The sequence below is a fragment of the Chiloscyllium punctatum genome, chromosome 46 (genome assembly GCF_047496795.1).
Source record: "Chiloscyllium punctatum isolate Juve2018m chromosome 46, sChiPun1.3, whole genome shotgun sequence".
NCBI classification, from domain to species: Eukaryota; Metazoa; Chordata; class Chondrichthyes; order Orectolobiformes; family Hemiscylliidae; genus Chiloscyllium; species Chiloscyllium punctatum.
The window spans coordinates 55,281,521-55,541,033 of record NC_092784.1 but is presented as its reverse complement, the minus strand read 5'-3'; the positions used below and the strand labels follow the sequence as shown (position 1 = coordinate 55,541,033).

Sequence of the window (259,513 nt, the reverse complement as noted above, 5' to 3'; positions counted from 1 at the left end):
TATAAATCCTCCTCCACCAAATCTGTAATGTTCTGACTCGAAATTCTACATAATTAAAAGGCATTTGGAATTATAGAGAGCTGTGAACGGTTAGCTCACTCCTGCTACAAAGAACACTCATCACTTCTCCCTAGCATTGATGTTAAATCTGTATCAGATAGTGCTATCAAGCAATCTATTCCACCTCCCATGTCTCACATTACCTATTATTTGCATATTAGTCTTTGTGTAAAATTGTCATTTATCATATTTAACCTAATCTGCATCAGGGTTCTGTCTCCTCCTGTTACTTTCATGAATTACACATGCAGAATTTTAATGATGCAGTCATATTCTTGGCATGCAAATAGATCATTTTGTCTCCACTGGCAGCATTAGGCAATGTCCTGATTTAGTTCTAAAAGGCAATGTCTCCAACAGTGCAGCACCTCCTCAGTATATTGTAGTGCTAGTCTAGATTCAACGTTCATGTCTCTGGAATGGAATTTGAACCCGTCATAACTTTCTGATCCAGTGGTGGGAGTGCCACCACTGAGCTAACATGTGGGAGCAGTGTAGACTATCAGCCAATAAGAGTCATAGAGATGTACAGCATGGAAACAGACCCTTCAATCCAACCCGTCCATTCTGACCAGATATCCCAACCCAATCTAATCCCATCTGCCAGCACCCGGCCCATACATAATCTAGTTCCCTTTGCCAACACTTAGCCCATATCCCTCTAAACCCTTCCTATTCATTTACCCATCCAGATACCTTTTAAATGTTGTAAGTGTACCAGCCTCCACCACGTCCTCTGCCACCTCATTCCATACACGCACCATCCTCTGTATGGAGAATTTGCCCCTTAGGTCTCTTTTATATCTTTCCCCGCTCACCCTAAACCTATGCTTTTTTGTTCTGGGCTCCCCCAGCCCAGGGAAAATAGCTTGTCTATTTATCCTATCCATACCGCCCCCCCCCGATTTTATAAACCTCTATAAGGTCACCCCTCAGCCTCCAATGCTCCAGGGTAAACAGCCCCAGCCTATTCAGCTCAAATCCTCCAACCCTGGCGACATGCTTGTAAGTCTTTTCTGAGCGCTTTCAAGTTTCACAACATCCTTCCGACAGGAAGGAGACCAGAATTGCATGCAATATTCCAAAAGTGGCCTAACCAACATCCTGTACAGCCACAATATGACCTCCCAACTCCTATACTCAATGCTCTGACCAATAAAGGAAAACATACCAGATGCCTTCTTTATTATCCTATCTTCCTGAGACTCCACTTTCAAGGAACTATGAACGTGCACCCCAAGGTCTCTTAGTTCAGCAACACTCCCGAAGACCTTACCCTTAAGTGTATATGTCCTGCTCTGATACGCCTTTCCAAAATGCAGCACCTCACATTTTTCTAAATTAAACTCCATTTGCCAATCCTCAGGTTCCATGTTCTTCGTTTGATAATTTGCCCAAAGTTAGGTTTAAAACTGAGTCAGATGTTGCTGGAACTCTGAGAAAAAACAGAAAGTTTTGGAGAAACTCAGCAGGTCTGGCAGCACCTGTGGAGAGTGAAACAGAATTAATGTTTCAAGTCTGAAATGACTCTTCTTCAGATAACTGTGATATCAGGCTGCTGACGCAGGCAGCAGAATTCCATGAGCGTGATTTGAATGATAATGCCATCATTGGCCCACAAGATTGTAACTTACAATTTCACTGAAAGGGTGCTCTTCTCATTGTGGTTAATTTATGATTCTGAGTACTGTGCACATCTTGATGTACTCTATATTTAGAGCTTAATTGAATAGAACTGTGTTGCCTGTACTTTATTGAATATCTGAATAAATTCCAAAGGCCATTCTGGAAGGAAGAACAATTGTATCTGAAATGGCATCATGAACACCAATGCTGGATTCAATACTGCTCTAAGCGAGAGAGACAGTTTACCTCAGGGGATGAAGTTTGACCCTGCATGGATGATGCAAGGTAAGGGACATGATGTACAAAGTTTGGGTGGGTGAGGCGGTGCTGGATAAGCACACGAATGTTGCAAACTCACAAATGGGGCAGGAGCAAAACATACTCAGTGGCACGGTGGCTCGGTGGTTAGCACTGCTGCCTCACAGCGCCAGGAATCCAGGTTCACTTCCACCCTCGGGTCACTGTCTGTGTAGAGTTTGCACATTCTCCCCATGTCTGTGTGGGTTTCTTCCAGGTGTTCCGGTTTCCTCCCACAGTCCAAAGATGTGCAGGTTAGATGAATTGGCTCTGCTAAATTGCCAAGAGTGTTCAGGGATGTGTAGGTTAGGTGCATTAGCCAGGGGTAAATATAGGGTAGGGGAATGGGTCTGGGTGGGTTACTCTTTGGAGGGTCAGTGTGGACTCGCTGGACCGAAGGGCCTATTTTCACACGGTAGTGATTCTAAATAAATACTCGCACCCTCAGAACAGCCAGTAAGGCTGCCGGAATCTGTGGGTTGCCCCCCTCTATCTCGTGTTGAAGAAACCTTGCAGTCTGAGATGGGCGCGGCGGCTGACATAGCCTCAATGCCTTTATTTCCGGAAGAGGAGGATGAATTTCTTCCAAGATGCTTCAGGCACAAGAAATGAGCTTCCATCAGGTACACACCACCCACACACGAAGCTGAGTCAGAGGAAACAGACCCAGTGCGAAAACGTCCAGGAGGGTCTACAAGGAAAAGAACAGGCCGACTTCCCTGGATTTAGAGGGGGGAGGGATGTAGTGATCGTAACGAGGTCAGCCAGGTGGAACTTGTAGAGTATGAGTTCCCTTATTGGGGCTGTTAAGCTGGTTGACAGATAAGAACAGGAGTGTCAGACGTTCTACTTTCTCTGAGGATTGGCTCTGAGGAAGCCAGGCCAGTGTCAAGTAATATGCACATGTATAGGAAGGGTGACTTGGTGATGGAATACTGGCATCTGTAGAGTTATTTCAGTATCCTGTCATACAATGATCATGTTTTTCATTTTCAAGTATTTGTCCAATTTCCTTTTCAAATCAATGTTGAATCTGGTTCCCATATCCTTATAGACAAAAACATAGACTAGATGGATTAACTTATGAGGAAAGGTTGGGCAGACAGGTTTGTCTGTATTCTCAAGTTTAGAAGAGAAAGAGGTGATTTAATTGAAAGATACATAATTCTGAAGGGTCTGTACAGAAGCTAAAATGAGGGGATATGGTTTAAAAATAAGGGGTCACCTGTTTAAGACAGAGAAAGAACAGTCTTCTCACATAGGGTCATGAGTGTTTAGAATTTTCTTCCTGAAAAAGCAGAGTTTTTGAATATTTTTAAGGCAGAAGTATTCTAATGTTTGTATGTTCAGACAACACATTGTAAGTCACAACAGGTCACTGCGTAAATAAACTCTCACCCAATTCTGGTTCTTTTGCAATTATCCCAAATCTGTGCTCTCTAGTCCTTTAATCGTCTGCTATTGGAAGCGGTTTCTCATTATTTGCTCCAGTAAATATCATAAACATATGACAGAGAAACAGACCATTCCACACAGCCAGCTTGTTGCTTTGATCAAGCCACTTCCCATTCTTCCACATCCAATTCTATCAAGCTACTTCTAGGGCCAGTTGTGGCAATGTTGGTCGCACTCTTACCAATGAGTCAGAAGTGTCTAGAATTCAGGTCTCTCTTGAGAACTTGAGCACAGAAGTCAAGGTTGACATTCCAATATGGATGGAAGATGCTTCTATATTGCTAGCATGTCTCCTTTCCGATGAGGCATCAAGTCCTGATTTCCTCTCTCATAAAAGATCACAACACTTTTGAAAAAGAGGAAGGCAACTGTACCTGGTGTCTTGGCCAGCATTTATCTCTTAATCAACATTACAGATTCAGATTATCTACTCATACCTCATTGCTGTTTATAGGAATGTACTTTGTGCAAATTTCTGACGAAGGGCTTTTGCCCAAAACGTCGATTTTCCTGCTCCTTGGATGCTGCATGACCTGCTGTGCTTTTCCAGCACCACTCTAATCCAGACTTTGTGCAAATTGTCTGCCATGTTTCCTATGTCATAGTGATGACATTTCAAAAGTGTTCATTGGCTGTAAAGTGTTTTGAGATGTTCGTTAGTCATGGAAAATACAATATCAATGCATGTCTTCCCTTTTATAATGTTTTATTCCCTTCTCTTTCACTTGCTGGTCTAGTTTTTGATTAAATGAATCACAATGTTATCTGCCTCAGCCAGTCCCTGTGATAGTGAGTTCCACATTCTCACTGCTCTCTGTATAAGGAAATTTCTTCTAAATTGTTTGCTTATTATTGGTGAGTATCTTATTTTATTGGCCACAAGATATCCTCTTCCCCACAAATGGAAAGCTCTGTGTGTCTGCCCTAACAAGATCTCTTATGATTTTAAAGATTTCGATAATGCCATCCCTTAGCCTTCTCTTTTTAAGATCAAAGAGCCTGTCCTATTTGTCTTTTCCTGATAGGTGTAGCTTTACAATTCTGGCATCATCCTTGTGAATCTGTATTTCTTAGCATCACCATTCGGTTTCCTTTTATTGTCTCCAGTCTATATGTATTTTCTTGTAATATGATGATCATAACTGTGGACAGCACAGAAATTTGACCTAATGCCATTTCACTGTAAGGAGAACAAAGCCGGCTTTTCTGGTCTCATTCCACTTAATCACAAAATTAAAATAGTAGAGCATCCATGTGAACTATGTTTACTTATTCATTCTTGATATGTAGATCATTGGAAAGGCCAGCATTTATTGCCCATTCCTAACTGTCCTTGAGAAACCATTGGGCAAATCGCAAATCAAGATAGTAGAATTGCTAGCTATTATTTAATGTATCATTTGGTATTTTGACGTGACTTGGTGATACGTCACGACAGTACTTATGTAATTGCTTCTAGTGTTTATAAACGAATGAAGTGAGATTTTGGCATGTATGTTTAGTGAACTCATTATCTCTCTGAAGAATGTTAGCCTTAAATTATATAGAACACCAACTGTTTTGCATACAGCACCAGTGTGAGCCATTGCTGGGCGCTATCTGCTGCTGCCGGTTTGAATTATCTCAATTATTCTGTGTAATTAAATTACTTTCATTCAGGTTTTGAATAGAACAGGGAGATAATTTCATCTTCCTATCATCCTGTAATCTCTGGAGCACTCCCCTATTGTATTTATGCAAGATCTTTGTGTAAAATTAGATAGCAGTCTGTGATGTAGCCCTTTATGGACCGTTATACAGCCTACATTATGTGAGTTAATATAGCAAAGAATATTACATCAACATAACACAGGTGTTACGTTTTTACTAATACAACACTAAAATAAAAAGGCTTTATGATAGCTTAAGCAATAAAGTTATTCTTTGGAGCCAAATTTGTTAATACAAATGTCAAATTAGACTGGGTTGTAGTTTATTATTGGCCTAAGACGATTTAGTATTATCAAGTTTTTCTAGTTCTTTTATAGTGGCCATTTGTCCAATTATTGGCCAATAATTCTGCAATATGTGTGAGAGGTCTTGGCAGTGAGAGGTGCAAAGCAAATGCTTTTGCTATTTCCCTTGTGCATCTGCTGATGGCCAGTTACCAAGCAACTTAGATAAAGAACTGAAAGCATACTGCCCTCCATTCACTTGTTTGAATGAAGGTACTTAGGTATGTGGGTGGGTGTATGTGTGTGTTTTGGTGGTGGGGGGGGGGGGAGGTGGGGAGAGGTGGTGCGGAGTGGAGGTGGTAGTGTGTGAAGACTCTAAATTATAAAACAATGCAACAAGAGACAAACACTGCAATGGACTGCAAAGTTCCAAAAACATTTCCCCTTCCGTTTCTGAATAACCACCTCTCCATTCTTGATAAACCATCAATGTTACGGAGAACATATCTTTCTTCTGCACAATGATGAGAAACTGCTGAGTTTGTCTTCTTATTACATTAACTCCAGGCATTTGCCCCAGAGGATTTTATGCAGAGTGATGTACAAAAATGAAATATTATTGCTTTCCTGTTATAAATATTTATTTTTTAAAGTGAAGTGAACTTTGAATGTTGAAAGAACAAATGTTTGCCTTACATGATGTACTTCAAATGTGTAATCATTTTAAAGATAAGTTTTCAATGGAATGGCCATGATATATTTTATCTCTACACTATTCTTTCTAATTTTTGGGAAAGGAGACTGATGGGTGCAAACACAAGGGTAAGGGTTTGTCTGATATTGGCAAATTAGTTAAAAGATTGCTGGTGTGGGGAATGGAATTGTCACACTGGTGTAGTGGAAGGCCCTTTTTTGCTTATGGGGTTACTCTAAATTAAATGGAGTTTTCATCACTACAGACAAATAAGAAAACAGGCAATAAAGATGTTACAGTCATGGCATAAAATTATCATGAATCAGAGAGAAAGAAAATCCAAATGAAAGTGGAATAGAGTGTCCACAAATGTAACTATCTAATTTTCTGATGCAGGTATTAACATTGATTCCTTAATGGACTGAAGAACACTTGAAATATACAGTACCTTATTATCTTGGAAATGCTTCAACTGTCTACAGATAAGATGATTATTTTTAAGTATAATGATCATGTAAACAAGCATAACAACTTGTGGTCAAAAGTTGATGAGTTAGCCTGATTGCTTGTATCTAAAAAGTGTTTCAGTAAATCTTAGGCTATTACTTATTACAATGTCTAAACAGCCTGACACATGAAACAATAAGGAAATTTGTTAAAATGCTGCCTTGAACAAAATTTTATGATTAATTTAGCATGGTCTGTTTCCATGCTGTACATCTCTATGACTCGTGCAATCTTCAAGAGTCATACCAAGACTTATTTCACTGCTGTTTCTTGGACCTTTCTGGGTGCAAATTGACTATTGCTGCTGCTTACTTGCATTCACTAAGAAAGATACTATCTGCTCACTTTCACATTGCTGTTTGTACGGTCTTGTCATGTGCAAATTCACCTACATTGTAACTCAGTAGACTTCAAGAAGTGTTTCATTGGTGGACAGCTCGAACTGACAACCGGAAGCGGCAGAGACAGGCCACTATAAATGCCGGAGGAAACAGCACAGAAGCGCTTCACAGGAGGCTCCCAAGCACTGAGGATGTCACCTAGACAGGGGACGAAACGTTTGCAAGACAAATTCCCAGCTCAGCGAACAGAACCACAACAACTTGCTTAGCAATAGTGGTTGGTCGTTGAAAGTAATTCATTAGTCCAATTCATGGATGTGACAGTTGATTAATTCGCAATGATTAACATCTGTTGTCTTTCCTCCGACCACTGTGATCTCCTTCAAACCCTCACCCTGGGATTTTAACCTTCCAAACATCGACTGGGACTGCCATAGTGTTAAAGGTTTAAATGGAGAGGAATTTCTTAAGGGTGTACAAGACAATTTTCTGATTCAGTATGTGGATGTACCTACTAGAGAAGGTGCAAAACTTGACCTACTCTTGGGAAATAAGGCTGGGCAGGTGACTGAGGTCTCAGTGGGGGAGCACTTTGGGGCCAGTGACCATAATTCTGTTTGTTTTAAAATAGTGATGGAAAAACATTGACCAGATCTAAAAGTTGAAGTTCTAAATTGGAGGAAGGCCAATTTTGACGGTATTAGGCAAGAACTTTCAAAAGCTGATTGGAGGCAGATGTTCGCAGGTAAAGGGACAGCTGCAAAATGGGAAGCCTTCAGAAATGAGATAACAAGAATCCAGAGAAAGTATATTCCTGTCAGGGTGAAAGGGAAGGCTGGTAGGTATAGGGAATGCTGCATGACTAAAGAAATTGAGGGTTTGGTTAAGGAAAAGAAGGAAGCATATGTCAGGTATAGACAGGAGAGATCAAGTGAATCCTTAGAAGAGTATAAAGAAAGTAGGGGTATACTTAAGAGGGAAATCAGGAGGGCAAAACGGGGACATGAGATAGCTTTGGCGAATAGAATTAAGGAGAATCCAAGGGGTTTTTACAAATATATTAAGGACAAAAGGGTAACTAGGGAGAGAATAGGGCTCCTCAAAGATCAGCAAGGCGGCATTTGTGTGGAGCCACAGAAAATGGGGGAGATACTAAATGATTTTTTGCATCAGTATTTACTGTGGAAAAGGATATGGAAGATATAGACTGTAGGGAAATAGATGGTGACATCTTGCAAAATGTCCAGATTACAGAGGAGGAAGTGCTGGATGTCTTGAAACCCATAAACGTGGATAAATCCCCAGGACCTGATCAGGTGTACCCGAGAACTCTGTGGGAAGTTAGAGAAGTGATTGCTGGGCCTCTTGCTGAGGTATTTGTATCATCGATAGTCACAGGTGAGGTGCCGGAAGACTGGAGGTTGGCAAACGTGGTGCCACTGTTTAAGAAGGGTGGTAAAGACAAGCCAGGGAACTATAGACCGATGAACCTGACCTCGGTGGTGGGCAAGTTGTTGGAGGGAATCCTGAGGAACAGGATGTACATGTATTTGGAAAGGCAAGGACTGATTAGGGATAGTCAACGTGACTTTGTGCATGGGAAATCATGTCTCACAAACTTGATTGAGTTTTTTGAAGAAGTAACAAAGAAGATTGATGAGGGCAGAGCAGTAGATGTGATCTATGTGGACTTCAGTAAGGCATTCAACAAGGTTCCCCATGGGAGACTGATTAGCAAGGTTAGATCTCATGGAATACAGGGAGAACTAGCCATTTGGATACAGAACTGGCTCAAAGGTAGACGACAGAGGGTGGTGGTGGAGGGTTGTTTTTCAGACTGGAGGCCTCTGACCAGTGGAGTGCCACAGGGATCGGTGCTGGGACCTCTACTTTTTGTCATTTACATAAATGATTTGGATGCGAGCAAAAGAGGTACAGTTAGTAAGTTTGCAGATGACACCAAAATTGGAGGTGTAGTGGACAGCGAAGAGGGTTACCTCAGATTATAACAGGATCTGGACCAGATGGGTCAATGGGCTGAGAAGTGGCGGATGGAGTTTAATTCAGATAAATGTGAGGTGCTGCATTTTGGGAAAGCAAATCTTAGCAGGACTTATAATTAATGGTAAGGTGCTAGGGAGTGTTGCTGAACAAAGAGACCTTGGACTACAGGTTCATAGCTCTTTGAATGTGGAGTCGCAGGTAGACATTATAGTGAAGAAGGCGTTTGGTATGCTTTCCTTTATTGGTCAGAGCATTGAGTACAGGAGTTGGGACGTCATGTTGCGGCTATACAAGATATTGGTCAGGCCACTGTTGGAGTATTGCATGCAATTCTGGTCTCCTTCCTATCGGAAAGATGTTGTGAAACTTGAAAGGGTGTTGGTAGGATTGGAGGATCTGAGCTCCAGGGAGAGGCTGAACAGGCTGGGGCTGTTTTCCCTGGAGCGTCGGAGGCTGAGGGGTGACCTTATAGAGGTTTACAAAATTATGAGGGGCACGGATAGGATAAATAGACAAAGTCTTTTCCCTAGGATCGGGCAGTTCAGAACTAGACGGCATAGGTTTAGGGTGAGAGGGGAAAGATATAAAAGAGACCTAAGGGGCAACTTTTTCACGCAGAGGGTGGTACGTGTATGGACTGAGCTGCCAGACGATGTGGTGGAGGCTGGTACAATTGCAACATTTAAGAGGCATTTGGATGGGTATATGAATAGGAAAGGTTTGGAGGGATTTGGGTTGGGCGCTGGCAGGTGGGACTAGATAGCGTTGGGATATCTGGTTGGCATGGATGGGTTGGACCAAAGGGTCTGTTTCTGTGATGTACATCTCTATCACTCTATGTGCATACTCAATCATACTTACTCCACGACTAGTACCTTCAGTTGTCTATGCCCTAAGCTCTGGAATTTCCTCCCTACACCCCTCTTCCTCACTTTGTAGGGAGTAGAGACAGCAGCAGCATAAAGATCAGGAGAGAGAGTTGGATCAGCAGCTTCTGAAACAGTGTGAGAGAGAGCGGGAATAGCCGATTCAGAAACAGAAGAGTGAACATACATGAGAAGGGCAGTAGTGGCTCCTGGTATGGTGAGGGCACAGACTGCAGGGAGGATGAGCAAACGGGAGATAGCCTCGTAGTATTATCTCTGGACTGTTAATCCAGTAACCAGGTAATGTTCCAGGCACCTGGGTTCAAATTCTGCCAGCACAGACGGTGGAATTTGAATTCAATAAATATCCGGAATTTGAAATCTAGTGATGGCCATGAAACATTGATGACTGTTGGAAAATATCTGATTCACTAATGCACTTTAGGGAGGAAATCTGCCATCTTTATCTAATCTGGGCTACATGTGACTCCAAACCTACCGCAATGTGGTTGACTATTAACTGCCTTCTAGGCAATTAGGGATGGGCAATAAAGTCTGGCCTACTCAGTGACATCCTCACCCTGTGAATGAATTTTTAAAAAACTGACCACAGCACCATGATCCAGAGAGTGATCTTCTGATGGTCTTCATCACAAAGAACAAAGTATTTAATCAACCATTGAGACTAAAGGCAGATGAGTTGCCAGGACCTTGGTGGCCTGCATCCAAGGATCTTGAAGAAAGTGCTGCAGAGATAATAGAGACAGTGGTCAAGATATTCCAGAACTCACTGGATTCCAGAAGAGCTTCAGCACATTAAAAAACCACTAATCTGATGTCTCTGTTTAAAAAGTAAGGCAGATAGAAAACAAGAAACTTTAGGCCAGTTGGTGTAACATCTGTTGTTTGGAAAATAATAAAGTCCATTATTAAGGAAGAAATGGCAAGACATCTAGAAAAGCTTAACACAGTCAGACCGAGTCAACAAGGTTTTGTGAAAGGAGAAATCATGTTGACAAATTTGCTAGAGTTCTTTGGAATGTAACAAGCAAAGTTGATAAAAGGAATACAAAGTAGATTTAGTGTATTTGGATTTCCAGAAGATATTCAATTAGGTGAGATACACATGAGATAGAAAAATGTAAAAGGCATTTAAAACGTAAATACAAATATAAAAATATTGAGGAGGTATAAAAGCATTTAAAAGCTCATGATAGGAGTCATGATATTGGTGGGAAATGTGTTAGCATGAATTCAGAATTGGTTAACATGCAGAAAGTTAGGATTAATGGTTCTTTATCAGCTCAGCAGATCCAACTAAAGAAGTGCCACCATTATCAGTCAGAGGGCAAAATTATTTATCAACTATTTGGTGGAGGAGGCAAGGTGTAATTTGTCCAAATGTACTGATGGTATAAAAATAGGTGGGAAGTCATGTTATGATAAGGATGTAGAGAGTCTGCATGGGGATACAGATAAAAGTTCCAAGATAGCAGCAGAGTAGCAGAACTGTGTGCAGGCTCTTGCCTGGGGCTCATCTGTTCCAATCTGCTTTCTTTGTTCTTTTTACTTCTGCTCTTTTTCTCATTTATTTGGTGGGTTAGTCAGCAGTGCAGCGGCAGTGGCAGGGACAGCAAGGACATCCTCCTGGTGTTCGGGGCTGGTGACAGCGGTGACAAATCTAATCCAGTGATTGGAGATGGCACCAGCAGTGAACTCTTTCAAGATATTGATGCCAGCAAGGCAACAGCTTGGAGGAGGGAAGCCGGAGTGGTACCCTTGGCACAGTGGCAGCATGGTCAGGCAGCGCAGCCAGGGACCCCTTGTTGCAGTGGGCCCAGAGTGGGGACTCCTGGTTGCGGGATGAGTGTGGGCCCAGCAGCGAAGAGATGGCACATAAAGAGTATTGTCACTGGTGAGCTGACTCAGGACTCATGGTCGAGGCAGCAGAATAAAGATAAACTCTCTTTCAGTTATATCTTTTTGCTCTTTCTAATCTTAAACTGTTCAAAATGGTGCCAGATTGTGGCGACAGTTGAAAGTTTTCACTTTATTTTACTGTATTATTCACCGTAAAATGCAAGTGACGATAAATCATTCAATTCAATTGAATTCAGCAGCTTAAGTGAGTGGGCAAAGTGTTGGCAGCATAAAGTCATGCACTTTGGAACGAAGAATCAAAAGGCAGATATTATTTAAATAGGAGACAGATTCTAAAGATGAGTAGCACAGGGATATGTAAGTGTTCTTGTGTATGAAATATAAAAGTTAATAAGAAGGCAAATAGAATCTTGACCTTTATTGATAAAGGGTTGAGGTTTAAAAATAGTGACATTTTGTTATAACTGTACAGTAGAGGGTGTTGGTCAGGCTGGCCCAGAAATGCAGTATAGTTTTGATCTTCGCATTTAAGAAATGATGTACTGATATTAGAGTCAGTTCAAAAGAGATCACCAGGCTGATTCCTGGAATGAAGGGGATGACTTATTAGGAATGACTGAGCAGGTTAAGCCTTTATTCATTGGAGTTTAGAACAATGAGGGGTGATCTTATATTCTGTGGGGGCTTGACAGGGTAAATGCTGTGAAGATAGTTCCACTAGGAGGAGAATCTCAAAAAATGAGACATAATTACAGAATAAGGGGACACTCATTTAAAATGGAGGTGTCAAAGAATTTCTTCTTTTAGAAGGTAGTGAATCTTTGGAATTATGTATCTTAGAGAGCTGTGGAGGCTGGATTGCTAAAAGTATTTAAACAGCAGGCAGATTTTAGAAATATCGGGGACTTGAGGCCTAGGCAGATCAGTCATGATCTTGTTGAATGCTAGGGAGGCATGAGAGGTTGAATGGCCTACTACTATCCCATTTCTCCTGTTCCTGTGTTCATTTCTCCTTTGAGATACTTTATAAAACCTACCTCTGTAACCAGGTTTTGGTAATCTTACCTAATGTATTCTTAAGTGGATGATATTTTGGTTTGGAGTGATCCTGAGAATGGCTTGTAAGTTTCATTGCATTAACAGTGAAATTTAAATATACATTGTTTCTTTACAGTCATAGAGATGTACAGCATAGAAACAAACCCTTCAGTCCAACTCGTCCATGTTGACCAGATATCCTAAATTAATCCAGTTCATTTACCAGCATTTGGCCCATATCCCTCTAAAACCTTCCTATTCATATACCCATCCAAATGCCTTTAAAATGTTGTATTTGTACCAACCTTTACCACTTCCTCTGACAGTTCATTCCATACACCACCACCCTCTGCATGAAAACATTGCCCCTTAGGTCCCTTTTAAATCTTTCTCCTCTCATCTTAAACTTATGCCTTCTAGTTTTGGACTCCCCTACCCCGGGAAAAAAGACTTTGGCAATTCACCTATCTATGCCCCTCATGATCTTATAAAGTTCTGTAAGGTCACCCCTCAGCCTCTGATGCTCCAGGGAAAACAGCCCCAGCTTGTTCAGTCTCTCCCTATAGCTCAAATCCTCAAACCCTGGCAACATCCTTGTAAATCTTTTCTGAACCATTTCAAATTTAACAAATCTTTCCTATAGCAGGGAGACCAGAATTGAATACAGTATTCCAAAAGTGGCCTAATCAATATTCTGTAAAGCTGCAACATGACATCCCTATTGCTACATTTAATGCACTGACCAATAAAGGCAAGTCTACCAAACACCTTCTTCACTGCCCACTTTCAAGGAACTGTGAACCTGCATTCCAAGGTCTTTATGTTCAGCAACACTTCCCAGGAAGTGTAAAAGTCCTGCCCTCATTTGCCTGCCTGAAATGCAACACCACACATTTATCTAAATTAATAACTTCGGCCACTTCTTGACCTATTGGCCCATCTGTTCAAGGTCCCATTATACTCTGAGATAACCTTCTCTACTGTCCACTACACCACCTATTTTGGTGTCATCAGTAAGCTTACTAACCATTCCTCCTATATTCAAATCCAAATTATTCATATAAATGATAAAAAGCAGTGGATCCAACACTCATCCTTGTGATGCACTGCTAGTCATAGGCCTCCTGTCCAAAAAAACATTCATCAATGATCACTCTGTGTCTCCTATTTTCAAGCCAATTTTGTATCCGAATGGCTTAGCTCTCCCTGGATGCCATGAGATCTAACATTGCTAACTAGACTACCATGCGGAACCTTGTTGAATTTCTGAAGGGGGATTTCCTTGTTTTTTGGCAATGAGGAACAAGTCTTTAAAGTTCATTAAAATGAGTCAACGACTGAAAGAAATCATCTGATGTGCGCATGTAGAACTAGAGCACTATTTGATAAATTCTCAATATACCAGCATTCAGATAATGGTTTTGTTAAAACATCTCAAAACCATGGCAACATTCAGAAGATCTAAAAGAAAACTTGATAATAAATAATTTAATAAGAAGAGCCAATGAAAGATTGCACAATACGGTAAAAGAAAATTACCGCTCTGCAAAATTGTGGGGCACAAGGAAAATGATAAATTCTCATAGAAGGAATCAACTACATTCGCACTTCAAATGTCAGCATCCATCAATCTCCAACAGAATCCCCGAACCTTCATGACAGAGCTACACAATATCAAATCAGTTTCATCACAAGAGCACTATCTTTAAATAGATTTGATGTGGTGGAGCCAGTGTTGGACAAAGTTAAAAATCACACAACACCAGGTTATAGTCCAACAGCTTTGTTTGGAAGCACCAGCAAGTAAAATGATACATTTGACAAACCCAGATTGTTGTTAAGTCTTTCATCTTTTAGAATGGGTTACAGGTTTTGGTTCATTAATATGTAAACCCCAGAACTAATTTTAAGTCACACTCTCAAGATAACTTAAGGTTTTATTTTAAAAAAAAAGGTGACATCTCAGCTCAGGCAATGCATTAAAGGGTATGAGGTCAGAGTCTATCTGTATCCCAATCTTCAGTCAGACTGGTTCCATTTCCAAAGTGGAATTTGCCAAATATTATATGGGTTGACTGTCTGCATTGATTGCCTACAGGTTGTGCATTTTTTGAACAAAATAAAATGGTGTCTAGCTCATGCGCTGCAGGCAAGGATGAAGCATGGTACATTGGTAAGACCAAGCAGACGCTACAACAGTGTGATCTTTTGCTATAAATTCTGTATCTCATGATCCTGCTTGAAAATCACCTGGAGAAGAAGCAGCACTCCAAAAGCTCGTGCTTCCAAATAAACCTGTTGGACTCTAACCTGGTGTTATGTGATTTTTTTTTAACTTTCAATAGATTTCTAGAGACATGGGTTTGAAGGGTAAAAAACGTATTCTCAGCTTCCTAGAACCAGAATGTGAAAATTAAATTACTCCTTGGAATAATTTGGCAGTCAATGGAATTGATCAAAGTAAGCTTTGGAAGATTGCAGAATCCTTTAGAAGTAAACCATATGTGAAGAGGGGCACTATTATTTAGTGTGATAACAGCATTTTGGTAGCACTTCCATTTAATTCCTTCAGGAACGTGGGCATCGATGGTTGGGCCAGCGTTTATTGTCCATCCCTGATTAACCTTAAAAAAGTGATGGTGAGCTGCCTACTTGAACCACTGCACTTCATTTAGAGTAGTAGGTGGACCCACAGTGCTGCTGAGGAGGGAGTTCAGGATTTTGATGCAGCAACAATGAAGGAACAGCGATATACTTACAAGTCAGGATAGTGAATTGCTTGGAGTGGAACATGCAGATGATGATGTTTCCATTGCTACCTGTGTAGTGATTGTGGGTTCAGAAGGTGCTGACTATGGAACCAATTAAGCAGCTGCTTTGTCCAGGATGGTGCCAGGCTTCTTGTGTGTTTTTGGAAATGCACTTATCCAGACACATGGAGAGTATTCCATCACTTTCTGACTTGTGCCTTGTAGATTGCGAACAGGCTTTGGGGAATCATTTACCACCTCAGAATTCTCAGCCTTTGACTTGTTTTTAATGGTTTGTCCAGTTCAGTTTCTAGTCATTGGTAAACCCAAAATGTTGATAGTGGGAAAATTCAGTAATAGTAATGCCATTGAGTGTCAAGGGGAAATGTTTAGATTCTTTCTTGTTGGCGATGGTCCTTCCATGGCGCTTGAGTGGCATGGATGTTATTGGCTACATAACAGCACAAGTCAGCACAAGTTTGGGGTGACACGATGGCTCAGTGGTTAAGCACTGCTGCCTCACAGCAATAGGGACCCAGGTTCAATTCCCGCCTCGGGCAACTGTCTGTGTGCAATTTGCACATTCTCCCCGTGTCTGTGTGGGTTTCCTCCAGGTGCTCCGATTTCCTCCCACAGTCCAAAGATGTGCAGGTTAGGTGAATTGGCCATGGGAAATTGCCCGTAGTGTGAGGTGTATTATTCAAGGGTAAATGTAGGGGAATGGGTCTGAGTGGATTGCTCTTCGGGGGGTCGGTGTGGTCTTGTTGGGCTGAAGGGCCTGTGTCCACACTGTAGGGAATCTAATCTAATCTAATCTAAATCAAAATGTTATCTAAATCTTAATGCATATGGTTACAGACTGCTTCTGTATCTGAGGAGTCATAACTGGTGTTGAACATTATAAGATCATCAACAAACATTTGGATGGGTATATGAATAGGAAGGGTTTGGAGGGAAATAGGCCAGGTGCTGGCAGATGAGACTAGATTGGATTGGGATATCTGGTCGGCATGGACAGGTTGGACTGAAGGGTCTGTTTCCGTGCTGTACATTTCTATGACTCTATGACCTTATGGTGAGGCTAAATAGGGTTGAGGAGCAGCAACATGGGGATTTACAGAAACTAATCGTTAAGAGTAGCAATGCAGATTAAGAAAGAAGGGTAAAAATCTGGGGTAAAACTAATAAGCAGATGAAGTATGGGAAATTGAATAGAAATTTGGTTATTGAAAGTAATTTTAGTCATCATATTACAAGTAGCGAAGAGAAAGTTTGACTCAGATTTATCAAAATGAGGATGTAACTGTAGAAGGTTCAAATGCAAACCAGTCTTCCTTTAAGACCCTCATTAATGGTGTGCTGGCTGAAGAATTGTTTGCAAAGAACTATTCCTTCTTTTGAGGACTGGCCAGAGCACTCCCAAATTTAAATATCTTGTAGCTGTTTTTCCTGCAGTGTATCTTTCAGGAAGAGCAACAGTTTTTTTTAGAAGACATATTCTACCTTCTGAAGTTTATGTACTTCTAGTGCATTGGGCTCTGTGCAGAATGTCAGACCATATTTGTTAACAAACTGATATTTTTATGTGAAGTGATTAGAGTACAGATGCTCAAACCATCCAAATTGTACCATCAGTCTCATGTTCTTGTCATCTGAAAGATAATTGCAAATTATTTATCACAGAATGTACAGCACAGAATGGGACTATTTGGCTTATTGTATGTGTGCCAACTCTTAGAAAGAGCACCCAATTAATCCCATTGCGTTGTTCTTTTCCCCAGCTCCTATTTCTTATGTTGTTTCTATATTCTTATGAAAACTCTCTCAGTGGTTAATCAAAATTATGATGTGCTTTTAACTCTTCATGAGTGGCTTCAACATCACTGTAAAATAAGCAGTTGGAATTTTTTAACTGCAGCTGCAGAGCTAGATATATTTGGATAAAGAGAGTGATAAAGTAAAATATTGCAAATAAATTTGATTTGAGGCTGGCTAATTTTCACCCCAGGGCTCGTTAATAACCAGGCGAAAGTGGGTACTGCAGATGCTGGAGATTAGAGTCAAGATTAGAGTGGTGCTGGAAAAGCACAGCAGGTCAGGCAGCATCCGAGGAGCAGGAAAATCAAAGTTTTGGGCAGGAGCTCTTCATAAGGAATCATTTATAACCAACCAGCCCAAAACAGGATTATCCACTCAGAAAGAAAGTGGCCTTTGGGCATTGAGATATGTTTCAGAAGAAGGACTTAAGGGTGGGAATGGTGAGACAGATGAACCACGGCCTTTTTTTTTGGAATCTAGATCCTAATCCTCCTGACCCTACAAGAACAGATTTAAACTAGCAAGTGAAAGAGGTGCCATCAAATAAAAAAAGGTTTCCTCTACAAGCGAGTATGATACCTCCAAGAAGCTTGCCTGCAGGAATATTACTTTCAATATGATTTACTCAACTGATGCTCACTGCGACAGGTTGATAATGACTGATGTCCTGCTTTAGTTGCATCTCAATAACCAGTTAGTTACATATGGGCCCTATTTCTGCAAATTGGAGCATTTATCAGTTGTTATACCCCAGCTTCTAGAACATAGAACAGTACAGCACAGTACAGGCCTTTCGGCCCTCGATGTTGTGCCAACCTTTTATTCCACTCTAAGACCTTTTATCCTACTCTACCATGTCAACAGTGAATATTTTCCAGAGAGTTGAAAAACTGCCAAGAATTGGGTTTTTTTAATTCATTCACAGGATGTGGGCATCACTGGCTAGGCCAGCATTTATTACCCATCTCAAGTTGCTCAGAGGGCAGTTAAAAGGCAACCATTTTGATATAGGTCTGGAGTGATGTGTAGACCATTGTAGGTAAGGATGGCAGTTTCCTTCTCTAACATGCATTAGTGAACCAGACGAGTTTTTCCTGACAATCAACAATGGTTTCTTGGTCATCATTAGACTCTTTAAATCGCAATTTTTATTGAAATTGAAGTTCTTCCAGCTGCCACAGCAGGATTCAAACCCTGGACCCAGGAACATTACTTGAATTACTGGATTGATAGTCTAGAGATAATATCGCTTGGCCATCGCCTCATTGAATAAGAGCAGTGAGGATAGTAATCAATAATATTGTATCAAAGGAGCTACTTTCTAAAAGGTCAAGATTGCTTTTTAGACTCTTTAGACTTTGCTTGATGTGCTTTAAAATGTATTTAATTAATTGTCTAAGTGACAAATGAATGACAGAAGGTTCTCACAGGGACCAGAAAATTCTGCTTTATGTTAATCTTAAAATATATGGGATAGAATACTAGTGAAATTCGTAGGGGCATTCTTTTACTGTTCATTCTGAAAACTATGATTTTCCAATTTGTCTTCATCAACAAGAAAGTTATTAAATGAAAGCAAAACACTGCAGATGCTGGAAATCCAAAACAAAAACCGAATGTCCTGGAGAAATAAGACCATAAGACACAGGGAGCAGAAATTGGGCCATTCAGCCCATCTCATCTGCTCTGCCATCAATCATGGATGAAAACTTTCTCAACCTCATTCTCTCACTTTCTCTTCATAACCTTGAACCCCTTGATACTCAAGAACCTTTCTATCTCAGTCTTAACTATACTGAATAACCTGGCCTCCACAGCCTTCTGTGGCGATGAATTCCATAAATTCACCATTTATCTCCATTCTAAAAGGACTTCCTTTTACTCTAATGCTGTGTCATTTAGTCCTAATCTCTCCTACCAATGGAAACATCTTTCCAACATCTACTCTATCCCATTCAGTATTCTGTATGTTTCAATTAGATCACCCCTCATCCTTTTAAACACCATCAAGTATAAACCCAGAGTCCTCAAACTTTCCTCATGTGTTAAGTTTTTCATTCCTGGGACCATCCTCAAGAACTCCTCTGAACGCGCTCTAGGGCCAGTACATCCTTCCTGAGATGTGGGGCCCAAAACTATGCTCAATACTCCAAATGTGGTCTGACCAGAAAATTCAGCAGGTCTGGCAATATCCGTGGAGAGAGAAACAGAGTTAACATTTCAAATCTAATTACCTTTCTTCAAGAGTTTATTGACACTGCTTTCAAAGTCTGTATCGATGTAACTGAAACAATTTTCAAATAACTGTCTTGCATTCATAGAACAGCATTTTCTTTAAGTTGAGATAGTTTTATGTCTGGTTAGTTGCAGATAGCCATAGAAAAAATGCACTGAGATTGGGTAATAAATAATTAATGCCACCTCCTTGAAACTGGGGTCTGCTTATATAATTTGGGTTCAGTAGCTTTGAGTGGTGGTCAAGCCACAGTTTAGTGAATGGCCCTTAAGCATTCTCTGCAATTCAATCAGATATATTTTGCCAGAACATTCCGTTTAATTGGCGTAAATGGGGTTGGAGCTGGGTAGCAACGTGTCATTGGATTTGGTTTCCTTTAAAATATTGCCCAATTCAACCCAAAAGGGAATTCAGCCTTCACGACCAAGGTATAGAACACCTCATTCTGCAACAGTTTCAAACAGAGATAGGATAATAGTTGATGTATGAAGAGATTCTAGAAAGTGCTTTACTGAGGTTAATAACTCTATTGTTGGGATTGAACAGATGCTTCTGCCCCGATCTCCAGATTGCGCTATACCTCACGAAGGCTGTGTTGCTTGAATCTCTAATAAGAAACTTGGAAGTGCCTATTCCACTCCCTGTGTGCCCATTTTCAAGAACAATCAAATTTTCATACAATGGCGCCCCCTTCTTTAGAATTAAAGAACTGTTTGTTTCCTGTGTGCTTTTGAAGTTAATTTAATGCAAAATTGATTGAGAGCAGCAGACAAAACAAATCTCCCACCTGTAAATTGTCATATCATTTCTTAATTTCAGTTCTACATTTTGTGGCTGAACACCATTGAGTCGGTAGTTGAGATTCTTTTGTATATTGTCTGAGTAGACAATTCTTTGCACCACAGATGTGCAACTGCATGCATATCACAAACTCGGTGTTGCTTTAAATATTAATTTAGAGTATGCAAAAGGGAATCATTTTATTTTTAGTCTTAAAAAAAGCAAGAATGTAGGGATTAGGAAAAGGTGCTGGCCTTATTCATCCCTTGAGCCTGTTCTGTCATTAAATTAAATCATGGTTCATCTGTATTTTAAACCTATTTGCGCACCATAGTTTCATATCTTTTTAAACCTATAACAATCTCAGTTTGACATTTTGAAATGTATTACTTGAACTCAAGTTTAATTACTATCTTTCAGAAAACTTTAGATTAATCTTTATCAAAATTGTTGCTTGCTGAACTGAAAAAAAATTGAAAATGCATTTTTTAGTTTCATATTTTTCAAATGTTTTGAAAGGTTATCTTGCAGAAATTATTCCCATGTACTTTCACTTTTCATATCTCTGACCATGTTAGAAACTAATAAAGTAGAAGCTTCCGTTTAAATTTCTAACATTTGTTGCAAAGATTATAGACTGTTAGCAATGTGTTTTAAATGTAATAAATTATTTTAATTTTACTTTGAGTAACAGTAACAGTAGTTTACAAAGTGCACACTATATTAAGAATGCATCAATTGCCAAGCAACTTAGCTTATATGTCATAATTTTCATGTAGGGATGAAAAAGATAATTAACTTAGATAAAGCTGCCAGAGGATGTGGTGGAGGCTGGTACAATTGCAACATTTAAGAGGCATTTGGATGGGTATATGAATAGGAAGGGTTTGGATGGATATGGGCCAGGTGCTGACAGGTGGGACTAGATAGGGTTGGGATATCTGGTCGGCATGGACAGGTTGGACTGAAGGGTCTGTTTCCATGCTGTACATCTCTATGACTCTATTAAAGATTGAATTTTGTGAAGGCCAGTCTGTTGGTGAGTCCTTTTTGTTCTGCATGTGTAACTCACAATGTGGAGGTTCCAAAGTTGGATTGGGGTGGACAAAGTCAGAAGTCAGACAACACCAAGTTATAGTCCAACAGGCTTGTTAGAAATGACAAGCTTCTGGAGTGTTGCCTCTTCGTCAGGTGAAGAGAGAGAGAAACAGGCACAGAATTTATAGGCAGAGAGATCAGTGCGCAGAGAGATCAAAAGTTCATACAAATGAGGTGAGTGGAATGTCAGCAGACTGAATAATAGGTCTCTACAGGTGATCAAGAGTGCCAGACAGTGTGAATAAGGAACTTTGAAATCGACGTTTCGGGCAAAGCCCTTCATCAGGAATTCCTGATGAAGGGCTTTTGCCCGAAACGTCGATTTCGAAGCTACTTGGATGCTGCCTGAACTGCTGTGCTCTTCCAACACCACTAATGCAGATTCTGGTTTCCAGCATCTGCAGTCATTGTTTTTACCACCAGTGTGAATAAGGAGTCAACAGCTGAATAGCAAGTGAAGGGATGACTTAGAATCTGAATAAAATAGGCAGAGAGGTAATTATAAATAACTAAAAATAAGGTGTTGCTGGAGACAAACCTGGAATAGCATAATAGGTATAAGATTTGCATGCTGAGGGTCTAACCAAAGTAATAAATATTTCAAAACTGTACAAACTAATTAAGGGAGAGAAGTTATAACAGTAAGGAAGATTTTACAGATACAGAACAGTACGGTGGGGTCATATGTAGCGTGACATGAACCCAAGGTCATCTTCATGGGTATGGAACTTAGCTATGAGCTTCTGCTTGGTGATTCTGCTTTGTTATGTATCTCAAAGGTCACCTTGGATGATGCTTACCCGAAAATTGGAGGATGAATGCCCTTGACCGCTGAAGTGTTCCCCAACTAGGAGGGAACATTCCAGTCTGGCGATAGTTACATGGTGTCCGTTCACCCATTAGGGCATCCTTGCCCACAGCATCTGTGATAGACAACATTGGCCGAGTCACATGGGTATCTGCCGTGTACGTGGTGGGGAGTGTTCTAACTATGATGTTAGTATCCATGTTGATGATCTGATATGTCTTGCAGAAGTTGTCGTGGCAGGGTTGTGCAGTGCTGTGGTCAATGTTGTGTTGAAGGCTGGGTAGTTTGCTGCTGACGATGGTCTGTTTATGGTTTGGCGGTTGTTCGAAGCTGAGAAGTGGAGACGTAAGGATAGTCTTGGCGGGATACTCGTCATCGTCAATGACATGTTGAAAACTACGAAGAACATGGCGTAGTTTCTCTGCTGTAGGGAATTTCTAGACAATGAAGGGTACTCTATCCTGTGTCTGCCCTCTGAGGAGGTTGTTGCAATTTTTTGCTGTGGCATGTCATAATTGGCGATTGATGAGTTGAGCATTGTATCCCGTTCTTATGAGGGCATCCTTCAAAATCATTCGGTGTCCATCACCTCCTTCCTCATCTCAGCAGATCATAAGTCATCCCTTCGCTTGTCATTCAGCTGTTGACACTTCATTCACACTGTCTGACATTCTTGATTTCCTGCGGAGACCTATTATTCAGACTGTTGACACTCCACTCACACCATTTGTATGATCTTTTGATATTTCCGCCCATTGATCTCTCTGCCTCTAAATTCTATGCCTGTGCGCTTCTCTCTCACTTAAATTGATGAAAGGGCAGCGCTCCAAAAGCTTGTGATTGCAAACAAACCTGTTGGACTATAACCTGGTGTCGTCTGACCTCTGACCTTATACAACTCACAGTGAAGTTCTACCTTGCCGATTTTGCAAGGCATAGTTTGAAATTTTTTGGAAAGAAAATTTGCATTTGTATAGAATGTTTCATGACCATTGGATGCTTCAAAGCACTTTACAACAAATTAAATATGTTTTCAAACGACGTAAAGTAATTTCAATGCAATAAAATTGTAAACCAATTTGCACAGAGCAAACTCCCACAAGGTAGAAAATAAAAACTAGGAGCCAGAACAAGCCGTTCAGCCCTTCTAGCCTGCTCTGCTCTTCAATATGATCATGGCTGATGATAGGACCTCCCTGAGTTACTGCAGGCAGTCTCTGTCACATCAGCCTCAATGCAGTTTACAGACACAAAAGCAAATAACCAGGGCCATGTTTGCTCTTGCCACTCCATTTGAACTACTTCAACAAGTAGTCGAGAATTTATAACAGCATCTACTCTCAAATGCAGTATCAGAGCGCTCAGTGCAGTCCTGTAAATGCACCAGTCCCATTATAATGACATTTAATCCCCTCTCACCACAGTTTGCAATTACACCTCATTCTGGGATAATACGCATTTCATTAACATGATTTGGCTGTGACGCAATTGATGAATTTTGGATGCTGTCTGGATAGCGCAAACATTCTTCTGAACGGGTGTAGTGATTTTCGATGGCAATCTTGTACAACGCGATATTCTATAGAGGTTTTCTGTAGGATGGAGCTGCAGATGTACACAGCTGTCGCAAGGGAAGTGCTTCAACTGCATTTTTCAAAAAGAAGCAGTGTCCTGGTTGAACTAAATCTCTTTAACAAATTTCTGGAGAGAAGAATGGTTCAAATTTTAATATTTCCTGCAGCCTGAATGGAGCAAAATTGGAATGACAACATGAAAATGTTCGACCCAACCATTTTACTTGTCTTTCACATGAGCCAAAGTCCTAAACCCATTTGCTTCCTCTTTGCCCCTAATCCTTTATTACCTTTTCATTCAATACCTCAAGAAAACAATGTTTGAATCAAATTTTAACAGCATAGTGTGAGCTGCCTTGACAAATAGTCAGACTACATTAGTGCAGGAGAGCCTTAGCAAGACTGAGATAAATATTTAAGAAGCAGAATCATGAATATTTCATCAACTGTTTGTGAGATAACCAGAACAGAGATTATGAGACTTGTAAAACCAGCTCATTTCAAAAATCAAACTGGCAAGTCAAAGCTAGTCCTCTTGTTCTTTATTTGTTGAACTGCCAAGAATTTTCAGCAGCTCTGTCTAAAATAATATATGGTCTGACAGATCATGTTTCCCACAATGTATTTTATGCAGCTCTGAGTACTACGTTAAAGATCATACAACACCAGGTTATAGTCCAACAGGTTTATTTGGAAGCACACTAGCTTTCAGAGCACCGCTCCTTCATCAGGTGATAGTGGAGGGCACAATTCTAAGGCACAGAATTTATAGCAAAAATTTACAGTGTAATATAGCTGAAATTATACGTTGAAAAATACCTGATGAAGGAGCGTCGCTCCGAAAGCTAGTGTGCTTCCAATTAAACCTGTTGGACTATAACCTGGTGTTGTGTGATTTTTAACTTTGTACACCCCAGTCCAATACCGGCATCTCCAAATCCTGAGTACTACGGAACGCTTGCATGTTGAGATTGATTGTGTTTGTATATTGCATTAGATGATTATATTTTTAAAACACTGCATTCATGAAAGATCATACATCTTTAGGCCTTGCATAATTTTTACTAATTTGTGGAATTTGGGTGTCACTGGCATCTGTTGTCCATTTTGAATTAGTGGCAGTGGTGGCATAAAAAAGTTAAAAGAAAAGGTACTGACGAGCTGTCTTCTGACACCAGGGCAGTCCGTGTGCTGAAAAAGGCAGGGTTTTCCAGAATTTTGACCCAGCAATGATGAAGGTACAGTGATCTGTTTCTGAGTCAGGATGGGATATCAGGGAAAGATTGGAGGAAAAGGCCCTGATTGGATTTGTCCTGCTTTTTGTAAACAGGACACACCTGGGCAATGTTCCCCTTTGTTGAGTTAAGCCTGAGAGTTATGACTGTACTGGAACAGCATTGCTAGAGGCAAAGCTAGGAGCACAGATCTTAGGCAATACTGTCAGTGATTTTCAACCATGGCACCGGATACAAAATCCACATCTCTGAATCATTAGTCCATTACCACTGGACGACCATAACGATAATTGTCTCTAATAGCATAGGAGACTACTTGTTAGGTGGGCTTAGGCACTGTAGTGCTTTTTCCGCTATGCAATTATTTATTTATTAAAGCCAAATGCACTTGTCAAAAGAAGCCTTTATGTTTATGAATGGATGTAGAATGTATTTATTATCAATGTGTGTCTTGTATATTAATTATGTTTTTACAAACATGGGTCTAAGCCATGGCTGGGAGTTGCAGCTCAAGAAAATCACATACAGATTTGTTCTTTCTTTTGGTTCTAATCATAGGATTATACCCTGTAATTCAGCTCCAAGTACAAGATATAATTTAATGTTGAGGTGGAGATGTTCTGTCCAGGAAGTAATGGATAACCAAGAGTGAACTTGAAGATTGAAATCTAATGAAGCGTATCATGGGCTGAAATGGGGAATGATGGATACTTGAGGGTTAGTTAAAGTTTATAATCTAATAAAGAAGTTCAGAAAGTTTAGGTGAGGAGCAGTTGATGCTTAGGGACAATTTAGCGGTGATAAATTGGTAAGGTTCTTTCAGATCAGTGTTTTATATCTGAGAATGATTGTCATTCATTCAAATGTTTCCTATAAACATTTCTAGATATAATAGTGCAAAACTTACATTCAGTGGATGCAGTAATCTCAGATGATGTCAGTGACTGACATTAGAAGATTTTATTTGAAGGAAAAACATATCTTTTCTCATTGTAGTAAAATAATTTACTGGAATCAATTGAATGATGTTATTTTGAATATGGGAGAATATGTAAGAAGATCCTGATACTTGGTTAGTCGTGAATTATTCTGTGTCATCATCCAACAGCAGTACAGATGAGGAAGCACTTGTTGATAGTGCTGGACAGGTTTGTCCAACTAAGGCAAAAAAGGGATGGTAGGTTAAAAGAACCTGGGATCACAAAGGATGTGGAATATCTGGTCAAGAGGAAGAAAGAAGCGTACTTACCACCCACCAATCATCTGGCACTACTACAGTGGACAGTGAGGACACAAAGATCATCACCAAAGGCACAGCAATCTCTTCCCCACTTCCTGTAGTAACCTCAACTTAAGGTTGAGGAGGCAAGGATCAGACAGGGCTCTAGAGTGTTCCAAGGTAGCTAGGAAGAAACTGAAGAATGGACATAGGAGAGCTGGACGGGGGCATGAAAACACTTTAGCGGGTAGGATTAAGGAAAACCCCAAGACCTTCTACATTTATGTGAGGAAAAAGAAGGTGGCCAGAGTGAGGGTGGGGCCAATCAGGGATAGTGGAGGAAACTTGCATCTGGAGTCGGAGGAGGTAGGGGAGGTCCTTAATGAATACTTTGCTTCTGTATTCACTACTGAGAGAGACCTTGACATTTCTGAAGACAGCGTGAAACAGACTGATACACTCAAACAGGTTGATGTTAGGAAGGAGGATGTGCTGAAAAGTTTGAAAACCATAAGGATAAATAAAACCCCTGGGCCAGATGGGATATACCCAAGGTTACTACAGAAAGCGAGGGAAGAGATTGCTGTGCCTTTGGTGATGATCTTTGTGTCCTCACTGTCCACTGAAGTAGTGCCAGATCTTTGGAGGGTGATAAGTGTTATTCCCTTGTTCAAGAAAGGGAATAGGGGTAATCCTGGGAATTACAGACCAGTCAGTCTTATGTCAGTGTTGGGCAAAGTGTTGGAGAGGACTCTTAGAGACAGGATTTATGATTACTTGGAAATCCATAGTTTGATTAGAGATAGTCAACATGGCTTTGTGAGGGGCAGGTCATGCCTCACAAACCTTATTGAATTCTTTGAGGATGTGACAAAGCACATTGATGAAGGTAGAGCAGTGGATGTGGTGTACATGGATCTTAGCAAAGAGTTTGATAAGGTTCCTGATGGTAGGCTCATTCAGAAAGTAAGGAGGCATGGAATAGAGGGAAACCTGTCTGTCTGGATACAGAATCGCTGGTCCTAGAAGACAGAGGGTGGTGGTAGATGGAAAGTATTCAGCCTGGAGCTTGGTAACCAATGGTGTTCCACAGGGATCTGTTCTGGCACCTGTACTCTTTGTGATTTTTGTAAATGACTTGGATGAGGAAGTGGAAGGGTGGATTAGTAAGTTTGATGGAGTTGTGGATAGTGTGGAGGGCTGTTGTAGGTTGCAACAGGACATTGACAGGATGCAGAACTGGGCTGAGAAGTGACAGATGGAGTTCAGCCTGGACAAGTGTAAAGTGATTCACTTTGGAAGGTCAAATTTAAATGCAGAATACAGAGTTAAAGGCAGAATTCTTAGCAATGTGGGAGAACAAAGGGATCTTCGGGTCCACCCAAGTTGATAGTGTTGCTAAGAAGGTGTATGGTGTTATGGCTTTCATTCGCAGAGAGATTGAGTTTAACAGCCGTGAGGTTATACTGCAGCTCTATAGAGTCCTGGTTAGACCACACTTCGAATATTGTGTTCAGTTCTGATCGCCTCATTAGAGGAAAGATGTGGAAGCTTTAGAGAGGATGCAGAGGAGATTTCCTAGGATGCTGCCTGGACTGGAAGAAATGTCTTATGAAGAAAGGTTGAGGGAGCTAGGGCTTTTCTCATTGGAGCAAAGAAGGTTGAGAGGTGACTTGGTAGATTTGTACAAGATGTTGAGAGGCATAGACTAGACAGACAGAACCTTTTCCTTTTTCCCATGGTGGAAATGTCTATCATAAGGGGGCATATTTTTAAGGTGATTGGAGAAAGGTTTAAGAGAGATGTCAGAGGTAGGTTCTTTACACACAGAGTGATGTGTGTGTGGAATGCACTGCCAGCAGCGGTAGTAGAGTCAGATAAATTAGGGACATTCAAGCGACTGTTGGATAGGCACATGGAAGTTAGTACAATGAAGGTTATGTTGGTTAGTCTGATCTTAGAGTAGGATAAAAGGCTGGCACATCATCGAGGGCTGAAGGGCCTGTACTGTGCTGTACTGTTCTATGTTCTATATGCAACATAAGAGTTAACGAAATAGAGCTGAGCAGTTGTCAGGGCATGAAAGTAAATCATTCTCAGCATACAAAAGGATTATTGCCTTCTCTGCTAATCCAGGTTGTCATTTTTGTTTAGCAAGATGTACATATTAATGTAAACTATCTACTTTGACTGCTCTGTTTTCGCAAGTTCCATTCTTTTTAACTGTTCTTCAAAACCACCTGAGTCACTTGTGAGCAGACTAAATGATGACAGTCCTGGAGACTGACAATGGGGATGAATGACAAAGGGTGACTGCAACGTGCAAAACCATAGAACTATGGAAAAGTTACAGCTCAGAAAGAGTCCATTGGGAATGTGTAAACTAACACTGAATAAACTAACTAAGTGTAAACTAAGCTGAATAAACTAACACTCTAACCTCACTTCCCGGCCCCTGGTCCATGGCCCTACAGGTTCCAGTGCTTTAGAAGTAGATCCAGGTTCCTTTTAAATGAGTTGAGGGTTTCAGCCTCAAACTGGGCAGAGAATTCCAGACACCCTCACCCTCTTACAAAAAAAAAGGTTTTCCTCATGTCCACTCTAATCCTTCCACATTTAATCTGTGTCCTGGCAACTGATTTCTCTAAGAGGGGAAACAGATCTTCCCGGTCTCTTTTATCCCAAGCCTCTCATTATTTTGATTAAGCCACCCCCTCAGTCTCAACAGTTATAAGGAAAAAAACTCTAGTTTACCCATTCGTTTCTCATACCCACAGTTTTAATTTGGTGGCAACATCCTTTTAAATCTTCTCTTTACAGCAATTATGTCCTTCTAATGTGGCATCCAGAACTGTAGACAGAACCCCAGCTGCAGCCTACCCAGTGTTTTGTACAGTTGCAACATTACATCCCTGTTCTTATACTCAATACCTACATACTTTGATTTATTCCCCTCACATAACGTTGAACATTTGAAATATAGAAAATAGCTTCATACTGTGACCATTAACGCGCTGTAGTGAAGAGGCATTCACAGGTCCCAATATGAACACACAATCTGTACTTATAACCATCTTCATAAACAACCAATAGGGTGTTTAGCGCTATACACAAGGCAGTTTATTTGGGAGCCCTGGAAACCCATGGAACTGCCCACACCTAACTGACCTGAGTATCCCACTGGATATCAACCCAGAATCCTGAGCCAAAGCTCTGGCCTCCACTTGCCAGGACTATCTGGAGTGAGGTTTACACCTGGTGCTTTCTGACTCAGTCAGAATGCGAACACCCTAAGGCATGCTCTAAGTGTATATTACTTGTAATTGCACACATGTGACAAAATGAGAATTAGAATTAAAATTAGATTTATTGTCACGTGTGGTTGAGTACAGAAGTACAGTGAAAAGTGTACAGAGTTGCTATTCCAGGCACCATCTTAGGCACAACGAATCTAAGGTACAAAATAGAAAAATCAAGAAATACAGTTAAAGCATCAACATTACATTCCTTCTGTAGCCATGGGCCTGCAGTTGCTTATCACCGATTACCGTCCGAGTTCACCAGCTGTTTTTCCACTGACAGTCAGATTCCTCCTGGCCCAGCAGCTGTCACACTCTGGACTCCAATGCTGTTACTGCCACTGCCTCTATGATGTATTATCTCTGTCCAGAAGGTATGCGAGAAACAAACTAAACAACCGAGATAAACAGAATAAAATGGTGAGAAAAGAAGGAAAAAAAGGAAAAGCAGACAGAATGTATGACCAGGACCCCGGACGCTACTTACTCCACCACCACCATCTTGATTTTACATGTCTCCAGAAATTTCTAAAATTATTGTATTCTAGAAAGACCTGTATTTATATAATGCCTTACTACATCTTTCTCTCAAATGTTCAAAAACTTTTGCAAGTAACTATTATATCTGTGGAAAATGTACTATAGAGCATAGAACAATATAGCACAGAACAGGCCCTTCAGCCCTCGATGTTGCACCGACCTGTGAACCATTCTAAGCCCATTCCCCCTACACTATCCCATCATCATCCATATGCTTATCCAAGGACTGTTTAGATGCCCCTGATGAGGCTGAGTTAACTACATTGGCAGGTAGGGCATTCCACGCCCTTACCACTCTCTGAGTAAAAAACCTGCCTCTGACATCTGTCTTAAATCTATCACCTCTCAATTTGCAGCTATGCCTCTTCGTACAAGCTGACGTCATCATCCTAGGAAAAAAAATTCTCACTGTCCACCCTATCTAATCCTCTGATCATCTTATATGTTTCTATTAAATCCCCTCTGTGCCTTCATCTCTCCAATGAGAACAGACCCAAGTCCTTCAGCTTTTCCTCATAAGAGCTTCCCTCCAGACCAGGCAACATCCTGGGAAATCTCCTCTGCACCTTTTCCAATGCTTCCATATGCTTCCTGTAATGGGGCGACCAGAACTGTACACAATATTCCAAGCGAGGCCGCACTAATGTTTTGTACAGTTGCAGCATGACATTGCGGCTCCGGAACTCACTCCCTCGACTGATTAAACCTAACACACCATATGCCTTCTTAACAGCACTATCAACTTGGGTGGCAACTTTCAGGGCTCTATGTACATGGACTCCAAGATCCCTCTGCACATCCACACTACCAAGAATCTTTCCATTGACCCACTACTCTGCCTTCCTGTTATTCTTCCCACATCACCCCATATTTATCTGCATTGAACTCCATTTGCCCCCTCTCAGCCCAATTCTGCAGTTTATCCAAGTCCCCCTGCAACCTAAGACGTTCTTCCACATTGTCCATCACTCTACCGACTTTAGTGTCATCTGCAAACTTACAAACTCATCCACCTATGCCTGTGTCTAAGTCATTTATAAAAATGACAAACAGCAGTGATCCCAAAACAGATCCTTGTGGCACACCACGAGTACAGTTCTAGGTTCTAGGCTGAATATTTTCCATCAATCAACGCTCACTGCCTTCTTACAGAAAGCCAATTTCTAATCCAAACTGTTAAATCACCCTCAATCCCATGCCTCCACATTTTCTCCAAAAGCCTACCTTGTGGAACCTTATCAAAGGCTTTACTGAAGTCCATGTACACCCCGTCAACTGATCTACCCTCGTCTACATGTTTGGTCACCTTCTCAAAAAACTTAATGAGATTTGTGAGACACGACCTGCCCTTGATGAAACCATGCTGACTATCTCCAATCAAATTGTTGCTTGCTAGATGATTATAAATCCTATCTCTTATAATCCTTTCCAAAACTTTTCCTTCAACAGATGGAAGGCTCACTGGTCTGTAATTACCTGGATCATCTCTACTGCCCTTTTTGAACAAGGGCACAACATTTGCAATCCTCCAGTTCTCTGGTCCTAACATGTAGACAATGACAACTCAAAGATCAAGGCCAAAGGCTCCACTATCTCCTCCCTAGCTTCCCAGAGAATCATCAGATAAATTCCATCCGATCCAGGGGACTTGTCTACTTTCACACCTTCTAGAATTGATAAGACCTCATTCTTACTAACCTCGATTATTTTTAGTCTAATAGCCCACACCTCAGTCTTCTCCTCCACAATAGTCTCCTTTTCCTGAGTGAAAACAGATGAGAAATATTTATTAGCCCTCTCTGATCTCCACATTGTCCACATACAACTTCCCACCTCTGTCTTTGACTGGCCCTATTCCTATCCTAGTCATCCTTGTATTCCTCAAATACCTATAGAAAGCTTTCGTGTTCTCCTTTATTCCACCTGCTAAAGACTGCTCATGTCCCCTCCTTGCTCTTCTTAACTCTCTCTTTAAATCCTTCCTAGCAAATCTGTAACTCTCCATTGCCTCATCTGAATCGTCTCATCTCAATGTCATATAGGCCTCCCTCTTCCACTTAACAAGAGATATAATTTCTTCAGTAAACCACGGTACCCTTACCTTATCACTTCCTCCCTGCCTGACATACAAGATCTGTTCCTTTAACCAGCTCCACATCTTGATTGTCCCCATCCCCTGCATTTTGTTAACCCATTCTGTGCTTCTTAAGTCTTGCCTAATTGCATTATAATTGCCCTTCCCCCCATCCATAACTGGGTTTCCTCCGGGTGCTCCAGTTTCCTCCCACAGTCCAAAAATGTGCAGGTTAGGTGAATTGGCCATGCTAAATTGCCTGTAGTGTTGGGTGAAGAGGTAAATGTAGGGGAATGGGTCTGGGTGGGTTGCTCTTTGGAGGGTCGGTGTGGACTTGTTGAGCCGCAGGGCCTTTTTCACACTGTAAGTAATCTAATCTAATCTAAAGCTCTTGCCCAGTGGTATACCTATCCCTTAACAACGCTAAACTAAACATAAGCGAATTATGGTCACTCTCTCCAAAGTGCTCACCTACCACTAAATCAAACACCTGGTCTGGTCCATTACCAAGTACCAGATCCAGTGTGGCCTCCCCTCTTGTTGGCCTTTCAACATACAGTGTCAGGAAACCCTCCTGCACACATTGGAGAAAAACTGATCTATCCGACGTCTAGATTTATAGCATTTCCAGTCAATGTTGGGAAAGTTAAAGGCCCCCAAAATGACCATCCTATTCCTTTCACTCCTACCCAGAATCGTTTTGCTAATCCTCTCCTCCACATCCCTGGAACTTTACGGAGGCCTATAAAAACTCCCAGCAGTGTGAGCTCTCCTCTCCTGTTTCTAACCTCAGCCCAAATCACTTCGGTAGACAAGTCCTCGTCAAAAGTTCTTTCAGCCACCATTATATTGTCCTTGACTAACAAAGCCACACCTCCCCCTCTTTTACCACCTTCCCTGATCTTAATGAAAGATCTAAACCATGGAATCTGCAGCATCCATTCCTGACCCTGCTCTATCCATCTCTCCGAAATGCCACAACATCGAAGTCCCAGGTACCTCTCCATGCTGCAAGCTCACTTACCTTATTCTGGATACTCCTGGCGTTGAAGTAGACACACTTCAAACCAACATGCTGTCTGCCAGCACACTCCTGTGACCGTGAAATCCTGTCCCTGTCCTCCCGGCTCACATCCTCCTGTGTACTGGAACTACACCACAAGATCCCATCCCCCCCACCCCCCCCGCTGAGCTAGTTTAAACCTATCCAAATAGTGCTAGCAAATTTCCCACCCAGGATGTTAGTACCCCTCTGGTTCAAGTGAAGACTATCCTATTTGTTGAGGTCCCACCTTCCCCAGAATGAGCCCCAAATATCCATGTCCATGTACCAGCTAATTAATGCATGGGAAAAGCTTCAAAAACAACTAGCTTGAAGATCGTGGCTCAGTGGTTAGCACTGCTGCCTCATAGCACCAGGGTCCCAGTTTCGATTCCAGCCTTGGGCGACTGTCTGTGTGGAGTTTGTACATTCTCCCCGTGTCTGCGTGGGTTTCCTCTGGGTGCTCCGGTTTCCTCCCACAGTCCAGAGATGTGCAAGTCAGGTGAATTGGACATTCTAAATTGCCCACAGTGTTAAGTGCATTAGTCAGAGGGGAAACGGGTCTGGGTGGGTTTCTCTTTGGAGTGTCAGTGTGGACTGATTGGGCTGAAGGGTCTGTTTCTACACTGTAGGGAATCTAATCTAATAATATGCACTTGTGTGCTGTTGGTTGAGAAGAATGTTGGTTATGATACAAGAGAACTCTTTTTCAAAGAGGCTTTTCACACCCATCTAAGTCAGCAGGAGAAATGTCCACATAAAAATAAAGGCTGCCACATCCATTCATGTAAGTACTGCTGAGTATAAAACCACAGGGTTAGCTCAGTTTCTGTGCTCAGGGCGCCACTAAGTCAAACTAGCACTTTGGTTTCATATGAAATTCCACTTGCACCCCTTTCATTGTCCTGTATATTAGATTAGATTACATTACTTACAGTGTGGAAACAGGCCATTTGGCCCAGCGTGTCTACACCAACCCTCCAAACAGCAACCCACCCAGACCCATTCCCCTACATTTACCCCTTCACCTAACACCACAGGCAATTTAGCTTGGCCAATTCACCTAACCTGCACATTTTTGGACTGTGGGAGGAAACCGGAGCACGTGGAGGAAACCCACGCAGACACAGGGGAATGTGAAAACTCCACACAGACAGTTGCCTGAGGTGGGAATTGAACCCGGATCTCTAGCGCTGTGAGGTAGCAGTGTTAACCACCGTGCCACTCCAGTATATGTGGCCTTTGAGGATCCAGCCTAACACTACAGGGTACACAGAGGACGTCTGCCATGCCCATAAATGTGTGGCATGTTGGTCCAACAGAATGTGTTTTCACCTTGGTGCTCACGAGCCAGATGCCCTCGCTCTGGATAAATGGCTCTCAGCCTTGTGGCAGATTAGGGGAGTTAACCCTGAGAGGGAATCAGAACTGGAGTTCCATATGTGCTAATTTGTCACCCATCAAGCAGCTTTCTGTCAACTCCTGGAAGTACAGATAATACTAAGGTAGAGTAGTCCTGATATTTAGGCAACTCAGGATTTACATACTACATGCCCAGATCTGCCCCGAGTGAATTCATCTCTCATCTCCCAAGATGGATAAACACTGACAACGGATATGTGGCCAACGTTAATTTTTGTTTGGTTTTGTAGGGTGCACTGTTTATCCTGTGATAGTCATGCAGCACGGAAACAGACCCTTTGGTCCAACTCGTCCATGCTGACCAGATATCCTAAATTAATTTAGTCCCATTTCCCAGTACTTGGCCCATATCCCTCTAAACCCTTCCTATTCATACACCATCCAGATTCCTTTTAAGTTTTACAATTTTACCAGCCTCCACCACTTCCTCTGGCAGTTCATTCCACACACACAGCACCCTCTGTGTTATCCTTCAGGTTCTTTTTAAATCTTACCCTCTCACCTTAAACCTATGCCCTCTAATTTTAGATAGCCCTACTCTGGGAAAAAGACCTTGACTATTCACCTTATCCATGCCTCTCATAATTTTATAAACCTCTATAAGGTCACCCCTCAGCCTCCGAAGCTCCGGGGAAAACAGCCCCAGCCTATTCAGCCTCTTCCAAACTCTCTAACCCTGACAAATTGCTTGTAAAGCTTTTCTGAACTTTTTCAAGTTTAGCAACATCTTTCATATAGCAGGAAGACCAGAACTGAGCCAAACAAAAGTTATTTGATATAAAAGTTTTGATTAGTACAGTGGCTGGTTGATGCTGCAATTATCCACTGAAAGTGTGTTGCTGGAAAAGCGCAGCAGGTCAGGCAGCATCCAAGGAACAGGAGAATCGATGTTTCGGGCATTAGCCCTCCTGAAAAAGGGCCTGAAACGTCGATTCTCCTGTTCCTTGGATGCTGCCTGACCTGCTGCGCTTTTCCAGCAACACATTTTCAGCTCTGATCTCCAGCATCTGCAGTCCTCACTTTCTCCCCGCTGCAATTATCCAACCTTGCACTGTAATATTCATGTGAAAAAAATTGACTAGCTTATCTGCCAGTATGATTAGATCTACAGTTACTAACAGCTTTATACAGGACCGAAAAAGAGCATTCAATCCTTTAAGCCTGTTCTGTAATCTATAGCTAACCTGTAAACTAACTCCAGAGGAAAATTGCCCAGGTATGTCCTGTACATTAAAAAGCAAGACAAATCTAAACCAGCCAATTAATGGTCCAATAGTCTACTGTTGATCATCAGTAAAGTGGTGGAAGTTATCATCAACAGTGCTATCGAAGAGGAACCTACTCAGCAATAACCTGCTCAGTGATACCCGGTTTGAGTTCAGCCAGGGCTACTCAGCTCCTGACCTCATTACAGCCTTGGTTCAAATATGGACAAAACAGCTAAATTCCAGAACCAAAAGAGAAAATGCTGGGAAATCTCAGCAAGTCTGTAAGGCAGCATCTGTAAGGAGAGAAAAGAGCTGATGTTTCGAGCTTTGACAAAGGGTCAGTTAGACTCGAAATGTCAGCTCTTTTCTCTCCTTACAGATGCTGCCAGACCTGCTGAGATTTTCCAGCATTTTCTCTTTTGGTTTCAGATTCCAGCATCTGCAGTAATTTGCTTTTAGCCAGCTAAATTCCAGAAGTGAGGGAAAGTGACAGCCCTAGACATCAAGGCTGCATTCAACTGCGTGCAGCATTAAGGAGCCCTAGCAAAACTGGAATCAATGGATATCAGGGTGCAAACTCTCCGGTGGTTAGAGTCATATATGAAGCATAGGAAGATAGTTGTGGTTGTTGGAGGTCAGTCACTTCAGCTCCAGGACATCTCTGCAGGAGTTCCTCAGGGTAGTGTCCTAAGCCCAACCATTTTCAGCTGCTTCATCAATGACCTTCTCTTCATCATAAGGTCAGAAGTGGGATGTTTACTGATGATCACACAGCGTTCAGCACCATTCTCAATCCTCAGACACTGAAGCAGTCCATGTCCAAATTCAACAAGATCTGGACAATCTGGGATTGTGTTCAAATAATGACTGAAATCGATGAGTGGCGAAAATAGCCTCTTTATTCAGAAAGCACAAGGACCACAAGTTTGAGACAGCAACAGAATCCTGAAATACAGTTCTTACAAGAGCCCCTTTATACACAGTTCATACATTTATTAAAATTCAATTACTATGATAATACATTGTTTCATCTATAATACACAAAGGTTTCAAGGTCTTCTGTCCTGGGAGACAGGAGATGAATTAAAACGTGCTCAGTGCTGGCTTTTACTTCTGATGGGGGGATTAAGAGTGCCTGTCCAGTCTGCTTGCATAATTAAGAGGTCTTTTAAGTCAGTAAGTGTTAGTAAAAGTACTAGGTCTATATGCTCTAAATAAGTTAAAAATTGTACCTGTACTTACTAAAAGAAGAAAGGATATTAAACTGATTACCATAGCTGAGTTGTGAAATTTGTTTACTATTTGCCAGAGTGGATTTCATTCATTGACACAATTTCACTTAAGTGCTGTTTTTTATCGGTTAGTTTCTTAAAGGGATAGTGGCCCGATTAAAAGGTATTTAACAAGTACATACTAATTGGGGAAACTGGTGTTCTGCAATCTATTCAGGTCCAGGAGATGGTTGCTAAGGGCTGATTAATATTACAGTATAGTGTTTCATGGAGACATGATGGCGGTGATGGTATTGTTCTGTACACTCCACTTATTCAGAGGTAAACACTGATTGTAGCAAGGGCTGATAAGGTGAAATGCAGTCATGGGTTTGAAATGATTATTTTGATTAGAAAGGGTTGTTTTAAATTTGGTCTATCTTATGATAGTAAAATACACTATAGAACCACGATTTTATGAATGAAACCATGTTATAGTAGGGAGTTATGAATGAATGAAATGGGAATGTTCGCTTGTGAAAGGGTTAGTAAAGGAATTATGAATAAATAGACATAAGGCGCTTGTGAATGAGAAATATAAAGCACTTGTGTGATGATGCTGCTCCTTTAACAAGATGATGCTTTCCTGGCTCTTTTTCTCAAAGAGGTCATAAAAGTAGTGATTCTGAAAAGTCTGGCTTGGATGGATTTTAAGGCCAATTTGATTATAGCTAACAGATACTGGCTCAGGCAACAGTCTTTTAAGTTTAAAAAAGACACTGTACAATGAAAGGGGAGTGGTCAGTTCTCCCAGCTCAGCTTTACTCTGGGTCTGATTTGGTTTTGGCAGTCTGGCTGTTCACTGAAAGCAGTCAGGCAGGTTTTGAGGTAGCTGATCCAAGTAGCAGCTATATGGAAGAGGGTGTTCCATATTGCCACCTCTCTCTCTCTCTCTCTTCTGTAACACCCTGTGTTTGATTTTACCTTTTTTGTCAAGGGGTGTTTATGGGGATTGATGCAATTATTTGGGACAGCATCATTAAGTTGGGATAATCTGTTGACTTTTTGGAAAGGTTAAGTTATTTTGCATTCTATTCTCTTTTGTTTGTGTTTCCTTCAGTGATCTTGTAAATACGTTCTGTTTTATTTAAAACTAAGTGGTTTTGACCAGCTGCATCACTGTGTCACATCTGTGTCACACCTGCTTAAAACAACTTGCAAAGTTAGGTCAAAGTTAGGGCTACTTACTTAAAATGTTTTTAAGGGTTCTGGCCTGGTCCATAACATTTGTGAGTGGGTTAGTGAAGGGACCTGGAATACAATATCTCACAACAATATCCATGCTTGGGCTGACAGGTGGCAAGTAACATTTATGCCACACAAATGCCAGGCTATGAACATCATCAATAAAAGACAGTCTCCACACCACCCCTTTAATGGTGTTACCATTACTGAATCCCCCACTATCAACATCCTGGGAGTTATCATTGAACAGAAACTCAACTGAGGTCACCATATAAATGTAATGGCTACGAGAGCAGGTCAGAGGCTAGGAATACTACAGCGAGTAACTTGCCTCTGACTCCCAAAAGCCTGTCCACCATCTACAAGGCACAAGTCAGGGTGGTGACGGAATATTCCCCACTTGCCCTGGATGGGTGCAGCCCCAACAACACTCAAGAAGCTTGACAACATCCAGAACAAAATAGCCCACTTGGTTGTCACCACCTCTACAAGCATCCACTCTCTCCACCACCCACACTCAGTGGCAGCAGTGAGTACTATCTACAAGATGCACTGCAGAAATTCACCAAAGGTCCTCAGACAGCACCTTCCAAATTCACGACCACTTCCCCCTCGAAGGACAAGGACAGCAGATATATTGGAACATCATCACTTTCAAGTTCCCCTTCAAGCCGCTCACCACCCTTACTTGGAAATGTATCACCATTCCTTCACTGCCACTTGGTCAAAATCCTGGAATTCCCTCCCTATCAGCACAGTGGGTCAACCCACAGCAAGTGGATTGCAGCAGTTCAAAAAAGCAGCTCAACCCCACCTTCTCAATGCTGGCCAGCCAGCGACACCCGTATGAATTCAAACAAAACACCTGTCTTGGATCCATGTCCGTGAAGCTTTAGCTCAGAGCTCGATTTCACTCAAATCCTCCTGGTCGTGGGTTCGTGTCCCATTAACTATGGGCACTGCCCGGCATTTTTTTTTGGGTGGCTCAGTGGTTAGCACTGCTGCCTCACAGCACCAGGGTCCCAGGTTCAATTCCCGCCTTGGGCAACTGTCTGTGTTGAGTTTGCACATTCTCCCCGTGTCTGCGTGGGTTTCCTCCGCGTGCTCCAGTTTCCTCCCACAGTCCAAAACTGTGCAGGTTAGGTGAATTGGCCATGGTAAATTGCCCGTAGTGTTTGGTGAAGGGGTAAATGTAGGGGAATGGGTCTGGATGTGTTGCTGTTTGGAGGGTCAGTGTGGACTTGATGGGCCGAAGGGCCTGTTCCCACATTGTAAGTAATTTAATCTAATCTAATCTTTTACCTTGGACAAGCAAAATCCATCAGTCTCAGATTTAACATCATTCTGTTAGCACCTACTGCATTCTACATGAGCAAGTTCGCATTTCTAACTTACATCGAAGGAGCAATATTTCAAAAATTGTGAAAAATGTCTTCCTTCTTGTCTTTTTCTCTGCTTTATTATAGACACAAACAGAGAAACAATGACCTGCATCATTTCGAACATGCTCAATGGTTATGATTCTGTGAAGCAATACAATCTCAACAGAACAGTGAAAGAACTAGCGTTTGATTACCAAAGGAACTTACAAAGGATCTGACTAGCTGGCTTCTCCTTTATACAGTAAATTGCCTTCAATTGGCCAGTGATTACAGAGAGATAGAATAGATGCCATTTGACACACCTCAATGATTGATTGAAAGAAATAGATCTAGGTGTGTTCAGTATGCAACAGGAAGCACTAACAATTTACCAGTAGCAGTTACTAGTGATAATGTAACTGAACTAACAAAGGGGCTAAGCACCTGGGCTCAAATCCCACCGTAGCAGATGGTGACATAAAATCTGAAATAAAAAAGCTAGTTTAAGGGTGACCATTGACCATTGTACAAACCCATCTGGTTCACTAATATCCTTTGAGGAAATAGATCTGCCATCCTTTCTTGTCTGGCCTTACACGTGACTCTAGTCCCACAGCAATGTGGTTGACACTCAACTGCCAATTGTGCAACTATGGGTGGAAAATAAATGTTGGCCCAAGCCAGAGACATCCACACCTTGCGAACAGAATCAAAAATGTTTATTAAGTACACTTGAATAGATCAGCCATATGGAACAGGGAGAAAGCGAGGACTGCAGATGCTGGAGATCAGAGTCGAGAGTGTGGTGCTGGAAAAGGAGGATCAATGTTTCAAGCATAAATTCTTCGTCAGGAATGAGGCTTTGTGGGCCATATGGTGCAACCTAGGATCAACTGTTCTGATGAGAATTTCTTCCTCAGTGACATAAACGCTAATCAGTCATTCCAATTCTTGCCATCAGCGCAACAATCCTTTATAATGCCACTGAAGGTGGTACAATCATTTCCTTCATCATCAACCTGCTTCCATAACTTTGACATTTTTTAATCAGACTTGACTCCTGTCACATTTTGAATATTGTTGTTGACAAAAATAGAAATTGCTGGAAAAGCTCAGCAGGTATAGGCAGCATCTATGGAGAGAAATCAGAGTTAATGTTTTGGGTCGAGTGACCCTTCCTCAGAACCAAATATTTTAATATTTTCATTGTCAGTTCGATCTGAAAAAGGACATATATTTTACAATACTAAAAAAAAAATCACCTAATGGCCAACTGTAATATTACTTTACAATGTTGTTGCGTGTGTCCAGATGTTTTGTTGTGGTCATACAAATGCATCTTGTGTGATAATATTAGTTATATTTTACGTGTCATTTAAGAGCATAAAGAATCAGTTGAGTGTGAGGTTGGCCTAAGACTTAAAACTGAATCTGCTTCGGTCTGCTCAGCACTTTGATGTATAAAAGAGAGGAAGGTTGCAATACGGAGAGATACCAGTGAAGGTACAGGCATTTCCCCTTGTACATGTGACAGTTGAGAGGGAGAGAAAATCGATAGGTGGGATTTTGATTAATAAATATGATGCTCAAGGGACAATAGTGCATCAGAAACCTCTGATGGGAGATAGACAGAATGATCCAGTGTGTTAGACACTTTCATCTTTGGAGCCAGGTTCAAATCCAGCCCAGGCAGATGAACTGTACAATGTAATGGTCCTGAAGGAGTTAAAGTCAAGTTGCATTGAGCTCCACCCAATCTGATGATGCCACCCAGTCTTTGGATAGGACCGTTGAGTTCTGCACAAGTACCCAATGGGAGCAAATGTATTCTGTGCGGATCCCGAAAGTTCTTTGCAATTATGCTTGACAAGTTATGGTAAACTGCACATATTGCGACCATGCAGTAAAATTAACTTGTATCCAAGATATGTGCCTCTTCTGTTTCAACTCATCAGTGCTGGTTTATGTATCACTGATAATAAGATAGGTCCTGGATCCAACAAAAAGAAAGGAGGATTGGTAGCAGCAAACTAATCAAACCATTAGGTACTCAAAGTAAGATAGGATGATTTCTAACTACTTTAATAAATTAGACATGTTTCATACTAGTTCCTAAAGCTCAAGGGTCCATAATACAAAACTGCTCTTAAATTGATAATCTTCTTGAGAAATGATCCCTTTGGACCGGGGATTGGTTTAAGCTCAGTTGGCTGGATTGTTGGTTTACTGAGCAATGTGCTGCCAACAGCATGGGTTCAATTCCCATCACCGGTTTGAGGTTACCATGAAGGACTCTCCTTCTCAACCTTTTCCCTTGCCTGAGGTCTGGTGGCCCTCAGGTTAAATCACCACCAGTCGCTTCTGTCTAATGAGAGAGCAGCCCCTATGGTCTGGTAAGACAATGTCAACACAACAAACCAATTCCTTTATTCATTCACAGGATGTGGGATTCACTGGCTGGGTGAGAATTTATTGCCTGCCCTTTAACTCAATCATAAATGCTGATCCAGCCAGTGAGGCCCACATCCCGTGAATGAGCAAAAAAAAACTAAATGTGGATCTATTGTAAGGATGTCTTCTGGATTTGGTGTTGGGCACAGTGTTGGACAGAATGGTACAGCAGCTGCTTGAGATGTTTCAAATACTGGAACTGGGTGATGGTGAAGAAAGGTGCTCTAATTCCTGCAATAACTCACACAATCGGATGTTCACAAAAATGTGTGCATCTGGTCTGAGAGTACCAGCTTTTCAATGGAGAGAAACACAAGTTTGTGTGGGAAGGAGATCCAGTCGCTTTAAAAATTGGGGCCACTTGTTTGTGTTGATAACAATTGCCACTCTGATTAGCAATTCCATAAAAGAAATACATGAGAGAAATAGTCTGCAGAAAAAGTAGGGTTTGCAACCCCTTCAAAGATGCACAACAACCTGTTGAAACATAAACTGTGCCTTGTCCTTTTTGTAATTCAATCATGTGTTGGCACTTTTCTGAATGCTCTATATTAAACATGATTAATATTGTGTATTGTTGGTCACAATGATCATCTGAGAATTACAAAGTTGAATTCAAGAAAACCCCAGTCCTATTCAATATTTGTCTTCAATAAAGCAATGATAGTAAACTAATTCTGCTACCATGATTGTATCAGATCTAAGTTCTACACGACTGCCATGTACAGTTTTGAATTGTGATAGGCATTAAACAGCTCTGCCAACACTGTCCTCCTCAATACAGGGGGAGCCCAGCACATCAGTGCAGGAGACAAAGCTTTTCAGCCAGAGGTGCTGAGTAGATTATCCATCTCGGTCTCCTCTGGAGCTCCTGAGCATTGTAGATACCAATCTAAATCTGATTCAATTCACCCAAGTGTTATCAAAAAACAGCTCTAGACTAGAGACTAAAAAGGCTCCCTGATAATATTCTAGCACTGGACTGAAGACCTGTGCTCCATAATTTGCCACATCCCTAGCCAAGCTGTTCTAGTACAGCTACAATATTGGCATCTGTAGTGACTGTAAAGAAGTCAGCCAGGTGGACCTCATACAGTCTGAGTTCCCTGATTAGGGCTGTTAACCTGGTCCAATCAGGGAGCCCTGGCTGACAGATAGAAACAGGAGGGGTGTCTTTCGCTGTGTCTCACACCTGCACACACACAACATGGTGCTGGGGAAAAGAAATAAGCACTACTGCAGTTCGGCAGTAATGTGGGGGTTAAACATATATTTAAAAAAAGAAACAGGAGTGTCACACAGCATTGCCCTTTGATGTGGAGGGCACTGCTTGTCACTGGCCACTTGGATGTTTCTTTTCTTCCTGGTGGTGGAAATTGAATAAAGATTTGTGCACCTTGTGTCTTTCACTGTGTCTCACACCTGCACACACACACAACATGGGTGCTGGGGAATAAATAAGCACTACCACAGTTAGGCAGTAGTGTAGAGGTAAAAGAAAAAGAAAAATAAAAACTAAAAAGGGAAAAAAAGCAGGAGTGCCCCCTCTTCCGTGGTTACGTTAGAGCCCGGGTGTCTCTGGAGAAGGAGCACATGGTGTCCACCAACACCTTTGAGTTGTTCAGGGAGAGGTGGGCACCACAGGGAGTGGAGTGCATTATTTCCCCATCCAATTCTATTTTGATTTAATCCCTGCCCTCCCCTTCACTGTTTGATCACGCAGTATTGCCCTTTGACGTGAAGGGCACTGCTTGTCACTGGTCACTTGGGTGTTTCCTTTCTTCCTGGTGGTGGAAACTGAATAAAGATTCATGCACCTTGTGTCTTTCACTGTGTCTCACACATGCACACACATGGGTGCTGGGGAATAAATAAGCACTACAACAGTTAGGCGGTAGTGTGGGGGAAAATAAGGAAAGAGAATTAAACAAAAGAAAAAAATAAGATAAACAGGAGTGTCAGAGGTTCTGTTCACTCTGAGAGTTGGCTGAAAGGAAGCTATCAAGGACTCTTCATGTGTACATAAAGGGTGACTTGGTATTGTATCCTTGGAGTTATTTCTGTATCCAGTGGCCAATGTGGAAATTTGGCCAGGTGTATTACTATAGTGTTACCTCATTAAAAGTGACCCTTTATTTTATAATTCTCTACTTTTTAATGGAATGCACACATTTACATAACTTTTAAGCTTGAAGAATGGTTTGTAAGCACACAGCTAAGTCCTCTCTACTCCAAAGTTTCGACGTTCCTCTGCATCTTCCCCGTCAGTCGGCAAGGGAAAGAGAGTATGGTTTGTTCGTGATAGCAAAGAGCTCATAAGCAGCAAATTCCTGCCTCTTGCGGTTCTGCTGCTGTGCATTCAGGTAACCTGGGGAAATAAATAGTGATGTCTTGAAAATAGGTCACATTGTAGAAGAAGAAGTGCAGGAAGTCTTAAAAAAACGTAAAGGTGTAATAAATCTCTGGGACCTGGTTAAGTATATCTCAGGACATTGTGGGAAACTAGGGAAGAAATTGCGGAACCCCTAGCAGAGATATTTGTATCGTGTATAACTATCCATGAGTGGCTGGAAGCCTGGAGGCTGGCTAATGTTGGGCCTTTATTTTAAAAAGGCTGCAAGGAAAAGCCAGGAAACTACACCATTGAGTCTGATGTCAGTGATGGGTAAGTTGTTGGTGAGAGACAGGATTTACATACATTTTGAGAGACAAGGGCAAACTAGGGATAGTCAGCGTGGCTTTGTGTGGGAAATCCTTGTTTGCTGTCTTTTGTGTACATGACCCAGACTAGATGAGGGCAGAATGGTAGACGTTGTTTGTATGGACTTTGGCAAGGCCTTCAACAATTTTCCCCACAGTAGACTGATTAGTAAAGTTAGATCACATGGGATCCAGGGAGAGCTAGCCAATCGTACACAAAATTATCTTCACGGTAGGAGATAGAGGGTGCTGGTTGAGGGTTAGTTTTGAGACAGGAAGCCTGTGACCAGGATCTGTGCTGGGTCCACAGTTGTTTGTCATTTATGTAAACGGTTTGGATGAGAATACAGGAAGTATGATTAGTAAGTTTATGGAGGACAACAAAACTGGTGGTATAGTAGACAGTGAAGAAGATTACCTAAGAGTTCAACAGATCTTGATCAGCTGGACTACTGAAACAAGAAGTGGTCAACAGAATTTAATTTAGATAAATGTGAGGTACTGCATTTTGGTAAGACAAACCAGGGCAGGGCTTAAGTAACTAGTGGTAGAGTCCTGGGGCATGCTGTTGAACAGAAAAACCTAGGTATGCAGGTACAAACTTCCCTGAAAGTGGTGTCAGAGGTAGATAGAGTGGTGAAGAAAGTATTTGGCATGCTTGCCTTCATTGGTCAGAGCATGGAGTATAGAAGTTAGGACATCATGTTGCAGCTGTACAGGACATTGGTGAGGCCACTTTTGGAGTACGGCATACAGTTCTGGTTGCCCTACTAAAGGAAAGCAATTATTAAATTGGAAAGGGTAGAGAAAAAATCTACAGGATCTTACCCAGACTGGAGGATTTACAAGGAGAGGCTGGTTAGACTGGAACTTCTTTCATTGGAGTGTAGGAGGTTGAGGGTTGACCTTTTCGAGGTTTATAAAAGCATGAGGGGCATAGATTCAATGAATAGTCAAAATTTCTCTGAAACAATAATAATTTGGAGACTTTTATTTGTTCAGAAGAAAATTCATGCTGGACATTTGCTCATTGGTGAGAAAGATGGGCAGAATATTCAAGAGGCAAAGAGGTCTTGCCTGTCAACTGGAGAGCCAGTGGGAGAGACTCTATTGTCAGCACCTTTTTGCATCTTGCTATGTGTCTGGTGCTATCCATGCATTCAAAATCCAGTTTTATTGGCTTTAAGGACCATTAGGGTGCCCCTGGATTGTGAAAGGTGCCTACACAAATGCAAGACTATCACTCCATTTTCTTTACCGTGGACCAATACAAAAACTGAAACTACGTCTAGACGAGAGGGACCATTCAATTCATCTCAACCCATTCAAGCATAAAAGTTGCTACAGTTTGTTTTCTGGGCAGTCAGTTGTTTTTAAGGTTATGCCATGCTTCCCTTTGTTTTAAAATTTTGGACTTTGAAACCCCCAGGTTGAAAACAAAATTGAGGAGATGGTATAAAACAGATGCGGAGTTGATGTTTCAGGTTGGAACCTTTCATCAGGATGAAAGGTTCTGACCTGAAACATTGAGTCTCCTGCTCTTCTGATGCTGCTTGACCTGCTGTACACTTTCCAGCTCCATACGTTTATCGACTCTGACTTTCCAGCATCTGCAGAACTCAGCATCTCCAAGTTGCTACAAAACAGGTGATGCAGGTATAAATGTAACAATGCACCCTGCTCTATATGGAGTGAATTTCAGTGTCTCTCTATAGGCTGCAGGGTGTAACTTGTCTGTTGCAAAAAGACAGACTTCTGCAATTTCTTTGTAGTGCTGAAGATGAGCAACAACAACAACAAACAACTGGTCAATTTTTAAAATTTGTTTTAATTTTTTTTCCACACAGTCAGTGAAGTACAGAAGCAGTGAGAAAATAAAGTTAAGGCAATAAGATGAAATGTATAAATATTACATACAGCTGCCCTGCAATATCCACTGTTAAACAGTGTGTAGATACCTGGCCTACAGGCCTTGACAAGTTTCATTAACTTTAAACATTACTCTGTAAAGACAATTCAATATATACAGATCAGTTCTAACAGATGCTGGACATTTACAAAATAGCTGTTCCATTTGCTTAGCATCACTTTAAGTCCCATTATTTCAAAATGGAGACGCGCTCTGGGTGTCTGTATAACTTTGTAGTGGCGTTAGGGGTATATTTTGCTCCATCCATGAATTGCAGTGATGACATAGTTATTAAGTGGGTCCTTTGCTTTTTAAAAAAAATAATTTAGCTAAAATCAGTGAATAGTCAAAAACACAACCCTTATTTTTCTTTTTAAAGTGGCATATCCAAAACCTATGCATCACTGAATTGCTAATATATACAAAATAACTTGGAAGATTTTTTAAAATTGGACTTCAAAATGGATGGAATAAAATCTGAAGTCCAGATGATGCTATTGGAAGTATTCCTCATTCACCTGCTTTCCATCTGATCTGGAGATTCTAAAATTGTATTGATTCCTACTACATTTATACTGTTCATTGACCAATTTCACGGCTTACACAATAAATCGCCAATGTCATTCAAACCAAGCAGAGTGTTAAATGAGAATAGCTTCAGTGGCCTTTTAACACACCACGTTGTAAAGTCTGAGCAAATTTGCGCTGCATAAAACATTATACCTGCCTCAGTGCAAATATTTAAAGTGTCCTTTTTGGATATCCTCTTCTCACTTGGGCACAGTTTCATAGGTGTCTGTTATTCACACAGGCTTGAGCAAAAATTGCCAGGGGGCAAGTTGATTATACAAGTTGCCAAAGCCATGCACAATTGTGTCCTCCCTCAGCATTCACTGCAGCAGGGGATGACTGGATGCTTGTCAGGAAGGGGCACTATGGCTGGTGTCTGCCCATCTAGTCAAGAGTACCTCTCCATTTTGCCATTGTAACAGAGATCATTTAACAGCATATATGGGCATTGCTTTGTGTGGCTCTGCATCATGCAGTTGTTTTAACATTTAGTTTTTAAAAGAAGATTAAGATAAAAATATTTAATGCAGATAAATATGATGGATGTTGTTGCTTGGATTACAGCCAAGAAAAGACAAAGTTGCCACCTCCTTCTAGTTTAGTGCTGTTCTCTCATTAGAGAAAGATGGATGACTGGTGGGGAGTTTAACCTGATGGTTATCATAACTCATGCAAGTGGAAAGGTTGAGAAGGAGAATCCTTTGTGGTAACCTCAGCCTCTGTGGGAATTGAACCCAAGTTGCTAGCATCGCTCTACATTGCAAACCAGTCATCCAGCCAACTGAGCTAACCACCCCCAGGAACAGAAATGTTAATGTTCAGTTTCACACCATTCTTGTTCAGTTTCACACCATTCTCTGACCAAAAACTCAAATGAATAGCATTTGATGATCACTCTTTGCAATCACAAAAATAATGGGTGAGGCCAATCACAAATTATTTGCGTGGCAACAGCAGAAGACCTCAAGTGACACCTTCATTCAGCAAGAAGAACACTGCATGTCATATTGGATATGAAGCAAACATTCACACCTCACTGTAACTAGGAGATGTTGCAAAAACATGCAAATCAGGTGCAAAAAAGACTGGGACAAGGTACAAATTGCTTACATCACAGGGATGTCTGAAGGCATCAGTTTACAGCTATTCTGGGAAAAAAAATTCTGCAGATGAATATCAATTTTAGGAAGCAGTAGTGTAACATAATAAGATATCGATTAAAGATTAATCTTTAGCATTTTGTATAGAATATACTGTGTTGAATAATGGATCAGTTGACACTTACAGAGGTTGTTTAAATTTTCAAAGCTGCTTAATCTAATCACCTAAATTTTGACCACCTACGGCATTTCAATTCACTTTAACCATAAGGATATTAAGGGGTTACAGAACAAAGGGGGTAGATGGGGGTTAAGATATAGAACAGCCAGGATTTAATGGAATAGGATTGCATAGCTACACCTATTCATCTGTTTCTAAGGAATTACAAAGGGGAGGTAAATGTCAAGAAGCATCTGCAATTACAAGATAAGATAATGGAAATGAGGAATGCCATTTGAGACAATGCCATTTTCTCTGAAGAAAAATATCCACATCCGCTGTCACCCTATCCAAATGCCTTTCAATCTCTGCTGCTTTGCTCAATTCTGTGTGTGAAGAAGTGATTCTTATGTTTAGTTTAAAGGTGAGCGTCCTAATTTAACTTTACAATGGCAACATCAACAAGCAAGGCATGCTTTTGGGCTTCAGGGCCTAATGTTACTGTTCACAGAGATACACCTTGTACTCAAAGGGATGTAGGAAGCAATTCAGACACCAGGGGTTGTGCACCATTTGGGAACATGGTTTCACTTATATGTTGTGTGTTGTGTCCCCTGCTTCCAGACTCCCCATCAATGGGAAGAAATGTCTCAGCATCCTGTCACCATCAATTTCCTTGCGATCTTATATATTTCAATCAAAGTACCTCTCATTTTTCTGAACTTCAATGGACACAAACTTCAAGAAACACCACAGCTAAGGATGGTGTAAATTTTACATAAAACGGTATGGTCTGTTCAATCACTTTGTGCACAGTCGCTTTCTATAAGTGATCTCCTGACTTTTAATGTTAATAAAGATATTGGACAGCCACAAATAGAATAGTGCTCCTGCTCACATGCCTGGATTGAAGTAGGAACAACTCCTTGCAAACTACTAGATCAAGAAGTCCTCTCCCCATAGTCCATTCAGCACACAAAGGCAGATGTGTTTAATTATTTCAGCAAACTGTATTATTGTTCAAGACGAGTTCATCGCACACATCTGTGAGCACTGTGCACAAACGATTCAGCCCCATAGTATTTCTGATTTATCTTTGCATCACCATTTTGTTTTCATATAATCCCCTCAGAGTTACCTGCTTTCAATACTTCAGAGCCAATGTCTTGAGGAAGGAGGTTTCCACTGAAATATTAAATGGAAGACTTTCCTTCCTATAGCCTTTTACAACCACTGGACATCTCCAAGGGCATCACAGCTAAGGAAGTACGTCAGAAGTGTCAGTCACTGTGGTCATGAGAAATGCAGCAGCCAATTATTCTATCGATCCCTGTAAGATGCTGATCGATCTGCTAAGCATGTCTGTCTGCATTTAATTGAAAAACCTGCCTCTTGTAATTAGATTAAATCTGGTACAAAAGAATAGGAAACTGGGTAAAAAGATATGACACAGTTAAAGCGGTCAAGAAATCTAAGAGTAATGCTTTCACATTAAGATAGACATAGAAATATAGGTTGGCATTTCAGCCTCAAACTCGTCTCTCTTTTTTTAATTTGTTCATGCAATTTGGGCATTGCTGGCTAGGCCAGCAGTTATTATCTCCCTATCATTACCCTTGTACCAACTGGCTTGGAAAACTATTTCTGAAGCAAGTTAAGAGATAATCACATTGCTGTGCTCTGGAGTTACATGCAGGCCAGACCAAGCTAGTACAGCAGGTTTCCTTCACTAAAGAGATTTTAGTGAACCAGGTAGGTTTTTTAAACAATTATAGTCATACAGCACAAACCCTTCGGCCCAACCAGTCCATGCTGACCATAATCCCAAACTAAACTAGTCCCACCTGTTTGCACTTGGCCCATATCCTTCCAAACATTTCTTATTCATGTACTTAGCCAAATGTCTTTGAAACATTGTATCTGCATCCACCACTTCCTCTGGAAGTTCATCCCGCACGCAAACAGTGCAAAAAAATAGTCTCTCACGTCTTTTTAAAATTTTTCTTCTCTCACCTTAAAAATATGCCCCTTAGTCTTGAAATCCCCCAACCGAGGGAAAAGACACCTGCCATTCACCTTATCTATACCCCTCATTATTTTATAAACCTCAATGCGGTCACCTCTCAACCTCCTGTGCTCCTGTGAAAAAGTCCCAGCCTATCCAGCCTCTCCTGACAAATCAAAGCCTCCGTTCCCAGCAACATCCTAGTGAATCTCTTCTGAACCCTCTCCAGCTTAATAATATCCTTCCTATAAAAGGGACTAGGTCAAACACAGTACTCTAGAAGAGGCCTCATCAACATCCTGTACAACCTCAACATGATGTCCCAATTCCTATACTCAAAGGACTGAGCAATGAAGGCAAGTGTGCTAATCTCCTTCTTAACCATCCTATCTGTATGTGACACAAACTTCAAAGAACCATGTACCTGAACCTCTAGGTGTCTCTGTTCTACAACACTACCCAAGGCCCTAGTTTTAACTGTGTGAGTCTTGTCTTTGTTTGTTTTACCAAAATGCAATATCTTGCTTTTATCCAAATTAAACTCCATTTATCACTTTTCATCCCATTGAGTCCAATGACAATGGTTACATGGATATGATAAGACTAGCCCGATTCCAGATCTTTAATGAGTTTAGATTTCACCATGTGCCATATACAGAATATTCACCTTGAACTCCTGATTACTAGTTAGTGATATTACCACTACCACCTCTCCAGAAGATTTGGAATATATGAACCTCTTCTACACGACTGAAGAATTACACAGGTCCCAAAATAAAAAAAAGTGGATAGTTTCTGCTGCAGACAGAAGGAAATTAAATTTGTGACATGACTTATTGGTTTCTGCAGCTTTCATGTTAGTGTCCCTTCCCTCACTTCTCTATCACACAATTCAGTTTTTGCTACTTTGTTTTTGCTCAGTGTCTGTCCCCTTTGTCTTGTATCGCTCTGGTTCGTGTCATTTTCAGAAGCTGATCTGATCACTTTTTAAAGCTTTCTTCATGTGCACATTCTCTGCTGTGCTGTGTCACTAACCCTTGTCTTTCTCATCTTTGCCTTCCTCATCAGCGCTTACTTGACTAACACATGTCCAGTTGGCAAGAACTGACATGTAATTCCCACAGGCAGAGCAACAAACTACCGTCACTTCAGAACCCGCCATCATCAGTCACAGGTACAATTTGAGCCACTGTGACCAGTGTGACTCAGTTGAGGAATTTGCATCTGATTCTAAAGGTCATTCTGCTCAATTAAAGCCCTGCTCCATAATCTGAACAGTCATCCCAATTTCTGAGAAATCTTAATTGATCACTAGAAGCCATGTTTTCATCCATTTGCAAATGTTGGTGAAAAATCATGTATGGATACAAAGAAATCAGTGGAACTATAAAATCTAACCACTCTCAACTCACTCCAGCCTTTTTGTTAAGGGTTCCTCAGTGAGACTTGAATGACTTTGATTCTGAGTACACATTGTTGTAACTTGAGTATTTGTTTGTTCCTGTCCATTGAGACAGATCCTGATCAAAATGTTACCCCTTCACAGATGCTGCCAGACCTGTTCAGCTTTTCTAACAACTTCTGTTTTTGTTTCTGATTTCCAACAGTTCTTTCGGTTTTTGAAATGTTAGCCCTTGTGTTTAAACTCCCCTTTGCTCACTGCCTTCTCTAGAAAGTGTTTTGATTGCCACACCCATTACAATTGTTGTGAGGAGTCTAATTAAAGGTGTTGCAGAATTAAAGGTGCGTGTGAACGATGCTTAACAAAGCAAAAGAAAGTCTGAACGATCTCGTGCTCTCTCGATGGAGCAGTCTGTTCTGAATGAAGACTTTTTTTGAAATCACTTTCTGGATTAGTGGTGCTGGAAGAGCGCAGCAGTTCAGGCAGCATCCGAGGAGCAGATTTTACTGCTTCTCGGATGCTGCCTGAACTGCTATGCTCTTCCAGCACCACTAATCCAGAATCTGGTTTCCAGCATCTGCAGTCATTGTTTTTACCTTTTCAAATCACTGGCAGCATATGGTGGATACCACCTTGAGAGCACTAGGCTTGAGGAGAACAAAATGCCAATTTGGTGGAAAATATCGAACTTTTTTTATAAAAAGAACCATTTAATTGTTGAAAAATGAACAAACCTTGCCTGTTTAATATTCAAGTTATTCAGTCCCTGTTACAGATCGTGTGATGAATAGGTAGATGACAGCAGCAGCTCAGTGGTTAATGATTTGATACCTTATTGCCATCAAAAATGCTTTAAACTCTGTGTATTAATAATTCTCTTCACATCCATTCTTCAGAACATACAGAACTGGACTTCAACTTAATTGGTGGACACCACACTTAAGTATATTTTCAATAACAGCTTTCATTTCTTTAAAATAAAAAGGGACCTTTTGCAAGCCTACAGCATCACAGTTAAACAGTGCAGATGTGTTGCACTTACATCCAGGAACGTCATTACAGAAAACATTCTGTTTTTGATCCATATTTATTATCACTTTATAAAATAACACACGAGAAGGAGGAGGAGGAAGAAGAAAAGGAAAAATCACACCTTAGCATCACACAGCAATGTTCAGCTTTGCATAGAAGCGTGAAAATTTACAAAATACCGATGAGCCTTTTGGGTAGTGAAGAGACTGGGCTGAAACCATAGGCAATAATGGCACATGTTGCAGTGGCTGACACCACATGGCGCCAGGAAGGGATTCTCAGTGCAAATTGGATGCAAGTATTTAACGGGAACCGAGAACATCATTTTCATGATTAATGCACAAACCCACACATCCAAAACCATTGCAGGCAGATTCAAGTTCAGGATGTGGCACAAATACACAAGACAGGAATTGTTTATCAATTTCCATTAAGGGTTGAACATCAAATACAATGGAAATGTTCTGCGCGTCAGCAAACCTGTAGGACTGCAAATGGGTGCTACATGTAGTAGGTACCTCATCCTAAAGCCGGAGGGAGCAAGAGAGCTCCTCTCAGATCAATAGCCAAGCCACATGGACTGCAGTGGTTCAAGAAGGTGGCGCAACACCACCACTGTCTCCAGAACAACTGGGGATGGGCAATAAATTCTGGCCTTACTAATGAGGCCACCCATGACAAGATGGATGAAAGCTCATTGAAAAAAAGATGGCTCAGAAGAGAAAAATTTAAATGACATCCACCACAGCTTGGTGAGATGTGCACCATCGATCTTGGAAGATTTTGGGTGGGATTTTCTCTGTGATCTCCTGAGACCTTGAGCTGCCATGCTCAAGTGCTCAGTTAAGACCCAGACATTAGGCTCAGCATCCAATGGAGGACAGCAGGTGGAATCTCACAACTGGGGAGGGCCAATAGCGCCTCTGGCTTGAGAGAAGCCACAGGATCATGGTGTCGGGTAAGTGAAGGAGGAAGCACTTCAAACCCAAAGTTAAAACGGCCTTTGCAGCAGGAGGAGGTAATCCTTCTACAGAATGGCACGTGGCTGCTTTTGTATCCAGGCACGCAGAGATAGCCCCTGATGGACATTACCCTACCCTGCTGCTGTGGTCTGCTGTCACGGGGCCTCTATCACCTACCCCATCCCCCACACACCTCTCTCCTACCCTCACACAAACACCCCACCCTCACACACCTCTCTTCCACCCTCACACAAACACCCCACCCTCACATACTTCTTCTCCACCTTCACACACACATCCCACCCTCAATCTCTCCCCCATTCTCACACACACACCACCCTCACGCAAACACATACACACACCACCCTCACACACCTCTCTCCCACCCTCACACAAACACCCCACCCTCACACACCTCCACCTTCACACACACACACATACACACACCCTCAATCTCTCCCCCACCCTCACACACACACCATCCTCACACACCTCTCCCCCACCCTCATGTACACACATCACCCTCACACACCTCTCCCCCACCCTCACACACACACCATCCTCACACATCTCTCCCCCACCCTCACACACACACATCTCCCTCACACATCTCTCCCCCACCCTCACACACACACATCTCCCTCACACACCTCTCCCCCACCCTCACACACACAAATTACCCTCACACACCTCTCCCCCACCCTCGCACACACAAATTACCCTCACACACCTCTCCCCCACCTCCACACACACATTACCCTCAAACACCTCTCCCCCACCCTCACACACACACTACCCTCACACACCTCTCCCCCACCCTCTCACACCTCTCCCCCACCCTCACACACACCATACCCTCAGACATTTCTCCTCCACCCTCACACAAACACCCCACCCTCACACATATCTTCTCCACCTTCACACACACACATCCCACCCTCAATGTCTCCCCCATCCTCACACACACACCACCCTCACACACCTCTCCCCCACCCTCACGCAAACACATACACATACCACCCTCACACACCTCTCCCCACCCTCACACACACCACCCTCACACACCTCTCCCCCACCCTCACACACACCACCCTCACACACCTCTCTCCCACCCTCACACAAACACCCCACCCTCACACACCTCTTCTCCACCTTCACACACACACCCACACTCAATCTCTCCCCCATCCACACATACACACCACCCTCACACACCTCTCCCCCACCCTCATGTACACATGTCACCCTCACACACCTCTCCCCCACCCTCACACACACCACCCTCACACACCTCTCCCCCACCCTCACACACACATCACCCTCACATACCTCTCCCCCACCCTCACACACACATTACCCTCACACACCTCTCCCCCACCCTCACACACACCATACCCTCAGACATCTCTCCTCCACCCTCACACAAATCCCACCCTCACAGACCTCTCCCCCACCCTCAACACACATCCCACCCTCACATCTCTCCCCCACCCTCACACACATCCCACCCTCATATCTTTCCCCCACCCTCATACACACGCCACTCACACACGTACACCCTCCCCCCTCATACACACACCTCTCCCCCACTCTCTCTCACACACATCTATGCCCCACCCTCACACACAGACCTTTCTCCCACCCACACACCTCTCCCCAAACTCACACACATTACCCCCACCCTCACACATATGTCTCCCCCACCCTCACACACACAAACACATCTTTCCCCCACCCTTACATATACCTCTCCTCCACCCTCACACACACACATATAGACACATTCCCCCCTACCCTCACAAATCTTTCCCTCACCTTCACACACCTCATCACCACCCTCACACAGACCTCTCCCCACCTACCCACCGCCCTCACACACAAGTCCACCTCACCCTCGCACACACCTTACCCTCACACACCACATTCCAATCACTGGCTTTTAATTGGATCAATTCGCTATCTCATCCCTTTCTGACCCCGCTACGGAACACCCCCTCACCTCCACACACCCACATTGGTGGCACAGAATTTCATGTTTCTCACCTTCGTTACAGGCCCCTGCTGGTGGGGGCTAAAAATTCTATCCCTTGTCCTTTATGTTCTGGGCTAACGGCTGGCAGGAGGCTGGCCAGTTCTGCACAGGGAGAGTTATCAAAACATTGGTAGGTGTCAAACTCAGCCACTCTCACCCAAGGAATTCACAAAGTGCCTTTGGAGCAAAACACTGTCCTGAAGCCGTGTGCATTGAGGAGAGAGACAGAGAGAGAGAGAGAGAGAGAGGGGCAGACAGGAAAGCGGAATGGGAGTGATACCTTAACAGAGGAAATACTCCCTTTGAAAACATGACAAGTCCATGGGGATGGCAGAAAAAGCAAAGATTTTGTCCATGATTTACTGCAGACCTGTGAAGTAGTCTACAGAATATTTCACAATGGTTCCTAACATATTGTGTGTATACTGCAGATGTGGAAACAAACTGGGTGAAATCATTGACAGTTGAGGAATTGCTGAGATAGGGGCAGTTATTTAAAACTGAACAACACAGGATGGCAGGGTATGGACAGCTCGGTGGCTGAATGGTTAGCACTGTTGCCTCACAGCGTCAGGGACTGGGGTTTGATTCCAGCCTCAGGCGACTGTCTGTGTGGAGTTTGCACATTCTCCCTGTGTCTGCATGGGTTTCCTCCAGGTGCTCCGGTTTCCTCCCACAATCCAAAGATGTGCAAGTTAGTTAAATTGGCCATGCTAAATTGCCCATAGTGTTCAGGGATGTGTAGGTTAGGTGCATTAGGGATAAATGCAGAGTAATGGGGAATGATTGGGTGGGATATTCTTCAGAGGGTGGGTGTGGACTTATTGGGCCGAAGGGTCTGTTTGCACACTGTAGGGATCCTATTAAAAAATTTGTCAAATCTGTTCAGACATGTCAGTACACACCTCTAGCCCAGAGGCAGTGACACAGGATGGCTGGGTATTCCCCAAAGTACCAGCCTCAGTTATCCACAGTGCATAATTAAACCTTGACAAGAAAGCATACCTTGTCTACAAGTTTGTCATTTATAGTCAATTGGAAGCCTACTCTCCCTAGCTTCACACTGACTCAAAGTTCTTCTGGTCTGGGACATTCCGGCATCCAGACTTCCAATGGATGGACTTCTAACATTTCAGCTGAGTCACAGTTATAAACAACACCATCATCATGGGCATCAGCCAGTCTGTTAGCCAACTGGAATCTCTCAGTGCAAAAGGAGGCCATTTGCCCCACAATGCCCATGTTGGGCTCACTGAAAGAGCTTCGTCCCCAGTCACTTTCTCTGTAAGCTTCTCCCTTCAAGTATTTATCCAATTCTCTGTTGAAATACTATTGAACTTTTTTTTTTAAAAATGTAGCAATTGGCTGCAACTCATCAAAAGGCACAGTAGAATTTGACTATAACAATTCAACCTTTTGCTACTTGTATTGGCTGCTGTTACAGTGCAACTCAGGTGCACATTAACATTTCATTGAGGTTTGCAGCCATTCTATCATACCAACATTTATATACAAAGTTAGCTCAACGTTCGGTCCAGTGACAGGAATACATTGTAAAGAGCAATTCATCAGTGAGATGTAACCAAGAAGGTGCTTAGAAAGACTGAGGATTGGTGTTGTACCCCAGGCCTAGTATCATTCCCGCTACATCTGACTGGACCAGTTTTATGTGGTCTGTTTGAATGGCTGTTCTCCTGATAACATTTCAAAGTGACATAATGGAAGGTAGATTGCACTGCACCAACAGGCAATAAAGCTCATACCACAGGACACTAACCCGTAATACCATCAGAAACCCTTCACACCTAACAAACAACAAGATGGCAGCTGAATAGCAGTTAAATGCTTCAAGAACTAATGTGGTAAACTGCACCTGACCTGCCTCCATCTTTACACTGATATCAAGAGCTGGTGCCATGCAGATTCTTGGCAAACTGAATATTTTTATGATGAAGGCCAGTTGTCACCAGTCTGAGCTAGCTAAAGAGAACATGGTACTGGCATGTCAACTGAGAGATTGGGCCAAAGTGCAACAATTTCATTCAGGATCTGAAAGTCTGATAGCTCTGGGAGTTGCTACAAATAACTATCTCTTTGCATCTGAAATGCAGAGTGTAATTTCACAAAAAGCCTAGTCCTGGGCAAAGGAAACACTTCACTTTTGTTAAAGGGACTGTTTGCTACATATTGCGGAGCCCTCGTCATCTGATTGGAATAATAATCTGAATCAATGCCTCTAGTTTTGAACAGTCAACAAGTCAGGCAACAAAAATAGCCTCAAAACCAGGCCATAGTACAGCTATAGTGTATGAACACAAACATTCCATGTTGGAATGGAGGGCAAGAACTGTTTAAAGCACATTAACTCTCCTACACTACAGCCAATAACAGATGCATGGGTCCCTGTAATAACACGTGCAGCGCCGATTCTGAAATAATTCAGAATATTTTCTAAGATTGCAAGGTGTTGGTAAGGGTTAATGCTAATCTGCAGCCAACTTACATAACTTCAATAATTTACTAACCTTTTTTTACAAGAGCACTTCAGAATATTTAACTATGTGACATGACCACATGTAGAAGCAGTTGAAGCGTGTAATGCACTTAACCAGTATATTTTATACATAAACATGCAATCACATGATGCTGAAACACTATCATTTTTAAATTTTTCACATTCTTTTGAAGTATTTAAACCTCTGTAATTTTGTTTGCAACTTAACAAGCACCTTGGCAATCAGAATCTGAGGTTTTAGTATTTTGTTTTCCTCAGTTGCATGGTTTGATTCTTGCGTCACGAACAGTCTGATTTATAATTCGCTTCGCTTGCCGTTTCATTTGCAGGTCTTCCAACTCCGAGCCCCTGCTAAAGTGTCTGACGGCTTATCTCTTTCTTTTCATGAACAGCCACACTGCCTATGTCTTGTGAGGTTGCCATGGATACTGGCTTAGTGACTGGTCCTAACAGGGCTGTGGAGTTGCCTTGCTGGTCAGCAAGTGTCTTTGCGTTGTCCCCTGCCTTCCGTCTTTCTGCTGCTGCAGCTGGCACCACAGGGATGGCCATTTTCACAGGCCCAAGTACACTCTTTGCCACAGAGGCCAAATGGTTGACAAAACCCGGTTTGTCTGAGCATGATGACACCACCGCTGGGGAACCTGGCCCAGCCCCACATGGTGTAGGGGTGGGTGGCTTCTTTATTTTAGTCTCCGGGGTCCCTTTACTCACTGAAGGTGCCTCACATGCTCCTTTGTAACAGTTAACTGGGGCACTTCTATCCCCGGCGTCGGGTCTTTTGGCTGGTTGCAGGAGGCTTTCCTGAGGCAAAGTCTCATGACTGTTGACCTTCTTCTCCTCAATCTTGCATGGGTCTTCAACATTATCTTTGGTCTCACAAGCCATGCTCTTCTTGTGGGCATCTTTTCCATCACTGCTTCCCACAGGCTTTGTGGCCTCCAGCTTGGCAGGAATTTCCAGTGCTTTGCCCTTTTCCTCAGAGGCTGGCTGGGGACCAGCTGCTGGAGATACATCTTTTGGCTCTGCCCTCTGATTTGGCAATGTCACGGTGCCGTGGTCTGGCATTAGTTTGCAGGCACCATCCTGGTTCTGGGCGCCAGGTCCTAATGGTTCAGTTTGCACTCCTTGGTGTCTCCTTTTTGCAGGATCAATGGACCGCGTCTTCTTGGGTTCCTTGGGGTGTTTTTCCTCTGGAGGTTCCAAGACACAGTTTATTTGGATTGGCTGTGTAACATTGACATTAAGGCTGGTCACTACTGGCGCTGGAGACATTTTCGATTCGGAAGGCGTTGGCAAAGTATCAGGTCTGGGGATCAGTGATGACTCAGAACTCTTGTCCATGCGTGTTGTTGAAGCAGAGGATGGAGATGTACCATTCTTTCCTCTCGTGGTACTAAATGGTGTGTCCTTATCTAAGCTTTGATCAGATTTTTTGGCTGCTGCTGTGTTGGAAGGTGGATCAGAATTCTGGGCTTTTGAAGCAATAGTCTTGCCATTTGATTCCTTCACTGAAGATGAAGAAGAACCACTAATCCCCTGGTCTTCAGCCAAATGTTTGGTCACGTCTTTAATCCCACTGGAGATGCTGTGAGAGGTAAATGTGGAACATGTTCTTGTTACGCCATCATGATTTACGTTGACCCCTCCAACTGGAATCTCCTCATGATCATTGATTTTAACCTCTAGTTCCTGCACTGGGTCAAGTCCTTCCCCCCTTTCTTGCCTGATCGTGGAGAATATGTCTCTATCAATCAACGGAGACTCCTGCCTGCCCAGTTTCCTGACAGCCATCTGTCGGAAAGGCCCCACTTCACTGCTGTCACTCTTTGATCCCAGGACTTCTCCCTCTGACTCCATCAGGCTCTGCAGACTGGTGTCACTGTGCAGACCTTCCTTCCGGAATTCCGAGTGGGATGCCTCGAGGCTGTGCTTGCGGATTGCGAGTTTCTTCTCGGACGAGAGTGGGATGGACAGCTTCTCCGCCGACTGCACCCTCTTGAGGAGGGGGGACCTGGGGGGCTCTGCGCTCTTGGGCCGCGGTCTCACCACCGGGGGCGACGAGTGTAACTTGATGTGGAAGGTCTGCGTAGTGTTGGAGCTGCCCACCGTGTGGGCGGGCAGTGGGAAGGAAGGGTGCTGTGGGGACGGGTGGGTGGGCGACGGAGTGTGAGCCAGAGGCGACAGTGGGATGTTCCCCGCTGACTTGCACCGCGCTGATCTGTACTGGCGTTGGAGCTTCGGGGACAAGCCATGAAGGCTGCTGGGCCGGATGTGATGTGGGGTGGCCGGGGAATTTGGAACACTTGAACCTGGGGAGCTACTCTGAGATGAGTTTCCCCCTCCACCTGCGGGGAGGACAGAAATTGTATTAAGCTCACAATATGTGCATGCACGTTTGAAATTCATTGATTCTTACCACAGCTTAAGGAGAAAGTACAATAATGTGCTAGGGAAAAAGGAAAAAAAGAAATGAAAGGGTGAGATAAAGTGGAAGGAGGCTGTTCATACACAGGATAAACCCCAGCATGGACCAGTTGGGCCGAATAGCCTGATACTGTATTTAGGTTGTAAGCATTCCGGGGGTCTGGCGGCAGCAGCGGGGATGCAGTAGTATTATCACTGGACTGTTAGTCCAGAGACCATGTAATGTTTTGGGGGCCTAGGTTCAATTCCCAAACAGAGCAGGTTACGAAAGTTGAATTCAATGAATATTTGAAATTATATTCTAATGATGACCATTGTTGGGAAAAGATCCATCTGGTTCACTAATGTCCTTCCGGGAAGGAAACTGCCATCCTTCCCTGGTCTACATGTGACTCCAGACCCACAGCAATGTGGTTGACCCTTAACCGACCTTTGGGCAAATAATGTTGCCTTGGCAGTGACCCCTTCCTCCTGTGAGTGAGTTTTAAAATACCATTTTCAGTTTCCCACCATCCTCCCCCTGCAAGCTCCTCACCCCACAGCCTTGCTCCTGATATCAGCCTGCTCATGAGGAACGCTGCCGAAAACCAGCTCTTCAAAACTCAAGACCTTAAGCTGTGGGTTCTCAAAACTTGCAGAAATGGAGAACAGTTTTGTAGATTCTTTCTTCAGCTTAGAGAAAAAGACATTTCACTGCACTGTCACCCACGAGCAGAATTCACTACGCCAAGCAGTAAATACCTAAATAGCCAGAGTCTGGCGTGGGTCTGTAGCTCTGTGTAGGTGAGCGGGCAGAAAGACTGTGGGTGGGCGAACCGGGTAAACTGTCGCTGGACGAGAGCGAGCGGTTCAGGGAGGAGAGACTGCGGCTCGTGTGCAGCAGGTTAGACTGTTTCGTTATCTTTCGAAGCAAAGAGCTTCGCTTCTTACTGCTGGAGAGGAGTGGGGAGGAAGAAAGAGAGTTTGAATTAGTTGGCGAGTCATTCATCCACAAAGAACCCTCCCACCAAATTACAGTGTGGAGCAATCAACAGTAACAACAGGCAAAAGCAGGATTACAAAGGGTAGGCAGCATGTTGATCATCATGGTCCTTACACCTTTGACCCTTTGAGAGCACATCACAAAGGATGGTGTTGAAGGAAAGGCAATCAGCATTGTTTTGCTTGCTGAACAAAAGTCGCTGCGTATCAGGTTAATTCATTATTTGAGATATTTCTAATGCCATAGGCTACTACAGTAATGGAAGGTTTGCCATTTATTGAATTTCAGGTTCTGATCTGATCAAGACTAATGTAATAACATCTCAAAAGTATGGAAAGCCAGCGAGAGTCATCTTCAATTAATAGACAAAATAGCACAGGGTTTTAAATGCTCTCAAAAGAGAACTGTTTTGTACATTCCTTTTCCCCTTAAAGAACAGCAATTGAATCGCCCAATTTATTTCCCTCTAAGTGCATTAGTATTGAGGTACACTCTTAAGGCTGTTCTAATTAGATTAGATTAGATTAGATTACTTACAGTGTGGAAACAGGCCCTTCAGCCCAACAAGTCCACACCGCCCCGCCGAAGCGTAACCCACCCATACCCCCACATCTACATCTACCCCTTACCTAACACTACGGGCAATTTAGCATGGCCAATTCACCTAACCTGCACATCTTTTGGACTGTGGGAGGAAACCGGAGCACCCGGAGGAAACCCACACAGACAGGGGGAGAACGTGCAAACTCCACACAGAGAGTCGCCTGAGGCGGGAATTGAACCCGGGTCTCCGGCGCTGTGAGGCAGCAGTGCTAACCACTGTGCCACCGTGCCGCCCAATGTGTGTGATGGAGAGGAATCCTACATTTCAGAATCACTTTGTCTCCTTACCTCTCTTGCCCTTCCTTCCCTGTGCTTTTCTTATTCCTCCTGGCCATTTTGGCTTTGTAGCTGGATCTCCGGGCTGGACCAATCTTGATGGATGTGTTCTCAAACGGTGTTGTTGTGACAGTCACTTTGTTTCCACTCTGTAAAGAGAACAGGTTGAGTTCAAAGCAAGAACTAGTGCTTCACTGTTAAATCTCTTTGACAATTCTTCAAACTTATTTTTAACTTACTGGACAAAGACGAAACCTTAAGATGTTGAAATTCCACCCAGCTCCCCAGGTTCTGAAGTTTCTCAATGGATTTGGAGAGCGGGGCAACAATTTTGAAGGCAAAATTGACAGCTAGCCAGTTGGGGCAAGACTGTGATAGTTTTCCCAACCCAGTGAAATGGTGTCATCCAGTAGGGTGTGGCAGAGTTGTCTAAGGCCAAACAGTCTGGAAGCAGGCCATTCGACCCATCCAGTCCACACCAACCCTCCGAACAGCATCTCACCCTGACCTAGCCCCCTCCACCCTATCCCTGTAACCCTGTATTTCCCATGGCTAACCCACCTATCCTACACACTATGTGCAATTTAGCATGGCCAATCCACCCTAACATGCACATCACAGGAAGAAACTGGAGCACCCAGAGGAAACTCACACAGACAGTGGGAGGATGTGCACACTCCACACAGACAGTCTCCCGAGGGTGGAATTGAACCTGGGTCCCTGGCGCTGGGAGGCAGCAGTGCTAACCACAGTGCCACCCTGCAAAATGAAGGATTATGTGATGATATTATGTTAACTAAGGATTAATTGGGTGAGCATTTGACTGGGTGCACATATATACCTGTACTTATATACGGAGAATTGTTGTGATGCAATGATAGTGTTCATAATTCTAGGCCAGAAGGCCTGCATTCAAGTTCTCCCTACTCCAGCGGTATGTAATAACATCACTGAACAGGTTGATTTAAAAAATTATGTATAATAGGAAAGAATTAATCCATGCCATTTTGTAAACTGAAATTAAAATCAACTAGAAAAATGTACTCTAATTAACTTGTAACCTTCATATTTAATATGAAATTATCCTGCTCTCAGACCACTGCCCGTGTAAGTGTCCTTAATGGGGTTTTCCAGGGGAGCCCTGGGCATCACTTCCTGTCCACATGGCAAGGATCAGTAAACTCATTTTGTGGGATTTCAAGGATGTAATCCCATATTCAATCAATGTGCAGTGAATAAATCTGCAATCCTGAATGTGATATATTCCAGCCTGGGGGTTTGCAAGAGAGGAAATATCAGAGCTTCTGGCAGTAATTTTCAAACCCTCTCTGACCACAGGTGAGGTGCCAGAGGACTGAAAGAAGGGATAGACCAGGAAATTACAGAACAGTCAGGCTAACCTTGGTGGTGGGAAAGTTATTAGAAAGATTCCTGAGGAACAGAGTATATCTGTATTTGGTAATGATTTGGAGATGCCGGTGTTGGACTGGGGTGTACAAAGTAAAAAATCACACAACACCAGGTTATAGTCCAACAGGTTTAATTGGAAGCACTAGCTTTCGGAGTGACGCTCCTTCATCAGGTGATTGTCACTAGCTCCGAAAGCTAGTGTGCTTCCAATTAAACCTGTTGGACTATAACCTGGTGTTGTGTGATTTTTTACTTTGTATTTGGTAAGACATGAATTGATCCAGGATAGTCAGCATGGATTTGTTAAGGAAGAGTCAGGTTTGCCAAATTCGATCGAACTTTTTAAGGAAGTAACCAGGAGTTTTGATGAAGGTAATGTATTTGATGGGATTACACGGACTTCAGCAAAGCTTTTAATAAGAACCCTCACAACTTCACGATAAGATTTCAAGACATTAAGAGCTCATGGGATCCAAAGGATTGTGGCTCATTTAATTCAAAATATTTACTGAGAAGCAGGAAGTAGAGGGATGTTTCTGTAACAGTATCTGTCTCAGTGGGTTTGTCAGGGCTGGGGCCCTTATCGTTTGTGGTGTACGTTAATGATCTGGACATAATTATAATAAGTATGATCAATAGGTTCATGGATGACACAGAGAATAGTGCAAACTGCAGGAGAATATCAACCACTGATCAACTGGGCACACCAGTGGCAAATAGAAATCAACACAGAGAAATGGGAGACAATACATTTGGGAGGGCTAACAAGGCAGGGGATTACTCTCTGGATGGCAGGACCCTGGAAAATACTTTGAAGGTCAGAGGGACCTTTGTGCACGTATCTGCAGATCCCTACAGGGAGTTGACATGGACATGATGTGTTGAACGGCCTCCTTCTGTGCTGTAAGCATCTACAAAGAGGATACAAAAGATTGCACAGCACATTTCTGAAGGAGAGCAAGTTGTAACTCCTTGTGTCCTGGACAATTTTTATCCCTCAATCTACATCAAAAAAGCTGATTACCTGGCCATTATAGCATTGCTATTTATATTTCAAAGGGACTTCATTGACTGTAAATTGCTTTGTGATTTCCTAAAGTTGCTATATCAATGCAAGTGTTTGTGTTCCTTTCTCTATTTAAGATGTCAGATTTTGGTCTTCTCTCACACGTTGAAACATGACATCTACCCTCTTGAATCATTCCAACACTCCTGTCAAACAGATTAACAGACCAAATGGAGAAGTGATCAAATAATGGTTTCAGGCATGAATCTGCATTTACACACATGACTGTTACATAATCTCACACACACACACACACACACACAGACACACACACACACACAGACATACACACACACACACACACCCTGACATGTGAACAATATAATGGCTGATGTGGCTTTCCTGTCTATCTTCCTATACCCCTCGACTCCCTTGTCACATCTCTATAACTCAGCTTCGAATATATTGTGGCTCAGCCTTCACTGCTTGCTCAGGGAAGGAATTCCAAACTCTCAAACTGACATACTGACAGATAAACTTCCTCTTCAATCCCATCTTAACTGGGAAATGCATTGTTTGTTGATGGAACCCTCAGTTCAGGATTCTACAACGAGGGGAAACACGGTCTCAGCATTTACCCACCAGAGTTGTCCTATCAAAATTTCCCATGAAACCCCTATTTGTTCCCTCAGAATCTGTTTCAGTAAGGTCATCTTGCCTTCTTCTAAACCGTAAGGAGTATAGGCCCAACCTGCTCAAACTTTTCTTGTGATTAGGATAATCCTGACAGAGTTACACAGATGTTAATAGTTGAGTACTTTGTCCGAAGTCACATGACACCAGGTTATGTTTGAAATCTCAAGCTTTCATAGTGCTGCCCCTTCATCAGGTGAAGTTGGACTATAACCTGGTGTCATGTGACTTCTGACCCCTTGTCCACTCCAATCTAACACCAGCATCTCCATACTGTTGTGTGTGTTATCACAGCAAGTTACCTTCAGTATAAGTTCCACAACTTCAGTGTGGACGAGTCCATGGACAGGTTCCCCATTTACATGAGTTATAAGGTCACCAGCACAAAGTCCAGCTTCATGCGAAGGTCCTCCATCTTCTACATGCTGCAACGTAGAGAAGAGATGGATTAAATTGCACACCACTCACAAATGAACCACAGCAACCCACTGAGCTGCTTTGCTTTTGGTGGTTCAGACTCTGAAGGTGCATAATGGATGTTTGAGTGTGATACATTGTGCCGACACAGTGGGTTTTGCAGGGTCAGGCAAGGCTCAGTTCATAGAATCACAAACCGCAGAAGGGAGTCATTTGTCCCATTAAACAAAAGCAAAGTTTGGTGGGTGCTGGAGATCATTTACCCATCATGTTTTTGGTGGAACAATTCAATTATTTCCATTGTCCTGCCCTTCACCACAGCCCTGCAGCTCTGACATTGAATGCTGTTCCCATATTCAAACAGAGTCCCGTCCCATTTCATCCACCTCATTTCAATCTTTCAGCAAGTCTTTCTATCCCTTTTTCCCACCTACTCATCCAGTTAACCATAGGCTTGTGGGACTCTGGGTAGCATCCCTGCCTCTGAACCAGAAACTCGGTTCTTCAGGCCTTTAGAACCAAGGAAGGTGCATTCATAATGAGCCAACCAGGCTGTGTATTGGCTGCAAATCCTTCCAACACACACTAATGGCAGGTGATAAGAGTGGAAGAGGTTCCTAGAACCTGTCTACGGTCACTATCCATAGATCCAGGTTGTAATAGCTTTGTAAAAGTGCAGGTAGCTGCAGCAATTTGGATTCCCCACATGAAATGTAACAGGTAACTACTGCCTGATCAGTTGCCTATTGAAAGCATCTTGCCTCAACCAATCCCTGTGGTAGCAATAGACTGGTGATGGTGAACAATGGTGTTTCTTGGCCTGTCCAATGGGACTTACCCAGACCATGTGTTGGACACTGTACACGTCACTGTCTCCCATGTAAACACGGATGGCACGAAGCGTGAAGCCATATTTCTTTCCTGAACGGTGAATGGTGATTGGGGATCTGAGACTCGTCACTGCCGGTGAGAAGTCCCGGCTGGGTGAGGAGTCCCGTGAGGAAGGATTAGATGACAGCGATCGTGGTGACATAGGGCTGGCGAGAGGTGAACTGCTGTGTTGATCTACTGCAGACACAAAGGAGAGGTAGAGTGGGATTGACTGAGTGGCATAAACAAGCTGTGCTAATATCGAGCATGTCACTGGAATACCCTCACAACCGTGAGCCATATGGTAAACTGGATTAACCAGGCGCCACTTCAACAGCAACAATGTACATTTATAACCTTTAACTTAATTAAACGCCCCCAAGGCACATCACAGGAAAGTTAATGCAGAAGCTGAAAACTGGAAAATGGCCTGGGATACCACTCCACTGACTGCCTGGCCACCACATTTGACACTTCTAGGAGTCTGGACAGTTGGCAGGCTGTTTAACTGTGGATGCCATCACACTTAAGCAGATACAACATCCACTTGGCTCTTGGACCAGTGGTCGGTCAATGATGAGCTGTGGGAGGGAACCATCCCTGGTGTTAACACAATGGCAGGAAAGCCATTTGGAGCACCTCTGCAATGCACAGATTAGCTGTATCCTGGTGGATAACTTAATCTCACCAACTCTTCAGGAAACACGGGAATAGGTTTCACATTCGACCTAATATTATTCCACATTAATGTCTCAGCAAAGATCACAGCATTAAATTAAATTTTAAATAATGAATTAAGCACTGATTAGTTCCACTTTCTGACTGGTATCCAACTATTTAAAGCAGATGAAATCTGAAACATTAACTTATCCCAACCCATGGTGGTGCAATATAACCCAGAAGGTTTGCCCAGGCTTGGAAAGATTCCTAATACATTCGGAAGACTTCTTTATCGAATCATAGAATCTCTACTTTGTAGAAGCAGGCTATTCAGCCCATCGAGTCCACATCAACCCTCTGAAGAGCATTCCACCCAGACCCATTTCCCACCCCATTCCTGAAACCCTGTTCTACAGGAAGTTTAGCACGGCCAATCCACCTAATCTGTACATCTTTGTGCTGAGGGAGGAAACCGGAGTGCCCAGAGGAAACCCACAGTTCATAGAGCTCATGCCATGGTGGGGCAAGGCTTAACTCTTTTTTTCCCCCAAACTCCTTCATGGGATACGGGCAACAGATTTGTTGTCCACCCCCTAAATGCTACAACTGAATAGCTTGCTCAGCCATTTCAGAAGTCTATTAAGAGTCAGCCACATTGATCTGCATTTGAAGTCACATGTAGGCCAGAGCAGGTAAGGATGGCAGATTTCCTTTCCCAAAGTAAACCAGATGGGTTTTAAACACCAATTTCATGATTACCATTCCAGAACTCAAATTAATAAATTGAACACAAATTCCACCAGCTACCAAGGTGTGATTTCAACCTATGTCCCCCAGCACATTTAGGCTGGTTCTGGAGATTACTAGCCCAGCGGCATTACCACTGCACTGCTGTCTCCACACACCATACCTGCAGGGATCATGACCGATAGAGCAGTGGCCGAAGCGGATTTGATGACCTTATTCACGGGCCGGGAGGTGCGCTTCTCGCCTGAGTCCCCAGACAGCTGCTGGTGACGTGCTCTGCGGACTGCCAGGTCACTCGTTGCCTTTGTAGACGAGGAATCCGTTTCCTTTGAAACAGTGCACAGCGACTCACTTAACTTCACCGGCCTACCAGCTGAAATAAAACTGAAAGCATTTAGCAGGAAGGCACTTAAAGATTTATTGACATCCAAATGTTGCAGCTTCCTACAAGAGTCCTTGACAGACCACTATCGGTGTCAATCTTCATTCATACAGATCAGCACCACTGATAACATTGACCTCGTCCTTCTGACCCTTGGCCTAGGGACATAGAAAGGCCAATCGACCCATCGAGCCTACTCCACCCTTCCTTATGATCTTGCCTGAAAATATGGCTGGAACGCCCAATCCTCCTTTCAGTGTCAGGCTGTGAATAGTCAACTAAGCTAGATTCAATGATGTTCTCACTCCATCTCCTCTAGCGACGGAAGGGAATAAATGTCACGAGGAAGGCATGAAGGACTTTACAGGAGAGCTGGCCCAGGGGCGATTGGCTGAAATAGCAGCAGTCTGACCTTTTGCACACAGACAGTTGCCAGAGGGTGGAATCGAACCTGGGTCCCTGGCACGGTGAGGCAGAAGTGCTAACTGCTGGGCCACCCTAAAGAGAGAGATCTGCATATCATCAATAGGATTTGGTAAAGTAGATGGAGAGAAGATGGGCGGAATGGGGAGTTAAAAAGATCACAGGCCATAAAGGTAAGAAAATAAATCAAACTGGGAATTTAGGAGGAAAATCCAGGCATGTTGAGAATGGGAACCTCACTACCGGTTGTGACAAATAGCTTTGTTGCATTTCAGAGGAAGTTGGATAAACATTGGAGGAGACCTGACTCAGAGTCCCTGCCTTGGAGCCAGAAGTTTGAGTCTTACCCTGGATTAAGTGGCCAAGGAAGATGTGTTTCTAAAGCAATGTCAACCTATAAATCCTTCCATCACACACTGATGACAGGCTGTAAGACTGGGTCAGACACCTGGTCCACCATGTAATGGAAAGAACATTACAGCCTCTAGCATCATTCTCCATAACTCTGAGCTACAACATGCAGGTTAAAGTGTAGGTTGCTATTGCTACTTGGATTCTCTGAATGAACTATCACACACAGGTAAAACACACGAGGGTGAAAGGGATACTGAGAGGTCAAGGGAGAGAGGAATCTCATGAGGTATATAAAGACCAACAAGGACAGGTTGGGCCGAATGGCCAGTTTCCATGCCGTACATTGTATGTAATTCTACACACCAATCCTTTAAACTGAGCGGAGAATGCTAGCGGATTAGCATCAACCATCATGCTGACAGTCCAGAACACAACAGTGCTCCCGTACCTGGGAATGTTGGGGTATTGCTGGCATTTCCTGCAGCATTGGCAATCTGTCCCTCCACATCTTTCTGCCGTGGTTCAGACTGGCTTGACTGCTCCTGGACTGGCATCACCGTCTGTACCCCCTGGTGTTTGTGGGTTACCTCCGTGTCGTCCTCGAGGGGTGTGGCAAACTTGTGGGTGTCCATGAGTGCGGAGAACCTGCGACGTACGGTGAGAGGCGGACTGGAGTCACTCTCGCCGTAAGAAGACTCCGACGCAGAGAGGCGCTTCCTGAGAACAGAGAAAAGGTAGGCATCAGAGAAAATATAGACCTCAGCACACCGAGGCAGTGTCGCAACCCCCTCCCCATCGTCCTACATCGTCATCCCAAACATTAGCCCAATTCATCAACCTTAAACCAATAGCTGAATATTGACACTCAGTACGTTCGGGAAGCCTCTCAATGGACACCCAACCTAAGGAGGAGTCATTAGGCCCAAATGGCCAAATTCTTGATCAAGGTAGCAGCACGTTAAAGGAGGAGAGAGAGTGGTAGGCAGAGAGATTTGGGGAAGCAATCCCAGGGCCTGGAGTTGAGGGACATCTGTAATATGTGATGGAACTGGGAAATGTATAAAAGGCTGAATTTGGAGGATCTTAAAAATCTTGAAGGGTTGCAGGACAGGATGAGGTTATTTAGATTACTTACAGTGTGGAAACAGGCCCTTCGGCCCAACAAGTCCACACTGACCCACCGAAGCGCAACCCACCCAGACCCATTCCCCTACATTTACCCCTGCTCCTAACACTATGGGCAATTTAGCATGGCCAATTCACCTAACCTGCACATTTGTGGACAGTGGGAGGAAACCGGAGCACCCGGAGGAAACCCACACAGACACGGGGAGAATGTGCGAACTCCACAGTCAGTCGCCTGACGTGGGAATTGAACCCAAGTCTCTGGCGCTGTGAGGCAGCAGTGCCAGATAGTGAGGGATTTGAATTTGGAGACAAAAACTTTAACACAAGGAGCACAAGTGTATAAGCCAGCATTCTCGAGGTTTAAGAGGGGAGGAGACTGCCGTACTTACATTTCTGGAGAGCTTGTCCTCCAGCTCTTGTCCCGGGTGCTGATGGAGCTCAACCCCTCCATTTTCTCACTCTTTTCCTCCTTGTGTTTGTTCAGGTTGCGTCGAGTGACCACTGGGGCTTTCTGCTCCTCATGCTGCGTGAGGCGTTCCATGCTGCTGTAAACCTGCATACATCACAACACAGCGTTAGGGCAAACACCATTCACTGCTCCCGGCTGCGCAGGCAGAATGGCCACTGGACCCCAAGAGCCACAGGCAGTAGGACTGACCAGATGAGGAGACAGGAATTTCGCAGAGAACCAAGGTCGCTAAAACAGCATGCCTAGTCATTGTCACAAAGCTACTTGTGGGAGCTGGCTGTGTACAACTTGGTTGCTGCAATTCCAACATTATAGCAGTGACCACATTATAGGAAGGTCGTGGAAGCTTTGGAAAGGGTTCAGAGGAGATTTACTAGGATGTTGCCTGGTATGGAGGGAAGGTCTTATAAGGAAAGGCTGAGGGACTTGAGGCTGTTTTCGTTAGACAGAAGGTTGAGAGGTGACTTAATAGAGACATACAAGATAATCAGACGGTTAGTTAGGGTGGACAGTGAGAACCTTTTTCTTTGGATGGTGATGGTTACCACGAGGGGACATAGCTTTAAATTGAGGGGTATAGATATAGGACAGATGTCAGAGGTAGTTTCTTTACTCAGAGAGTAGTAGGGGTTTGGAACACCCTGCCTACAACAGTAGTAGATTCGCCAACGATGAGGGCATTTAAATGGTCACTGGATAAACATATGAATGAAAATGGAATAATGTTGGTTAGATGAGCTTCAGAAGGGTTTCACAGGTGGGTGCAACATCGAGGACCGAAAGACCTGTACTGTGCTGTAATGTGCTATGTTCTATAACACATCAGAAGAAACTTTATTTGCTGTACAGTAGCATTCCAGGATAGACTGAGGTTGTGAAAGGTGCTATATAAATGCAAGTCTTTCTTCCAAGGGGAGATTTACAAAGGCTCAGGTCCCTGAAGACTTCCTCTTGAGATTGTAGCTCCTTGACTCTTGGTTTTTCTAACTATTGACTTTAATGGTCTTGAACATTACAACAACCATGAATATTTAATGTAACAACACATTCCTAATTGATTCTGAGAAAGGTTCATTCGACCTGAAATGTTAGCTTTGATTTCTCTCCACAGCTGCTGTCAGACCTGCTGAGCTTTTCCGTCAATTTCTGGTTCTTTTATTCCTAATTGCTTCTCTGGGGTGTTCTTAGACAAATCTTTACACAGAGGAGATATTAGGAAAGGAGAATAAAAACTAGGGTTAAGGAGGTGAATTTTAATAAGTATCTTTAAGGAGAGGGTGATTTTCAGAGTTCAAGGCCCTACTGAAGGCATGCCAAAGGTGGAACCATCGAAGTTGGAGATGCATAAGATGCCAAACTGGAGGAACATTGATCACAGGGAGCTGTAGCTCTGCAGGACATTACAGTAATAGGAGGGAATAGGCAACAAGAAATGGATTTGAGGAGTTTGAAGTTTATAGGGCTGGCTGATGCAGAGTTTCCCATTGTGCTAGAATGAAACTGTCTGAAGGTATACTGTTTCTATATTCCCACATCTTATGGGGCGTGAGACTCAGCAGGGACAGTTTTCCCCTCCACTTCATCCTGTAGTGATATTAGAGACCTGTAGGTGTCACTGCATGTCCTCAAATCCCATTAAGCAAAGCACAAACACACTGTCACCTATGAAAGACAGAATAATGGTGAAATCAACTTGTTAAGTCAGTCTTTCTAACGCAGCATAATAATACCACTGATTCCTCTGAGATTTTTAAAAGGGAGCACTTTTTGTTCAAAATATTCCTCAGATTTACATGTTTGGGAAGAAAATCACTGGAAATATTCATTTTACAGAATTCACATTATCTCAACTTTTAGCCGTTGTGTGTCTATTTCTTTCTAGAGGACACCCAGTGAGCTCTAGGCTTACACACATTACCAGTTGCTTGTTTCCCCAGCGTATGAAGATTACAGATTGCCACGTCTCCTGAGTTTGAGCCCTCATTAAAATCAATGAGAGGTCTTATGGTGCACTGAGTAGCAATCCACACCTCTGGACCAGAAACTCTGGCTTCAAGTCTCATTCCAGAGATTGATGGCCATGGAGGGTGTGTTAATAACAGTTTGATTGTCAATCTGTAAAATCTTCTTAATACACCCAAGACAAAAGTATGTCCTGGTCAGCCAGAACCATATCCCATAAATATTTCTCCCACCCTACCTCCACTAAAACAAGGTCTAGGCCAAGTGTCCTCCTCACCTCAAAGGAGTGTGAATGATGAAACTCAATGAGTCAGGTAGTTTCAGGAGAAAACGTTTCCACGTGCTGACCAGACCTATTACTATTTAGTCTTGTAATTTTCCTGCAGGGTTCCGTATACAAAATAGGTGAAAAATGTCACAGAGAAGGGACCTTCTCCAAAGTACCTTAATAAAGCGAGGTGAGCAGGAGGAAAACTGTCGAATTTCCACTGGCTCGTCTTCATTGGTATCATCCTCATCATAGGAATTGACATGGTGATATCGATCAGACCGAGCTTCATCAAGAGAGAATGGCACCATTTCAGATTCACAGCAAAGTCCCACAATCACCACCCATCCACCCCACTCGCCAGGCCTTTATGCTCAATGTTCTTTCTGATTGCGATTGTCCCGGACCACAATCCACCCAGCACCCTAACACCACCCACTCAGACTGCATTTACTGCGACTGTCCAGACAGACAATGTAGGAGGTTGGTTAGCTTTGGATACAGGGGGTCCTCTGAACACCCCACCTTCCGTCTAGCATCCACACTCCAAGCTCCCCCCTGCTTCAGAAAGGCACATCTCCTGTGTTCTATATTTCTCTGAGCAGCAAGGTCAAGATGAGGCTCCCATGGATCCTGTCTTCATTCTACCCTGTTATTTACTATTGAATCTCATAACTGTGTCTCATAAAATTCAGAGTTTATAAAGGCATCCTAACACCTGGCTTCCTCCCACCATTCACAGCCCCCAACTTTGCTTCGAAGAAAAAATACTTGCTGTCAAAGTAACTTGTGTCTTCTTCTGACTCCAGGTGGGGAATGAATTCTGCCTTTTGACGCAGCAGACTAGTCCAGTCCAGGTCTTTGAAGAAACCGTGTTGCTTGACTTCATAGGTGCCTCCTATAGAAAGAGAAATGGGGTTAGGATACCAAAGCGTTGAAATGTCCAGGTCATATTGGCACTGGTTAACTAAACATGGCTACTGTCAGAATCCTCACTAATTCTTGATTGTGTTTATTCTTTTATCAATGTTGTATGATGATTTGAAAGTGACTTGTGGACTTTGGGACAGGGTAAAAGGAGAAGAACAGATCAAACAAGCTATAATTGTTTGTGAGGCCAGACTTGGAGGCTAATCGCAGGCTGGGCCTAGATTTAAAAGGCTCCAGCAGTCACAGAGATACCAAGAACAGTTGTATGCTTGAACAAAGAGCAGAAGTTTCAAATTTATCAGTACCTCGGAATTGGTTCTGGGAAGTCTGGAAGAGAGTCCATCTTCAAGCAGTTGTTTAATAGTACTTGAGGCCTCAGGAAGAGTCGATTAGTCTATCAGGGTGGAACTAAAATTAGTTTTTGAAGTATGTTTTCTGACAGATAGTTCTGGGCTGCTTCTGAGACATTATGAAGATTTGAAAGCTCCCTGCTTAATTTAATACATTTGCTTTCAGATACCCAAAGTATAGAAAACGGAGTGCCTTTTCCGGGGTGAACTGAGAAAGTGACCCTGATCAATGTTTCAGAGAAAACAGCCAAGGCGTCCACATTAATGCCTTTGAAACACCACGTCATGAAAGCCATGTAATTAATCTGACCAGTTTTGTTATGTTATTATTCCTTAACTGCGTTTATTTGTCTGTGTGCCTCCTGTGTGTATGGGGGCTGAAAAGAAATGTTTCGGGTTTAAATCACAATAATCAGCTTGCCATGTTATTTAATTTTTCTCTCTGCTAAAGTTATCGTATATCTAATAAATAGTTAAGACTTTCCACTTATTATTTAAGATAACCAGTGTCTGGAAATTAATTATTCACGAAGTTCCCCATGGGAGACTGGTCAGCAAGGTTAGATTTCATAGAATACAGGGAGAACTAGCCATTTGGATACAGAACTGGCTCGAAGGTAGAAGACAGAGGGTGGTGGTGGAGGGTTGTTTTTCAGACTGGAGGCCTGTGAGCAGTGGAGTGCCACAAGGATCTGTGCTAGGTCCACTGCTTTTCATCATTTATATAAATGATTTGGATGGGAGCATAAGAGGTATAGTTAGGAAGTTTGCAGATGACATCAAAATTGGAGGTGTAGTGGACAGCGGAGAGGGTTACCTCAGATTACAACAGGATCTGTACCAGATGGGCCAATGGGCTGAGAAGTGGCAGATGGAGTTTAATTCAGATAAATGCGAGGTGCTGCATTTTGGGAAAGCAAATCTTAGCAGGACTTATACACTTAATGGTCAGGTCCTCGGGAGTGTTGCTGAACAAAGAGACCTTGGAGTGCAGGTTCATAGCTCCTTGATGTAGAATCGCAGGTGGATAGGATAGTGAAGAAGGCATTTGGTATGCTTTCCTTTATTGGTCAGAGTATTGAGTACAGGAATTGGGGGGTCATGTTGCGGTTGTACAGGACATTGGTTAGGCCACTGTTGGAGTATTGTGTGCAATTCTGGTCTCCTTCCTATTGGAAAGATGTTGTGAAACTTGAAAGGGTTCAGAAAAGATTTACAAGCATGTTGCCAGGGTTGGAGGATCTGAGCTATAGGGAGAGGCTGAACAGGCTGGGGCTGTTTTTCCTGGAGCGTCAGAGGCTGAGGGGTGATCTTATAGAGGTTTACAAAATTATGAGTGGTATGGATAGGGTAAATAGGCAAAGTCTTTTCCTGGGGTCAGGGAGTCCAGAACGAGAGGGTTTAGGGTGAGATGGGAAAGATATAAAAGAGGCCTAAGGGACACCGTTTTCACACAGAGGGTGGTACGTGTATGGAATGAGCTGCCAGAGGAAGTGGTGGAGGCTGGTACAATTGCAACATTTAAGAGGCATTTGGATAGGTATATGAATAGGAAGGGTTTGGAGGGATATGGGTCGGGTGCTGGCAGGTGAGACTAGATTGGGTTGGGATACCTGGTCGGTACAGACGGGTTGGACCAAAGGGTCTGTTTGCGTTCTGTACATCTCTGTGACTCTATGACAAAGTCTGTGATTAGTTATTCAAAAGTCTGGTTAGGAACCACTGGAATGAATACTTCCAAGTATATCTTCAATGGTTAGTTTTACTGTGTTGTGTATATACAAGTAGAAAGACTGATTTGGTTCGGCTGTCTCTGTGTCATGACACTCCACAGAACTAGGATGATTTAAAAGTAGCAAAGGTGGCTCCAAAATGTCTAGGACCACCCCTTTCCAACAGTGGCGACATCTAAACACAACAGTGCAACCAGAATTCATATTAAATGCATCTTGAGGAGCAACTCAGCTTTAATGTACACACTGGGAAGAGAATTTTAAGGCTAGTTTTATGAATCAATGCTCCCAGCTGATTTAGACAATGAGCTTCATTGTTTACACTAATTTCTATGCATGTAGGCAACTTGTGTGTGGAAACAATTTTGTATCACACCTTCCACTTATTATTTGAGAGGCAACTGTCACCAGCTCACTGAGGTCGCAAATATAAATGGTTTTCCAATTCACTTTGTCGATGGGAGGTCACTAACAACTTGAAATGCAAGGCACTAACCTCCTTCCCTGACGTGCAGCATTTCTCCAACATTAAACATCCAGCAGCTTTTAGCTCATTGAGATAATAGTCACTGCTGGATAAATGTGCCTCTGACTTTTGCTGAAACGTTGGACTCAGGGATGCACTTCCATCTCAACTGCCATTAACATAAAAATTGCCAATTTGAACTTTTTTGTACCTCAGCCTCTTTAATGACATTGCAGCAATTCGGGCTCAGCAGCACGCACTTAGCACAATCTATATTGCAACAAAAGTGATTAGATTTCAAAATTATGCTGAGTTGGCCCATGAAAGTTGGCAGTGGATGGGCCTGACGAGCATTACAAAGAAGGCAATTACCAGAATGTGTTATACTTGCATCAGAGATGTTATCAAATGACAGTTAACAGTGAGGGGAAGCTACTTGTAATGGGAGTGAGTGGAAGGGTTGGGTTCATTAGCCCACTTTACAACTACAGTGAATGGAAGAGATTTGACCTATTCATCAGATATGCAACTACAGTGAATGGAAACAGTCTGGCACCTTGTGATTTTATGTTAACTGCAGTGAAATGAAATGTAGTTTCATCCACTGATATGGTGCACAAATGGAATGATTGACAAGTACTTTGACCTTGGAACATTTCATTTGTCCGGTGAAATGAACTGGGAAGAATTTGAGATATTAGCATGAATACAAAGTGGTCATTTCATTAACATTGTACATAATATTAGTTGAAAAGACAGCTGACTTGTAGTTGGACCTAGGTAAAAACAATGACTGCAGATGCTGAAAATCAAATACTGGATTAGTGGTGCTGGAAGAGCACAGCAGTTCAGGCAGCATCCAACGAGCAGCGAAATCAACGTTTCGGGCAAAAGCCCTTCATCAGGAATCAGGACTTGTAGTTGGACCTGCCTTATATATACTGTGGCTTGCAAGAGTAGGTCAGAATAAGGGAACTCTGGGGCAAGTAACTCACCTCCTGACTCCCTAAAACATGTCCACTATCTTGAAGGCACAAGTCAGGAGTGTGATGGTGTACTCCCTACTTGCTCCAATAACACTCAAGATGCTCAGCACCACACAGGAGAAAGTAATCTGCTTCATCAGAACCCCATGCAGCACATTAAATATTCAGTCCCTTCACTGCCAACACACACTGGCAGAAGTGTGCATCATCTACAAGGTAGATTGCAGCAACTGGCCATGGTTCCTTCAACAACTTTGTCCAAATATGTGACATCAACTACCTTGAAGGATAAGGTTAGCAGATGTACGGACCACCTGCAAGTTCACCTTCCATTTACATATCATTCTTGGAACCATAATCATCCTTCATTCATTGTTGCCAGTCAAAATCCTGGAACTCTGTCTGGGCCATACCTCAGACAGTAGACACATGGCCTGCAACAGTTCAAGAAGGTGAATTACTAGCACCTTCTCAAGGTCAACAGAATGGGCAATACATGCTGGTCACACCAGCAACATTATATCCTGGGAATGTAAAATATAGATACTTAAATAGTGCTCAAAACTTCAAAACAAATATTTACATTTATATTATACTTTTCACAACCAATGGACATTTCAAAGTGTTTTATGGCCAATACTTTCCAAGTGTTGCAATGTTGTAACATAGGAAATGCTACACTGGACAAACTCTCCCAAACAGGAAAGTCACAATAATTGGACTACCTGCTTTTTTTGTGATGTTGACAGAAAAATAAACATTGGTCTGTGCACTGGCAAGAACTCCCAGCTGTTCTCAAAAATTGTACCACGCAATTCAACGAAGCAGACAGGTAGGACCTCAGTTTATAGACGAGGCACCTTCAAAGATGCAGCACTCCAGTGCTACTGCAATAAAGTGTTCACTTGGATTTGTGTGTTCAAGGTTAGATAGAGTTTTGATCCATAGAGGGTTATGGTGCCAGACAGGAAAATGGATTTGAGGTCGCAATCAGATCAGTCATGATCTTATCAAATGACGGAGCAGGATCAAGGGACCGAGCAATCCTTTGTGACCCAGAGTTGATGGTGCTATCAACTGAGCAGGGGCTGGCAAATTGGAAAGACTGGTCCAAGGGAGTAAATGGAAAGGATATGATGTTGCAACATTACATAGAATGGAAGGGATTTGGTACACTAGCTTTGTATCACCTTCACAAGGTCAAACTGGGTAAGGGGCTCACTTTGACATTGTGTACAATCAAAATAAACGGTGTGATTCAAAAGGTCATAAGGGTGGCAGATGTTGAGAGTCAAGGCTTTTGGGGGATAAATGGTAATTATAAAGCAACAATGGCAACTTATATTTCTACAGTGTGCTTATAAGAACAACAAATCAAAGAATGAGGGAGCTTTACTTATCCCCAGATAAGACAGGGCTTAAACTGGGAGTGGTTAAGCTCCTGAAATGTGAATGTGCTTTTTCTCCTGGCAATGGCAACTTCTGCCTTGTTGAAGACATTCAAAAAGTAAACTTAACAAGTTATATAAACAGCATATAGGATAAATGAGCGTTTACATAAAAATGACAACTTAAGGCATTCTTTATCATGTCAGGTTAGGGTGAATCAACTGTGTCTCACCTCATCTCTCCCATAAATGTTAGCTCTATGAATAATTCAAAATACATAAAGACAAAAACCTTTCTACATTAAAACAGTGACTACACTTCTAAAGCACTTTATTGGCTATAACGCACTTTGGGACAACCTGAGATGATTAAAATTGCTATGCAATAAGTCTTCCTTATGTTAAAATCATGCTGAGAGCATTGTGTTAAACATCTATGAAAGAATAGATGGTCATCATTTCCAACTTAAGCTTTGAAGGATGATGACAGAGCTGCAGGCAGATGAACAATGAGAGAGAGAGAGAGAGAGAGAGGAAAGGCCCTGCTCCATAGAATCATAAAATCAGTTTGGATAGAGGGCATTCGGCCCATTGAGTCTGCACCAACCTCCTGAACAGCATCCCACCCAGACCCATGCCCATTCCCGTAAACCTGCATTTCCCATGGCTAATCCACCTAGCCTGCAAATCCCTGAATACTATAGGGCAATTTCGCATGGCCAGTCCACCTAACCACCATCCACCACTATGGTCCCGCTCAGGTTGGGGTCACCTACCTGTCCCCAGTCTCTCCAATGGGTTTGGCTGTAGAAGACAGGAAATAAGGTGTTGGGCATCTGCTGGGAGTGCCTCATCGCCATCAGGCCACATTATATCATCTGGAAACAAAAGGCAACATTAGAAATCGGAAAGGTATGCGATTTGCCACTAATAGACTTTGTATTATTACTTTTTGCTAAAATATTTGTGACCATTTGCCCCAAATCCCACTTGAAGCCTCTCATTCCATTATAATGTCAGCACTCTATTTCTAATTCAGCAATTGTCCTTTTATGGGAAAAAAAGATTTCTTTGGAACTGTGATGAAGTAACTATTGAAGTACCCTGTCTTTCACTCATCATTTTCTCCTTTCATACATCACAGAGCATTCCTTTTGTCCTTAACCCCCTTCCCTCACCCCAGGGATTCCCAAACTTTTTGCCCACCATGACCCCATTTTGAACTTTGAAAATTGTCATAAGTCCTCAGCCTGAGACCATTGAGAGCAGGGGACCGGAGGCAGCAGTGGGTGGGATGGTTGGGGTGTTGTGCTTGCACAATGTGGGGTGGAGGGATGAGGCCTGAGACAGGGACGGTGTGGTGCTGGTGGGGACCTGTAGACATTGGGTGGGGACCTGTGGGCGCTGGGTGGGCACTTTTGGGTGCTGGGTGGGCACCTGTGAATATTGGGTGGGGTCCAGTCAGAGTGGGGCAGGAGCTGAGAGAGCAGGAGCCTGTTAGATCAGGGACACCGCTGATGTAGTTTCAGTGAACACTCCAAAGCTTCCGTTATTGACACATCATCCCAAATTTCAGCTTGTGGACCCATTGCGGACATCCGACTTTGGGAAGTCCAGCTGCTCCCTTTTACTGCCACCAGTACCAAATACCTTTCTGATCTTTTACAACACTCCGATGGAAGATCATCAGCCTGAAACATTAATGCTGCTTTTCTCCCGCCCCAGGCTCCCCAGGTGTGCTGAGCATTTCCCGCCCTTTCTCTTTTATTTCAGATTATTATATTGCCCAGAGTTATTCTGCTTCAGTATAAGTAGCATCCTCCTTCCCAGGATTTAGAGTCAAAGAGATGTACAGCATGGAAACAGACCCTTCAGTCCAGCTCATCCACACCGACCAGATATCCCAACCCAATCTAGTCCCACCGGCCCTTATCCCTCCAAACCCTTCCTATTCATATACCCATCCAGATCCCGCTTAAATGTTGCAATTGTACCAGCCTCCACCGCTTCCCCTGGCAGCTCATTCCATACACATACCACCCTCTGCGTGAAAAAGTTGCCCCTTAGGTTTCTTTTATATCTTTCCCCTCTCACCCTAAACCTAAGCCCTCTAGTTCTGGACTTCCCCATCCCAGGGAAAATACCTTGTCTATTTATCCTATCTATGCCCTCATGATTTTATAAATCTCTATAAGGTCACCCCTCAGCCTCTGACACTCCAAGGAAAACAGCCTCAGCCTATTCAATCTCTCCCTATAGATCAAATCCTCCAACCCTGGCAACATCCTTGTAAATCTTTTCTGAACACTTTCAAGTTTCACAACATCCTTCTGACGGGAAGGAGACTAGAATTGCATGCAATATTCCAACAGTGGTCTAACCAATGTCCTGTACAGCTGTAACATGACCTCCCAACTCCTGTACTCAGTACTCTGACCAATAAAGGAAAGCATACCAAGCGCCTTCTTCACTATCCTGTCTACCTGCGACTACTTTCAAGGAGCTATGAACCTGCACTCCAAGGTCTCTTTGTTCAGCAACACTTCCCAGGACCTTACCATTAAGTGTGTAAGTGCTGCTAAGATTTGCTTTCCCAAAATGCATCACCTCTCATTTATCTGAATTAAACTCCATCTGCCACTCCTCAGCCCATTGGCCCATCTGATAAAGATCCCATTGTACTCTGAGGTAACCTTCTTGCTGTCCACTACACCTCCAATTTTGATGTCATCTGCAAACATACTAACTATACCTCTTAAACTCACATCCAAAATATTTATACAAATAACGAAAAGTAGAGGGCCCAGCACCGATCCTTGTGGCACTCCACTGGTCACAGGCCTCCAGTCTGAAGAACAAATCTCCACCACCACCCTCTATCTTCTAACTTTGAGCCAATTCTGTATGCAAATGGCTAGTTCTCCCTGTATTCCATGAGATCTAACCGTGCCAATTAGTCTCCCATGGGGAACCTTGTCGAACGCCTTACTGAAATCTATATAGATCACGTCGACTGCTCTGCCCTCATCAATGCTCTTTGTTACTTTTTCAAAAAACTCAATCAAGTTTGTGAGACATGATTTCCCATGCACAAAGCCATGTTGACTATCCCTAATCAGTCCTTGCCTTTCCAAATATATGGACATCCTGTCCCTCAGGATTCCCTCCAACAACTTGCCCACCACTGAGGTCAGGCTCACTGGTCTATAGTTCCCTGGCTTGTCCTTACCACCTTTCTTAAACAGTAGCACCACATTAGCCAACCTGCAGTCTTCCAAAACCTCACCTGTGACTATCGATGATACAAATATCTTAGCAAGTGGCCCAGCAATCACTTCCCTAGCTTCCCACAGAGCTCTAGGGTATACCTGATCAGGTCCTGGGGATTTATCCAAGTTTATGGGTTTCAAGGCATCCAGCACTTCCTCCTCTGTAATATGGACATTTTTCAAGATGTCACCATCTCTTTCCCTACAATCTATATCTTCCATGTCCTTTTCCACAGTAAACACCAATGCAAAATTCTTGTTTAATTTCCTTCCCATCTCCTGCAGCTTCACACAAAGGCTGCCTTGCTGATCTTTGAGGGGCCCTATTCTCTCCCTAGTTACCCTTTTGTCCTTAATGTACTTGTAAAGACCCTTTGGATTCTCCTTAGCTCTATTTCCAAAGCTATCTCATATCCCCTTTTTGCCTTCCTGATTTCCCTCTTAAGTATATTCCTACTGCCTTTATACTCTAAGGATTCACTTGATCTATCCTGTCTATACCTGATATACGCTTCCTTCCTTTTCTGAATCAAATCCTCAATTTCTTTAATCATCCAGCATTCTCTATACCTATCAGCCTTTCATTTCACCCTTTGCGAAGGAACAATGACTTTTCCATGGGGTACAGTACGTCATGTCACAAGTTTCTTGTTCCACTAATTAGCTGTAGGAATTCAGGCTCTGAAAGATCTTCAAAATGTTTGTTGTCCATTAACTGCTGGAAATTATCAATTTTTCATTTGCCTCCCGATTGCATTTGTCCTTTCAAGTGGACAGCAACAAGATGCTGAGCAGGTTTACAAGACAGCAGAGCCTGCAATGGAGTTTGACGTAATTCGCTTGTGAGCCCTGTAACAATGCAACAGGGTTTGGGTTTCTGTTTTTGCAATTTAATGGGTTTTTTTTGGGATTTAATTAAAGTTAAGTTACCATAGTTTCAGAGGATCGTAGAGATGACTGGTGGAAGTTTAACCTGAGGGTCACCATGCCTCAGGCAAGGGGAGAGATTGAGAAAGAGGTTCCTTCATGTTAGCAACAGCCTGTGTGGGAAGAGATGGCTTACTCTTCAATGCCAGCACCTTAAGACCAACACCCACTAAATTACTGACAGACCCAATTACTCATCTCCAGAACTTTAAAACAACTGAACCATTAGATCAAGAATATTTAACCAATTTTTGGACAGGCAACTTATTTTTTCACCTTAGGACAGGAATATCTAAATATTTTTGCCTTCGTGCCCTCAGACATAATAAATAAAATTGAGATCTGTTTTTTCCATCCATTTGCACACATTCCTGGATATTAAGAAATGTTGGTGTTCTGAATAGGTATATGTTAATCCATAGGGGCACAATGCCAAGAACAACCTAATCTGAATCTAACTCCCTCCCACAGTCACAATTCAAACCAACCAAGAGATAATCATTGAGTGGCCTGAATTTCAACCACTGTGTTATTGCCAGCTTCTAATGACCACAGTTTGAACGTCCTTGCCCAAGACTGTACCATGCAGCATAAACACAAACATCGAGGGAGGGTCGATAAGATCTGACTGGATTCCAAACCTACCGCTGATGACTTGGCCAAACAACTCCTCAGGTGTGTCACCAAAAAAAGGAACACATCCCACCAGGAATTCGTACAGTATGATGCCCATTGCCCACCAGTCGACCGGCTTTCCATACCCCTGTCGCACGATGACCTCTGGGGCAATGTATTCTGGAGTACCACACACCTGCAACAAAACACTCCATTTCAGGAAGTCTTGAAATCAGCTATTTTGCACTGTTTTTGCATCGCTTTCCCTTATTCCCCAACACTGTCTCACCTCACTCTACCATTGGCAGTTGTACATTCAGCTATAAAGCCCCACTCTCTTTCTCTAAACCTCTCCATCTTTCCACCTCAGTCTCTTCCATTAAGGCCTTCCTTATTCAATTGGCCAAGCCTTTCAGTATTTGCCTTCATGCCAACTTCTTTAGTTCAGTGCCCATTTTTCTGACCTGTTTGTGATGGGTCTTGGGACGTTGTTCTAAATTAAAAGCAACTTGCTATGAATACTTTTGGTGGAGAAGCAACATAATTGAAGGTCTTATGAGGATAATCAGCCAAGATAGTTTATTTAATTCCAGGATTATTGTTTGCCTAGTATGCTTTAATTCCCAGTACACTTCAGCTCAGAGTATAATTATCTGTGAGCAGATGGAGTTCAGTATGAAGTCATATACTATGGACCTAACATTGATAGATTGTATAGTATGTTGTAAATGATGAAAATCTACAGAGGCAGTGAAATTTACATTTCCAAGCGCACAAATAGAAAGACAGACTTGCATTTATATATCTATAGTTATCAACATCTCAAAGCACTTTCTAAACTTTGAAGTATTTTTGTAATATTGGAAACATGGCAGCCAATTCACACACAATAACCTCCAAGAAACAGACAATCAGTTCACCTGCTTTTCTAAAACAAACACAGAGATTGCTGGAGAAACTCAGCGGGCCTGTCACTTGTGGACAGAGAAACAGAATTAATGTTCCAAGTCCAGTAAATTTCTGAAGAAGAACCAAAACATTAACTCTGTTTCTCTCTCCACAGATGCTGCCAGACCTGCTGAGTTTCTCCAGTATTGTCTGAGTTTGTTTCAGACTTGCAGCACCTGCGGTATTTTATATTTATTCCTGCTTTTCTGTTGTTTCATGATGAATAAACAATAAACATCAGTGAGGACAGCAGGGGTACTGCACATGCTCTTCTTCGAAATAGGACCATGGAATTATATACAATTAACTCACTGGATGGGACCTCAGTTTACCACGACATCTAAAAGACAGCACCCTCACAGTGCAGCATTTCCTGGGTAGTGCACCAAAACGTCAGCCTTGACTCTTGACTTCAGGGATTGGAGTGGAATTTAAACCAGGAACGTTGTGAGTCAGAGACAACAATCCTTCCAAAGCCGACACTTAAAACTAAATCACAAAAAACTAGTGGACAGATGCAAAAATAATTTAAAAAGCTGATGGATTAACAGCATGTTGTTGGGAGCTTAACACCTCAATGATCAATCTGTTCTTCACCAAGAAAGAACATGTGAAAGATCTGTACAAAGTATAGACAATCTTCTGGTAATACTGTAGCCTATTTAATTACCTAATTGCAGGATGATGCCATTTTCAATTGCCTCATTTTCCAATTTCAGTGTCTAGTTAATAAATAAACGAGTCAGCCACTGTTGGAATATTGCATACAATTCTGGTCTCCTTCCCGTCAGAAGGATGTTGTGAAACTTGAAAGGGTTCAGAAAAGATTTACAAGGATGTTGCCAGGGTTGGAGGATTTGAGCTATCGGGAGAAGTTGACTAGGCTGGGGCTGTTTTCCCTGGAGTGTCGGAGGCTGAGGGGAGAACTAACAGAGGTTTATAAAATCATGAGAGGTGTGGAGAGGACAAATAGACAAGGTCTTTTCCCTGGGGTGGGCAAGTCCAGAACTAGAGGGCATAGGTTTAAGGTGAGAGGGGAAAGATATAAAAGAGACCTAAGGGGCAACTTTTTCACGCAGAGGGTAATATGTGTATGGAATGAGCTGCCAGAGGAAGTGGTGGAGGCTAGTACAATTGCAACATTTAAAAGGCATCTGGATGGGTATATGAATAGGAAGGGTTTGGAGGGATATGGGCCGGGTGCTGGCAGGTGTGACTAGATTGGGTTGGGATATCCGGTCGGCATGGACGAGTTGGACCGAAGGGTCTGTTTCTGTGTTGTATATCTCTATGACTCTATCATTGCATGGATCACTTTGCAATGGAGCCAGAGAATCAGAGAATTGGGAGTTTCATTGAGAAATTTCAGTCAGGGTAGGATGCAACATGATTGAAAGGAACAGAGTAGGATGACTGACTTTCTACAATAACTCCTCCTGTTGGCATAATAAAATCAGTTGTGTGATAAAACTAGTGTAGCACCTTATTCCATCAGTTTCCCAATCAAAGTATTAGAATGTAGGAGGATGATAATTAGGTTTGCAGATAACATAGAGATTGGCTGTGTGGTTGACAATGAAAATATAAATGTATTGGTCAGATCATTGGTAGATGGAATTTAACCCTGACAATTGTGAAGTGAAGCCATTTGGAAGACATATCAAAACAAGGAGGTACTCAATGAATGGCAGGACACTAGGAAGCTCAGAGGAAAAGAGGGATCTTTGACTGATGGTCCAAAGATGCCTGAAGGCGACAGGACAAGTTAATCGGGTAGTTAAGAAGGTATGTGGGATGCTTGCATTTATCAGCCGAGGCATAGATTATAAGAGCTGAGAGATTCACCAGGGTAGTGTCTGGGATTCAGAATTTCAGCCATTAAGAGAATTTCAGGCTGTTTTCTTTGGAGCAGAGAAGGCTGAGGGAGGATGTGATTGAGGTGTATAAAACTATGAAGGACAGAAAGCAGCTGTTATTCTTAGTCAAAGGGTCAGGAACAAGGGGGCACAATGCTAAAGTGAAAGGCAGAAAGTTTAGAAGGGACTTGAGAAAAAACCCAGAGGGTGGGGGGGGTCTACAATGCACTGCCTGGAAGGGTAGCTGAGACAGGTAACCTCACAACATTTAAAAAGTACTTCAGTGAGCACTTGAAATGTCATAACATTCAAGGCTATGGGCCAAGTATGAGAAAGTGGATTAGTGTAGCTAGTTGCCTACTTTTGGCAGTACAGATTCAATGGGCCGAATCTGTCTGATTCTTGTGCAATTGCCTCTACAGGCGCCAAGAAATAATTGAAAGATATCAATATCACTCACAGAAGCCATTAATAAGTAAAATGATAAAACACAAGAAAAATGGCATGACATTTCTATCTTATACCCACCCCCAACCCATTGTGGGTGTACATGTGCTCCATGCACTGCAGTGGTTCAAGAAGGCAGGTCAACACCCCATCTTCTCCAAAACAGATAAAAAGGGATAATAAATGCTGGCCCAGCCAGCAAACCCCTCAAGTCCCAAGAAATATTAAATACACACCATTACTCAGTTCTTCTTTCTGAAATGCTTCTGAATTATTTTTAATGATTTTCCAAACTGATATTCGTCTCTGTTCACTGAACCTAAAATCTGTCCAAATCAATTTTTTCAATGTCTTGGCTGAGATAGTAAGACTGCTGATTGCTCCCAAGACTGGCTCATATGGAGTCAGTGCCAGATTGATAGAGGATTGTGGCAGTCAGCGGTTAGAACATAATTAAAAGAGGGAGCACAGGAGCAGAAAAGCTATAAGTCTTGGTTATGGATTTGTCACTGCTCAAGTATGTTGTAAAAATTGCACAGCTGTTCCCTTCACTGTATCAATCCAACACCGAGTCGAAGGGACAGCTTTCAATGGACCATCACACCAGCGGAGGGGGCTATCTGAATGATGTAAAGCATTAAAGCACTTGTGTTTAACAAGCGCCTGTCCCAAATTCAGGATGCCCCCCAAACTGCCTTCCTGTCAATGAAGTACTTCTGAAGAACAGTCATTGTCATAAAATGGACAGAATACAGCAGCCAATTTGCATACAGCCAGCTCCCACAAATGCCAAACTGATAATGGCTCTAGATAATGATTTTGGCAAAAGGTAATCAATTGGCCAGAAATGATGCTGTGTGATCATTCATGTCCACCTGAGAGGGCGGAAGGAACCAAGCTTTAATGCCTAATTTGAAGGATACTTCTGACACTGCAGTATTCCCTCAGTACCCTACTGAAAGCATTGCCTAGATGTTGTGCTCATGTCATCACAGTACGTCACTATCTTTTCACCCTTAGGATTTAGTTTGAATCTGGTCCTGGTTCACTGATAAGTTTGAGGATTCTAGTTCAGTGCTTTTACACAATCACATCCCAGTTTCTATCACGCAGAGTCTCCCAAAATTTGAGACAATCCCATACCAATCTAGAAAGCTCACAAACAGTAGATGGATAGGAATTTGACGATTTTATTCAGATACTCTCATCCAAAGTTTAGATCAATGAAAGAGTTTGCTGAAAGTAACTTGAGGGAGCTCTACTCAACATATAGCCATGATGTATCTGAGCTGAAACAAACACAGGGGATGCTGGAGAACTCTTTGTTCACAGGTGATGGTCATAAAGCAATATTGTTATAGATTCAGTTCGGATGAAAAGTCATATTTAATGTGAAACATTTTTTTTCCCTCTCCACAGATGCTGCCAGACCTGCTGAGTTTCTCCAGCATCCTGTATTTTTTATTCAGATTTCCAGCATCCACGGTATTTTGCTTTTATTTGTAGCTGAGATGAATGTGTCATCAGTGGAAAGTATCTTTCACAGGGCAAGACTAAAATTCCTCATCCTGATTCGGGAAAATAAGGAAAAGCAAGTAGCGTATTTCCTGACCTGCTTGTCCAGGAATTCCCGGGCATCCTTCTCGATATGACCCTCGTAAAGGTTGGTGGTGAGACTCATAAGACCAATCTTTGAGAGGCCGAAGTCTGTTAACTTAATGTGCCCCATTGACGTTATCAAGAGACTGTCAAACAATAAGAACAGAGCAAGTGGTTTAATAAAGCACACAGAGAATCTAGCAAGTGAGCTGGTGACAACTGGTTTTGTGTCTTATTCATTTCTGGTCTTGGACGTATTGGAAGCTCATTAGAATTTTTTGGGAAGTCGAAAAGGTCATGAGTATCTCTCTACGTCTTGAAAATATAAATGGACAATTACCTACAGTTACTCAATGAGGACACAGTTATCGTAGTCAATCAAGCTGGACATGTTCCTGGAGGTTGTGTCATGTGGTTTCTCATCTTTAACTTCTCCACCCAGTCGAACTGCCTGTCTCAACGACTCCTCCCCCCAAAAACAATATCCACAATCTAATGAACAAAAGTGTGCAAAGATGAATGGCAATTTTTTAAAGCTTCAGTGATCTTTCCCCTGTTGTTGCTCATAGCAATGTACCAGATATTAATCAGCAACACAGGAAGCTGTAGGCCGGTTAGCCTGAACTCAGTTGTTGGTGATATATTTTAACGAGCATTATTAAGGATGAGATTGCAGAAAATTTGGAAGTGCATGGTAAAATAGGGCTGAGTCAGCACTACTTCATCAAAGGGAGGTGATGCCTTGTGAATCTGTTAGCATTCTTTGACGAGATAATGAGATAGTTAGACCAAGGAGAGCCAGTGGACGTGATTTATTTGGATTATCAGAAGGCTTTTGGCAAGGGGCCACACAGGAGGCTGCTAAATAAGGTAAGAGCCCAGGGTGTTAGGGGTAAGGTACTGACATGGATAGAGGATTGGCTGACTAACAGAAGACACAGAGTATGGATAAAGTGGTCTTTTTCAGGATAGAAGTGGGGTCAGTGTTGGCACCACAACTATTCACATTATGCATTAACAATTTGGATGAAGGAACTGAGGGCATTCTTGCTAGGTTTCCAGATGATACAAAGGAAACAGGGAGTGTTGACGATGTGAGGACGCACAAAGTGGAGTTTTGAGAAGATTTGTCGCTCATGTTGATGTTCTGGATGTAGGTTTGTTCGCTGAGCTGGAAGGTTCATTTCCAGATGTTTCGTCACCATATTAGGTAACATCTTCAGTGGGCCTCTGGGTAAAGCACTGATGATAATTCCTGCTTTCTATTTATATGTTTGGGTTTCTTTGGGTTGGTGATGTCATTTCCTGTGGTGATGTCATTTCCTGTACTTTTTCTCAGCAGAGTGGTAGATGAGGTCTAACTCGATGTGCTTGTTGATAAGAGTTCCGGTTGGAATGCCATGCTTCAAGGAATTCTCATGCGTGTCTCTGTTTGGCTTGTCCTACGGTGGATGTGTTGTTCCAGTCGAAGTGGTGTCCTTCCTCATCTGTATGTAAGGATACTAGTGAGAGAGGGTCATGTCATTTTGTGGATAGTAGATGTTCATGTATCCTGTATCTAAGGAAGGATGCAATGACCTTGGAGAGAGCCCAGAGGAAGTTTATAAGAATGATCCCAAAGATGAAGAGCTTATCATATAAGGAGCAGTTGAGGACTCTGGGCATGTATTCAATGGATTTTAGAATGATGAGGGGGAATTTTATTAAAACTTACAGAATACTGAGAGGCCTGGATACAGTGAACATGGAGAAGATGTTTCCATGAGTAGGACAGACTAGGACCCAAGGATTCAGCCTGAGGGTGAAGGGAGAACCCTTTAGAACTGAGATGAGGAGGAATTTCTTCAGCCAGAGGTTGGTGAATCTGTGGAACTCATTGCCAGAGCAGGCTGTGGAAGCCAAGTCATTGAGTGTATTTAAGATAGAGATAGGTAGTTTTTTTATTGGTAGGCAGATCAAGGGTTATGGGGAGAAAGCAGGAGAATGGGGTTGAGAAACATCTCAGCTGTGATTGAATGGTAGAGCCAAATAGGCCAAATGGCCTAATTCTGCTCCTATGGTTTTCATGCACATAGGGTGTTTCCCATTAAATATGTGACCCGTTTAGTTAAACAATACCTGGTTAATATGAACCTCAAAGTAAACTTCACCTTGACAGGAATGGTATTTCAAACTTACTTGTCAGGTTTTAGATCCCGATGGACAATACCATAATTATGTAAATATTCCAAAGCCAAAACAGTTTCAGCAAAATACATCTGAGCCAGGTCCACAGGCAATGCGCCAATATTTTTCAGCAATGTTGCACAGTCACCTCCTGCAATAAATAAATTGGTAAAAGATTGGAGTTACAACAACAGGTAGCATAGACTGTATTTCCTCAAATCATGAGGGGCCTTAATAGGATAAATAGACAAGGTCTTTTTTCTGAGGTGGTGGAGTCCAAAACTAGAGGGCATATGTTTAAGGTGAGAGGGGAAAGATTTTAAAAGGACCTGGGGTAATCTTTTTACATAAAGGGTGGTGCGTGTATGGAACAAACTGCCAGAGGAAGTGGTGGAGGTTGGTACAATTACAACATTTAAAATGCATCTGGCTGAGTATATGATTAGGAAGGGTTTAGAAGGATGTGGCCAAGTGCTGGCAAATGGGACTAGGTCAGATTGGGATGTCTAGTCAGTGTGGATGAGTTGGACAGAAGGTATGGTTTCCGTGCTGTACGACTCTATGATTTCAAGTAAAAAAACTCAAGGAGCGACATTTTTGAGGTTTGATGACAGATACGGGCGATGTATTTAGGAGCGAGAAACTAGACCAGCTGGGAGTAACTGGTAACATTAAGGGTAGCAGAATAAGAGGGAGACAAAGGAAGAAACAGACTGACAGTTTAAGGAGCACAAGAGGTACCAGATTTGAGAAAAACACCAAAATGTTGGACGCTATCCAAGAAGATGAATGTTAGAGAGCGATGATCGCTGAAGGTCCTGAGTACGGCATTGGGAGAAGGAGGGAATTAATTTGACAGTTTCCATCTCAAGCGACTGTAAAACTGTTTTGATAGTTTTTTTTTAACATAGTCAGGAATATGGAATCAAAACAGGTTAAGATCTTGATCAAATCGAGAAATGGAACAGGTTAGAGGGGCTGAATAGCCTATTCCTTTGTTACAGACCCAATACAGCCCAGATTGCGACTGGTGCAACACTTGAAAGTTAGTATCACATACTTGCATGAATAAGCCCTGGATGCTGGATACTGAGTGATATCAATATTCAATAACTTTACAGTTTACACTGCCTGGGCCACACTCTAATTACATAAACTGCATTGATTACATAAGCTGAATCACAGTGGAATGTTTAATTCCTATGTAAACCATAAAATTTCTCTTACAAAGGTTGAGGTGGTGGGCAGAAGAGTAAATCTAGTTGAACATTAGTGCACTGTGCACGCAGAAGGTACATCATCATGGGTGGTATGGTGGCTCAGTGGTACGTACCAGGAACTTGCAGTGCCAGGAACCTGGATTCAATCCCAACCTGTGTGTGTGGAGTTTGCACTTTCTCCCTGTGTCTGCATGGGTTTCCTGTGGGTGCTCCGGTTTCATCCCTCCGTCCCAAGGTGGGTTAGCCATGTTAAATTGCCCACAGTATCAGGGATGTGCAGGCTAGGTGGGTTAGCCATGGGAAATACAGGGTTACAGGGATCGGGTACCGAGGTGGTTATCGGTGGGATGCTCTTTGGAAGGTTGGTGAGGACTTGATGGGCTGAATGGTCTGCTTTTACACTATATTCTGTTTGCTTGCATTTAGAGTTGGACCATTTACATCAACATTGGCTTTGGCAGATCCAGGGAAATGGGAGCCCAGGACTGTTTCCAGGTCCTAGACCCCACCCCTTTTCCTCCTGCAGGGAAAACAGCCACTCCCCTGGCAATCCACAGGTGGACCCCTTGTTTAGAAAATCCTTTGGTGATAAAGGATGTTCGGCCTATCAATTCCATACACCCAGAATAACAACCCTCCCTACCCAAAACCGACAATCATTTAAGCAATTGTAGGTTTACGAAATCCTAACTTTTATGCATTCCCATTAAAAGTATTTACCCCTTCATTAATATTAATACAATTGCTTGAGTGTTTGTCCTCCACCACACTTTCCCTTTTAGACTGCGCCAGTTCCAAAGATCAGAGGTGTGACAGTGGGCTGGCTGTCTTGTCACTCACCTTCCACATATTCCATGACCATGCAGAGATGCCGTCTGGTCTCAAAAGAGCAGAACATACTGACTACGAAAGGATTCTCTGCAAAGGTGAGGATATCACGCTCCACAAATGCCTGCTGGATCTGGTTTCGAAGTATTAGGTTCTGTTTGTTTATCTTCTTCATGGCAAATCGCTGCCTTGTCTCTCTGTGTCTCACCAAGTAAACAGCACTGGAACAAAGCAAGCACCCAATCATTTCAAACAACAGTTTCAACTGGAAGTCGGGTTGTTTAGTTTTGCGTCTATTTAAAGTGTTATTAAATTAAACCACATTGTTCTGATAAGTTATGTTGAGGTGAGGCCTGTTCTGGAGTACTATGTCCAGTTCTGGTTACCCTGCTACAGGAAGGATATTATTAAGCTAAAGTGGGTTCAGAAGACATTCACCAGGATGTTGCTAGGAATTGAGGGTTTGAGATATGGGGAGAGGCTGAATAGGCTGGGACTTGTTTCACTGAAAGGTAGGAGGTTGAGGAGTGGACTTATAGAGGCTAATAAAATCATGAGGGATACAGATAAGGTTAATGGCAGATGCCTTTTCCATGAGGTGGGGGTTTTCAAGACCAAGGGACATATTCTTTAAGGGGAGAGAAGACAGATTTTTAAAAAAATTATCAAGGGCAATTTGTTTTACACAGAGAGTAGTTTGTGTGTAGAATGAACTTCCAGTGGAAGTGGTGGATGAGTGTACAGTTATAATATTTAAAAGACATTTAGATAAGTACACGAATAAGAAACATTTGGAGGGATATGGGCCAAGCGAGGGCAGGGTGGACTAGTTCAGTTTAGAATTATGGTTGGCATGGACTGGTTGGACCAAAGGGTCTATTTCCGTGCTGTATGATTGTATGAAAGCTGTTCCCATTAGCTGATGGTTCAAGAGTTAGGGGCAATGGATTTAAGGTCCTGGACAAGAGGTGCAGTCAACAGCAATGGCCTGGCACTTGGTGACACTAAGTGATTTCAAAATGAAACTGGATGGGAGCTTAAGGTAAGCAAACTTGCAGGTGCTTCAAGGACAGAGCCGGGAAATGGGTTACTCTCCAGAGTATGTCCCCGATGGGCTGACTGACCTCTTTTAGTATGTTAAAGATCCTCTGACTAATTTCCTGCCAGGGCACATGTGCTTTTTGTTCATATCATTCAAAGAAATGGTTCATACCAATGCAGCATATACCTCTGCTGATCCACTTAAGAATGAAGCGCTTTTCTAGATAAATTTGTATCTAGCTCCCCTCCCACAAAGCTGTAGATGTTGGGTGAGAATTGATATCTTCAAGCAGAGGTCAATTGATTTTTACTGGGTAATGTTATTAAGGAATTTGGAACAAATTTGGGCGAATGGACCTGAGGGGCAGCTACTAATTGAATGGCAGAAGCAGTTTTGGGAGGGGACAGGCTGAATGGGCTCCTCCTGTGACAGTGAACGTTGACTAATTTTTATTGATCTCTTAGTCCGTAATATAATCGCTCAGCTAGAGCTAGACTTGGCAAATGATCAGTGAACCCTTCCATACACAATTCCTATTCTTTTCCAGAAAAAAAAATTGGATATCATCCACACATAATACAAATTAGAACCCAGAAGTCATCAAAGAAAAGACTCCTATGCCATCTGTTCCAACTCCACATGAATCAGCTTCCATGTGTGGCTACACTGCTGTGCGTCATCCTCCAATCTGTCTGGAGGAGCTTCTGGCTCCAATATAGTGCTGCCAACCTTTTCAAGAGTCTCTATGATTTAAAATTAAGCAAAGGCAGAGAACTACAGACCAGGAGCCTTACGTTAGTGGCAGGTACATTGTTAGAGGGGATTCTGAGAGACAGAATATACATGCATTTGGAAAGGCAAGGGCTGATTAGGGATAGTCAATATGGCTTTGTCTGTGGGAAATCATGTCTCACAAACTTGATCGAGCTTTTTTGAAGAAGTGACAAAGAAGTTTGATGATTTGGAGATGCCGGTGTTGGACTGGGGCGTACAAAGTTAAAAATGACACAACACCAGGTTATAGTCCAACAAGGATCAGCGCTCCGAAAGCTAGTGCTTCCAATTAAACCTGTTGGACTGTAATCTGGTGTTGTGTGATTTTTAATTTTGATGAAGGCAGAGTGGTAGACATTGTCTATATAGACTTCAGGAAAGTGTTTGATGAAATTCCACATGGTACACTGGTTAGGAAAGATAGATCACATAGGATCCAGTGGGAGTTAGCTAACTGGATACAAAATTGGCTTGAAGGTAGGAGACAGAGGCTGATGATTGAGTGTTGCCTTTTGGACAGGAGACCTGTAATCAATGGTGTGCCACAAGGATCAGTGCTGGGTCAATTGCTTTTCATCATTTGGTATGAATTATTTGAATGTGGTTACAAGAGGCACAGTTTGCAGGTGACACCAAAATAGGTGATGTAGTGGACAGTGAAGATGATTATCTAGATCAGGTGGGCCAATGGGCCCAGGAATGGCAGATGGAGTTTAAGTGTATTTTGGTAAGGCAAACCAGGGCAGGACTTATACACTTAATGGTAGGGCCATGGGGAGTGTTGCTCAACAAAGAGACCAAGGGGTGTAGATGCATTGTTCCTTGAAAGTGGAGTTGCATGCAGACAGGGCAGTATAGAAGGCGATTAACATGCTTGCCTTCATTGGTCAGAACATTGAGTACAGGATTTGGGGTGTCACGTTGTGGCTGTACAAGACATTGATGAGGCCACTTTTAAAATACTGTGTACAATTCTGGTCTCCCTCCCATAGAAGGGATGTTGCTAAACTTGAGAGGGTGCAGAAAAGATTTACTAGGATGTTGGCAGGACTGGAGGGTTTGAGCTATAGGGAGAGGCTAAATAGACAGTGGCTTTCTTCCCTGGAGGGTGACTGAGGGTGACCTTATAGAGGTTTATAAAACCATGAGGGGCATAGATAAGGTGAATAGCCAATGTTTTATTTTCAAGAGTGTGGAGTCCAAAAGTAGAGGGCATAGGTTTAAGGTGAGAGGGAAAATATTTAAAAAGGTCTTAAGGGGCACCGTTTTCACACAGTGTGTTTATAGAATGAGCTGCCAGAGGAAGTGGTGGAGGCTGGCACAATTACAACATTTAAAAAGCATCTGGATGGGTAAATGAATGGGAAGAGTTTAGAGGGATATGGACCAAATGCTGGCAAATAGAACTAGATTAATTTACAATATCTGATCGGCATGGATGAATTGGACTACATGGTCTGTATCCATGCTGTACAGTTCTATGTCTCTATGAGTCTGTGACTGAAACTTGACATTTTCGCCTTTGTCCTGAAGAGTGTAAACAATAAGCTTTGACAACATGCTGAATCTTTTTCAGCAAAGTTCAAGTTCTGGACTACCTTGTGGCTATAATTACAAGATCTTTCGAAAGAAGTTAACTACAATAAGTAACATCCATACTTTCCTAGAATACATTAATAAAACATCCATATTCCCACTTACCCATATGCCCCATTGCTTATTAGTTTAATGGTGTCAAAGTCTTCTTCAGATGGTGCCTTTGGGGGTTTGCCAGAAGGCCCACGACCCTGGGGAAAATCAGACATGTTGGTTAGGGTTGGATTTTTCACCAATAATTTGCATTTATAAGTGCTGCATAGAGGATAAACAAAATGTTTGGCATTGTGCTAAAAGACAAAGTTTGAAAGAAAGTGGCCTGGCACAAAAAGGATGGGTAGAAATGAAAGGGGAGAGTGAACTGGGGAGGTGGAGGAACTTGGGAGGCTGAAGGACCAGAGTGTAGTGCTGGAAAAGCACAGCAGGTCAGGCAGTATCCAGGAACAGGATTCCTGATGAAGGGCTTATGCCCAAAACGTCGATTCTCCTGCTCCTCGGATGCTGCCTGACCTGCTGTGCTTTTCCAGCACCACACTCTCGACTCTGAGCTCCAGCGTCTGCAGTCCTCACTTTCTCCAAGCTGAAGGACCAGTCACCAACGCTGGGTTGAAGAGAATGGCAGCATCATAGGAGGTGGGGAGATGTTGGAAATGTGAATATACAAGGCATCAGAGTCACAGGAATGAGAGCTTTACAAAATGTTATACAGCTGGATCGGGGGTGATGATGAGACTTAAACATGATAACGAAAACCTCCAATTTCAGGCATTAATTGGGAGTAGATGCAGGTCACTGTCAGGGGAGAAGGACCTGACGGAGGTTAGTATACTCAGGCGGCAGTGTTTCAAATAAATTATAGCGTAGGAAGACAAGTGGATAGATTCCCAGCTTGTTGAGCACTGGAATTACCGAATGAGGCGGTGACAAAGGCATAGAGTCTGTAACTCGCCGTGTAACATATGGAGTGTGTGATCAGTCTTCCTCACCCCTACTCTGTGACTTGCTGCATGACCTATGACCTTCTGCACTCTAGGTTATCTTCAGCAGTGAATTGCAGCAAAGTCTTTTCTGTCCATGCACTCTCTTAAACTTTGAATCCTGGAGTCTGTTGGAAAGCATTAAAGAAATTACACTTGTTCAATTTTTAAAGCTGGTGAACATTCCTCTCTGCATCAGCTGCTCCCTGGTTCAGGTTCAGCGTTACTCCAGAATGACTCAAGCCCAATCAAGCTGAATTTAAAAGTGCATTTCTATTATATTTGTGTGATATTTCCATTCACAGGATTAGCCACCCTTGCCACTACAATGAACAGTACAGTGCTTTCAGCTATGGCCTCTTCACCAGGGAAGTGAATTGAGAAATTTAATATTTGCTCAATACTTGGGATTTTAAACAGTCTTTCAGCTGGAACAGTGCACTGTTGCACTGGGAGTAGATTAGATTAGATTACTTACAGTGTGGAAACAGGCCCTTCGGTCCAACAAGTCCACACCGATCCACCGAAGCACAACCCACCCACACCCATTCCCCTACATTTACCTCTTCACCTAACACTACGGGCAATTTAGCATGGCCAATTCACCCATCCTGCAATTTTTGGATTGTGGGAGGAAACCGGAGCACCCAGAGGAAACCCACACAGACACAGGGAGAATGTGCAAACTCCACACAGAGAGTCGCCTGAGATGGGAATTGAACCCGGGTCTCTGGCGCTGTGAGGCAGCAGTGCTAACCACCGTGCCACCCACACTGGGGTAGAACTGAGAAGGAGACCTCCTATGATGCTACAGTGATAGAAAAAGACTAGGGCAGAGAAAAAGAGAAGCATAAAAGCAGCAAAAGAAAAACAGAAGGAATGCAAAACACAATGAGAGTTAGAGAGACAAAGGACAACACCTCACATAGAACCTGTCCGACAATACTGCAGTTACGAGCTCCCTTCCACAGCATTGGTATGGAACAAAATCACCTGAGATTGGCGCTTGCTTACGACACATCTAAAGTTTTGCTCAAGTTCGCAGGAGATCAGAGGGACCAAATGAAGCTCTCAGCTCTGGACTTTAAGTAATTAGTTATCGTTCACAAAGGGCAACAGGCATTCCTGGCCATTATAGAGGGACTAAAGGTTACCTTGCATAAAGGGCTCAACTCCAAAACATGGGGATAAGTGCTGAGGCAGAATGTCCATAAACTACTGTGATCTCCGGATCCAGAAAGAGGAAAATCCAGCTAATGCTGGAAACCTAAACCAAAAACTGTAATTACTCAGCAGGCCTAACAATATCTGTGAAAGGAGGAACAGAGTTACCACTTCATGTTGGTGACCTTCCATCTGAACTGATGAAAGATGATCACCCTGAAATGTTAATTTTGTCTCTCTCAATAAAGATGCTGCTTGACCTTGTGGACATGAACCATCAGAGACCACATCCCACATTGACAATATAGAGCTGTACACACCAGGCCTTCAAAGCTGTTGAGGGAGAAAGCAAGAGATGAAACCTTCCATTGTTTGCGTACAAATATTTTAAGAAACACAGACAAAACTCTGGCTGAATGAACTCACATCGATCAAGTCGACCAGTTCTTGGGTGTTGAGATTTGGACTGTCATAGGTATCCAGATGGGCCATTTCTGTTCACAAGAATATGAGAATAAGTATTGAGCATATCAGGTTTAGCAGCCCTCTTAAAGGGGCAAGACACTCAGAACCTTATTTCTTAGTACCGTGTTATTACAAATGAGGTGTGCAAATGTGTCCACAGGCTGGACACTGAAATAGAACACAACAGAAGGTGATAACTGTGTGCATTATCAGACTGAAGAATCCAATCACCTCACCTGCAAGGTTTGATCATGTAAATCTAAGGCAATGTGCTTTTAAAATTACACATGGCTCTCTGAAATTGAAGTTGATTGGTTAGAATATGATGTCAAACTAGGGATCTGAGTTTACACCAAACCAGATAAGATCATTTTGATAAATTCTTCACTGTAGTTAATTCAACTAATTTCAAAAGGAAGTGTCCAAATGTTATTTTGTTTCTCTTTTCCCAATTCCCCCCCCCCCCCCCCACCTCTTCTTTACCCCCACCTTTTTGTTGGAAACAGGGAGCTCGTCACAAAACATTGTCAAAGATGCTCTAAAAAGACTTCAGGAAATGTGTATCTTTGCACATGCAAGAAGGCAATGTGTTCACAAGGTCAGGAAGGGAACAATGGTGTGTGCAAATGGCTGGAATGTGCAGGAGAGAGGAAAGCACACAAACAAGAGGTTGCTGTGTGCCCGACAGTGTAATGTGTTCGGAAGAGATCAATGTGTGCACCAGCAGGCAGTATGGGTACAAGGAGTGTAGTATGCACATGGCTGTTGGACGAGCATGAGGGGGCAGTGTGTGAACAAGAGTATGTGCATAAAACAGCAGTCTGTGTACGAGAGGAATTTGTTCATAAACTGGCTTAACATGCATGAGCGGGAAGACTGTGCATAAAAGGACAATGTGTGTAGGGAAGGCCAGGGTTTCTGACAGCTTGGTGCATAATGAGACACTTATCCTGAAGGGGGTGCAGTGCTGAAAAGGGCACTATGTCTCTTATTTTACTGCCTCACACCATGGCTCATGTCTGCTACATGTCCAGTTCCTACATGGTATTGCTGTGATTATAAATGCTGTTCCCAATGCATAGCTCAAGCAGAACAAACAAACAACTCATGTTTAAACCTAGACAACACGATGCCCTACCAATCATGCCTCATATGCAGATGGAGATGACAGACATAACAATTGTAAAGCACATATTTACTCTGTAAGTTCAGTGAATGAATGTGTCCCTACTCTGACGTTGAAGCGTATCGATTGGAAAGCATGTGCTGCAGCAGGGTAGCGGCCTTCATTCTGAATTAGTAGGACCACTACAAAGAGCTTCAAGTTTTCTAAACAAGCTAAGAAATACGTGTGCACCAGGTCTCTCATTCTAGGAATCGTTCCAGTAGTTATTGTGTGGAAGTGCACACTTACAAGTGTCAGATGAAAATAGAACAAGGCTTCACAATGGTGCCTCTTGCAGTTGAATAGGCTGCCTTGATTGGTGCAAGCATAGTGTTCTGAATCCTGACTGTAATACTAAGGACAACTGAGTGTCCTGCACCTTCATCCCTTAAAGATTCACATCGCTGTCACAGCCTTGCCATCTCTGTGCTCCTGTATACAGGCTCACAGGGGACAAATGGCTACTGGCTCCAGTGGAACTGTTCCCTACTAGGAGGCAGAGACAAACCTCCAGCACAAAGCAGGCCATTTATACCATCAAACCCAAGACAGATTTTGGAAAGACTATCCAATTCATCCCTATTTCCTACTTCAACTCTCTTTGTGCATTTGACTCTGCTCTGACTGCCCTTGCAGGCCTGCTGTTCACAACTTAACAACTGATGAACAACAATCTTTTTCCTTAACTGGTTCTTTTTGCAAATGAATCAATGTTCTCTGGCTTCTGACACTTCTGCCAATTTTATTTTTAAGAATTAATTTACAATTAGCAAAAGCTTTAGCAATTTTCATGAGATTTAGCTGTAGGATTTTATTTTGTTATTGGAAGTGCTGTAGATTGATGGCATGGCACAGTGGCCAAACACTTAAGCTGCGCAAGTCCATTAGAGTTGACAGTTAAGTGCTTCAGGCTTTTGTGGCACAGTGGGAGTGTCCCTACTTTGGATGTGAAGATCTAGGTTCAGATCTCATTTACCACAGTGGTGTGTCATATTGTGTCCAATCAGGGTGTTTGAAAATAGCATTAGAAAGAAGAGCATGCCTTTAGGAACCAGTGGCCATTACAGGGACTGAGTGTATCATCGCCTGAATAATGATATTTTAAAGAAGTTTCCATTGACCATTTAATTTAGATTTTAGTCACAGCGCATCACTGGGGGCTGTTGAACGTGTTTAAGGTTTATTTAGAACAGTAGAAATCAGAATGTCCTTACCTTCCAGGGGGTCCCGGGTGAGTCCCAGCTGGCTGATGATGTAACGGGGAATGTCAATTTTAATGCCATGGCCCTCCTTTGCATGGTCCTCAGCAGCCTCCAACAGATGGTAAAATTCCTCAGGGTTAAATTCCTGCATGGAGTGGATGAAAGCAAGGGCTGTGTTTGAGAGAGTTTTGGTGAACTTAGTAGTTTTCTCAAAGTCCATTTGCTAGACTGGGTACTACACAGTTTCTGCATGTAAGGGATCTTTACATCATTGAATCAGAATGTTCTTGATTCAACTCCCACATCAGAGGATGAGCATCAAAGATCTTTGCTCAGCCCCCAGTAAGGGGCACTATCCCGTCGGATTTGGTGTCTTTTGTATGGGTCGTTAAATAGAGGTCCTGACTGCCTAGGTGGATGTAAAACCTTCCATGGCCATAAATTTCAAAACTGACCCGGTTTAATCTCAAATGTCCTGGCCACTGTTGATCAACATCACAAATATCAGATTATTTGGTCAATCTCCCATTGCTCTTTGTGGGGCCATTCAGCCCTTCGATGCTGCTCCGCCAGTCAATATGACCATGGCTGATCATCCAACTCACTACATTGCTACATTACAACAACTGTAACATTGAGTACTTCAGCAGTTGCTAGGCACTTTAAAATGTCTTGTGACTGTGAAAAGGGCTATATCAATGCAAGTCTTTCTTTCTATTTGACATTGTCTTTCCAATTAAGTTATAGAACAGCTCTGAGGAAACCTCCCCTCCAGCATTAATCTCCCGAGAACCTAGAATAAATGTGACTGCAATGTTATTGGATTGTCCTACAAATAAGTGATTCACTAATTTTTTTTTCAGAAAGGAAATGCACTATTCCTATCCTGTTCTGCATTTATAAGTGAGTCCAGTCCCACACACATGTGGGTGACTCTGGCTGACCTCTAAACAGGCCTAACTAGCCATGAGGTCAAATTAAACCAGGGCTTTGAAGAAAGTTGTTCAGGGAAACTAGTCATAGACAGTAAGGGCCAGTGGTTCCCAGAGAATGAACTGAAAAATCCTTTTGAGAATTTGTATGTAGCTAATTTAAATAAAGCTCCACAACTCTGCAATATCCAGCTCTATCCTATCACTCTTCCCTGATTTCAATTGGCAGCCATACCTCCAGCTGCTTGGATACTATCCTTTTAGGATCCTATCCCTCCATTTAGCCTTCCTCTCCTCTCTTCATCTTGATTTACACTTTAAGAGATGCCTCTTTGCCTGAGCTTTACATCATCTAGCCAGGTACGTCCTCAATTGATATCATGTCAAACTGTGGTTCATAGCTTTTATTTGTTCATGGTATGCGAGTGTCGCTGTCTTGGCCAGGATTTATTACTCAGTCCTAAATGCCCAGAGTAATGTTAGGAGTCAACCACATTGTGATGGGTCTCGAATCCTATGTAGAACAGACCAGGTAAGATTTCCTTCCCTAAAGGACAGCAATGAATCTGATTAATTTTTAAAACAATTGACAATGGTCACATAGTCATCATTAGACTGACTTTTTACTTCAGATGTTATTTAATTTGAACTTTGTCCATCTGCCATAGCTATTTGAATCTCTGTCCTCAAAGCACTAGCCTGGATTACTAGTCCAGTGACATTACCATTATGCCACCACCTTCCCATTATGTCTCTACAAAGATCAGGTGATATGTTAATGCAGTTTTCCCACTTAAACGGCTAGTGTTCTTTAGGTTAGCTATAACTATGAGGCAGTTGCAAGATAACAGTGCAACTTAGACCCAAATCTGAACAAACCAATCTCCTGGTTTCCCAACAAAAGACATTTCCTTCAACATCCTTCAGGTTGCTGTGAGTCGGGCCAAGAATCCAAGTGTAAATTAGGGTTCTTGTTTGCTCCACATATAACTTGGGTGTGGCCAGACCAAACAGGGTTCCCCTGACTTTGCTCTGTCAGTCCCAGACAAACTGATGTGCCCATCGGAAAACCCAGACTTCCCTTGTTGGTGGAGCTGCAAGAGGCAGGAGCGGTTAGGTTGACCGTGCCTTGATGCTAATAACCTAAAGCACAGAGGAGTCCTTTCTGCTCGGGCAATGTAGTCATTTATTCCTATTGAGAGAGTATTTGTCAGCACTAGAGAGGCAGGAGGGAGGTGGTATCCTAACTCCTGACTCCAGCTATGAGACACATGTGAATGTGGTGAGTGGGGTCAGGGTGGGCTTGTTGTTTTCATGAATTGCTACATCCTCAACACTGGGGGAGGGGGTGGGAGTGTCAGGGGAACTCAAAACCCACTCGCTGATGTGATTGGCTAAATGAGTTCAGGGTAACCCTCAGGTCACAGCAATGGGTGGGTTCTTCCAGCAGTGAGTGATGTCTATCACCAATATTAAATTAACTTAGTGAGCTGAATGTAAATCTGTAGTGCTTATGTTACTAGACTACTAACTCAGGGATCAAAGTTCAAATCCATCCCCTGAAGACCGAATTAATTTTGCAAAGAGTAAGGGGTAGAGGAGTTAACTCTCTATCAAGAGTGAGTACTGGCACGAGGGCTGAATGGCCTCCTTCTGCATGGTATCACTCTACTGTTCTATTAAACGTCAGCAATTACAGGGCTTCCCATGTTGGAGGTTGTGTTATTTCAGCAAGATTCCATATAGGATCTCAAACTGTTTTAGTCCAATCACTCAACTCCATTTTCTCAGACGTAATATATACTGACATCCAGGGCTATATTTCCCACCAGAATATCAGCTGTAAGGCTGAGGCATAGTATGAACAGTGTTTCATTGCTATTCACTTGCACCAAATGCAATCACTCCCCCTCCCTCAATATTACCGGGTACTCAGTGGTCTGCATCATTGGGTAATGGCAGTGGGAGAGCAATGTACTTTTGATGATTTTGGGAGCAATGGGAGGTCACAAGAATCAACATATCTACATTCTACATGCTCCCAGGAGCCCAGAGATAAGGTGCAGCACTGCAGAAGAAACTGAAACACTCTCATTTCATTCTTCTGTACGTAAACCGGTGGTACAAATCCTGAGTTGACAGCTCACAGCATTGACAAAACCCTTAGCAAAATGGATCAACCCTCACTGTTTGCAACTGAAAATCGTGTGAAGGGAGAAATGAGTGAAGAGTGACCTGTGTTCCTGTTTCTGGTCTGCATGAGGTTGGCAAGTAAGATTAGATTAGATTAGATTACTTACAGTGTGGAAACAGGCCCTTCGGCCCAACAAGTCCGCACCGACCCGCCGAAGCGTAACCCATCCATACCCCTACATCTACCCCTTACCTAACACTACTAGCAATTTAGCATGGCCAATTCACCTGACCGGCACATTTTTGGACTGTGGGAGGAAACCGGAGCACCCGGAGGAAACCCACGCAGACACGGGGAGAATGTGCAAACTCCACACAGACAGTCGCCTGAGGCGGGAATTGAACCCGGGTCTCTGGTGCTGTGAGGCAGCAGTGCTAACCACTGTGCCACCGTGCCGCCCACAAACTTAGCTTTGAGATTTAATTGTGCTATGGTTTACAGGATTGCAGGCACGTATCTGTGCAACCTGTATCACCTTTACCAGGGCTCGCAGTCTAAGGATACAGGGTAGACCATTTAGGACTGAGACTAGGAGAAAGATCTTCACCTGCAGAGTTGTGAGCCTATGGAATTCACTACCACAGAAAGGAGCCGAGGCCTAAACATTGTCTGATTTCAAAAAGGAGTTGGGTATAACACTTGGAGGTTAAATGGTCAAAAGATATTGGGCAACACACTATTCACTTGGATGATCAGTCATGATCCTAGTGAATGGCAGAGCAAGCTCAAAGGGTCAAATGGCCTGCTCCTGCTCCTGTTTTCTAAGTTTCTACGTTTCTGAAGTCAAAGGCCCCATTTTGAAGTGGTGCCTGAAGATACAATATAATAATACAATAGGGAATTGGTATATCCATATTGGAGAGTACAGAATAATGTGGCTTACCAGACACTCGAGTAACCGTGCTGGCCGTGCAATGATGATCAGGAGCTTCTTCACCAACTGTGTCACAAAAGCAACCTCTGAACTCTCAGATCGTTCATGTGCCTGGGAGGAATGGGAGATGTTGCTTGTGTTAGAACTGACCTGGAACACTTCAATCCCCGCTCATAAAAGGAACAAGAATAAAATGGTGTATATTTACAGTGACATGCAAAAGAAACAAGGTGATGTGAGAAAAATACTTTTTCACACATTGTTAGAGTCTGGAATGCAGTGTCTGGAGGTTTGGTGGAGGCAGGTTCAATTGAGGCATTCAGGAATGCATTAGCTGATTGTTTGGATAGAGGGAAAAGGCAGAAGAATGGCACTAGGTAGTACGCTTGAGGAGCTGGTGCAGGCACAATGGGCTGAGTGGCCTCTTTCTGCACCATAACAATTCTATGATTCTGTTGGAACTAATCCAAGACAAGCAGATGAAATGATGACAGCATCGCAGGACACAAAGGAAGGCTCTAATTCAGGTCCTAGGCACCCTATGGCGTGGAAAATCTCCCCATCATTCACTAATGATGCTCCCATTGATGTGTGGGTGTGGCAAAATATTCAAATAGAATCAGCAATAAAATGGATTTCCATTTAATTGTACTTTGTGCAAAATCTGTGATTGATTAACTTTTGGGTTTTGTTTTCTGGAAGGACATTTTGGCTTTGGAAGGTGGAGCTGATTGGATGACTCTTTCAAAGAAGCAGCATGGACATGATGGGATGAATGGTCCCTGTCCAAAAATTTCCATGAGTCAGATGAGGCTTAAGGTGTAAGTGACTTATGGGATGGGTGCTCTCAGTATTAGCCATGTGCCTAAATTAGAGGTATTTGTTTTTTAAGTTATTGTGCACTGCCGCCATTCTATTTCCATGGTGACACTCACATCACTTTAGACTTGACGACAGGAATTGTGCAAATGTGTACTATGAAGACAACCACCCTCCCAACACCTTGCCATCAAATATGGCTGACATGAGGAATTTGATTACAGAAGAGACAGACATGCCTCTGCATCATTGGTGCTCCAACATCCAAGATATCCAAAGCTTTTAATACTTTTAGTTTGGTCAAAACAAGAAGAAGAAGAGTGATGATCATTTAAATTACCTGACTTCTTCCACAGACCAAGCACCATTTATATTGCCAGAGCCTTGCACATTTACCTTCCTGACAGAGAATTCTGCAGAAATGTTCTCTGGTGCCCAAAGCGTATTATGCAAGAATCATTCTCAATGCCGCATAGGAACAGAACTCGACTATTCAGTCCCTCAGGTTTCTTCTGGCATTCAACTAGATCATGACTTAGTCACCCAGTGTGTCTCTACCATTGCTCTCCAATAGCATTTGATCCAGTGTGTCATCTTGACTCAGTCACTGGCTACTCTTATTTCTGACTCAAGTGGTGAGTCAAAGCCCGAATCTAGGGCTGAAGTCATAATCTAGGATGACACTGAAGTCTGGTATGCAGTTAGTGTCTCAATCTTGCAAGGATTGTCCTCCAAACAACATAAGATCACAGGATCATATAGAATATAAGGAGAAGCAGGCCATTCGACTTGTCAAACCTACTGTACTATCTGGTAAGGTATTGGTGACCTAATTGTGGTCTTAACTCTACGTTCGTGCCTGTCCCCATAACCCTTGCTGAGTAAACATCTAAGTCACACTTGAACATAAGCAGTGGCCCAGTGCACTGCTCTCTGTGGAAGAGGATTCGAAAGATTAACAGCCACCTGAGAGAAGAAATTCCTATTTGAAATAAAAAATAAATCAAGTTTCTTTTTGTTTAAATTTACACTCCCCAGTTCTCAATTCTCCATTAGGAGAAACATCCTCTCAGTTTCTACACTGTCATCTCAGAATTTCACACATTTCAAAAAGATCCGTCTCTTGTTCTCTGAAGCTCCTAACTTCAAACTTTTCCCCACAAGACTATGTTGTCATCCCAGGAGTGAATCATCTCTGAACTGATTCCAATGCAAATCTATCCTTCCTTACGTAAAAAGGCAAAACTGTCCACTGTGCTCCAGATGTGGTCTCACTAATGCCTCCAATAGTTGTAACAATACCTCCCTACTTTTAGATATTTCCTAATAAATATCTTCAGAGATGTTATTACGCATCTATGGAGCTGGTGGGATTGAATCCAGATCTTCTAGATTAGAGTCAGGGACCCTAAGAGCCTGTGCCTTAAGAGCTCCTGCCTCCTTACTTTTATATTCTATCCTGTTCAAGCTAACGTGTTGTGTACATTCCAATTACCTGTCATACTTGCCTGCTAACTGTTTATAATTTATGTGAAAAAACACAGACATTAAAGGTCTCAAGGTATTATTCAAAGGAGAGCAGGGAATTCTCTTAATCGCCCTTGCAAACAACTCAGCACCAACTGATACCCCGGAAAACACCAAACCATTCATTTCATTGCTTTGGAGACACCGGTATTGGACTGGGGTGGACAAAGTTAAAAATCACACAACACCAGGTTATAGTCCAACAGGTTTATTTGGAAGCACCATTTCATTGCTGTTTGTGGGTTATTGTTGGGAACTAAATGACTGCTGTGTTTTCCTACGTAACAACAATGACTTCATTTCAAAGTAATTCACTGTCCTTTGGGATATTCCCAAACCATGCTATAAGGTGGAAATAAACAAATCTTTCTTTGCTCTTTACTGTATGTGGGATCGTCTTCGTCTATACCTACCACGGCTAGATGTTTATATCCATTTATTTATCCAGCTTTGTCTATAGAGAGAGGTGGTTATAACTTCTAGTTTCCACACTGGTTTCATCATTTTAAACCTGGACCTTTAAATTCTGCACCCATTCAAATTGCCTGCTGACCTTTGCATCATCAATGCAAAACAACCTGCCTACTTTCAGTCATTTTCGCACAGAAGTTCATTCTGGCTCTCTGTAGAGAAATCCGCTCAGTCCCATTCTCCTGTTCTATCCCCACAGCCCTGCAGGTTTATTGGTGTTGGATATTCTTTTCGAATCATTGATCACCTTAACTTTCACCACTCCCATGGTCAGTCAGTTCCAAGTCCTCACAATTCACTGCATAAAAAAAAGTTCTTCTTCATATCCTCCTGCATCACATATCCAACCTTAAATTGGTATTCTACAATTCTTGTACAATCAGCTAACAACTTTACTTTGCCTTATCCAAACCCATCACAATCTTGTGCAACTTTGTCAAATTTCCCCTCAATCCTCTTTGATCTGAAGAGGACAGTCTCAGCTTCTCCAACTTGACTTTGCAACTAAAATCCCACTTCACTGAAAACATTCTTGTAAATTACTTATAAAACTCTCTCAAAAACTCACATGTCCTACCTAAAGGGGTGAGCAGATTGTTTTGGGTTCCCCTCTGGTGAATAATGGAGTATGTTCATGAAATGGTAGTTGGATGCTCTCCAACTATGGGGTATGAGGGAGGGGGCATGTGGGGTGAGGGAGGCAGTGATGGGAGGAAAACATTTTAGCTCTTTCTAGAACCGATCTGTAACATTAACTGCATTCATTTCTGGTCGCCCCGCTGTAGGGAAGATGCTGTTAAACTTGAAAGGGTTCAGAATAGATTTACAAGGACGTTGCCAGGATTTGTGCTATAGAGAGAGGCTGAATATGCTGGGTCTAATTTCCCTAGTGCATCGGAGGCTGAGGGGTGACCTTATCAAGGTTTATAAAATCATGAGGGCCACAGATAGGGTAAATAGACACGGTATTTTTCCCAGGGTAAGGGAGTCCAAAACTAGAGAGAAAAGGTTTTCAGGCAAGGGGGAAAATTTAAAAGGAATCTCAGGGGCAACCTTTTCACTCAGAGGGTAGTGCTTGCATGGAATGAGCTGCCGGAGGAAACGGTGGAGGCTGGTACAATTACAACATTTAAAAGATGGGTATATGTGTAGGAAGGGTTTAGAGGGATATGGGCAAAATACTAGCAAATGGGACTAGATTAATTTAGGATATCTGGTCGGCATGTCGAGTTGTACTGAAGGCTCTGTGTCTGTGCTGTACAGCTCTCTGACACTTTTAACAAAATAATGGCTTCTTGATCGGCAACATGCACATTGAAAGAACACATTTGATAAGACTCCTGCATGTTTTACGAAACATATGGGCTGACTCACATCCTGCAATAGCTTCTCCAGATTCTCCTGCAGCTCATAGAAGTAGCGTGAAGTGATGAGCCCCTCGTGCGACTTGTCCAGGCAGTCCCTGGACATTCCAATGACCTGGTGGTGGATGAAGCTGAGGACCCCATCAGCCAGGGGGAGCACGTTTTCTGGAGCGTTGACTGTGAAGAACTCCTGTAGCCTTTCCTCCATTTGGGCGGTGGCCTGAAGAAGGAATCACAAGTGTTATTGGCCTCTGTTTACAAAACAATTCTATTGTCTTGAGAGTGAAAGGCTTAATGCTGTGGCTCAATCGGCCTGAACGGTTAGGTGTTAGGGGGTTTTTAAGAAGAGGATTCAAATCCATGCTGCCAAGAAATTCCTTGAATATTCACTTCAAGACACTGCAGCCTATTCAGTTGCTCACAGATTTCCTGTACAAGACAGGTCCAGTTTACAAGGATCCTTGAGTGGTCATGTACGAGAGTGAAATGGGCACACTTCCCTTGGCCTATCATTGATGAGAACTTAGTTTTGGGTAAATCAAATCCTAACAATACATCAGTTTCCTTCTTTATTACTCTGTTTGAGATTTTCAGTTCCTGCATGGGACAGATTCTCAGAACAGGTCAAGGCCATTCAACCCCTCAATCAGATTCAATCAGATTTTAATCACTCTGCTCATTTTCTCACCTTTGACTCATACCGACTGAGGGTAAAAGACCGATTAATGTAAGACCATAATTTAAGGTTTTGCTACTTGGTGAATGCTAACTATCAGTCATAGCTCACTGTTTCTCTTCGTGATGTCTCTGAAACAGAAAACAGATCATTGCTGCCTGGGAGCAGTTGGGTGGAGTGCTGGGTTAGAGACGGGAGGGGATGGGTGAGGTTCGTGTTCGGGAAACATACCAAAGAGCTATTTGGGAGATTTACAGCACTTCTTGTGGGTCGTGAGGAGCAGACAGGCTCACCCCACCCACTCCCCTCAAAGAAAATAGACTTCCCCACCTTCCAATCACAGCCTCTCACAGCCTGCAATCCATCCCAGCACCAACACCCATCTGCGCTGTCTCCCTGCATCACACCCAAAATGTTTCACCATATTTAACAAGTTGCGCCAAACATCTCTAGCTGTATAGCTGTGAACGTCAATTGAAGTGAGATTGGGAATAAATATAATCTTTAATCGCGAGTAATACAAGATTTCTTGTGCAAAATAATTTAAGTTTTCGTCTGAGGTAAATATTAAGTTTCATCATTTATTTGTAAAAATGAAGGCTTGCAGTTTCGTGGAGAGGGAGTTTGAGCTTTCACATGAATAATTTCAGATTAAAGTACAGTCAGTTTCCATAAAAAGCCTCAGCAGTTTAATCGTAAAATGAGCATGATTACACTAGGCAGGTTCACCTTCTCACTGATTCACAGCAGAGCAAGATACTGGATAGATTCACATGAACAAGCAAAAAACTTCAAATGCCATCGTAGAGTGTCAAGTGAAACTTGAGAACTTTGTAATTAGAATCACAGCCCTACAATCTGATTACGCAGAGTTTCATTAAATATCAGGTGTTCCTTCAGATTTACATACATAAGGAGGAAACTTTTCCTTAAATGCACTTTTTTTCTCCTTGTAAATACTGTACTAATTTTTGCTGAGTCTCAGGAATGTAATAATTCAATTTTGGGGATTTGTTGTAGGTATTCAGTTCTCAAGGGAGAAAGTGAGGACTGCAGATGCTGGAGATCGGAGCTGAAAATGTGTTGCTGGAAAAGTGCAGCAGGTCAGGCAGCGTCCAAGGAGCAGGAGAATCGACGTTTCGGGCATGAGCCCTTCTTCAGGAATGAGGAAATTGTGTCCAGCAGGTTAAGATAAAAGGTAGGGAGGAGAGACTTGGGGGAGGGGCATTGGAAATGCGATAGGTGGAAGGAGGTTAAGGTGAGGGTGATAGGCCGGAGTGGGGGTGGTGGGGGGGGGGGGGAGAAGTCAGGAAGAAGATTGCAGATTAGGAAGGCAGTGCTGAGTTCGAGGGTTGGGACTGAGACAAGGTGGGGGGAGGAGAAATGAGGAAACTGGAGATATCTGAGTTCATCCCTTGTCGGGTACCTAGGACCAGTGGGGTTTTGTCCTGGTGGCGATTGGAGGGACGGGGCTCAAGGGGGGAGGAGCGGGAAGTGGAGGAGATGCGGTGGAAGGCATCGTCGATCACATCTGGGGGGAAATTGCAGTCTTTGAAGAAGGAGGCCATCCCAGGAGGACCAGTTCCAATACCGGAGGGTACCTAGGCGGAAGATGAGGTGCTCTTCCTCCAGCCGTCATGTAGCTAGGGTCGGGTGATGGAGGAGTCCAAGGACCTGCATGTCCTTGGTGGAGTGGGAGGGGGAGTTGAAGTGTTGAGCCACGGGGTGGTTGGGTTGGTTGGTCCGGGTGTCCCAGAGGTGTTCTCTGAAACGTTCCGCAAGTAGGCGGCCTGTCTCCCCAATATAGAGGGGGCCACATCGGGTGCAGCGGATGCAGTAAATGATGTGTGTGGAGGTGCAGGTGAATTTGTGGCGGATATGGAAGGATCCCATGGGGCCTTGGAGGGAAGTAAGGGGGGAGGTGTGGGCGCAAGTTTTGCATTTCTTGCGGGTGCAGGGGAAGGTGCTGGGAGTGGAGGTTGGGTTGGTGGGGGGTGTAGACCTGACGAGGGAGTCACGGAGGGAGTGGTCTTTTCAGAACGCTGATAGGGGAGGGGAGGGAAATATATTCCTGGTGGTGGGGTCCGTTTGGAGGTGGCGGAAATGACGACAGATGATACAATGTATATGGAGGTTGGTGGGGTGGTAGGTGAGGACCAGTGGGGTTCTGTCCCGGTGGCGATTGGAGGGTCAGGGCTCAAGGGCGGAAGAGCGGAAAGTGGAGGAGGGCATTGTCGATCACGTCTGGGGGGAATTGCGGTCTTTGAAGAAGGAGGTCATCTGGGTTGTACGGTATTGGAACTGGTCCTCCTGGGATGGCCTCCTTCCTCAAAGACCGCAATTTCCCCCCAGATGTGATCGACGATGCCCTCCACCGCATCTCCTCCACTTCCTGCTCCTCCGCCCTTGAGCCCCGCCCCTCCAATCACCACCAGGACAGAACCCCACTGGTCCTCATCTAACACCCCACCAACCTCCATATACATCATATCATCCGTCGTCATTTCTGCCACCTCCAAACGGACCCCACCACCAGGGATATATTTCCCTCCCCTCCCCTATCAGCATTCCGAAAAGACCACTCCCTCCGTGACTCCCTCGTCAGGTCTACACCCCCCACCAACCCAACCTCCACGCCCGGCACCTTCCCCTGCAACCGCAAGAAATGTAAAACATGCGCCCACACCTCCCCCCTTACTTCCCTCCAAGGCCCCAAGGGATTCTTCCATATTGGATTAGATTAGATTAGATTCCCTACAGTGTGGAAACAAGCCCTTCAGCCCAACAAGTCCACACCGACCCTCCGAAGAGTAACCCACACAGACCCATTTCATTCTGACTAATGTACCTAATACTATGGGCAATTTGGCATGGCCAATTCACCTGGCCTGCACATCCTTGAACTGTGGGAGGAAACCAGAGCACCCAGAGGAAACCCACGCAGACAGGGGAGAACGTGCAAACTCCACACAGTCGCCTGAGGCTGGAATCGAACCCTGGAACTGTGAGGCAGCAGTGCTAACCACTGAGCCACCGTGCTGCCCTTGAGACAACAATACTCTGCAAGTTAGCATTTTCAACAGTGGCATACAGGAGAAAGAAAAGGAAGGAGTGTTTTTTAATGGATTTGCGCATGGCTCTCACAAATTCACCTGCACCTCCACACACATAATTTACTGCATCCGCTGCACCCGATGTGGCCTCCTCTATATTGGGGAGACGGGCCGCCTACTTGCAGAAAGTTTCAGAGAACACCTCTGGGACACCCGGACCAACCAACCCAACCACCCCGTGGCTCAACACTTCAACTCCCTCTCCCACTCCACCAAGGACATGCAGGTCCTTGGACTCCTCCATCGCCAGACCATAGCAACACGACGGCTGGAGGAAGAGCGCCTCATCTTCCGCCTAGGAACCCTCCAACCACAAGGGATGAATTCAGATTTCTCCAGTTTCCTCATTTCCCCCCCCCACCCCACCTTGTCTCAGTCCCAACCCTCGAACTCAGCACCGCGTTCCTAACCTGCAATCTTCTTCCTGACCTCTCTGCCCCCACCCCCACTCCAGCCTATCGCCCTCACCTTGACCTCTTTCCACCTATCGCATTTCTAACGCCCCTCCCCCAAGTCCCTCCTCCCTACCTTTTATCTTAGCCTGCTGGACACACTTTCCTCATTCCTGAAGAAGGGCTCATGCCTGAAACGTCGATTCTCCTGCTCCTTGGATGCTGCCTGACCTGCTGCACTTTTCCAGCAACACATTTTCACTTCAGTTCTCAAAGTCAGATTAGATACAGATTAAAAAAAAATCTTCCCCAATTATGCCTCTTGGCAGAATGCAGCTTGGAGTCTCTTATAGTTCTGGCTCATGGCAAAGTCTCTACTCCACATGCTTCACTATTGCCCTTCCATGCTCCACAGGCTCTTTGATGCTTACAGTGAATTCTGTTCCTTCTCTTTCTTTTGCTGTTTGGAGACTAAAGGAAGCGAATGTCTCTGTGGAGCTCTCACACATCCACAAAGCAAACTGAAAGGAGTTACAACGTAACTATTGCTACACAGAGGTACTTGAACACACCACAATCTCATATCAAGAGGCAACCCGGAAGGTAGCCCGGAAGGACCTGAAGAGAGAGCTAAGAGCAGCAAGGAGGGGACATGAAAGGTCCTTAGTTGGTAGGATTAGGGAAAACCCTAAGGCTTTCTATAGGTATGTTAGGAATAAAAGAATGACTAGGGAAGGAATAGGTCCAATCAAGGATAGTAATGGGAAGTTGCGTGTGGAGGCTGAAGAGATTGGGGAGGCGCTGAATGAATACTTTTCGTCAGTATTCACTCAGGAACAGGACATTGTTGTTGATATGAATACTGAGGCACGAATAAGTAGAATGGATGGCTTTGAGATATGTAGAGAAGAGGTGTTGGAAATTCTGGCAAGGGTGAAAATAGATAAGTCCCCTGGGCCTGATTGCATTTATCCTAGGATTCTCTGGGAAGCAAGGGAGGAGATTGCAGAGCCATTGGCCTTGATTTTTGTGTCCTCTTTGTCTACAGGAGTAGTGCCAGAGGACTGGAGGCTAGCAAACGTGGTTCCCTTGTTCAAGAAGGGGAGTAGGGATAATCCTAGTAACTATAGGCCAGTGAGTCTCACTTCTGTTGTGGGCAAAGTCTTAGAGAGAATTATAAGGGATAGGATTTATGCACATCTGGATAAGAATGATGTGATCAAGGATAGTCAGCATGGTTTTGTGAAGGGCAGGTCGTGCCTCACAAACCTTATTGAATTCTTTGAGAAGGTGACGAAGGAGGTAGATGAGGGGAAAGCGGTAGATGTAGTATATATGGATTTTAGTAAGGCGTTTGATAAGGTCCCCCATGGTAGGCTACTGCAGAAAATACAGAGATATGGCATTGAGGGTGAGTTGGAGGTTTGGATTAGGAATTGGCTCTCTGGAAGAAGACAGAGGGTAGTAGTTGATGGCAAAGATTCATCTTGGAGTGCCGTCACTAGTGGTGTTCCGCAAGGATCTGTTTTGGGACCATTGCTGTTTGTCATTTTTATAAATGACCTGGAGGAAGGGTTAGAAGGTTGGGTGAGCAAGTTTGCGGATGATACGAAAGTCGGAGGAGTTGTAGACAGTGAGGAAGGATATGGCAGGTTACAGCGGGATATAGAGAAGCTGCAGAGCTGGGCAGAAAGGTGGCAAATGGAGTTCAATGTAGCTAAGTGTGAAGTGATTCACTTTGGTAAGAGTAATAAAAAGATGGATTACTGGGCTAATGGTAGACTACTTGGTAGTGTGGAAGAGCAGAGGGATCTTGGTGTCCATGTACACAGATCTCTGAAAGTTGCCACCCAGGTAAATAGTGCAGTGAAGAAGGCATATGGCGTACTGGCTTTTATTGGTAGAGGAATTGAGTTCCGGAGTCCTGAGGTCATGCTGCAGTTGTATAAGACTCTGGTGCGGCCGCTTCTGGAATATTGTGTGCAGTTTTGGTCGCCATACTATAGGAAGGATGTGGAGGCACTGGAACGGGTGCAGAGGAAGTTTACCAGGATGTTGCCTGGTATGGTAGGAAGATCCTATGAGGAAAGGCTGAGGCACTTGGGGTTGTTTTCATTGGAGAAAAGAAGGTTTAGGGGTGATTTGATAGAGGTGTACAAGATGATTAGGGGGTTAGATAGGGTTGACAGTGAGAACCTTTTTCCGCGTATGGAGTCAGCTATTACAAGGGGGCATAGCTTTAAATTAAGGGGGGGTAGATATAGGACTGATGTTAGGGGTAGGTTCTTCACTCAGCGAGTCATAAGATCATGGAATGCCCTGCCAGTAGCAGTAGTGGACTCTCCCTCTTTATGGGTATTTAAGCGGGCATTGGATAGGTATATGGAGGATAGTGGGTTAGTGTAGGTTAGGTGGGCTTTGATCGGCGCAACATCGAGGGCCGAAGGGCCTGTACTGCGCTGTATTGTTCTATGTTCTATGTTCTATATAACTAACATCTGAACCTTGGAGGAGATCCACACGAATAACGTTGAGAATTATTCCATTTAAGTTTTGCTTAAAGCTGAGGGCAAATATTTTAATGGTCCTGTGACTCGTGTAGTCTATACTCGGGAGGAAAACTAATGGGGATGGCAACGCTTAGCGAAAGCTAAATAATGGCACAGCTCAGTATGTAATTCATGGGGGAAATTGTTTCACACTTCATATTCAAGGCTGCTAACTTACAACCTCCCCAGCAACCCCCCACGCCTACTGCAGAATTGAAGGTCAGGAGTATATTGGCACTGGTGCATTGTCAATAGTGACAGTGACAGGCTTGATTGAGCATTCTGATTAACTGGATGAGTAAAATGGACTCAAGGACAATCCTTACCTTTGGGAACCTTTCTTTGTAGACATGGTTCATCATCACTATTTCATTGTCATAGCAGGAAGGAGAGCGGCCAGGGCTGCAATGAATTGCATTAGAATTAGAATTAGATTTTATTGTTACGTATTTAAGTACAGGGGTACAGAAGTACAATGAAAAGTGAACAAAGTAGCCATTCCCGGCGCCATCTTAGATATAAAGGTACCTCGGTACAAAAATAGAAAAATAAAGAAATAAGTTAAAAAGTTCAACATTACAGTTCTTCACAGCATAAAGTAGAAAAATAAATAAATAAAGTTAAAAGTTAAACATCATAGTCTTTCTTAAGCCATAAGCTCCACGCTGGGCTTGTCCCATGAGGCTTTGTTTTCTCTTACACTGGGCACGTTTTCACCCACACTAGGCTAATGTCCACCCAGGCCTGCGATAGTTAGTCCATCAAACCCATGGATAAATGCCTCCTCTAACACTGACTTCAAATGGCTCTGCTTTTACTCTCCTGGTAGGCGTTACATTTTATTGTCTTGAGGGGTTAGTCATAAATAACTGCTTGAACTGACTAGTTTTTCAGTGAGTATTCAGATTCAGTGTAATCAATAGAAGGTCAAAAAGTGGTGGGTATCAACTCACAATGAGTGTTATTAGAACATAGATCAGTATTCTTAGTGTCTTTTGAGTGAGAGACAAGAAGTGCCATTTAAAGGAAATCTGTGCAAAAGCGAAATCTCTTCTGAAATTTCCTAAATTGGGGTGTTCACCATCTCAGTCCTCTAGCCCTATTAATCCACAGTTAGCAAAATGTGTGTTTCTAGGTTTACTGTCCCCATTGTGGGAGCACAGGGACATCTACATCACCACCGCCATATCCTAAGAAAACTAATTTTATTGAGAGACGGACCTTAATGTGGCTCAATGGGTAACACTCGCACCTCTGATTGGAGTATTAATGGTTCAAGGCCCTTTCAAAAGACCAGTGTTCAAGATCTAGAGACACTCTCCCGCACTGTAGAGAGGTGAAACCTCTTGGAGGAGTTAAAATATCTGAAAGAAGGAGTGTTCTCCCTGGTGCACTGGCTAATAACTATCCTTCAGTGAACATCACAAAAAAAATTATATTGTCATTTAAGTCCCATTTAAGGGATGTCTCATTGATATGAAAACTCGTTGATGGCTTCTGCAAGTAATAAGACATAAATAAAGTGCTTCGTTGGCCATAAAACACCACAGGATGCCATGAGAGGTACTATATAAATGCACCCTTTGTTTTCATTCTGCCACAGAATGTGGGTGGCACTACAGATCACAGGATTTACTGCCTATCTTGAATTGCCGTTAAAGAGCTGGTGGTGAGCTGCTATTTTGAATTACTGCAGTTCATCCTGTACAACCACAGATACAGGGCTGCTGGGAAAGGTGTTGCAGGATTTGTGTTTCATGACAAAGATTCATGATAGAGAAGGAATAGCAATGTAGTTCCAATTCAGGACACTAGGTGGCTTAGAAGGAATCTGCCTTTGCTGGATCTGAACCTCAGCAATGGGTAAAGCACTTCTCTTGCCAGGGTTTGACCTTGTCCAACAGAGCATCCTGATTGTCACCGTGATATTCTTCCTGCTTTACATTCCTGTTATTTTCCAGGGCGGGAGTTTATCATACAATCTGTTAATTAGTAGACAACACTATGGCATGATTTGGAGATGCCGGTGTTGGACTGGAGTGTACAAAGTTAAAAGTCACACAACACCAGGTTATAGTCCAACAGGTTTAATTGGAAGCACAGGTTTAATTGTGCTTCCAATTAAACCTGTTGGACGATAACCTGGTGTTGTGTGATTTTTAACTTTGAACACTATGGCACTAAGTGATACATACCACTCTCCGTGGTGCTGAAATGTTCATTCACACTGGGCAGATACTTGTTTGGCATGTGTGTGAATGTGTGTTGCCTGGAAAATGAATGCATTCCATTTGCAACTGCATCTTCTAGAAAGTAGGATAAAAGTGACTGAAACACATGTGGAATTCAAATAGCACAAAGGAGCATGAAGCAAGCAATGATTGAGCTCAATGGGTCTTCTATTTTTGGTCATTTACAAAAATGATTTGGATGCGAGCATAAGAGGTACAGTTAGTAAGTTTGTAGATGACATCAAAATTGGAGGTGTAGTGGTCAGTGAAGAGGGTTACCTCAGATTACAACAGGATCTTGACCAGATGGGCATACGAAAGGAAGGATTTGGGTTGGGTGCTGGCAGGTGGGACTAGATTGGGCTGGGATATCTGGTCAGCATGGACGGGTTGGACCGAAGGGTCTGTTTCCATGCTGTACATCTCTATGACTCTATCACACACAGGAGAAAGTGAGGACTACAAATGCTGGAGAGTCAGAGTCAAAAATCGTGGCACTGGAAAAGCACAGCAGGTCAGGCGGCATCCGAGGAGGAGGAGAGTTGATGTTTCAGGCACAAGCTCTTCACCAGGAATGTGGGGGGAATGTTGAGAGACAAATAGGTGGGGTGGTAGGGCTGGGGGGAAGGTAGCTTGGAAGGCGATAGGTAGATGCAAGTGGGGAGTGATGGTGATAGGTCAGAGTGGAGAGTAGAGCAGATAGATAGGAAGGAAGATGGACAGGTGGGACAATTCAAGAGGGCAGTTGGAGGGTTGGATCTGGGATGAGGTGGGGGGAGGGGAGATGAGGAAACTGGTGAAATCCACATTGACGCCATGGGGTTGGTGGGTCCTAAGGCGGGAGATGAGGTGTTCTTCCTCTAGGCATCAGGTGGTTAGGAGTTGGCAGTGGAGGAGGCCCAGAACTTGCATGCCCTTGGCAGAGTGGGAAGGGGGAATTGAAGTGGTCGGGCACAGGGCGGTTGGGTTGTTTTGTTGTGTCCCCCCCAGAGACAGGATGCCAATTTGTGCAATGTTTCAGAGAACATCTCTGGGCATTGTCGTAACGCCTCAAAGGCTCCTCCCCTTCCACCCTCCCCTCAACAGTCTTCATGACTTAGAAGGATAAGGGCAGCATATGCATGGGAAGACCACCACTTGCAACTTCCCCTTCAAGCCACATGCCATCCTGACTTGGAAATATATCACCGTGCCTTCAGCATCACTGGGTCAATATCCTGATTCTTCCTGCACCATGGGCAAATGTACACCACAAGGGACTGCAGCGGTTCCAGAAGGTAGCTCATCACCATCGTCTAAAGGACAATTGGCGGTGGACAACAAATGCTGGCTCACTCTGCAATGTTCATAATCAGAATACCCACAAGAATTAATGCAAAGAGCTTAATTATGGAGGAAAACAGAGTAATAGATTCTCACATGGAGGGAGAGTTTTGACTGCAGAGAATATTGGGTCAATTAGGCTGACTCCAATGCTGTAATCAGACATTAATCAGGCAAAGGATCATACCGTGCAACTTTGAAGAAAAGCAGGGGAGTTTTCTCTGCTGTTCTGTCAATGTTAATCCCTCAATCCCTAACTAGAAGTAGATTATCTGGCTCTTACTGCATTGCTGCTCATGGGAGCTTACTGTGTGCAAACTGCTTCCTCAATTACAGCAGCAACAACACTTTGACATGTACCTTGCTGGGTTTAAAGTACTTTGGCTGTGAAATGTAAGGCTATCTTCCCCTCATTTCATTTGTCAATGAACAAGGCTTGAGGGGGCAACTGAACCAATGCTGCCCACTTGTGGTCGAAACGGCCCACGATTCATTGCTGGAGATTCCAAAATGGTGGATCAGACTGTAAGTACTGACCTGAGACTCCGAGACCGTGGCCGCACTGCTGGAGAGCGTCGCCCGCCGTCATCATCAGTGATGCTCTCGGTACTGCCAAAGTGTTTGGACAGGAAGTGCAGTTCATCCACTGTGGGTTGGAAGGGCAACTGATGAAGCTTCTCCTGTGACGAGCATGATGACTGCAGTGTTTCAATGCAAACAACAAGACACAAATATGAGAGGAGATCCAGAAACCTAAAATGAGCAAAAAATGCTTTCCTTCCTCTCCCAAGGCATTGCTGACATAAAGCCTAAAGTATTCTCATTGTCCAACCATTAGGTTTAAGTCTGAACACTTACACTGGAGTTCAAGTTTCTTCACTCCAACTCCCACATCCAGGAGGGGGGGCAGAGGAAAAGGAGGAGACCATTCAGTGTCTTCATGCAATTAGACAATGTATGGGAGACATAGATAGGACAGACAGGAAGACATTTTACCCCTTGGTCAAGGGTTCAGTGATTAGAGGGCAGGATTACTGTAGTTAAGTATCGAAAATGTGGTGCTGGCAAACCATAGCAGGTCAGGCAGCATCCGAGGGGGCAGGAGAATCGACGTTTCAGGAAAGAGTCCTTCATCAGAATGTCCTCGGTTGCTGCCTGACCTGCTGTGCTTTTCCAGCACTATACTCTAGACTCTGATCTCCAGCATCTGCAGTCCTAACTTTCTCCTGAGAGTAGTTAAGTGTTTGTTTTTGACTGGCACAGACTCAGTGGGCTGACGGGCCTTTTCTCGGAGCTGTAGAGCTCTATGACCCTATGACTATGATTGTACCTCAAATCTGTAACACTTGCGAGCTCCAAATCTCCTTAAGATCCTTACCCAATACAAACCTAGCAACCCTACTCTTGAAAGCACTAACTGTCCACAGCTCCTTTGTGAGACAGGAGTTTCCAGATTTGCAATACCGTCTGTGGGAAGAAGTCTTTCCTGACTTCCCTCCTGAATAAGATGGCTCTTAATGTTATAGATTAGATTAGATTACATTACAGTGTGGAAACAGGCCCTTCGGCCCAACAAGTCCACACCGACCCGCCGAAGCGCAACCCACCCATACCCCTACATTTACCCCTTACCTAACACTACGGGCAATTTAGCGTGGCCAATTCACCTAACCTGCACATCTTTGGACTGTGGGAGGAAACCGGAGCACCCGGAGAAAACCCACACAGACACGGGGAGAATGTGCAAACTCCCATTCTATGTCCTCTCATTCTTAATTCCTCCAATACTTTCACTATTTCCATCCTATCGGGAACTTTTTAATATTTTAAACACCTTGAACAATTAGCCATCACTCTTATAAACCCAAGCATAGACAAGCTAGGTTTATGTAATCTGCCCTCAACAATCAACCCTCTGGAGCTCTGTTATCATTCAAAGTGTTAGATGGAGAGAAACTAGGAGTGAAGAGGTTTGGACTGTTTCAATATATAAATCATTTAAATTGGTGCACAAAGCTTTCAAAACAACTAGTGGATTGTTAGCTGTTATCTCAAGGAGGGGGAGCGGGCTGAAATACAAAGGGCAGGATGTCGTGCTTCAAGTGTGTACAGTTTTGGGTCAGATCCTATTTAGAATGCTATGTTAATATTGTTACCTCAGTCAGCCTTGGTGAAAGGGGAGCTCATATCTAACAGAAAGATATTGGCGGTTAGGCCACAAGAGTTTCATTTTTACAAAATAATTGGAAAGCAGTTGTGCGTTTTAGATGAATATCAGAAGATTAAAGCTTTTCTCTTTTCTTTCAAGACTTCCTTGCACCTGAAGTGTGATATTTACAATATGCTGCACAGTAATGTCTACTGTATACTCATACACAATTTAGTGAAACATATACATTCTTCTGATGTCATACCATAGACATCTTAAACTCCTGCTGGAAAATGGAACACCCAAGGCCAAACCAACAGTCATTACATTGTCCCTCGCCATTTCTGTAGCCTCTGTACTCCTTAATTCCAACCTCTGAGCATCCCTGAATTTCATTGCTCCACCTGTGGTGGCCATGTCTTTAACCTTCCGGGCCTTAAAGCTGGACTTCCCTCCCTAAACCCTTCCACCACTCTCTCCTCTTTTAAAACTCTGCTTCAAACTGACCTTTTTGACCAATCTTTGGTCATACATCCCTAATATCTCATGTGACTCAGTCAATCTGCTTTGGTAATACTCCTATGAAATGCCTTCAGATGTTTTACTAGGGAGGTGATGGCCGGATGGTATAATTACTGGACCTATTAATAAAGAAACCTAGGTACCATTTTGGGGAAATGGGTTTAAATGGTAATTGGCAAAACTTGAATTCACTAAAAATCTGGAATTAAGAATCCAGTGGTGACCTTGAAATGATTGTTGGTAAAGCCCATTTGGTTTACAATTGTCGTTCTGAGGAAATGGCATCCTTACCTGGTCTGGCCTTTATGTAACTCCACAACCATAAGCAATGCGGCTGACTCTTATATGCCCTCTGGACAATTAGGGATGGACAATAAACTCTGGCCTAACCAACGACACCCACATCACGTGAATGAATTTAAAAGAAGTCAAAGGTGTTATATAAATCCAAGTGGCTATTATTGAGTGAAAGTGCCAAGTTACAATGGCTCAGCAATAGAGTACATCATAGCAATGACATGAACCACAGCTGGCTCTTATGCATGTACTAAAGGTCAGAGTGAGAGAGGTATCACATACAGACACAGTGGAGCTGGGAGTGTTGGTCCCATATCCCGAGGATGGCAATGAGGCGAGGGACCATCGACGTCCATCTGCCCTGGAAAAGCAATAGGAGGCATTATACAGAACAACATCCATGGTCACTTTTCAGTCTTAAAGCAGTAACATCCTACAACCCTTATTAGCATGTTGATTATATTGGCAGTTCTTCGATTGCCTGCTGACAGTCTGGCCAAATATGTATTTTTACAGGGATCAATAAACTTCAAAGCAGAATTGTTCACTTAATGGGGCTTGCAGGCAAACAGTGTAATGTTTCATTCTGAACTCTAGTGGCTCCATACCTCAAACAGTGCAGCATTGGCTTCAATTACAAGCAAACTGAAGAAGGTGGCAAGGAGGCAGAATGAGCAGAATTAGGCTATTCAGCCCATCAAGTTTGTTCCGCCATTCAATCATGGCTGATACCTCAAACTTTTAATCTCTGCTGAGCACAAATAAAAACTTCAATCCCCAACCTTGTTTTTGAAGGTTTCAGAAGCAACAAATGAGAATTTCCATCTCGGAATGAAAACTAAAATAATGGGAGGAGAATTCAGGCTTGCACTTTAACCTGGCGTGTGACCTCCCTGAACACATGGTACTTTCTATTCTTCCTTTAAATTACAGACCATTAGCCCTTTCATTATTTCTTTGTCTCTTATAACTCCATTTGCAGAGTTTTCAAATATTAATGCATTAAATTGTGCTAATTTATTCTGCTGATGTCACTAGAGAGACAGAGTCGCAACCTTTCTAAATGAGAGAAGGAAATTACATCAATGTTTCACTTTTCACTCTGTCTGAAAGGGACTCAATTTCAGCATTTAAAACAGCAATGTCTCAAAACACACACTCACACACACAGAGTCATGCAATCATCACACACACCGTCACGCGCACACACACACACACTCACATGCACAATCAGTACTGAGGGATAAAAATTCCTTCAGTCAATGTCTGCAGTGTGTTAGTGAAAGATTTGATTTCTCCTCGTTCATTTCAGAATGGAAGACCTTTCTGGAGTCCGATTTTGTGATGTTTCTCAAAATAGTCAATTCTTGACATTACACAATTGCTGCAAGAGGAATTCTTGCCCCTGTTTGAGTGGGGGACCCACATCCCCAAACGTCAGGAAGAAACCAAAGCAGCAACACAATTCCAGCCAGTGCCAAAATATAGCACAGAGTCCAGTGAATTTCTGCAGTGCATTTTTGTAAATGGTACACACTGCTGCTACTGAGTGCCGGTGGTGAAGGGGACAAATGGTTGTGGATGGGGGCACCAATCAATCTGTTTGCTTTGTCCTGGATGGTGCTAAGCTTCTTGAGTGTTGTTGGAGCTGCACCGTACCAGACAAATAAAAAGTATTCCATCATCATTCCTGATTTGTGCCTTCTAGGTCGTGTGCAGGCTTTGAGGAGACAGGAGGTGGGTTACTTGGGAGAAATCCTAGTCTCTGACTTGCTCTTGTAGTCACTGTAGTCCAGTTGAGGTTCTGATGAACAGTGCTAATAGCGATGGTAATGCCATTAAATGTCAAGGGGTGATGGTTAGATTCATTTTTGTTGGAGACGGTCATTGCCTGGCATTTCTGTGGCACGATTGTTACTTGCCACTTGTCAACCCAGACCTAGATACTATCGGGTCTTGTTACATTTTCACATGGACTGCTTCTGTATCTGACAGGTCATAAATGATGCTGAACATTGTGCAATCATCAGTGAACATTTCCACTTCTGATCTTATAATGGAGGGAAGATCATTGATGAAGCGGCTGAAGGTATTTGGGCCTAGGACTCTGAGGAACTCTAGCAGAAATGTCCTGGAGCTGACATGATTGGCCTCCAAAAACTACAACCATCCCTGGAATCAAGGGCTCCAGGACAAAATTCCACTCCTACACATATTCCTAATCAGATGCAGGCAGTCACCTGTTTCAGGCAGTATCACCCATAATGTTCCAAAGGAAAGGCCTGAGATTGCTGAGAGAGCCAGGCTGTGGGTGAGTGAATGTGGGACGTGAGTTATGGGAGAGGAGTAAGGGGGCCCAGAGAAGTGACAGAGATTGTGGACTCGACCTCACTTCCTGGTGTCATGTCTTCGAACAGACATTGAGTGCACATGCACACATACATACAAGCATGTGAGTGTGCACACACACACACACACACGTATGCGCACAAACACTTATGAACCCACACAGCTCACACATAAACACACACAAGTTCATGCATACATGTAGGCACACATACACAGACACACGTGCACATACAAGCCTGAGATGATTATCCTGTCCATCACCTACATGCATTAATTAATTACTCATCCACAGGGGGTGGGCCTCAATTGGTAGGTTGGGCATGAAGAGCATCCAGTCATCTTTCCACCCCAGGCTTAATCAGCTCAGAGGCAGGAAGAGAGCAGGATCCACTCCAGCACCCTCCAACTAGTTCACATGTGGCTAGCTTCCAAATTTGCAATGGGGGAGGGCCTTAAAATCCATCCATGATGCCAAGTCTCAAATTTTGAAGAGTAAATTGTACATCAATTTTGCTTTTGATTTGTGGTCCTAAAGCGCTTGCTGAGTGCAGTGGAAATTCCATCACAACCTAGCCTGATCTTGCCCGCTATCCCCTCAACATCACTTCCAATATCCGCCGTGGTTCAGTGAGCAGCCCTGATGCTATGGTTCAGATCTCACAACATTGAGCCCAATGCAGTACTGAAGGAGGGCTACACTATCAGACATTCAGATGAGACAATAATGTTCTACCTTCTCAAATAAAGCTCCAATCTTTGAAACTTCGAATAAGTTTTCTCCCCTGCCTTTGGTGTCCTAGCCAATGTTTGCAACTCATACAAAACAGACATTATCTTGAAATAATTTAATTTCTGACTATGGGAGATTGCTGTGAGTAAATTGACTGACATGTTTAAACATTCCATCCATGACTAATATTGCAAATATATATTATTGGTTGGAAGATGCTTTCTGACATTTTGAAAGTAATTCTTTCCTTATTTGTACAGGGTCATTGAGTTGCCAATTCATCAATCTTAAAAGCATAACACATCAAAAGTTAGCATGCATCACACACACACACACACACACATGCGCGCACACACACACACACACACACACACACACACACAATAAAGGGAAGCCTGGTCACACAACACCATCGACTGAGAGGACCAATGGACCACATTTCACAAGGCTGCCACCTTCAGCCAGTTCACAGAGCTGAGCACAGCATCAGAGCTAACACAGCCACAACACAGACTGGAGTTACCTGTCAGTGCGATGACCGTGGCTGCAAGGAAAGAAACAGGTTAAGCCATTGAGAAACAAGAGTGGAGAAAGGTACAGAGCAAAAACATTGATGACCCTGTCATGTGCTTGCTGCCTCTGCTAAAAGAACGTATAGAACTATTTTTAGATATAGTCCTGGAATTCTTCTGGGTGTCTTGGGTTAATGTCTATTCTTCAGCCAAAAGGTAAAACCAGGTGAAACTGGTCGTTTGTTTCACAGCTGCTCGTGGGAGCTTGCTGTGTACAAATTAGCTGCCACCCTTCCTACGTTACAACAGTGACTAGCCTTAAAACAATATTTTATTGGCTGCAGAGCCCTTTGGGACACTCTGTGAAATCCTGTTGTAAAACACAAGGCTATCTTTTCTATGGAGCATTTGAGGGTTGTGTATTAAACATAGCTCAATGATTATAGCCTACAGTTCAGCCTCACTTACACTGTACTCATCTAGACCACTCTGACAGTCACGCATAAACACACAATTCTATCACCAATTTGCACTTACTCTCTCCCAACATATCATACAAAGATACACACAAGAAACATACATACACTAATAACACACACACTCACATGACAAACACACACTCACTGATGGTGCACACATTCATGCATGCACACATACTGATGACATATATGCACGTTAGACACACTCACGTGACATGCACATATGCTGATGTACACATGCATGCACACACATACTGATGACATATGCATCATAAACACACTATCACATGGCATACACACTGACAACACATATACATGACACACAACATGCACACATAAAACATACAAAGATGGTGCACACATTGATGACATACAAACATTGATGGCACACATTACTCAACACATACGCCCACGATACGTGACAAATACACACATACACAATGCACACTCACATAACACACAGAGTTTGCAAGTACAGATATAGCTACTGTCCACTGATAACAATCAGTTAACTGTCAAGGTTTGGAAGTTTAATTATCTCCTTGAGACCAACTGTCCTATATGTAAATTCTCTGAGCACTCTCAAACATGACTCAATGTTCCATATTTTATTAATTCTGTCATGTTACATCCCTGCAAAAAGACAGTTTGCCAGTAAAGCCTCTTGAGTACCACAGTACAACATCAGTATCCATGTGCAGTCGTCAATTTGCATTCATATTAATTTATTCCACAAAATTATTGAGGGGTAGGATTTGACCTTTTCTTTTTGCTTTCAGTGAATGTTAAGATCCTTTGCCCAAATGCAGTCAAGGACACACAATCAAGAACAAATTCCCAGACCAATCCTGGAATTAGAGTTTGGGATTCTGAGTTGTTTCCTCCCCTGGTTTTCCACAAATTGCCATATCAACTTTCTCAAACTGTGCTGCTTAATCATAACGATAGGACCAATGCCCATGTCTCAGAGAGACAATTGAAAATTGTCACCCCACCCACACCCCACACCCCACCACCACCACCACCACCACTAGCAGCAGCGCAGTAAAATCTGCCCTCACCTTCGAGAGGTCACAAATGAGAAGTGTGCGGGTGCGTTAGGAGAGAAGTTCCGTGGACTGTCCAAGGGACTGCTGCCTGAACGAAAGGAACACAGTAAGGTAAGTTCAATTATCAAAATTATTTACATTCAAATCATTAACAGGAAGACTGTCTAAACATTGGAGCTGAAACCAGAAACACCAGATGTTAAATGGATACAATGCCGTCAAATGTAGTGATGGGCCCGATGCCAGGGAAGTCCAGACACAAACTGAATTGTGTATATCAATTGTTAAAGTGTCTGCCTATTTAAATAGAGTGGAGGGTGTGAAGGGTTATCATGAGCTACTGCTGACTGATAGTAAGGTGTTTATTGACAGCTCTCATCACCTATATAATAGGCATAATGTCATTATGGCAGAGAAGAGAACTGTTTGAGCCTCACTTCTTTGCTCCCCTTACCCTGCAATCACAGAAAATGTAACATATGCCCATTCACCTCCTCCCTCCACAGTGTCTAAGGCTCCAAACACATCTTCTAGGTAAGGCAGCATTTTACTTCACATCTTTTGCGGGACTCTGTGCTCTACATTCTGCTCCCCAGGACGCACACCGAGACAAACATCGACTGCGCCTGGAGAACCATCAACTTGGTGAAAGACGCTCTTTGCTCTGCCTGAAACTTGCTGGTCTTCCAGTTGAAACAGTTGACTCCGACTGGGTGTTGCAGACTTACACATTCCAAGGATTTCTTGGTGAGGGACAAATTAAAGCTTGGGGCAATTGCCACCAAGGTCTTTCTGCCAAGGTATAACGGGGCTCCATTCAGCTATCAGACCGTCCCAATGCCTATATGTTAATTATAAGTATAGAGAAAGCCAAACCACAATGTTTGTTTTCCTCTCTGTAAGTAAAGACGGTATAGATCTGAATGGTTTCATTAACTGTGTATGTACGTAAATATTTCCTTCCATGAATAAAATATAATTTTCAATAAAAGATATCTTTCAATTTAGTCTATTGTATTCAATGCTCAACTAGGAATTAGTGAGGACGGCAGATGCTGGAGAAGTCGATAAAGTGTGGTGCTGGGAAAAGCACAGCAGGTCAGGCAGCATCTGAGGAGCAAGAGAGGTCTCACTTCAGGCTTGACCCTTCATCAGGACTCTCCTCAGATGCTGCCTGATCTGCTGTGCTCTTTCCAGCACCACACTTTACCAACGCTGTACTCAATGCTCACAATGCGGTCAGTCTCCTTTATATTGGAGACCAAACACAGATTTGGTGACCGTTACCCTGGGACTGACTCTGACCTTCCAGTTGCTTACCATTTCAATCAACCTCCTTGCTCTCATGCTAAAGCTTCTGTCCTGGACCAACAACAGTGTTCCAATGAAGCACAATACAAGCACAAGAACCAACTCTTCATTTTCCACTCTGGCACTTTGCAGCTTCTAGGTCCCAATATTGAATTCCATAAATTCAGAAAATGACTGCATGATGACTGTTCTCTATTTCTCTCACATCACCTCTCTCTCACCACCCCCACGTTCCCCACCCCCTCTAACCCACGGCCTTAGTCTTACATGTATAATAAATCAAAGAACTGCAATTGGGTGGACTTGCCATGCTGAACTGCCCATGGTGGGCAACGATGTCTACATTAGGTGGATTGGCCATGGAATGTGCAGGAATGTCTAGGTTAGGTTGATTGGCCCATGGGATGTACAGGGTTACAGGGATAGGGTGGGTGGGATGGAACGCTCTTCGAGGGGTCAGAGGTGGACCTGATGGGCCAATCATTTATCTTCCACACTATAAGGATTCTATGATCCTGAAGATGTTAAAAATAAAAAGTGCTGAAGATACTTAGTTGGTGTGGCAGCATCTCTGGAGGCAGAAACAGGATTAACCTTTCAAGTCCAGTGACATTCTGAAGGAGGGTGACTGGACTCAAACCATTAACCTGCTTTCTCTCCACAGATGTTGCCAGACATGCTGAGTTCTTCCACTATTCTCTGCTTTCATTTCAGATTTCCAGCACCCTCAGTATTTCGCTTTTACACATATGCTATTTGACACATCTAGTCCCTGGGATTCCATCAAGAGGCTCACTGCCTTTTACAGGGACTGGGAGAAAATAAACAGAATCTAGATAGAGATAACTGAATTAATCTTAAAGTCACAGTAACTCACGGGCACCTGGCTCTGCCCAGTACACATTTTGTACGTCCCTCTGCACTCACTCCCATAGACAAGACCAGATTTCCTGGCACACCCAAAATAAAACAGTGTAAATGAATAAAATTAAAGTATAAGCAGGGAGCTCACGTCAAGGTCAATGTGCAAATGCAGCAGCCTAATTAGCAGCAGAAAGTGCCAGACACCTGCAAGCACCAAAAGAGGATGGGTTTAATAAGTAGATTACAAATTTCCCATCCCAAACACTTTCTTCTCATTATGGTGCATGTGATTAGAGCTATGTTCGTTGTGATGAATCACTTGGCAGCAATCAGCTGCCACACTTGTAGGGAAGATTTAAAGCAGAGATTTTATTTTATTTCAAAAACTCTTTAATTGTGGAGAATAAGTTATATCTCTTTGCTTCTGGTAGTGGTTTTGAACAGACAAAACTTTAGCATATTGTTCATTCTGTGCAGGGCCGGGTGGAGTGTGATGATTCTATTTTCACTCCTCAAACATTTAACCACATATCTAGTCTAGATAGTAAGTTAGCAGTAATGTCACTGGACTGGTAATGCAGAGGCCCAAGGTAACGGTCTGGGGATTTAGCTTCACCCACCATCATGAGAGCAAGTAGAACGCTAATTAATCAATACGCCTGGAATTCAGTTTCAGTGATGGTGACCATGACAACTACAACTGAATGCTGTAAAAACCTAATTTCTTCACTTTTAAAAATTAGTGAGGACCATCCTTACCTAGTCTGACCTACATGTGACTCAAAGCCCACACCAACATGGTTAACTCTTAACTGCTCTCTAAAGTGACCTAACAATTGTGATAAATATTTATGTTATGCATTATTACCATTTGGGATTTAGATTTTATTTTAAATAGAGGCAGATGTGTACTTTCAGTTCTGTTAAGGTATTTGTTTTAGAGAGGTCAGAAGGTAATTTCGAACAGTGAACGGGAGACATCATTTCCAGAAAGTCATGTGATTCTGCCAACTGCCTGGGAGAACACCTGGGGTGTTGATGGATGAATATACTGCTGAGTAATGGCAGACAGAAAGAAAATAGATCAGAGTCTCGAATCAGGGGCTAGGTTTTGATCTCACTTTGAAAGAATGAGGATTCAGTTCAGACGGAAGAATTGTTTCCTCCCAGCAGGGGAATCTCATTCGCAGTTCAGGGAGCTGGTCAACCTACTAGGATTGGGTTAAGTCTGTGAAGCTTCAAGCCGGAGACTTTTTACAGAAGCTGTCAGGACTGAAAGGAAGTTTCTGCCATCATAATATCACAAAAGTTTAACGCCAGCATGTGTGGAAATACATTGTAAAACTGTCTCCACGATCCAAGAAGGCGACCTGAAAAAAATGTCAGCAAAGAAGGAAATTAAAGGATTGGAACAGGAGTGACATTTCTCTGGGATTGAATATCTGTAAAAGGATAGTTTTGGTAAACAGATTGAAACTTTGCTTTGCTGTTAGCATTATGATCTTTATAAACTGTTATATGTGCAGTTTTGTTTTTTATATGATAAACTTGTGTTATTTTGTTAAAGACCACATGCAGCCTCATGTATATATGTTCAATACCTTTCCACTACAATAACCAACTGAAAACAAATTAAACTTAAAACTACCTTCTGACTCTGACTTAACCATTAGCTAGCATAGGCAATCAGAAATGGGCAACACATATTCAGGAGTGGGGGGGGAAGGTGGGGGTTAAGGTTGAGGTTAAGGTTAAGGTTGGGTTGGGGTCAGGGTGGTGTTTGCAATAGATATCATCCAGCGTTAAGATTCGGGAGCACAGGATCAGGACCCTGTGCTGGAAATTAGGCTCTTGTGAACCTGCAACAAAAGCAAGCTAAGGGTTCTCTCTGATATCAGGTGAATAGTTTCACAGCCCAGGTTAGCACATGAAGAATGGGTTATGGTCTTACTTAACCATAAACCATATGGTTGCTAACTTCAGGAATCAAGATGGAAAACTGCAGGAAATTAAGTGAACTGCTTACATCTCCTGCCATCATTGACATGGGTTCCAGGTTGGGACTGAAATGCTGCAAGCAGAGGACACGGATTTAAAGTAATTGAGAAAAGAATCAGGCAACTGTACCCAATTCTGAATGCCAACTTTGTGAAAACTGCCATGACTCTCTTGTGGTGCAGTGATAGTGACCCTACCCATTAGCAGGGAGGCCTGAGTTCCAGTTCCACCTGTTTCATAAGTGTGTAATAACATCTGGAAGGCTGACTAGAAACATGAGTTGTGAAAACTTGCCGCCATTTTAGTGGGGACTGCGGAGCAGGAAGGACTTAAAAAGGGAATCCCAACAGAGCATGAAGACTGAAAGGACAGCAGATACTGTTAATCAGAAACCAAAACAGAAACTGCTGGAAAACCTCAGCAAGTCTGGCAGCATCTGTGGGGAGAAATCAGGGTTAACGTTTCAGGTCCAGTGACCCTTCCACAGGACTGATAGTAGCATGTCAATTAGATTCATTCATGAGCTATTCAAAGGCAATTATCCCTGAGACACCAAGAATTTAATCATGGCTCAGGGCAGGAGGCAGTGGGGTAATTGTAATGTCACTACACTAATAATCCACGTGCTGAAGCTAATATTCTGGGGTTGTGGGTTCAAATCCTGCTATGACAGGTGGTGAAATTTGAATTGATAACAATCCAGTTGTTCAGGGATTTAACAGCACTCACACAGGTCTCACTCCTCCCCCTCACTCTCAAAGGCTGCCTGTCAAATTTTGTCTGTGGGGCGCCTTGTTGACAGACATGCAATGCCCAAATGAGAGCCCCCGAGCCTGGAAGGTGGACATATTGAGTGGAGTTGGTTTCAGGTGGGCGGGCACAGGGTGGAGGGATGAAAGCTACCTCACCACCACCACCACCACCCTCATATCCTTCACCCTCTCCTCACTTTGTTGGCGTCCCTCTCCCCCAGTGGATCCCACGGCCCAGCATCAATCCATGGTGGAGACCTGCATTACCTGCAGCAACCACTTCTTCCGGTGGCACTGCTGACAATGGAGAATTATCAGTCTGCAATTGGTCAGCAGCTCTTGGGGGAGGGATACCTGCACTGTGGGGACCTTGATCATGTTGGAAGCCAATTCATTGCCTGATTGCAGTTGGATTTCATTGGTACAAAAAGGTGGGACTTCCACCGATTCGTCAACTAATGCCAGTTTTTAATGCCTTCTGATGTTTCTTTGCCTGACTTTGCCCCCTCCTTATTTTGGAAATTAACCTTTAATTCCTGGAGACTTCAGAGCCAATCCTCGATGGATGTAAACCCAAATTCCATGAAGAGTTTAAGGACTATCCCACAGTTGCAGGTTTAAATTTCTCACCTCCATTTGTATTCCTCCCTGCCCCCACTCAATCCCCTGTGCCTACCCCATCTGTGTCTGAGCAGCGAGGAATTGATGTCTTACCTAGATGGCCCGGGAGTGGCGAATGAGGTCGTGGGAGAGTTGGCGACGTGCTGGTCAGAATCAAGCTTTTCCTGTTGCTGGTTCGACAACTGTAATACAAAATCAGAACAAAAGGAACTGTTACCACGTGTGCACATTTGTGGATCAGATGACTAAAAAGAATCATAGAATCATAGAGATGCACAGCACAGAAACAGACCCTTTGGTCCAACTCGTCCATGCTGACCAGAATTCCTAAATTGATCAACTGCCATTTGTTAGCATCCCTCTGAACCTTTCCTAGGGTTGGGCCAATCAACCTCTGAGCCTACCCCTGACTGAGCTGCACCCATATCCGTCCCTCTCTAAGGAAGAGCTTGAAGAAGGGTCACTGGACTCAAAAACATGAACTCTGCTTCTCTCTCCACAGACACTGCCTGACCTGCTGAGTTTCTCCAGCATTCTCTTTGCTTGTTTCAGATTTCCAACATCCACAGTGTTTTGCTTTTATCCTTCCATCTCTGTCTCGTACCACAGACCATTGGCAACTAAAAGACCATTGGCAACTGTGGACTTCCACCTCATTGGTGCATGAATATGACTGGCAAACCAATGCATTTCCATTGACTGCTGGGGATAGTTGACCCGGAAATTGTCTCAACCCTATTGCTTGCTACTAATCAGAGAAACATAGAAATTGGAACTGGAGTAGGCCAATCAGCCCTTTGAGTTGCTCCACCATTTAATATGATCATGGCTGATCATCCAACTGAGTATCTTGTTCTGGCTTTCTCCCCATAACCTTTGATCCCCTAAGCTTGATGCACTATATCTAACTCCTTCCTGAAAACAAACTCCACCAGCAGCTGCAATGGGATTTAAATCCTGTATCCCTGGATTACTAGGCCGGTGATGGTAGCATGATGCCATTTCCCACTTAGCCTATACCACCAGATCTGTTGGAAGGAGGTACAGACTAATAATCAATCTACTTGAACATTTTACAAACCCATGTTCTGTTTGCCAACAAGTCCAGAGGTGAGATTTGAACTGAGAGAAGGGATGCTACCCACTGCTTTGCAAGACCTCCACCCTACCTTTACTGCCTCATTACCCATACCAAGCAAAAATTCTGTCAATGCCAGACTCCAGCAGAGAACTCTGGCCATGGAGGTATCAAGCTTTGGATCAGAAGTTCAAACTCTCGTCTCAGGATTAGGCAGTTGTGGATTCAAGTCCCACACTGAGAACTAAACATTAAAATCAAGCTAGTACTCCAGTACAGAACTCACTGCACTGGTGGAGATGCAGTTGTACAGACTGGAAGTTAAAGTGATGCCTCATCTATCTCCTCATATGCTGATGAAAGATCTTCCAGCACTGTTGTGAAAGGCAGGGAGGTTATCCTGATGTCCTGGCTAACAGTTATCCATTGGTCATCATCACTAAAACAGCTGTTGTCATCTATCTGCTTACTGTGGGAGCTGGTTGTGGCATTTCCTACATTAACAAACATTCAGTGCTGTGAAAGCACTCTGTTGTAACGGGAAGGTAAAGTCACCATAGCCCCAGATGACAATAGAACCACTCTCCTATTAGAGACAGAGAGAGAGATAACTAGTGATGGTTTAATCAGAGGGTCAGCAGAGGGGAGATGCTGAGAGGGAGAGACCTTGATGGTCATCCCAGCCAGTGCAGGAATTAAACTACCACCAATGTTGGCATTACTCTGTACTGCAGACCAGGTGTCCAGCCAGCGAAACTAGCTTCACTATAAAGCACTTGGAAGATTGTAAAACATGCTGCATAAGTTCAAGTCTTTCTTTCTTGCCTCTTGCCCGAAGAGACATTTTAGATTGCAGAAATACACTGCACGGGAAGATGTGGGCGTAAGACCTGTCACTGGGTTGAGGCTGCTCGGGATAAGGTAAATCCAGTCTCCTGTGTAAACACTGGAACTCTTTCTCTCTCTCTCTGTCTGATACAGGGGTGCTCGCTGATTCACTGTCGCATCATGCTCCCAAAATAGGAACAAAAGACCCAGTAATTACAAAGGCTTCTTCGGCCAGACAAAGGTCTTAATCACATATCACTAAACGATAAGCCTTTCTCCTAACTTCAGAGTGTAACATCCACCCTTAGTGTTGTTCAGTTAATTAGAATCTCAGAGAACGGTTCCAAGCACCTTAGAGAGACTGAAGATCATTCACCAGAACAAACAACCCTCCCGAAAACACAGCAAATAATAACCTCTGTCACTCTCTTTCTTCAAGGAGACAAATTAATATCTAGCGGATAATGATTATCACAGCATTGTGTCATGAACACCTTTGAGCTGGAAGGGTTTATTGAAGAGAATTAACTCGAAAAGCAGCTCATTAAGTATCAGCTGCAAACCTCCGTCATGCCTGCCTGTCACTCACAAGCCCACCAATCCTTTACAGTCTTTAGGAAGGAGTATCGCTTTTATTTGTTCAGTCACAGTTCCCTTTAGCAGTCATTGATATTGTGTTACACGGAGGAGGCTTTGCTTAGAACAAAAGCCCCGATTAGACCACACCTCGAGTTGCTGTGACCTCCACACCTACAGAAAGATTTGTATAGCCTTGCAGGGCAAATTTATTGGATGAAGCCTGGGCTCCAGGGATTAAGTTATGAGGAGGAATTACACAAACTGGAATTATATTCCCTGAAACAAACACAAAGAACTCTGGAGAAACTCAGCAGGTCTGGCAGCATTTATGAAGAGAAAAACAGTTACCATTTTGAGTCTGGAATGACTCTTCTTTGGAACTGTAAAAGAACCATACTTGACTCAACACGTTAACTCAGTTTCTCTCTCCACAGAGGCTGACAGACTTGCTGAGTTTCCCCAGCAATTTTAATTTATGTTTTCAGTATCCGCAGTATTTTGCTACTTTATTCCCTGTAATTTAGAAGATGCTAATACTCACTATTTAACTAGGGTGGGGAACTTGCACCCCACAGCCCATTACCCCAAAACAATTTCAATACTCATTTTGACCTCTGTATAAAAAAGGTCTAGTGGTTTTATCACTGGACTGTTAATTCAGAGACCCAGATAACATTCTGGGGAACCAAGTTCAAATCCTGCCAGGGCAGACGGTGGGATTTGAATTCAGTAAATATCCAGAATTAAGGATCTAATGATGACCATGAATCCCAATGCTGATTGTCGGAAAAACGCATCTGGTTCACTAATGATGTTTAGGGAAGGAAGCTGCCATCCTTAGCTGGTCTGGCCTATATGTGACTCCAGACGCACAGCAATGTGATTGACTCTTAACTGCCCTGTTGGCAATTAAGCATTGTTATGGACCAGGCCAGACCCCCTCAAAACATTTCAAGACAGTAGCCCAGACCCTAATTCTGTGAGTTGTTTTAAGGAGGTGTAACACGAATATCCCAGGAATGATGCAGTTGGTCAAACCATTTAGTTTTCAACAAAACGCAATTTATTTACAAGATTACTGAATGAAACACAATCAAAAGAGAACAGAATACTATATGATTTAAACCATCCGAAAACCCAACAAATTATACCAACTTAACGTTGCTGTTCCCAATACTTGCAACAATCCCCATTAACACCCCTTGGCACAAAAGATAAAACCAAACCCAGGGTCTTAGAGGAGAGATGTCAGAGAGAGAGAGGATCAGCATCAATCTGCTTCTTTGGGTCCAGCAGCTTCACAACTGTCTGCCTGCTCTCTGTGAATAGCCAGACCAAACCAGAGCAAAGCTGAGCTGGGAGAACTGACCACTCCCCTTTCATTGTATAAGTGTTTTTTTTACTTAATAGCCTTTTGCCTAAGGCAATATATGTTAGCTATCATCAAATTGGTCCCAAAACCCTTCAAATGTGGACTTTTTGGAGTCTGTGTCTTTTACAACGTCTCTGAAAAAAAAAGCCAAGGACAACATAACCCTGTTAAAGGAGCAGCACCATCACAGGATGGGCAATAAATGCTGCCTAGCCAGTGATGTCCTCATCCCGTGAATAAATTAAAAATAACACTATTAATGTAACCTGTAGGGAAGTAATTTAACCAGTCTTCTACTCAAAGCACTGCATCTCACACAACCAAAGCTAGAATTCTGATATTATGTTCAGACCTTTGGTTTAAGCCCTGACCTATAACCGAACTATTCCATTGGATTCCCACTAACCAACCGAGCTGGACCCTGTCTCCAGTATGAGAATCATATACTCCCAAAAAAAGTAAACATGACAGGCTAAACAATAATTCAAGATTGTTGACACAAATATAAAACACTAAAGGGGTGAATAAATAAAGTTCTCAGTAGCCCATTTGATCTCATTCCTTCCGACCACCAGTCCACCACTTTTATATAATATAACATTTATTTCTGAAGTAAATATAGTACAGTGTAAATTGTTAAATAAAGTGATTACAATGTTTCTGTAATGTAAAGGCTCTATATAAATGTAAGCTGTAATTAGACTGAATGACAATTTGCCCTGGCTGTAGTGATTGGAATAAGGTCAGCCAGTAGCATCCCAGATAAAATAACTGGGACTGTTAATCTGGCCCAATCAGGGAGTCCGGGCTGACCTAAAAAGGATGAGTGTCAGACATACTGACATCCTAGTGCTTGACTCTGTGTGAAGCAGAGCCACAGTCAAGAACTGTTTGTGCGTAAATACAGTCTGACTTGGTGATGGGATACTGGCCTTTGTGGAGTTATTTCCATGGCATTTTTAAAAATTCCTTCACTTGCTGGCTCAGGCAGCATTTATGTATTTATATAATAATGCAACACAAAAGGAGGCCATTCAGTCTGTTGTGCTTGTGCGAGCACTTTGGCAGAACTATTCAACTAGTCCCACTCCCTTGGTCCTGCATCTCAGGACCACACTGCATTTCTTATCCTGTTGGAGGATCAAGAATGTTTTACTTTATTCCCAATTACTCTTTCAGTTTAGTAACTGCTTTCTCATAAGCATGAGTTATGCACGATATAAGGAACTCGCAAAATGTGCCAAGGCGAAATCAGTAGTTGACTGCGAGGACTTTGTGTCAATAAGGATAGTGTTTCAGTCTGCAGGTTCAATCAGTACAAAACATCCAGTTATTAAAACTGGACACCAATCTAACCTTCTAATAGACACTTAATTCTGCATCAACTCTTTGATTCACTGCTGGAACATATCAACCTCATGTATACCCCACAGTGAGATGTCTTCTACAATCCTTTATTCCTGAGGTTTTGAGAGACCTGCACTAAGAAACAAAACAGCTGGCCTTGTTTACGTCTTGCTGTTAGTTCATCTGTGAAGTGCATTTCTCCCTTAATCAGAGTGAGGGTTACCCACTTCCTTCCCATAGCTGTCAGTGTTAAACAAATCTGACAGAATTTTCTGTTGTAAGAGCTTGGCATCTTGAAAAAATTGGGGACCTGCTCATTAAAAGCTCGGAGAATAAACTGACTGTGCCTCCCAAAGTCGAGTGTGTGGTGCTAGAAAAGCACAGCAGATCAGGCAGCATCGAAGGAGCAGGAGAATCGAAGTTCCGGGCATAAGCCCTTCATCAGGAATGAGGTTGTGGGCTGAGGAGCTGAGAGATAAATGGGAGGGGGTAGGGGCTGGGGGAAAGTAGCTGGGAATGTGAAAGGTAGATAAAGGTGGGGGGTGAAAGTGATAGGTTGGAGAGGAGGGTGGATTGGATATATGGGAAGGAAGATGGACTGATCAAGAGAATGGCGCTGAGTTGGAGGCTTGGGACTGGAATAAACTGGGGGGTAGGGGAAATGAGGAAATTGATGTAATCCACATTGAACCGGTGTGGTTGTAGGCTCCCTAAGCAAAAGATGAGGTATTCTTCCTCCAGGCATTAGGTGGTTATGGTCTGGCAATGGAGGAGGCCCAGGACCCGCATGTCCTTGGTGGAGTGGGAGGGGGAGTTGAAGTGTTCAGCTATGGGGTGGTAAGGTTCATTGGTGTGGATGTCCCAGAGATGTTCTCTGAAATGATCTGCAAGTTGGCATCCAGTCTCCCCAATGTCCCAAACAGACTATATAATCCAGTACCCTGCATCATCATCAAGTCAAACTTCTAGAATGAAAGGTGTACGAGAATATGGGGTTATCCTATGAAGAGAGATGGAGTAGACTTGGCCTAGGCAGATTGAGAGGGTGGTCTGATTTAAATATAAAGATTTATATGTGCACATTTATTGAAAGTGGCAGGGCAGGTGGTGAGAGCAGTAAGTAAAGCACACTATCCTCAGCTTTATTAATATGGACCTACTGTGCAAGAGCAAGGACATGATGTGAACTTGTATAAAACACTGGTCAGGCCTCAACTGGAGTACTGTCTGCAGCTCTGGGCATTATACTATAGAAGGGATGTGACCTCATTGGAGAGAATGCAGAAGTGATTTACAAGAATGATTCCACAGATGAGCAACTTCAGTCATGAGGACAGATTGAAGAGGTTAGGACTGCTGTTCTTGGAGGGAAGATGGCTGAGAGGATGATAGCAGTTTTCAAAATCATGATGAGGCTGGGTGAAGTAAAAGAGAGAAACTGTTCCCACTCAGAAAAGGAATCAAATCAAGAGGGCATAGATTTGAAGTGATTTGCAAAAGAAGCAAGTGTCAATTTAAATTTGAATTTGAATTGAATCTATTGTCTCGTGTACTGAGGCACAGTGAAAAGCTTTGTCTTGTGAGCAATACAGGCAGATCACAGAGTTAAGTAGCATAGATAGTAAATAATAGGTAAACAGCAGCAAAAACAAAAACACAGGTACAGGTGAATGTTAAGAGTTTGTGAGTCCATTCAGTATTCTAACAACAGTAGGGTAGAAACTGTTTCGAAACCGGCTGGTGCGTGTGTTCAGGCTTCTGTACCCTCTCCCCGATGGTAGAGGTTGTTGAAAAGGTAAAAACAATGACTGCAGATGCTGGAAACCAGATTCTGGATTAGTGGTGCTGGAAGAGCACAGCAGTTCAGGCAGCATCCAAGGTGCTTCAAAATTAACGGTTCGGGCAAAAGCCCTTCATCAGGAATAAAGGCAGAGAACCTGAAGCATGGAGAGATAAGCCAGAGGAGGGTGGGGTGAGGAGAAAGTAGCATAGAGTACAATAGGTGAGTGGGGGAGGGGATGAAAGTGATAGGTCAGGGGCGGGGGGAGGGTGGAGTGGATAGGTGGAAAAGAAGATAGGCAGGTAGGACAAGTCATGGGGACAGTGCTGAGCTGGAAGTTTGAAACTAGGGTGAGGTGGGGGAAGGAGAAATGAGGAAAGTGTTGAGGTCCACATTGATTCCCTGGGGTTGAAGTGATCCGAGGCGGAAGATGAGGCATTCTTCCTCCAGGCGTCTGGTGGTGAGGGAGCGGCGGTGAAGGAGGCCCAGGACTCCATGTCCTCAGCAGAGTGGGAGGGGGAGTTGAAGTGTTGAGCCACAGGGCGGTTTGGTTGGTTGGTGCGGGTGTCCCGGAGATGTTCCCTAAAGCGCTCTGCTAGGAGGCGTCCAGTCTCTCCAATGAGAGGAAACCGCATCGGGAGCAACAGATACAATAAATGATGTGCAGGTAAAACTTTGTCGGATGTGGAAGGCTCCTTTAGGGCCTTGGATGGAGGTGACAGAGGAGGTGTGGGCACAGGTTTTGCAGTTCCTGTGGTGGCAGGGGAAGGTGCCAGGATGGGAGGGTGGGGTTGTAGGTGGGCATGGACCTGACCAGGTAGTCACGGAGGGAATGGTCTTTGCGGAAGGCGGAAAGGGGTGGGGAGGGAAATATATCCCTGGTGGAGGGGTCTTTTTGGAGGTGGCAGAAATGTCGGCGGATGATTTGGTTTATGCGAAGGTTGGTAGGGTGGAAGGTGAGCACCAGGGGCGTTCTGTCCTTGTATGGGTTGGAGGGGTGGGGTCTGAGGGCGGAGGTGCGGGATGTGGACGAGATGCATTGGAGGGCATCTTTAGTCATGTGGGAAGGGAAATTGCGGTCTCTAAAGAAGGAGGCCATCTGGTGTGTTCTGTGGTGGAACTGGTCCTCCTGGGAGCAGATACGGTGGAGGTGGAGGAATTGGGAATACAGGATGGCATTTTTGCAAGAGGTAGGGTGGGAAGAGGTGTAATCCAAGTAGCTGTGGGAGTCAGTGGGTTTGTAAAAAATGTCGGTGTCAAGTCAGTCGTCATTAATGGAGATGGAGAGGTCCAGGAAGGGGAGGGAGGTGTCAGAGATGGTCCAGGTAAATTTAAGGTCAGGGTGGAATGTGTTGGTGAAGTTGATGAAGTGCTCAACCTCCTCGCGGGAGCATGAGGTGGCGCCAATGTAGCGGAGGAAGAGGTGGGGAGTGGTGCCGGTGTAATTACGGAAGATCGACTGTTCTACATAGCCAACAAAGAGACAGGCATAGCTGGGGCCCATACGTGTGCCCATGGCTACCCCTTTGGTCTGGAGGAAGTGGGAGGATTCAAAGGAGAAATTGTTAAGGGTGAGGACCAGTTTGGCCAAACGAATGAGAGTGTCGGTGGAAGGGTACTGTTGGGGACGTCGGGAGAGGAAAAAACAGAGGGCTTGGAGGCCCTGGTCATGTCGGATGGAGGTGTAGAGGGATTAGATATCCATGGTGAAGATGAGGCGTTGGGGGCTGAGGAAACGGAAGTCTTGGAGGAGGTGGAGGGCTTGAGTGGTGTCTCGAACATATGTGGAGAGTTCCTGGACTTGGTGGGGGTGGGGGGGGGGGGGGGGGGGGGGGGGGGGGTGATAGGACAGTGTCGTGTTGTTGAAAGGCATTACCAGGGTGGGATGGATCTTTGAGAATGCTGGTGGCCTTTCATTGACAGCGGGCCTCGTAGATGGATTCTATAGATGGGAGGTTGGCCTTTGTGATTGTCCAGACTGAGTTCGCCACTCTCTGTAACTGTGTCCAATCCTGAACATTCAGACAGAATCCTCTCGATGGCACACTCATAAAGGTTGACAAGGGTATTCGCCATCGTGCCAAATTTTCTCAGCTGCCTGAGGAAGAAGAGACGTTGTTGGGCCTTTGTGACCAGTGCATCCACATGAAGAGTCCAAGAAAGCTTGTTGTGGATGACCACTCCCAGGAGCTTGACTGTCTCTACTCATTCCATCTCTGTGCTGCTAATGTGTAGGGAGGCATGAGTAACGTACTGCCGAAAGATAACAATGAGTTCCTTGGATTTGTCGGCATTGAGAGCGCGGTTGTTCTCAGTGCACCGTTTTCTGGTGTGAAATGGGAAAACACTTTTTCACTTAAAGAATAGTTAGGGTATGGAGCAAACTGCCTGGAAATCTGGTGGAGGCGGGTTCAATTGTGACATTCAAGCAAGCACTGGATGATTGTAGATAAAAGTAATGTGTAAGAGTATGGGGAGAAAGCAAGAAATTGGCATGAGGTAACAATGCTCATTTAAAGAGCTGGTGCAGACATGATGGGCAGAATGGCCTCCTTCACACCATAACACTTGACAGAGTAGACAATGCCTAGATGCTTCCCTCTGCTCAGGGAATCTAGAAGCGCCGGGTCAGGCGTTCAGAATAAGGATTCAGCTAGTTAGGACTAACAGAAGGGGGCATTTCTACACTTAAGAGGATATGAATCTTTGGAATTCTTTCCCAGAAAGCTGTGGCTGTTCAGACACTGAATGTCTTCAAGGCACAGATTGATCAATATTGGAGTACTAAGGGATCAACGGCATAGGGGGATAGTGTGGATAGATTGAGTTTAACCAGAAAATTGGCCATGAATCACTTAATGGCAGAGTAGATTCAAAGGGCTAAATGGCCTACTGTATCTCCTATTTCTTATGGTGTTAGGGAGCATGGACAACAGAAAGGAATGAAGAAGAATCGAAAGAAACATTGCAGTATAGGCATAGAGTCAAAGCGTGAAACAAGTCCAAAAGCTCTGCCAAACGCTTGCACAGGCTTGAGAGACTGAGTGGCCTCCTTCTGTGTTGCACTATAATATAAATTAAGATTTGCACTTGTATTGTACCTTTTGTAAGCTCAGGTTGTTCCTTTAGGCTAGTATTTTGATGAAGTACTTTGGAGCTGTGGTTCATTGTCGTAATGTAGTAAATGCAAGAGCCAGTTTGTGTACAGCAAGATCCTACAAATGGCAATGGAATATTGAGCAGATAGTCTATCTTATCATGCTGGTGGAGGGATAAACGTTGGCGAGGATATCTGGGAGCACGTTCCTGCTCTTTTTCACAAAGTAGTTCCAAGGGATCTAAAGTAGTTCTCCTGAGAGGGCAGATGGGAGGAGGGGAGACAGGGAAGCTTTAAAGTCTCCACCAGAAAGGGACAGTGCAGCACTCCCTGAAAGCTGTACCAGGATTATCAGACGGGATATTGTATTCCAGCTCTCAGTGGGGGGACTTTTCCAGTGTCATAGAGACTGACAGATTTTTTTACAATACAGAAGGAGGCCCTTCTGCCTATTTTGATTGTACTGGTTATAAAAACATCCATTTATTCAAATCTCTTTTTCCAGCATTTGACCCAAAGCCTTGTTTGTGATGGCACTTCAAGTGCTCAACTAAATTCTTTTTAAATTGAAGATTGCTGCCTCTACCACCCACCATTCTCCAGTTGAGATAGTTTCCTCAAAGCCACTCTTACTTTCCTGCTCTTTGCCTCAAAATTATGTCCCCTAGCTATTGATCACACTGTTACAAGAGGGAAGTATCTCTCTGTGCATACCCAGCATAAATGTCTACACCTCAGTCAGCCTTCTCTCCTCGTAGCAGCCCAGAAAACATCCTGGTGAATCTCCTCTGCATTCTCTCCAGGGCAATCACCTTCCTATACTGCAATGATGGGAGGTGGGGGTTGCGGTTCAGTTAGCTCAGTTAGCTGTACAGCTGTTTTGCAATGCAGCGTAATGCCAACAGTGAGGGGTCAATTCCCACAATATTGAGGTCACCACATCAGTTCCTGCCTCCTTGACCTTGCCTGAAGCATGGTGACCCTCAGGTTAAATCACCACCACCATGTTTCTGTAATGAGAAAGCAGTCCTCGGAGACTATAGCAACCACTGCTAGAGCATGGTGACCAGAACTGCACACAGTATTCCAGCTGCAGCATCACTAACATTATACAGAGCTCCATCATAGCCTTGTATTTAATACTTTGACTAATAAAGTTAAGTATCCAATTTGCCTTCATATACTTCTCCCCCCCCCATCCTGCCGCTCTCAAGAATCTATAGGTTCATTGATAGTACCTTAAATTCCCCACCACAATTTTAACAGGGCCAGATGCCAAAATATTAGCGGAAGTACTTCTGCAATATATTTACAGCCTCTATTTGCAAACACTCAGCAAAGTGCTACCACTTCAGCAAAATGTTGTCACCCTCTAATCCTGTCATTTCCATGACAATTAAACAATTGAAGAAGTGTCAATGAGGCCAGTAAACCACGGTTTTGTGGATTCAGTGTCCATTTAAACGGAAATTAGCCTAATTACTGCAAATGGCACATTAAACTCCCTTTCACACAGAGGGGGGTGGTTATAGTATCAATGTTTTGAATTTTTTTCAAAACATTGACCTATTTTTCTCATCAACCTGTTCAGAAATGTTATTACATGATTCACACTTAATCTGCACTATCAACATCCTTTCTCCCCAAGTAGTCCACCCCCCCAACCCAACCCAACCCAACCCAACCCCTGTTGTATAAATGCTGGACCCTCCACATTTCACTTCAGCTCTGATGAAGAGTCATCTAGACTCAAAATGTTAGCTTGCTCTCTATGGATGCTGCCTAACCCACTGTGATTGCCAGCATTTTTGTTTTCAGTACAGATTCCAGCATCTGCAGTATTCACTCCTATCTTAGGACATCAGGTAACCTTTGGGGTAGGTGGGATTTGAACCCAGGTACTTCAGCCCAAGGGTAGGGACACAACCACTGCACCACATGAATCCATCACCATTGCATCAAACAATCTCTGGCTTAAAGTGGCTATGAAGCTCTTCCCTCAATTAGCAACATTGCATTAAAACATGGTGGATGCTGGTGATTGGAAATAAAAGAGAGTCATACTGCACTCAAAATGTTAGTCTCTGAGGAGGGAGAAACAATAAGATTAAAAAATGATTAACTGCAGAACGGTTTTTTAAAAATTCATTCACAGGATGAGGACATCATTGGCCAGCCCAGTACTTATTGCCCAGCCGGCAGTTAAGAATCAACCACATGGCTGTGGGTCTGGAGTCACATGTAGGCTAGGCCAGACAAGGATGGCAGTTTCCTTCCTTAAATGGTATTAGTGAACCAGATGGGTTTTTCCACCAATCAATAATACATTCATAGTCATCATTAGACCTTCAATTCCAGATCCTTGTTGAATTCAAAATCCACCCTGGCATGATTTGAACCCAGGTCCCCAGAGCATTACCTGGGTCCCTGGATTAACAGCTCAGCAATAATACCAGTGGGGCACCATAAACCATACTATTGTACAAGTTCTCACAGTGCTATTTTAGTGGTTAGGATTCTGCTCTTCAAAATAGTCCATGAGATCTTCTCCATCCATCTGATTTAGTGAAGGGAATTTCTCCCTCAGTAGTGCACTGGAGTTTGTACAATTTGTACAAGTCCATGATTTAGGGACAAGATTTGGAACTTATCAAGCCACAGCTGACTGGGGAAAAAAATGGACAGAGTGAACATTAGTACATCTTAAAATTACTTGGTCAACAAACAATCATGCTGCCAACAACAATATTGACATATATTTTATGGTTAATATAGAAGTTTTCAATTAACAAATTACACTTAAAAGCAAAGTTATGGCACTAAATATTCTGGAGATTGAGGACAGCCCTGGAAAGCGAAGACCCTCTCTGCTGAAGATAGTAAATGATACATCAGTGGTACTCCACTATCAGCTAATGGTGCACAGATGTTTGGTGAACAGCCAGCTAAGCTTGTGAGGTTTTCAAAACCAATTTCCTTAACAAATCAACGGAAGCAAATATATTTCAAAAAGGTCACGTGAAACACAAAGCACCTTAGCAACATGCCATAGCAACAGTGTTCCTCAGATCACTTTGCTGTGTCACTTTGTGTTATGTCATTGTAATTTCCATTTACTTCATACTGAGTGCCAACATCTGAGCTTAACTACATGGCACTCTGTAATTGTTAGTAGATGAGCATGTCACTTTAGTTGATTTGGGACATGTGAGGTGGTGTGTTTAACGTTTGATCAAATGTTCTGAACAGGTAACATGACAGTGACCTGCCAAGAATGTCTCACAGTTGAACAGTGATCTCCAGCATTTGCAGTGGACAATCCTGGGAGAAAGGTAGTGGTCATTAAAAAGGTGGTATGCTTTAAATAAAAAATAAACTGTTTGAAGTCCTCTTATCAACTGTGTAAGAACACCTGGAGACGTGGGATGGGGTGCAAACAGACTGTTTCACTGACATGGAGGAATTGGTCATGAAAAGCTGGGTTGCTTCTCGAAGGGTTTAGGTAGATGCTTTGGTCAAGCAATGGGGATAGTGGTAAAGCTCTAGAAGTCACCTGCTAAAATCTCCAGGATATCATCCAACCAGAACTTATTTGTTAATGAGATGTGGGCACCGCTGGCAAGGCCAGCATTTGTTGCCGATTCCAAGTTGCCATGGAAACAAGAGGCAAGCTCAGCTATTTCAGGATCCAGTAAAGAACAAACCAACATTGCTGCAGGAGTTGCAGTCACATGTCGGTCAGATCAGGACACTAGCAAAGTAAATGCATTTTTAGGACAATCCTAGAGTTTCCCCATCATTATTAACAAGATTTAACTCTTGTTTTTTTTAAATTCATTCATAGGATGAGGACATCACTGGCTAGGCCAGCACTTATTGCCCATCCCTAATTGTCCAGAGGGCAGTTAAGAGTCAACTACGTTGCTGTGGGTCCGGAGTCACATGTAGGCCAGACCAAGTAAGGATAGCAGTTTCCTTCCCTAAAGGACATTAGTGAACCAGGTGGTTTTTTCCAACAATCAACAATGGATTCGTGGTCATCATTAGACTCTTAATTCCAGATATTTGTTGAATTCAAATTCCACCATCTGCCATGGTGGAATTTAATCCGGGTCCCCGGGATATTACCTGGGTCTCTGGATTAACAGTCCAGTGATAATACCACTAGGCCACTTGTTAACTGAAATTCAATTCCCTTGCTGCAGGATAGGTAATTGAGCGCAGACCTCTAGATTACCAGCCCAATAACATTATCAACATCTTTACACAGGCAACTCTAGACCGATGTTGTCAGGGTTAAAGGCCTGGGGTCCTACGTCACCCTTTTGGGAAGCTGGAGTAGCCCCTAAGTTACAGAACATGTTGGTCGTATTCTGAACCTGGGACTCCCAAACCAATTACACAACTTGTAACTCAGTTGTAGCAGGACATTCACGAGAGGACGGTGAAACAGGTTTGAGATGTCCTCATGGCATTCGTGAAGAATTCTGACATTCCTGTTGACTTATGGGAGACCGTGACTTGTGACTGACCAAAATGGGGAAGGCTCATTTGGGAAAGCTCTGCAGGCACCAAGAGGCTGGGTCACAAATGTCCAGAGATGAAATCAAGAAGAACCACACACATCTACAAACAACCCATCTTCCTAACCTTGCAAGAACCACCTGTCTCAAATGTGACATTTCACTGGAACACAATCGTCCACCACCACCTTCTGTCTCCTGCTGTAAAGCCAATTTTGTATGTAATTATCCCTTGTGATCTTTAATAATTAGTCTACCATGTGGAACCTTATTGAAGGCTTTACTAAAGTTCAAGTAAACCAGGTCTACCACACTGCCCTCAAGAATCTATCCCAAGTCATTCCTTGCCTCTCCAAGCACATGTAAACCCTATTTTTTCAGAATCACTTCCAAAAACTTCCAATGGCCTGTGCAGTGGACAAAGGGAACATCAGCTAACCTCACATTTTGGCACATCTACTGTTTGTCCCAGGACAAGTGGAGTAGATAGACAGTGCCTTCCTATGGCAAGGCTAGGAAGTACCCACTTTGTCTACATTCCTCTTTCAACCCTGCACATTTCAATTCTGGTCTACATTATGGCTCGAGGTTCAGCTGTTTCCCTGGGGAAGACAACATCTTTAGTTGGGAAACCAGGTGAGCAATAATCCAGTAGGAATCTCACAGTGCAGCTTAGTGGGGTGTGAAAGGATCAAACACTCAGTTCTGGGCTGTTCTGCAACACTTTGATTTGGGTTGTCAGATTTGGTATGGTGCACGCCTGGAGGTTTCGTCATCTTGAACTGAATTCCAATTGAATTGAATTTATTGTCACATGTACTGAGGCACAGTGAAAAGCTTTGTCTTGTGAGCGATACAGGCAGATCACAGAGTTAAATAGCATAAATAAGTAAATAATAGGTAAACAGCAGCAAAACCAAAAACACAGGTACAGGCGAATGTTAAGAGTTTGTGATGGCCACATTCCCCAAATTCCCACCATTGGTTGATCAAGTTGACAGACAGCCTTTCAAAGCCAATTAGGAAGAACACTGGCTTACTGTTATACAATCAGTTGAATCTTCACAGTCTACCAAACAGCTATTTCCTCCAGAATTAACCGATACTTTTACAAAGAAAAATGTTTTGACAGTGTCTATGATCTTTGTCCAGGTTGGTGGCTGCAGTGATTTCCTGGAGATTAATCTTCAACTCCTGCAGCACCAGAACAATCCTGGACCTAAACTAAGCAGCAGACATAAGTCAGAACTTAATGTTCATACCATTAGTGATTAAATATGTTCATTGTTATTCCAATATCTTCCACTCCATTGGGCCATTAACCCATTGAGATGGAACTAAATGAATTATTGTTTGATTGACAATGATAGGCAGACAGAATAACCCCATTGGGATATGTTAAGTATTTGTCTGATTGTATCAGGATTGGGAATAACTAGGCTATTCAAACATTGGGAGAAGAATGAGGTTTCAACTGAAGCAAAATTGCAAGTGAAGGGATTGTAATAGCTCAAAAACAGGCACTCAAGCATCAGAATTGTATTCCACCGCAATCTGTAATCTCAAGATCAGTACATCCCACACTCTACCACCATTATCAAGGGAAGAGGCTAACTCAGGTTCAATGAGGAGTATATGTGATGATGCTGCTCCTTTAACAAGGTGATGCTGTCCTTGGCTTTTTTTTTCAGAGAGGTCGTAAAAGCAGTGATTCCGAAAGGTGTAGGTTTGAAGGGTTTTAGAGCCAAATTGATTATAACTAACAGATAGTGCGTCAGGCAAATAGGCTTTCAAGTTTTTAAAAAAACGTACATGGAAGGGGAGTGGCCACTTCTCCCAGCTCAGCTTTTCTTTAGTTTGGTTTGGTTTGGTTTGTCGCAAGCGGAGTTTGAAGCTACGAAGCCCAAAGAAGCCGATCCATGCTGATCCTCCCTCTCGCTGACATCTCTCCTCAAAGAACCTGTGTTTGATTTTTTTCCTTTTGGTGCCAAGCGATGTGTATGGGGATTGTTGCAAGTATTTGGAACAGCATCATTAAGTTGGGATAATCAGTTGGGTTTTTGGATGGTTTAAGTCATTTGGTATTCTGTTCTCTTTTGTTTGTGTTTCATTCGGTAATCTTGTAAACAAATTCTGTTTTGTTTAAAACTAAGTGGTTGGGCCAGCTACATCACCCACGCTATACCTGCTTGAAACAAGCAGCAAAGTTAGGGTCCAGGTTACTTTCTTGAACTGTTTTGAGAGAGTCTGGCCTGGTCCATAACATGTAGAAAAGCATGTCAGGAACAACATCAGGGGCATCTAAGGACGAAATGCCAACTCAGCAGGTCTACATGATAAAGGTTGGAAGCAGCATGCTATAGATGGAAGCAAGAGATCCATCGTCAAAGGACCAGATGATAAATCTCCAGTCCTGCCACATCCAGTTGTAAATGGTAGTGAACGATTCTACAAGTGAGCGGGGAAAGAGGCTCCAAAAACATTACCATCTCCAATAACTGGAGGGACCAGCAAATGAATGCAAAAGACAACACTGAAGCCTTTGCCACTATTTTCAGTGACTTATCTCAGCTCTTCCTGAGGACCCATAATCACAGATGCCATTCTTCAACAGTTTGTGGCACTCAATATTGTATCAAAAAAATGGCTGAGAGCACTGAATACAGCAGAGGCAATGGGCATCACGCTGCCAGAATTACCGAAGACGTTCAGCCCAAGGACTAGCCACACCCCCAGCAGCACTCCCTTTAATCTTCTTTCTGGCTGCAGCAGCCTTTGAGATCCATGCACGCCAGTGATGTCTGCAATTTGGAAGTCACACCACAACTAGCATGCTGACACCGATTGCCATGCACGGGAACCTGGAGAGGCTGTGCACTCAGTTTAGAGAGAATGTTGGTTCCCAGCCAAGCTGTTCCAGTCTAAATGTAACATTGGCGTCAGGCTGAGAAAATGGAAAATGCTCCAGTTTGGTCCTATCCACGAAAAGTATAGAATCCCTACAGTGTGGAAACAGGTCCTTCAGCCCAACAAGTCCACACCCACCCTCCAAAGAGGATCCCACACAAACCTATTCCTCTACATTTACCCCTGACTAATACAAATGACCTACACACCCCTGAACACTATGGGCAATTTAGCATAGCCAATTCACCTGACCTGCACATCTTTGGATTGTGAGAGGAAACTCACACAGATATAAGGAGAATGTACAAACTCCACACAGACAGTCACCCACAGCTAGAATTGAACTGAGGTCCCTAGTACTGTGAGGCAGCAGTGCTAACCATTGAGCAACTGAACACCATATGTGTTCCTGTCAATGATGTCTCTGAGTGGGCACAAGCCATTCTGAAAGGGGAGAGTGAGCAACCAGAGGTCATGATCCATAGTGGCACAAACAAAATAGGCAGGAGGACAGATGAGATCCTTCAAAGAGAACTTAGAGGGTTCGTAGAAAGTTGTAAAGCAGGTCTTCTAGGGTTGTAACCTCAAGATTGCTCCCTGAGTCATAGAGTCATAGAAATATAGAGATGGGCAGCACGGAAGCAGACCCTTCAGTCCAACCCATCCATGCTGACCAGATATTCTAACCTAATCTAGTCCCATTTGTCAACACTTAGCCCATATCCCTCTAATACCTTCCTCATCACATACCCATCCAGATGCCTTCTAAATGTTGTAATTGTACTAACCCCCACCACTCCCTCTGATTGCTCATTCCATACACGTACCACCCTCTGCATGAAAAAGTTGCCCCTTAGGTCCCTTTTTCTATCTTTCCCCTCTCACTCTAAACCTATGCCCCCTAGTTCTGGACTCGCCCACCCCAGGGAAAAGACTTTGTCTATTTATCCTATCCATGCTCCTCATGGTTTTATAAACCTCTATGAAGTTACCCCTCAGCCTTCAATGCTCCAGGGAAAAACAGCCCCAGCCTATTCAGCCTCTCCCTATAGCTCAAATCCTCCAACCCCGACAACATCCTTGTAAATGGTTTCTGACCCCTTTTAAGTTTCATAGCATCTTTCCTACAGCAGGAAGACCAGAATTGAACTCAATATTCCAAAAGAGGCCTAACTGATGTCCTCCACAGTTGCAACATAACCTCCCAACTCCTATACTCAAAGCACTGACCAGTAAAGGAAAGCTTATCAATGGCATACCAGTATCTACCTGTGATTCCACTTTCAAGGACCTGCGCTTCAAGGTCTCTGTTCAATAACACTCCACAGGACCTTATATTAAATGTATAAGTCCTGCCCTGATTTGCCTTTCCAAAATGCAGCACCTCACATTTATCTAAACTAAATGCCATCTGCCACTCCTTGGCACATTGGCCCATCTGGTCAAGATTACATTGTACTCTGGGGTAACCTTTGCTGTCCACTACAATACCAATTTTGGTGTCATTTGCAAACTTACTAACCATAACTCCTATGTTCACATCCAAATCATTTATATAAATGATAAAAATCAGTGGACCCAGCACCAATCCTACACTGGTCACAGGTCTCCAATTTGAAAAACAACCCTCCACCACCACCTTCTGTCTTCTACCTTTGAGCCAGTTCTGTATCCAAATGGCTAGTATTCCTTGAGATCTAACCTTGCTAATCGGTCTCCCATGGGGGAACCTTGTCAAACCTTACTGAAGTCCACATAGATCACATCCACCGCTCTTGCCCTCATCAATCCTCTTTGTTACTTTTTCAAAAAACTCAGTCAAGTTTGTGAGACATGATTAACCAACCCCCATCCTCTGGCACCTCACCTATGACTGTCAATGATACAAATATCTTAGAAAGGGGCCTAGCAATCACTTCCTTAGCTTCCCACAGAGTTCAAGGGGACATCTGATCAGGTCGTGGAGATTTATTCACCTTTATGCATTTCAAGACATCCAGCCATAGAGATGTACAGCACGGAAACAGACCCTTTGTTCCAGCTCATCCATACCTTCCAGAAAGCCTAACCTAATCTCGCCCATTCGCCAGCACTGAGCCCATATTCCCTCTAAACTCTTCCTATTCATATACCAATCCAGATGCCTTTTAAGTAATTGTACCAGCCTCCACCACATCCTCTGGCAGCTCATTCCATGCACATACCACCCTCTGTGTGAAAACGTTGCCCCTGAAATCCTTTTAAATTTTTCCCCTCTCACCCGAAACCAATGCCCTCTTGTTCTGGAAACCCTACCTCAGGGAAAAGACCTTGTCTGGTTCTGCTATCCATGTCCCTCATGATTGTATAAACCTCTGGAAGGTCGCTCCTCAGCCTCCAATGCTCCAGGGAAAACAGCCCCAGCCTATTCAACTGCTCCCTATAGCTCAAACACTCCAACCCTGGCAACAGCCTTGGAAATCTTTTCTGAACATTTCAAGTTTGCAACATCCTTTTGATAGGAGGGAGACCAGAATTGCACACAATATTCCAAAGGTGATCTAATCAATGCCCTGTACAGCCGCAACATGCCATCCCAACTCCTACACTCAGTGCTCTGACCAATAAAGGAAAGCATACCCAATGCCTTCTTCACTATCCTATCTACCTGTGATTCCACTTTCAAGGAACTATGAACCTTCACTCCAAGGTCTCTTTGTACAGCAACACTCCTCAGGACCTTACCATTAAGTATATAAGTCCTGCTCTGATTTGCCTTTCCAAAATGTAGCACCTCACATTTATCTAAATTAAACTCTAACTTCCATTCCTCAGCCCAGTGCCCCGTCTGATCAAGATCTTGTTGTAATCTGAGGTAACATTCTTGGATGTTCATTACACCTCAAATTTTGGTGTCATCTGTAAGCTTACTAATTATACCTCCTATGTTCACATCCAAATCATTCGTATAAATGACGAAAACCAATGGACCCAGTACCGATCCTTGTGGCACTTCACTGGTCACAGGCCTCTGGTCTGAAAGGCAACCCTCACCACTACCCTCTGTCTTCTACCTTTGAGCCAGTTCTTTATCCAATTGGCTAGTTCTCCCTGTGCTCCATGAGATCCAACTTTGCTAATCAGTCTACCATGAGAACCTTGTCGAAGGCCTTACTGAAGTCCATTTGATCACATGCTAGTCATGCCAGAAACAGAAGTTAATACAGTTGAAAGCATGTCTAAAGAGCTAGTGTTAAAGGGAGAGCTTCCAATATCTGGATCACTGGGATTTCTTCCAGGGCAGGAGGGATTTGTAGAAGAAGAACAGATTGCATCTAAACTGGAGAGGCGGCAGTACCCTGCAGGGAGGTTTGCTGGTGCCAGGAGTTGAAAACCAGAGCAGTAGGTCAGCATGTGGAGTGATTGAGGAGAAGGGAGAGGTTAGGTCAAGTAAATCTAATAGGAAGAATAGGCAGGGCCAATTAAATGAACATGGCAGGACTGGTGCTCTGAAGTGTATTTATTTTAACGCAAGGAGTATAACAGTTAAGGCTTGGATCTATAATGTTCTAGCCATTACAAAAACTTGGGTGAAAGAAGGGCAGCATTGGCTATTCAATGTTCCAGTGTGTGTGTGGGTGTGGGTGTGTCTGTCTGTCTGTGGGAGGAGGGGGCTTGCATTACTGATTAAGGGGAATGCCACAGCTGCACTCAGAGAGGACACCTTGAAGGGCTCAACAATTGAGGTAATATGGGTAAAACTCAAGAACAAGAAAGGCGCAATCACTATGGTGGGGTTATAGTACAAGCCACCTAATAGTCAGCAGCAGATAGAGGATTAGAAATGTAGGCAGATCATGAAAAGATGCAAAAACAACAGGGTTATTGTAGTGGGTGATTTTAACTTCCCAATATTGACTGGGACTCACTTAGTGCTAGGGGTTTAGATGGGGCAGAATTTGTTAGGTGAATCCAGAAAGGTTTCTTGAAACAATATGTAACTAGTCCAACTACAGAAGGGGCCGTACTAGAATAAGCATGGCCTATTGAACAAAGTTTCAGTGGGGGAGCATTTGGGGAACAGTGATCATAATTCCATAAATTTTTAGATAGTTAAGGATAATTATCTTTAGGTGAAGTGCTAAGGTTAATTACGACTATATTGGGCAAGAACTGGAGAAATTAGTTTGGGGGCAGCTGTTTGAGGTGCTGCCAGGGGAGGTGATAGAAGCAGATACAGATAGTAACAGTTAAGGCATTCAGGCAGGCAGACGAATAAGCTGGGAATAGAGAGATACAGACCATGTGCAGGCAAATGGGATTAGTTAAGAATGGTATAATGGTCAGCGCAGACTTAATGGGCCAAAAGGCCTGTTCCTGCACTTTACTGTTCAATGCTCTGTGTGCAGCAACATCTGGACAGCATTCAAGCTCAGTTTGATATGTGACAACTAACATTTATAGATGCACCAGGCAATGACCACCTCTAACATGAGAGAAAGGCACCACCCTAATCCTTGACATTTAAAAGTGTTACATTTGCTGAATTCCCCCACCAACACCATGGAGGTCAGATGGACCCGAAACTGAAATAGACCGGCTATGTACTTAATGTGGGTACAGAAGGAGGTCAGAAACTGGGAATTTAGAGGTGAATAAACAGTCTGCTGACTCCCTAGAGCCTATGTCCACACACCAGTGTGATAGAATTTTCTCCATTGGCTTGGATCAATACTACTGCATTCAAGCCTGCTGGATTGGTACTTTATCCACCACTTTCGACATTTACTCCATCACAGCTGTTGCACAGGTACAGCGGCGTGCATCATCTACCACATATACTGTAAACTTTCAGCAAGGTTTCTCCAGCAGCATCTGCCAAACACACAACCTCTACCAAATAAAAAGGACAAAGGTAGCAGATAGGGGGGGGGGGGGGGGTGGTGTCACCATCTGCAAGTTCCTTTGCACATCATTTACCATCCTGACTTAGAAATATATCGCTGTTTCTTCATTGTTGCTGGGTAAAATATCTGGAACTCTCTCTCCAACAGCACTGTGTGTTCACCTACACCAGATGGGTAGCAGTGGTTCATGAAATTGGTTCATCACCACTTCTGAAAGACAATAGGAATTGGCCAAGAATCCTTGACAGTAACAGCCACATCCCCTGAAAGCGTTAAAAAAATACACTGTCTTCTTGCATTGGGTGATTTTTGTTTATTCCTTAGTGGGATGAGGATGTCACCAGCCAGGCCAGCATTTATTGCCCATCCCTAATTGCCCAGAGGGCAGTTAAGAGTCAATCACATTGCTGTGGGTCTGGAGTCACATTTGGCCAGACCAGGTAAGAACAGCAGAATTATCTCCCTCAAGGAAGTTAGTGAACCCGACGGGGAATCTTGGTCATCATTAGGCTAATTTTTCTTCAGCTCAATTTATATTCAGTTCAAATCCATCAATGCTATGGTGGGATTTGAACTCATGCCACCAGATATGGGTTTCTTAATCACTAAGTCCAGTGACATTACCATGATGTCACTGAGTTCATTAGGGCGGCACGGTGGCACAGTGGTTAGCACTGCTGCCTCACAGCGCCAGAGACCTGGGTTCAATTCCCACCTCAGGCGACTGACTGTGTGGGGTTTGCACGTTCTCCCTGTGTCTGCGTGGGTTTCCTCCCACAGTCCAAAGATGTGCAGGTCAGGTGAATTGGCCATGCTAAATTACACCGTAGTGTTAAGTTAGGGGTATGGGTGGGTTGTGCATTGGCGGGTCGATGTGGACTTGTTGGGCCGAAGGGCCTGTTTCCACACTGTAATGTAATCTAATTTATCCCTGCCATCCACAATAACCTTGGAAGGACACTAGGTTGAAAGCTCCAGTGATTTATGCAAGCCCTTTGCTCAGTTAGTCCTTCATTATAATCCTGTCAGAATCTGATATGGTTGAGGAATTGTTAGAAAATACAGCACCAGTAGGTGTTTTATGAAAATATTCATCCTTAAGATGCTGGCATTCCTTGACCATTCCTGTATTGTGCTCAAGAAAGCAGTGGGAGGACCCATTCCTGATCCATGCAATCCTAATGGTGAAGGTACCATTTCTGAGAACATTTAACTGCCAACCATCTTGAGTACCAATGTGCCAGACCAGGTAAGGACAATAGTTTATTTCCCTGAAGCACTTTAAGGAGCACGTTGGGTTTCTGTGACAACCTGACAAAACCGTCATGCACAGGAGGCCCAAAGTTGGGTTATACAACTTACCGGCCTCGTTTTGGCCCATGGTCAGGAAGGTTCAGCCAGGTTACAGGGCAGTGGGGTGGGATGGAGTCACAGCTGACCCGAAAATGGCAGTCAGATCCTGATGACATCATCCACACCCAATCTGCACATTTAAAGATGGATCTACGGCTTTCCCACATCATCTAAACTGAAGGAGCAGCTTGAGACCAGGATGTGACAGGAAGTCAGTTCTCCATTCAGTCCAAGCACATTAGGGCTCAGAATTGTTGAAGTCCCATCTAAGGGACAGTATTGGGTAGAGGCAAGACAACTTTACTCTCAACCTATACATAAATCGCTGGAGAAACTCAGCAGGTCTGGCAGCATCTGTGGGGAGAGAAACAATTACTGTTTCAAGTCCGGGGGCACTCCATCAAATTCCAATGGCTCTGATAGTCTGGTTCTGTTTAGGAGTCATAATGTTAACTCTGCTTTTTCCCCACAGATGCCACTATACCTGTTGAGTTTCTCCAGCAATTTCTGTTTTTGTTTCAGATCTGTAGAATCCATAGTTTTTTCGGTTTATTTTACTCTAAACCTGCTTGACTGTGTTATACCCAACCATGGAGTGCTTTGGTGGTTCAAGATGGAAAAATGCTTTCCTTAAAGTCCCTGGGGTCGGGAGTCCAGAACTAGAGGGCATAGGTTTAGGGTGAGAGGAGAAAGATTTATAAAAGAGACCTAAGGGGCAATTTTTTCACGCAGAGGGTGGTACGTGTATGGAATGAGCTGACAGAGGATATGGTGTAGGCTGGTACAATTGCAACATTTAAGAGGCATTTGGATGGGTATATGAATAGGAAGGGTTTGGAGGGATATGGGCTGGGTGCTGGCAGGAGGAACTAGATTGGGTTGAGATATCTGGTTGGCATAGAAGGGTTGGACCGAAGGGTCTGTTTCCATGCTGTACATCTCTGTGACTCTATGACTCTTGTCTCTGATCCCAAATAAATACTAACACTGAGCCACATCACAGTTATTACAGAGTGGATAGTGTGGGGCTTCTGTTGGACCTAAAATGGGCAGCAGATAGATATTTCACAAAATTTCAAGACTCCAAAATCTAATTCATTTTACAAAAATATCTCATCCTAAGGAAAGCCATATTCTCTCCAATCGCCATGAGGTAGTATTCATGGTAGCTGCGCATGCAACTAGATCGGAACCTGTATCAGTAAGCATCAATAAAGCAGCACTAAAGTCAGAATGGGGTCTGACAGTAATTGGATGTTCTGTGTACTCAGAGAATCATAGAGTCACAGACCTGTACAGCATGGAAACAGACCCTTCAGTCCAACTCGCCCATGCCAAAAAGATATCCTAAATTATTCTCGTCCCGTTTGCTGGCATTTGGAGCATGTCCTTCCTATTCGTATACCCATCTAGATGCCTTTTAAATGTAGTAATTGTACCAGCTTCCACTACTTCCTCTAGCAGCTTATTCCATACATGCACCACCCGCTGCGTAAAAAAGTTACCCCTTAGGTCCCTTTTAAATCTTCCTCCTGTCACCTTAACTCTATGACCTCTAGTTTTGGACTCCCCTACCTTGGAGAAAAGGCCTTGACTATTCACTCTACCCATGCCCCTCATGATTTTATAAACTTCAATAAGGTCACCCCTCAGCTTCTAACACTCGAGGGAAAATTGCCCCAACCTATTCAACCTTTCCCTTTAGCTCAAATCCTCCAACCCTGGCAACATCCTTGTAAATGGTTTCTAAACCCTTTTAAGTTACACAACATCCTTCCTGTAGCAGGGAAACCAGGATTGCAGACAATATTCCAAAAGTAACCTAACAATTGTCCCGTACCGCTGCAACATGACCTCCCAACTCCTATACTCATAGCATTGACCAGTAAAGGAAAACATACCAAAGGATTCTTCACTATTGTGTCTACCTGCAACTCTACTTTCAAGAAAATGTGAACCTGCACTGCAAGATCTCATCGTTCAGCAACACTCCGCAGGACCTGACCATTGAGTGTATAAGTCCTGCCCTGAGTTGTTTTTCCAAAATACACTACCTCACATTTGTCTAAATTAAACTCCAGCTGCCACTCCTTGGCCCATCGGCCCATCTGATCAATATTCCGTTGTATTCTGAGGTAACATTTGCTGTCCACCACACCTCCAATTTTGGTGTCATTTGCAAACTTACTAACCATAACTCCTATGTTCACATCCAAATCATTTTATATAAATAATAAAAAACAGTGGACCCAGTGCCAATCTTTGTAGCACATCACTGGTCACAGGCCTTGTATCTGTACTTGCTGGAGTTTAGAAGGGTGAGGGAGATTCTGACTGAAACTGACAGAATACTGGGAGGCCTTGATAGATTAGACATGGAGAAGAAGTTCCCACAAGTCGGACAGACTAGGACTCAACAACACAGCCCCAGAGTGAAGGGATGACCCTTTAGAATTGAGATGAGGAGGAATTTCTTCAGCCAGAAGGTGGTGACTCTGTGGAACTCACTGCCACAGAAGGCTCTGGAGGCCAAATCATTGAGTGTCTTTAAGACAGATATACAGTAGATAGGTTTTTGATTAGTAAGGGGATCAAGGGTTACAGGAGAATGGGGTTGAGAAACATATCGGCCGTTATCAAATGGTAGAGTAGACTCGATGGACCGCATATCCTAATTCTGCTCCTACATCTTATGGTTTTATGGTCCAATATGTAGCAGTGTTGCCAGACAATGGGGATGAGGCTGGGGAGATGTAGCCCTGTTCCCAATGTAGCCACCCTGCCACCAACATTTCCACTCCCACCCCCCACCCCCGACACACACACACATAAAACCCAGCCTAAATTGTAACATTCTGAGGTACAGTAAAAAAAAAGATTAAACATGCTCTATTGTTTAATCCCAGAATGGAGGAAGAATAATAACATCAAATGGGTAATCAAAATAACAAGAGCTGGAGATTGACAAATTGATTGGACAACGAGGGGTTCAAGGAATGTGGGGTTAGGACACAACAGGGCAGCTGAGGCAAAACATCAGCAATGGCAAAGTACCTTTAAGGGACTGAATGGCCTCCTCCTGCTCTGATTTCATACTTACTTAAAGAAGATCTCCATGTGCTTGCGCCTGGACTCAGCGATTTGTCATTGACTCTGTTCTTGGTCATTCATCTTCCATGTGTTTACATCCTATACGTGACATAATTTAGATTTCCAATTCCTTGTCCAGGCTATGGGTCCATTGATTAAGCAAAGGATTCTACCTTCTTAGAAAAATCTCAGACACATTTTGTCTGAATTATATATTTTTCAAAAATTTTGGTCACCTTTATCCCCACAGTCCTTGGAAAACTGAAGGTAATGTACTAAAAATGAAAGGTTCCGTATTGAACAGAAATGTAGAGAAGTGAAATCCCACATCACATGCCTCAGATGCAAAGGTAATTAGAAATGTTCACTATGAAGGTCATTCAATGATCAATCCCACACACAATATATTTTAGAACTCATTTGTCACCTGAACTCTTCAAAATATTTTATCCTGCTATGACTTAACAGTCAGAAATACATTCTGAAAAACTGAATGACAAATCAAAAAGATATAGTTAAAATGATCTGATTACAAGAGTGTGTGCTTGCACACGTGTGTGCCAGTATGTTTGTGCATGTTGACAACTAGATTCGTGGCTGTGTCTTCATTTATTTGCTTATCTATCTTCTGTGTGGCTTGGAAGGGAATTTGCATGTGATGTGTTCCCAAGCATTTGTTTTCCCTTGCCTTCTAGATGGTAGGGATCAAGGATTTGGAAGGTGCTGTTGAAGGGTCCTTGGTAAGTTACTGCAGTGCAGCTTATAGATGGTACACACTGCTGCTACTGTATGCCAGTTAATGGGGTGCCAATCAAAAAGGCTACTTTTTCCTGGATGGTGTTGAGCTTCTGTGCTGTTGGAGCTGCACCCATGTATCACACCTCATATTGCATCAGACTCTTGACTTTGCCTTGTAGATGGTGGATGTTGGTATGTATGGGAAATACGCAATAGAAATATCAGATGCAGAGTTAGTGGGTCGCCTTTGGGGAAGGCCAACAGAATTCAAGGCCAAATAGGCACCTAAATGGGCAGCAGTGGGACCTCGCCCAAGATTAGCATGCTGGTGTAGAAATCCCGTTTCCCACTCCCAAGTGCTGCTGCCCAATCAGAGGCCAGGGAGAAATCTAGGATGGTCAAGGAACCCAGGCCTTAGGTGAGTGAGGATCGGAGGGGTTGCAGGATGGAAGTCATGACAGAAGAGTGAAGGGGAAGGGTCAGCAGAAGGGTAGGGGGTGTCTCTCACCCCGCCTTCCCCTGCCCTGTGCTGTTGCAAAAGGATGTAGGAGTCTGAAATGGTTAATGCTGAGGAGTGCTTTAAGCACTGCTTTGTAGGATGATGTCATGCAGTGGGAGAACGTAATAAGACCTCATAGAAGTAAAACCTAACATTGAGATCTCCTTATAGCCTCACTAACAATATCTATCAGAGCATTGAGACATACATTACATTGTTTTCATGAAATAAAGTATAAGGTTGGGGTTGTTTTTGTTAGAGCAGAGAAGGCTAAGGAGGAACCTGACTGAGGTATACAAGGTTCTGAGGGACATAGACACGGTGTTTGGGGAAAAAACCTTTCCCCTTAGTAGAATGGTCACTAACCTGGGGACACAGTTTAAAGGGAAGGACCAGGAGTTGAAACAAGTTGAGGAAGTTGTGTTTCATCCAGAGGGTTATGGGTATCTGGAACTCACTGCCTAAAGAGTGATAGAGGCAGAACCCTCAAGACAATGAAAAAGTAGTTAAATCAACACCTGAAATGTCATAGCTAACAAGACTCAGGCCAAGTTCCTAGAAAATAAGTTTAGAATAGACGGATGTTGGATGACCGGTGTGGACTTGATGGGCCAAAGGCCCTCTTTGTCCTGTAAAATGTCTATGACTTTTGTTTACTACAAAAGCCTCTTCTTGTCAGAGCAGCAGGAGGTGGCCTTCCTCTATTACACTCGAGCATGCAAGCCCTGTGGATCCCTAAACTTGAAAAGAATGGTGCCAGAAAACCGCCACTGCAAACAGCAGCTCACGCTGGAGAGATCTGACTGCTCATACAACAGCAGCTAGGACTGACTATGTAACAGAGGCCAGGCCCTTTGAGCAGGCATTGAGTGTATTTGAACAAGGGACCCTCCCTGGGAGCCCACAAGCAAACACAACTTGGTTTGGCTTTTGGGCCTCCTGTGTGACATCAATCATGCCCGAATTGACTGCCCACTTAAGGACTTCATTTGGCAACAAGTAGAAAGGCTGTCCATGAGCCTTCCTGCCTTATATAGAAATGAAGAAGAAAAGGCACTGTTCCAATCTAGCACCCCTCCCACTCAACTAAATACCCCTGTTCCTCCAAACTCAAGGGGAAAGGTATCAAATTCTGCCATGTGTGATCTTTGTATGTTTCTTTGCAACTCTAGGTCTGTGTGTTTATGTGCTGGTATGGGTTATGAGTATTTCTATCTTTATATGTGTATATATGTAAACACATGTCTAAGTCTGAGTGTGTATATGTGTATCAGTATGTCTGTGTGTCTGTATGTGTATGCGTATGTGCATGTACATGTAAATAAGTGCGTGTACATTTGTGTGTGTACATGTGTGCATGCGTGTATGATGTCAGTAAAGTAGCACACAACAACAGGAGGCTCAGCATTCAAAAAGGTACCGAAGTGGAACAATAGACTCCATCTCAGCATTTGCTGAGCTTCTCTTCTGTCCTGATAATAACAGTCACACCCTCCGGAGAGTACAGTTCCCACTGTTTAACTTCACAATGAGAGCCACAGTCTCGCCAGCCCTCTATTCTTTGCAAGTATGAAAGAAATAAAGCAGACATCTCGCACCTTCTCCTGTCTTACCAAGGTGAACCGCTTAGAACACTGAGTGCTTTATGGCTGCATGCATTGCTGCTTTTCACAGCCTAGCATCTTTACAGCAAGAGTGGGTGGAGGAGAGGGAGGAATCTAATCCCTCCTTCTCAGCATCAGTGCAATAACCACAGCCCTTTCCCCTCTTCAAACATCTATCTATCCCTCCCTACTTACTGGCTGTTGTACCACCCTGAAACATGCAAATATGTTGTATTAGACACACACACAGACACACACACACACACATACACACACAGACACACACACACACACACACACACACACATAGACAAACGTAGATTTGACCTTCTCTCATACATCCACTGTCATAGGCACACCAGAACATGCCCCTTTCTTTGTTCAATGGAGGCAGCCTCTCAGTTACCTTTTAGAACGTCGGAACATGCTGCTATCAAGGAAGTACGGCATAGAAAAATTAGACAGTACAGTCCAGAGAGAGTCAGACATGGTCCTGCAGAGCTGACATTGTGATGGTGGCGTTAGGTTGGTACACAGCACCGTCTAGCCACTGAGGAAAGAAAGCTGTACTAATTCCCTTGATGGGTTTGGCAGATTATTCCACCGGTCTGGGAAGGGGAGGATGCTCTGTGTGTGTGTGAGTGTGTAAGTCTCTGTATATGTGAGTGTGTGAATCTATTGCCACCAGCAGTCTGGGATTGGAAGAGCTGGCACCTTTTCCAAACCCCACCCCCTCCGTTCCTGCATCGTCAAGAATCTGCCCTGGAGCTTAAACACAATCAGTCAGTCCCATGCTTGCTCCCGCCATATGGGAGTGTTCGGGGGGAGGGGGGAGGAGACGGTGCCTATTCACAAAACAGTCATCTATTTATCCAGATTTCAGCTGAGAAGTCCAGACCAAGACTCCAGAGGTTCTGGGAGAAGATAAAAGATAACAATGGGAAAGGAAGAAATGCTAGAAAAATGAAATAAAGGAGGCAGACATGGGAGACAAAAAGAGAACAACGGAGACAAAGAGGGAAAAGGGCAGAGATTATGAGAGAGGAAAGATTAGAGGCAGGGATAGGCACACCCACTGATGCAGACTTAAATATGAAAAGAGGCAAAGAAGGAGAGAAAGAGGGAAAGAGGTATAACCGAAGGAGTACAGGGATACAAAGACTCAGAAGCAAAGACTCATATAAATACTCTCGCTCACATCCTTTCACACTCACTTATTTATACTCAACACACACACACACACACACACACACACACACACACACACACCAGCAGGGAAGACAGTGACGGGCCATTCACCCTTCAAGTTTAAGATCAGGGACAGGTGGAGACTAAACCCAAATGAACTAAAATCAGAGAATCGACATTTCGGGCATCGATTCTCCTGCTCCTTGGATGCTGCCTGACCTGCTGTGCTTTTCCAGACCACACTCTCAACTCTGATCTCCAGCATCTGCTGTCCTCACTTTCTCCTAAAATCAGAGAGAGACATCCTCAGAAAACTAGACAAAGAGATCATGATACAGAGGTAGGCACTGAAAAATAGAAGCAGACACACATACAAACACAGAAAGACAGAATAGCAGCACAGACAGATTGTGTCGATCACTGTCTTTCTATATCACTATGAGAGAGACACAGGGTCAGAATAAAACACAGAAACAGAAATCAGCAGATTACTGAAAGAAAGAACCCAAGAGAAAGACTGTGAGTGAAACAATGATTGAATAGAAGCAGTATAAAAGGTTTTGAAGGACATGTAAGTGAAAAAAATGAATAAATAAAAAGAAATGATCTAATTTTTTTCATGTGCAGAAGTGTCTGCCAAACCCTCCTCAACTACATGGAGTCACCACCCTCTCTTTTTACAAAACAATAAAGCAGTGTAACAGGACTGTGTTCCCCACACACCCGACCAGTTTAACGTGCTTATATTTAACCTGTCACAACCCTTGTTCCAAGCATCAAGTCCTGATCTGCACAACAACAAATTCCATTTATAAGACATAGGAGCAGAAATTGAGCCATTCAGCCCATCAAGTCTGCTCCACCATTCAACCATGGCTGATAGTTTCTCAACATTCTCCCGCTTTCTCCCCGGAACCCTTGATCCCCTTTACAATCAAGAACCAATCTACCTCTGTCATAAATATACTCAATGAGCTGGCCTCCTCAGCCTTCTGTGGCAGCAAATTCCATAGGTTCACCATTCCTTGGCTGAAGGAGTTTCCCCTTATCTCCATTCTAAAAGGTCTTCCCTTTTCTCTAAGGTTGTGCTCTCCGGTCCTAGTCTCTCCTACCAATGGAAACATCTTCCCAACATCCACTCTGTCCAGGCCATTCAGCTTTCTGTAAGTGTCAATTAGATTCTCCTCCCCACCCATCCTTCTAAACTCCATTGAGTATAGACGAAGAGTCCTCAAATGATTCTCATATGTTAAGCTGTTCATTCCTGGGACCATTCTCATGAATCTCCTCTGAACATGTTCCAAAGCCAGAACATCCTTCCTGAGATATGGGGTCCAAAACTGCACACAATACACCGAACGTGGCCTCACTAGAGACTTATAGAGCCTCAGAAGTACATCCCTGCTTTTATATACAAGCCCTCTCAAAATAACTGCATCATTACATTTGCCTTCCTAACTACTGACTCAACCTGCAAATTTACCTTGAGAGGATCCTGGACTAGAACTCCCAAGTCGCTTTGCACTTCAAACTTCTGAATTTTATTCCCATTTGGAAAATAGTCTATGCCTTTATTCTTCCTACCAAGGTGCATGACCTTATACTTTCCCACGTTATACTCCATCTGCCACTTCTCTGTCCACTCTCCTAACCTGCCCAAATCCTTCTGCAGCCTCCCTGCCTTCTCAATGTCACCTGTCCCTCTACCAATCTTTGTATCATCTGCAAACTTAGCCAGAATACCCTCAGAATTCCTTCATCCCGGTCATTAATGTATAAAGTGAAAAGTTGTGGTCCCAACACTGAGCCTTGCAGAACCCCACTTGTCACTGGCTGCCATCCTGAGAAGGACCCTTTTATCCCCACTCTCTGCTTTCTGTCAGACAGCCAAGCTTCTATCCAGGCTAGCACCTTGCCTCTTACACCATGGGCCCTTATCTTACTCAGTAGCCTCCTATGCAGTACCTTGTCAAAGGTTCTCCTTGGTCCAATCTGCTTGTTACTTCCTCAAAGAATTCTAGCAGATTTGTCAGGCATGACCTCCCCTTGATGAAACCATGCTGAGCTATTTTACCAACTTTGGTAAGTTTGAGGCAACTTTAACATAGGAAAGAGTCCCAAGTTGTTTCACCCCAGTGAATTTTACACTAAGCCATATAAACTGAAATAACTGCACAGAGGTTGGTATCCCATCACCAAGTCACCCTTTATTTACATGTGCACAGTACACTGGCTGAGACCAGGCAGTTCAGAGTCAGGCCCTGAAGACTCTCTGAATACCCTGTTTATACCTGTGTCAGGCAGGGCTCCCTTTTTTGGCACTGATTAACAATCACAATCAAGGATCTCATAGTCAATCACTGCATAAAGAGATTGCGGGATGGGTAGCCAACAGATTGGGAAAAGAGGTAGGTTGTAAAGAGCATATTGAATGAAGAGAGCAATGTGCAAGGCAGAAGGGTTTTGGGACAAAATTCCAGAATTTATGGCCCGTGCAGCTGAAAGCACAGTCAGCAATGTTGCAGGGAATGACATCTGTGATGATCAAAAAGTCAGAATTGATGGCGTGATGACATTTTAGAGGCTGAGGACAGAGGTCAACTACAGAGAGGGAGGGGTGAAGCCAAGGATGGATTTGAAAGCAGAAATTAAAATTTTAAAATATTGGAATTGACAGATCAAAACACATAAAATGTTTGACTGAGAGAGTTCAGAATCTGAGTGAATACATACCCCAGTTTGAGGGACGTGGATGTCGCTGGTTAGGTCACTATTTATTGCCAATCTATAATTGCCCTTCAGAAGGTGCTAGTGAGCTGCCTTCTTGAACTGCTACAGTGTATATGGTGTGGGTAGACCAACAATGCCATAGTGAGGGAGTTCTATGATATTGACCCAGGTGACAATGAAGGAACAGCAATACATTTCCACGTCAGGATGATGAGCGAACTTGCAACCTTGAAGCTGCTGTCCATATGCTTTTCAATGGTAGTGGTTATGGGTTTAGAAGGTGTTGTTAAAAGGAGCCTTAGTTAATTTCTGCAGTGCATTCTGTAGTGGGGACACTGCTGATATTCTGTGGCAGTGGTGAAGGGAGTGAATGCTGAAAATAGAGATGGGGTGCCAATCAAGCAAGTTGTTTTGTCTTGGATAGTATCAAGCTTCTGAAGCATCGGTGCACTCATTCAGGCAAATGAAGAGCACACTCTTCAAGTGTGACTTGTGCCTTGGAAATGGTGCACAAACTTTGGGGAGACAAGAGGTGAGTCAATCACCTCAGGATTCTCAGCCTCAGATCTATTCTTGTAACCGATATATTTATATGGTAGGTCCAGTTCAGTTTCTGGTCAATGGAAACCTCTGCCATGTTGATAGCATCAATCAATCTCTTTCAGGGAGAGAAGGCGAGGGAGTTAACATCCTTCCTTTGTATCATTCAAAGTTCTTTGCTTCTTTTTGCTGATACATACATTTCTCCAGGTATCCACACACCTATAAGAATCAATACTCACCACTTAATATCTCAAGTTCCTAAAACTGTCCTTTGTCTTCCTCAATATGAAGCTTTATCCACTTTAATGCTTGGGGCAAATCCATAATCTGAAAAGGCCATTATTTCATACTTCATATTTACCTGTAGATGCACTGCTGATTCCCAGCATGTCAATGAGACAGGATGTGATCAGCCAGGATGAACGATTTATTTCTCGACCCCCTCACCTCGTTTATTGATTCATTCTTTTCAATGCCATTTTAGGGATTTGGGACCTGCCTCCTTGCCCTACCCTTGGTGGTTGGTGACCATGGTGCTGGGCCTGTTGTAGACCTGCCTTCCAGCAAAACGCTGAGAAAGACTCATGCCTGCAAGTGGGGAGTTCAAGCCCCACTGCAGGCAACTAAGCGTGATATGCAGACTGACAACACTAAAATGCAAGAAGTAAGGCATTGTCTAAGGTGAGGTGCTAAACGGAGTCTGGGTCTCTACATAAAACACTAAAGCACCAGATCTCTGTGTAAAGTACTCAAGGACTAGGTCTGTTCATGAAACGCGTTTAAGAAAATAGTTCATGGCTCACAACAAAGACGTATCCCAGGATGAAAGAATGATTCTAGGATAGGGCTAAGCCAATCATGGTTATCCAGGGATGTAATGATAGCATCAAATTGAAAGAAAAAAATATAGAAAGATGTAAAGATTAGTAATAAACCTGAGGATTGGGGAAGTATTATAAACCAACAAAAACAGCCAAAAACATAATAAAGAAGGAGAAGGTAAACTTTTAAGGTAACATGTAACTAAAATGAAAACAAACAGCAAGAGCTTCTTTAAACAGTTACAAAGGAAGAGAGATGCTAAAGTGAACATAGGCCCCTTAGACAACGAGGCTGGGGAAATAATAATGGGAACCAGGAAATAGCAGAGGATTTGAGTAAATACTTTGCGTCAGCCTTCACAGTAGAACACCCGAATAGCATTCCACTAATACTAAAGAACCAAGACGCAAAAGGAGGTCAGAGTAAGTATGAAGGAAATGAATGTATCAAAGGCCGTTAAGTTTCTAGGACCTTTTTCATATTCACTCAAAGCACGTGGGTGTTGCTGGCTGGGCCAGCATTTATCGCCAGTCCCCAGTTGCCATTGAGGAGGTGGTGGTAAGCTGTCTCCTTAAGGCACTGCAGTCTATATGCTGTGGGTTGACACACAATGTCCTTAGGGAGATAATTCCAGGACTTTGAGCCAGTAACAATGAAGGAACAGTGATATATTTCAAAGTCAGAATGGCGAGTGGCTTGGAAGGGAACTGGCAGGTGTTGGTCTTCCCTTGTAAGTGCTGCCCTTGTCCTTCTAGATAGAACTAGTAGTGGGATTGGAAGGAGCTGTTTAAGGATCTTTGGTGAATTTTTGCAGTGCAGTTTTGTAGATAGAGACACTGCTGCTACTGAGCACCAGTGCTGGAGGGAGTGGATGCTTATGGATGTGGTGCCAATCAAGTGGGCTGTTTTTCCCTGGATTGTGTCAAGCTGTGTTATTGGAATGTTATTGGAGCTGCACCCATCCAGGAAAGTGGGGAAGATTCCATCACACTGCTAAATTGTACTATGTAGATATTTTGGGGAAATCAGGTGGTGAGTTATTTGCCACAGTATTCCTAGCCTCTGACCTGCTCTTGTACCATTGTGTTTATGTGGTGAGGCCAGTTGAGTTTCTGGTCAATGGTAATTCCAAGGATGTTGATAGTGGGAGATTTAGGGATGACAAGGGGTGGTGATTAGATTGTCTCTTATTGGAAATGGACATTATCTGGCATTTGTGTGGCATGCTTGTTACTTCACTTGTCAGCCCAAGCCTGGTGAATTCCTGATAAAGGGCTTTTGCCTGAAACGTCCATTTTCCTGCTCCTCGAATGTTGCCTGACCTGCAGCACTTTTCCAGCACCACACTCTCGACTCTGATCTCCAGCATCTGCAGTCCTCACTTTCTCCAAGCCTGGATATTGTCCAGACTTTGTAGCAAAGAACAAAGAAAATTTACAGCCAAGGAACAGGCCCTTCGGCCCTCCAAGCCTGAGCCGATCCAAATGTACTGTCTAAACCTGTCGGTCAATTCCTAAGCATCTGTATCCCCCTGCTCCCCAACTACTCATGCATCTGTCCAGATGCATTTTAAATGAATCTACCGTGCCTGTCTCTACCACCTTTGCTGGTGATGCGTTCCAGACGCCCACCACCCTCTGTGAGAAGTACTTGCAGCGTGTATCCCCCTTAAACTTTCTACCTCTCACCTTGAAAGCGTGACCTCTCATTATTGAATCCTTAACCCTGGGAAAAAGCTTGTCTCTATCCACCCTGTCTATACCTTTCATGGTTTTGTAAACCTCAATCAGGTCCCCCTCAATTTCCTTTTTTCTAATGAAAACAAACCTAACCTACTCAACCTTTCTTCATTGATAGCACCTTCCATACCAGGCAACATCCTCATAAACCTTCTCTGCACTCTCTCCAAAGCGTCCACATTCTTTAGGTAATGTGGTGACCAGAACTGTACACAGTATTCTAAATGCGGCCGAACCAATGTCTTGTACAATTTTAACATGACTTGCCAGCTCTTATACTCAATACCCCGTCTAATGAAGGCAAGCATACTATATGCCTTCTTGACCACTCTATCCACCTGTGCAGCAATCTTCAGGTACAATGGACCTGCACTTCCAGATCTCTCTGCCCATCAACTTTTCCCAAGGCTCTTCCATTCATTGTATAATTCATCACTCCCATTTGTCTGGATTGAAATCCACCTGCCAATTTTCTGCCCAACTCTCCAGTCTATCTATATCCTCCTGTATTCTTTGACAGTCCCCTATGCTTTCTGCTACTCCACCAATCTTTGTGTCATCTGCAAACTTGCTGATCATACCAACAGTGCCCTCTTCCAGATCATTTATGTATATTACAAACAGCAGTGGCCCCAACACTGTCCCCTGTGGAACACCACTGGTCACCTTTCTCCATTTCGAGAAACTCCCTTCAACTACTACTCTCTGTCTCCTTTTGCTCAACCAGTTCTTTATCCACCTAGATAGAACACGCTGCACACCATGTGACTTCATTTTCTCCATTAGTCTATTATTTTCTCCATTAGTCTACCTTACTAAAGTCTTTGTATATGACATCAAAAGCCCTTCCTTCATCTATCAACTTGGTCACTTCCTTGAAGAACTCTATTGAATTGGTAAGGCACAATCTTCCCGCACAAAATTATGTTGCCTATCACTGATAAGCCTATTCTTTTCTGAATATAAATAGATCCTATCCTTCAGTACCTTCTCCAACAGCTTTCCCACCACCGACAAAAGGCTCACTGGTCTGTAGTTACCCAGAATATCCCTACTACCCTTCTTGTACAGGGGAACAACATGAGCAACCTTCCAGTCCTCCGGCACCTCACCTGTATTTAAGGATGCCACAAAGATATCTCTTAGGGACCCAGCTATTTCCTCTCTCGCCTCCCTCAGCAACCCAGGATAGATCCCATCTGGTCCTGGGGATTTGTCCACCTTAATAACCTCTAGCCTACCCAACACATCTTCCCTACTTATGTCAACGTGATCCAGACTAATCAAACTTCTATCTCTAATCTCAGCATTCATCATGTTCCTCTCCTCAGTGAACACTGATGAAAAGTAATCATTCAGAATCTCACCCATTCTCTCAGGTTCGACACACAGCCTTCCTTCATTATCCTTTAGTGGACCAATCCTTTCTCTAGTTACCCGCTTGCTTCTCATATAAAAATAAAATGCTTTGAGATTCTCCTAATTCTGCTCACTAAAGCTATTTCATGATCCCTTTTTGCCCACTTGATTCCTCGTTTAAGACTTGTCCTACTCTTCTGATATTCCTCCAGGGCCCGTTCTATCCTTAGCTGCCTAGACCTCATGTACACTTCCCTTTTCCTCTTGGCTAGTCGTGCAATTTCTCCTGTCATCCAAACTTTACAAATCTGGCCCTTCCTATCCTTTGCCTTCGGCAGGACATGCCTATCCTGCACTATCTTCAACCTGTCTTTGAAAGCCTCCCACACATCAAATGTGGACTTCCCTTCAAATAACTGTGTCCAATCCATATTTCTGAGCTCCTGTCTAATTTTGATATAATTGGCCTTGTCCCAGTTTAGTACTCTTCCCTTAAGACCACTCTTATCTTTATCTATGAGTATTCTAAAACTTACACAATTGTGGTCACTGTTCCCAAAGAAATCCCCCACTGCAACTTCTACCACCTGTCCTGGCTCATTCCCCAGTACCAGGTCCGTTTATGACCCCTGGTCCAATATAGCATTGGAACATGGTCTGTTTCAGTATCTGAGGAGTCACGAATGGTGCTGAACATTGTGCAATCGTTAGCAAACATCCCCACTTCTGACCTTATGATGGAGGGAAAGTCATCGGTGAAGCAGCTGAAGATGGCTCGGCATTCCTGGTGGGATGTGTCCTAGGATATTAAACGAAGCAGCTCCAGAAACTCAACTGGCTTCACCAGTGGATGGATTGATAGTAATCTTTCAAGAATTCTTAGATTCTGGAAAAGTCCCAGAGGATTGGAATGGTGCCAACATAACACTTTTATTTACAAAAAAAAATAAGGTAACAATAGGCCAGTTAGCTTAACATCTGCTATTGGGAAAATGTTAGAGTCTATTGTAAACAGCATAATAGTGAAGCATTTAGAAATACATAATATGATTGAGCAGCATTAGCTTGGCTTCATAAAGAGAAAATTATGCCGATAAATTTATTAGAACTCTTTGTGGAGCTAACAAGCAGGATGGATAAGGGGAGCCAATGAATATAAAATATTTGAATCTCCAAAAGGTGTTTGATGAGATACCCCATGTTAAGCTACTTAACAAAATAAGGCTCCATGGTGTTGGAGGTAGTATATCAGCATAGACAGAGGATTGGCTAACTAATAGAAAACAGAGAGTTGGAGATCAAGGAGCATTTTCACGATGATAAACTGTAATAAGTGGAGTGCCGCAGTGGTTACTGCTGGTCCCAAACACGTTTATAACATATGCATAGTTGTCAAGAAGAATTGAAGAGTTAAATATCATTTAAATTGGAAAGGACTGCAGCAAGCTACAGCACATGGGGATCTGGGAGTCACTCCTAGTGCACACATTACAAAAGACAGAGGATAAAGGCATTTTTCTTCTCCGAGGGTAGTGAGCCTTTTTATCGTAGAGGGTTGTCAAGGCTGGGTCATTAAGTCTATTCAAGATTGAGATAGTCAGATTTTTAATCAAGGGAGTCAAGAATAATGGGGAAAAGACATGAAAGGAGCTGAGGATTGTCAGATCAGCCATAATATCACTGAATGGTGGAGCAAATTTGATGGACTAAATGGGCACCTCTGCTTCTACATGTTATGGTCTTACCCATAAACCAGGTCTCTGTATAAATCATCCATAATCTGGGTGTCTATAATTCACATCTGGGACTGGATCATTATGAAACTCCCAGGGACCGTGTCTCTTGATGAAACACCCAGGACTGAGTCTTTATATAAAACACAGGGAGACTGGGTTTCTACCTACAACATTTGAGAACCAGATCTCTAAATAAAACATCGGGGCAGTGGGTGTCTGCATAAATCATCTATGGACCGGGCCTGTATCTCATATACATGTGGACTGAGTCTCTATATCAAAACTCCCATGGAAGGCTCTTTGTTTTTAACAGCTGGGAATGGTTTTCTGTATAAAATACATAGAAATCTGATCATTACATAAAATACAGAGAACCATTTCACTACATTAAATGCCCAGGTACTGGGTTTTTACATAAATCACCTGTGGGCTGTGTCTCTAGAGGCAGAATCCAGGACCGGGTGTCTGTGTGAAACGCCTGGGGACCAGTAGATAGATATTTTCTGATCAACCTGTTGACAGGTGTAATTACACAACCTCTCAAGCAGATGGAACTTGAAGCTAGCCGAATTGTTCAGGGCAAGGTACACCACCACTGCAACACAATACCCAGGAACTAGAACGCTATGTAAAACACATAGAGGATGACTCTATATAAAACACCCCAGGACTCAATATATACAATGTCTCTAATGAAACATGTGAAACGAGAACCTGGTCTTCTTATAAAACAGCCAAGAAACAGGTCTCAAGAAAAGCACCCAGCTAATGGGTCTCTACATAACACAGCCTCGGGACAAAGTTTCTACATAAATTGCATGGAGACTGGGTCTCTATATATAATAGATTTGCAGAGGAAATTTACCAGGATGTTGCCTAATGGACAACTTGAGTTATGAAGAGAGATTGGATGGGGTTGTTTTCCTTGGAGCAGGGGAGACTGAGGAGGAACAACATTGAGATGAACAAAATTATGAGTGATTAATGACTAGGAGGGCATAGATTTCAGGTAAGAGGTTTAGAGGAGATGTGAGGAAATCTTTTTTCATCCAGAGAATGGTGGAAATCTGAAATTCACAGCCTTTTTTTAATTAATGGGATGAGGATGTCACTGGCTGGGCTAACATTTATTGTCCATTCATAATTATCCAGATGTCAGTTAAGAGTCAACCATATTGCTGTGAGTCTGGGGATACATGTAGGCCAGACCAGGTAAGGATGGCAGTTTCCTTCCCTAAGGGACATGAGTGAATTTATATAGTGTCTGTAAGGATGGTAGAGGCAGAAACCTCAGAACATTTATGAAGTATTTAGATGTGCACTTCTATGTGCACAAAGCATTCAAGGCTAAAGGCCAAGTGTTGGAAAATAGAACTGGTATAGTTAGGGACTTATATTTGATTGGTACAGATGCGATAGGCCAAAGGGCCATATTCTATTCTATAGACCTTTACATCTCTAGAAAACAGATGTGAATCGTATCTATATATAAAACACCTAGGGTACAGTCTCTACCTAAAGCACCCAGGGACAGGTCTCCATAAAAACATCTCACTTTGTATATAAAACACCCAATGATCAGGTCTCTCTAGAAAACATCTGGGATAAAACACTACTGGGCTGGGTATCTGGGCATCTGATCTCTTCATAAATACCCATGGACTTAATCTCTACAAAAAGTATTGGAAACTCAGAGTCCACATAAAATCCCTGGGGACATGGGTTCTCTATGAACCACCCATAGACCTCTATACAAGATCTACTGAGACTGGGCTCTGGGTACGGGGATGAGAGGGTATCGCAAAACTGGCCAGACTTCACAATCTAATTAATTGTGGATCATTCTCTGAGGAACTAACTGGGCTCAAAGTGATTAGGTTCATCTGTCTCATTGCCCAAATCCAGCACAGCAATCACTGTCAGGAACAGGGGGGGGTTACAAATCTGAGCAGCCCATGGTTCTAGTTTATGCCTCAGTTCATGGGCCAGGATCTCAGATGCTGGCTACTCAGTGTTGGTGCTTTAATCTGGTCTTTTGTGATAGCATATTAACTCTGATACAACATTAAAGCCTCCTCCCTCCACCACCCCCGCCCTCATAGCCAAGGTCCTGCGTATCAATTACTCTCAGGATAATGCTGCAGTAATGACATCACAAGGGGTAATCCGCTCGTGTGAATGTCAGCATGTATCAAGGACACAGGGTGCAGAGATTGTACTGACAGCTGCTGCCTGGATAGGGACTGACCAGGCACAGAACACCACCTCCCCTGTAAAATTAAATCACTGGGAACTGGAACAGACACCACGTGTCGTTTCTGAGCTGTAATTTAATTCTGCAATTCAGATGATGGCCACAAACAACTCACAGTGCAGCTTATGATATTACCTGAACCGTTCCATCAGATTGTACACTAGTCAGCAATTCTGAGTATCCATTGTTACTCTGTGGGCGGCACGGTGGCACAGTGGTTAGCACTGCTGCCTCACAGCACCAGAGACCTGGGTTCAATTCCTGCCTCAGGTGACTCTGTGTGGAGTTTGCACAATCTCCCCATGTCTGCTTGGTTTCCTCCGGGTGCTCCGGTTTCCTCCCACAATCCAAAAATGTGAAGGTTAGGTGAATTGGCCGTGCTAAATTGCCCGTAGTGTTAGGTAAAGTGGTAAATGTAGGGGAATGGGTCTGGGTGGGTTGCGCTTCGGCGGGTCGGTGTGGACTTGTTGGGCCAAAGGGCCTGTTTCCACACTATAAGTAATCTAAAAATTTGCAAAGCATCTGAGTGCTCTCGATTCTAACCTATAACTCAGTCCAGCTATACACCATTGAGACAAAAATCAGCCAAATCCAACCATTAGGTTCCTGCTGATAACTCACTTCAGCCTATCAATTAGTCAACATATATAGATGATATATATAATCTATTTGTTTGAGCATCTGAACTGCTCAGTTGGATTCCACGATGAAACTCACTTCTGCATATTCACGATATTCCATACAATCGATCAATAATTAGATTCCAGTCTGTAACTGACTCTTGAGCATCAAACATTCAATATATTACATAGAATTGACAGCAGAGAAACCAGTCATTTGGCTCAAATGGCCTATATCAGCTTTGATGTTTCCCATCCCCTTAACAATTATATGTCAACAATTACACATTATCAAATTTCTGATTCTTTGCACCTCAGGTATTTATCTCCTTCTTAGATGCATCTGTTCACCTTAACTTCATGTGATTCTGAGTTCCACATTCTAACCACTCTGGTTAAAAAGGAGTCTCCTCAATTCATGATTGGATTTATTAGTGTCTGACTTGTATTTATGGTCCCCTCACTTTAGTTTGAACATTACCCCCACCTCTAACTTATCAAACCATTTCACAATTTTAAAGACATCTGTTATATCTCTCCTCAGCTTTCTCTTTCCTGGAGTCTTTGCTGGGAGGTATAATCTTCGAGGAGAAAGTGAGGACTGCAGATGCTGGAGATCAGAGCTGAAAATGTGTTGCTGGAAAAGCGCAGCAGGTCAGGCAGCATCCAAGGAGCAGGAGAATCGACATTTCGGACATGAGCTAATCTGTCAGTTCTTCAAATTCTGCATATTTTCGTACAGTTTATTCTTTCGTGGGATTTGGGTGTCAGGAGCAAGGCCAGCAATGATTCCATATCAATACCTGCCGTTGAATTGAATGGCTTGCCATGTTATTTTAGACAGTAGTTCAGAGTCAGCCACATTGCAGGCCAAGCAAGGCAAGGATGACGGATTCCTTTCCCGAAAGGGCATCACTGAGCCAGATTGGTTTCTATAACAATTGATGATAATTTCATGTTCAATTTTACTCAATGTTAATTCCAAAGTTATTAATTCAATATTCCACCAACTGCCACGGTAGGATTAAGACCATAAGGCCATTAGAAATAGGAACAGACGTCGGCCATTTAGCCCCTCAAGCCTGCTCCATCATTTTAAAGGTTCATGGCGAATAGAGTGATAGTCATAGAGATGTACATCACGGAAACAGACCCTTCGGTCCAACTCGTCCATGCCGACCAGATATCCCAACCCAATCTAGTCGCAGCACCCAGCCCATATCCCTCCAAACCCTTCCTATTCATATACCCATCCAAATGCTTCTTAAATGTTGTAATTGTACCAGCCTCCACCACTTCCTCTGGCAGCTCATTCCACACACGTACCACCCTCCGTGTGAAAACATTGCCCCTCAGGTCTCTTTTATAACTTTCCCCTCTCACCCTAAATCTATGCCCTCTAGTTCTGGACTCGCTGACCCCAGGGAAAAGACTTTGCCTATTTACCCTATCCATGTCCCTCATAATTTTGTAAACTTCTATAAGGTCACCCCTCAGCCTCTGACGCTCCAGGGAAAACAGCCCCAGCCTGTTCAGCCTTTCCCTATAGCTCACTGGTCACAGGCCTCCAGTGTGAAAAACAACCCTCCACCACCCTCTATCTTCTACCTTTGAGCCAGTTCTGTATCCAAATGGCTAGTTCTCCTTGTATTCCATGAGATCTAATTTTGCTAATCAGTCTCCCATGGGGAACCTTGTCGAACGCCTTAATGAAGTCCATATAGATCACATCTACCGCTCTGCCCTCATCAATCCTCTTTGTTACTTCTTCAAAAAACTCAATCAAGTTTGTGAGACATGATTTCCCACGCACAAAGCCATGTTGACTATCCCCTCCAACATCTTGCTCACCACTGAAGTCAGGCTCACCGGTCTATAGTTCCATGGCTTGTCTTTACCGCCCTTCTTAAACAGTGACACCATGTTTGCCAACCTTCAGTCTTCCGGCAGCTCACCTGTGACTATCGATGATACAAATATCTCAGCGAGAGGCCCAGCAGTCACTTCTCTAGCTTCCCACAGAGTTCTCGGGTACACCTGATCAGGTCCTGGGGATTTATCCACCTTTACCCATTTCAAGACATCCAGCACTTCCTCCTCTGTAATCTGTCCAACATTCCTCATGTCCACTTTCCTGCCCTTGCCTTGTGACCCTTACTGATCAAGAATCTATCTGTCAGTCTTAAATACACAAAAGTACTCTTTATCCACAGCTTTCTGTGACAAGGAGTTCTAGCAACTCACAATTCTGAGAGAAGAAAATTCTCCCCACTTCAGTTTAAAATTGGCACCCTTTTATTCTGAGATCATACTCTCTGGTACTAGCCTCTCCCATGAGGGGAAACATCCTCTCAGCATTTACCCTGTCAAGACCCTTAAGAAACCCATATCTTTCGATGTAATCACCTCTCATTTTTCTAAACTCCAGTGAGTAAAGTCCCAACCAATTTAATCTTTGGCCTAGGCCTCTAGATTACAATCCCTGATGACAAGACCTCTACACCACCATTCCATCATCTTTGTATTCAACTTGCATGCACATACCAAGAGTGTGCACATACACACAGAATATAAATAATTCATTTGTCTTGAGCACAGATCCCTGTCGGAACTCACTGTTAAAACATTTGAATCAGCCTCATTATTCTCTCAGATACAACTCTGCTGATCATTCCCTAAATGGATCCTGCTCCCTTCATTCTGGGGAGCACCCAATGTCAAATTTATACTCCAGAGTAATGTGGATTGAACAAGACGTCCCCACTCTGAATTGAATACCACGTCCTTCAAATGCAATTTTGCAAGCTTTCAAGAAGCCAAGTACTAACGCTAATGTGATGACAGCAATTATAAATCATTAATCAGATGTACTTTAGAGATATTCTATGAACATACAGAATAGGAGCTACAATAAATCTCACTTAGTTCATCTTCTCTTAGTTCCTACCTCACGAGTGACAAAAATAATCAGCTATGCCCCTCTGGCTAAATAAAGTTGTTTGCACCCAATATTCACCCCCCCCCCCCCAACCAACCTGCTGAGTTCCTCCAGCAGTTTCTGGTTTTGCTTCAGACCTTCAGCATCCATATGCATTGTTTTATCGTTATGTTCAGAGAGGTTATTACATACCCAAGCAGCAAACAAGACTTGAACCCAGGTCTCCTGGCTCAAAGATAGAACACTACCATTGTGCCACAAGAACTTTTTGCAGCCCATCTTGACCAATGCATACACCATTACTACTATTCTCAATCCATCTGGGCATCCCTCACATCAGAACACTCAACAACATTTAGATTGTTGATCTCTTCTCCCATTGGAACTCGATGACCTGATTCTTAGTCCTTAACCTGTCAACAAATCAATTGGAAGACTTCTGATCAAGCCTGCAACCACAGCCAACCTTTCAATCTGGTTCGGCGACAGTGGTGAATAATTTCGGGAGAATCTGTGGTGAAATGACTTATCCCTATTTCCTTAATCATCATGAATAACACAGTCAACAGCTGCTCATTGGCAGACCAAACACCCCTTTTTTTTTCCCAAAAGCTTCAACAAACTGTCTTAGTTTTAGTTTTCATTTTTGAAAAAAAAAACTGCAACATTTGTTTATCCAAAACCTTTCCATGGAAAAACTGTACAAAATGACTCTATAGAATCCTGAAAATCAGCTCTCACAACAGGTAGCATTTTGGTGAAAGGATTCATGCCCATAACCACAATGACTGCTGACTCCTTGTATATTTCATTTTCATTAATTAAACAACTCCCATTACAAGGAAGAACCTTATCCATTATGCATTTTGTCAAAAACATTTCCATCTGAATTTCAACTACTGGATTGCAGTTTCAAAACACAATCCAGGAGAATGTCACTTACATAGAATATATAACATAGAAATAGACCATTCATTCCAACTAGTCCGTGGTGCTCAATTATATTCTTCCTCATTAAACAGCATAACTCCCTCCTGCCTTCTCCCTCGTCTGCAGAGATAGGTCTCTTCAATTGCATCGACATTATTTATTTCCACCAGTCCCTTTGTTAGCAAGTTCCACATTCTTACCCTCTCTAAGTAAAGAAACTTCTTCTAAATTTCATGTTGGATTCCTTGGTGATGTCCTTTCATCAACTGCCTCTAGTTTCCTTCTTTCCGAAAGCTTAAACATTCTCTACTTACTCTATCAAATCACCTCCTAATTCAGGTCAATCTTCAATCTTCTTTTTGTCAAGAGAAAAGACAGACCCAGCCTGATAATGTTTTCCTAATAGATATACTGCAAACTTCCACTATTATACTTGTAGCTCTTTTTGTTTACATGCTTTCCAATTCCACTACACCGTTTCTTTCTATCTCTAACGCTGCCACCAGACTATACGCAGTACCCTAGGTGTGGTCTAAAGCCAAGCTTCAATTCGAGTTTCGGATAACTTCCTTACTTTTCCATCCTCCCTGCAAGAAATAAATCCATGGTTTGCTTCTTTATAACCTTGTTAGCCCAAATCCGCTTTTTTTAAACACTTGTGCTTTTTTAGGCCCTTTGCTGCTCTACAGCATTTAGATCGCTGCCGAAAAGAAACTTATGCAGGGTCCATTCCTCTGAAAAAACTTAAGGAATGTGTTCATGTCCTGCACTTTTTGTGAATTACCCAGGAACCTTACATTGTTTCGTCTATGGCAATGCTTGGGCAATCAGAATCAACTAATTAAATAGTCAGCACCCACTCCCCTGTAATATAAACTGCAGTGACCTTTTGAATTTGGCATTCTTTAACTTTTCCTGATGAGAGCAAAAGGAAAAGCTTTGACTATCTGTCCCTTTATTCAGCACTGATTTGGTTGTTATTTTCTAAATATTAAGCCGTCTCCTTATTTTTCTTGTCAAGCTACCTCATACATGTTCATGCTGAAATTCATTTGCCAATTAAATGACCATTCTTTAAGTTTGTTAATACTTTCTCATAATCTAACATTTGGCTCAGAACTTAGTCATAGAGTCATAGAGATGTACAGCACAGAAACAGACCCTTAGGTCCAACCCGTCCATGCCGACCAGATATCCCAACCCAATCTCGTCCCACCTGTCAGCACCCAGCCCATATCCCTCCAAACCCTTCCTATTCATATACCCATGCCTTTTAAATGTTGTAATTGTACCAGCCTCTACCACTTCCTCTGGCAGCTCATTCCATACACGTACCACCCTCTGCATGAAAAAGTTGCCCCTTAGATCACTTTTACACCTTTCCCCTCTCTTGTTGCACATGACAGTTAAGCATCAAATTATACCCTTACTCTATAAGCATCATATAAATATTTCTACCAGGTGAATAGTCATGATCTGAATGAGGTGTCTGAAAGACGATATGGAAGCAGCTTCAAAGTAACTTCACCCATTGCCTCTGTACTCATGAAGTAACTTGGCTCCTGTTCTGGCAGTGTCTCAATTCTAAAAGTCTCATCCTGGTCCTCAAAAACCTCTATGGTTTGACCTCCTCCCCATCCTTGTAACATCCTCTCGAACTGTAATCCTCTGAGACCTTGGAGCTCTTGCAGTTTGGACCTATGTGCATTTACTTTGCCCCACCATAGGCCATGCCTTCTGTTGCCTGGGCCCTATGATCTGGAATTGCTTCCCTAAAACCTCCCCGCTATCTCTCTCTCCTGCTTTGAGACACCATTTCAAATCTATCTCTTTGATCATTTTTATTTTGGTCATTTGTCCTAATACCTCACATAGTTCATTGTCAATTGTTTATCTCAGTAAATGCCTAGGCAGCACCCTGGGATGTGAAGTGATAAATATGCCTTATAAGTGTGTCAGTTTTTTTTGCTGCTGTGTGTTTCCAGCTGTGCTATATGTCTTGTCTTTTAACATCTGAAAACTCTTTACTCACCTGCTCCCTTTCCTTGTCAAAGGCAGATCTTTCTGTAAATAAGAGAAAAAGGCAAATAGGTTAAGAGTCTTCATGGGTCTCTCATATTGAAGCAATAACTTCTGACCTCTGCAATCCCAGCTGTTCAGAACACGTTAGTGATCAGCAATCACATTCAACTCTTCTTTTCCCTTGGGTGGGGGAGTCCAGAACTGGAGGGCATAGGTTTAGGGTCAGAGGAGAAAAATTTAAAAGGGGTCTATGGGGTATTTTTTTCATGCAAATGGTGGTACGTGTATGGAATGAGCTGCCGGGGAAGTGGTGGAGACTGATACAATTACAACATTTATCAGACATCTGGATGGGCATATGAATAGGAAGGGTTTAGAGGGAGATGGACCAAATGCTAGCAAATGGGACTAGATTAGGTTAGGATATCTGGTCAGCATGGATGGGTTGGACAGAAGGGTCTGTTTCCATGCTGTACATCTCTATGACTCTATGATGATGCATAGATGTGTTCCCCAACGATATCAACCATGGGTCTGACCACTATCACTAACAGTATCAGATAAAATGCTAAGTGGCTGCCTTAAGAAAAGAGGTCATGTCGTACAGTCATGTAATTATGTATTTTGTCTTTTTACATCTTCAACAGTAAATGTTTATCTGGTGTCCACTTCTTGAAAATGATAGTTGTAACATATTAACATATAATGCATTGGTGTTACAAGTACAGTTTTGTGGAATGGAGTTATACTGCCTAGATTTGTGTGTATAGGGGAGATTGATGTAAGTGGAATTATGCATGGAGATTTCTCTACCCTGATGTTTAACTTCTGCACTATCACTGGGTCAGAATCCTGGAGCTCCCTCCCTGACAGCACTATTGATGTATGTACACACCCCCATGGCCTGGAGAAAATTAAGCAAGTGCAATAAATGCTGAACTTGCCAGCAATGATCACATCTCATGAACAAACAAGAAGAAACAAAAATTAACATGAGCAAAGAGCCAAAAACACAGAGGATAATCAGCTCCATGCCAACATTAGCTGATTTGTTTTTACTCATTGGTGGATATGTGCATCACTGGTTGGGCCAGCATTTATCTCCCATGCTTAAATACCCTGGAGATGGTGGCAGTGAGATGCCACCACGAACTGCTGTAGTTATTGGATGTCAGTACACCCACAGTGCTATTAGGAAGGGAGTTCCATAGTTTTGATTCAATGACACTGAGGAACAGCGACATATTTCCAGGATGCTATTTAGCTTGAAGGGAAACCTGAAGGTGGTGGTGCTTCAATTGATGTGCTGCCCTGGTCCTTCTGTATGGGAGAGTTCATGAGATTAGAAAGTGCAGTTAGCATAGTTTTGGCAAAATTGCTGCAATGCAACTTGTAAATAGCTCACACTGTTGCGACTGTGCATGGATGGTGAAGGGAGTGAATGTTAAAGGTAGTGAACAGGGAACTGGTAGGTGAGCTGCTATGTCCTGCATGTTTATACTTCTTGAGTATTGTTGGAGCTGAACATACCCCAGTAAGTGGAGAATATTCCATCACACTGCTGACTTCTGCCTTGTCGATGGTGGCTAGGTTTTGGGGAGTCAGGAGGTGAGTTACTGTGCAGAGAAGCCTCCCAGCCTTGAACTTGGTTAAAAGTTCCAATTTCTTGGCTGGACAGGGGTTTTACAGGTCCAAGGTGGTCCTTAAGGTGAAGCAAAAGAAATTGCTGGAGAGCTCAGCAGGTCTGGCAGCATCTGTGAAGATAAAACAGTTCATGCTTGGAGGCCAGACCCCTCAGCTGAAGATGGGTCACTGGACTTGAAATGTTAACACTGTTCTCTCTCTACAGATGCTGCCAGAACTACTGAGTTTCTCCAGAAATGTCAGTTTTTGTTTCAGGTTTCCAGCATCCACTTCTTTATTTTAGATTAGTGGTCTTTAATGTTCTCTCAATGTTTGACATACATCAATATGGCTAGTTTAATTCTGAAGCTGCTGTACAAACTCTGTTTGCAAAGCTGCCTCATTGGATATAACCAAGCGATCATCGATTTTACAAACACACCCGTGGCCATTCCCTGTGTCTCAGATTTATGAAGAATATCATTTTCCTGCAGAAAGGAAGGCTCACATTTTAATGCTTTTCATCACATCTCTTACAGCCGATGAGGTAGAATCATGGAATCCCTACGGAAGCAGGCCATTCGGCCCATTGAGTCCACGACAACCTTCTGTAGAGCGTCCCACACGAACTCAGCCTCCTACTCAATCCGTATCACCCTACATTTCCCTAACCTGAACATCACAGGCAATTTCCCATGACCAATCCACCTAACCTGCACATCATTGGACTGTGGGAGGAAATCAGAGCACCCAGAAGAAACCCACGCAGACACAGGGAGAATGTGCAAACTCCACACAGACAATCGCCCGAAGGTAGAATCGAACCTGGGTCCCTGGCGCTGCGAGACAGCAGTGCTAACAGTGCTACTGTGCTGCCCTTTCAGTACTTTCTGAAGTGTTGTCTGTGTCACGACAATTTAGCGGCTCTGTGGTTGAGTGGGGGTATTCGTTTAATGATTGTACCACTGAACAACCAAGATTTTTTCCATATCCTTGTGGAAATGTGCCTAGGATTTTATGACATGTTCACTCTGGCTATTATGATGAGGTGACAGCTCTTTCATGATGAAGTAAGTGCTGAGAATGGATAGTGCCAACAAGAATATTCCAGTCCTTGTTTTCCAATCAATGTATCCATCTTTGTTATATTCCATCCCATGCTTTGTGACAGATGCAGTCAGTTGGGTGGCCAACACAGGAAATGTTCAGGAAATATGTGAACAAGGAGAGCATGCTAGGGAAGGTGTAATGAACAGCATGCAAAATGCATCGCTGCTATTTTCAAACAGAAGTGCAGCTTACGTCATGCCCCCAATATAGAAGACTAGAATTCTGGTATATTTTAATCTGCAGTCGTGAAATTAATTTCACTCCTCACACCTCTTGGTATATCGTCTGAAACCCTGAGGGAGTGCCTCACGGTTGGAGGTGACTTCTTGCAGACGCAATGTTAATCTCAAGCCAGGTCTGCCTTCGTAGATGTAAAAGGTACTATTCAGATAAAACCATGGATGTGTCCCCCATTATCTTGCCAATGCATCCCTTAGCCAAAATTATGAAAACACTCTGATCATTATTGTATTGCTATCTGTGGGATCTTGCTGTGTAAAAATTGCCTGCCATATTCCCCACATTGTGCCATGACTGCACATATAAAATAATTAATTGGCTGTAGGGTTCTTTGGGACTGGTGAGGTTCTGAAAGCCACTAAATAAATGCACAAAAGCAGCCATTACTCAAAAGGACAGAGTTGTCATAGGAAGGTGTTTCACTAAAGGTTCACCTCAGAAAGGGGCTGCAGTGATGGTGAATATAAAATGAAGATGTAACTGAAACAACAGCAGTACGCTGACAAACCAACAGAAGGTCAGTTGGAAATGGAGAAGTTACCATCTCAGCTGTCATTTGCCACTGCCTTAACGTGTTATGGATGCTTGAGGTCATCTAGGTCCTTACAATTTGTGATTTATCAATAGCACAGTGAAGAATATGGAGCTAAGGCAGTTAAATGGGTGTGGAGGCAGATATCAACCACGAGAAAACAGTAACTGCCAGAGCAGGCCAAGGGGGCTGAATGACTTAAATCCTGCTTCCATGTTCACGTGCTCACTGTGTCTGCAAGTGAAACAGCTTGTCACTTTTCTTTTTGAGATTCTTCTCCTTGGAAACTTGGTAGAGGTATTCAAAATCACGAGGGTTCTGGACAAAAACAGGGAGAAACTGTTCCCAACAGTGGAAGGGAGTGGTAAAGTATTTGGCACACATTTACAAAAGAAGTAATGGCAACCAGAGAGGAAAAACGCCTTCACGTAGCTAAGATCTGGAAATGTGTGCCTTGAGATTGTGGTGGATGTACACTTAAGGGGCAATGGGATTATTATCTGGAAAGGAAGAACACACAGAATTACGGAGAGAAGGCAGGGGATTGTATATTTGGAGCGCCAGTACTGACGCAATGGGCCAAATGGTCCCTTTCTGTGCTGTAAACACCCTATGATTCTGTCATTTGCTACTTTAATTCCACAGCCACCAGTCTTACCTCTCTGCCATTGACACAGACAGTACTGAGGGACATGATTGGGCCATTTGTAAGAACTATTCAAATATGGATTCTGGTTAATCCAAGATGGAGGACGGGAAAAATTTGAGTTGTAGGAGCTGCAATTATTGTTTTATATACTATTGCAATTGCTTTGAAACTTTGGAGAAAAGAAAAGTCAAAACAACGACAATTTTAAAAGGGAGAAAGACAGACAAAGACACACGGTCTGTAAGGGAGAGAGAGAAAGAAACCTACACTGCTAACTGACACAGCAGTGAACATGTGCAGTTACTGCCTTTGCTGTTTGAATTCATGTATCACTGGACATCGGAGTGCATCCAGGAAAACTTAACAAACAGCAAAATGCACAACTGATCTTGGGAGAACCTGTTTGGGAGAGGTCACAGCACAGAAACAGATAAATGAATAGTTTTAAGCATAGCCTTGCTGTAAATCTACAATAGTGAGTAGAATGGGTTCTTTCTTGATTATATGTTTTTATTGGGATCTGTCTCTTGATTACATTTAAAAAATGTAAGCCATAAGTATTAAGTTAACCTGGAGCAGTGTTTTGTAGGGAAATAAAATAGTGCTATTTTCTGGGTCTGTAGATTGGAAGGAGCAAAATGGCCTTTAGTAGAGGGATGTGCTTTCCTTGTCCAATGTGAGAGTTTCCAGGCTACTGAGGATTATATCTGCAGTAAATGTCGGTTGCAAATCCTGTCAGATCAAATGGATTGGTTGGAGCGACAGTTAGAGGCAATGAGGAATTTACAAGAGCTAGGGGGCGTGATGGATGGCAGTTATAGAAAGGGAAAAAAGCCACCAATACAGTCAGGTAGATGGGTTAGCTCCAAGAAAGGTAGGAGAGATGGGCAGGTAGTACAGGAGTCTTCTGTGGCTTTCCCCGTTTCAAACAAGTGGTTTGGAAATTGTAGGGTGTGATGGACTTTCAGGGGAATGTAGCATGAACAGCCAAGTTTCTGGTATCAAGACAGGCTCTAATGTAATGAAGGGTACATCGGGTTCCAATCGATCGATTGTGTTAGGGGACTCTCTAGTCAGAGGCACAGACAGGCATTTCTGCGGCCAGCTGGGAAAAGTTAGAATGGTGTGTTACCTTCCTGGTGCCAGGATCAACGATATCTCAGAGAATGTTCTCAAAGGGGAGACGGGCCAGCAGGAGGTCATTGTACACATTGGTACCAACGACATAGGAAGGGAAAAGGATGAGATTCTGAAGGGAAAATATAGAAAGTTAGGCAGGAATTTAAAAAGGAGGTCCTCAAAAGTAGTAATATCTGGATTACTCCTGGTGCTGCGAGCTAGTGAGGGTAGGAACAGGAGGATAGAGCAGATGAATGCGTAGCTGAGGAGCTGGTGTATGGGAGAAGAATGCACATTCTTGGATCATTGGAATCTCTTCTGGAGTAGAAGTGACCTGTACAAGAAGGATGGATTGCACCTGAATTGGAAGGGGACTAATATACTGGCAGGGAGATTTGCTAGGGCTGCAAGGGAGGACTTAAACTATTGGGGGGGATGAGGTGGGGGGGGGGGATCCCAGGGAGATAGTGAGGAAAGAGATCAATCTGAGACTGGTACAGTTGAGAAAAGAAGTGAGTCAAACGGTCAAGGCAGGCAGGAACAACGCAGAGATCAAGGTAGGACTGATCAATTAAACTGCATTTATTTCAATGCAAGAGGCCTAACATGGAGGGCAGAAAGACTCAGGGCGTGGTTAGGAACATGGAACTGGGATATCATAGCAATTACAGAGACATGACTCAGAGATGGCAGCTTAATGTTCCAGGATACAAATGCTACAGGATGGTCAGAAAGGGAGGCAAGAGAGGAGGGGGAGTGGCAATTTTGATAAGGGATAGCATTTCAGCTGTACTGAGGGAGATATTTCCGGAAATACATTCATTTGGGTGGAACTGAGAAATAAGAATGGGGTGATCACCTTATTGGGATTGTATTATAGACCCCCTAATAGTCAGCGAGAAATTGAGAAATAAATTTGTAAAGACATTTCATTTATCTGTGAGAATAATAAGGTGGTTACAGTAGGGGATTTTAACTTTCCAAATATAGACTGGGACTGACATAGTGTTAAGGGTTTACATGGAGAGTAACTTGTTAGAGTGAACAAGAAAATTTTCTAAGTCAGTATGTGGATGTACCTACTAGAGAAGGTGCAAAACTTGACCTACTCTTGGGAAATAAGGCAGGGCAGGTGACTGAGGTGTCAGTGGGGGAGCATTTTGGGGCCAGTGACCATAATTCTATTAGTTTGAAAATAATGATGGAAAAGAATAGATCAGATCAAACAGTTGAAGTTCTAAATTGGAGGAAGGCTAATTTTGATGGTATTAGGCAAGAACTTTCAAAAGCTGATTGGGGGCAGATGTTCACAGGTAGAGGGATGGCTGGAAAATTTGAAGCCTTCAGAAATGAGATAACGAGGCTCCAGAGACAGTATATTCCTGTTAGAATGAAAGGAAAGGCTGGTAAGTGTAGGGAACGCTGGATGATGAGAGAAATTGAGGGTTTGATTAAGAAAAAGAAAGAATGTCAGGTATAAACAGGAGAGATCAAGCGAATCCTTAGAAGAGTATAAAGGCAGTTGGAGTATACTGAAGAGGGAAATCAGGAGGATAAAAAAGGGACATGAGATAGCTTTGGCAGATAGGGTTAAGGAGAATCCAAAGGGTTTTGACAAATACATTAAGGACAAATGGGTAACTAGGGAGCGAATTGAGCCTCTCAAAGAAGGCAAAGAGGCTTTTGTATGGAGTCACAGGAAATGGGGGAAATACTAGACGAATATTTTGCATTGGTGTTTACTGTGGAGAAGGACATGGAAGATATAGAATGTGGAGAAATACATGGTGACATCTTGAAAAATGTCCATATTACATAGGAGGAACTGCTGGATGTCTTGAAATGCATAAAGGTGGATAAATCTCCAGGACCTGATCAGGTGTACCCTAGAACTCTTTGGGAAGGTAGGGAAGCGATTGCTGGGCCCCTTGCCAAGATAGTTGCATCATTGATAGTCGCTGAGGTTCCAGAAGACTGGAGGTTGGCTAATGTGGTGCCATAATTTAAGAAAGGTGGTAAAGACAAGCCAGGGAACTATAGACCAGTGAGCCTGACGGTGGTGGGCAATTTGTTGGAGGGAATCCTGAGGGACAGAATTTACACGTATTTGGATTGAGTTTTTTGAAAAAGTAACAAAGAGGATTGATGAGGACAGAGTGGTGAACGTGATCTATATGGACTTCAGTAAGGCGTTTGACAAGTTTCCCCATGGGAGACTGACTAGCAAGGTTGGATCTCATGTAATTCAGGAAGAACTAGCCATTTGGGTACAGAACTGGCTCAAAGTTAGAAGACAGAGGGTAGTGGTGGAAGGTTGCTTTTCAGACTGGAGGTCTGTGACCAGTGGAGTGCCACAGGATTGGTGCTGGTTCACTACATTTTCATTTATATAAATGATTTGGATATGAACATAGGAGGTATAGTTAGTAAGTTTGCAGTTGACACCAAAATTGGAAGTATAGTGGACAGTGAAGAAAGTTACCTCAGATTATAGTGGGATCTTGATCAGTTGGGCCAATGGGCTGAGGAGTGGCAGATGGAGTTTAATTTAGATAAATGTGAGGTGCTGCATTTTGGGAAAGCAAATCTTAGCAGGACTTATATATTTAATGTTAAGGTCCTAGGGAGTGTTGCTGAACAAAGAAACCTTGGAATGCAGGTTCATAGCTCCTTGAAAGTGGAGTCGCAGGTAGATAGGATAGTGAAGAAGGCGTTTGGTATGCTTTCCTTTATTGGTCAGAGTATTGAGTACAGGAGTTGGAAGGTCATGTTGCGGCTGTACAGGACATTGTTTAGGCCACTTTTGGAATATTGCGTGCAATTCTGGTCTCCTTCCTATCATAACGATGTTGTGCAACTTGAAAGGGTTCAGAAAACATTTACAAGGATGTTGCCAGGATTTGAGCTACAGGGAGAAGCTGAATAGGCTGGGGCTGTTTTTCCTGGAGCGTCGAAGGCTGAGGGGTGACCTCATAGAGGGACATGGATAGGGTAACTAGACAAAGTCTTTTCCCTGGTGTGGGGGAGTCCAGAACTAGAGGGCATAGGTTCAGGATGAAAGGGGAAAGATATAAAAGAGACCTAAGGGGCAACTTCTTCATGCAGAGGGTGGTACATGTATGGAATGAGTGCCAGAGGAAGTAGTGGAGGCTGGTGCAATTGCAACATTTAAAAAGCATCTGGATGTGTATACGAATAGGAAGGAAGGGTTTAGAGGGATATGGGCCAAGTACTGGCAAATGGGACTAGATTAGGTTGGGATATCTGGTCAGCATGGATGTGTTGGACTGAAGGGTCTGTTTCCGTGCTGTACATCTCTAAGACTCTATGACTCTAGTCTTACTCCCTTATTCTATCCCCATCGCCCTGTAAATATTTCCTTTTCTAGGATTCCAAAAAATATTTTTCCAATCATTTTCCAAAAGTTGTTGTTGAATCTACTTCTATCACCCCTTTAGGCAAGACAATCTGATCGAAACAACTCAGTGTGTTAACACAAGTGTTCTCTCATTGTCAATTCTGGCTCTTTTGCCAATTATATTAACTCTGTGTCCTCAGATTACAAAGCTTCTCACCAGTGGAAACACAGTTTCTCCTTATTTACTCGAACAAAACGATATGTAATTTTGAATGCTGACACTTAAACAGGAGATCTTCACAGCCATTTGTGTTGGTCACTTTCTAATTGTTCTAGGAATTTGAGTGTCATCAATAAATGGACATTTGTTACCCATCTCTAACTGCCCTTGAGCAAGTGAGGGGCTTTCCTGGCCATTTCAGAGAGTACTGAAGGATAATGGGAATTGCCATGGGCCTGGAGCTACATGCAGGTAAGGACAATGGATTTCCTTCCTGAAAAGAACACAATCAGTTAGGTTTTTCGACAATAATCCAATAGTTTCACATTCATTATTCATGAGACTCCCATTTTACTAATGAATTGAATACAAATTTCCCCATGATAGGATTTGAACTCCCATTCTGAAATATTAGCTCTGTCCTCTGGATTATCAGTTCAGTCACATTACTGCGAGACTCCCAAGAATATTAAGCAACTAATTTAATCTGCCACACCACTCCTGAAATCTCCACACCTTGACAATGCTCTCTCTTTATGGCTCTTTATCAATTACCATCTCCAACAACAGAGAATCCACCCACTGCCCCTTGACATTAACAGGCATTACCATCAATGAGTCCTCTGCTATCAACATCTTGAGATTTATCATTGACCAGAAACAGATTTGGACCAGCCACATAAACGCAATGGCTATAAAAGCAGGTCAAAGGTGAGGAATCCTGCACCAAGTAATTCACCTCCTAACTTCCAACGCCTGTCCACCATATACAAGGCACAAGTCAGGAGTGTGATAGAACACTGCCAACTTGCCTGGATGAGTGTAGCTCAAGCAACACACGAGAAGCTTAACATCATCCAGGACAAAGCAACCCACTTGATTGGCACCACATCCACGAAGATCCATTCCTTCCACCACTGATGCTCAGGAGCAGCAGTGTGCACCATCTACAAGATACACTGCAGAAAGTCATCAAGGCTCCTTAGTCAGCACCTTCCATACCTGTAACCGCTACCACCTAAAGGACAAGAGCTGCAGATATATGGGAACACAACTGCCTGCAGGTTCCCCTTCATGTCATTCATCATCCTGACTTGGAAATATATCACTGTTGGAAATATGTCACTGGGTCAAAATCCTGGAGTTCACTCCTGAATAGCACTGCGGGTCTACCTACACCAAAGGGACTGCAGCAAGAAGACAGCTCACCACCACCTTCTCAAGGGCAAGTAAGATGTTCAACAAATGTTGGCCCCGCCAGCGACATCAATATCGGATGAAAGACTCAAAGAAATAGTAATTCAGACCGTAAGTGGACCCATCCAGAATGAAACACCCTCCCTCCTCCTACACATTTCAGCTCTCTCACTATGTTAGGAGAAATTCCCTAAAGTACTGCTTGTGTTATTTAAATGTTTTCTAATCAATCTATTTAGAGATGTTATTTAACAATCTCTGGAGCAGGCAGGACTTGAAACTGGGCTTCCTGGCACAGATGTAGGGACACTACCACTGTGCTACAGGAGCCCTGGCACTGTTATTTACTGTGCTGGGTATTATCACACACAGCTGGAACTGTAGAAAACAGATAACTGTGATCCCTGGGATTTTACATGCAGAAAGTGTGGGTGAGAAATGAAGAAGCAGATTTATTTTTAATAAAATCAACAAACAGAAACAATTTGCGAGGAGTAAAGTTTGAAGCCATTTTAAATACCTGTGCTGATATACTGTACAGTGACAGATTGTTAAGCTTAGTCATCTCTTTGCCATATGTTCTAGTCCTACTGCCCATTTCCATAATGACTTTAGCATTGCCAGCTCTCCAGGAATGGCCTGGAGTCTCCAAGAAATAAAGGATTAATTGCCAGAATGCTGTTCGGGGGTGGTGGGGGGAACACAGTAGAAAACAAAAATCCAAGAGTCAATTAAAGGGGGAATTGCTTTTATTTATCACTTGTAAAATTATCAGGGAAATGGCTGTTTGATGATGGTTAAGATTAATCCCCGCAGTTAATAATGGTTCTGATATAACTGGTCACAAGAGGAAAGGGGATAAGTTTTTTTTCTCTGAGAATACAGGGATTTCTGTGTTTCGTTCACATTGAGAGGCTGTGTTAATATCTGAGTGTCATAGATGGCTGAGACAACAGACCAGAGAGAGAGAGGGCAAGATCATCATTCACATCAGAGGACACAGAACAGAGAAAGATGGTAGTGAGGGAGAGATCACAGGGCAGCAGGTAAGTAGACAGAGCTTGGTGAAGATGAATTCCTGGAGAGGAAATGACCATGACGGGAGAAGGGGGTGAGATCACGGAGCAAGGAGTTGAATGGAGAGATTGCAGGGAGAGCGGAGGCAGGAGAAATCATTGCAGGTTAGTTTAGGTGGTCAGCGTGGGGATAGATCAGCAATCAAGCTCCTCTTGACGCACAAGCTGTGCTTGATAAGTAATTACCAGTTGGATCCTGCAGTTCTCACCTCCCTTCCACTGTTGCCTGGTTCCCCAAGCCCTCAACAAACCACGCTGAAACTATTCAATTCAATGGCTGCTTAAGCCTAAGAAATGAAACTTCAGTAACATATGAAAATTACACACCAGAATCTCCAGGTAAAAAAAGGAAAGTGAGTGGTGAAGAGACTTTTAAGATTATGTTGGGGTTCTCAGATGGACATGGACAAAACACATTCTCTTATAGAGGAGTCCAAAAGTAGGCTAAGAAAGGCATGAATTAATAGGGAATTCATCAGAAATCTCTTTACCCAGAGAGCAGTGAGAATATGGAATTCACACCCACAGGGCATTGTTGCGGTAACTACTTAAGGGGAAGCATTGGAGGAAGGGAACATGCTGCTAGATTAGGATGAAGCAGAATGGGAGGAGGTTCATGTGAGGCATGGAAGCCAGTGAGAATGAATGATCCATTGCTGTGCTGCAGACATGGTGTAAAAATGCATTTACTCCCAGAATCAGCCTCTATCTTGCCTGAGCACTCAATGTCTATTTGATGATAGGATATCTAATCGCCGCACATCATACACGGGCTCATCTGACAATTCTACAAGGTTACAATGACTTGTTTAGACTTGTAGCTAAATGCCCTTCAAACAGAAGCTGGTATCTAATTAATTTTATTGATAATCATTCCACTGTGACTGAAAATTTTCAGCAAAGGATCAATAATCACAGCCAGATCCCTTTCTATCTCCATCTTTGTCTAAAGATGGAGATTTAACTCTGTGCACACTTTCTGTTCCATTAAGCACCACCTTGTGTTTATCTCTGTTAAATCCTTTCTGCCTTCCCTTTCCTGATCATAGTAGCGAAGCCACTTCTGTAGTTGCATGTCACTCTTCCATGGAAGGCTCCAAAATTGTAATGGTCTCATAATGAGTTCCGGGGGTTAGTTAGTACAGATTATTGGAATAAACAAAGCCAACAACATGGGTCCAATCCTTGTACCAGATGTGGGAGTTGATGGAGGGCTTGCCTCCTCATCTTACCTTGTGCTTGTGGAGAGATTACCCTCCAGCTACACATGACCAATTGTCTCTCTAATGGAGGCAAATACCCATGCTCCTTTGTGGACTATGGCTTCTTACCTCATACTGAGCCCTACTTGCTTCGTACAAGTGTGGCTGTTGGGCAAATTCCCTGCCTTGCACCAGTTCTCACTTGCTGACTTACAGGCAGGACAACATCATTGGCAATAAAGTCATCTGCTGATCGCAGTAGGTAAAAACAATGACTGCAGACGCTGGAGACCAGATTCTGGATTAGTGGTGCTGGAAGAGCACAGCAGTTTATTCCTGATGAAGGGCTTTTGCCCGAAACATTGATTTTACTGCTGATTGCAGTATATCGACTCTGGGTAATGCTGCTATAATGATTTCCTACCCTTGTTCATGGGTGGCAGCATCTTATGCCCATGGAACCATGGGCATTACCACTTTTAGGAAGTAAATGAGAAAGTAAGTGAGAGGCAAACATAGTCCCAGTAAAGATTAACATTTCCTTCCTTCTTTTCCCAAATTTGCGACTCCTACAAATTTGTGCCTGTTCAGGTGGTCTTAAAACATCTCATGGTGCTATCCGAAGGGACAGCAGGAGGAGATCACCCTGGTGTCCTAGCCAACATTTATGCCTTAATTAATATTACTTGTCATAGTTTCCAACATAAAACATCTGAGTTTCACACCTGTGATTTTCATAAACTAATGTCTTAAAAAAAAGAGAGGAGAGAAAACAGACTGAAGATGGCCACAATGGTCACCTGACCAGGTTGAGCCAAATTCACAAAACCATTCTGAAATAAACAAAGATAGTCTGTGCTAAAATTAATATTTGATCAAAAGCCACTTTGCTGAAACACAATCAGGCGTAAAGAAATCCTTGTCCCTTATTTTTGATTTGTACATTTCTGAAAGTTCATGCCAGAATGGTAGTTACCTACAGATAATCCCATTCTTAAAAAGAAAAGATGCCTTACATGAGATTACAGAACAATACAATACAGGACAGGAACAGACCCTTTGGCCTACGCAGCTTGCGCCAGTTCCTAATCCTAAGGGTTCTGCCATTTATTATATAATTCACATCTGAATTTGAACTTCCAAAATACGTAACCTTGCATTTGTCTGGATTAAACTCCATCTGCCATTTTTCTGCCCAAATCCTCAATCTTTCTATACCCTCCTGTATCCTTTGACAATCCTCCTCACTATTTGCAACTCCGCCAATTTTGATGTCATCCACAAATTTACTAATCAGACACCTATACTTCCCTCCAGATCATTTGTATCTTTTACAAGCTACAAAGGCCCCAGCACTGATCCCTCCAGAACACCACTGGTACTGATCCTCATTCCGGATTTCATCCTTCCACCGCTACTCTCTGTCTTCTGTGACTAAGCCAATGTTGTATTCATCTAGCCAGCTCACCCCAGATTCCATGAAACTGTATCTTTTGTACCAGCCTGCTATGAGATAACCCATCAAATGCCTTATTAAAGTCCATGTAGACACCATCCATTGCCCTTCCCTCATCAATTGCTCTTGTCACCTCCTCAAAAACCTTAATCAAGTTGGTGAGACATGACCTTCCCCATACAAAGACACAATGCCTAACACTAACATGTCCATTTGCTTCCAAAAATGAATAAATCCTGTCTCTCAGTATCTTCTCCAACAGCTTCCCAACAACTAACGTCAGGCTCACTGGTCTGTAATTACCTGGATTATCTTTGTTTCCCTTCTTAAACAAAATAACAAGATTGGCCATTCTCCAGTCACCTGGAACCTTACCTGAAACCAAACAATTTGCAAAGATATCTGTTTCTGATAGCCCCAGTTATTTCCTCCCTTGACGCCCACTGTATCCTGGGATAGACCCTATTTGGCCCTGAGGACTTGTCCACCTTAATACATTTGAAGATATCAACACTTCCTCCTTCATTATGTTGACCTGCCAAGAGCATTCGTCCACTTTTCCCTAACCTCAACAAACCTCATATACCTCTCTTGGGTGAATACCGATATAAAATACTCATTATGGATATGGACCAAGTGCAGGGAAATGGGGTTTGCATCGTTGGACATTTTGGTCAGCATGGACCAGTTTGGCCCAAACAGCCTGTCTGCTTGCTGTAGGACCTTATGACTCTATTAAGGATTTCACTCATTTCCTGAGGCTCCACACATAAACTCCCTCCTTTTTCCTCACAAGTGAACTGTATTTCAATAAAACAACTTTGGGGCTGGGGCGAGGACAGAAACTGGGTTGGTAACTATACTGGAATACTCTTTCTCTCCCTCACCTTCTGCTTCCATCAGCCTCTCTAAAAACTATGCCAAATTGTAAAGCAAATTAGAGAACCATCTAGTAACTGAGAATGTAAGGATATTTATAGATTTTGCCACTGCAGCAGATACAAGACATCCAGTAAACAACCCTGGTCTCAGGTTAAAATCTAACACCTCAAGAGCTTCAAGGACTTCTTAAATTACAAGTTCTTCAGCTTCCTTTTGTAACAGACACCCTCTCCTTTCCACCTATGCTTGTATGCGTGTGTGTTTGCTGTCATGTTTTATTATTTTTCTCAGGATTAGTAAATGATAGATTTCTCTCAAAAAAACAAGTAATAGGCTCTTTATTTTTGACAAGGATTAAGTTTTAACTTAAAATTATATAGCTGCATTCTACAAATAATTTTAAAAACTGGTTGCATCAACCACAGGGGTTAAAAAGAAGAGAACTGATTCACCTTCTTTCCCCATTTGCAGTTCGGATTTTCTGGACTTCCTCTCATTGCTTTTTGAGGGATCTCTCTGTATGCAAATTGGCTACCACGTTATCTATATTGGAACAGTGATCATACTTCAAAAGTACTTTATAAGGTTGTAAAAGATACATTGGGATTTTGACGTGCTGGAAAAGGTACAAAGTACACAATATTTCTTAAAGTTGTCCTGTTTGAGTTCAGTTAACTCATCACCAGCCTTCCTGATGTTAATAGTTTATGGCTACACTGGAGAATCAGTGCAAACATTTGTAACTCAACAGCCAGGTTTGTAATAGTGTCCTGAAGTTTGTTCATGGAATTTGACTCAATGGATGGATGGTGGTGATAGTGGAGGGGGAAGGAGAGTTAAAAAAGAATGCATTTCAATATCTCAGTTGCCTGTGGAGAGTGGGGGAAATTGAACTACATCTAGCAGTTAACTCTGCTGAGCATTCTCCATGGCAACATCTCTACCAATCAGAGTGCTCTTGCCAATCAATAGGCCCCCTTTTCTCATGTAGTATAAATTGTTGTTCCCCTGGAGATGTGGTATACTTGTGATTGTCCTGATGAGCTCAAGATGCAAAGCTTTAAGAGTACTTATCTTTTTTTTAACAGAATGAACAACTAAGTAACTATTAATAGTGAAAAACCTCAGGAATTCAACATGACATCAGCAGCACTGAAACTGATAGATGGTATCTCAGTGTCAATCTGCCCAGGCTGTCTTGTAGCATGAATCCCAGCTTAAACTCCAGCTGCCAATGATATTTTAGCTATTGAGTATCATCTGATCAATACCGCCTAATGCATTGTTACTAAGCAGCAGTACATTAAAGATAATCCTTCGAACTGGCCACATGATGCATTGATCTGACCTCCAACTGACCTCCATCTGTAGTCCAAGTTCTACACCAACAAACCCATCCCTCAATAAAATATGAAACATTTGCAATCCTATCACCCTTCTCAAAAACTTTGGGCCCAAAAAGCTTCACTGTCAATTAAGTACTTTTTTCTGATGTACAGTCACAGTTGCAATATTGGAAATGCAGCTGTCAAAATGTGCACAGCAAGCTCCCATAAACTACAATGTGATGATGGCCCGGTAAACTGGGTTAATGGAGCTACTTGAGGAATAAATGTCAGCCAGGATACTGGAGAGAGCTCAAACAAACACAGAAATTGCTGGAGGAACCCAGAAGGTCTGGCAGCATCTGTGGCGGGAGAAATAGAGTTAACATTTTCAGTCCAATATGATTCTTCTTCAAAGCAGTTCTTCAGAAATGTTAACCTTATTTCTGTCTCCACAGATGCAGCCAGATCTGCTGAATTTCTTCAGCCTTCTCTGTGTTCATTTCAGTTTTCCAGTAACTGCAGTAACTTTACTGGAGATTGCTCCCCTGATTTCTCTGAAAGAATGCTCTGGGATTATTGACAGGGCAGATGGGGCCTTGCTTTACCATCTCATTCAAAAGGTGGCACCTCCAGCAGTATGGCCTCAGTACTATCTTGGTCATGTCAATTCAACACTGCTGTTGATTTCCAAACCACATACCTTCTGGTTCCCACTATGCCTCAGCACAGTGTGCGTGCCCCTACAGCCCATAGACTGCTGTGGTGCAAGAAGGCAGCTCACCGGCAGCTTCTCCAGGGCAATTAGACACGGGCAATAAATGCCTCACAGAAAAGATGAGAAAAACAAACCAACCCACAACCTGCCCGCATTTCCTTGAGAACACAGCAGTGTGATACAATTCCACCCTACAAGCCAAACTCAATCACTTTGGGGCACTGACTGAGATGCATTGCTCATCCTTGACCACAGGTTTTGGCCGATGATGGACCACAGAGGGTATCAAGGTTCAATGCAGTCGCATGAAGCCCACTTTCTGGTGGGTTCTCAGCAAGACGGTTAAACCAAGGAGCCCCCTACACACCAGCTTCTTACTAACTGGGTCACCCGAGGAGCTGGCTGTGAAAGATTCTCCCCATCATAAACAATTAATAAAGTGGCCTGTCAGATTGAACCAATCGGAACAACGCTTTAAAGAATCGGAAGACACTCCCAAATATGAAGCCTGTGGTTGCCATGGTAACTTTCTCAAGAGATTTTTAGTGCTAGGTTCTGATCTTTCAGAACATCTTTATGCCTAAAATCATTAGGTGCATAATTTATGTCTCCCTATGTTTATCTAAAAATCTGTACAGAATCAGAGGATAATTCAGTACAGAGGTAGGCCATTTGGTCTATTACGAAAGAGCTATCCAGTTAGAAACATTACTTTGCCCTTATACTAGAGCCTAATAATTTCTTCCTTTTTCAGTATGTATCCAATACCCTTTAGAAAGTTATCACTAAATCTGTTCTAACTGCTCCTTCTGGTTGTGAATTCCAGTACAAACAATTTGCAGCACAAAATATGTTTTCTTCATGTCAAGTTGCACTCCCTTGCAAATCACATTTAACCAGTTTCCTTTGATTTATATTCCTCCTTCATTGGAAAATATTTTGTATTAATTTTGCATGTGAGTGTGTGTTTTTGAATGTGCATGAGAGTGTGAGTGAGCGTGTGAGCATGGATATGGGCATGAGTGTGAATGTGAGTGTGGGCATGGGTGTGAGCTTGGGTGTGAGCATGGGTGTGGATGAGTGTGCGTGTGGATATGAGTGTGAGCTTGGATGTGAGACTGAGTGTGCATGGGTGTGGGTGTGAGCTTAGGTATGAGTGTGGTTGTGTGTGAGTGCAGATGTGGATGTGTGTGGGAGTGTGTGATGTCAGTGCGAGTGTGAGTGTGTTTGTATGTGGGTGCAGGTGTGAGTGAGAGTGTGAGTGTATCAGTGGGTGTGGGTAAAAGTGAGGACTGCAGATGCTGGAGATCAGAGTCGAGATTAGACCGGTGCTGGAAAAGCACAGCAGGTCAGGCAGCATCCGAGAAGCAGGAAAAGCGACGTTTCGGACAAAAGCCCTTCATCAGAGGTGTCCGTGTGGCTGTGAGCATGGGCGTGATTGTGGGTGTGAGTATGGTTGTAAGTGTGAGTGGGGGTGTGAGAATATGAGTTTGAGAGTGAGTGTGGGCTTGAGCGTAAGTGTGAATATGTGTCAGTGGGTGTGGGTGAGACTATGGGTGAGGGTGTGAGTGTCAGCGTGAATTAGAGTGTGAAAGTACGCAAGTGTGAGAGTGTGGTTGTGAGTGTGATGTGGATGCAGGCATGAGCATGGGTGCAGTGATCGAGTGCATGTCCGTGCAAGTGCGTGTGTGGATGTGATTGTACATGAATAAGCATGTGTGTGAGTGTGGTGTATGTATATGTGGGTGTACGTGTAGGTGTACAAGTGTATGGATGCGACTGTGTATGAACTTTTTCAGGATCTGACATTTTATTACTTTCTTCTGTAAATTTCAATGGGATTAAACTGCCTGACACAACACAGTAAGAGTGTTGCATACTCTGCTGATATTTCTTTGTCTATGCTTTAACAAGCCCAATGCTAAAATAATAATCATTAATCACAGACACAAGTGTTCAAGGCAAAATTTCTGTTTGCTGGAAAGAGTTGGACAATTTCTGCCTACTCCCTAATGAGTGACATCTGGGCACCACAAAGCAATTTACAGCCAGTGAAGAACTTTGGGAAAGGTTATGTGGACAGTACAGCAGCCAATTTGTGTACAGCAACCTTCTACAACCAAATAGTAGTGACCAGATAACGTAGTGATAATCTAATGAGAGTGACAAGATGATCTCATGGTTAAGATTAAGTAATGATCAGGACATTAGGAAAATCTCCCCCTTACTGGTCTTCAACAAAGCAGCTCATTCCCAAATTCTTGAACAATTTGTCATTTTTTTAAAATGGAATTCCCAACATTAATTTGTAATTCATGCTTTTGAAGGCAGCATTCACTTAGAAGCTTAGTCTTGGTGTTTGACCATCGTGTCGTTATACGTGAACACTTGGGGTGGCATGGTGGCTCAGTGGTTAGTACTGCTGCCTCACAGTGCCAGAGACCAGAGTTCAATTCCAGCCCAGAGTAATTGCCTGTGTGGGGTTTGCACATTCTCCCTGTTTCTGAGTGGACTTTCACTGCTTTCCTCCCACAGTCCAAAGATGTGCAGGTTAGGTGAATTGGCCAAGCTAAATTGCCAATAGTGTTCAGGCATGTGTAGGTTTGGTGCATTAGTTAGGGGAATGGGTCTGGGAGGGAGACTCTTTGGAGAGCTCGTGTGGACTTGTTGGGCCAAATAGCCTGTTTCCTCACTGTAGGAATTCTATGATTCACTTATTCATGGGTGTTGAATTCCAATCTAAACTATTTTAAAGTGATAACATGGAACTTTTACTTTCGCCTCTTACACTTTTATATAAATTATTTGGATGTGAAAATAGTTAGGAGGAGAAAGTAAGGACTGCAGATGCTGGAGATCAGAGCTGAAAATGTGTTGCTGGAAAAGCGCAGCAGGTCAGGCAGCATCCAAGGAACAGGAGAATCGATGTTTCGGGCATCAGCCCTTCTTCAGGTGAAAATAGTTAGTAAGTTTGCAGATGACACCAAATTGGAGGTGTAGTGGACAGCGAAGAAGGTTATCTCAGATTACAATGGGATCTTGATCAGATGGGCCAATGGGCTGAGGAGTGACAGATGGAATTTAATTTAGATAAATGCAAGGCATTTCATTTCAGGAATGCAAATCTTAGCAGGACTAATACACCTAATGGCAAGATCCGAGGGTGTGTTGCTGAACAAAAGACACCTTGGAGTGCAGGTTCACAGCTCCTTGAAAGTAGAGTTTTGGGTAGATAAGATAGTGAAGAAGGCGTTTGGTATGCTTTTCTTTAATGGTCAGAGCATTGAGTACAGGAGTTGGGAGGTCATGTTGTGGCTGTACAGGACGTTGGTTAAGCCACTTTGGGAATATTGCGTGCAATTCTGGTCTCCTTCCTATCAGAAGGATGTTGTGCAACTTGAATGGGTTCAGAAAAAACTTACAAGGATGTTGCCAGGGTTGGAGGGTTTGAGCTACAGGGAGAGTCTGAATAGGCTGGGGATGTTTTCCCTGGAGCATTGGAGGTTGAGGGGTGACGTTATAGAGGTTTATTAAATCATGAAGGGCATGGATAGGGTAAATGGACAAGGCTTTCCGCTGGGGTGGGGGATGGGTATATGAATAGGAAGGGTTTGGAGGGATATGGGCCAAGTGCTGGCAAATGGGACTAGGTTAGGTTGGGATATCTGGTCGGTATGGAGGAGTTGGACCGAATGGTCTGTTTCCATGCTGTATATCTCTATGGCTCTAAATATGTTTTCTGTTTAACCACGCAAATAAATGAGGCTTCCATTTGACATTAACTCCAAAACTGGCACTCTGACAATGCAGCACTCCCTCAGAACTTCACTGAGAGTTTCCAGCAAATAAATTATGGATTCATCTGTGATGTTGAATCTTGAACACAAGCACTCTTACAGCTCACAAAAGTCTGAGGTTGGATCAGAGCACTAATTCACATTTAGACAATATCATTCAGAGGAGATTGATAAGAGGAATGCAAAGACCCCACAAGGGACTGTGAAGCTATTTGACTTTGGTTATGGTGAAGGCTCATTAAGGAAGTTTCACTCTGCCTCTGTTGTAAACTGTGCTCACTAAGTTGAAATCTAACCTCTGAATCAGGAGCTGGTAGGTTGAAGTCCCACTTAAGGCTGCGTTTTCGATGAAACGTTATATCTTACCTGCCCCTACTACTCGCTCATATTTTTCCCTCACCAAACATCACGCAAAAATGATGCCTGGTCATTCTTTCAGGATGTTGCTGTGGAGTTTACTGTGGGCAAATTTGCTGCCATTTTACAAAAGTAACAACAAGAAATTGAGATAGGACTATACAAGTGCAAGCTATGCCTGACCTGAGAAGTCTTGGTATTCTCTATGGAAACCGACAATGAGACTGTTTAATTGCTGATAGTGAAGCCCTCAGCTATGAACACAAGAATTTACCATCTATCGAGCCTAACATCTGACCCTGAAAGGCTGGAAAATAATAATTCTGTTGTAGCTCAGGTTTTCATCATCCTGACAGATCCAGGTCCTACAGTAATGAGAGAAGATGTGACTGAATAGGAGGGTTGAGCTGCTCTGGGTCATGTTTGTTACTGACATTAGCCACCCGGAATAGAAACTGATCCCTTTCTTAAAACTGCCGCTGAACAGAAAGTTTCTTCTGAGTATTTAATGAGGGAAAGACTGATTAAAATAGTACAGCTTCCAAATCTCAAGAGACAACGAAAGCACTAACTCCAGAAGGTGGCAATGGGTTCTGCCTACATTGAACTGTTCAATGACTCGCTATAGGGTTCTATGACTCACATTACTGCTGTCCCACATTCCAATTAACCTACATCATTACAGCAGTACTGCATCACGGTGTAACAATTATTTATTAGCAAATGAACATGTCACCACTATTTCTGTTCTTTGTCTCCCGAAGGTAGATTGAAACAGCAAGGAACCTTTCTCATTCGGCAGACCTCTCACTGGTCACTCTCCAGCAATGTGGTGGGAAGGGGGTTCCATCCAAGGAAAACATTCACCAAGGTGGTTAATGACTCTCAAAACACTTCAGGCCAAGGTCCATCCAAAAATAAACCTACGAGGCCTTTTCCACAGGACCCAGTCATCTCTGATGATATTTTGCAACACCATCTAGCAGTCAACATCCTACTCCTAATTTGAATGAAACACGGAATTACATTCAGAGAATGTAGAAAAGCCAATCCAGAAGGAAAGTCACTCTGGGCAGCCAAGAACTGGGCAGCCCATTTAACTTATCATTTGAAGACAGCACCTCAGATAGTAACATGAAAAATAGGAGCAGGGCCAGGCTTTTGGCCCTTCCTGAGTACGGCAGTGGGAATGTCAGATTAAATTTGTGCCCAAGTCACCCAGAGTGGGACATGAACCTACAACATTCAGAAACGAGACTACTGCCCACAGAGTCACAGCTGGCCATTCAAAACCCAGACTACAGAGTCTGGATTGAAATGACAGCTGACCTTTATGCCTTTGACGGTCAAGTTTGTGTTTCAATTTTTTACTTATTTCCAGTTTCCATCAGTCCCTGCTTCCTTTAAAAAAAAATACAGCTCTTCACATCATGGCATGCTACACTGCACCTTGAACCCACATTGATGTAGATGTGCATGGACAGGTACACCACAGCCTAATAAGTATTTGAGTTTACTCTGAGTTGTCTGAGGCATACACTGTACTGAACACAAACGCAGTATCACCCTCTCAGTCACAGTATGATCATGCAGATGGTTTTAATGCACAGAGCTACAGACTAACCGTTCCACGTTAGGTTAATAATGCCCTTGGAGGTGCCAGAATCTGAACTAGTTGACTCTTCTCAGCCCAGCTGCACTCTGCAGGTCCCCTTGTTCCTTTACCATGTTGTCTGACTTCCCTAATTGTATTGGATTGCTGGCCCTTTAAGTGAGTTATCACCTGGGTCTGAGTACAGAAATCGAAACCATACTGAGGAAGTGCTGCAGTGTCAGAGATGCTGACTTTCAGATGAGATTCTAAACCAAGGCAATAACTGCCTAATCGGATGGCTGAAAAGAATCTTATAGCAGTATTTTAAACAGCATCAGAGGAATTATCCCCAATAGCCTGGTCAATATTTATCCCTCAATGGAGATCACATAACCGCATTATTTGGACTTGATAGCAAAATCCAGTGAGCAGGAATGTTATGTGCCTATCAGTTATTACATTCCCTAGATTAGCACATTGATTGCACTGCACATTCTTTTCCTGTGAGGTGTTTAGTATACATGTAAGGACGTCTTTTTTTTCCCTTTTAATTAATGGTCATCAGGAAATCTAGTATCTCCACAGTATCACGTTGAAACTGTAGGGTGCAAAGATCTTTAAATAAAAACATTGCATGTTCTTGGTTTTAAGGTGGAATTGGTGCAGTTCTTAATCCAGGTTTCTAATATTCCTTACCAGAATACACTGCATCAGTCCACAATGGCTTATTTTGCAGCAGGTTTAAGGTCATACAATTAAAGGCCATTAAGTTACAAGAACTTTGCTCAGTCTCATGGTGCTTCTGGATCATTAATTCCTTAAATTGACAAAGATTCCATTTATGTTTTTGGTTGGTTAGGGGTGCGGTTGAGATGAGGTTTTGAGCTTATCATGGCAAGGAGATGGAATAGCTTCCTACTCTGTCATAGAGTAACACCAACGAATGTACTCTCAAGCACAATGTCACTAGATACAAAGCACAGCCTGTTTTATTAAATACCAACCAAGTCCATCAGCTCCAACGTCAGAAAGTGGGTGGCAATATACATCAATGGAATTACCATCTCTGAAAGCCTACTATCAACATCATGGAGCTTACCATTGACCAGAAACAAAGTGGACCAGCCACATAAATACTGTGGTTTCAAGAGGAGATCAGAGATGAAGAATTCTGTAGTAAGTAGCTTACCTCCTAACTACCCAAAGCCTGACCACTATCCATAATACACGAATCAGGACTGTGACAGAATACTCCTTACTTGTCTGGATGAGTGCAACTCCAACACCACTCAAGAAAGTTGACACCATCCAGGATAAGGCATCACATCTTCAAACACTTTGATCACTGACATTCGGTAACATCGATGCGTATCATCTACAAGATGCACTGCAGACGTACTCACCAAGGCTCCTAAACAGCACCTCCTGAACCAACTAACACTGCCATCTAGAAGGACAAGGGCAGCAGATGCACAGGAACACAATCACCTGCAGATTCCCCTCCAAGCCACACACCATCCTGACTTGTAAATATATTGCTCTTACTTCATTTTCATTGGGTCAAAATCCTGGAACTCCCTCCTTACGGTCATTGTGGGTCTACCTACAGTACATGGCCAGCAATGGTTCAAGAAGGCAGCTTGCCACCATTTACTCAAGGGCAGTTAGGGACACATTATACATGCTGGCCCAGTGAATGAACATTCTTGTGGCTCTTCATGTGTATGCAGATAATCACACATGGATCATTGTATGAATCCAGTCTGTCTTCCTGGTCCATTAAATATTTGTGTATTTGTAACAACCTAAACTTTACGGACATTCTTTCTTTATAATAACAAATACTAAAACGTTTTAGCAATTGTAGTTTCCTGATAATTAAATAAAGAGTAATTTTCAATCTGGAGTACTCATTGTTTAAAACTAACTTGTATGTTTGGAACCAAGTTTTAAATTACAGTTTTCACCTGGTTTCAAATGATAGCCATCATTTCAGGAGGTGACAGTGCAGACTGACAAGAACTTTCTGGAGGGGAATATGAATTGTTCATTAGGTGCCCTCTCAGTTTTCACTCAACTCAATGATGGAGAGCCAAACTGAAGGTAGTCCACAGATTGACAAGCCGGGGCCCTATATAGTGGGGTGACATGTTCATGTTGAACCACTTAGTGATCAGGATTTACCACATAGTGACCACTGGCAGTGGCCAACAAAAGATAACATTGTCCCAGTGGCAAATCCATAAGGGCAGGATCAGCTTTGGTCACACTGAGATAATAATGCCTGTGGACACTCAAAACATTTATATCACAGGAGTGAATATGACTATTAGCTATCAGAGGGTTGATAGAGCTAATGGGACCAGACCCTGCAAAACACCTGGAAGAAAGGGGCGTAAACATTCTTCCTACTCAGAGAGAAAACAGGAACCACTACCTTGGGTGAGAGGCTCTGACATGAGGCTAGTAATCTAGAGCCCACAATGAATGATCTGGAATCAAGAGTTCAAATCTGACCATGTCAGATAGTGAAATTTGAAGTCAATAACAATCAATAATTTTAAAAAAAACACTGTCGATTGTTGCAAAGGCATATCTGATTCACCAATGTCCTTTAGCCCTACCTAGTCTGGCCTACATGCGCCTCCAGACATGCAGCAACGTGGTTCACATTTAACTGCTCTCTGGGGCACATTGTGGGATGGATACTATTTACTAGCCACATCAAATGGATGGATTTTAAAAAGTACAAAGCTCAACAAGTATAATGATACTGATGCTATCATAACATGGGGCGGCCTGGTGGCTCGGTGGTTAGCACTGCTGCCTCACAGCACCAGGGTCCCAGGTTCATCCCCAGCCTCGGGCGACTGTCTGTGTGGAGTTTGTACATCCTCCCCATGTCTGCGTGGGTTTGCTCTGGTTTCCTCCCACAGTGTGAATTGGCTGTACTAAATTGCCCATAATGTTCAGGTGCATTAGTCAGAGGGAAATGGGTCTGGGTGGGTTACTCTTTGGAGGGTTGGCGTGGACTGTTCGGACTGAAGGGCCTGTTTCCACGCTGTAGGGAATCTAATCTAATTAGTGGTCAGCATAGTATAACAAAGATTGCCAACTGTTCTGGATACATGCCTAGAGATTTTATCACATGACCTTCTCCCTCCAAACTCACTCACTCCCCAGTCTTCTTATCATTGGTTTCCTGATGTGTCCAACCCCATGAAGTCCCACCTTCCACTGAGTTTTTGAGAAAGTGAGCAGACTGCTCTTTACTCAATTGAAAACATCATGACTGACAAGTCACTCTGTCCTTTCTTTGCCTGCTCTGACATTCTTATCACAAACAAGCGAAAGGAATTATATATGTTTTTTAATGCTGTTCAGAATTTTCTCTGGGATTGCTCGCAGGAGGAGATTTATTTTTAATACTTGGAAGCTTTTGGACAATCCCAGAATGGTGGCAAGACTTTTTACAACCTCATGCCGAGACACTGAATGAACAGGGTTGTTTTTAAAGATCATTAGAGGGGCTGAGTATGTTTTTCTCCTAACCAGGGCTCACTCCGTGCCAATGCCTTCCTGTACACTTTCGGGTAGATACTGCTGCTATCTGCCCCAGTTCCTTCACTCTCAAGTTCATAACTTTACATGGACACAAGTGACTGCATCAGAAACGTTTCCCACTGTGCCACTGCAGTCAGGCCTTCAGTGGGAATCAAAATTGGAGTTCCCTCTGTCACTGCCACTGGAGACAGGGACTTGGTCATTCCCCCCTCACTGAAAATGCTGCTGCCTTGCACTGGGGCCTCGGGGTTTTCCTTTTAAAAAAAATCATTCATGGAGTATGAGCTGGCAAGACATTTGTTGCTCATTCCAAGATTACTACAACAGCAGCTGTGAAGTGGTGCCATCACAGATTGAACTCCCAACTTCAAATGCAAGACAAAACACCCTTTGGCTTCAGAAGAAATGGTGGCTCAGTGAATAGCACTGCTGCCTTACAGCGCCAGGGACCCAGGTTTGATTCTAGCCTCAGGCGACTGTTGGTGTGGAGTTTGCACATTCTCCCTGTGTCTGCGTGGTTTCCCCTGAGTGCTCCTCCCACTGTCCAAAGATGTGCAGGTTAGATGAATTGGCCGTGCGAAATTGCCCATAGTGTTCAGGGATGTGTTGATTAGATGCATTTGTCTGGGGTAAATGTAGAGGAATAGATTTGGTTGGGATACTCTAAGGAGGGCCAGTGTGGGCTTGTGCTGGCCTAATAATAGGGATCTTTAAAATCATCGTCAGGACTTGATAAAGTAGATGTAGAGGAGGTGTTTCTGCTTGGGAGGAATGGGGAATTAAAAAGATCACAGGCCTTAAATATAAGAAAATAAATCCAAGCAGAAATTTAGGAAGTCAATCCAGGTATGTTGAGAATGGGAAGCTCACTACCCCAAACAGTATTTGGCTGCGTGTAAGAAGAAGCTGGATAAACATTGGAAGCACAGGCACCTAACATGGTCGCTGCCTCTAAACCAGAAGTCCCAGGTTTACTTAGGGAGAGAGAAATATAGATCGCGCATGTCTGAGGTTTAAAAAAAGGCATAACTACAAATGCATACTTATCTATACATATGATACATACATGGGTACACACATATGCATACACCTGTCCATATGCATGTACATGTATATACACCTTTGAAACGTATACGAACTTAAAATTCACAAAGAATTCCACAGACCTCAGCGCAAATTCTAGACAGGCATTTCAATACAGCCCTGAAGAATAGTTACTGGACCCGAACATTAACTCTGCTTTTTCTCCAATGTTGCTGCCAAACATGCTAAATCTCAATAGAAGTTTCTGTTTTCAATTCAATGCAGTACTTAATAATTGCAACATTGCCAGATGGACCATATTTTAGACGAGACAATAAACTGGAACATAAACACCCTCTCTTTCAGTTGGATTGAACAGATTATTTTTGTGTTGATTAGTGTGGTGCTGGAAAAGCACAGCAGGTCAGGCAGCATCCGAGGAGCAGGAAAATTGACGTTTCAGGCAAAAGCCCTTCATCAGGAATGGATTTATTCCCAATGAAGGGTTTTTGCCCAAAACATTGATTTTCCTGCTCCTCACATGCTGCCTGACCTGGTGTGCTTTTCCAGCACCACTCTAATCTAGACTCTGGTTTCCAGCATCTGCAGTCCTCACTTTTGCCTAGATTAGTTGTGTTGACTTGCACTATTTGTGTTAGCTGTTGCCCAGTTGGTAACACATTCATCTCTGAAACTCAAGGTCTGGATTCAATCTTACCCTCAGACCGTGATTTTTTAAAAAATCCAACCTGACACTCCAGTGCATTACCAAGAGACTGCTGTCTATTTGAATAACATGTTAGAATGGTGCCCTGCCATTCAGGTGGATGTAAAAAAATTCCACTGCACTATTTCAAAGAGCAACAGGGAAGTTTTCCCTGCTGTCCCACCAACTATTTATCCCTCAATCAACAACTCACAAAAAAAGCGATTACCTGGACATATCTCATTGCCTTTAATGGGGGCTTGCTGTGTGCAAATTAGCTATTGCATTTTCTACAAGAGTGACTACATCTCAGAAGTAAGTTATTAGCTGTTAATGCATGTAAAAATGTCATGAAAACAGCCACAAAACTGCAAGTTATTTCATATTGAAGAAAAGGAGAGGAAACCATACTTGAATATCTTGGGCAATATTTATCCCTCGACTAATATCACTGAAAATCAGATTATCTGGTCATTATCACATTGCGCTTTGGGGGAGTTTGCAGTGCACATATTGACTGCCATACAACAGTGACTACACTTTTATTCCCTGTAATATGCTGTCAGAAGTCCAGAGGTTGTGAAAGGCACCACAAAAATGTAAGACTTTCTTTCCAAGATTATTTTTAAGGTTCTAATACTAGATTATAAAAGAAACTCAAGACACATTCCATTTAATTCACCCAGTCCGTGAACTACACTGACCACATACTGTGCATGTTTGATTCAAAAACTCCACTGTTTATAGCCCTCTTAATACTGTCACTGTGAGACAGCCTGTGCTGTTGAGTAATCTCAGTTGGACGTTATTTGTAGTGCTATAAAATTGATCTCAGCAACCTTGGATAAGAGAGGCTGGGTGGAGGGAATTGTGCTAAGATCCTAACTGACCACTACCCAATACCCTCCAAACCCCACCCTGTCTCTATCCAGTGATATCCTCTCAAAAGCATACATCTGTGGATGTCAGGTCACACTAGAAGAAAGCTGAATTGAGATGCCCCACTAGACGGATGAACTCACCAGCTAGACCCTTACTGTAACCCTATCACATAAAGAAGCTCTGGCTGAAACAGAGAGCAGCCAGAGCTCAGGGCCATGCAGCCGAGTGCAAGCCAATGCCCAAGAGGAGGTCTGGGAGCAAATTAGTGCCAACACTCTGCCAGTGAGGTTTTTCAGTACCCACAGCCTATGATTTGTGTGATTTCCAAAGACAGGATTTCAGGAATCACTAGCTGTGACTGCGGAGAAGAACGTTTGAAAGGGCTGGTGTTGTCATGGTACTGCGCTGCCAAGGCACTTTGCCATCCTCTTGCACTGGAGAGAAAGCACTAAGCCCAGAGAGTATTACTGTTCTTCCGATTCCCAGTCAGTCCTGCCCTCAATTTCATTAACAAACAAAAACTAAAATACAATTCAAATCCAAGCCTAGGACATAAAACCTTTGGTCTCAAACTCACTACCTCCCCTGGAGCACATGTTTTGGGGTGGCATGGTGGCTCAGTGGCTAGCACTGTTGCCTCACGGTCCCAGGTTCAATTCCAGCTTTGGATGACTGTCTGTGTGGAGTTTGCACATTCTCCCAGGGTCTGTGTGGGTTTCCTCCCACAGTCCAAACATGTGAGGGTCAAATGAATTGGCCATGCTAAATTGCCCATAGTCTTAGTAGCAGGGAAATGAGTTTGGGTGGGTTACTCTTCGGAGGGTCGGTGTGGACTGGTTAGGCCGAAAGGCCTGTTTCCACACTTTAGGGAATCTAATCTAATCAAACCAGCCCAGGTGCAGTGGGGGATTGAGGAGGAGAAAAGTAAATGCATTGTACTTTTAGAATTCAATTCCCCCAGCCTCCCAGTCAAATTCCATCTGGGGAGTTCATTTTAAATTAAATGCAGCAGGTTGCAATGATTCTGGATGGCACTGCCTGGAAAGACTGGTGTCAGCAAGTTCAATCGGAACTTTTAAAAGTTCTGCTGAAAGGTCACTATAACCTGAAATGTTAATACCGTTTTTTTCTCTCTCTCTCTCCGCAGATGCTGCCTTACCTGCTAAGCATCACTTTGTAAAAGGACTCGCCTCTTTTTAAATAACAAGCAGGGTGGGGGATTTGCAGGGTTCTGGGGAAAGAGCGGGGAAGGGGGCGGGAAGGTGGCTTCAGAGGGCTAGTGCATGAGTGACGGGCCGAGCAGTCTCCCATGTAACGTCCAATTGTGAGCCAACCTTTCAATGGGAAGTAAAATGTTTATCGCGACAGAGCGTGGGGGTTGGGGTGGGGGTGAAAACGTAGCCCCCATCGTTAATTTAATTCGAAAAACAAAACATTTTTAAAATTTTGACATTTAGAAGTTTAAGCCCCTTTTTTTTAATTTTTAACTGAGCTGCTGCACTCACCTGAACTCTCCTCCGTCTAACAATATCAGAATCATCCATGGCCACCCTAGGCTGGTGCCTCTGTTGTCATCTCAGACGCCCGAATGTCTTTCTCTCTCTCTCCCTCTCCCTTAATCCGACGATATGAGAGGTCACATCTGCTGTGCTACAGGACGGATCCAGTCGCCATCAGGGGCACAAGCTGCAACTTTTCAAGCTCCCCAGCCCCTCCAAAAAAAAAAGCCGGGGTGGGGGGAGAGGGGGGGGGGGGATGTGGGTGGGGGGTGGGTAGAAGGAGAACCAGCAGAGGGAAAGAGAAACAAAAATATTCAGTGATCTTGAATGTGGAAGAGAAAAGGTACGGGCTCCGAGGGCAGGAGCATCTGTTTCTCAATGGGTCAGTGGCCAGACAATGTCCATAGACAGCACCGGATCGTTACCCCAGTACCAGGGCAATCCGGGGTCACTTGGCATTGGCACATGGTCAGATGGTAGGTCTCATACCCCTTCCCCAGACTGTGACAGCTGCTCCAAGGTGCTGGGGGGGAGGGGGGTGGGGAGGGTTAGCCTGGGGAATCAAAAACTCAGGAGCTTTTGGCTCGGGAAGAATTCACTGCAGACAAAATCCTGCCGCTGCTCCATTCCAGCCCTCTGCACGCCAACACACACAAATGCATCTTCACTGCAAGCATCGGTTTGATCAGTCTGCGTTCACTATCGACCGACCCTTAACTCTCCAGTCAAAGCATGACTCAGGGATTTGTGTAGAAAAAGCTGACAGCTCCACACACACACACACACACATACACACACAAGCAAAGAGATACTGGCAAAAAAAAATAGAGGCAACCTATCAGCTTGCCCGTTTAGGAGAACCAATCGGAGATAGATGAGCCTACCTTGACATCTGCTCAGGTCTTCATGTATTGGTCACCAGCGTTTGTCTGTCTCTCTTGCTCCAGAGTCAGTAAGAGGAAGTTTAACCAATTCAGCACCATGGAGAGGGGCACTTCACAACACAGTGGACATACCTACACAACAAATACATTCAGATACATAAGGGGGGGGGGGAGCTGCAAATCACAGATTGATGCAGGGACAAGGAGGCCATTCGGTCCCAACTGGCTGCTCTTTCTCCATATGTTAAACCTTCATGTAGATTCCTTTTAAAGTAGCAGAGATAGATTAGACAGAAATCAAATCGTTCTTTTTTCGCGCAGAAGGGAGTGCAGGTCACATTTTTAGAAAAAAAAACACTTGAAGTACTGTAACCAACAGAACTACAGGCCAAGAGTTGGAGAGCAGGATTCAGTTGGATAGATGAGTAGACACTAATGCAATCAAGGATATGGAGATAATACAGCAACATGATGCTCAGACAGATGATCAGCTAATGATCAAGAATGCCAGGGCAGTTTCAATGGTCTATTGCTGCTTCTAATTTCGTGGGGCTGTAGAGCTTTTTTTTTCATCCAGCACATACACAATGGGATGAATGGCCTATTGCTGTCCTGTCAGTTTCCTCTATGGTTCTATGGGAAGTTACCAATGAACCTGTTTCCACATCTTTTCAGGTCATGTTTTCCATATCGCAACAACTCATTGCACAAAATATACATATACACATAAAATTCTACAAGTGCAGACAGAAAGACGCCAAAGTTCCCCTTAGGGTTTAATTGATCCATGGTGTGAACTGAAGGCACTCATTAAAACACAGGTTCACTCATGAGTGGGGCTCAATTAGCATCTGTGCTTCTATTAGGAATGGTAGTAAATATACTTCAAAATCAATTGATTTTCTTGAATGACATTCTATGACATCTGAAGACACAAAAGATGATATAAAAATGCAAGCACCTTTTTTCTTACTTGTGCTTGCTACCCAGAATAAAAGTATGCTGATTACCGGACAGCAATCACATCTGGGGCTTACCACGTACTCCTCAATTCAGTGATGTTACTACACTAGACAGGCAGTAAATGAATGATACCCTGCTGCCACTGCCCCATAGGAATCCAATAGCATGCATTTCATTTCTGGACATCATCTGTTTGTGGGATTTTGCTATGTGCACATCAGCTCCTAATTGGTAAATATTATATTGTCATTGTAAATAAAACACTTTGAGGCATGCTGAAGTCATATAGCATCTGTTGTAGGGGTGGGTGGATGCATAAGCTTGCTAGCTTTGCAAATGTTATTGATAGAGAGTAAGTTTAAATTGTTGTATAAAGTTGTGCCCCAAAGAGAACAGACTGTCAATTACTAAATGGACAGAAGGCAAGAGAACCAGTCCCTTTTGCAATGATTATCAGAGGAGGTAAGGGATTGAGAGCATTGGAGGATAATACTGGGCACTCATGCATAGGGAAAAGCCAAAGGTTTCACTCATGTCCACACACTTTTGAAAACTCCTCAATCCTTTTACCAGAAGGGACTCCTTGAAGAGGTTGGAAACTCTTTAGTCCAAACCCTCCAGGATAGACATTTCTCTTGGATATCCATGAGATCTGCCTGAAAGTAGTTTTAGCCAAAGCCACAGGGGTTTCTTCTGAACTCACACTAACCTTTGTTCATCCATCACCCTCTGCTTACTGACCTATATTACCTACATGTTGGCAATGCACTGATTTTAAAATTGTTCACTTCTGTTTTTCAATCCCTTCTTATCTTTTATTCCTCCTCTTGTTTGTGCCCTCTTCCAGCCCTACAATCCCATGAAATCTCTCCATTTTTGGGCTCTGGCACGTCCCTGACTTTCATCACTGGCCTATTGGTGTCGTGCCAAGAGCTGCCCATGTCTAAGTTTTGGAAAGCCCTCCCTAAATGTCTCCACCCTTCTCTCTCCTTTTTTAAGACCTACCTCTTTCATCAAGCTTTTGGTCACCTGACTTACCATCTTCTTATATGGCTCAGTCAAATATTGTTTGATGATGGCTTGTATGAAGCATCTTTGTTAGCATATTTATTGTGCTGTGTAAGTGAAAGTTGTTGAGGGGGTGTCTCCTATGTAGGTGACACTTGTTGTCACTGTTCTCACTAAACTATTACCCCATCTGTCAAATCCAGTAGGAACAGACTCCGAAAGTCACAAAGGCACAAATCACAGCATTCATGAGAGAATGTTGGGATTAACTTCAACATTTCTTTAAAAAAATACTGTTTGTTCATATATTTTTAGGTGAATGGCAAACACCGATGACACAACCGAGAGAACTAGCTGTGAGGAGTTAGCAGGAACAGCAATGTGATGGACTTAAATTAGCAACAGTAGGAGTTACCATCATTAACTCAGGATGTATCAGTGATTGACTGTGTAGATGCTGTATAATCTTCCTAGTACTTCTGGGCTCAGTAATTTCACCCAGCTGGTTGTCCTGATGACGATCAAAGCTCCCCAGAAATAAAGAAACATTACATCTTAATTAATACAATCAACCTTCATTCCTTTTTACAGAAATACTAAAACAAAGACTCATATTTTAAGAGGTTGTGAACATTCCAGTTATTTATATCAATATTTTGTACATCTATCAGTGTAATATATTAAAACAGTATGTCATACATGCCAGAACAATACAGATGGTGTACTCCAGATGTGACACTCCAGCCAGCACACTTAGACACAGACAAAAAAACAATTTGAAAAAGGGAGGAAAATGTGATTGATTGCTAGGGATTCTGCAGTAGAAGCTGATGAGTGCTTTCTCTATTTTGAAAGGTTTCTGAACCTGAAGCAACCATTGAAATCTAAATGACCTGAGATTGTATTTCCTTAACAACAATGCATTCAATTTTCATAAAATAGTTTATACATCTGTTGAACAGGCGATCCCCACACCTGTTGTCACATTTCAGACTTTCGAGTTTCCTAAACGTTACAGATGCAAGGCAAACTCTTTATTCCATAGTGTGAAATTAGGGTCAGCGACTCAGCGATTTCCCACTGATTGATAACATGGGCAAACTCCAGGGGCAGGAACTGAAGAGTTGCAGATTGTAATCTTGCTAAAATTTGCCACAGCAATTAGCCTCTAATTGAACTGAGGTCTTGTTTCTTCTGACAGAATTCCTACAACTAGTACTGAAATGTGGGCCCTTCATTGGGCACCGGATTAAACATCACTTTCAATGCAAACATTTTCCATGATCAATGTACAAGCTATCAGGGAGCACATATATTTTATATATGTATATCAATACATAAGAACAGATTATTTTGTCTAGTTATTTATACTTAACTCTTACATATTCTTCTTTAATTTTTTTTTACTTTTTGAAAAGAGACCTGCAATAATGCAGCACCTTTCATCACTGTAGTGATTGTAACAAGGTCAGCCAGGTAGACCTCATAGATTATGAATTCCCTGATTGAGGCTGTTAATCTGGTCCAGTCTGGGAGATAGCAGGAGTGTCGGACTTCCTGTTCACTCTGAGAGTGGGCTCTGAGGGACCTGAGTCAGTGTCAAGGGCTTACCATGTGCAAATACAGGGTGACTTGGTGATGGGATACTGGCCTCTGTGGAGTTGTTTCAGCAGCCAGGAGAGAAAAGCATGATCCTGAAGAAATTTGCTCATATCAGTCTTCTCTAAGTAAGCATTTCTGGCATCATCCCATTATTTAGGAAGATTGACTCATTCGATTCTGCTGTTGAAGACTGGGCCCAGTATGTGGAAAGAATGCATTATTTTTTTCTGGGTAAATGATATTGGGCAGATGAAAAGCAACTAATAATTCACCGGACAGTTTGTGGACCAGCAGCTTTTTCAGTTATTAGGAGCTTAACATTCCCTGAGGCACCAGATACTAAAACCTCTCAAGAGTTGACAGATTTAGTTAAGGAGTATTACGACCCCAAGCCTCCTGTAATTCTGATTTGTGTGGGTTTTACTCATCAGTTCAAGAACCAGAGAGTCTGTAGCAGGATTTTTAACTAGTTTAAGATGACTGGCAGAGGCATGTGACTTTGGTTTAATCCTTAAAGAGATGCTTAGATACCATTAAGTATGTGGGATTAATGATGTAACCATGCAAACATGCCTACTAGCTGATGCCCAACTGGACAAGAAACAGGCATTAAGATTGGCTTTATCATCGGAAAATACAGCGAGTGGAGCATATGCGTTGCAGGGTATTGCAAAGGAAGTGGACATTATTGCCAGGCCCACTGAATGCAGGATCACCACTTGTGTGAAGGCAATTGCATAGTCTCAGTCAGGGCATATCCTGAACACAGGAATTCTAGGTCAGCTCACAGCAAAACCCCAAAGCAAGCTAAGCTTCAGCTAAACGGTTAACATTTTCTTCAGGATCCGAACCAGGAAGCCATTGTAGTTGTTGCCCGTATGTGGACTCAAGACAGCAAAAATGGCACTAGGCTTGAATTGAGTAAGGGAACCTATAGGCCAGTATCCAGGAGAGTCCATGCCCCGGATAGTTCATCTACATCTGGTTTGCAACAGTTAAATTGGTCAGCAACATCCAAATCAGAATGAATCAAAATAAACATTTGGTTAAAAGATCACTTGGTTCTAATAGAGATTGATATTGGCATGGCTGTATCTGTGATCACAGAAACAATCTTTAACAAAATTCCCTCTGGACTCCAACCTTTAGTTTGTGCAAGATTTCGGTGAGACCGTGAACCTATACCAGGGAATTTTAGAGATTAAGGGTACGACTTTGGTTTCAGTCTCTTAAGAGAAGAAGCAGCTAGTTCAGTTACCACTGACTGTAGTAAAAGGCTCAGGACCAAGCTTGATGGGACAAAATGAGTTGACAAAGTTTCACCTTGATTGGCTCAGTGTTTTTCAGTTAGGAAACGGCTCCCTAAGTGAAGTCCTAATTAAATCCCTGGAAGATTGTCAGTCAAGTTTAGAGACTATCAAAGGAGATAAGGCTACCTTGCTTGTTGACCAGAAAACAATTTCACGATTCTGCAAAGCCTGCCCAGTGCCAGTTGCTTTACAGGCAAAAGTAGAGGCAGCAATCAGAAAGGTGGAAAGCAAAGAAATCCTCAAACCAGTCCAGTTTGGGCAGAACAGGCAATACCAGTTGTACCGATGGGTCTGTTCGCCTTTGTTGGAATTTTATACAAATGGTAAAACACTTTTCACAGCTGGATGAATTCTCAATCCCTTACAGGAGTGATATGAAAGGCTGGTAGAGAAGCTGTCCTTTGTGAGACTGGACGTGAGTGACATGTACTTGCAATTAAGGTTAGATGAGGACTCGCTGGAGTATGCTACAATTAATATCCATACATTTTTGTACCAATATATGAGATTCCCATTTGGAGTATCATCAGCCTGTGCAATTTTTCAGTGGATGATGGGGAACACTCTATAAGGTCTAGCCCAGGTTGCCATTTATCTAGATGACGTGCTAATAACAGGGAAGATCCATAAGAAGCACTTAGAGAACTTGGACACAGTCCTGAGGAGGGAAATACTTTAGGAGGGAAAAATGTGTGTTCCAGGCATCCTGAGTGACTTATTTGGGATACAGAGTCAACAAGACCTGGTTACACCCGTTGGAAGATAAAATGAAGGCAATCAAAGGTCCCCCAGCTCCCATTGTCTGCACCAGAGCTCGATCTTTCCTTGGATTGATGACTAATTGTGGAAGGTTCATGAGTAACTTAGCCTCCATCCTGCCACCCTTACATCTGCTATTGAAAAAGTGCCAGCCTTGGAAATGGTCTCGTAGCCAAGTTATAGCTTTTAGGAAAGTGAAGAAGCAGGGTATGGTATTGGGGTAGTGTTTACTCATTTATGGCCCAGTGGAGAGGAATGCCCAATAGCATATGCATCCAGGACTTTGGCTAACGCAGTGCGTAAGTACACTCAGATAGAAAAGGAAAGTTTTGTGATCATGCTTGGAGTCAGCAACTTCCATCAATACCTTTACAGACCTAAATTTGTAATAATAAAGAACCACAAACACTTTAAAGAGGTTTCCAAAATGAATATGTTGTTGAGAAGTTATGTCGTGTTTGGAATTTGATGTAGACATAGCTGAGATGGTGGGTCAATACCCAGAGTGCCTACAAGGACATGAATTACCACCAACAGCTCCCCCACATTTGTGGGAATGGCCGCGTAAACCCTGGACGTGGTTACACATTGGGTATGTAGGTCCTTTCACGGGTTCAATACCCTTAGTCATTGTGGACACTCACTCAAAGTGACTGAATGTGCAGAGTTAATTTGTCAAACATGGGGACGATGATAGAAAATCAGCATACGTCTTTTGCAATACACAGACTCATGGAAACATTGGTCACAGATAATGGATCAGCGTTTACCAGCAGGGAATTTGAGTATTTCCTAAAGTCAAATAGTATTCAACATATAAGAACAGCTCCGTACCATCCATCCTCCAAGTCTAGCAGAAAGAGCAGTCAAAACATTGAAGGCAGGCTTAAAGAAACAGCCTACAGCTTCACTAGGTATCAAAATATCCTGGTGCCTATTTGATTATAGGACCACCCTCAAACAACTACAGGGATAACTCCAGCAGAGTTATTAATGCGGAGAAAACTCCGCACCAGATTAAACCTGATCTTCCTAGACCTGGGGACTGGGGGATGCAAAGGCATAAAGAATGTCAATGCTGGACACAAGACTCCACTAAGCGACAGAGACACTTTATTTCAGTAGGTGTAGGAACCACGGGAATGGTTCCAAAAGGGTAAGAGACATGGTCGATGTGAGGTCAGGTTCAGTAATGTAGAAAGATCAGGTAGGTGCAACAGTCCTGAACAAGCACGTGGACCAGATGAAAGCTGCAAACTCCTCAAACACTGCAGGAGCAAAACATGCCTGGCTCCTCTAAAGCCTTTTTTGACTGCTCTACAACCTAAGATTCTCACTCTCCATCAATTGGTGAAGAGGCCTTGGAATCTGAGATGGACATGGAGGACGTCACTGCTTTGACACGTCTGAAGAATGAATTTCTTCTGAGACTCTCCGGGCACAAGAGGTGAGTTACTGTGTATTACACACCACCTGTATCAGAGGCAGAGTTGGAGTGAGGTGACCCAGCACTGAAACACCCCAGGAGGAGCTACAAGAAAAGGAACCAGCCTAGATCCTCAGACTCAGAGGGAGATGGTTGTGGTGATTGTAATGAGGTCAGCCAGGTTGACCTCATTGAATATGAGTTCCCTGATTAGGGGGCCTTGGCTGACAGATAAGAACAGAAGTGTCAGACATCCTGTTCACTCTGAGAGCTGGCCCTGAAGGAGCTGGATCAGCATAAAGGACTCTCAACATGTAATAAGATACCGGTGATGGGATACCGGCTTATGTGGAGTTATTTCAATCATGTTCCAGCTGTTCCAAAAATGCTTCACACCCAACGAAATGCTTTTGAAATGTAGTCACTATTGGAGCATTAGGAAACACAACAGCCAACCTGTGTACAGCTAGGTCCCACAAATACCAGTGAGACAATGACCAGATAATCTGTGATTTTGGTGATTAGTTCTTGGGTAAATATTGACCAGGTCACCAGTTTTATTGGTGATCTGCTATGATTGGATTTATACCTGGCTGAGAGGAAAGTCAATTTAACATCTCACTTGAAAACAGTGCAGCCCTTAGCTTGCGGATGTTAAATATCTGTCTTGAGTTTGGCTTTTCTTTGTTCCTCAGCATGCCAAGGTGAGGTACTGACAGAATCAACCAGCATTCCTGTTCTGAAATACGATCTATTATCTTGGCCTGTGAGTGTTGGGGCTTCGAACAGAATGAACAACAACAGCTCACTTTGATCAATTCAATTGCCAACCAATATTGTGCAGACTAGGATGGCAGCTCAGGTAGAGTTGTTGGGCAAATTGTACCCACAAAGGCACACCAATGCCTTCACAAAAGGGAGAGGAAGTGTGGGAATCTAACAAATGGGAAGATTGGTGGCAACAGTCATCGTTAAACAGCTGAATATGGGTAATTCACAAGAGACACTGGGCCCAGCTCAAGCCAATGACTCATAGTTAACTGAAATTGAAAATCAATACATCTACATCATTTCCCAGTAAATGGCCCAATGCCAAGGGAAGAGGCCCAACACTAATGGAAAATTTCATCATTGTTCCATTCAAACGATGTGTTAACCATTGCTCAGACAGATGGACTTTACTTGCTTTTTGCCTTATAACACTGTCTACATCGAAAAGATTAATTACACTTAATTGCATATTGGGCAAGATTCTACATCTTTTTTATCCCACAGGATGTTGGCATTGACGGCTGGGCCAGCATCTACTACCCATTCCTAATTGGTCTTGACAAGGTGGTGGTGAGCCTGAACTGCTGCAATTCTTGAATGTAGGTATACCCACAGTGCTGTGAGGCAAGGAATGATAGGATTTTGACCCAGTGACAGTGAAGGGATAGTAACATATTTCTAAATCAGGGATGGTGAGTGGCTTGGAAGGGAACTTGCAGATGGTGTTGCTCCCCTGTTTCTGCTGCCCTTGCATTTCTAGGTCATAGAGGTCACAGGTTAGAAGGTGCTGTTGAAAGAGCTTTGATAGGTTGATGCAATGCATCTTGTATATTGCACACATTCTTGTCACTGTGCATTGGTGGTGGAGGGAGTGACTGTTTAAGTGGAGGATTGGGTGCCAATCAAGTGGGCTACCTTGCCCTGCGTAGTGTTGATCTGCAGCAGTCCAGTAAAATGGATGGCATTTCATTTCACTCCAGCTCATTCCTTGTAGATGGTAGACATGATTTGGGCAGTCAAGGGGTGAGTTACATGCATCAGAATTCCCATTATGTGACTTGTTCTTGTATCCACTGTATTCATATGACTGGCCCAGTTCAGCTTCTAGTCAACCACCAAATGCAGGATTCAGTAATTGGAATGCCTTTGAATATCAAGGGAAGATGGTTAGGTTATCTCTTGTTGGAAATTATCATTGCCTGATGCAAATGTATTTACTGTCTTCATTTGTCATCTGTAGTATCCATTATGGCAGATGTGTTGAAGATTGAAATTAGACTTGATGCCAAGACTGATATTATGATGCTTAACATTGTAATGTTACATTGAGAGGTATCTTGCTTAGTGGAATCTAATTTACCATTTTCATTCAGAGCAGTTACCACCAGTATTAATATCCTTAAATAAAGACTCGGAGAGAAAAGTCCCAGACCTAATGATTAATTAAACATTGTCACAAGACAAGCCAAGAGTCTGAAAAATAAAAGCAACACTGAACCAAGTACAATAGGATTGTGGCACATTAAATGCCAAGAAGATAGTTCTCCTTGGTAACAACCTCCAAAAGCATTGTGTTAAATTTACATGAACACTGAAGCTATCCTCCTGATTCCTCCACTGTTGCTAACTGACATCTAATACCGGACAAAAAGAAAGTTTCTTTCATTATATATTGGCAAGACTGAAGTCATTGTATCCAGTTTCAAATTCTGTTCCCTAGTGTCACGTCCATCCTTTACCCTGATAACAGTATGAGACTTACTTAATCAATCAGTTCACAATTGGATTTGATCACAAGATGAATTTTCTGACCTCATACTGAACCATCACTAAGATTGCCTATTTTCCATACCTGTAAGAAATATTGCAACGCCAGTTAGTTTGGAGCTTTAGTTTTGACAGCAGCTTGTCCATCATACTGGTCACAGCTGCCCAAGCTAAAGACGGACATAAGCCACACTTATGATTCCCACTCCTGATAGCTGTCCAGTCATCCAGCTGGAAAGTGTCAGAATGGAGACACCAGGTGCAAATGGAATTAGGCTGAACTCCAAGAGCTCAGTGATGTATGCTGTCAGCTGTGGCTCGACATGAATCCTGAAGATCCCACGACAATATATTAAAGAAGAGCAAGTGAGTCCTCCCTGGTTTCCTGGCCAATATTTATCTCCTAATCAACATGACTGGATTAGATGATCTGGTTAGTTATTTCATTGCTATTTGTAATGATCTACCTGTGTGGAAATTGGCAGCTAAATTATTTTGTTTCAATGGCACTTCATTGGCTGCAAAATACTTAGGATGCCCTGAGGTTGTTATGGGTGTGAGATGAAAGCAAGTCTCCATGAGAAATAGTTGCAGTCTGGGCAAATAGGGCAGCCAATACCATTGAGCCAGTGAGGTGCCAAAGTATTGTGGGAGGGAGTGACATGAAGAAACAAGTAACTTATTGCAGTCCAATAGAGGAGCAGATCAGAGAATTCCTCACTAAGTAACTCAAACCATTACTCTCCAATTCCTGTCCACTATCTACACAGAGCAAGTCAGGAGCACAAAGGAATTCTCCCCACTCGCCTGGATGAGTGCAGCCCCAACAATACTCAAGAAGCTTGACACCATGCAAGACAAAGCAACCTGCTTGATTGGCATCCCATTCACCACCTTCAGAATTTACTCCCTCCACCACCGATGGTCAGTGGCAATAATGTACACTATCTACAAGATCTACAGCACTAACACACCATGGCTCCTTCTACAGTATTGTCTAACCCCGGGACCCTTACCATGTAGAAGGACAGGGTACCAGATGTGCAGGAGCATCACCAACTGTAAGTTCCCTCTAAGCCCGACAGAACATTTTGAGTTGGAACTATATCGTCATTCTTTCAGTGTTACTGGATCAAGATCCTGAAACTCGCTCACTAACAGCATTTTTGAATATCCCTGCGCTTGATGGACTGCAGCAGTTCAAGAAGGCAGCTCACCACCAACTTCCATAGGGCAATTAGGGATGGATCGTAATTCCATAGGGCCAACATAACAGGGGAAAAAAGTCTGCTTCATTCTCACCAGTAACAGAAAAGGTGCTCCAGAAGAGTGCTAAAGATAAGACAAAAATTCCTAAAGTGTAAGAAAAAGGGACAGAATGCACATTTTCTCATGCACTCCCCCTGCACTCACTGGCCTCTTGCTTCACCATCCTCTCAACACTAACAGCCATTATATGAATGTATGAATAAGTAATAGTACATTGCCCCAGACCAGCAGCATTTATATTAGCATAAATAATTTATTCTGTTTTTCTTACTCAGTATGGTTAAAAAATTTATGGCATGTTACAATCTCAAATATGAAGTTGACACTGCCTTGTCACTTATGCCACTGCCTCAATTATAAAGATCACCACAGGACTAACTGGCCTGGGAGAAACGTTACATTAGTTTGAAGAATTTTCACATCGCGCATTGGCAATGAAGAGTGGCATGATGGTGACACACAAGCACACAGATGCTTGTAGGCATTATTATTGGTGTGGCACAATGTGTATTTGGTGAGATGCCGTTAATGGGGCTGGCAGCAAGGAGATGTCTGCAACAATTAACCATCTAGCTATGGTGTAAGAGTTATTCATGCAGTGGCAAACAAGAAAAAGTCTGCTTCAAAACTCGAAATTACTGGAAAAGCTCAGCAGGTCTGGCAGCATCTGTGGAGAGAAATCAGAGTTAAAGTTTCGGGTCAAATGACGCTTCCTCAGAACTCTGATTTCTCTCCACAGATGCTGCCAGACCTGCTTAGCTTTTCCAGCAATTTCTGTTTCTGATTTACAGCATCCGCAGTTTTTTTTTAGACAATAGACAATAGACAATAGATGCAGGAGTAGGCCATTCAGCCCTTCGAGCCTGCACCGCCATTCAATATGATCATGGCTGATCATTCTCAATCAGTATCCTGTTCCAGCCTTATCTCCATAACCCTTGACTCCACTATCTTTAAGAGCTCTATCCAATTCTTTCTTAAATGAATCCAGAGACTGGGCCTCCACTGCCCAGTTTTGGTTTTTAAAAGGTCTGCTTCATCAAGTTGGCATGAATATAACTTGCTGGGTCCCGGTTGTCCACAGCCAATGAGTTACCCCATTGGCAGCTGGGAATGACCATAGGACATGGAAGCTAAAGGTTGCAGAAATCATAACAGCCACTGTCCAGAGCAGCGCATATTATGAAGACTGCACAATGGAGTTTGCAGCATGAAACAGGCATCTTCCTTGGTAGTGTACATTCTAGATGAAGGAGGAAACATCTCTACCCACATAAATTGGTGTTGGGATCAAAGACAGGTGAGTGCCTCCATCTGAGGAGATGGTGGAAAGAGTCAATGTCACTAACTGGTAAACCAGTGGCCCAGGCTAATTCTCTCGGGAGCATGGGTTCAAATCCTACTATCACAGCTGCTGAAATTCAAATTCAAGCTTATTAAATCAAGAATTGAAAGATGGTCTCAGTGATGATTGCCATGACAATACTCATAAAAACCTATCTGATTCACTAATGTCCTTTGAGGAAGGACGTCTGGCCTGCATGTGGTTCTAGACTCAGAGCAAAGTGGTTGATTCTTATTGGAGAGACTGAAGAAGAGCTCAGCATCGTGTCGAGCCCAGAATTCATTGAGGTGGGGACGTAAGGGTACAAAGCTGCGTCCTTTGCTGAGAACAGTACGCTCAGCCTCAGAGGGGGAAAGTCAGAGGGTACGGTGAACACATGACAAGGGTGGGGCTGGAAGAGATGGGGATCAAGGGATTGGGAGTTGGAAGGTGGAGGGTGGGCAGGGGTGTGGTTGAGAAGTTGAAGCTTGTGTTCCTTAACTTCTGCAAGAAACAGGAAAAGTTTGGAGTTAAGGCGTCGAATAATACGAAGGATGAAATGAAACAGTGGACCATGATTCTTAGCTGCCCTCTCCAAATGCTCTAGGGAGCTAGTCAGCTCAAGGACAATTAGGGATGAACAACAAATCAAATTAGTCTTTTCAGTGACACCCATGTTCCAACAAAGAATAAAGAACAATCACTTGGGCAGCCTTAGTAGTCCAGCCTCCATCCATTACTTTCCCCTTTGAAAAATATTGATAATGGGATTTGGGAAATCTTTGCAATTTATTTGGTCTGCACTGGGAAGGAGTCAATTGATGAAGAGATTGTAAAGTTGGTGGCAACAGCAGATTAAGATCCAACAACATTGACAAAGTAAGGAGTCAAGAAAAAATCTGTGAAAGTGTAAGAATCCTCTTTAAAAACATGATTTGCCTTTAGTGTTGCCTCTAAGAGCCCAAGATGTTAGTTTTACAAGAGATTGAGCATAAATGGGTATAAACGAACAGTTTCAGCAAAAGACTGAGACAAGCAAGAGGGGCCAAATGGCCACCATCTGTGCTGTATCATTGTACAAAACAATAAATTATCATCAATAAGAATAAAAAATGCTAGAAACAGTCAGCAGGTTAGGTGGTATTTCTAGACAAAACAACTAAAGTTCACATTTTGGCTCATTGTAACTAACAGTTGTTTTTATATAAATTGGTCTAAGTGTGGCATCTGTTGAAACAGACAGTGGATGTTTTGGGGGGCGGGTGGGGGGGGGGACATGGTAGAGGGTGTGGGGATGGTATTGGTCAGGGACTGACCAAGGATTTAGTATCAAGTGGGAGGTGACTGAAAGTCACAGTCATCATTGTAGGATATGAGTAAGTTGCCTCATGCTGATTGTGATGTTGGAAGATGATCCTTAATGTGTAAATGATTCCCTAAACAGTCCCACTACTGCTGTGTAATGACTGGAGACACTTACACACAGGGAGAGGCACTCTGTGGAATCCCTGCAGCACAATTATTCCAATTACTGATGCAAGTGGGATTCCAAGCACCCGCTGACACGAGCATTTTACAATAAGAACAGCATTCAACAACTGAATTGGTTAATGCATTTCTTACTGTGGCCTGAAGTGGAGTGGCCTCTGCTTCAGCATCTGTCTTAGGGGATCTCAGCCTAACTAACACCACTGGTAATGAGTGTTAAAGGGGTTCATCCCTGATCACTCTCCTGTGACAAATGTTGCTGTGTTTATGTGTCTGTATTTTTGGATTTATTCATGACTGTGTGTTTTTGTATATTTTGGCCTGTTTTCTGTCTGTTTTGTGCATGGGTCTGTGTGTGTTTATATGCCTTTGTCTGTGTTTCTGCTGTTACAGTGTGCATTTACGTATATGACTATGTGTGCGCCTATAATGTTCGGGCGTGAGACCTGAAGAAGGGCTCATGCCCGAAACATCGATTCTCCTGCTCCTTGGACGCTGCCTGACCTGCTGCGCTTTTCCAGCAACACATTTTCAGCTCTGATCTCCAGCATCTGCAGTCATCTCACTTTCTCCTATAATGTTTGTCTACCTCTGTATCCCTTTACTTAACTGTGGCAGTTCCATGTGTTAGTGTGCCTCCCCATATCTGTGTATGTGAGTCCTTATGTGTGTCTGTGCATGTATAGTGTCACCTGTGTGCGTTTCTATGTGTGCATATCTTTGTGCGCTTTCGTGTCAATATCATGTTTGTGTGTTAGCCTGTGGATATATGCTTGTATGAGTGCCTCTCTGTGTGCATGCTTCTGTGTACGTGTGTTTATGTGTGTTAGTGTCTGTCTGTGCATGAATCTGCATGAATGTGTGCATGATTCCTAGGGTAAGGTATTTTGAATGATGGTCCGTTCTGCTGTATCCAAGCAGCAGCAGAGAAAAAAAAATAGAGCAAGGAAGTTCGGAATGCTGCAATAGTGAAAAGCTTGACACCTACAATCTTGTGCATGATGAATCCTGATTATAATCTCCTGGGATGGAAGATATTGTGCTCCCATACTCGGCAAAGCAGATCCTCAATCCAGGGCCCACCCTCTCACCGCAGCGTATGGTCTACAGAAATGCAAAAAAATGATGAGTACTACCCTTGCTTCAGAAAGGATTCAAAGGGAATTAAACCCAAAACTGCGGGCGCAATTCATCACTGCACACTGAGCTGGTTTCACTCCAGATAGCAGGTCGCAAATTTGTAGAAAGGCGCCATCGTGTGGTCACTGCGTTAACTACATCTTGTGGACATGTTTTTATTCGAGTTAATTCACAGGATTGCACGATTGCCTCACCCTAAATGTCGTCGAGAAGTTGGGAGTGAACTACCATCTATGAACACCACTGAATGATTTGTTAGACAAATTCAGTGGGAGGTTAAGAGTCAATTAAATGCTGCCTGCTTAGAATTCTACGTAGGCTAGAGAAGGGAATGGACCACAGATTTCCTTAAAGGTTGGTCGTGAGCAACCTGGTTTCATAGTCACCATTGCTGGCAATAGTTTTTTAAAATTTAATTAATTGATTAAATTAAAATTCCCCAGCAGCTGTGGTGGAACTTCAGCATGTCGTAAATCAATAATCCAATAACATAACCACTAGGCAACCAGATCTCCTTGCCAGGTAAAGGCAATAAAATGGATGAGAAGCTAATAAATTATGGTGGTGCTGGAAAAGTACAGCAGGTCAGGCAGCATCCGAGGAGCAAGAGAATGACGTTTCGGGCATCAGCCCTTCTTCAGGAATGAGGCTTGTGAGCCTGGGGGCTGAGAGATAAATGGGAGAGGGTTGGGGCTAGGGGAAAGGTAGCTGAGAATGCAACAGGTGAGGGAGAAGATGATAGGTCGGAGAGGAGGGTGGTGCAGATAGATGGGAAAGGTGATGAAAAGGTCAGGAGGGCTGTACCGAGTTGGAGGCTTGGGACTGAGATAATGTGGGGGAAGGGGAAATGAGGAAACTGTTGAAATCCGCATTGATCCCCTGTGGTTGCAGGGTCCCAAGACGGAATATGAGCTGTTCGTCCTCTAGGCGATAGATGGTAAGGGTTTGGTGTTGGAGGAGGCCCAGGACCTGCATGTCCTTTATGTTTAATGTTTGACTGGGAATCTCACTGATTGGGTCTCCTAGTAACAATGAGATGGGGGTGGGGAATTTAATTCAAGATAATGCAACCTCATCTTAATAGGAAGGTTTGTACCTTTGTTGTACGCATTCACAGTTCAGAAATTTCCCAAATCATTCCCTATATGAGTGCCCACTGCTGTAGGTTAAAGGCCGACTTCAGCAAACAAAGGCCGGTATTCTCCTAGATTTATTTTCTCCCTATTACACATATTTCACGAACGAAGGCTGCCAGGACATGTTCTAAACCACAATTCCGGCGACATGTGAGACCTGAATCCAAATCTTGTGGCCCAGAGGCAGAAACAACATCACTGGACGCCGCCAGGAAGCGGAATGGAGCTGCCCGGTTGATGGTGTCTGCCCCGAGAGCTGGATGAAACGTGTTCAACGGTGTGGGGTGGAGACTGCACGCAGAGCTGGCCGTGGTGCTGAAATAGACTGCGGCTCTTCGGCGGTGCTACAATGTCGCCTTAGGTTTCCATCCATGTTTCTGCTAACTCATGTCAGAAAATTTGAATATTTGTCTTGTTTTTTTTTCACAGATAAAGGCATTAAGTGATTTGCGAAAAGACAGCAGAAAAAGGAGTTTAGGTTGAAGGCCAGCCACGATATAACTGAATGGCATATCAGGTACAGGTCCAATTAGATGATATAAAACAAAAAAATGCAGGTCAGCAGGTCTGGCAGCGTCTGTGGAGAGATAAACAACAGTTAACGTTTCGAGTCCGAATCCTCTTCGTTCCTGAATCTCAAGTAGCCATCTCGGTATTTTACTTTTGTGCTGCTATTATACAGTTTAGCATTCTACTCAGTGTCTTCGTTATTTTCTGCTTGCATTTATGACACTAATAATATACCCCCTACATAGATCCCCAAGCCTTTTGGTCTTCTGATGTTTCTGTTTTTTTAACATTTAGGAAGTGTTCCGTGGTGTTCTTTTCACCTCCAGGTGTCTAGAGAAATTCATTTATTCCTTTTTTTTACCCTTTCACTTAATCAAGAAACATCACTGTGTAATCTATGTCCATCTATACTGCTTATAATGTCAACTATCTTTGCATTATCAGCAAACTTCCATAACACCACTGTCGACAGTGGTTCAAGATGGTAGCTAACCATCACCTTCTCAAGATCAATTAGATAATAAATAAATGCAAAATTTTCCAGCAATGCCCACATACCATAACTAACCCAGTCAATGAGCGCCCCATCGGTCTACTCTCAATCATCAGTAAAGTGATGGAATGTGTAATCAACAGTGCTATCAAGTAGCACTTGCTCAGCAATAACCTGCTCAGTGATGCTCAGTTTGGATTCCACCAGGGCCACTCAGCTCCTGACCGTTTTACAGCCTCAGTTCAAACATAGACAAAAGAGCTGAATTCCAGGGGTGACGTGAGAGTTAGAGCCCTTGACAACATGGCCACATTCAACTGAGTGTGACAGCAAGGAGCCATAGCAAAACTGGAATCAATGGGTATCAGGGCGCAAACTCTCCAGTTGTTAGAGTCATACCTGACACATAAGATGGTTGTAGTTGCTAAAAGTCAGTCATCTCAGCTCCAGGACAACTCTACCTATGTTCCCCGGGGTAGTGTCTTAGGCCCAATGATCTTCAGCTGCTTTATCAATGACCTTCCATCCATCATAAGGTCAGAAGTGGGATTGTTCATTGATAATTACATAATGTTCTGCACCATTCGTGATTCCTCAGATGCTGAAGCAAGCCATGTCCAAATTCAACAAGATCTAGACAATATCCAGGTTTGGGCTGACAAGTGGCAACTAATATTCACACCATACAAATGCCAGGCTATGATGATCACCAACAAGAGACAATCTAACCAATGGCATTACCATCACTGAATCCCATACAATCAACACTCAAGAAGCTCAACACCATCCAGGACAAAGCAGACTGCTTGATTAGCACTGCATCCACTCCCTCCATCACTGACGCTCAGTAGCAGCAGTGTGTACCATCTACAAGATGCACTGCAGAAATTCACCAAAGATCATCAGAAAGCACCTTCAAAACCACAACCTCTTCCATCTAGAAGGACAAAGGCAGCACCTTCAAGTTCATCTCCAAGCAATCACCATCCTGACTTGGAAATATATTGCCATTCCTTCACTGTCGCTGGGTCAAAATCCTGGAATTCTCTCCCTAAGAGCATTGTGGGTCAACCCACAGCAGGTGGACTGCAGTGGTTCAAGAAGGCAGCTCACCAGCACTTTCTCAAGGGCAACTAGGGACAGGCAATAAATGAGCCAAGATGCTCATTTCCCACAAAAGAATAAATAAAAACAAAACATAAAGTTATTAATAAATATGGTGAATACTTGAGGCTCATCACATCACATTTTGACCAGTTGGAATGGTCAATTATTTCTACTCTTTGCCAACAGCCATTCAGCCCACTTCCTAAGCAGGTCAAAAAGTTCCCTTCAGCTCCATGAACGTCAAGTTTAGCTAAGAATCTCCTGTGAGGGACTTTATCAAATGCTTTCTGTAAGCCCATGCAAATAACATCACAAGCATTCCCTGGCCAATTACTTTAGTTGCCTCTTCAAACATACAATCTGATTTATTGGGGATGGTCTACCCTTCCTATGCTGGCTGCCTCTTATCAGTTGAAATGTTCTAGTTTTTCGGTCTCCCTGTCCTTAATTGTAGATTTTGGTCATTTCCCAACATCAGATGTTAGATGAACTGATCTATAATTCAAAAACAAAGTTCTGCAGCTAGTGGAAATCTGAAATAAGAACAAGTAATATTGGAAATCCATCAGTAGTAGAAAGAGAAACAAAACCAATATTTCAGTCTTGTGACCCCTCAATCTGTAATTCCCTGGTTTTCCTCTCTTGCTTTTCTGAAGTAGTAGAATGACATAAACAATTCTCCAATTCTTCATTTAGAGAGCCTTGGAAGATTACAGTCGGAGTATCTGCAATGTTTTCACCAACTTCATCTATAGCCTTGGGATGGAAATCAGCTGGCCATGGGGATTTATCATCTTGAATGGCTTTTTTTTTACATTACTGTTATTTTGTCTACATCAGTTTTGATAAATCCCTGCACTGTACTGATTTAATAATAGTTTTCTTTGGGCCTTTTCCTGTACTATAAAGACTGACACAAAGTTATTATTCAACATATTTGCCATTTCATCATTTTTGTTCCTATAATGTGCTCAGTTTTCAAATGGCCCCCTTTGCCTCTGACCAGACTCTCTATTTTAAATATAATTGTAAATACAATTTGTGTTGATTTTGGATTTCTTGCAACTTTCTAATCATAGTTTATTTTTGTGCCCTTTACCACCTGTTTTGGGATCCTCAGTTTCCAGAATCTATGCTGATATTTGCATGTTTGTGTGTTTTTATTTTTGATTTTTCATCATCCATGTCTGGCTTTATTATTGGCAAGTAGCTAATGCCCTCAAGGGTGCAAACTGATTCTGTACCATAACATTTGTTGAAACATCTCTCACTGATATTTTCCTGTTTGCTGTGGACCACAAGGTCGCTTGACACTAAAACTGGCCTTACCTAAATCTGGGTCCTTTATAGCTGTTCTACATCCATTTCTCAAAATGCTGCACTGAATTCAATTGTATTAAATTTGCTATTGGATAATATGTTGGTAGGCTATTAATTATTCTCATTACTTATTATAACATCTAATACGACATGTGATGACAAGTCCTGGTGTGTGGAGGTTGGATTAAGGACGTGGGAGAATAACTTGATATCGAGTCCTGAAGGTTGCAGAGTCCCCAAGTGGAAAATGATTTTCCACTATGACCACAACCATCCCATTGTCAGCTACTAATGGTCCCAATTAGCAGTAATTGATTCCCCCAGTCTGACCTTTATCCATTCCTTTGTTCAGCTGTTGTTTTCTCTCTCTCAGATTTCATCTCCATCTAACATTTATTCTTCCCGCAATCCACCTTCAGCCTACGGAAGAACGTTTTCCAAGGTACAATCCGTTCTGAGGAAGGGTCACTGGACCCTCAACGTTAACTCTGCTTTTTCTCCACCGATGCTGCCAGACCTGCTGAGTTTTCCCAGCAATTTCTGTTTTCTGTTTCTGCTTCTATTTCAAGACAGGCTGATGGTAAAATTAGACAGAGCAAATTATTCTAATCAAATGGAGAGAGGGTTCAACTCTTTGCATTTTATGAATTGCACATTTGAAATATGCAACAACTGCTTGCTGACACATCATAGAACATGAAAAGCCACTTAAATCTGGTGAATATTTATTTGGTAAATAAGGGACTACTCTGTCTTTCACATCTGTATATTTACACTTCTTAATCTCGTATGGCTTCATAGTTTCATAGTAATAGAAGCAGGAGTAGGCTATTTGACCCATTGAGCCTGCTCCCCCATTCATTAAGATCATCCATCGTCTCAGCTCCTCCGACCAATAACATCCCCATAACCCTTAATTCCTGTACCATGCAAAAACCGGTCGAACTGTGTCTTGAATATATTTAATGACGCTGCTTCTACTGCTTCCTTGGGTAGAAAAATCCAGCGACTCACTACTCTCCGAGAAAAGCAGTTCCTCCTCAGCTCTGTCCTGAATCTACTCCCCTAACCTAGGTCATGTTCCCTAATCCTAGTCTTTCCCACCAGTGGAAACAGCTTGCCTGCCTCTATCTTATCTATCCATTTCATATTTTTAAATGCTTCCATAAGATCCCCTCTCATTTAGAAGAATCTCGTGAGCACAGTCCCAGTCAGCTTAACCTCTCCTCATAGGGTAACCCCCTCATCTCCAGAATCAACACTGTGAACCTCATCTGCACCACCTCCAAAGCTGGTATATCCTTTCTCAAATAAGAAGACCAATTCTCCTGATGCAGCCTCACTAACACCTTGTACATTTGCAGCAGAACCTCCCAGCTCTTAAAGTCAATCTCTCTAGCAATGAAAGCCAATATTCCGTTTGCCTTCTCTTTACCTGTTGCACCTGCAAATCAACTTTACCAATTCATATATGAACACTCCCATAAATACAGGTCATTATTTTCTATTGCAGATCTTCTTTCTCAGGCGGAAGCCTGTAATTTTTCTCTCAGTAAACCCACCACCACATTAACAAGTAATCCAATTAACACTTTACAAAAATTACTAGGGCAGTGTTTCATGAATAAAATTCAAAAAGGGGAGAAAACAAGGAGAAAATAAATTAAAACAGTGTGGCTGGGGAGATAATGTACCACGGACATCTCAGTGCCCATCTATCCCTCAATGTTTTGAAGGTACCAATGGATTTTATGTACTCCCTCCCAAGGGACACTCAGCCATGGGCATAATTGTGGAAGAGAGGGGGAGATAATGCACGAAACCATTCATGGTGCCCACCTCTCTCTCTAAAAGCTTCAAAGAGGTTGGTGGAGTGCTCCCTCCCCAAGGACACTTGGGCAAAGAGGAAACCAATTTCCAGAAAACAATTCTTAATCAATCTGTTTGGACATGTCATCGCACACACCTTCATTGCTGGTGAGACTTGAATGTAGACTTTCTAAACCAGGTATTTACTGACCAATCTGTTGAGCAATGCCATTACATACCCCTGCAGCAGATGGGGCTTGAACATAGGCATCCTGGCTCAGAGGGACACTACTGCTGTACCATAAGACCTCGCAGAAACCAAATATTCCTTTTCTTTCCTTCAAGATGTTTGCATCTTCTTTTTGTCCATTTCCATGGTTTCAGACACACTTTTGATATTTTCTAATCAATTTGTTCAGAAATGTTATTACGTATGTCAATGGGTAGATCTTGATCTCAGGCCTCCTGGTTTGGAGGTAGGGACATTATCATTGCAGTTCAAGGTCCCATGGAAACCAATTTGTCTCCTTTTTTGATATCCAGAAGTGCTCTTACACACATCTGATTTCTTTTATCTCATCACCAAATCATCTGTGGGTATTTTTTTTCTCAACTATTAACCACTACCAGTAAATCTCCCATGTTTCCCAACTGATTAATTTATATGCATAACTCAGTTATTGCAATGTAAACTATCAAAGGTGAGGTAGGAGTACAGAGAGGAGCAGGGGAGGCAAATCAAAATGGAGTTGTGGGGACACTAATTATTTCTCTTTTTTTGTGTTTTTTTATTCATATCCAACAATGCTACCACACATGACCAAACAGTTTTTTTTTCCTCCCCACCACCAAATCACTGTGACTTTTTTTTTAACATTAACTGCCACAGTGTAGCCAATTAGATATTTTCATGCAAACCCCATCACAGGCAAAGAAAGATCAATTCTTTTTCTTCTTTTCTCTTTTTGTTTAACCCAGAAATGCTATCACAGACAACTAAGCGACTTTCCCACCTCCAAATCACAGTGACTTACTTGTTTTTAAACGTTGACCATCACCTGTGATCAGAGCTGAAAATGTGTTGCTGGAAAAGCGCAGCAGGTCAGGCAGCATCCAAGGAGCAGGGGAATCGACGTTTCGGGCATCAGCCCTTCTTCAGGAATGAGGAAAGTGTGTCCAGCAGGCTAAGATAAAAGGTAGGGAGGAGAGACTTGGGGGAGGGGCGTTGGGAATGCGATAGGTGGAGGGAGGTCAAGGTGAGGGTGATAGGCCGGAGTAGGGTGGGGGCGGAGAGGTCAGGAAGAAGATTGCAGGTTAGGAAGGCGGTGCTGAGTTCGAGGGATTTGACTGAGGGGGTGAGGGGAAATGAGGAAACTGGAGAAATCTGATTTCATCCCTTGTGGTTGGAGGGTTCCTAGGTGGAAGATGAGGCGCTCTTCCTCCAACCGTCGTGTTGCCATGGTCTGGCGATGGAGGAGTCCAAGGACCTGCATGTCCTTGGTGGAGTGGGAGGGGGAGTTGAAGGGTTGGGCTATGGGGTGGTTGGGTTGGTTGGTCCGGGTGTTCCAGAGGTGTTCTCTGAAATGTTCCGCAAGTAGGCAGCCTGTCTCCACCTGTTGGCTAGTTAGATCACCCATATTGGCTAGTTAGATACTTACAAGCAAGACCCATTAATGGCAAAGCAAAACCAATTCTTTAATATGTACACCAATTAACATCAGTTGTTCTTAATCTAACCTGGAGCATGCACATACATCCACAGTTAATTAGTTCAGCATTTATGATATTAACATGCCATGCATGGTATTATTCAAAAGAGATCACTGTGAGAGGAGATTACTTCACCCTCAGATCTTTAGTCAACTTCATGGACCATTGTGTTGGCTAGAAAATGGGAAGCCTTCAAAAATGAGATCATGAGAATCCAGAGACAATATGTTCCTGTTAGGGTGACGGGCAAGGATGGAAAGTATAGGGAATTCTGGATGATTAGAGAAATTGAGGTATTGGTCAAGAATAAGAAGGAAGCATTTGTCAGGTATAAACAGTAGAGATCAAGAGAATCCTTAGAAGAGCATAAACGCAGTAGGAGTACACTTTAGAGGGAGATCAGTGGGCAAAATAGGGACATGAGACAGCTTTGGCAAGTAGGGTTAAGGAAAATCCAAAGAGATTCTATAAATACATTAAGGACAAAAGGGTAACTAGGGAGAGAATAGAGCCACTTAAAGACCAACAAGCCCGCCTCTTTGGGGAACTGCAGGAAATGGGGGAGATACTAAACTAGTATTTTGCATCAGTATTTACTGTGGAGAAGGATATGAAAGATATAGGAGTGGGGAAATAAATAGTGACATCTTGACAAATATCCATATTACAGAGAGGAAATGCTGGATGTCTTAAAATGCATAAAGGTGGATAAATCCCCAGGATCTAATCAAGTGTACTCTGGAACTCTGTGGGAAGCTAGGGAAGTGATTGCTGGGCCCCTTACTGAGAAATCTGTCTCATCAATAGCCACAGGTGAAATGCCAGAAGACTGGAGGTTGGCTAACGTGGTGCCACTAATTCAGATAGGTGGCAGGAAAAATCATGGAACTAAAGACTAGTGAGCCTGACATCAGTGGTGGGCAAGTTGTTGATGGGAATCATGTGGGACAGGAGTTACATGTATTTGGAAAAGCAAGGACTGATTCGCAACAGTCAACATGGGTTTGCATGTGAGAAATCATGACTTATGAACTTGGTTGAGTTTTTTTGAAGGAGTAACAAAGAGGATTGATGAGGGCAGAGCAGTGGATGTGAGCTTCAGTAAGGCATTCGTCAAGGTTCCTCATTGGTAGACTGGTTAGCAAGTTTGGGTCACATGGAATACAGGGAGAACTATCCATTTGGATACAGAACTAGCTTGAAGATAGAAGACAGAGAGTGATGGTGGGGGATTGATTTTCAGACCAGAGGCCTGTGACCAGCAGTATGCCCCAAGTTTTGGTGCTGGGTCCACTGCTTTTCGCCATTTATATAAATGATTTGGATGTGAACATAGGAAGCATGGTTCGTAAGTTTGCAGATGACACCAAAATTGAAGGTGTAGTGGACAGCCAGGAAGGTTACCTCAGAGTACAATGGAATCTTGATCAGATGGGCCAATGGGCTGAGGAGTGGCAGATAGAGTTTAATTTCAATAAATGTGAGGTGCTGCATTTAGAAAGGCTAATCAGGGCAGATCTTATACACCAGGCAAGACCCCCACAACACATTTCAAGAAAGTAGCCCAGACCCTAACTTTTCGAGTTGTTTTAAGCAGGTTTACAGAAGATATTCCAGGAGTGGAGCAGCTGGTCAAACCTCTTAGTTTTAAATAAAATGAAATTTATTTACAAGATTACTGAATGCAACACAAACAAAAGAGAACAGAATATGGAATAACTTAACCTATCTGACAACCCAACAGATTATGCCAACTTAATGATGCCATTCCCAATATGTACAACAATCCCCATAAACAACCCTTGGCACAAAAGGTAAAATAAAACACAGTACCTTACAGGAGAGAGAGAGATGGCAGAGAGATTCAGCATGTAACTCTTTCTTCCATATAACTGCATCTTAGAGCAGCAGCCTCAAAACTGACTGCCTGCTTTCAGTCAACAGCCAGACTGTTAACCCAACCCAAACCAGAGAAAAGCTGAGCTGGGAGAACTGGGCACTCCCCTTTCATTGTGCAAGTGTTTTTCTTTTAACTTGAAAGCCTTTTGTGTGAGGCAGTATCTGTTGGCTATAATCAAATTGGCCCTAAAACCCTTTAAACCCAGACTTTTCAGAATCGCTGCTTTTACAACCTCTCTGAAAAAGGCCAAGGACAGCATTACCTTGTTAAAGGAGCAGCATCATCACAATAGTAAGGTTCTGCTGGGGAATGCTGCTGAACAAAGAGACCTCGGAGTGCAGATTCAAAGTTCCTTGAAAGTGGAATTGTAGGCAGTTAGAATGAAGAAGGCATTTGGTATGCCTACCTTTATCGGAAAGTCCACTGAGTATAGGAATTGGTAGGTCACATTGCGGCTGTATGGGACATTGGTTAGACCACTGTTGGAATACTGTGTGTAATTCTGGTCTCCCTGCTTTAGGAGGGATGTTGTGAAACTTGAAAGGGTTCAGAAAAGATATACCAGGATGTTGCCAGGGTTGGAGGCTGTGTGTTATGGGGAGAGGCTGAATAGACCGGGGCTATTTTCCCTGCAGGGTCGGAGGCTGCGGAGTGACCTTATAGAAGTTTATTCAATCATAAGGCGCATGGATAGGATAAAAAGACAGGGTCTTTTCCCCAGGGTAGGGGAGTTCAAAACTAAAGAGCATAGGTTTGAGGTGAGAGGGGAAAAATTTAATAGGGGCCTCTTAGCGGCAACTTTTTAACACAGAGGGTGGTGTGTGTATGGAATGAGCTGCCAGAGGAAGTGGCTGAGGCTGGTACAATTGGATTTAAAAGGTATATGAATAGGAAGGGTTTAGAAAGATATGGGCCAAGTGCTGGCAAATGGGACTTCAGTAGGTAAGTCTGGTTGACATGGACGAATTGGACTGGACGGTCTGTACATCTCTATGCATCTATGACTCAATAGTATATACGTTGACAGGCATATAAAATGATCCCACTGTGCAGCCTCAAAAATCATGCTTTCGCATACATTTGCTACATATGAGACCCCTAACATCACTGGCAGCCTTTCCCCATCTGTCGGGCACAACACGTTATACTCACCTTAGCAGTCACCCTCTATTTGTCAACGCACAAAATGGATACAAGAGGTCAACACGTGATATGGACAGTGTCACAACAATGAGTGGGAATTCAAGATACTACCAGACAGAGCAGACACTTTAAGGAATTTCTCAAGGCTTCAAAAGCTGAAATCTACAAACTATGTGCATTGTGTCATTTGAGATCAGAAAGGAACATATAATATTGCAAATTGAAATGAATAGTCAAGTTTGTAGAGCACTTTCAATTCTCTCGGAACCAGACTGCACTGAAATAATAGGAGCAGTAAATTTGTACACTGGAATATAGGAATGAGATGGCCACTCAGTCCATCAACTATGTTCCACCTGCCATTGAGTGGTTTTGATCTTTACTTCATTCAAAGCTAAAGAAAACTGAAGCCACCTCAGTTTTGAAATTTCCAATTGAATCTCAGCCTCAAATACCTTTTCTGGGTGGGATGGGGGGAAGCTATTTACCACCTTTCATGTGAAACTGGAGAACTTTTCACAGGTTTTTAACCGGGTGAATGCATGCTAGGTCTGAACGTATCACCAGCTAGGTCAATATTTGTTTCTCATCCCTAAATATCCTTGAGAAGATTATGATGAGCCACCATGCCCATGAATTGTACTGGTGAAGGAAAGCAGCTCAACACCACCTTTACATGGGCAGATAGGGAAACACAGTAAGAGCTGGCTTTGCCTGTGACAGCCACATCCTGTGAATGAATAAATGAAAAACCAAAGGAAGCACCAGAGAGGAATTAAGATCATTTTTTCAAGCAGTGAACTTCTATGATGATAAATGCACTGCCGTAAATGGCCGTGAAAGCAAATTCTATCAGAATTTTCAAATAAAATTGGATATATACTTAAAATGGTAAAGTTTGCAAAATTGTAAGACAGAGCATGTGGATGGGAGTAAGGGGACCTCTCACAGATATGATGGACCATATAGGGGTGTGTGTGTGTGTGTGAGTGTGTGTGTCTGTCATTACTTCAACTCTAACATTTTTATAGTTAATAAATCAACAATTCGTTGAAAAGTTCGCAGGGAGCGCATTATTGTTTTAAAGTTCTTCTCTGATCCTTTTCTTTTGGATTGGAATACCAGGTTAATTCCAGACCTTACTGCCCACTTCGCATTGCATTCACTACAAACAGCTCAGCAGATGTCAGCAGTGCTCCATCAGTTGGGAGCTCAGCCAAAAACATTGCTCTATCCAACGTCTCAATTAAGCCCGCTGCTTCCTTTCTGGCCTCTAGCCTCTCTGTGCTTCATGTCACTTTCTCGAAAGAAGAAGCTAACCTGCATTGACGTCATCCCTTTCACAACCTCGTTACAAGGAATGCAATAAATATTTGAACTTGACACAATGCAAGAAATGCATCTGTCAAACTGGACAGCAATTAACTAATTAACCTGGATTATTTAAAAGTGATGTTGTTCATGAGATAAACAATTCCAGAGGGGGAGGAATAGTGATACTTGATACTGTTTATACTGGAGCTTCCTTCTGAAGGAGACAAGTTGGATCAGTGTGTCTCATTCGCCAGTTTTACTCATTTCTCCTTTTGCATTGGTCAGGGCACTGGTGAGAATTCTTTGAAAAACGGCGGTGTGGGATTTATTTTTGACATTCGCCCAGGAATGTAGACAGGACAGTGGGCTTAAACATTTCATCTGAATCAGCGTCGATGGTGATGATAAAGGAACTAGAATGGGACTGGAACCCACAGCCTTTTGACTACTCTGGCATGGCTCACTGAGTCATAGCTGACATCTACAATCAGCTGCTTTATGGACACTATTTACGAGCCACATTCCCTTGTTTTTCCTGTGGGTAGCACACGGAACAGAAGTGATGAATGGCGTGTCTAGCAGAATGCCATAAACAGCGGAAGCACAACCAATCGAGAAGGCAGGGGGTGAGCCAACCCTCGGCTTGTCTCACGCTTGCCAAGTACTTTTAAATTTCTCAATATCAGGTTCTCGAAGAAGATCTTTTATTCTCTGCTTTTATCTGAAAAAGGTTACAGCTGACTTTTATCGAAGAGATTCAGATGCACTCATGGTTGATTTTATTCTGACAATGCACTTTCTGGTCAGCCCCTGGGCCCAGGTGCCCTTAATAGCCTGTGTTTCATTTCTCTCCACTTTATCCTATATTTTTGTGATCATTTTGTTTTCTTTTAATCACTTGTTTCAGACTTTGACTTCAGTTGCTGTAGAATATTCTCGAAGTGGCTGGCTTTCCTTTATCCTCTGCGATGTCTCTATGAAAGGTTGACTCATTACTGCACTGCCAAAGTACAATGTGTGCTGTGCTTTCCAATTGTCCCAATGCTGTATTAAAAAGTAACAGTAGTCACATGCTCCTAAAAAAAAATCAAACTGTCCCTTGCTTACTCCCACAAGGGCGATGATGCTCATAACATTAGAGTGCACTTAAGACTCTGTCCATTTTCTGCACTGAACCAGATCAGATGCATCAGAGTGTGACAACTAAAACACCAATTAGACAGATATTAGAAACAGCCTCAACTTTAGCCAGGTCAGGCAGCATCTGAGGAGCAGGAGAAGCAACAATGAAGGGCTTATGCCCAAAACATCGATTCTCCTGCTCCTCAGATGCTGCCCGACCTGCTGTGCTTTTCCAACACCATACTCTCAACTCCAATCTCCAGCATCTGCAGTCCTCACTTTCTCCTCAATTTTTGTCAGCTAAGCTACCACCTTCACATTATCAATATCCACTAAGTACAAGTTTTAAATAGAATCTGGGACCTATCATAATATTGACTCACTTCAGCAAAACCAGCTACACAGCCATGGAATCAAAATAACACAGAAGAATACTATTTACCTCATTGTGTTTGGCTCTTTGAGAGAGCTATCTGACTAGCAGGCCTGAAATTTTCTTCCTTTCAACTATTTATTCATTTCCCTTTCTAAAGTAACTGTTGAATCTGCTTTCACCACTCTTTCAGTCAGTACTTTCTAAACGACAATTCAGAGATTTGGGATTGTAAAAAATAACTTGATGATGATGATGAAAACTACCATCAATTCTTGAAAACCTGATCAGGTTCACTAATATATTCAGGGAAGGAAATCTGCCATCCTTAGCCCATCTGGTCTACATGTGACTTCAGACACAGTCAAATAAAGTTGATTCTTAACTTCCCTCTGAAATGGTCTAAGAAGCCACTCAACTCAAGGGCAATTGAGGATAGACAACAACACTGCCATGCCAGCAATGCCAAAATGCCATGAGAAGAAAGAAACAAAAGTTGTGAAAAGTGTTGAGTAAGGCTTTTAGGACACTGAAGCAACCTTACAATGGTGTCACGGACGTGCTCTTCATGGGCATAAATAGCACAGTCTGGGAGGAGAAGTAGAGAAACATAGGGACAGCCAGACAGGAACCAGAAGTCTAGCTGAGCAAATGTTAGAAACATGTGGAGAGAAACATGTTGAGTAGACCAGCTAGCATTAGATAACAGAGTTTATGAACATATGTAACAATAGAGACTGATATTTCTCTGAATACCATGTATTGTGGTACTTAGTCTTAATATATAATAAGCAGTATAAATAAAGAAGCCCAAGATTGAAGACAATTTCTGATCTTGCCTTTTCCTCGACCAGTCTGTCTTGAGCCCTAACTTCTGGATGTGGGCATAAAACCACACAACAAAAGAAAAGGTGCGACATAAATCAAGCTTTCTGTGCAATCGGATATCAGATTTACATAATACGGCCACAGTGACCTTTAGATGACCGCACAGGAGAGTACGTCTTAAAATCTTTACTGTGCCATTGGCTGAAATGATGGTAATGCGGTTTTACAGAGATCAACTCCCTGTAGATTACAGCAGGCACGCAAGGCAACCACAACGAAATGACAAGGGTCTTAAATTCCTGGCGTCACACTGTAATCCTCTGGATGACAAATAAGTACACTTGCCACAAACAACAGAATGCGGGCTAGAATGTGGCTCTCTCAGAGTATTATGCAAAGCAGTGCAGGTCCACAGACAGAGGTACAGAAAATATCGCTGCATAAGAGCACTCTACTTAGTAATCACACAAGCTAAACTGAAGTTTAAAAAGGCTTCTGTCCAGCTTTAAAACATTTAATGCTAGCTCTCTGGGGACAGATGGAACTGAGAGGAGATATCTGCTTCAATTAGTTATTTAATTAGAGGGATTATATTAGCCTATCTAATCTCCTTGTTGATACTTGTCAACACTTTCTTGCCGGGAGCACACTCACCTCTGAGGTTAGAAGGTTGAGAGTTCAAGTTCCACTCCAGGATTTGAACACACAGTCCAGATGGATACACTCAGTGCAGTGCTGATGGAGTACCGCACTGTTGGAGGTGCCTTCATTCAGATGTTAAACCAAGACTCCACCTTACTTTACAGGTGGATGCAGAAGATCCCATGGCCCTATTTCAGACAGATCCTCCCCTCTGATGTCCTGGTCAATATTTTCTTGTCAACCAAATCACTAAAATAATCACATTGCTGTTTAGGGGACCTGGCTGTGTGCAAATTCCTGCAGTTTCTCTACTAATGACTATGATTCAAAAGTATTTCATTGCTGTATAAGACTTTGGGACATCTTGAGATCCTTCCTTCCTTTACTAATCTGAGGCACACTTCTCAAGGTCTTACTGTATGCTCCCTATCTTCAGCCTCCCAAATCTATATCGACATCATCTCCATTCTAACACCATACAAAATGACTTCATCCTGCATCCACATTCATTTTCATCCTCTAAGGTGGATAAAGAACAATGTAGACAATTGTCCTAGTGGAACAGCTTATTTTTAGACTATCTTATCATAGCTAGACTAATCAGCTATGCAAATAACAAATTAATTTGATTCCCTTCTTTTGGTTAGAGCCATTATGAAAAAGTAATAAGTAGTTATTGTTAATTGTATATTAATGTATTTGATTGTATCTTGGCAGTGGGTAATAACTGGAAAGTTACTTGTGCTCCTGCAGATGTGCTCCTTCTGGTCGTGATGGAGGCGGAGCAGGATGTTGCAAATCGAGCTCCTCTGCTCGTTCTGTTTCCTTCTCTTTTGTCCCTTCTTTGGTCTTGTGGTGGGTCCCAGCCAGGCCTCTCACAGTTTGTTGTGGGCCCCGGCCTGATCTCTCGCAGCTTGTGGTGGGTCCCGGTCTGGTCTCTCGCAGCTCGTAGTGGGTTCCAGCCTGGTATCTCGCAGGTCGTGATAAGTCTCACCCTCTCGCAGCTCTCAGCCTGGTCTCCCTGCAGCTCATAGCAGGTCCCAAACAGGCCTCTTGCAGCTCTCAGCCTGGTCTCCCTGCAGCTCATGGTGCGTCCTGGCCTGGTCTCTCAGAGGCTATATGTTGGCAAGTTTTGAGAATATTTGTAGCGCAGATTGAGGTTCTGGATGTAGGTTTGCTCACTGAGCTGGAGGGTTCATTTTCAGACGTTTTATCACCATACTAGGTAACATCTTCAGTGAGCCTCCAGGTAAAGCACTGGTGGTATAACCTGCTTTCTATTTATACGTTTGGGTTTCCTTGGGTTGGTGATGTCATTTCCGGTGACGACAGCATTTCACATGGTGATGTCATTTCCTGTTTTTCCCCCCTCAGGGGGTGGTAATAGGATCCAAGTCAATATGTTTGTTGACAGAGTTCTGGTTGGAATGTCATACTACTGGGAATTCTCATGCGTGTCTCTGTTTGACTTATCCTAGGATGGATGTGTTGTCCCAGTTGAAGTGGTGTCCTTCCTCATCCGTATGTAAGGATACTAGCGAGAGAGGGTCATGTCATTTTGTGGCTAGCTGATGTTCATGTATCCTGGTGGCTAGTTTTCTGCCAGTTTGTCCTTGCAATACCTTGCAAGAACTGTAATAAATACAACATTGGACTTGGATATAAACTTGGATAAAGATTGACTCCAGCTCTACCTTTTACGACGCAGCCTTCAGCAAGAATATTCCTAATTCCTTCAGAATCACAGATTTGATACAGCACAGAAAGAGGTCACTTGGCCTTCATGTTTGTGCTGGCTCTCCAACTTAGCATCTTAACTAGTGCCATTCTCTTGCCTTCTCCCATAAGCTTGCACATTCTTCCTTTGCTTCTTTTACTAATTACTTTACAACTGGACCCCTTCTTCTCAATCCTTTCATGGCTGGGTATATCTTTCTCCCTATTTACTGTGTCTAGGTCTCTCACAATATTGAATAACTCTATCACATCTCCTCAGCATTCCCTTCTCCAAGAAGAACAGTTACAGCTCTTCAGATCTATCCTCATAACTGAAATTCCCTATCTCTGGTACCATTATCCTAAATTGCTTCTGTATTCTTCATGTTACAAAAGTGCAAGAACCCTGCCTGGAGATTTTTTTTAATTCATTCACAGGATGAGGACATTGCTGGCTAGACCAGCATTTACGGCCCGTCCCTGATTGAGGTTGAGAATCAACTACATTAGCTGTGGGTCTGAAGTCACATGTCGGCCAGACCAGGTAAGGTTGGCTAAAGGACATTAGTGAGCCAGATGAGATTTTCCAACAATCGGCAATGAATTCATGGTCACCATTAGACCCTTAACTCCAGATTTTTATTGAACTCAAGTTCCACCATCTGACATGTCAGGATTCAAACCCAGGTCCCTGGAACATTATCTGGGTCTCTGGGTTAACGGTTCAGCACCAGTACCACCAAGCCATTGCCTCCCTAGTATTCCAGCCGAGGCTGAACTAATGTCTTCTTTAAATTCAATATTTTATTTTTTACTAACTCTATGGCACTATTAATAAAGCCTAGAATATGCTTTCTTAGCCGTGGTTGCAATCTGTTTTACATATTTTTTCATGACTTATACACCGGGATCCCCCTGCTTTTGCTTTAGGTTCTACCCTTTGCTTTATATGTGTCTCCATTTCTCTGCACTGAACTTCATCTGCCACTTTCCACTCATTTCACCAACTTGTCTATGTTCCTTTGAAGCTCCACCCCCCCCCTCACAGATTAAAATACACCCAGGTTTCGTAACATCTGGAAATTTTGAAATTGTGCCCTGTACCTTCAGGTCTAGATCATTAAATATGTCAGGAAAAGAAAAGGCCCCAATAGTGACCTCTAAAACTCAATTATGACCCTTCCTTCAGCCTGAAAAATATCCATTAGCCATTACTCTTAGTTCACCATTTACTTATTATTTTGCAGTAACAGTGAATTACACTAACTACATTGGAAACTGACTTGAAGCCAATTGGGGTCGCAAGTGGCGGTTTGGGGAGGTTTAGGCCATTTATACACAAAATAATAGATGCATGGGAATGTTTATAAGCTGGAATCTGATCAAAGGGCTCTGACGATTAATGTATAGAATAATGGATATCCAGGTGGTACAGGCATTCAAAACAATGTTGATGCTAAGCTGCACATCCAAATGGTCAGGCAATAGCCTGAAAGGTACTGTGTAGTTCTTGTTCCATGCAAAATATTATACATGTAGCTGCATAGAAGCCATGCCAGACATGTAAAGGTACCTGACAGTAAAAACAATAGTCCTGCACAATAATCAAACGTTATGCCGGACATTGATTCAAAACGCAGGTAGGTGTAATGCATAGAAAGTTAAAAGACTAGACGGGAGAGATTTGATGATGAAAGATACCCTCATTGTGTGTACATAACTTTGTACGATTAAGACTTAGTTTAATGTCATATTATTAAGGATTTTAAAAACATCTTCTTTGTTAGAAATGGCACATTAATTTGTACAAAAGCTAGAAACTGGGGAGACGAGGACCTAGTGGAATTACTGCAGGACTGTTAATCCAGAGACCTGGGTAATGTCTCGGGTTCAAATCGCACCACAGCTTGTAAACACATGGCATATATCAAAGTCTTGGTCATCAGTTAAACACAATAAAACAATTAAAGTACAAGCCAATTGGTGTTAAATTATAATGTGTTTACAATGAGCCAAAGGACTCATTTTCTCCATTAGTTTCCCATGTTGTCAAAGCATACTGTGGCAAGGCCATATACTATGTAGGAGTTATCCATATTAGCAGCATCTCTGACAGTGTAGCATTCCCTCTGTATGACATTGAAGTGTCGCCTAGATTATATGCTTCAGGATCTGGAGTGGGGCATTTGCCAACAAATGTCTGATTCAAAGACCTGAACAGCATCTGCAAACATCCTGCACCCATCTACTTTGCCCTAACATTACGGCACACAGCAATCCCTTAATTTCAGATCTGGATGATTTAAATAAAAGATGCAAGTTAATGATGCTAAATAAATGTAAATTCCTTCTTTTTTCTCTTGCTATGCTAGCTAGCCTTCCATACAAACTCATGAACACAGCTATCCACAACTCCTTCATCAAGGAAGACTGAGGCCAGTGATTGAGATCCCTTTTTTGTTTCCTACTCCCTCAATCAAATAAGTTCAAACCATTCCTAGTATAGCTATTCAGCTGAACTCAGCACACTAAATGATAGATGCTGGGACCTTGCCCTGTGTACAATTGTCACACATTAGCTTCAGCAACAGGCTGACAAGGGAGCTGCTTTGAGATGCTGAATCGTTTTCACCAGAAGGATACGTGGTGCAATCTTGCTCAATGTCATTCCTCCAGAGAATGTCCTTGCTAACTGTGCATGTGCAAACATTTCCCAAGTGACAGTTGGAAGAAGAATGCAGTTCATCAATTTCATTCCAAGTCCGAAGGGAAATGATTTGATTTACTTAACGTATCATCCAAAGTTTTACTTCAACCTATTTAAGTCTTTTAAAATCATGCTTTTCATTGTTCATAATCAAAACGTAGGTATCATTGACAAGGCTAACATTAAATTGTTAACATTAAAGGTCCTTCATCAGCAACCTCATCTACAATCTCTACCATTGAGAAGGACAAGGGCAGCAGATACATGGGAACATTTTGACCTGCAAATTCCCCTCCAAGCCACTCACCACCCCAACTTGGAAATATATTGCCATTCCTTTGCTGTCACCAGGTCAAAATCTTGGAACTCCCCAATAATGCTGTGGGTGTCCCTACATCCCAAGGACTGTTGGGGTTCAGGAACATAACTCACCACCATCTTCTCTGGGAATTTAATTCAATTAATAAAGCCAATAAAATCAGAAATGGTGACATGAAACTGTCAGTGATTGTCATTAAAAGCCATGAGGTTCACTATTGTTCTTTCGGGAATGAAATCTGCAGTCCTTACTTCATCTGGCCTAAATATGCCTGGACCCACAGGTTAACTGTATTAGCAAGCCACGCAGTTAAGAGTGGCAACAAATGCTGGCCAGTAGTACCCACATACTATGAAAGGATGAAAACATGCCACAACCCAAAGGACTAGCCACACTACCATACATCAAAAACATTTCTGAACTGACAGCCAGACTACTGTGACCACTAGGACTCATAACAGTACACAAACCAACAGCCACTCTCAGACAACAATTAACCAGGACGAAGGACCCAATACCCAGCATGAGCAAAACCAATGTAGTGTACAAAATCCCATGCAAGGACTGCACAAAACACTACATAGGATAAACAGGAAGACAGCTAATGATCCGTATCCATGAACACCAACTAGCCACGAAACGATACAACCAGCTATCCTTAGTAGCCACACACGCAGATGACAAGCAACATGAATTCGACTGGGACAACACTACTATTATTGGACAAGCCAAACAGAGAACAGCCAGGGAATTCCTAGAGGCATGGCACTCATCCACAGATTCAATCAACAAAGACATCGACCTGGACCCAATATACCAGCCACTGCAGCGGACAGCTGGAACTGACAACCGGAAACGGCAAATACAAATCACTATAAATGCTGGAGGAAACATCACAGAAGTGCTTCACAGGAGGCTCCCAAGCACTGAGGATATCACCTAGACAGGGGATGAAACATCCGCAACACAAATTCCCAGCTTGGTGAACAGAACCACAACAAGATGACAATTAAATAATCTGTTGGTTGGTTGGTTAGGGCTAAAAGCTGGCTCAGAGTCAGAAATCCCTCTCTTCTTGAATTAGTGACATGAGGCGTTTACATCCATCCAAGAGGAAAACTGGAGTTCCCATGTAATCTCTGATTTGCAAAGTACAGGACCTCTGACAGTGCAGCACTCCATCAGGACCTCACTGGTGTGTCAACCTCCAGTTTGCACTCACGTTTTGTAACAGGACTTAGAACTACCAACCTTCTGGTTCAGTGGTCACTCATTGAGCTAAGGTATTATCCCAGTATGGACTGGACAAAAAAAAACACTAATAAAATAGTTAAACGCTGGAGACATGCAAAACTATGAGAAATAATGTTGAGCAGTGTGGTCCGACTGTAAGAACAGCCAGCAGTGTACCAAGTATTGGAATTATCGGCATGCAGGAAGGGAGTAGGGGGCGGGGGAATAACCTGGTTGACACAAAGTGTTACAGTTTATCAATGGGACTGACTGGTCAGGAATTTTCTGTTAAAGACCTTTCACTGAATGGAATATTTGAGGGAATGCTAAGTGCTGGAGACAGTTACTTTTGTCATTCTCTGGTGAGATTAAAGGTCTCTCAACAACACGGAACTTGTTCCATGTCATTCCGGGGTGTGAATGTTATAAACGCGTGTAATCTCTCCACTGCATCCTGACAGCATTCTTACAGAGGTATTGCCTCCGCTGTTTCTGCCGGGGTGCTCTGGACAAGCCAGAACTGAGAGATCACTGCAGAGAACTGCCCAGTGTGCAGGCTCTTCCAAAGTAGCGTTCCCCCTAGCCCCATGAACCCGGTCTAGGATCCTATCCCCCTCTAACTTCAGCCTCGACGCCTGTCACCTCGGCTCTAAACTCTGAAATTCACTCCTAGGCATCTCTGCCACACTACAGCTCTCCCCCTTTCCAATGCTCCTTAAAACCAAACACTTTGTTTGCCTGAGCTCATATCCGTTTCTGTGGCTCAAGGTCAAATGCTGCATCCCAGTAAAGCCCCTCGGGGTATCTCACTATAGTAAAGCTGAACTATGCACATATGCAACCTTCTGATCATTGTGAGCCCACTGCCACCAGATGCCATCCTTTCCAACAGGCAAAGACAAACATAGGAATTTCAACCACAATCATCTCAAAGTTTCTCAGTCTGTAACGGAAAGTCTCCCTGTTGTCAAAGGATTAAGCATTCTCAAAGCGATGTGGTGCACGGCTGATTGATGAAGCCATCCAGAACTTTAACAGAAACTGGGAAGATCCAAGGTCAGCATCCGAGGAGCAGGAGAATCGACGTTTCGGGCATAAGCCCTTCTTCAGGAATTCCTTAAGCCCGAAACGTCGATTCTCCTGCTCCTCGGATGCTGCCTGGCCTGCTGTGTTTTTCCAGCACCACGTTTTTTCAACGCTGGTCTCCAGCATCTGCAGTCCTCACTGTCCCCCAAATCCAAGGTCAGACTCAGGCACTGAAACGTAGTGGCGCAGGCCTGTGAAAACAAAACGCCTTCAGTAACTCCCATTATCGTTGGCACAAACAAATTCCCGGCAGAGAGCGGCCTCTTTGCTCACCATCAATCAGGGATTACTGAAGCCTCAACAATGCTGAATTGCATTTTCGAATTCACAAATTAATTTAAATGGTATTCGCCCTCCCCTGCTTCTCCTGAGTGTGTTCGTATCTGGGGCGACCGTTTGAAAGCAAACCAACTCGTAACTCAGTTCAAAGTCATCTTCTTGTGACAAGAAATAAAAGGCAAAACGATTATCAAATTGCACAGAACAAGATTCCACAAGGAGTAATGCTTGAAAATGTGGTGCAGGGATGTCATGTGAGGCATTCAGAACTACGTCGAATAATTATTTGAACACAAACAATGTGCAAGGTTAATGGGAAGAGGAAAGCGATTAGCACTTAGTCATTATGCTAATTGAAGAGCTGATGCAGACACAATGGGCCGAATGGCCACCTTCACTGCTGCAACAACTCTGTGCTCCTTTGAACCCATTTTACTGATTTTGTTTTGGGGATAAATATTGGCTAGGCTGCCAGACTTTCCTCAATATTCACTGGGGGGAGTTCACTCAGGGGGGAGAAATGAGGTCTATGTTTGACACAGTGGTTAGCCGGGGACCCAGGTTCGATTCCAGCCTGTGTGGAATTTGCACATTCTCCCCTGTGTCTGCGTGGGTTTCCTCCGGGCGCAGTCCAAAGATGTGCAGGTTAGGTGGATTGGCCATGCTTAATTGCTCATAATACCCAGGGTTGTGCAGGAAAGGTGAATTAGCCATGGGAAATGCAGAGTTACAGGGATAGGGTAAGGAGATGGGTCTGGGTTGGATGCTCTTCGGAGCACCGGAGTGGATTCGATGGGCCGAATGGTCTGCTTCCGCACTATAGGAAGTCTATGATGATTGATACAAGGTTAGTCATGTTAGATTACAAGGTTATGGGCATAGAGCTGGACAGGAAAGTTAATTTAGAATGATTACAGGATTAGTGATGTTAAATACAGGGAGATAGGCACATGGCAGGGTAGGGCAATTCATTTAGAATTGATCAGAATTATAATGGGAGTGTGTTAGTGAGAGTTTTAATTGGATCTAGCGATGGGTTAAATGACCTCCTTCAGTGTCTCTGTGTAAAGCAGTGTGCTTCTGTGACATCATTCCAGCTGGTTGCACAGAAATCACAGAAAATCTGAACGTAATAAAAAGAATCTGTTATCGCCTCAGTTGAGCTGCCAACTCCTCTCTGTGATTATAATTTCCATCTTGTCTCACAACCTTAAGATGCTTTACAATAGGGAAGGAAGAGGGAACTGGAAGAAAGGTTCGTATTATAGGATACCTTATCACACCTCTGCCAAACCATGGGAATGGTCTTTGTTTGCAATCATTAAGATGAAATGCAGAGAACTGCTGTTAGGTAGGCAAGAGTGGTAGTCATTTTGCACACAGAAAGATCCCACAAGCAGCAAATGAGCAAATAACCTGCTGCTGGGAATATTTGTTGGTAGAGAAATATCAGGATCTCTTTTCAGATCCTCACTGTGGCCCTCTAATATCCACCTGATGCATCAAGAGGGCCTTAGTTTAATCTCACCCTGCACAGCAGCCATTCTCCCTAGTGTGGGTTTTCATGTAGAGTAATAAGAGGCGTACAACATGGAAACAGACCATTCGGTCCAACGCGTCCATGCCACCCAGATTTCCTAAATTAATCCAGTCCCATTTATAGAGTCATAGAGTCATAGAGGTGTACAGCATGGAAACAGACCCTTTGGTCCAACCCGTCCATGCCAACCAGATATCCCAACCCAATCTAGTCCCACCAGCCAGCACCCAGCCCACATCCCTCCAAACCCTTCCTATTCATATATCCATCCAAATGCCTCTTAAATGTTGCAATTGTACCAGCCTCCACCATATCCTCTGGCAGCTCATTCCATACACATACCACCCTCTGCGTGAAAAAGTTGTCCCTTAGGTCTCTTTTATATCTTTCCCCTCTCACCTTAAACCTATGCCCTCTAGTTTTGGACTCCCCTTCCCTGGGGGAAAGACCTTGACTATTGACCTTATCCATTCTGTTCATGATTTTATAAACTTCTATAAGGTCGTTCCTCAGCCTCCAACTCTCCTGGAAAACAGCCCCAGTCTGTTCAGCCTCTCCCTATAACTCAATCCTCCAGCCATTGCAACATCCTTGTAAATCTTTTCTGAACCTTTTCAAGTCTCACAATATCTTTCCTCTAACAGGGAGACCAGAACTACATTATTCCAAAAGTGGCCTAGCCAATGTCCTGTACAGCCTCAACATGATCTCCCAACTCCTAAACTCCAGCTGTATGGAGAATGAGTTTATGCTCTGCTCATCCAAAGATGAGAGTATTATTAACTGAGTTGAAAGTGTGGCGCTGGAAAAGCACAGCAGGTCAGGCAGCATCCAAGGAGCAGGAGAATTGACATTTCGGGCAAAAGCCCTTATCGGGCCCTCATTCCTGATGAAAGGCTCTTGCCCAAAACATCGATTCTCCTGCTCCTCGGATGCTGCCTGACCTGCTGTACTTTTCCAGCACCACACTCTCAACTCTGATCTCCAGTATCTGCAGTCCTCACTTTCTCCCATTATTAACTGAGTCAAGCTCACACTGGGAGAAAGTTCTTACTTCCTTTATCCAAAGTCATTCCCAACCAATTAGGCACAGGACATCACTTCCTCTTCCCTCAGCAAAGCATAGTCCACAATGGAAAGTGGGAAAGAGATAAGCATACTTTTAAAAAGGTACTTTTAAAAAGATCCTAGATTAAAAGGATCTGCTTTAACCATCCAGAGAGACCAGAACAGCTAGGATTGTTCTCCTTAAAGTAGATAAATCAAGGGGAGATGTCAATAGAGGTTCAAAGCAGTAAGGGATTTTGAGAGAGTAAACAGGAAGAAATCTTCCATTGGCAGGACAGTCAGCAACTGAAGAACATAAACTGGAGGTTTAAGATATTTGGAAAAATATCAGTGGTGAGATGAGGAGAATTATTTTACTCAGCAAATGCATATAATCTGGAATGAGTTGACTGAAAGAAAGGTGGAAGCAGATTTGATATTAACTTTCAAAAGGGAATTTGATTGCATATTTTAAAATAAAACTTTGCAGAACATGGGAATAGAGTTGGGACTATTAGGAAAGCTTTCTCAGAGAATATGCAGCATAGGGCTGACTGGATTCCTTCTGCAGTTTTGCAACTTTTACAAAGTTTTACAACTTTTGGTGTAGTTCATCTGATCTAAAGGATCCTTTGGTTCTTATCAAGTGTTTTATGTGAAATCAGCCTCATCCCTGTTGACATCAAGTAACCTCGATTATTTCATTTCACGCACATACACAAAGATAAAATGTGTCTGGATAGCGAGGAGTACTGTAAAAGCTAGTCAGAAATGTTGTGTCTCTGAATTGTTATGGCTTCTGCTAGTGGGAACAAAGGCAGACTATGACAGCAATGGGTTAATCACAAATATCGGGGAGAAACCATTACTGACTATACACTCCTGCTACACATTTAAATTTCTTTTTTTTTGCGAAACACAACCAGCATTACAACAGACACCACAACCAATTGCGCAGAACATACTTGACAGTTAGTGGCAGCAGCAACACAACCACCGAAGGTCACTACACAAAGGCTCACATAGTATAACATCACATGCTTGGCAATGTGCATACTGGGGACAGAGCCAGTTCAGCCTATCTTTCTGCCTCATGGACAGTCAAGGGCACAACTCCCGCCCTGTTTCTGAAGAATCTGCAAGAGGCAAGGTTATCTAATGTTTACTGAGACAGGTACTTACACAAGCAATTCCCTGCACCGAAGATCGTCTGATCTTAACTCTGTTTTGCGGGGAGACGCTGAGTGTTGTCTTAGTGGCGGCAGCAAAGAATCACTGGGACAAACAACCCTTTCCACTCTACTCTGTACACTGCAATTACACCTTGGGAAGGTTGAGAGACAATTCAACTATCCAGTTTCACCAAAAAAAAACTCAGTGAGGAACTCAGGAGAAACATCTTCAGGTAGAGGGTGGTGAGAGTGTGTGACCGCATGGAGTACCTTAGACCCACAACAGAGGTATTTAACAGGAAACCAGATAAATACTTAAGGGGGAAAGGAATAGAAGGGTTCATTGATTAGCGCAGAATAAGAAGAATGGGAGAAGATGGGAATATGTATGTCAATTTGGATTAGATGAGTCCAATGGCTTGTTTCTATGCAGTGGCCACTCCCTACACTAAAACTTAGAGCACTCCCCTGATCACATACCATAAAAAGAACGAATGTTTATATTTAGAATTTTACATCAAGAGTCAAACTTCTCCTATCCTCTATGATGCTACTCTCTCATCAACAAAATACAGAATAAAGAAAACTAATACTTTATATTCAGCAAATTGTATTGAATATTCTTTAAAACTAACTTTACCCATTCTACAGTTGTAAAGTGCTGCTCCCAGTGACAGTGTTTACTTAAAATTCTTCATCAAGCTATTGGGCAGCAGGGCAGAACCCAGATTAAGAAGCTCATTCAGGAACTCGGTGTTCTGAAGGGGAGCTGCCCACAGAGGGAAAGTTACAAGCCATGCGAAAGCAGTTAAGTGAAGCTTGTGCTGTCACATGTTGAGTTGCGGCTCAGAGAGATCTTGCTCATATTTTTCCTCTGGTTGCCTGGAACCTGGGATAGGCAAGGACTCCAATAAGGGATGCAGTGGGAATGTGGATTTTGAAGCCAATTTCATATAAGGAAAGCCAGGTGTCAAAACTTCTATCCCACCCCAGAGGTCTGACCACAAAATCTGCTCCTCTACAGTACAAAAGCAGTAGTGCACTGATAGATGTACATTCCCACTGATGTGCCGTAAAATCATGGTCCTGTCTGTCCTTTCCCAAAAGATGTCAGCCAAACAAGATATTCATGGGACTAAAGACAAATGACCAGGAACTGGGGCTGCATCCAAGGATTTTAAAGGAAGTGGTATGCAGATATAATGGGGGCATTGGTCAAAATATTCCAGAAATCACTGGATTCTGGCAGGGTTCCAGCAGATTGGAAAACTGCTAATGTGACACCTCTGTTCACGAAGAGAATGAGACAGAAAACAGGAAAGTAAGTCCAGTTAGACCAACATCATCATGGGGAAAATGCTGGAGTCTATTATGAAGAATATAATAGCAAAGCATTCAGAAAGGCTAAATCAAGAAAACAAATTCAACATGGTTTTGTGAAAGAGAAATAATGTTTGAAAAGTTTGCTAGTTATTTTAGGTTCTAACAAGCAGAGCTGATATGGGAACCTGGTCAAGGTAGGTGTATTTAAACTTTCAAAAGGCATTTGATCTAAGATAGGAACTCATAACATTAGGTGTAATGTATTGCATGGATTCAGAATTGGTTAACACAAAGAAGACAGAGAGTTGAGATTAATGTGTCTTTTTTGGGTTGGAATGACATAACTAGTGGAGTGAAATAAGGATCAATTCTGAGACCTCAATTATTTATTATCTATATTAGTAACACAGTGGAGGGAGCAGACAATAATGTATACAAATTCGCTGGTGACAGAAAATTAGGTGGGAGAGTATGTTACGATTAAGACATAAGGAATCAGCAGGGATGTAGATAGGTTGAGTAAGGAGTCAAAACTTAATGTAGGAAAGAGTGAGGTCATGCACTTTGGTGAACAGAATCAAAAAGTAGTCTGTCATTTAAATGGCAAGACTCCAAAAATGTGCAGGACAGAGAGATTCTTGGGTGCATGAAACACAAAAACGTTAGCATGAATGTGCAACATGTAATTAAGAAGGCAAATGGAATTTTGACCTTTATTGCGAGGGGTTGGAAGTTAATTATAGGCAAGTTTTGTTACAACTGCACAGGGCATGGGTGAGGTCACACCTAGAATAATTATGTGGGGATTCAATGCTGGTTGTACGATCTTACTGTGCTCAAACTGGTTGTTGGGTTTTCTAGGTTATAACAGTAACTACACTTTAAACGCATTAGCTTGATCATGCAGCACTCTAGAATGTCCTGTGGTTTTGAAAAATGCTATCAAAATGAATGTTTTTTCTTTTGATAGAGGACAAGTCGCTGTGAACTCATTACTTTGACAGGTGACTCTCCTTTGACAGGCTTTAATGGGCCAAACCTCAATGAGAAGTGATGTCTCACTGATGCCTACAGGGATAACTGGAGCATTATTTTGAATGCCTTTATGAAAATAACATTTTGCAAACATAACAAAGTACAAATTGCATGATATTTGCAGTTGCTATTATTCAAAAAAGGAAAAGTGTTAGGAAACACATTTGCACAGGCAGACAATCAAGCCGTGGCAATGTAACTGGTCTAGTATTCAGAGGCCCAAGCGATTGCACTGGGGAAACAGTTTCAAATCCCAGCAAGGCGGCTGCTAGAAATAAACTCAATTAATAAAATCTGGAATTGAAAACTCATCTCAGTAGATTCCTATCTTAACCACCCCTTGTTGGTTGATCATTATAAAATCCCATCTGGTTCACTAAGATCACTCAGGGAGGGAAATATGACATTTTACACAGTCTGGCTAACATGTGACTCCTGAGTCACAACAATGTGTTGATTCTTAACTGACACCTGAAATGACCTAGCAAACCATTCAGTTCTAAGGCATTTAGAGATGGGCAACAAATATTGGTCTTACCAGTGAGACCACATCCCATCATAGTATATTAAGAAAATGGTTTAATGATCCTCTGAAGACATTATCGTCTAGAGCAGTGGTTATTCTCCTCTTTAGCAAGGTGACAAGTCAGGATGCGAGGAATGGAGCACTTTTGGCCTTTCAGTACCAAGACGCATCATCAAGCACACCTCCTGATTTACAGGGAAAAGATGTTATGTTATACCTCAGCAAGATGCATCAATACCAATTTCAGAAGCTGCCAATGCATCAATGAGGCACTTTACTTTCCTGTCTTCATGTGAAGATTTGGATCTACAATCAACTGGAAATTGCATGCTGAGACAAGCAAATTAATTCCCCTGACAACACGAGCACGTTCAAAACAGGAATCAATAGATTTTTTTTAGCACTAAGAAAATAAGGAGCATGGGGATAGAGCCGGTACGTGAAATTGATATAGATGATCATCCATGATCTTACTGAATGGTGCTGCAGGCTTCTGAGATCATGTGGCCTATACCTCTTTCTTCTTATATAACATAAACTCAAATTATCTAGAATTTACAACGTAGAAATGTGTCTTAAACACAAGTGATTTAAGTTGGCATTTATTGTCCACATGTGCTTCCTCTCATGTGACCCCCTAAATGCAAACTTCCATTCATTTCCTCTTCAGAAGTTTATCTAGTTTCCTTCAATTGAATTTGAGTCTTTCACCTCAACCACTCCTTATGATAGCATGTTCGACATGCTATAATTTTAAAAGAGAGAATTAAAGGAGTTGGTCATCCTTCCTTTGTAAAAATAATCTCGTTGAAGTTTTAAAGATTATCAGGGTAAAAGTTTAACAAAGGGCTCACAATGGCACAGGGATATGAGGCTAAATGATACACTGTCTGTCAGAGTCATAGAGTCATACAGCATGGAAACAGACCCTTCAGTCCATTTCATGCATACCAACCAGGTTTCCCAAACTAAACTAGCCCTACTTTCCTGCATTTGGCCCATGACCCTATAAATCTTTCCTATTCCTCTAACTGTCCAAATGTCTTTTAAATGTTGTATCAGTATCTGCATCTACCACTTCCTCTGGAAATTCACTCCATTAATACATCACCTGCTGTGTGAAAATGTTGCTTGTCAGGTCCCTCTTAAATCTTTCCCCTCTCAGCTTAACCTATGCCCTCCAGTTTTGAACTCCCCCACCCTCAAGAAAAGACCTTTGTTTTTAACCTTATCTATGCCCCTCATGATTTTATCAACCTCTATAAGGACATCCTTCAACCTCCTATGCTCCAGGAGGTAGTCCCAGCTTATCCAACTTTTTCTTATAACTCAAACCCTGTAGTCCTGGTGTCATCCTTCTAAACCTTTCCTGCACACTTTTCAATTTAATAAAAACCCTTCCTATAGCAGGATGACCAGAACTGTACACAGTACTCTAAAAGTGGCTTACTTGCCCTCACTTGCCCTGTAAAGCTACAACATAATGTCCTAACTCCTATACGCAATGGTCTGACCAATGAAGGTAAGCATGCCAAACATTTTCTTCAAACCCTGTCTACCAGGGACACACTTTCAAGGAACTATGTACTTGAACCTGTAGATCTCTCTGTTTTACAACACTCCACAGGCCCTACCATTAACTGTGTAAGTCTTGCCCTGGTTTGCCTTACCAAAATGGAACACCTCACATTTCTCTAAAATAAACTCCACCTACCACTCTTCAGCCCATGGGCTGAGCTAATCAAGATCCTGTTGTATTCTTAGATAACCTTTTTCACTGTCCACTACAGCATCAATTTTGGCGTTGTCTGCAAATTTACAAACCATGCCTTCTATATTCTCATCCACATTGTTTACATTAATAACAACAACAGTGGACCCAGCACTCATTCCTGTGGAACACCACTGGTCACAGGCCACCAGTCTGAAAACAACTCTCTACCAACACCCTCTCCTACCATCAAGCCAACGTTTT

At 43.0% G+C, this 259,513-nt stretch overlaps 1 protein-coding gene across 8 annotated transcripts; it reads right to left on the bottom strand.

Annotated features, from left to right (window-relative positions):
• Positions 1-55,673: 55,673 nt before the first annotated feature.
• On the bottom strand, positions 55,674-212,655 carry LOC140468119 (microtubule-associated serine/threonine-protein kinase 1-like). Of its 8 annotated transcripts, XM_072564305.1 has the most exons (28): positions 212,444-212,655; positions 182,319-182,350; positions 133,840-133,928; positions 128,213-128,288; positions 126,684-126,704; positions 123,364-123,442; positions 120,651-120,811; positions 116,886-116,961; positions 109,840-110,049; positions 105,658-105,759; positions 101,661-101,793; positions 99,243-99,310; positions 96,781-96,866; positions 93,276-93,484; positions 91,228-91,366; positions 89,063-89,195; positions 84,230-84,395; positions 80,165-80,266; positions 74,311-74,433; positions 73,712-73,821; positions 71,226-71,389; positions 70,157-70,425; positions 68,713-68,922; positions 67,111-67,340; positions 66,158-66,280; positions 62,759-62,895; positions 61,627-61,817; positions 55,675-60,806 (listed from the first exon to the last, which is right to left on the bottom strand). In XM_072564305.1, the coding sequence occupies exons 1-28, from the start codon at positions 212,480-212,482 to the stop codon at positions 58,813-58,815; spliced, it is 5,472 nt and encodes a 1,823-aa protein (XP_072420406.1). In that variant the 5' UTR covers positions 212,483-212,655; the 3' UTR covers positions 55,675-58,812. The 8 variants fall into 8 exon arrangements, with proteins under 8 accessions (XP_072420405.1, XP_072420409.1, XP_072420406.1 ...); XM_072564304.1 differs by lacking the exons at positions 182,319-182,350; positions 212,444-212,655 and adding an exon at positions 163,834-163,980 and having other exon boundaries at positions 55,674-60,806; positions 61,627-61,814; positions 67,111-67,337; XM_072564301.1 differs by lacking the exons at positions 182,319-182,350; positions 212,444-212,655 and adding an exon at positions 163,834-163,980.
• Positions 212,656-259,513: the final 46,858 nt, after the last annotated feature.

Bases quoted from the DNA above. Each gene is read 5' to 3' on its own strand.
- LOC140468119 (XM_072564301.1), bottom strand. From the start codon at position 163,916: ATGTCTGACTCTCTCTGGACTGTACTGTCTAATTTTTCTATGCCGTAC. The intron at 123,443-126,683 runs GTAACTCCAGTC...TTGCTTTTCCAG, and splicing joins CACGGTCATCGCACTGACAG to GGCAGATGGACGTCGATGGT. The intron at 120,812-123,363 runs GTATGTGATACC...GAAACACTGCAG, and splicing joins CTCCCAGCTCCACTGTGTCT to TCATCATGCTCGTCACAGGA.